Source organism: Coturnix japonica, chromosome 3, assembly GCF_001577835.2.
Source record: "Coturnix japonica isolate 7356 chromosome 3, Coturnix japonica 2.1, whole genome shotgun sequence".
NCBI classification, from domain to species: Eukaryota; Metazoa; Chordata; class Aves; order Galliformes; family Phasianidae; genus Coturnix; species Coturnix japonica.
In genome coordinates, this window is record NC_029518.1 from 6,955,417 (window position 1) to 7,210,738 (window position 255,322).

Here is a 255,322-nt window from a genome sequence, read left to right on the forward strand (position 1 = left end):
GCCATTAAGTAGATTGGCTCAGTGAATGCACGTCTCTTCTGCAGTGGGGTAATTTAGGGGGAACATAGTCTAAGCAAAGCCTAGATGATTTAGCCTGTACAGAGCATATATCCAGTCACAAATGCAACAATTTACATTTAAAAAATAATTACTAATCATAACCAGTAGGCTCTGCTGGACATTAGGGAACGGGAACGTATTGTCTCGAGGAAACAGAAGTGGGCAAGTTTTCTTTTCAAGGTATGGCTCCATCAGATGGTGTCACAGACGTCTGACTACAGCACCAAATGCCACACTGAAAAATACAAGAAAAAATTCCTTTTGACTAGCTTAAATAGCTCTACAGTTGTTCATAAACAAGGTACTTGAATTCTCCCTTCAAATTCATGTGGCTTTTCACTTAGAAATGTCCATTTTGCTTTTAGTTTTCAAAAGTCATCCTTGCAATCAAACAAACAGGGACGTTACATTTTAGTTTGATTTGAAGCTGTTTTTGAGAACTTGTGAAGTTAAATCTATTAATTATGATATTCTGAACCTCCAGTGAGCTGAAAAATAAGTTTCCAAAGAGCTCTGATTCTCTTATTGTCCTTCTGTAACTCTGGCTATTACAGATGTTTCAGCATTCTCCTCTGGGAGTCTCTGATCACCAGAATGAAATGATCAATTGCTCTAATTTTGCTTTTTAACCAAACAGAATCTAATTCTCTATGATGTCCTTGCTCGTGGGTTTTCGAAAGCCAGCCTGTTAGAACAGGGGGAGAAAGGTACTCCTACTAAGAGGTGGCTGCAACACAGCAGGCCAATTTCCTGCCATTTAATGTCAGAATAGTGGAGTCACTGCTAATAACAAATTCAATTTATAAATCCATTAAACAACACAACAGCCAGATTTGCTACATAAAAAGTAATGGGTTTGTCCTAGAATAAAAGGTATTTGTCTCAACATGACTGGTAAGAGTTGCTCTTGTGCTTGCTGTCCTTTATGCCCCTTTTGCTCATACAACACTGAAGATTTGTAAATGTTCTTACTTCCAGCGGCTTTCCAGGGCCAGCTCCTGCCCTTAGCTGCTCCCATGAAAACCTGCTTAAATCAAGAACTGAACCAACATCTAATTGAGGGCAGAAGCTGACCCAGATGTGTTCAAGCAAAAAGAGTCAGGAGCTTGGCAGGAATTCAAGTTGAAATGGTGACGAGAAGCAGCAAAAAGAGGGGATCCCATGCTGCTGTGGGTGCTGAGCTCCCCTTGCCAGAGTACAGGGGATTGGCCTCATCTCAGCTACTGTCATGCTAGACGCACACATTGCTGCAGAGCTCCTCACCAGCCTTCCCTTGGGTGCTTCACATGGAGGTCCCATGATAGGGCACAGCTGTGCCTCTGTAACAGCAATGGTGGGACCAGCAGTACAGCTGTTCAGAGGCAGTTATTATAGATTCCCACTGCAGCCATCGTGTAGTCAAAACACCGGAGTGACGATTTTGAAGGCAAATATCAAGAAGTCAGATCACTTTACATGTCTTTCGGCAGAAATCTTTGAGCACTGCAAACTGAATTACAACGAACAATGCAGACATTTGATAGGGTAATTATTCTTAATGAGATTTTGACACGATCTTTGGGAAACAGGCATTTGAGTCAGATGAACCAATTTTCTCATGAAAAACTGTAGAAATGGTGGGGTTGTTCTGCTGAAAAGCCAACCACAGCAACTTAGTGCTAAGAGATGATTGTGTACACGCAGAAGGTGAGGGGTCAGGTAATGCACTGTGAGGAGGTGCTGCAGGGACCCCAGGGCAGAATGGGACCAGCTGAGGCCATCCCAGCTCTTCCCATCCCTGGAAATCTCTCATGGCCACAAGGGCTCATGTCCAGTGAAGCAGCAGCACAGCCCTGCCTTGCAGAACCCCCTTTTACCTCCTCCTGCTAAATACTCTGTCCAGATTTCAGATGTCTTCCCATTTTTCTCAGAGTCCTATTTCCTGCTTGTAAGCCTTCCTCACCATGGTGTTTACATTTGTCTGCACCTTACTCACATCTAGAAACTGGCCATATACCCCATGAGCTGCAATAAACCAACAATAATGCAGAATAAAAAGAAGAAATGAGTTTCCAACTAATTCCAGGCAGTTGCTGCATCCCCCTGGGCTGCAAGGTGCCTGATGCAGAGACCATTTCTCCTTTTCTTGTATAAACATTACAGGAAACATAGCTAGCATGGAACAAGAAAGTCTGCAAGCACTCGTTTCTGAGACTTTGATTAGACTTCAATGGCAAAACAAAGAAAGAGAGAAAGTAGATTTTCATCAGAAAACAAGAAGGAAGAGAGAAAGATCTGAGCTCTGCTTCACCCCTGCCCTATAGCAAGGAGGAATTCTCCAATTTTTCTTCCACTAAATAGAACCACAATTTTCTGGAAGCTAAAAAATAGATTTGACCTGTTCTTGGCTCTCTATGACTGCTTATTCAAATTTCCCATTTCTTCCCTTTATGCCGTTTGCTTGAATAAACTGCACAGACTCGTTGATGTAATGTGTGGCACAGAGATGCTTTCCTCTCTTCATCAAGATCCCTCCCCAGGTCAAAGAGCCTACTCATCCATCACTCCTTAAGGCTCTGAATAGCCAAGAGCTACATCAGTATCCCCTTGAACGGAGCATGGACATGGCACTGCTCTTCCCACATTCTTTCATGTCTCCCAAACAGCCTTTGGTAATGTTTCTATTTGAAACTTCCATCTTCAAGTGGTTGAACTTCACTGTAACTCTTCTACGCTACCCGAGAAAGATCAGCACCGAGGAATCAGTCACATTCACTTTCTCTTTTCTTCTGCCTCCAATTAGCATTCCTAAGTCTTAAATACTCGACTGCAGTTTTTGACTTCTGAGTAGCCCGTGGTTTCCATCAGCTTCCTCCCACTTTCTGCCCTAAGGAGCTGATGAGTAACTCATAAAACAATGCTTATGTCGTGTTTCTTATTCCCTGTACCATCTTCAGGCCTGCAGCATGTAGCAAGTGCACATGTCTTGTCTGCTGGAAGCATGAGAGCAAAGGAAGTGTGTTTTACACCTATACACTTAAACTCTCAAATAGAAAAGCCAGTAACCTTTCCATGTTCTGTAGTGAAATAGGAGAAATGTTCCTCCTGTGATTAGATTAACGCCTAGCTTACACATAAGTTGTAGCATATCATTTCCCTGCATTCTTTCTATGTTAATTACTTCTTTTCTCAGTCTCAGTTGCAACCTGACTCTCATTCTGGGAGATGGACGCATCTGACTCTGCACTCTTCACTTGTCTTTGATTCACAGTAGCCCTTCCCTGTATTTTGATTTTCTAACTCACTGAAAGGACACTACCCCAAAATATTAGGAATCAAATTATCAAAGGTGACAAAACGGGCAGACTCAGGTGTATATGTTTGCTCAGGGCTTCCCATTTTGCAGTGGGAGGTCCAGTAGATACAAGCAGACATTTTTCAAGAGATCTGTAATCAGTGTTGTTTGCCAGTGTTCTCAGTGCAGTACTTCCACTTTATTCCCACAGCACACAAAAGGCTCAATTCTGATTTAGGTACCACCAAGCAACAGGTGATCTTTATACACAGGCTTCAAGGAGGTTTAAAATAAGACAAAACAAACTCATTCTTCTCCAACAGTAAACATGAGAACAATAAATTGTCTTAACACAGATCAGTAGTCATGGCCAGAAGAAAATAATGAGCATCACTGTCTGCTTCTGAGGGATTCCCTGGGGATGCTGTACAAACAGCAAATGCTCCTTTTTTTGTCTGACCAAGAAAAAGCAAACTGCAGCCTTGTCAGCCTTTCTTATAGAATAAATGAGACAGAAATACTGAAAAAGCAATCATCAGCAGGCCCATGAATTATGTAAAAAGCTGAATATTGGCAGGTCTGTTTTGAATGCACTAACTTCATTTACTGCATGTAACACATGGGGCAGGCACCACTGTATTCAGCCTTGGATGCACACTACACTGTAAGCACAACCTGGTCCTGATGTGTGTATCTGAATGTCAAATGGTGTCACTGAAAATCCCATTGCAATTGATGGGATTACCTGTCTGTGCCTGAGAAGTTTCCCCACTACATCCCAGTGCAAGGCAGGAAAAAAAAATGACTGACTCAGTGGAGCGCTAGATAAATTAGACTAATTATTTGGTCTGTTCTTTGACAGTCTGAAATGAAATTGCCCAGTTTAGCTCTAGACTGTCAGAAAGAGTCATAATTTAGCTCTGATTCATGGGGAAATCTACTGTAGTCGTAAGAAGTTTATGAGAATTAGAGAGCAGATGAGCGTTCAGAGTGAACTGGGCCAACAGCTCATGCTCCTCTGTTGTGAAGGGGCCTGGCAACATCACTGAAGCAAGGGCCACATGTACCTGCCCCACAGACAGCACAGTACTTCTGCTCTTCTTACAAATTTCAATTGCTGATTTATTCTAACAAGCCTCTGATTACAGAAAAAAAAATAATAATAATAAGAAGAAGATAAATACCACATTTTTTAGCTTTGTCATCAATGAAAAAAAGAGATTACAGTTGCAATGGATTCAGGGTCAATAAAGCTGCCAATGAGTCGAAAACCCCCGTGTCCATTAAAAGAGCATTACCTTTTAGGCTAAGTCCTGGCAGTGCTGCAGACCCCAGCATGGCACGTGGTGCCAGCAGCTGCTTTCTGCTGCGCGATTGGCACTTCAAAGATGTACCAACCTGATCTGGGGCTGGGATGAATTATGTAATGCTTGAAGACAGATGATCATCTGCAGAGGCTGACAATATTTGATCTTACAAAACTTCATTGCTGAAGCTAATGAGAGATTTAAGAAAGAAGATGAAAAAGAGGAGATAAGAAAATGAAGTGTTTCTTAAACAAAAGTGAAAAAACCAAACAAGCCAACAACCAGTAAGAGCAGGTAGATACAACAGAACATTGCTACGCAGCCCTATGGCTCTCCCATTTCTGAGGTGCACACGTTGGGATTTTGCATCTCCCCTAAGTTCTCTTTCCCTTCCCACTAACTCCCACCAGGCTGCACTACCAGTGCTTCTAAAGGTGAAGGCAGAGGACACTAAACCTGATTTCTCCTTTTGGTCTCCTTTCCCTGAGTACCTTCACAGTCTGTATTATTTACCTCCAACCAATTTTGTTTTCAACACCTTCAGGAGACGCTTTCTTCAGTAGCAGTTTGTCTGCTGCTCTAACTTGCAGATGCTGACTTTAAAGCAGAGGGGAACTTAACAGCAGTCAGCAGAAATGTCACCAGGTATAAGCAGATCTTCCATAATAAATACAGAAAAGCCTATTTAATTGGCACAGCTCCGGCAGCAGCAGAGAGGTTGCAGCTCAGGGCGTCCTCTCCATGTTGCATCAGGACAGGGGAACACATGGCAGACAGAGGGACACTCGGGGTCACCTTGTGAACCCCTGCTACACCATTTACAAGATGAAGCAGAAAGGGCTCTGTCTAGCTGCTTTCCTTAGGCACCTCAAAGCTGTTGTTGAACAGCAAACAGAGATGGATCATGCAGTTTTTTGGGTACATTCTGCATAGTCAACAGCTCAGGTTAATACTCTCAGATAATAATATATTGATGGCTTCTGCAAATGTATCTCCAGTACTCCCATCTGGATCTGTTTTGCCTTTAGCAACCCTTCTCCCAGGTGGATTTTGAGATGCAAAATACCACCCAGTTTCAGGTTCCAGAGGACCAAGTAATAATCATATAACAGTACTGAAGAAACAAGGAAGAGATCTTGCAAGGTCAGTTAGTCCCTTCCTTTCCCCAAGGCAGGACAGCTCTGATAGATCAATCCTGACATTATTTGTCTAAAACGCTCTGAAAAACTGAACAGCAAACCTTACATGGGCAAGGCCAGAATCTTGTCCTTCATACCTCTCCCAGCCACTCACTGTTCATCTCAGTGTCAGCTGAGCAGGGTGGCAGGGACCCCTAGCAGCAGTAAGTTTGAGGTGTTTTGGGCTTCAGAGCAGGATAATAACACATCTCCCCAAACAGCTGGCTGGAAATGGGGCTGGATTTAGGATCTACAGTTTGCACTCTGGAGTTTCCTTGCTGTGCTTTCACAATGATTTCATCATTTCTCTGCTAAACAAGAAAGTGCTTAATCCCTGTGTTAACTTCCTTTTGATATTCCAGGATTCTCATTTATTTCAGTCCCTCACAGCTTAAAGGCAACAGTAAAAGAAAACCCCATGGAACATTCCTAATGAAAGGCTAATGAATTTAAACCAGCCTCCATCCTAGAACAGCAATATAAACCATAGATTCATGTAAAATACCACCACATCATACATTCACAGCAACAAGTGTTTTTTCTTGGAGTGACACTGCCATGATAAAACAAAATGTGTTCACATCACAAAGCTGAAGGCAGAGACCCACATGCAGGAGAAGTTAGAAAAACATACCAGTCTCCCCCCGTTTTCCATCACAGCTACTTGCTCCATACAGAAAGAGCCCAAGAATTCATTTTTCCCCCCCACCAGGGCAGTGGAGCCTACAGGTGGCTGCACTCATGGCAGGCTTCCTGACATCCTTAAATGTGATTTCAACCACCCAGATATATACTGGGAAAGTGATAGGGCAAGCTGCAAACACTCCAGGAGACTCCTGGAATCCCTTGATGACAACTTTCATGTCATCCCCTGGAAGGGGGTTGACTTTTTTACACACAGATCTGATAGGATGAGGGGGAATGGCTTTAAACTAAAAGATGGGACATTTAGGCTAGATGTTAAGAAGAAATTTACTCAGAGGACTGCAAGGAACCTGGCACTGCTGCCCAGAGAGCTGTGGGTGCACCATCTCTGAGGGTGCCCAAGGCCTGGTTGGATGGGCCCTGGGCAGCCTGAGCTGGTGGGGGGCAGCCAGCCCATAGCAGGGGTTTGGAGATCAGTAATCTCTGAGGTCCCCTCCAGGCCAAGCCATTCTATGATTCTAAATCCCAGAAAGATCTAAAATGATAATAACAACAAACAGAGATAAAGAGGGAAGGGCTCAAGTAAAGTCATATTCTTACACTGCTGTATTACAATAGCAAAATCTGTCTGCCTTCAAGCTGTTAAAATAACAGTAATGTTTTTCTTGAAAAATAGTGCTACTGAAATTTAATTCTAAATCATCCAAACCACAGTCAGTTAGAGGTGATAAGAAGGTTAAAGAAGTTGAAGCAGTGAGAAAAGAGATGGTGAAAAATGACCCATTTGACCAGATAAAACCAGTCTTTTGTACAACCCCGGACTAAGGAAAATCTTTGGACCTCTGAGAAGTCGTAATGCTCGGACTTTGTGAGTCATTTCCATGCTTTCCACTGCCACTTTTTAAAGTGACTATGAACAGTGTCAATCACTGAACGGGGTCAAACACGTTCCTTTTGACAACAGGAGGAAAAAGCAAGCACCAAACAGGTTTTTGCTCCCAAGTGCTTACGCATTAAGCTCTTCAGTCAATTAGACATTCACAAATATGTCATCTCACTGTTTTGTAACAATATCTGGTACATTATCCTGTCTGTCCCTGTAAGGAAGAGAGCTTGGACAGGGGCCAGCCACCAGCTGAGAGCTCTCCTTGCCAAGTCTGTCTCATAAATTACTTTCTCCCAACATTTGGGCTTTTTGAGCAAAAAGAAGCCATACTTCACCTGCTTTTTGCTCAGAGGTCTTGCAGCAAAAATCTCAGATCTGGACCAGAAGATGAGAAGTGTCACCCTACAACCCCAGTCACCTACAGAACTTACGCAATTGGCCTATGTTTGAGCCATCCAGTCACGCTGTCTTCTGCTGCTCTGGTGCTAAGTCACAGGGTCATCCAGGGGACCAGAGGTGTCCAAAAAGACCCCCCATTCCTCAAAAACAGCCAAAGTCCAAAGCGCACATGAGTCCCTACATACACATCTTCTCATGCTGAAGACCAACTTTGTCATGTAGTACATGGTCCCAGCTCCTATCAAGCCCACCGCAAGCATCTGTGGTGGGGTTTTATTGTTGTTTTTGTTTGTTTTGTATTTCCATCATGCAACTGTTTCTGACTTCATAAACTGTTCCTGAAATCAATAAAAATGAGTAGGCTTGTAAAAATAAAACATCAATGGAAGGTATTCGTTGTAGAGGGACATATTGCTGTGGTGCACTATTGCCTCAGTCGAAAATAACCCTCAAGAGCAGTGAAAGAAACAAAATCCAAAGCCACTGGAAAACAAACCAACAACCCACACTTCTGCTGTCATAGAACTCTTATGATTTCTCTTGAGCTTTGCAAGAAGGGAAGAATATTAAGACAAAAGCTTTTATAACATAGAGATGCCATGTTTCTTGTTTACAGATGTGTTGCACATCAGCCCCTTCCTGCAAATTGCAAGGAGCTAATTGAAGTAATTTCTTTTGTGGAACAGCTATCAGTGCAGCAAAGAACGAACATCAGTGGGGCCCTTGTCAATGCCAGCCGTACAGGTAATGCTCTCTGGTTCCCCAGCCCCAGGAGCATGTGTTCAGTCCCCTCCATGTGTTCCAGGGCCAGGGACCTTGTGCAAGCACCAGAGCACCTCCTAAAATCTCCACACTAGCTTCCAGGTTGGAAAAGTGCTAAAATCTACATCATTTCCCCCTTAGAGCATGGCATGCAGAGTGTTGAAGTCCAGCCTACCACTCTCACCTCTAATATACCATCACCTCTAACTTTGTTCTTCAATTGTGTTGGTTATATCTACACATTCATTTAAATGGAAGGCTGATAGCATTGATTTATCTTAAAATAATAAAAAGAGTGCTACAACAAGCCATAAAAAATGACTATCTGAACCATGAGAAAAAATTGGCAGAGATGTGGAAAGCTTGGCAGAGCAGACTTGCAATCGTCACAGCTGGAAACTGAGTACACTGATAGCTCCACTCTGAGTGAAAGCGAGAGCCCAGCAAAAAGGCTTGAGGCTCCAGAGATCACCCCAATGTACATCACCACACTCACCTGCTGGCTGCAGGGCTCAAATCCTGGAGGTGTTCTGATGGCAACAAGTGTCACAGCGGGGTAAACAGCAAGAGTCACAGCAGAGGATGGCCCAAACCTACTGAAACTCCTGGGGGAAATCTGTCCTGTCAGAGTTGTGGTTGATGTCCAGATGGAGATGAGTGATGAGCAGTGTCCCTCAGGGGTCTCTACTCTGACTGGTGCTCTTTAATAACTCCATCAATGACATCAACAGTGAGACTGAGTGCAGTTTTTGCAGGTGACACCAAACTGAGAGGTGCAGTTAACATGCCAGAGGGATGAGATGCCATCCAGGGAGACCTGGACAGGCTGAGCAGTGGGTCCAGGAGAACCTCCTGAGGTTCAACAAATCCAAGTTGCACCTGAGTTGTAGCAACCCTCACTATCAGTATAAGCTGGGGATGTAAGGATGGAGCACAGCCCTGCCAAAAACAACTTGAGTACAGCTGTAAGTAGGGGACAGACTTTCTAGCAGGGTCTGTGTGACAGGACCAGAGGAAATGGTTTCAAACTATAACCAGGAAGGGGGGGAGGGGGGGGGGGGGGTTGTATATTGGATATAAGGAATTAGTTTTTTACAGTAAGGGCAGTGAGACACTGAAACAGGTTGGCCAGAGAGGTGATGGATGCCATTACTGGAGCCACTCAAGGTCAGGCTGGATGGGGCTCTGAGCAACATGATCTAGCTGTAGATTGCAGGAGAATTGGACTAGATGATCTTTAAGGATCCATTCCAACTCAAACAATTCTATGATGCTATGATTCTGCCCATGCTGGGTACTCCCAGGAGGGCAGGCAGGCAGCACCTCGGCATGACCCAACCAGGCCCTCCACAGCACCTTCACTCTCTAAAGCACCGCACAAAAGTGTCTGACATTTTAGCAAAGAACCCACAATAACATGAATCACAGATTGACCGGGGTTGGAAGGGACCTCAAGGATCATGTAGTTCCAACCCCCCTGCCTGGCAGGGCCACATGAAGGGTCTATGTCTGCTCCATTCAAACAAGTATGTGCCATTTTAAAAGCATCCATTCTTTTATGTAAATGTCATTTAGTCATTTGTTGGAATATCATACAAATTTTCCTTTGCTCTCCTTCTGGGAAGCTCTATGATATATAAGGGAGGAGATAAGGGGGGGAGGGATCTGTATATCACTGCTGACTCCGTGCTGTCTAAAGGGGAAGCCTACGCTGGATTTGACACAGTTTATTGTTTACCTCAAGCTTATTAAATATGAATGCTGAAGTTCTTTATTTTCTGCTAAATAACAGCCTCTCCAGAGCCAATCTCCATAAATAAAGGAGCAGTTTAGCACACACCACAGCAAAGGATGAGATTTCATGGTGCTCAAGCTGCCAGCTGAGCACTTGTTGTTGGGAGGGCAGGAGCCAGCCCACTGAGCAGCCACATTGCCTGCAAAACAAAGCAAAACTCCATCCCAGTTTGCCAGCTTGTAATGCCAGCTCACAGAGAATGAACCAGTCAGAAGAAAACCCTGGTGGCTCTTCTCACCCCATTAAGATATGACATGAGCCAAGCTGTGGAACAGCAGCTGCTGGATGGAAATGTTGGGCCGAGCGCGCCGTGCTCATAGCTAAGGAGGCAACACACGTGTGCAAAGCTCACCTATGAAAACAGGAAGGGAATGGAAATGGCTGACAGAAATAAGGAGCCTAAACACGGCAGATTCAGTGTTTGTAGGGGGGGAAAAAATCACTGTACAGGTTTTTTCTTTTCTTTTCTTTTCTTCCCCAAAATGTCAGGAACTCTTTCCCAAAGAATTCACCAGGAGCTTTTCCTTTAAAAAAAAAAAAAAAAAAAAAAAAGGAAATAAAAGATTTTCACAGACAGTTCTGGGGAAAGCTCCTCACTGTCTCGCCAGCAGAACTGATTACATACAGAATGAGCTTTTTTTTTTCCTTCTCCAGTGACTGCAAGCTGGGTTTCTTACAAGCTTTGTGCCCTATCTGTGGCTCTGCTGCAGGAGAGGCTTTGCTGAAGCCCACAGTTAGCTATGAAGTATAAATCCATCAGAAATTAGGCTTCCATACCTCCTGGCTCCAGCAGACTTTCCTCATTTAGCTGCTGGCAAAGCACAGCTCAGCTGGTAAGGCTGATGCTGTCTTTGGAACATCCCCAGTTTCCCTGTTCTGCCTCCCCACCAGACAGGCTATCACTCCCACTGTAGTGCAAGGAAGCATAGTTTCTACCAGAGACCATCACCATAAAGATGAAAGGAAACTCAATAGGTTTTTAAGAGGTTTTAAAATTTATTAGGCTCAAAACTGTTGACTGCTTTATTACTAGACTTAATTTTGCATAGCTGTATGTGCATAACGTGTGTAACCTTTCGCTTCCAACACTGGGGAAAAAAAAAGATCATAATATCCCAAGCTTCAAGAATGCACTAAAAAAATACATCAACTGTCAAAACTCTGCTTTTAAGGAAGGGTTTATTTTCACAGTCTGTCACTATAATCAGATCAGTGTCTTCATCCCACCGCAATACCCTACATTTTGCCTTGGCAGTAACAGCAGTCACAATAACAACACAAGTCAGAAAGACATCAAAGACACAGTACTTTGAGCCCGTCCCCAGCACACAGCCATGCCAGTCTGTGCAACTTCAAACAAACCTTCCTGGTAGCTCCCTGCGGAGCGGTGCCTGCACTACCCAGACACGCAGATGCATTTTAAAATCTGAGCTACATCCCCAAGTGCCACGCTCCTTCCTCTTCTGGGTTCACAGTGCTGATGTTATCTTAGTGCACTTTCAGGTCCTGCAGACTTTTGGGAACCTTCTGAGTGCAGTGCAATTGATTTTGTCTCCTCCAAGCGGTTTATGCCCAGCCTGTTAACCATCTCCTTAGAATATATTGGCATCCAATGATTGCTAACTGGTATCAGTTGCTTGAAATCACAGAATCAAAAAGAAGGTTGGACAAGACCTCTAAGATCTACCAGATCTACCACCCAATCCATCCCCACGATGCCCCTCAGTGCCACATCCCCACGGTTCTTGAACCCCTCCATGGACAGTGACTCCACCACCTCCCTGGGCAGCCGTGCCACTGCCTCACCACTCGACTATTTAAGTAACACAGTACTTAACCACTCAAGTACCACAACAAAAGAACAGCCTTATTACCTCCAACATTCTACTCAGGCTTCCTCTAAAGGCATCTTAAAGAACGTTGCAAGGGAAAGCAATGTAGGAGGACAGGGCACTGACTCCACCCGAGGCGCAGGCACACAGTGAGACTTGCCTCAAGGTGATGGCAGAGGCCGGATGTCAGGCTGGTTCAATAAGCTCATAATTCTGATAGAGAAAGACTAAAATTGCTCTCAGGATAGCAATAAAAGTTGCTTGCCCTAAAATGATTGGGCAAGAAACAGGGATACTGAAAATAAAAACACCAAGATCAGTTCCTTAGTAATGGTGAGCTGTAGTTCCCCCTCCCTGCCAAAAGCTTTGCTGGGGAAGTTGGCTCCTTAGGAAGAACACAAAATCTATTTACTGAAAAGGGCCAAGCTGGAACATTTTTCACATCTCTTGCCAGGCTACAATCAATAGAGTCACAAAGAGGGTCAAAGCTCCCCTGGCTGCCCATGGTGGTAGATCCACCAGCCAAAGCCTTTGGCCAAAGTGGCTGCAGCACTGCAAAACAGCTGGGATCAGAATCAGATCCCTTCTAAGGAGCAGCAAGTGCCCTTGAAAAGGAGTATGAGAAGAGGTCACTTTGTCCGGCAGTTGGTTATACTGGTGGGACACTTAAAAGAGCAGACTCAGTGCACTTCCCTCATACTCCAATCATCCACTTCCTTCCTGGACAGTTGGGCAGCTGGCACCCGCTTATCCACAGTGGGGCAGCTCCAGCATAAAAGGCAAGAGCACTGTGTGTATGTATTTTCTTGTTTCTGTGAGGCTTATCCAAGAGAAAAAACAAACAGCCATTTGGTTTCCGTACAAAATCCGTACCCCTGCAGAACAACTGAGGTGAAAGCCCTATGTACAAGGCTGGGGCCTACCTAGGAGCCAGTTTTTGGCTCTGAGAGTTATGCCTTCCTCTAGAAAGCAACTTTCTTTAATAAAGGCTATTCTTCAGCAGAGGATCCTTCCAATCCATCAGCTTCACCGCCACTTTTTTTTTGTTGTTGTTGTTGTTTATAAAAGTCATACCACATTTTAAACAATTCTTTTGCCATCAAATCCTAAAAATCTAAATCAGTGTTCCTTCCAGTCCCATACAGCTCTTTTTTAGCTCAGTGCAGGCCTCCAAAAAATACACTATCTTGACACCAGAGCGGTAAGAGCTCTGCAGCCCACATCCATCTGGCTCCATTGGACACTGGAGGAAGCCAGACACTGACATGAAGCTAACAGAGGCAGAGGAGCAACCCTTATCTGGTCCAGTCTCCTTTCACCAGCGTGTTAAGAATCCATCTTCAAGCACTTAGGCTCCTTTGCCTAATATTCCCTGAACTCCTGAAAGGCCCTAGAGGAGCTTCTTTGAATTAACAGTTTTCAGTGCTAAGAAGTTTGGGAATGGTTCTGGAGCGCACCATTTTGCAAATGACATATTGTCTCTGCCTGGCCCTCTCCAAAAGCACCTGTTTCTTCCCTTCACCTGATGCACATGCAGCAATCCTGCTCAGAGCCCAAACCAAATTCCAAACGGTCAATAATGAAAGGACAGAAATAGCCACCTAACTCTTAATGTCTGGACCAAAGCAATGAATATGTGTTGTGGCAGAAATCCACAGACCAGGATGGCATGGTCTCTGAATTTGGAAAAAAAAATAAATAAAATTTAAATGAACTAATCCTCCATATTCTACTCGACGTCATGTATTTTCTTGAGCAGAAATAGAGACAGAGCTATTGGCTAAGCCCAGATTTCATGTATCTTAAGTCAAGACTCTCAGCCAAACGGCTTTAGATGCAAGCCATCTAGTTCAGTCTCTTGGCAGAGCTATTCCTTTTTACACCAGTGACAATACCTAGAACTTGGGAAATAGCCTTTTGATGCCTTCCACATGGTTACCGTATCCAAGCTGCTCTCCAGAAGTACCCCATGCAGACCCACAAAGTGCCTCACTGGATTGCAGGCATTCAGGCAAGTTATGCATCAGTAGGACATCCAGCATCCAGGAGTTTTATCACTCCTTATCCGCCTGATGAAGTGATTCATTCTTCAGCAAACATAGCATGGTTGCACTTGATGATCTTAAAGGTCTTTTCCAACCTATATGAAAATGATTCTATGATTATTACCTGCATTTCCACAGATTGTCCTGAGCATTTGAATAGAAATGTGTATGGGAAATCACAGCCTGAACCTCTGATTAATCAGCTGAGGCAAGTGTTGGGTCAGCTGTGGGAGCACAGGTGAGAGTAATCTAGCTGTGCTCCTGGAAGGGGTGGAGCTTGACTCCACCTCCTCTAAGACCTCATTTAAGGGCTGACCACCACTGAGGCAGCATCTTTTGGAGATTGCTCCCTGGTGGAGATTGCCCCAGCTTTTTCAGCTCAGGCATTGATATCAGTGAGGTTTTTTTTCTTTCAGTATTTTTTGTTTACCTGAATTTATTCCCAAGCAGCTGAAATCCCTTAACACTGGCAGTTATGTCCAAAGTAGAGACACCAGACCACACTGGGGCCAGCTTGTATACCTGGTGCTGAGCTCAGGGCTGGGAGTAAAGGTTGATCTTCCAATGGTAAATACAAGCAAGGCTCAAGCTTTGGGGAGAGATGTTCTCAAATCTGGTTAGACTGAGATACTTCTGAATGACAGAAAAGAGTGAAACAGGGCAAAATGTAAACAATGATACTAGGAGTTCAAGAGGATCTAATCTATGAAATGGAATTTATTTGGTTTACTTATTTGCTTATGGCCAAATCAGCACATCGAGCACTGAAGTGGGAGGGAAGATGGAGCAACAGATATGTTCAATTTTTATGAAACTTCACTTTCCTTTTCTGTTATGTTTCAGGATACTGATGAGAAAGTCTACACATCTAATTTGAAGTATGGGAATAGCCCAGAATGGTTCAGTCCCACATGTGAAGTACAGTACACATATGCAGGACCGTAGTTTTGTTGTTGTCATCGTTTCATCTTTATTTGGAAGTAAAGTAATAGCCAATTTTTAACCCCATGTCGAATCTTCACAGAAGATATTTTCCTTAATGTTCACCACTAGAAAGTATATCTTTTTTTTTTTTCTTTTTCTTTTCCCTAAAGAGATTAAAGTGCAATTATTATTATTGCTGGAATTCGTCCTACTTCTCTACTGAACTGTTAAAGGAGACAAATAGCATTTTCACTAGACTTAATTAAAAGTCATGTTAATAAGGTGAAGTGTAGCACACCAAACATAGCCAATATTTTACTACTACTGACTATCTACTGAATATTTACTATGTATTTCTACATTTAGTGTATTAAGTTATAAGAACTGGTTTATTGAATGTAAGTATTAAGTATAGCTATCCAAGTGTATAGAGATAGATGGACAAATAGATGGATATAGATGTATGCTTAAATTCAAGAAGATTGAATTAACATCAATACTCCCTAAGTTACATTGCTCTCCCCTATGGTAGGTAACAAAATTACTGATTTATCACACAGCTAAAATCAATGTGTCAAGGTACGGAGCACGGTGAATTATAATTCACAGGCTCACTCACTTCTCACAGCTTGGCCCATTTTACCATCTGAACAAGAAGCATATTTACAGCTGGCAAAACTCCGCCTGGGTTACAAACAGATTTGCTTTTGAAGTCTGTGTCCATCTGCTCTGCAGCAAGGAGTCAGCAACTCACAATAAACGGAGCTGGGGTAATTACACCATCTTTTTACCATTTAGCTGTTTTGCCATCACTACAACTCAGATTTTAAAGCTCCTTCCAATTCCTGCCCATGACATGGACCAGAAAAACAAACAAACAGAAGCATATTGACAAGAACATCTATACTGTTTTATTGGACATAAAGGAGGAAACGTGCTGTAATAGGCTGTGGATGTTACAACTTCCAGCATCCAGGTGGCCACTTCAGAAATTTAAGGTCTCACCTTTTTAAAAGCAAAAGAACTGAGCTACAATTCATATCTATTTCACTTTTCAACTTCCCCACCAAAGGTTGTTACTCCACATGCAATACTTCTATTTCCAAAAGCTGTCAAGAATTTAAGATGTTTTGGCTTGAGGAAAAACACACAACTTAAGTGTCCTGAAAGATATTAGCACACATTTCAACCTGGACAGGGTTGCAGCAGCTGTATGTATGCGGATTATACTTCATGAGATTTCCTCAAGGTAGGGAATGATTGCTTTTGGAGTGAAAGGCTGAAGCTCCAGGAAGGGCTCTGGAAGGACCCAGAGAGCCCTCTCAGCTGTAGGCTCCTGTCCTCCATCAGCTGGAGGACTAAGTTTATCTGCTCCAGCCCTTCCCAGAGCATCATTTCTCAGCTATAGAGTGTGAACACAGAACATCTCATTCAACTAATTTCTGAGCATGTTCCACTGTCATTCAACCTTGAACTTATTTTTCCATTCCCAAGCTTACATTTTTGGTGCTCCCAGCAGCGGAGACCTTCAAAAAATAAAGTTATGTCTCTCAAATTCACAGTGCTTTTCATCCCTTGAACAGTGCTCTTTCAGTGTTGGCTGGGTGAAAGGTGTTTTCTCACAACTCTGAGCACCCGTATTTCTTTATGGAGCAGATTTTACTAATGCAAAGCCAAACAAAGGCAACAGCTTTCATCCTTCATCCTTCCTTTTTCAGGGAGAGCAGAACAAGTTTGGTACTCCTTCACCTCAGATTAGGCAAAGCAGATTTCTCCTCCTGCTTCTTCCAGTGTAAACCCTGTATGGTGCATATCAACAGCTCATTGCTGTGAACCCGAAGCACCTGAAAGATATGAGGTGGCACCTCTTTCTCCTGACTTCAGATTAATCCAGGAACATGTATACCCTTAGAGGGGAATTAGAATTTATAGTGTCCCAGCACTTTGGGCCCAGTTTTGCCCTGGGTAAAGGAAACTTCCAAAAGGAATGTAGGATATAAAATTACTAAGGTTGGAGAAGATCCCAAAGATCATCTAGCCCAGCCATCACCTTGGTGTTTCCATTACCAATCAATATGCTATAAAACACAAACTGAGGTATATGCTGGGAGGCAGTTTATAAAGTTACAGCCCCATCACAGCATCAAAGCAGAGCCTTCCAGCAGTACTTTGGCTTCATATGCGCCTTTGCCCTGCAGAGTTGGTTCTCACCATGCCCTCGCCTGGAGGACAAAGCTAAGTCATTGCAGAGGGCTGCAAACAAGCAGCTGATTACAATGCACAATTAAGAGTCAGCACACAGTCCCTGCAGACTGGTGCAATGTGCTACTCTCCATGAACAAAAGTTCAAAGAAAGTGCAGGAGCTGGGAAGTTGAATTCCTGCTGGCCACGCAAGCAGATTCTTGTATTTCAGGGAATGCAGAAATATACACTTAGATTTCAGTGCAAGCGGCAAGACAGTATGCCAACCAAATGGCACCAAGGTAGCCTATCACAAGCAAGTGAACCAGCCCAACCCAGAGAAAATGAACCTTAAATGCTTGTAAACATTTATAATGATAATTATTAATGATATCTTTGCTACAGGAGCATTAAGATGCTCCATAGCTGCAATGGTGACTTGCACAAATTTGTTGCATTTGAAACATCTGTCTCCTAAACTCTTTCCTAAACGCTCTTTCTATCATGAGGCTGATGTGACTTGCACTGTGTTTGAGCTTTTCTATTGCTTTTAATGAAACTGCCATTTGGAGAAGCAAACCTCTGCATGAGCAATACAGTTCTGTCCTTCTTTATTTGAGGTTACTATCTGAAATAGAGACCCACGAGATTGCAGCCCTACATGAGCATACAGCTGCAGGAAGTAAAGGAGAATGGTGACCTCAGCTCTCTCCACCGCATCAGATGCATGTTTTCACCTGACCTGCACAGCCCTGGCCCACATTGTTAATCACACACACAAAAACAAGGCTGAAAATACAAACCTGCAGCTTAAGTTTTGCCTCTCTGAATAAAACTAGAGGCATTTGTTCTCTGAACAACCCTAAGAAGCTTGCTCCTATCTCCAGGAAAGTTGCTATTCTTCTTTGCATCTTCCTGGGGTGAATTTCCACAGTTGGGTGTGCTGAGGGTTGGGCTATCTGTAGCCAGACGTTTATGACTAACTGCCAGGTGACCCCCAATCAGAGCAGAAATGGGGGGTTGGCACCAAGTGACCAGAGAAAGACAGATGGATGTCTTAAAAATGTTCTGCTCAAACTTTATTCTCTGTCTCAGAAGAACAAAGCCTTTTTCAAGGAGGTTGTGTTTCCCTTTCCACCATGTACTTGCAGAGAAGGAGCATTCTCTCAGGATCCAGAGACGAAAGACTAGGAAATCTTTCATGTCTAATTTTGGTTCAATGTCTGTTATGACTCCCTGGCTCTATACCAAGATTTCCTTTGACTTCTGAAGCACAAGTACGCTCACATATTAAACAAAAACTTAGATTTAAAAGGAGAACTATTGAAGTTTTTATGTCAAAATGAAGACATTTGTTCCATAAATTTAAACTTCATCTAGCATCTTCATCAAACAATCACACTGAATAAAACTTTTCTTTTGCTGCATTTACAGTGAAAACATACCAAAGCAAAGACAACCATGGATATGCTATAATAGAATAATAGCAAATGAAGGGTTAATACTGAACAGCTGTTTTTCTGCTCATTTGCTGGAGCCAAGTTTTCTTGTGTTTAAACATCCCTGTTACACTGCTCGTCCACAGGACCAGCAGGGCACCTGTAAGCCCTGATCTCTCTGCTTTGGGTGGCTGAGCCTTGTATGACCACAACCTGCAGGGACATCCTCTAGACACACAGGAGACAAGAAACCCTAAGGCATCTCCTTCTGGGGCCAAAAACATCCAGTTTTATTGTATTACATAAACTATGTTATTTATTACCTTACTATATACAGATGTTGTACTAAGAGATGTGGTTTAGCGGGTAGATGATTAGACTGGATGATCTTAGAGGTCTTTGCCAACCTTGGTGATTCTATGATTTGCTTAGTTGACAACATGACCACAGCTAACGGTCCCAGAGCTGAGCACCACAAAGCCCCAGGGGTGTTTCAGGTACCAAACACAGGGAGACAGCGTAAAAAAACAGCAACTTCTGAGTCTGCAATTATAACCTGCATTGCTACAGATGTGCACAGTAAAAGGAGAGAACAAACTGAGGTCACCCAGGAAATTCTGATGCTGGCGTTCCTTCGCTTCCAAGCATCTGACTTTGCAGCTTTAATAACGTCCCTGTCATGAAAGGATTTTGTGTAACTTTTATATAGATTACTGGTTGCTGTCTATTGGCAGACTCCCACAGAATAGTCTGGGTGCAGTTTAAAAACAGCAAAACCTTGCCTCTGCTGAAAGCAGCTGCCTGAACTAGAAGGGCATTCCAATGCAAGTATTACTTCTGCTCTGAAGGATATTGAAGCCACATTTCAATTCTGTGAGATGCACAGAGATGACAGCATTGCTTAATGTATCTAGCAAGTTCCTAACTTGATCATGATTGAATGGGGAACGGCAAATCTGACCTTTCTTTTAAATTACCATTACAGAGTTTTAATGGGTTTCTTCAAAGTTATCGTTACTAACATGAGTATTACGGGATTGAAATCAGCCCATTAAAGCCTGTCATCACAATGCATACACAACAGCGGTACCTGCAAAGAAGCTGCTGAGGTATCAAGAACTGTCCTCTACCTACAAAAAGGCGAGAGCCAAGACAGAGCATGGACAAGTTGAGATAGTGATAACAAGAGTTATCCGTTGTTTTACTGAGAGTGGTGGAGGCAGGGAATTAAATGGGTCAGAATTCATGCAGGGAGGCTAAGGTACTTCACAGTACGTTTCATGGTTAATAGGAATAAGCTGGTCCTCTGCATTGTCTGCACTAGGCTTGCTTGTGGTGGGGATCAGCTGTGCAGTGCGGGGTACCAACCTGTCCCACATGCTGTGAGCCTGCAGCTATCAGCATATGAGATCACACAGCTACACACTATTATTATCATCAGATTTTCAGGCAAGATTTGCAAGCAACGCCAGGGAACAAATCCCAGGGCCACCATTAACCTCAGCAGTAATTGAATTATTCTGAAGATTCCTCTATTATTTCTAAATCAGGAGTGTCCAGTTATTTAGAAGCTCAGCTCATGATCTGCTGGTCCTCAGCACCTGCTGTGTATGCATGGCTTTTTCTCAGTGGAGGGGGAAGTACAGCAGTGGTTGTGAAAGGTGCCCACCTTGCCAAGAAGAGGTACAACACACAGAGCAGTGACAAATACCTCCTGTGTTGAGATGGCCCATAAGCATGCCTCAATAGTCCCAGACAGCAGTGACCATGTCTGGGTTTAAGACAAGTGTTTATGCTTTGTCCTTTCCTGATGAAGACTGGCTTCTATGCACTGATTTTTCCCACTATCCTCCCAGCTTTCCTCTTTAGGATTATTATTTTATTTTTTTTGGGGGGAGGGGGGGTGTTAACATGCTAAATACCACCTATAGAAATCAGCGCATAACTAAGTTACTGATAGGTGCAACTGGCTACAAAGAGCAAAGGCGTTCTTACAGGGAGGATTCAGTTTTTCTCTGCCATGGAACAGTTTCCAGCTATTATTGCCACTTCTTCTTATCAGGAAATACCCACCTCTATTACAGAGAGACAACAAACATACACAATTCTGCAGACAGGTCAACTTGAAAAATCAGAAATGGCAACACTGGGCATTGGGAAAGTGCAGTTAGCTATGTACTACACTTTGTGCACTGACTGGATGTGCGTGATGTCGGTAAAGACATCAAAACTTACTGAAAATTGAGTATACCAGGAGCTGGGGAGTACCATGCCAACAGCCACCTGCTGTCTGCTCCAGCAAGCATCCCGTCACCAGGTGTTTAGCCAAAGCCAGCAGAACCAATTACCACGGAACACTCTTCTAGGAATGGAGAAGCTGCAGTGAGACAAAACCTGGCTGCTCCACAACAACTGCCAACAGTTTTCCTGTAGATAAGACAGCTGCCTGCCCCCATTCCATCCAGCACTGCTCCATCTGTGGTTCTGCTGCTTGTGGGAGCTCACAACAGAGATCTTTGGAATGAGAGGACCCACATCTGAAAACATCTATCTGGTTGTGCAAGGAGAAAAGAATACATGGTGTAAAGGATGTGCACACAGAAAGGCTCTCAGAAGGTTTTTCCCAAGAAGGAATCTTCTCCTGGGAGACTGCAAAACCTTGTACTGTTATGAAAACACATTCTCATGGTGGTCTTCAATGAAATGTTTACATGCAGATTCTTTCATTATATGCTGACTGCATTAAGAACATTACATCCTTAATAAATTTCCCAATGCTGCATTTCATCTAGCTTGATCCAACATGCAGAAAAAAAAGGATCCCTATTGCATAGAATCCCATTGTATAAATGCTTATAAAAGCTTACTGGTAATCATCTCTTCAGGAGTCATCAGACTTCACATCACAGCTGACCACACACTTAACAGCCTCACTGTATGCTTTTGGCATGAGACAGTGTGCCACTGGTGTGATGCAGAGTGCTTGGCAGGAGCAGGGGAACAAGAGAGGTGCTGAGAAGCTTCAGAGCCTCCAGCCATCAACCAGGGTATTGTGCATCACCCTACAGCTCTCCCCAGCCCAACAGCCAGGGCTGTGCTGGCACAAAAAGCGCTGTTGGTATTTGCCTGACCCGCTGAGAAACTATCATCAAAGAAAATTAAATATCAGTATGGAAAAAGAATGTTTGCTCAGGATAACAAAACCAGGAAGGTTACTGGATTAGGAAGATCAATCTATCTCCATAGCATCCGGTGATATTTCAGATGACACTGAGAAGCCATTTTCACTATTCCAGAGATACTCTTTTTGGCCTGTGATTGCTGACAGCAGCTTCAGAGCTGTCAGATACAGCTGCCCCATTTCTCAGTGTCTACATCAGCTCACCTTTACACTACAAAAGTCATATGCATGACCGCAAAATGCTACAACAGCATTCTGCTCCATCATCCTGAATCCAGACCCAGGATTCGCACTGGGGATGCCTATTCCTCCTTACACATCTGCATTCCTATGATTCTCAAGGCAGAAGTCACCATTTGCTGCAGAAAATACAATTGAAAGGTGCAGGACATGTTTATTGCGTTCTGTAACTTCAGAATATTTACTGCAAGGTGCCAACAACAGGAATTTCAATTCATTGCTTATTTCCATGAGTCGATGCTCACATCCTAAGGATCTCGCACTGAGACCTCCTGGAAATCCGCTGGAGATACATCCTTCCTGTCAACAGTAGCCCTGGAAACAGCAGCTGGTAAAAGGCCACAAAGTAAACGGCAAATTAACTGCAGTTTTTAGCACAAGAGAAACACCAAAGGTCCTTATGCTCGAATGAGAGAATGCAGATTTGAAAACACGTATCTAGCTGTTCAAGGAGAAAAGATATCGTGGTGCAAGGATGGGCACACAGAAAAGCCCTCAGGGAGGTTTCTGTCCAATCTATCCCTGAGAGTCTACAAGGACATTTTCTTTTTTTCTGACCTGCCACCCATTTACTCTGCTGCTCTATGGATCACAAGTTACCAGCTCCAAGTATCCAAGTACAATAGAACACATTTGTCAACCACCAGTTTTCAAAGGAGCATGAGCACCACATTGCCACAGACACCACAGGATCATTGCAATTGAAAAGGATCCTTAAAGGCCACCTGGTTCAACCCCTCTGCACTGAACAAGGACACCTACAGCTCCATCAGTGCTCAGAGCCCCATCCAGTCTGAGCTGGAATGTCTGCAGGGTTGGGGCATTCACCACCTCTCCCGGCAACCTGTGCCTTTGCTTCACCTTATTGTCAAAAACACCATCAGACTGAGGGGCTGGACCAGGATCTGAACAGTTTCAAGGACATCTCCTCTCCCTCTCTGCATGGTACAAAGAAAGCTGTCTGAGCAAATGACTGCACCATTTGTGGAGCACTTTTTCCACTGCTACTGGCGTCTCTGCAGGTTGCAAGCACTGGGTCCAGAGTTTTCACCAAAGTCATGTGAACTTTGAAATACAATGACTCTGCAGCCTTGGCCAAAGATTTCAACTGCATTGTGCTTACTGTGCTAAAAAGCACCTGCAAAGCATATATTTGTGATATTTACTTTATGAAATTAAAAGCACAGAGAGAGAGTGAAAAAAGATCAGTTTCTTTCTGCTACTCCTTAGTTTGCATAAGCAGCCAATTGTAAATGTCAGACACCAGTGGTGCATTAGAAATGGATCAGGCTGAAAAAAAAACCTGCTCTGATGTCCAGAGCCCAGGCTGCTGTCAGCTCCAAGCTTGTTCCAGTTTCACAGACAACATCCTACGTTAGGTCTATTCACAGCAATGCCCAATACTAGCAGGAACAAGGAGGCAATTGTCCCCCTGTACTCAGCACTGGTGAGGCTGCACCTCGAGTATTGTGTTGAGTTTTGGGCCCCTCACTGCAAGAAAGACATTGAGGCCCTGGAACATGTTCAGAGGAGGGCGATGAAGCTGGTGAGGGGTCTGGAGCACAGGCATTACGAGGAGCTGGGATTATTCAGCCTGGAGAAGAGGAAGCTCAGGGGAGATGTTATTGCTCTCTATAACTTCCTGAAGGGAGGTTGTAGTGAGCTGGGAGTTATGGGATATGATTTAACTGGGAAGTATTGGTGATGGTTGGACTGGATGATCTTCCAGGTCTTTTCCAACCTTGATAATTCTGTGACTCTGTGTGATTCTGTGTAACTCCAGTAGCTAAAGAGGCTCCAGCAGCCTGGGTGCAGAGTTGTCACCCTGTGCTACATTTTGGGTTGTGTCCCTTTGCTTCAGTTAGCTCTGTCCAGGTTCAAATGGGTGAAAAGGGAATTTTGAGAGATCCAAGCTCATTAGAAGAGCAGGTGAGGATGTCTGCAGCTGAATAAGCAGGTTACTTTGGGAATAGCATGAAACAGATGTCCTAGCTTCGCACTCTCTGAACATTTTCTTCAAATAAATTGCAAGAGCAGGGTATAAGGCTGACTCTGTCATTTATCTTTTAGCAGCTTTTCTGTTTTTTTTGGGTTTTTTTTCTGCCTGCTTTCTTTAAGGGTAGCAGTCATGTCACAGGTTGCAGTCTCCTGTGAAAGGATGACTTTAGAAGCTGGAGAGCAAAAAAAAAGGGTTTCTTCATTGAGCAAGGGAAAGGAAGCGTTTTCTGCTGAATGAGTTTACAGACATTTCAGGTGGAGCAATGGGAGGTGCTCTGCACACATTATGGGATGGGCAGACGCACAAACAACGTGGCAGCTCATTGAAGAAAGTCACCTCCCTAGGATTTACTCAGGGGATCTCCCTTTGGGATATTTCCCCAGCAACATCTGGTGTTCAGGTTGCAGAGAGGCAGTTGTTTTACACAGACTGTGCTTGTGGCTTGTTACATTGGCATAGCAATGCACTTCATATCAAACTGAAGGGGCAGCGATTGCATACCCAAGTCCTGGGAAATACACAGGCAGATCCAGAACAATTAACAGAGAGATGCCAAAAACATGCTCACTGATGCAAGGAATTACAGGTAGAGATGCACACATGGAAGCAAAAGAGACCTGATTCTTCCTCATTCGTAAAGAGTGTACTTTGAAAGACCAGCGCACCCAGACTCCTGTACAGACACTCATACACAGGCAGAGTTTGGGTGTATCCTTTTTGGAGACTCAGCCTCTAGCAGAGGACAGCTCATCAGCATCTACTCCCCGTCTAAAAGCAGCTCAAGGAGGTTCCTTTCAGGCAACAAGGTCCAGTGTTTATATATCTATAAAACACACTGCCCAGGCAACATCCAAGGGACTGAAACAGGAAATAAACTGCTAAGATATACTAGAAGTCCACTGTCTTTGCTTGTGATTGAGAACATACCCCCCAGTGATGCAGGAGTGCCGTTTACTGTCTACTTTACTGCCTGTGCTGCTGGAACAACCCTTCCTATGTGCAATGCTCTTAATAATGTGCATAGCTCAGAACTGCGCAAAGGATGCTTCCAAAAAACCTACATGGGGAATTAGTTCAGGCTTCAAGACAACGAGGCAATAATTCAGCAGCTCCATCATCACTAACAGAAGTTAATGCAAAATAAATTCCATGGGAGTTTGCAAAAATGCCAGATGACAACAATACCTTGGTGAGGCAGTGCACATTTTATGCGCCCTGCTCTTTAGTTGTTAAGCCTGTCTGCCTGCATGACTGTTCTCTCTCATTTAAATTAATCACATTCTACATTATGAGGAATCAAGCTGAGCCCTTTGGTACATGAAATGTTTAAAATGGTGTTATTTTAACATTTTTTTTGGACATTTGCTATTGCACATCTATTCATACACTTGCACTCAATCCTCCTACTGCAGTTTGCAACCAACCAAAGGTTGGCTCACACCGGTTGATGTCTGGAGCCACATGCCCACCATAAGAAAAATAAAAAGGCCCAGTATTATTCTGAATGGCAATTAATTTTAAACTGAGCTACAGAGCGGCTGTTTAGCATGATTAGATTTGTCAGACTAATTCACAGAAAGCTTATGTCTCACCTCTTCAAATGTAAGAAAGAAACATGTGGTTTTCCATGTATGAAGAAGTTCCATCTAAACATGAAGAACTTATTTATGGTGAGGGTGATGGAGCACTGGAACAGGCTGCCCAGAGAGGTGGTGGAGTCTCCTTCTATGGAGATATTCAAGACCCATCTGGATACCTACCTGTGTGACCTATTGTAGGGTATCTGCTTTAGCAGAGGGGTTGGACTTGATAATCTCCTGAGGTCCCTTCCAACCCCTGCGATTCTGTGATTCAGAGCTCAGTTAGATTTGATAGGCAACCTAGATCCAATACGAGGAACCCTGAAAGTCCGTGTTCAGTCTAGGCCACAAATATCACAACTAGCTCAAAACAACGATGGGTGCTGAAGCTACTCCACGAGTAGTATCTTGGTTGGTCTGGAGTAACAAATATTTAAAGACCAAAAAAGGTCCTTTGCAAATCAGTGAACCAACCCTCCCATCTACCAGTCCTGTCTACCAATCCCCTCCCATGAACCGAGTGCTGCTCCTGAACCAAACAACTCTTCTTCTGTGATATAAGGGAAAAATCTTTCACAGTGAGGGTGGTGAGGCACTGGAACAGGTTACCTACTGATGTGGTTGATGCCCCATCCCCAGAGACTTTCAAGGCCAGGCTGGATCAGGCTCTGGGCAACCTGATCTAGCTGTGGCGTCCCTGTGAATTGCAGGAAGTTGAGCTAGATGGCCTTTAAAGATCCCTTCCAGCTCTAAGGATTCAATGGTTCTATGATTCTCCCTGGTGCCCAGCTCCAGTCAGTCAACAGACAACAGTATACAACACCCAGCCAGCCCTAACATGACTTTTGAACAACAGTACTACTTTGAGTACCATCCAGACGCAAAGCACTTCCACAAACACAGGCTGCTGAAATGATTAAAAGCAGGAGGAGAGCACACAATGAATTCCACAGCTCTAACAGCCTTCTGAAATTTGGAAAACATAGCAGACAATGCCATTTTACCCACTTAGCTCAGGCACCTGCGGACAGCAGTGATTAAGGTTGGTACAAGGGCAGCAGGTCCCAGTGCTAAGTGGGCAGAATGGCATCCCCAGCAGTTTTTTCCCCCCCATTCATTATCGGTGAATTTTAAGAGTCACCACATAACCCTGCCCATCCTTCTCCGCAGGGATATCGGTATCGAGCCATTTGTCAGCAGAATATCGTCACATCGTACAATATCACCCTTCAACGCAGCAGCAGCACAGGACGGTGCTGGAGGTTATTGATTCTGAACCACTGACACAGCAGAGCATCCCCAGCAGGAGGGATGCCCAAGGTCAAAAGCCTTCTTAAAATACACATTTGGCTACAGGGAGTTTCATTAGGATCCATACACCATCAGGTATTGATGGGAGGCACTATTTATAATCAGCCTGTACAGTGCTGACAGTCTTTTTATTTAATGAAATTTGGGTTTTGTTGTCAGTGTCAGGTATTCTGAGTTAGCAAAACGCCGTGACTTCTCCCATACTAAAAATGAAACTGTATACAAAGATGGTCTTAAAAGCCCGGCAGTAGCAACAGCTCCCGGAAACAGCACGTATCTATTTAGGTAATACAAACAAGATGTCAAATCTTTAAAAGCATCAGCTGCTAAGCAAAGTGCCAGTCCATCCATAAGTGCCTGGGTACCACTGAAAAGGAGAGAGCTCCATCCGTCATTCAGTCTCCGTAAAATAAATAACAAGTTATTGCACGTTTTACGGCTGCATATTGCAGCAAGGAGTTCAAGTCGCCTTGAATCAGAGGGTGGTGATGCTGGAACTGGTCATCCAAGGAGGCTGTGGATGCCCCATCCCTGCAGGCATTCAAGGCCAGGCTGGATGTAGCTCTGGACAGCCTGGGCTGCTGGTTGGTGACCCTGCGCACAGCAGGGGGTTGGAACTGGATGATCATTGTGGGCCTTTTCAACCCAGACCATTCATGATTCTATGAATCGAGACATCCAAGAATTAAAGCTCTGCCTCTTCCTGTGTTTCCTGAAGGAGAAGAGTTTCCCAAAGCACAGCCTTGTACAGAGGACTCCAGGGCTCACCTGACCTTTAAGATCTCCCACACCATACAGAGGTGGAGAAAGAGCAAATCCCAACCACCAAAAAGAAAAAAATAATAAGGAAAAAACAAATCAGGAAATCTAATTATAACTTCAGGCCACACTATATTTAGCAGTTCCCTGGTGCGCTGCAATGTTCTTAATTGCTATTGTCAGAACATATGCAGGAGAAGTAGCTGCTGTTTTATGAAATGAAAGCCCTCTGCATACAGTTTGGGGCACAGCTGCCATCAGGCCAATGAGAGGAGCAGGGGCTGTGGGGGTTAAACAGCATGATGCATGTACTCATATTTATACCTCTCCTATTGCATGGGATTTTGACTTGCAAGCAAGCAGTGTTTGCTGACATAACGCATATACAGGGGAAGGACAGACACAGAGTTATCACGAGGCAAGATTAAAACTCTTCACTTGATCTGTATTGATTTTCTTTCCGCAACATCATCTGCCTGAGCATACATCTTCCCATTTCTACTCCATTGCTGGGCAGGAGAGGATGCATAGCGTACATCACATGGCAGAGAAACAGCTGCCGGCATCCCTGAGCAGGCACGAATTATTCAGCTCTCACCAAGGGATCAGGCTGAAGCCAGGAGCCAGCTTTCAGCATGCCAAACTATACCCTTGCCTGCTCTATTTGCAGGTAGGCCCATCTTGTGTGGCCCTGTACACTGCCATGGGCAGTTGGTTGGACTTGATGATCTTCAAAGTCTTTTCCAACCTGAGCAGTTCTATGACTCTAAAGCATGATGCAGCCACACCGTGGGCTTGCACTCAGATAAAACAGAGCTGGGAGCATCTCCCGCACCACCAACCCATTCCCAGGCCTCTTGACTGACTCTCCAAAGCAGCAGATGACATAAAAGCAGAAAGAACATCATCTTAGCAACCTTGTTATCATTTGCCAAGCCTCATTCCAGCCTCAGCACTGCAGATGCTTAACAGGTCCACACTAAAAATCTTTGAACCTTGTAATCAATACAAGCAAGCCGCTGCACAGAATTTACTGTTATCCATGTTACGCTTCGTTAAATGTTAGTTTTACAGCATTCAGATGTGTAAAACTGTTGAGCTGGTTGTTTCATCAGCTCCAAATAGCCATGCAAGACTGTCTGCAAGCAAAGCCCCAGGTCACTCAGTTTTTGCCCTAGAACATCAGTTTGGCCTCTACCAAGTTTTCCACCGGTGGGTTATGAGCAAGGACACTATAGAACTCTTGAAACTGTACATACACACACTTTAAAGTGTATCAACTCCCCCGGATCAGGGAGACAGAAGTGCTGGGACACAGCAGTGCTCCTTTGATGCCCAAACCATCCTCAAGCTGACTGAGTTGCAGAGATTGGCAGCGGTATGAATGTGCTGATTTTCAGCCCCTCTTTCGTGACCCATGGACTTAAATGTGAAACAGCAACTCTTTTGATCTATTCCTGCCACACTGGGATGGCAGGGAGCGCCCAGCAAGCCCTTAGCCCACAGTCAGTGTACTGTACAGGCTAAACCACAAGGACTGATAACAAACCATCACTCTCCTACTGCTGCTAAGAACATTATTTATCTTAGGGACCATTTCAGTACAAATGGTTTTATGTACTAGTATTCCCACATTTCTGTGGCCTTGGGTCACAAGCCTATATTTTCACTTGCAAAGACAACAGCTAGTAATGAAGAAAAATATTGTACATTCATTACAAAGGGGAAAAAAGTATGTTCAGCATTCTCATGATTCCTTCATGCTTTGGCTAAAGGTTGGGCTTGCCTCTTCATTCTCATCTCCTTTAATTTATTAAATCCTCTGCCTCTATAAAATTAATAGCAAGTTTTCTGCAGTAGATAAAGCAAGTTTCTGAAAACAACTATCACACTGCACAAGGAATCGGGGTGATTTAGAATTAAAGTACATACACTTCTAAAGAGATCAGCTGCACCACCCATGCCTTGAGATGCACCACAGCCACCAGCTCTTCGCAGGGACCTCCTTGGTGCACCCCCACCAGGATGAAGGAAATCTGCCCAAGTGTTTTGGAAATTGCAAATCACTTTTGCTTGTTGCAAGAGCCAAGATGACATCCCAGTGAACTGGAGCTATGACAACACCGGGGCATACTGCTCCTTTTGGGGGCAGCCTGGCAGCCTTCAGAAGCATTCCTGTTTAAGAGGAGGCGTCAGAGCATTAGACCAGGTCTGCAGCCAAGAAATATCAGCACTCTCCTTTGTGAGGCAGGCTGAATAAGTGCTGAAGCACAGAATACGGACACTTTTGCCTTGGCAATCCATTTCACAGAGTTAACAATTACCCAGTACCAACTCTGGAGGTCATCATTCCCTTCTCAAGTCGACAAATGAGTACTGGTAAGTTTTAAGGGAAATCCTCAAGTTGCTACAAACAGCCGCAGCCAGCAAAGGACTTATGTGCAGGTTTGGAGGGCCACACTGCACAAAATGATCAAAACTGCATCTGCAATCACATTACCTGGTGTCTTACAGTGCCCCCTCAAGCTGCATTAGCAAAGGCATTCAGAACATTCTCCTTATTGGTACCTTATTTCCCTCCATCCCTCAGATCTACTTTAAGCAGTGAAGCCTCACTGGCTGCACTGGTTGGGAAGTGGCCACTTTGACTTAAGAGCCAAAGCATCACGCAAAGCAACATGTTTGTCCTTGACCATCAGCAGGACAAGTAGTTGACAGGCTGAAAGTCATACAGCAAACAATCTGACTTACCCTACAGGATGGAGGGAATGGAGAGCAGCTCTTGGTTTTCCAAGGTCCAGCAGCCTCTGCCAGTTGGTTTGGCACCAAGCCTTCCTCCAGCACAGCCACTCTGAGCACAGAGGCAGGAAAGGAGAAAGAGAGCAATAAGCCTCCTCTGCGAAGTTTTGTTTGTCCGAGCATCAACAAAACACAGATGGTCTTTTCTCTGAGTGAAGACCATTTAGCACCTGGAAAACTCTAAGCTGGGAAGAGAGACCAGAAGGCAAACAGGAGAAATATGTTTGTGCTTGACACTTTGCTTTGCAAACTGAGCTGTACCCCTTTAATCAGCAGCAAATGTTCCTGGACACAGCAGTACTGTGTGCTAAGCAAGTGTACCCGTCAAATAGATGAAGGCACTTCTTCGTGTAAAGAAAGAAATATTTTGTACTGACTTAAGAAGTAATAATAATAATTAAAAAGTGCCTGCTAGAGGCTTTAAAATTGAGGAAAAGGCTGTTAATTGTGCTAATAAGGCTGCCTGGGACCTGTCCCTTTGCCAAAATCATTTTGAAGGAATAGGGATGAAGGCAGGAGTGGATCAGAGCCCTTTCCAGGAAGGCAGTTCAAAAGGCAGTACTGCTGTGAGCAGCACTCCCAAGGGAAGGGCTTCAGGGACAACCACTCATCAGCAAATGGTACCATGGTGTACAGTTGGAATAATGCAAGAATCATAACATACAGCTAGAATAGCACAAGAAGAGTTGCAAATAAATAGTCAGAGGTTATCTATAAGAAAAACTCACCAACTATGAGGCCTTCAGACAAGATGGAAAACATAGAGGCCACAAGAACTCCACAAAGGAGCAATCTCCAGAAAGAGATGCTACCATAGTGGTGGTCAGCCCTTAAATGAAATGTAGGAGAGGTGGAGCCAAGCTCCACCCCTTCCAGGAGCACAGCTGAATTACCTTCACCTGTGCTCCCACAGCTGACCTGACACTTGCCTCAGATGGTTAATCAGAGGTTCAGGCTGTGATCGACAGTTTCCCTTACACATGGAAAATGAATTCATGTCGTGTACTAAAACACAAACCAAGAACAAATGAACTGCAGCTCTGGAGTGAAACCCATCCAGAGTCACCCACTGCCTTCACCAAGCATGTCCACAGGCTTGTCTTGTCGGTGCAGTCATACTTCCCATCTGATAGATTCCCCATATAATGTAGCAAAGCATCCAGTGAGCTACACACCAACAGGAAATGACTTTACATTCTCATCAGCAGGGAATAACCTGGTCCAGGTTGTGCCTTATTTGTGTAAAGACATCGGTTCCATTCCCACTCCTTCATCAGGTTGTTGTGAGCTGGATAAATTAGTCACACGAGAGGGAACAGGAATGGGAGATTACAGATTGATCCCACAGGCTGCCTGAAGGCCTTTGAGAATCTGAGCTTAAAAATGAGGGAAACTTCCTTTTGAACTCCTTTAAGCTGTTTTTTAATTACGAAATACAGATCACTGCACTCCACCCAGAACATTGTTGTTTTTTTCCCTTTTGGTAGAACACATTGCATCTTTTTGTAATTCAAACCAGCACAACAGCTGCATCCTTTTGATAAATACTTAATTGTCCTACCGTGCACCACTCTACATGGTTATTTATGAGAGTGCCTACAAAGTGCAACTATTTCTGACCTAGATGATTAGATTTCCACTGTTTATTGACCAAACTTTGCTACGAGGTAAAGTGGGAGAAAAATCCACTTAAAACAGAAGTATATCAAATGGCATTAGTTCAGGAGCTTACCTAGCATGGTTAGCTCTTAGTGGGACAGCTTTGGCACTTCCTTTCAATACATACTACCATTTTTCCTGCCCTGCAGTCATCTTCATTCCTCTGCAAAGAATGAAAGCCTACAGGGTGCATGTGAGCAGAGCATGCTCAAAAAAGAGCACAACTTTGTGCTATTTTGGATCAGTTGCACAGCTCTCTTCTAATATTGTGCTTCAATTATACAATTTTAGCTCCTCTTGTTCAGGCCACCAGAATTAAGGGTGTAATTATATGAGGAGGAGAAATTACAAACATGATCAATAGTTCACTCAGAACCCTGTTAGGGAAGATATTTAATTACTCCTAGAGGAAAAACAATCTGTCTGCTTAACACTTCCTCCTGGTCCAAACGGATTGCATGAGATAATGAAAGAAAATACATTTCCAACTCTCACACTCACCCCGACTTGCAGACTTGGCTGTTTACATTGTTCTTATGATGACAGAAGGCTTAAATGCAGTAAACATGATTTAGAATATGTTTTTGTACAATCCACATTCAAAGAGTTTCCCCTGATCTTTGGTACCCATGGGCCCTGCAGCCCCTCAGCGCTCTGTAGCACAGCAGCAGCAGCAGAGATGCAGCATTAGAGCCTGAGCAGCACACACACCTCCTGCTTCACTGCTGAGCCCTGACTTCCTCGCTTACATCCTTTCTGTTATTTCTGGAAAGCCTCCTAGGCTGGGTAATGCAGCACACAGGCAAGCAGAGGCTATTTTAAGATATTTTCATTCTGTCTCTTAGACAGAATTGCCTTCTCATATAAAATGAGAATCATCTGGAAATTCCTCTTATAGGGAAGAGCTGTGGGATGCTGGAGAGGACCCAGCCTTGCTCTCCTGCCAAATTCTGGAATGTAAAAAAGCACAAAAGCCACAATACCTGCTGCAGTTACAGGCTACAGGACATAGTTACCAGTGGTACAAGTGTCCTGACTTCATTATCTGGCCCCAAAACCACAAAACTTTCACCCCATATTGCTGACCCTGGGATACAAGTCTCTGGAGTCTCTTCACACTATCACCAGGCCAGAGTGCAGGAACAAACTCCTCCATCCCTTCACCAAAAGCACTGGACCAAAACAGCAATGAGCTTTTCGATTGACAGCTGAGCACTGCTAAAGGATGCTGAGAGTCAATTATCTCATCAAGATCAAAGATAAAAACGTTTCTGCACTTGTCTCAGCATCACTCAGTAGCAGACCAGATCACTGGGAACGTTATCAAAAGTCATCTGCTCCCTATTGTTCCCTTTTCCTGTTAATGCGGGGATATTAACTGGGAGAAGCTCGAGCACACGGTCACGTGGGCCTTTTATCTGAGGAGAGAAAGAACTTCAAAGGGACAAGGAATGCTTGTCAAATAATATGAAGTAGTCATTTTTGGTTCTTGTTGAGGGAAACACAGTATCTTTCCTTAATGTGAAAATCTCTCTAGGAGGACCTTAGAGCAGAACACTTATTGCACACTGCTTTCACAACAACCTCAATTTTGCTGGGCACAGGAAAGTTATGACTTAACATAAGCACATCTCAAGGTTTATGAAGGCCGCATACGCTTTCAAGGGGACCAACATAGCCTTTGTCCCTGCAGTACATCATCTGCAATGCACAGGGATTGCCTCTGCAAGTCCATAGGGCCAAGCCCAGGAGTCCCCACCTCTCCCTGCTGGCACATGCCAACAGCAGCAGCTTCCCTGCAGATTATTGCAAGCCACTCCTATCCTGTGCACTTGTTATGTATCACTTCAGCATGCTTCCCACGGCCTAATTAAATCGTGGCAGCAACTCATCTGTACACAAGCGACCTGTTGAGGTCCTCAGTTGCCTGACCCCTTTCCTCTGCCACCACACTCAGTCAGGCCCTGATGTGCAACCATCGGGCAGACCTGCTCTGCAGGCAGCTTAATTACAGCCAGATGCTACTGGGGTCAATGCAGAATTTAGAGACTGAACTCCAGGTAACATATGGCATAATTTATGATTACAGAAATATAACAGAGTCTTCCTGTCCTTCTCCCTGTCTGCCCAGTGATGTGCATGACTGCAAACCATGTGGAATACGTCAAGTGGAAACAGCTTTTTCCAATCAAGATTATCCATCAATCATCGTCAGCGGGCTGATGGTCAGACTAAGTATCTTAGTGGACTAATTTTCCAAATCTTCCTTTCTAACTCTAAGGATTCTATGATTCTAAAAAACTGGGAGAAAGTCGGAACAAATGGAAAAAGATGGGACAGCATGGGAAAAGTTGGGAGGTGTTGGAAAAACATGGGAAAAACTGGTAAAAGTTGGGAAAGCAAAGGAAGAAATGGGAAAGGTTGGGAAAGCAAAGAAAAATTTGGGAAAGGATGAGAAAAATTAGGAAAACCCGGGAAAGAAAAAGGTGAGAAAGCAAGGGAAAAGGAAGCAAAAGCAGGACAAAAGTTGGGATGGAGTGAAAAAAAAGGGGAAGGGGGGGGGAAACTGGGAAAGCAAGGGTAAAGTTGGGATAGCACTGGAGAAAATGAGATAGCAAGGGAAAGGAAATGATAGAAAAACTTAGAAAGCATGGAAAAACATGGGAAAAGGTAGGAAAATAAGGAAAATGTGGAGAAATTTGGGGAAGTGTTCAAAAAGGTGGAAGAAGTAGAGAAAAGTTGCGAAGAGGTGGCAAACTTAATGATTTTATTCTACAATCAAACCCTCAGACCGGGGACAGGCTGGCCAGGCTCCCCAGGGGGTGCAGAAAGAGGATTACTGGTCCTCCTCGATGTTTGCTGGTTGGATACTGAGTGGGTGTTTTCCTGCACGGAAGCTAACAGTACTGTGCTACCTTGCAGCTTGTTCCTCTAGTGAAGCTGCCTTCGTGTCTGCACATGCTGACTCTGACAGGTAGGATGCTAACAATAATTTAGGCAGTTCTCTTCCTATACTGTATGGAAGTTCAGTAGAACTTCTTACATCGTGCATTATGAATTTGTTTTTTCTTTTTCTTTTTTTAATGTATTCAGCTGTAAAGTCATTGAACTTTTGCTCTCCTTCCAGCCCTACAGATCTGTTGGCTGTTCTCTTGCACACAGGGGTGATTACACACACACCAACAGACAGATAATGCTTCTGCGGGAGCTGATGGACAGCAGCATTGAGATGCAACTAAGTGAGACCAGATGGGATTATGGTTCAGTGCGACAGAAAGCGAACCACAAATGCTGAGATTTAGAGGTCCTGATGCTATTTGTGACTTCTTGTTCCCTTGGAGAGCAGTCTTCCTCCCTTGGTATGGAAGATGGCACCACCCAGAGCAGAAGGGCTCCAAGAAGCAGTGTTTGCATGATGCATATTCAAAACAACATAAAAGAAAGCAGACCCAGAGCAATTACTGCATCACTGCACAATGGTAAGAGTCACCCTTCAACCCCAGCTAATTGCTATTCCACCTCTGCACGCCCTTCCTACAAACCTGGCCGCACACACCCAGAAGTTCATCATCACCATTTCCACTTTCTATGGAGCCATGCGATCACCCAGCCTGAGCACCAGTGGCTCCAGCACTGGTTACTCACATCTGAGAACAGCTCGCCTCTGTTAGTCACTGCTGACACTTCAGCTTTCAGTTGTCTATGACTACACATGCTAACACTCAGCTAAGCTACTGGGAGAGCACATCACTTGCATGCTGCAGGTAAAAAGCACAGGAGGATGATTAAACTTACAGCTAAGGTTTAGTGGGCTACCAGCAGTCCTAGATGGTATTGCAGCCCTGAAATACCCAATGCAAAACTTCAGAATCTTTAGTGAGAAGCCAAAGTGATGCTCTGAGATGGCTTACAAATTAAAACAAACGAGAAAGTAGAAAAGTCACAATAAGAAAAAAAAGAACACATTGCTTCAACATCAGCATAAAGTGAGAAATCTGGCTTTGAGTGGAGTTCTATAATCTGCTGGTATCGAAAGAAAAGCCTTATTCAAGACCACATTCATCTTCTGCTTAAACACAGGCATGTGTTGGGATTCTAGCCTGAAACCAGGGGTTAATTCTCCAATTATTTCACAGGATTAGAGCTACATGTTTTTCCCCAGGGAAAGCAGCGTTACTGTGAAGCCCATCCACACATACTACTTCATAATTCATACTAAATAAGAAGTGAATTCTCTCCTTTGTCTAAATGGTTTGTTTTGGCTCAGCCAGGAGCGGCAATTAGCAAGACAGCCCCCCTGAACACATTTGATCTGCTACAGAGCTTCCTGCTGCGTACCAGGAGAACAAAACTGGTTTCACACAGTCCATGGGTTTTACGTTGGCTGGATGTGCTATAATTAAAATGATCTTTTAGTATTTCCCCCCTCCCATTTTCCTGCAGACTTTGTTTCTATGCTTGATTCTTGTGGGGAAGAATGCACGTACCTAATTTAGCAGTTTTGCTGGTTTATTCTGCTCTTTACTGGTTCCCTTTGTAGTGTTTGCTGTTTGTAGTTTGGTGCAGAAACTGAGAACCATTACAGGTTCGTTTCATTAGCAAGAGTTCCCATGGAAACACTTCCATGTTTCTCAGTGTGCTTTTCCTGGGATTTTCAAGGTTGAGTAGGGTGAGCTCTGGTTCTTTTTAAGTAGGAACGTGCAGCAGCCTGTGTACACATCCATCCCTTTCAGCAGGGGGAGAAAAACATCATCTTTAGTTTGTTTCCTGTCTTATGAAGTCTAATGCCTGTGCAAACAGAGCAGCTCAGCAGCCCCATGCCACAGACAGATGTTCCCATCGCCCCACCAACAAACCTGATCCTATTCTGAAAAGCCACCTCCAAACCAAAAGCAAGTGCTTTCCTTTCACTCTCTGACCTTTACTTTGAAACCAGGAGTGATGCTATGGCTTAACAGTGCTCAGTGCACTCACCCGTGTCAAGATGTCCTTGTGTCACTGAGGATTTTCAAAGCTTCTTGCAAAAAAGATGCCATCATCCCTCTCCAGCTGAGGTGCTCAGGTGCACGCAATGCTACTGTTCAGGGGCAAACCCTACCCATAGCAGTTTGGAAGAGAAATGCTTAATAAATAACTAAAAAACACACGTGAGAACTTAAAAACGCTTCCTTTCTCATGCAGTCTCTCTTGGGCCACGCACACAGGTGAGTTACGTAGCAAATGGGTTATGCTGCTAGTGGCACTAAGGCAGCAGCAGGTTTGTCTGCATCAGATGCTGGCAGGGCAGGCCTTCATCCCCCTTCTCTACGACCCCCCTTCCAGAGTCAGGACACAGCTTCCTAAGTCTTTTTTTTTTTTCCTTCTTTTTTTTTTCATATGAAAACTTGTAAGTTATTTTTAAAACTTACTTCCACCTATTCATGGCAGTGAGGAAAAAGAAATATACAACAGCACGCCAAGAAAACATCAGCATCCAGACCTCAGGGCCAAGGCCACTGCCTTGAAGGGAGAATTACCACCAATTTTTATTCAAGGGGAGAGTAATTACCATGTTCTGATATATTAAATGACTCATCATTATTATTTTGGCACCTCATGAGCCAGGTATTCAGGAAGCAGATCAGACGGAAGCAAGCAATGAAGGCCCTGGGGCACTTCCCATTGGCTGGTACTACAGGAGTTACCAACACACAGATGAGGCTGCAGAAACCCAGAGCTCCAGAAGACTTCACTAAACACCAGGATATGATATTCAGACCCTCTCTCCATCACCTCTTTTTTTCAAAGGAAAAAAAAACCCAAAACCAAAAACCACATAGCCAGAGGAAAAAAATATACATCTAGTGGGATGTGTGCACAGAGAGGAAGGGAACAGCAAAGGTCATGTTGAACAAGGCTTGTAATTCTTTGGTCAACACATTGATAAGAGAAGTGGGAAGTGTAGCCACAGCCACAGCTCACGTGCCTGGGGAAAAAACACCCTAAGTGATGATGTGCATATGATCATGGTAGTGGTGAAACAGCTGAGAGGACAAGGCTCCCATCATCTTCTGGAAATGAAAGCAAAAGTATTAGTTGCTCCTTCCTTTTTTTACTGTATGAATTGGATAGCATTTGCCAGAGCTCACAACCTATATCTCACAGTTCACTTCTGGGCCATACTGTAGGTGCAAGGAAGTGCTGTAATTGTGATGCAGCCCAGCAAGCGCCTCTTGGCTGGTTGATTTAACAACGCAGAGTCTTTACATATTTAATCCAGGCGGGGCTGTTATCGAGTCAGCTGTTCTTACCTTCAGGTTTCTGGGAACGTCCATGGCTGGGGTTCCCAGGCACATGGTTCACCCAAGCATGAAAAAGAGGAATCTGGGGATACAAAGACATCTTGGCATTATATATCTGGCAGCTGCTATCATTACTGTGTTCTGAAGGATTTCAAACTAAAGGACAGTCTTGCTGAGATATTCTTTCCCCTTATCCTCCCCCATCAACTATCTGTGGTTGAGCCATTTTGTTCTGCACCAAAATGGTGAGATTACAAGACATGTGGAAAGCCCATGGTGCTCTTGGGAGGCTGAGGCAGCACAGAGCTGGGTGCCATCCCCAAAGTGCAGAGACTGTTTGGGCTGGCTTCCAGCCTACACTTAAAATATTAAAAGGGCACGTTGGCTTGGCACCATGTTCATAAACACATCCATCAATTGCAACCTTTGGGGAACAGGCTCTACTGAAACCACTCACTTGCAGAAAAACAAACTGCTATTCTTTACTTTATGACTATTATGCGAAACAGCTTTTTTTCCACCACAGAAAACAAAATCCTCTTGCTGTATATCTGCTATGCGAGAGCTACTTAAAATCCACGTGCAGAGGGAACCTTATAGCTCATTCATGCTCAGCTCAGGAGCTGAACACGGCCCTGTAACAACATGCCCATGTTTTTTACTGAAGCAGTAAAAGTTAAAAACCAAAGGAATGAGGAACCCATGAGGCTCGGTGTGATTGCACCTTACTGAGAAGCATCTGCATGAGCAGAGAGAAAGATGATGCAGACAAAGGTTTCCAACTGCTACAGCAATGGTCATTCATCAGTGCAGGCTACTGGACCCCGCAACAGCACTGAGCCTCTTCTCTGCACACAGCCCACACCCTCCCCCCAGCAAGCTGTGTTTTTAGGAGCTCTCACAGGATTCAATAGCTTCAAGATACTGACTGCCATTCTTTGCTTTCTATCACAAGCAGCAGCAGGCAGCCCTCCCCTGGCACGCACAGGGCAAGAGGGAGGCAGCTCCTAGGGCAGAAGAGCAGCAGGTGCAGAGGGCCTCCCCCCACAGCACTACCAGTACTCTTTGTGTCTCTTACCTGTGAAAAAGGTTCCTGGAGCTCCACGTTGCCCATCCTCTCTCTGAAGCAGCCCTGCACAAGAAAGGGGCCAGAACAACTACGAGTAGACACCCCAGGGCTGCCCTTGAAGCACAGCTAGGACTTCATAGGGTCATAAGGCACAAGCAAGTCCATGGAGCTGGGATTACTGGAGACAGCTGGGGAGAAGGTAAACAAAAACCCACTGCACGCATCTTATTTCTTAGTGTAGCAGCAACATTCCAGAAAGCTCCTTCAAAGCACTCCAAGAGCTAAGTATCTCCCGGCTTTGGTCATTAAAGGAGAACAAACAGTGGTGAGATTCTATAATTTATTACCATTGCTAAGATGAACACAGATACTTGATACCCAGTCGTATGTCGAACTGTAAAAAAATAGTTTAATACAGTATCAAAATTTACACAAGTATAGTGTCAAAAGACCAGCATCCCTCAGCTCTGCCCCTGCACATACATACTGCAGGCACAAGTACATGGTTTACATTTTTCATACATATATATATATATAGATACATAGGAATACAACAATTTAAGTTTAACTATGCAAACGATCTGTATGGGAGAAAATCAATGCGTAAAGACAGCACACAGCTGCTGGGTCTGGGGTATATATGTGAGAAATTATGCAAGAGGGCAATGTTTTGAAATGCAAGGCCAACGGCACGTCCAACTGAAGCAGACGGAGCAAACAGGAGTTCTGTTGGGAAATCAGTGCTGGGTCAGAGGCCTTTTACTGAATGGTACCACGCAAAAATAACAACAGAAACCAGCCTAATTGCTGCTGCAAACTAACACAGATCTTGTTTGTTTTTTTTTCTCCTGAAGACAGTTAGCAGATTTTTACATCATACTCCTACACAACAAAAGGTTGTACAGCAACAGAGCTACATTCCACCGCAAACAGCTCACAAACACAGCATGTTGCAAGCTCGGACAGAACTGCTTCTGACAGACTCAAACCTTCGGAACCAAGAAGAAACCAAAAACCCAGGAATTGTTGCATTCCTATTTTTTTTTTCCCTTTATCTTATATTATTATTTTTATGCTTGGCTACAGTAAAAAGTTAAGCAACAGCGGTCACAAGCCTGTTGCACATTCATACATGAAACTACTGTTGCTTTTAGATATACACAAAATACCTATCGTTGCAGTTTGATACACACAACTAGTATACACAGAGGTAAAAAATAAACTAAGCACATCTAGGTCATCTTCTGGTCAAACCGCAGGCAGTCTGAACGTGAGCTTTCTGCCTCGTAATAATGAAAGACATGCTCCAAGTATAATAAAACCTTCTTCTTTCAAAGTACGCTACAGCAGCAAGAAAAAGCTTTATTACGACGCAGTACAATCTTTTAAATTCCTATTCTTATAGACTCTAGTTAAATAAACCAGCGTGTTTCTAAATTAAACAGTAGAAATTAGCGTCCTGACGGCTGGAAAACACTTTCTGAAGAACACTCTGATGGAAATTCTGATCTGAGACCTGTAGTGGCGGTGCCTCGGTGTTCTGTTTGGTACAGAGCCATGAACGCCAGACACATCTTCAGACGATTCGCATCAAAGTAAATTGAACAGAAAGCTATCTTCACTTTCATTTAGAAAGAAATCGTGTTTCACTACAAGGACTGTAGTTATGCTACACTACTGGCTGGTTAGGAGACGTTATGGTCTTTTAGCACCTCCAAAGGCAGTTATTCTACCAAAGCAAATAATAATAATAATAATAATAATAATCAGCCGTAAATTGCTTAAGCACCATTAGCTGATACCTTATAGACTGAAGTGCGAGTTGCTAAGAAATGACTTTGTTAAAACTGTGGGGACCAAAGGCACAACAGTTCATCAATGTCTCTCCAGTCTGGCGAAAAACTGGTAAATCTAGTGGAACATTTGTTCAGACTTACTAGAGACTCGCTGTAACTGACCAAAATAAAGACTCCCTTCAAGTAACTGCTGCAAAACCCCTACTGTCTTTTAGTTAGGAATGGAAATATCTCAGTGCTTCTAAATGCGGTGCTGAAGGGACGAGGCGGCGGCAGCGTTTCAATAGCCAGCATACTGAGACAGAGCTCCGTGGGTCACTGCAAAGCCAGCTCCTCCAACAGACCTCCCAGCACCACCTCCAGGAGCCTGCAGTGCAGCCCATGCAGAGCATAAGGGCACCCATTGTCAGCTGGGATGGTGCTGAGCACACCGCCAGTTCTTGGTCTCTCGTCAGCAGTTCCAATTCCTTCTCTTCAGACAGAGGATGTGCTTCAGGCCTTTTACATCGGTCCTTTGTACTGGTTTCCTGACAAATGTTGCCTAATTCCAGGGCACGACCCTGCAGCATCTCCAAGTTTCCTCCACACAACCTAAAGGGAGGGATGGAAAGGGAGACCATTAGCATCAGTTGGGATGGACCAGTGTTCATGTAGGCATGCATGGGGACACTCCGCACATTCCTTACACAGACCATGCAGCGCAGGAAAGGACAGAGGGGAGGGACATGGAACAGGAAAAAAGTGCTTCCCAGGAGATACAACGTTCCTTCCAAACACGGAGAGCACATGCCTCTAAGAATGGTTAAAAATGGAGACGAATGGACCAGCACGTGCATCACCAAGGCTCTTAATGCTTCAGACACAAGACTGAGGGCATCTGCAGGCCTCTACTGAAATTTCACTCGGGCATTTCCCACACCACGTCTCTTGAAGAACACCATTCAGAAGCACAGAACTCACTCCAGCTGAGTCTAAACGTGTCCAGTTAAAGAAGCACAGAGAAATTCATCTCGTTTCTCTTTTCAAAGACTTTACTTGTTCTCTTAAAATCAAGTAGGGCATTGAGTGTTTGCTTTCATTCATTCTCCCTCGAGCTCAGAGGAATCACACATGCAGTCACTGTCTGTGTGTTACGTTGAAACACAGTGAAATCTACTAGTTAGTAAAAGTTATCAAGTATTTTTCTTAGTATGGTCTAGATGTTACAAAGATTTCCTCCCTCCTGCTCACTAAACTAAAGACACAGAGAAATTGTAGCAAAAAGCATTCGTTCAGGAATGTGTTTGATGATGAGCTATAATGAGATGCATCAACGAGAAGCAGGGGAAGCCACAGTGAGCACAGTGTCCCCAGGCACAGGCAGGAGCCACCAGGATAACAGTGGTGTTCACTACTGCACCGCGTGGTGCAATTCAATATTATTTCTGTTTAGTAATCATTATCAACTAGCAACCAGCTAATGTATAGCTACTATTAAGCTGCTCATTAATCTCTGGAGCAACAGTGGTATGTCTTGAGAAAGGCTTTTCTGTTGTCATTATTTATTATTTGTGCCCAAATCCCAGGAGTGAGCTGGCAATGAGTAAACACAGAGAAGCTGGATCCTGAGATGTTAACAGCCTGAAAAGACATGAGCCCTGGCTCCTACGGCTGACAACCAAGGACAGAACTGCCCCAAGGCCTCTGTGCTGCAGATGGCAAAATAACCCTTTTATGGCCGGATGTGATCAGACGAGTGTTTCTTTCAGATACTTGGTTCTTGACATTCCTAACTTCTCACCAAGAGGCAAGACCACTCCAATGTCTTTTGTCAGAAGGCACACTGAACAGATGTGCCTTTCAACAATTGTTCTGGTCAATAAACATTAGACAATATTTACCGAGCAGCTCCTGCTGACACAATAGTAAGTGAAAAGATGACACCTCTCAAAGTCCTTCATTTCCAGTTGAACAAATGACCCCTGATTGCTAGGAAGGAACACATGCATACAAGACAGCCCTGCAAAGCTGACATCCTAAGCAGAACTGACAAGGTGTGGTCAAAAGAAATATTCACACCATATTTCTGGGGTAGAAAACAGACAAATCATTACCAGAAACCACTTCTGCATATGCATACAGCACCACAGAGACATGGGTCTCAAAGGCATCACAGTCATACTGTTTGCCTTCTTTTCAGAAACTCGTGGCAATACAGGCTATAGTTTCAAAGATCTGTTGTCAAACTCTCCTTTGGTGCTGGCATCTGTGTAGCCCTTTGCTCGGCCACGGCAGCTGCATATCCTGCTGTCCCCTGCACACACAGTTGTTCGGGCCCCTGCATTTGCACCTACGTTTGCCCTCTTCTCAGCTCACGAGTTCAACACTGACTTGTCGTGCAGCACTAATGAAATTGGTTTTTGCTTGCAAGCACTCAAGAGCCGATGTGCATTCTTGAATGCAATTTAAATACTTACAGCAAAATAAAAAGCCCAAAGACATGGTTCAACATTTCAGCAGAAGCCTTCACCAAATAAAGGGTAGCGAGGAGATTCACAGTAACATCGTGGCAATTCATTTCTAGCTTCCTTCCAACACACAGAAGCAAAAGGAGGGAGAAACCCCCTCCTCCCTGGAAGATGGGCAGCAGCCTGCATCTAACTGTGGGCAGCATTTCACATGCAGAGTGAAATACAGGTGGAGCTCCCTGGGCTCTGAGGTCCCCCTCTGCCCTGCTACCCCACCAACCCAAACAGCATCCACACCTTCTCTGTGTGCGTGTTGCAGCCCTGTGAGGAAAACTGACTGGTGATCAGAGGAAACTCATCATGAAAACCATCAAGAAAATCATCAAGAAAACCACCTGCCCTCTCCAGAGTCAATGCAAACATTCCTGAGCTTTGGAATTACCTTCACGCTCACTAAGAATGTGGTAAACTGCCTCTAAAGCTGCTGTTACGAAATGCTACATTCTCCTAAGATGATGCAAGCATATAAATACAAAGCAAAAACGTTCACAAACATATTATGGATGAGGTGGCATAAATACCATATTCCCACCTCTGTTATCTTGATAAAACGTTGGTGTAAAAGCATACAACAGGAGTTCTGCATTCAAATTGCATTTTGGTACCAAACGAGACTAGGCACCAAAACCATGGAGCCCAACATTAAGCCAGTCACCATACCACCATGTTCACAGGCATAACAGTGCTGTGCCAGTGTTCCACATAAACAAAAATCTGCAGAGTGGGAATGTGGAACAAAACAGTGAACTGTGGAACTGCAAGAGACTGTAAGAATGCAAAAGAAAAGAAACACAACGATAAGCTTATCACAAACCCACTGCGCTTTTAACACAGAGTGACCGGATGAAGGAAGCAACTGACTGTTTTAAAAGTCTAATAACATAGTAAGGGTCAAATCAGACACAGACCATAAAGCTGGAAGCAAAGGCAGCACTTGAGTGCTAGCCACGGAGCCCTGAATGGCTGGGGAACGGAGAGGTAAGTATGTACCTGGGATTTACAACACTGAGCTGACGATATCAACAATAGAGAGCTAGCAGTTCTGAAGTGGCACTTCTGATATCCTGAGAATTCTTATGGATTGCTACTAAATATTCCTGAAAACGCTTTTTATCCATTCACCGCAAAGCAACAGTGTAGGCAGGAAAGTACAGATGTGCCACCACACAGCTGGGGAAACTGAAGCGTTGCATCCCTATAAAAACATTAAGGCAGACAGCTGAGATGACTGCTGTCATCCCACAACCGTAAACTCTAGTCTGCAAAGAAGGCAGGATACAACCCAAGCTGCTTCCCCAGGAAGCAGCAGGATCTGCTCTCTGTCTGGAGACGGGAGATGGGAAGTTTAGGCAGTTTGCTTGGCTGACATCTCACTTTCCATTTCAAACATAGCAGTATCATTTGTATCTATTTCTGCTTGCTGCAAGAGCTCCTAGCAAACTAAAAGCTGAGATTTCACATCATGTTGAACTAAATTCTGTGCACGTCTTATCAATCCATTTCAGCAACCAAGGTATTGGCCACTGTTCAAATATTTCACTTACACTAACCAGCTATTACAGGCTGTCAATAGCACGCTGTTAGAAGTTCCATTCAGTAAAGTGGCACTGCCAATGGGTATTTTAAGAGGACTGAAGAAGGTGTTTTTTTCAACAAATACATGTGCTGTCTTGATAGAATCACTTAACGTAGCCTTATTTCCCAGGCAGCAGCAGGGGACATGCTGGAAAGCTGCAGCAGGACTCCAAGCACTGCCCAGCCACAGAAAGCAGATTTGCCACAGTGCTTGCCTTAATTGCCCCTTAGCAATGCAACACAGCAGTGAGGCACTGGAAAAGGTTGCCAGGGAAGTGGTGGAGCCACCATCCCTAGAAGTGTTCAAGAACCATGGAGATGTGGCACTGAGCGTCTTGAGTTAGTAGGAATGGTGGCAGTAGGTTGGACTAGATGATCTTAGGGGTCTTTTCCAACCTTAGTGATTCTATGATTCTGTGACAGGTCTTGGAAATCCAGCCCCGACTTCAGGGTAAATCACAGCTGCTCTTAGCTCTCAGAAGGTTCAGCAGCGATGCATGGTCTACAGCCCAACAATCTGCTCACTGTATTATCAATATACCATGCATGCTGGCTTCACCTTTGCAAGATAGTTTTTCTCCCTATAAGCTACAGTACTTCGTCACATGTCCCCTGAGAACAGATGTTCATCCCAGATGAAGCAGAAGGACTTGCTTATTCAGAAAACCCCCACTTCCACCTTCAAACCAAGATGGTACTAATGTAAGTAAACCGGACAGAGCCTACAGCTGGCACCATCCCATGGCGATGGCCTGCCCCTGCCCCAGGGAACACACAGCCCACAGATGCAATGAGTGACAAACAGAAAATCAATCCCACTGATGACAGCAGCATCCCGGTGGTGCCCAGAGGAATGCTGCCAGGACAATATGACACGTGTTGAGGAACAGACAAGATGTTTTGCACGGACTGTACCGGAGGAGCATTACCTTCAGAGCATTTACCACTGATTCAGACTGCTGAGAAGCTGAGCCATGTCCACTGACGCTAGCTGGCTCGTTTGCTGAGCAGTAACTCCCCTCTGACCCTCCTGGCATCCTAATGGGATCCTTCGCAAAAAATTAAAGACTATTTAATAAAGAAAAGGGTTGGTAACTAATTAAAACAGATGTCTTTTATTTATTTATTTATTTATTTATTACTTTCCTTTTGAGCCACAGTAACCAACACCCATATGGGTACCTTAAGCACCACTGCTGAGCATCACCCACACACTCTGGCCCCCAAAGGCATCTACCTGGAAAATCAGGGCAGAGCAATAAAGTTTGGGTGCGCTTCCTCACAGAAGTGCTTACAAAGAGACGATTTTGACTCCAGGGGAAGGATTTCAGAACATCTAATTTTTTCCCAGGCATTTTGGAGGTTGTTACTTTGATTCACAGAACATTTTTAAGCTGTGCTGCAAAGTGTGGATGAGCAGGAAAGGGGCTGGAGCAGCCAGCACTCCTCCTCCAGCTGTGGCTGCTCCGGATTTGCACCGAAGAATGACGATGTGGAGGGCTTACTCTTACCAAGGGGTGCTGGGAAGGGTCGGGGCACCACTAAACAAATGCAGGCTGTACTTTGCAGGACAGACAGCACTCCCTGGAGAACTGCAGTGCCAAGGGAACCTGATGAAGCTGCTGGCTAAAATACCCATTCTGCACCCTGACAGCAGAGTAGCCAACCCACTGCCAGCCTGACCCACTCTTCATGGGGGTCCTTCACTGCCACTTGGTGTGCTGAATTTGGTTTGAAAACGAGGAAGGTAAAGAACAAGAAAACAAACATTTTAAAGAGAGAGAGAGAGAGGAAAGGTTTCTTTCTTACAGAATCAGAAACACCGTCACATTCAGAAATAACATGGCAGTAATTCCTGCAGGAACACATGGCAAATGCGTATCTGAAAGACAACTAATGACAGTGGAAAGAGCCTCTGATCAGATCCAGTGCCCCTTCGGCACTGATTTGCCCCACAGAGCAACACATCATGTCCAGTAACTGAACAGCACGAAAGGTGAAAGCAGGGCTGGCAGGAGAAGGGCATGGAGAGGTGGCATGAGGCTCAATCCCATAGAACTGGTGTCCCTAAAACACCTGAATGAAAGGCACCCCAGTCCAAAGACAGCATGATATTACCCTACAACACTCTGCATCAACTGTTATCAATTTGCTGTGATCTACAAAGGGAGATTTAGGACTTACTTTCCTTTGGGAAGGATTTATAGGTCTGCTAGTGACAGAGCAGACTTAATGCTCTACTTTGGGAAAGGAAATGAATGAGGAGGGAAAAGGGGTAATAAAGCAAAAAGGAGTGCTTCAGGTTTATGATTAAGTTCCCTCAGCTTTGGATTGGCTTTTGGTTTGTTTTTCTTTATTAGTCAAAGTATTCTGTTTCTTTATTGACTCCAGGGCCAGCAAGATTTTGGCCAGTCTTGGGTGGTAAAATGGAAATACTGCTATCAAGAGGCTAGGAAATCAGATCAGATTGCACATCTAAAGCCTCCTGACCATGACAAAATCCCACAGCCTTGTGAATCACGCTGCTCCAGGCACCTCTCCTCCACAGCCCCTTCCACCATACATGGCACAATCCCATCTCAACATGTGTTGGTAGGAGATGGAAACTTTGTGCTTGCCCTCTGGATAACCTTCTCCATCCTCCCTCTGTCCTCCACAGGAGACTTAAGTTTCTCTTAAAAAGAACAAGGCAAGTTTTGCAGCCCATCGAGCAGCTCAGGGATGTCCAGTCCTGGGTGAGGCCACTCCAAAGTGCAGCACAGCGCAGTGCCTCCTTTGGGGAAGCTCCATCCAGGATGGGTTGGGGCCATTCTGAACACAGCTCTGCTGTTCCTCTCCATGCCCTGTTGTCTTGCTACCCCCTCAGCACTATCAGCTGCAGTCTGACCTTCTGAGGCACTGCAGCTAAAGGAGGGGAGAAGGCACACGGCCACACTGGTGGTGTCTGAAAACAAGGTGCCCGAGGAGACTGAAAGAGCCTGCTTTGCACACCTGTCCTCACAACTGCTGCTTGCCACGGGGAGTATGGCAACGTTCAGCTTTCCTCCCAAAGCTCATCTGAGTTTCACTGCACTGTGTCCCTTCTCCACCACTTCCTGAGCCAGACAACAACTGGACCCCAAGCAGGACATTGAGGACTGGAGCAGAAACCCATTCCTTTCCTCTTCTCTGACCCCACACAGCACTGGCATCCAGCTACTCAAAGCAGGCATCCAAGGTGCCTATGTGTTCTGGACAGAGCTTTTCATTCATTATCCAGAGGCTAAGCTGTGGAAGAAAACATCTTGGGCTGTTTTGAATAGACAACACAAGGTCAATATCAGAACCAACTGTGCTGCTCTTCATCCTACAGCCTTCCTGGCTGCCCAGCCCTTCTGCCCAGGCTGCAGAATGGTTTCATTACTCAGAGTCAAAAGTGCAGATTACAGGGCTGCAGAAAGCACTGCCAGGAGCAGGGAAAAACCACATCAGACCCTGTGTTCATTTCACCACAAAGGTAACAGAAGTGCAATCACTAAACACGCACAACCATTTTCTGTTGCAAGTACATCAACTAAACATCCGGAGCCAATATGCAACTCCTTAGTGAATAGAAAGCACAGGAAATCTCACTCAAGTCCATAATATCATATTACGAAAAATCAGACGAATGGAAATGTAGCATCTCCCTCATGCTCCTGGAGTGCCAGAGGCACAGCCACAGTCAGAACAGTTCTGGGTAGAACAGGCAGCTCCTTGATGGAGGGAACCAACCACAAATTACCTCTTGAGCCAGAAATCAGCAGCAATTTTTCTGAGGAACTTTCCTGTCAATTAAAACACGCTGGTTTTGAACGCTGTGGCTATTCACCACAATTCCTGTTCTCAAAGAGGACCTCTGCTTTGCATCAGGCTGCCATACCCACAACCCCTGTGGCACACTGAAAGCCACTCAGGTTGCCAAGAGGTCAAGTCCACAGCACCTCTGTGTTCAATGGCCCTTCATAAACCTCTCTGCAGACCATTGAGCCTGTTAATTTAAACTGGGGATGAGATCATATGAAAAAACAGGGTGAGGAAATGCTCTTGATTTACTTTCAGCAAATATTTGGTGACATGATGAGTTCAGTGGGCTTGAATTACATCTTGGTTGGCTTCTCTGTTCTACTACACGCTATGAAAGGGAGGAGGTGCACAGCACTGAACTGTGTGTGACAGATTGCACACACAAAAAATGTACTAACCAAACACTTCCCATCTTCTAATTAGATTTCTAACTAAAACCAGGCCACGCGGAGGGAAATCAAGAATACCTATCTCAGCAAAAACATTCTGAAAGGTTTGGAAATGTAGGCTGAAATAGAATGCAATCGAAGAGGGAAGAAAGAGGGAACTGAAAATTGCTGGAAGGATTTAAAAATAACTGAGTGTGTGCCTAAGGATCAGGCCTGCTGCTTCACACTTAAACACACCAGGAGTGGAAAAGGCCAGCAAGGATGAAAGCAAACAAGCAAACAAAAACCCGATCAGCCACCAAGAAGGTGCCTGAAGCAGCACTGGAAAAGAAAGGAATGCAACAGAAAGAGATGGAAATGAAGGGAGACTCACAGAGGAAGAAGGGAATAGGCAGACATGGCACCGTGACATGGAGCAGAATAGCTCAGCCCCAGCCCTGACCACAGCTGCTCCGTGGCTCCGGTGCTGCAGCAGCTGGGCTCCCCAGTAGCTTTGTTTGCTCAAGGGCAACATACTGCAATGCTTCCTCTTCCCTTTACTACAAGGCATTGCTGCCTTACAAGGACGAGGAGTTAAAAGAAGGAAAGCTCTTTCCATCTCTACCTCTTGATCCCTCCTCCTATGCAACAAATAATATTGAAGCAATTCAAGCTGGGGGCTTGCCAAGAATATCTTCTGCAAATGCATTCACTGTCATTGTATGACAGATGTCCACGTTTCCGTAACATTTCAGCTGAGCTTATCGGCCCTGAAATTCTACCCTCACAAAATCCAGGGATATTTCCAGTTAATTGACATGTGGATGCCAGATCCTGATCTCACTTCCCCCAGTGTAAGGCCAACCCTGTGAGAACTCTGCTGTTTGCAGTTATCTGGAATTGCTCGCTCACATAACCGAGCACTACCACAGCCCAGGGAGCTGTAACTGGGATCCAGATCCATTGTTTGCTCTCTGCATATTTTATTAATTATAGCTGGGTCTCTTCATTAGAAAACGCATGGAGCTCTGATCTGGCTACAGCACAACCTTATTATTGTGCACTGTTCTGGATGTCAGCAGCAGAACTTGATCCCCAGAGATGCTGGAGCTTCGTGAACATTCAGAGACAGCATCGCAGGCAGAGCCCTAGGCCACAGGGAGCTGTAACTGCCCTGATGCCATGGGGCAACTACAGCCTGGAATTCATTGGGCAAAGCAAACGTGCCCACATAAATCCTTCTTTCTCTACACACTGCTGTCACACACTACCATTCCTTTCCTCTTACCACAACCCATTCCTTTCCTCTTCTCTGACCTCCCACAGCACTGGATGACAGTTAGACTAGAAGACGTTGGAAATCTTTGCCTACTTTGTTGACTCTGTGATTCTGATTTATGGCCCCTCCCCAACAGAACAAACCCACAACCACCTACAGCTTCCCAGGACTCTCAAGCTCACTTCTGTTCTGTAAGCCATCACCAGCACAACTCTGCCACATGGGAAGAGGCATTAACACGCTTAAGCGAATATGTTCATTTTATACCTTTCATATTACCTGATCAAGCTGAAGTATTGACTCAGTGGCGTGCCTGCGTTTCTGCTGACAAGGAACTCCTTCAGTACAGCAGAACAAACTAAAACTCATTTTCCATTTGATCACTGATGGCAGCACTTAAAAACATTTTCTCTGGCATAGTTCTTGCCACTATACATTAGTAAAACCTTTACAATAGAGGTCTACGAGATTGCGAAAACACACGTGCATGGGGTGAGAGAAATGAAGCAAAATAAAACAGGAAAGAACCACACGTAGGTGTAGATGAAGGGAGTAATTTGTCTGAAGAGGGCGTTAATAAACGTGTCGGTGCGTTTTCATAAGTGACAAAAAAGCAGAAAAGGAGGAAAAGAAAGGGCGCTGAAAGGAGAGGGGAGAAGGCAGATAAGCATGGAGAAAATAAGTCTCGACTGCCCCTGCACCAGGATGCCATCTCGGTGGTGATGCCTCCCTCCAAAAACAGGGACTCACTTCAGGAGGGAAGGTGAGTGAGATATCTCGTGTGAAATAACCAACATCGCTCATCATTCCTCACAACAAAGTGCCCAGAGACCTCAGGAAACTTCAGAACTCTACTTCAGATCCTGGTGCCAACAGAACCAATCATGAGACAAACCTGGACCTGAGTACTTAAAGCACGTAGCAGCTGCAGCTCAGCACACCCACAGCCCCACAACGACATTGTGCGGCACCTACACGCTCAGGCTCTACTCTCACAATCACTGCTTTCTGGCACTGGCACCCATCTGAGATTTCCAATGAACTCTACATGCACAGCTCGGCTGTTCTGGTCTCTGGCAAGATCAGGGAATGCACATCACTTGATCTCCACCTGAGCACCCCTGGCCCTGCACAGATAAAACACATGGTCACTTCTAATGATTTCGCTCACAAAGAATCTTCTGCACAATTTATCCCCAAAAGCCGTCCCACACCTGAAACAAACCACAGCTCTGTTAATGTCTGCTCTGAGCACCTTTATATATCCTTTATCACCAAATGTCAACCGTTGTCTTTCCTACTGATGGCTGTATGCATGTTCAGGGGGAGACATTCAGACATGCTTGCAGGCCTTCTCATCCAGATCAACAAATCTGGGTACAGAGAAGTTATATAAATGGCTCACAGTTGTACAGTTAAGAGCAAAACATGAACTACAGAGGCCCTTCCAACTGTCATATTATGGGTGAGAAAGAAGCTTGGCTTAAAATCAGCCCAAAGGAAATAAATCCTTAGGTGATACAGATGGATATATCTGAGTCACTGGATTTTACTTCTTAACACACATCATTTTTGTCTTGAATTTTACATTCAAATCATAGTACTTTATGTTTAATAACAAGCACTTTTATCCTTCAGACTAACATCTTTTAGGCGCAACTTCTTTTATTTTCCACTAGGCACCTTCATTTGGAGACACAATAGATTTTTCTAAGGATTATCAAATGAAACATGACAGAAATATGCATGGGTGTGACAGTAAAATGACCAGTGTCTGATTCATTCTTAATGAAATTCTGCATTTTCCATTCTTAAAAAGGTACTGGGAAAACCTTTAACTTCAGATTTGCTTATTTATTCCATTTGATTTTTTGTTTTTAAGCATAGAATATAGAAATGATATAATCCAATTATTATTACTTAAAGCATTTGCTTTCCAGAGCACAAGATTTTGGTTAACCTCAAAAAAACCAAACAAACAAAAAAAAACAACTTGATGTTTTAATGACAAGAACTTGGAAAGATACCAGAGCATATAGGTTCATTTCTCTAATTTTCATCCCTTACATTAATTTTCAACTATAACCAACGGCTTCCAGTGATTTTTTCTTAGCAAGTTGTCAACACCTGCAAAGGAGAAAAATGCATGCCTCCAGCAAATACCCCACTCAGTCCCAAGCAAGAGGAACAAAAGATGTGAGTGCCTTTGATTCCCCGGATGATCAACCTGAGCCTTCAAATGCAGCAGTGCTGAAGGACTCGTAACACTGAGCCGATCTCTGGCACCCGACCTTGAGCGCTGCTGTTTGGCTGCTGGCTACTGTTCCCACAGCAGAAGTCACCCACCTGGGGCAGTACGCGATTTTCCTCCTCCAGCTGTCTTACTCTTGCCTCCAGCTGCCTAACATAGGACAAGGTTGATTCTAAAATCAAAAAGAGAAAAACTCATATTATCCACACAGCTCTGCTTGCGTACGCTGGTGTCACAGCCTGGTCCTGCCTCGCGCTGGCTGCAGCTTCCCTCTCTCAGATTGCTGCCAATCAGCTGCTCCTCTCAAGGGCAGGGCAGGTAATGCTGACCTCAGGGGGTTCTCTGCCAGCAGTCAGCACAGCTCAAGTGCTGCTAGAACCCAGCCATATGTGCCCAGGACCCTCAGAGAGACCAAGGTCAGGCAACATGTGCCCAAGAGCCCAAGCACAGCGCTGCTGGCAGCCCATGCTCCTCATGCCATGCACACATAGACATGCTCTTGTGTGGCAGCATCCCATGCACTCATAGACAGGCCTGTGGCAGGGCAAAATCCTGCCCTCTCCACTCATAGGCAACCTCTCGGACCCTCCTGAAAGCACCTGTTTGGTTATGGAGGATGTGACTTCCTATGGTATGAGTACTGAAAGAGCATCTCTGTGCTGCCTCCAGTGGTCTTATTTCCCTCGCACTGATTCCAAGGAGAAGATCCACGATCAGTGCCTAAAAGCATCTCAGAGTTTTCTCATGGTGCATTTCATGGGTTGCACGGTGTTTCTGCCATTAGAATGCTTTACCCAAGAGAAATGTGCCACAGCCAAGTAGCAACTGTCACCTGTAAGAGAAAAGATCTCCTCTTGGTCTAGAATGGCTGTAGTGAGCATCATGCCTCCCTGCACAGAGCTGCAAGATCAACAGGTATGCATCCCCTATCCAATAAGCAGCCCAGCCTTCCCTGAGATATCCACCCTACCACCACACCTGTGCTCACACAGCCACGTCAACACAGAAATTGAACCTTGGATTATTAATGGCATGGAACCCATGGCTACTGGGTACTGCCTGTTGCCACAGACCTGCAAAGATGCACTGACAAAAGCGCAGCCCAATTGGGCACCAGCTTCCCCTGATACCTAAATGGTGATGGTTCAATGCTTGGACTAGATGACCTTATTGCTCTTTTCCTTAATGGCTTTATAATTCTATCAGTCATGGTGGCAGCCTGCCCATAAAACACCAGCAGCAGGAAATGAGGGGGCACTTATTGCTAAAATACGCACACGCAGATAATGTAGGGCAATTTACACAACAGGAAGACAACACACCGTAATTTGTCAAAAATGATTAATGCACAGCAAGGCACACAGCAAGGATTAAAAATAGCATTGTGCAATAAAAGGGAGAGAGGTAATCTGAGGTTCTTCATGCTCTGCTGCATAAGGATTTTCATAGCTGGTGATGGGTGCATCTCTGGAGAGTCACTGAACGTGGTTTGGACAAGCCCTTCTGAGATGAACAGCTCATACTGTTAACTCTGTATGACAGGGTGCCTCCCACCAACCATTAGCACTGTACAACAGGGTGCATCCCACCAGACCCACATCCAGCCCAGCAGCAGCACCCCTGGGAGGAGCTGCGGGTGCTCCATCGCCACCATGGCTGAAGCAGAGGCAACAGCTCCTGGCACATTTCAGCCCTCCTCTCCGTGGCTTTCTGCAGAAGATTGTCCCTGTGTAGCCACCCTTCTGGAGGGAACAGTGGGCACCAGACTTCCCTGAACCCACTGGTTACATGCTCTATGCCACATGGGATCGGGCTTTGTGCTGAAGTCCAGCTTCCCAGCCCTCTTCTCACAATTTCCCATCTAGATTCTCTTTGGGTTGTCCTTTTCCGTGTTATGGTGTATGAGCTCCTCAGACAGTGCACAGCCCTTGGTAAAGCCATCCCCTTACTTCTGCTTCTTCACCCAGTCTGGAGGTCTCTGCTGGCCCAGCCCTGCTACACCAAAGCCTCCTCATTCCTTAACCTCTCTAAAGTGTGAAATATGTATTTAAATCTTTCTGTAATATGATGAAAACTGAAAATTAGGTCAGCTACAAAAGGCTCGATCTAACAAATCCTTATTTATGCAAGTATTCTTGACACATAGACGTATATAAATTTCAGCATCTCTTAATATATTTATGCTCTGATGCTATGAGCTGAGAGGAAAAAAACTGAACAGAAAAGGACACCAGAGATGAAGGCACTGGAAATACATAATGAAACACTGTCACCAGTGATGGCAACAGCAAAATCCAAAAATAAATAAATAAAAGTACAAGAAGGATTATATGATCCACCTATTCCAGGGGAGCTCCTGGTTATGCCCATTTCTGCCCTTTCCCAACTCTCTTTGCCCGGCACTTCAACCAGAGCAGCAATTTTGAACAACTCCCGTGCTCGTGGATGGGTTCCTACCCAGCCAACTTCCCTACTTCAGCTTCCTGTGCTCTGAGCACAACTGAAAATGTGACTGCTGTGTGGTGCTGCACTACAGGACTGAGACTAAAACTCTTTTCCACATAATTATGGAGGCAGTAACATCTTGCTTTAAGGAAAATTCCATGACAATCTGCCCTGTTTCCATATCTGTCATTCTAACATGTTAATAGAGAACATTGGTATTTACATAGCTGAGCTCTTTTTCTTTTGACGTCCACACTCTTGAAGCTAGTAGATAATTTTGGTTTATGTCAAATTCTATCAGACGCCAAGAGCGTATTTCTGCCTTGGCTTTATCCATTTTGATGTGACAGTGCCTGTTCTCAATCTATCAAGTAATTTGTAATGTTCTTTAAGCTAGATTATCCTCTGCTATTTCAGAATGGTTGAGGATGTCACATGAAATTCTAGGTTTCTAAGGACACTTTCTTTTTTTTTTTTTTCCTTCTGGATTTGGGTATTTTGTTGGGTTTTGTGTTGTTTTTCCCCCTTATTAAGGTAGTATTAAGGAAGCACTGATGCCTTGAGCATGAAGCCAAAAGCTTCATGTAGCACTAACTGCCCAGCAGGAGAAAGTAATGCAGGGCTGGGAACTGTGAGGCAGCATGCTGAAAGGATAACCAATCTGCTCATTTTTTCTGCTGTTTGTGTGGAACTGTATTCAACAAAAAACAACAAGCATAATGGTTATTATGGCACCTTCTGCTTCTGTCTGTTACAAATCAAATACTACATAAGAAAACCAAATCATTAACAACACTGAAACATACTCTGGGCATCTGTCTATCCAATCTCACTTTCCCAGCTTTGGAGATGCTCATATCAGCACAGTCTCAGGGAGAAATCCTATCTGCCTCTAGCTTCTGTCCTCAGATCAGCGGAAAGTGAGCACAGGCTACCTGCAGACCTCCTTTTGACCAAAGGATAAAGCTATCAGTGTACAACACGCTACTTGGTTGACAAACGTTAAAAGCTTGTGTAGAACCTACTTTGGAGAAAACTGGTAGTACAGCAGATAAGCAAAGCACACAACCTACAGGAAGCAAAGAAAGCCCCTCGAGATGAAAATACCTGGATGCTGGAGATATCAGGACAGGAGAGTACTACTGTTTGCCCTGACCCCCAGCCGTTACTTATAGCCAGAGAGGAGAGAAGATGCGAGGCTGCACAGCCTGCTGCTCTGGAGCTATCCTTTACCTCCTCGTGGCCAGAAAAAGGAAAACTGTGATTTCATGGGAAGGCAAACATCACCTCGCTTCTGTTAACGTCAGTGTTTTGTGCTTCCACTGCCTCAGTTCATTTGATGCTCATGTGCTTCAAGGAGGTCACCAGAATCTGGAGAGCTGTCATATCCCATCACACGCACTTTAAATACATACGGTACAAATGAGTGAAACTGCCAACAATTTACCACAGTAGAGAATTCAGCATGTTATGTGGAGCGCTACTTTCATGTCTAACAACTCAGCTGAGGAAGATTCAGCTTTAACAGGGGAAGTCACTTGTTGTTCTCCCTGCACTGTGCTGGCAGATGCATATCAAAACAGATTTTGGTCATTCTGACCCACACCTAGCATCCCACAATGAAAACAGAATCACCTTTCAATACATGGAAGACGAACAGCAAGCCTGAGCAAGGGCTATGCTAAATGCTCTTTCAATTAACTGAGAGCTTCATACATTTATGAAAGGGTTTCCATGCTAACTGAGGAGCAGATTTGATGGCACGTAAAGCATCTCCCTGTCCTAAAATTCCCAGAAATCTGATTTAATTACTTCAAAATGAATAATCATGACTAAGGCATGTTATTACTTGTTATGGTTTAATAATTTTGTCTATCCACTTTCAGCTGTTGTGCATACGAGAAAAGCCCCACTACTGGCTTTACACCAAGGAAGATGTTACACCACCTGCATCTCTCTGTGTGTGAAGCTGCTCAGCCCAGCAGCATCCAGCCTCCAGAATGGGCACACGGTGACCTCTGAAGGGCATCTGTAGCCCTGTCTGCTATGATTTTCTGTTATGGCTGCACTTCTTACATAACACTCCTGCCGAATAAATGCTGGAGAACTACTACTTACAATGCGGCAGAATTCCCCTGCAGCCCAGCAACATTAGGATTAGTGTTATCATGGAGGAGCTCACCCAGGGCAAACTTTGATGAAGCTCACCAGAACATTCAGGCAGTGCTTCGGAGTGGAGCACGTACTCTGGGAAAGTTTTGTGACAGCAAACATCACAGTATTAGTGCTAAGCTGGGGCTGCTGACTCTCAGCACTGCTCCTGTCCAAAATTCACCCAGCCCAAGCTGAGATTTACCATCTTTACGGATCCTGCCCTTCTCAACTTCTTTAATTAAAACGATCATTAACTAAGTTTAGCTTGTTCACTCCATAATTCAAAACAGGAGAAAAGAGAAAAATGCACATATGTTCTTTCAAACACCCAGACTGCAATACTAGGTGACAGACCTAGCTTTATTTCTCAGGCAAGACATGCCAGGGATCCCCACTTCAAAGCACAGTACACATCGATGTGCCAATTAGGATACCTCCTCCATCACTGGATATTTTTACCCTGATTTTGTATGAGAATAGCATTTCCTCAGTTGCAGTGGCTTTTAATCATTAATTACCTATTTAGTACAAGGAACTTCTCACTGGCTTGAGGCAGCCTTAGTCATTCTCTCACAGAGAAGGATTTGCCTGCAGGGATGCCTAAAAATGACATCAAATGTTAGATGAGGTAAGGCTGTGTGTCCCACTTCTCAGAAGCTATCCATCGTGCTATCAGCTGGATAACACCATCCCACTAATGGGTTGCTTTAACACCACCCTTCATTTGTTTGGACTTTTGGGCAGCAGAGGTGACAACGGCAAAGCTTTTTCTCCCCAGCCTGCTTGCAATCCTGTTAGCTCCACTTCAGCCTGTGCTAACTGCATTTGCCACATTCCTGATGAAAACTGAGAAGAATCAAACCCATTACACTACTGCTAAAACCTCTCTCGCGGCCTGTTGGCTTGTTCTCTGTTTTGTGTGGTTTGTGACCAGGAAAGCCCTTACTGGCCTCTGGGCTGCTTGTACTCATCCTGATGTCACCACAGATGCTTTGCTCCTCAGGGGCAGCCCAAGACTTGAAAGCACTGGTACAGAAAGCTCTAGTTAATAAATTACACTGGCTTCCACTGGGAGCTCTGTAATGTAGGCTGCAACTGAAAGCGAAACTACCAGTGATCCTGAATTAGAACAAACCCATAAATCATTTCTCTGCTCATCTACTTCAGTTAAGAAGTAGATTTACCCAACCCATAACGCCCCTCTTCACGGGTCACTATCTGTGTGACTCCAAACCAAGTTCAAATGATGTCCTTGAAAGATTAAAACCAGAAGCCTTCACCTCAGGCCAGCGAACATCAGCACACATACTCTTGCTGACAGCAGAAAGGCTTTCAGAATGCAACTTGTGGGACAAGGAGAGTAAAGCTTACAGTCAGCAAGCACAGGAGGGATAGCAACTGTCACAACCAAATGAAGAAATCTACTCTTTAAGAAGTGTCAGTGAGGAGAAAGAAAAGGTAAGGAAGCAGAATGCTGAGGCACTGAATTGAGATCTGCTCCCGCTGCTGCTCTACTAGTGCATGCAGCCACAAAACAGGAGCCTCCCAGGCCATCACTCGTGCATCAGTCACAGAACTCAGGGACGTGGCCCAAAATGACCAGTTACAGTGGCAAAGTTCTGCACAAATACACCAAAACTGCACCTAGCTGCACGAGTTCACCAGACAACCTAAGGGATCAACATCCCCAGTATCTCTGCTAATTACTGCTACTGTCTTCAAACTAAATGCCTTAATAAAAACATAGGGAACGCAAATGGTTCTGCCATCTGATCTCAAGCAGGGCTCAAGCAACAGAACACAAACTCTCGTACATGCAGCTGTCTCACATGCAGCTTGCAGGTTCACACTGAGCACTATGGTCCTTCGCTGTGATAAACAAGTCAGTCTGTATGTATGCTGGGCAGGAGAGAAGGAGTTCAACGTATTTATAGAAAGCTTTCGTTTTATTTTTAACAGAAGACCTCAGAGTCTTGGTAATTGCTGTGGTTATGAAACAAACACATCCTGGTACTTCATGAATGAGGACAGATATGGTCATTATAAATAATAAGGAACATCACTGTTCACATACACGAGATAAATGTATTTGACTAATGGCAGAGATGTGTCTTTGTGATGTCAGAAATCTTCACTGCAGTTCTCAGTTGTAGAATGGAAAAGGAAAAAGAAAAAAAAAAAAGAGAGAGAAAAATATCATTTGGGTTTATTGTCAGAGCCATAAACATTTCAGAGAAGGCCTTGCTATGTCAAAAGATCTGCTAACATACAACTTCATATTGGATTAATGAGTTAGACTTCCTAATGAGCACTGAAGCTAGTTTTGAGTCTCCGAGCCATGCAGCAGCCTTCCCACAGCCCCAGCATTCTGCCTGGGCACAGGGCAGACCAGGGAGCACCAAGCCCTGGGCCACACATAACGGAGATGGAACGCTGAATGCAGCAGGGCTCCAAAGGGAAGAGAAACACCATGGGTGAGCAAAGAGGAGCACTGCCGTGACCAGGCGAGAGCAGATGCTGGGGACCCACTGGAAGAAGGCAGGCTAACAGGGGCCAGCAGTGCAGGTTTAAAACCAACAGGAAATACTCTAGAGCCTGAAAGTGGTGAATGAACAATGGCAGCAATTTTGCATGCCTGCACCTACTTCACTGGTGACGCAGGACTCTGTTCAGTCATGCAGGGTTATGGCATCCAGGACGTGCTCACAGCCATGCACAGTACAGCCAAGAGGGAGAGCTCCCACTGCTCCTTATCTGCACCATCTGAACAAAACGCCAGCCTTTCAGACAGCATCTCCTCTGTTTATTTACCAGTTATTTCGCCGATTGGAAAGCATTTTATGTACTTCCTCTCCTCAGAACATAAATAATCGAGCAAGGCTTTTGTTTCTAAAGGCTGTTGGAAGCCACCATGTGAGAAGGAAACCAGGATGCAGGCAGAGCAGCCCATCCCTGGCCCTTTGCCCTGTGCATGGGGATGGACAGCATGGCCATGCATCTGTAAGTGCTGCAATTCATATTCAAAATACAGCAAAACCAAACTACCTGTTGTGACATTACCCAGTATGAACTCTGCTACTGCAGTGCCAAGGGCAAGGGAGGTAAAGTAAGTCCAGAACTGAGCTGTTGGGGTGGCTGCTGTAACCACAGACAGCATCCCAAAATTTCAGAAGAGAATTCAGAAACATAGACAAGCCTGGACATCTAAGGCTAGAAAATGCCATTGAAACAATACAGTCCAGCTTCCTGCCTTACGGAGACAGAGGAATTTCAATAATAATCCCAGGAACGTCCGGTTTCCTTTTCTTTGCTGGAAGTGAATACAGCCAAAAGAAGGCTGTGAGCCTTTTCTCTCACCTAAACTTCTGGCTGAAATTAAACAAATTATCTGACTAAAATTCAGAACAACATTCTTCACGTTATAAATACAAGATCAGAGTTGATACGTTATCGGAGAAGGATTTTTGTTTTCCCCTTCTGTGGCACTCCAAAGCATGACAAGCAGTTGCAGTCCAACTGAGTGACTTCCTGCCATTCATCAGCACAACCCTGCTGTCATGTTTACCTACGGAAACAGCAGAAGAAAACCTCTTTCACCCAGCCTCTGCTGATTCATTTACATCACATCATGCACAAGAACTGCACAGAAACTTCCAGTTTTAATGAAGACTAAAAAAGATCTCAGCAGATGGAACAGAAGAGCAAAAGGAATCTCCTTCCTTCTCATCGTTCTAATAGCAGCAATTAGGACTCCAGAAGTGGTTGACACACAAAGCAACTTCTTCCTGGAAGCGTGCCAGAGGTTCAGGAAAATTACAAGCTTGACTTTCCTGTACACAAATGCATTTCAGTGAGGCTCCACAGTAACAGCAGCAGCAGAATTACTAAGCACAGCAGATGTTGTACAATCCCCACCTCTCCACTATCAGCTGCCTGCACAGCCCAGCCAGCTTGCCTGACCCACAGACACAGCGCATCTTCTCAGGCAGAAGAGAGCACCGTTCCTTGGGACCCAATGCTGCTGGGAGCTGAACTCTGCCCATCACTCAGAGCTGGGTGGTCTACAGCACTCAGGCATCAAACAGAGCAAAAAGAGCTGTAATAGAAATACTCCTTACACCTGCTCTCTTTGCTATATTTTCCAGGGCCTTTTGTTCTGGCTTTTGTGGTTGGTTTTGGTCTTTTTCGAGTCCCGCTGTCACTAACAGGTAGTAAGGCATTCGGCCCATCGTTAAGCCACTTCACAGGCTGGAAAGTTGTTCTAAGTCAACATTTTTCCACCACAGCATCCCCTGTCTGCAGATAGAGCCCTTCCATCCCCCTTAGCTTTCCAGGTTCCACCCCTGCTCCCTGCCAAGAGATGCTCACAGCACTGCCAAAACGGCTAGCTGAGCTCTGCTGAGAGCTTATGTGGTGAGCAGCAGCCCAGCTCCAAGAAGGATTTACATTGTATAGGACAGCAAAAAAAAGCGCTAGGTTGGCAGAACACATGCAACCCAAGGGAGGTCATTATAAGGCCACACACTTTATGGTGTGAATGAAACAACTTCCTTCACAAGCATCATAAGCAGAGATAACTACGCTGGCACTCAGTAGAGATGAGTAGGACTCAATTCCTGTATTCCCCACAAATGGAGACATAACATGCTCTAATGACATGCAAAGAGCACTTGATAGCACTGTTGCGTTTCGGTTTTCTATAAATTAATTCAAATTGCTTTCAGAAGCAAACTCTGAATTTCTCACTAATCCCACTAATCCCGGCAGCTTCCCACAACCAGCAGAAAATGAAAAGCCCAAGCTCCAGCAGCAGTGCTCCCGCAGGCTTTGCTGAGTGTAAGGCTTGGGCAGCCATGGTAGACTCCATAGGTAAACAGAATTAAAGCTTCCAGGCTATGGTGTCTCTTTAATATCACATGGCTGAGACGCCATCCCAACATGGAAATGGGCACGCTATTTTCAGCTGAACAGAGAAGCAGCACAACATTCAGCACTGTCATCTATGGCCTTGAGCTTCCTCTGGCTTTGACCTCACACCAAAACTTCACATACGGGCAGCAGACACAGTGCAGGTCACGCTCCAGGGCAACAAACAGCCCAGAACTACCTTTTTGTTTCAGGTTACGCATTCACCAGACTCAGCTTTCTTTACAAGCCAGGCTAATAACAAAGAGAGCCTCTCCCAAACTCCTGGATTCACTTGCTGATTTTATTACCATCACCACCACAGACATCTTATGTTTTGATGAAAATGCTCATACTTGTGTTCAGCATGAGCATGAAAGTCATTGCTCGGTCTTAGAAGAATATGAGATTAAAGGGTCAAGTCTCAAAGGGATTAGATCTTCTGGTTAGAAAAAGATTAAGGGAGAAGCTTGCACTTGGTTTTGAAGCTTTAAGAAGGGAAAAGAGAAAGGGAGGGAGGCAGGGAGCTGCCAAGGAAACACGACCTCAATCTGAATTACTGCGTCAGACAAATCTCTTATTGCGGAAGCCGGAGGAATGCAGACCTACTGGAAAGAAAAATAAAATCAGATGAAATAAGTAATAATCAGTAAACTTGCTTTCAGAAAATCACCTTACCTCTAATCCTTATTCCTAACACCAACACAACGTTTCTGACGTTGCAGTAAAGTCCCCAAAAGAGAAGAGTTTTGCGAAGAGAAGCAAAACTATTTTCTAGACAGTTTTCTTCACGTCATCCCTTACTTCCAAAGAAAGCTGAGAATTCCTTGAGCATAGCCAACACTCAGAAACGCTGACCACACAGTGGCAAGTCCATCTTCTCCCTACTTCATGCCAAAGCCCAGATAACTCCCACTGCTGCTGCCACGTAACCAGCTTCTTTCTGCAGCTGGCAACTAGGCATACTGCAGAACAAACACACCTAAATTATCTGGAAGTGTCTTTCACTGAATGCTCTTATGACCTCACACTCATTAAGTACCACAATATAACAGTTGCAGAACTGGTAAAAGTGTCATTTCACTTGGCTTTCTTAAAACAGTGCTACTAACAGATAAGGTATTTAATGGATTGAGCCAGCAGGGTCAGACATGGAAGCTGGTGGCTGCCCTATCGCAACTCGGTTTTCAAAATAACACACAAATGTGCAAAAAAAAAGAAAACCCACAAAAGCTTATGAACCGCATGTTTACAGCAAGTACTGTCCGGACCTAATCTCTGATGTTTTGATTAGTACAGAAATTTCACCTGAAAATTGTTCCCCCTTGCTTTTTCTGCACAAACTTTCACACAGGTAAGCAAAACTACCAGCAGAACTGCCTGCTGTAAGCACAAATTCTGTCCCTCTGAGGCACACGCAGCGAACGCTCAAGCTCACCAGACAGCAGCACAGCAACTGCATGCAAGGCTCACTGGTGTCCAAGCCTGGTGCTGAGCAAGCACTTCATCCCACAGTCAGCCTCTACAAGTATTATCTGTGCCTTCAGGAAACGTGGCCTTAACAGGGGGGTAACCCTGGCATCTGGACACATGGAAATGTCCATTTCAGTGCCCTCTGTGAAGGTGTCCCTGCCCACAGCCACAGGGTGCTATGGGCTCCTATGCAGCACACATGCCCATGGATGGCACCAACCGGAGCACTGGGCAAACGCCTTTGCAACTTCTTACTGACTGCTGGTGATCAGGGATGAAGATTATTTCACACCTCATAGAAAAGCTTTTCCACAATGTAAAAATAATTTCCCATCCTGTATACTGCAACTCTGCCCTAAATTCCTTTCCCTGCTGAAATAATGCACTAGAGTCCGCTGTTTGTTTAGTGCACTGAATAGAGCATGCATCAAGCCAAAGCCCTTCCTCGATTAAAACAAAGACTGTTGAATCAGCAGTGCCACACACTGCATGGAACTCACGCTGATCCAATCGCATACACCACTTGCTTTGTCCTACATGCTAAGTACGCACACGCCCAGGCAATTGAAGACCACATATTTCATTAAATAATGCTGGGCTATAACTCACAGTTAATGTCTCGGCACAAATTAACAGGGAGTTTAAACTCTACTTCCCTTCACTGATGGGTATCTCCGCCGGCTGCCTCGCCACCCTGGCAGGGTGAACAGCCACGAATCGCTTCCGTCTTTACAGGGCCATAAATGGGCCGTGTCACATTAGAGATGACCGATAGCAGAGGCACGGCGCTGGGATCCGCACTCCTGGGCAGAGGCACGCAGATGGATACTACATTCATCCATATCTACCTACATCTATATCTACATCTTTTGAAGAATTTACCTACTAACTGATTCATATAATCCAAGTGAGGCATGATACATGGGGCAAAATTACATGGATTTCTACTCAACTCCTGGCCAGATGTAAAGGCTGTGAGCTGCAGGGGCAGCTCATTCAGGATGATCTCCTTTCCTGTGCCAACAAACAACAATCTACATCATTTAATTTGTATATGTTTTCATCATGCTGAGAGTATTTCCCAAATGCTAGTCTTTACCTGCTAATTGCAAGATTATATTTTTACCAGTAATTGCTTTCATTTGCCGCTCCTGATGCTATGAACTTTAAGGGACTCAAACACATTTTTACCAAGAGAACAGTTTATCAGAGCACGCTCAGATATTTCATACTCTAATCAAGTCTTCTTCTTGGCCCTGTGAGCCACAACATAAAAGTTAATCAAGCGTAAAAGAAGTCAGGGATGTTGCTACTCAAAACAGCCAAATTTTACAAGTCATATTTCTTAACTGCATGAATATTTCACATCTGTCATTCATTTGTTCTCGCTTCCCTGCAAAAAGACTGCAGAACAACGTTTATTAGAAATGTCACCTTTAGCAATCTTCACACCAAGTTTAAGTTCAATGAGCTCACAGCACATTAAATGAGTTTGACTGAACTGCAGTTTTCATAACACAATAGCACGTAATCAAAGGTAAGATTGCTATCCCCAGCAGAAAAGTCTCTAATAAAAAAACCCCACCTGTTTCACACTAACAGGATAGGTTAATTCCTTTTTCCACCCAATCAAATCTCTCAGAACCACAGAAAGGTTTGGGTCAGCAGAGACCTTAAAGCCCCCCAGCCCCAACCCCCTGCCATGGAGGGGGCGGGGGGAGGTTCTATGCATCTTTTTAATTGATTTTTCTCTTCATATTAACATATATCATAGTTAAACATATAACATATGTCATAGTTAGCAAATGTTGATTCTCAGGTTTTAGTGCATTTATTTGAAGAAACACTCACTAACGATCAGAGTAAAGCCTTCTAACTTCACCCTGTTTTCACTAGTGCAGTTGCCTGACAGTTTCTGAAACAGACATTAATACACTGATGTTGTCCTTACTCAATGACCTCCTTACATCTCCCTGTCATGCATTAACACAACCATGCACTTGAACACAGAGATAGGCCAACAAAAATAACTGAAAGGCGGGCATTTGCCTCCATGTCCTCAAAATTCTGCTTCCTACCTTCTTGTCAAACATTTCTCTTTTGTTTGACATGTTTATCAGCTGGATAAATATGCACATTGTCAAATTTCACACTCAGAAGTGTCACCCTGACCCCGGAGCAGACATTCATGTTGCATATTTTTGCAGCTGGGGAAGACAAATAAGCTTTGAAAAGAGGCAGGAAGATTGAAATCGTGTGAGGTGGCCTTAAGATTAAAGCAAAACTGACTTTTAAAAGTAATTACAATAACAAACAATGCATTCACATCAATTTAGATCATGCAGTCAAAGTTTCTAAAGAAGAAAGTCCTATTTCCAAACGTGCCACTTCTGGCCCTTTTCAAAGCTCTAACAAATACATACACACTTCTGAATGCTCATGCAGCTACAATTAACATCATAAAAACATGCCCCACATAGTGTTAGTATGCCACAGATCCTGTATTTGCTGTGAGAACAGCTTTGCTGCCAACTCCCATGAATTCAGCAGTTTACAGATGTGCTGGAGAATAAAGTATTTGACACAGAATGCAAACAGATTTTTTCTAAGATTATTCCGAAGACCTGCACAAGATGTTCATATAATTCCACCAGCCTATCCCACCATCAGCCACTTACCAGGAGGAACAGTGTGCATGTGAGCGCATATGGGTAAGTGCTGCTGCACACCCAGATTTACACCCCAGCATTTCTACAGCACTCTCGTTCCCAGCTAACACATAGCGTGGAAGGAACAAGAAATGAATTAAATCATGACAGGCCTCCTTTCTGCAGTTCATGCAGGTGATGTCAAGGACAGTTTTCGTCCTTCCATGCACCTCTTAAAGCAAGAAGCTGTCCTCACCTCTCCCTGGGGCCTACAGGCGGAAAATGCCAACCTCTCTGCTCACTGCCAAGGTTCACTCACTGACTTGGGAAGTGAGCACTTAGGGCATTTTGGTTTAAGGGATTCTAGTTCTTAAAGTGCCCTAAATCCAATGGACATGATGATGTATCTGTTAATGACATGCTTCCTGCATTAAAAGCATTCAGAGAATGCCCCCACCATAAAGAGCCACAAAGAGAAGCTGTATGGAAAAGATTAATAATTTGCAGGCGCACAAACTGGGCCCAAATAGTTTATTTGAATTATTCAGTCCAAGCAAGCATGAAGAGAAAGTACAGAAAGGCAAACTCCATGTTCTCTGCTTTCTCTTGCAGTATGTTCAGTGCAGCTCTGCTGCATGGCACATGTTGCATTTCTCTGGGCTTCTCTCCACCATCAGAACTCCTGCAGGGAGGGATTTGTGCACAGGGCACATTCACACTGCAAACGCTGTGTGTACCCACTGTAAGTGCTGACATCCGCTGGAAATCCTCTGCATATGCTGACAGCAATTTGTTGTTTAATAAATTACAGGTCAGATTTTCAAAGGGCTCCGTTCCCATTGAGGCCAGCAGCAAAAACCTCTCTGTTTCACTCCAGAGTGAGAAGTAAGCTCAGAATTTTAAAGCCCTTCCTTATACTTAAAGGCTTCACAAAGGCACTGGGCAAACTGGGGGCAATAAGAAGCTGCATTATAAATCTCCAGAAACATCACTTCAGGACTGTCATTTCCACTTTCCCTTAGCTTAGGTGTTACTCTAAAAAGAAAGTGCTAAAGAGAGCTCTGCTGCATGGAATAAGATTAAAAATAACATTTCAGGGCACGCAAGGTAAATGCAGGAATGTATAGGTATTTCAGAGACCTACTTATCCCATGTAGCTCTAGTTCTCCCTCATCTCCCCTTCCTCATCATGCAATTATTTCCAGAATTAATAGGACATAGAATTCTACTTCAAATGAAACAGTAAAAACTGCAGTTGGTTCTGGTTTTATGTGATACTCTGGAAACCGATTTCTCAGCCTCCTGAACTACATTTGGAGGTGTTTTACTTTTGCTTTCCCCTCCCCTCCTCCCCTCCATTTTCCATTTTTACAGATATTCTGATTATAAAAAAAGAAAAACAAAAAACAAATGCTGAAGGAAAATAAAGTCTTTAAAAAAGACACCTGCTAATAACGATCATTTGCTTAATAGCAGCTGTACTGCAGCCAGAGAGTGCTCACATCTGCAAACAGAAGCCGCTTATAAAAAGCCAGTCTTATAAACGACCACATATAAATCTATGGGAAATCAATGCCCAGTTTCTATTATAAAGTATTACGGCGTTATTACTTCTCCAGGAGGTAAAATAAGCTCTTTTTCCCCCCCGTATCACTTTGAAGGTCAGATGCAAAGCCCCTTTCAGTCAGCAAAGGCTCCTCCTGACTTCCATGGGCGCTGGGTGACACCCTCAGCCTGGCCTCAATCTTGTCCACAGTTCTACTGCCTCCTTCAAAGAACACCCCTGAGTTATTTTAAGTACATCTGATCCAGCATAACATCATTGTCAGAGGAGAGACATTAGTTTTGTGAAAACTAGAAGTCCAGTAAGTGAGAGATGGAGGAGGCCTCAGGGAACAGTAAAGGCTCCTCCTTGAATCTCACCATCCCTCCCTCAAGTGGTTTAATAAAGAGCAGGATATTGCACATCATACAATGAAAGAAAATTCATAAGAACTTCTTGTGTTCCATTGAGTCTGTTTATGAGTTGGCAGCTCTGTAATTTAAAAGAATTGAACAGTACTTTCCATATAGATTTTATCAACCCAAGAACAAAAATACCCTTGTCCGTCACCTGTAGTTTATTACATTTCTAGCAAAATGACAAAACAAGCACCAGCCTTTCACCTGCTTCAAGAATTCACATTCCTTCAACTGACCCCATACCCTATAGGATACTGCAAGCCAAAAAAACAAAGTCACTGACTTACACCTTTTTTGATTTTTCAGTTGTTTTTTTTCCACCTTAAGAAAATTTAAACAAACCAAAGCTGGAGATGAGTAGGTGAATGCATAGGAAAAGTAATTTAAGTTTTTTATTTATACATTTACATTCAATTTAAAGAGGCGTTGAAGGCCAGGTTGGAATGGGCATTGGGCAGCCTGATCTAGTATTAGATATGGAAGTTGGTGGCCCTGCACACAGCAGAGGGGTTGGAGCTTGATGACCCTTGAGGTCCCTTCCAACCCCAGCCATTCTATGATTTAGCATGCAATTAAAAAGTCAGGAAAATACATAAACAAAGCAGTCATCACCCCACTAATCATTACAGCTGCTTGGTGTAGCTCTCATCACACCCCTTACTGCTTTCATAGCACACACTGTATTTGTGAGAAGGACAGTAACCATTTGGGGTCTCTCAGTGAAGGACACGATAGACTTTGCAGCAAGCAGTGCCTATGAGCCCCCAAGGCTCATGTGGATGAGACAGAGCAGGGGAAGCACAGAGAGAATGCAGCAGAACTGCAACAAGCAATGCCTGCAATAGCAGATGTAATAGAAATCCAACTTGCTGAGTCTTCTTTTTATGAGTAGATTTGGACACTGCTCTTAAGGCTTGAGCTGGAATATGCTACGACGACATTAGAAAAAAAGTAGGTCAAGTATAGCAGAGGGCATGGGTCCAGAAGGCATAGGTTGTTGCAACCTCAACATCTCACCATATTGATAAAGCTGTCACCTCTAGTGTGTTGACCCTCTACCAGCTGGGCCTGGGCAGACCCTTGCAACAAGCCTCCTTCTGCAGAACACTGTGGGGTTGCAGAGAGCTGTGGCACAGAGCTGCTAGGCACACAGCTATGCAGAGCACTCCCATCACACTGCTGCACAGACCTGGAGATGGGGCCAGACATATTTTCATACAAAAACGTATGTATCTTTAGGATTCAACACAGCGTTCTTCCCATTCATACAGCCTGAACAAATTTTCTTCTTGCAAATTCCCCTAATTATAAACATCCACTTGCACTAAAATCAGCTCAAGTATTTAACACTCACAGATGTCAAAAGTCAGAGCATTGTCAGGACGAGCTCACCCTGAATGCCAGCCAAAGGAGGCAGACCACCTGCATCTCCACTGCACATACAGGCAAGCTCAGCTCAAGGTTCCCCACTCAACAAATCAATTTTAAGTATAAATAACCTTTCTAGACTGTAAATTATATTTCACCAACATGTAAATTTATTCCATTTTGGATTATTTGTTTGTTTGTTTTTTTTTTAAACCATGTAGAATAGCTCCTACGCTTCCTAGTGAAATAAAGCCTCAGCCTACCTTCTGCCATTACTCACCCTTTAGAAGTCATTTTTCCCCCACCTTTTCTCCTCAAAAAGTGTCTTTATAATCATTTTTCCTCAACTTTTTTTTTTTTTTATCCCTGAGATACAGATCAACAGAATGCCACTTATAACTGCAATAAAGCTCATACAAAATACGCACACATCACCATGTTTTCCACAGCATTCACAATTCCACGTGACCCAGCAGTCCTTGTTTTGTCCAGGCAGTACTGTACATCCATAGAACTGCTTTCAGCTTTACTGCCCAGGTTCAGTGCCAGTACTGATAGTGCCATCATTTTCACATTGTGAAGCGTGTCTTTGTTACTTCACACTCTTAATACAATTGTCCAAGCTGAACAAGTAGAACATTCATACTCGGTCTGCGTGCTCTTCCGCTTCACAAATCCAACTAACAGCAAAGGATTTACTCCACCAAGGAAAAACACTATATAACACTAGCAAGACTGTGACTTTTTAATATCAGAGTTGAAACAAGATGACTTTACATCAGATACTAGTTAAATACAGTTGTTTTGTTTTGTTTTTTTAATTAGTTACATTAAGTTGATCCTAAATATGCTCCTTTAGGGAGGAGGGGGAATGGCTGTTTACAGGGGTAGACAGTAATAGGACAAAGGGGAATGGTTTTAAACTGAGATGGGGAGGTTTAGGTTGGATATTAGGCTGAAGTTTTTCACCCAGAGGCTGATGACACACTGGAACAGGTTGCCCAAGGAGGCTGTGGGTGCCCCATCCCTGCAGGCATTCAAGGCCAGGCTGGATGTGGCTCTGGGCAGCCTGGTCTGGTGGCTGGAGACCCTGCACCCAGCAGGGGGTTGGAATGAGATGAGCATTGTGGGCCTCTGCAACCCAGGCTATTCTGTGATTCTAAGTTTGCTTCCCTATGGAATTTTTCCAAGCACAATTCACATATTAAGCAAGTGCTACCCACAGTGAGGTGTTTCTCCTAAAGATGTCTGAGTCTTTTTCATGGAAGTGTATTTGAAACCTCCACCGGGGAAAAGCTTTGTTCAATTGCTGCTCTGTTGGGGTTTTCTTACTGTATTCACACTTTGGTTGTGAATTCTGAGGATGTTTCCATTGTTCTCTCAAATGTCACCGTCTTTTCATGTTCCCACAATGTATTTAAAGGCAGTTTGTCTTACTTGAAGGGCATCTGAAGGAATCGCAGTAGCCTAACAATCCAGCTCCAATCCTACACTGTGCCAATTTCATCCCACTGCTTGCCTGAAATTTCCTTTACACTTCTCCTTTGGAAACCTACAGACACAGGATCTTGAAGTGCCAGGCTGCTGCAGCGCAGGCAAGGGTCACTGTTACCCCTCAGGTGAGGCACCTGGGCTATGTGGGATTTTACACTCAAGTTCACAGAAGACAACTGATCAAGTGCCAGCAAGTCATCAAGCAGCTCAGATTCACCTGCAAGGTCAACACTTTGATGGCACAGCACTTTCAGGATGTCCTTAGGGGTACTTCCCTGGCCGTTCCAGCACTGGTACAGCTAGAGATGGTGCTCCAGAGGAATGCCTGCTTGGAGACCTGCTCTGCAGCTCATGGGCCAGCTCCACCTTTGCGAGCAGCAAAGTGCACAGTGGCACAAAGGGAAAGGAGACCGAGGCTATGTAGATGCAAAGGTTATAACCTCTTTTTCTTTAACCTAGCATGTTCCAAAACAAGATTAAGCACCAGCCAGCAAGGGAAGGTGGTGGGCAACACTTCAGCTGTAAAACAAACTGTGATATAACTGCTGCTGAAAATAAGAGCTGGGTCCTGCTATTCAACCCCTCTATGGTGGCACCCGTCCTGAAGTGAGCACGTAACTACTCATCCAGAGCCCTGGGAAGTCCAAATAGCACCTGAGAGACAGAGTCCAATGTAAGCAATCCACCTACACCACTAGCTGTGCAAAGCTGGGTATTCCATTTTAGCCCAACACTGATGATGCTTCTGTCGGATCTTTATCACTCCAAAGAGATACAGAGAAGTCTACTCTTTTAGTAAGCTTTACTTCTAAACCTTTAAGGTTTAAAAATCCTTGCCAAACTGAAATAGAGCTTATTCTTCTTGCAACTGTACATGCAGATTGCATTTTTCTTCCTAAAGCCTCCAAAAAGGCCAGGAGACAGACTATTCATCAAAAAAAACCATCAAGCTGGAATTTGAAGTCACGAAAATAAGATCCTAACCCAGCTGCTCACTTATAAATAAAACAGCCCACAAACAAGGGACAGAAGGCTGATCTCCTCAGCTTTGAGCCCCAAAGAACACTGTTCAATCCCCAGCAACTCTATCCACAACTTAATTCATTTTATTTTGGACAAATTGCAATCATTACCTTTGGATTTGCTACCAAGCTTTCCCTTGTGCATCAAATTATAGAATACACACCACTTAAGCCATTAGCTCATTAAGGAGAGAGCAGTCAAAGCTACAGCATTCTTGAGACACCCCAAAAAAAAACCCTACAGCTTTTACACAGGCTTCTACAGATGAGGCAGACAAGAAAGAGTTTGGGGCCAAACTGCACATAACAAGAGCCACAGTAATGAAATCAAGTGGTTTTTAAAAATTAAAAAAAAATAAATAAAAAATAAATAAAAAAGAAGAAAATATTCATGCTATACGTGTGGGATTACTCACAAAATAAAACAGTATCACCAGTCTGAGTTCAGACGCAGGTTATGGCAGTTACACTTGCTGCAGTGATAGTGCTTTACATGGCCCTGGATATGTAATAGCTCACTTTGCAACCAGATCTACTACATATTACACAGCTTTAGTGAAGACTGTACCATGAATTCCATGGCTACTTGTTTCACTTACCAGAAAAACCACCCCTTACTGGAACAAGCAGAGGTCCTGAAGAGGCTGTGAGATATCCTCAGGAAAAACAACACTATTCTCTTTTCACTTCAAAACCTCCTCAGGGTAAGTGTACAGATTCCAAACAGTGTCAGCACCAAGATCACTTGTACTGCACCATATTCCTGGACACTTTCCTTTTCATCTATCCACTCTGACATGACACCCAGAACATCACTACAGCTTCTATCAGATGATGGCACTCAGCATCTGCCACAGCAGCAATTACTGAGTTACTGTGACTGAACACCTCTCCCCAAGTAACCCCCCCCATGCTGGGGCTCACATAAGAACCTGACTTTTAAAGCAAACACTGATCTGCACTCTGACATGAGTTTCCTAAATCATAATCTGCTGATTCATGTACCTGAGCTGACTGAGATACCCTAATTGTGACAGCAGTGCATTGCTATCCAGAATGTGGCTTGTCTTTCATGTTGTTATCCCCACTGCTGAAACACTCAAGACACCACCTCACCATACTCACATCCACTGCTTGTTCTCCATAAACATTCAACAGATATTGATGAATGTCAGTGGTGCCATTTCTTCTGCACCAAGGAATTACATTCCATGCATTTGATCCATATGCACTTCCATGTCGGATGCCACTGTGTCAGACTGCCCCTGTGCTGCCATCTGTCACACAGCAACAACGTGGAATGGAACATATTGGGATGGATCAGCCTCTACTGCCATCCCACCAACAGCCACTTCCAACATCATGGGCCAACATCACAAAATAGGAGGTATTACTTTCAGGACAGCCCTAATACTTGAGCTATATACCTAGATAAAAATCACTAACAGCATACACCAGGCTTCCCAGCTTTCTCCTGCTTTTCTTGGCTCCAGTACATCCTCAAACTGACACCACATCTGCTCCATGTTTTAACTACTCGTTGCATTGTGTGTAATGAATACTGCCTATAAACTATGACTTGGCTTCTTTACTGTCCTCTTGCCCTTCACAGGATTTATGATTCCTGCTGACACTTCCTACCTGTGAAACCTCAGATCTGGGAATAGCTTTTGCTTTGTCTTCTCTAAGGAAAAGAATACACACACAAAAAAAACCACCCTCAAATCAATCAATCCAGTGCCCTCCTTAATTCTCAGGAGTCAGACACTTTGGGGTATTTCATGTGTAAGACCTATTTTTCAGCTTCCAGATGAAGAACCAAAGTCACCATTAGACCAAGAGTTATTCTGCATTGGGTTTGGACTTGCAAGACATTCATCCATCCCTTCATTACTACATTTGAGCCATTCCTTTATCATTCACCTGGTAAGAGCTACAGCAAACACTGTTTCACGATTGTACTGAACAAAACTTAATCCTTGAAAACAAGCCCTCACTTGCTGCAACATCAACGCTCACAGAATTACAGAATCGCCTCCAAGATCATTCAAGTCCAACTGTCCATCTATCACCAATATTGCCCTGCTAAACCACATCCCTCAGTAAACATCAGCATGCTTCCTGTATACCTCCAGGATGGTGAACCTACCACCTCCCTGGGCAGCCTGTTCCAGCACCTGACCACGCTTTTGGGTAAGTGCTTCCTGATGGCCAACCTGAATCTCCCTGGCACTACTCAAGGCCATTCCCCCCAGTCCACTCAATTTACACCATACTTTTCTATTTGTTTTTTTAAAGGGTGAAGACTGAGATGCCAACATTTTCAGGGAAACTCTATCTTTCATGACCACAGGAGCTTATCAGACAGTCAAACCAGATTTAGATATGAAATTCCAAACACTGACTGTCCTGATAAATCCACGATGACATAAAGCAGGGAGATGCACAAAGAACAACCATGATGGATTTTTATCAAGCAGAACATTTGCCAGTTCGCTGCTCTGTAGGGCTTCCTATTGAAAATGTAAAGCAATCAGTGGCGGGCAGCTCTGAGGGCACTGCAGCTGTTCTCAGGTAATTGGAGCAGGGGAATTACAGGTACCTGCAAGCTACTGCCTTTCCCAGCCAGGAGAGGTACAGATCTGGCTTATACATTTTGCAACTGCTTAGCACTGAATTTTCTGAAGAGATGTTGCCATATTGGGAACAGCATTTCATAAAGAGAAAACGAGTCAATGAAAGGAATTTTTCCCAGAGAGGGAATGACCTCCTCAAGGCACATCCTCAGACAGTTTCCATCCTCAGCAGACAGTTTTGCTTATAATGACATCTATTTCTTATTCCAAAATCATAGCACAGAAGGGAGGCAGAGTATTTGGAACAAACAGAAAAGGGGCAAAATACTTGAGGTCTGTGGTGTTTGTAGTAGAGGGAACACACAGTTGCTGCAATGCGAGAAGGTGAACTGCTACAGGACTCAAAGCAGACTGGCATGAAGAGCTACACTGGCTTTGAAGCACATTGCAGAACCGTGCCGCAGTTTCCAACCAGTGACTACAACCTACACCACAACCCATGTTTGTAGAGAACATTGGAAAAACTATGTTCTTGGTCATCAGGTCTTTAAAAAAACCAAGCAGAAAGAATTTACCTTGCTATTTCAGCCTTAACAGTACTTGCAATTGATTCAAAAGATATTTCTTCCCCATTACCTGAACAGTGAAAAGAGCCCTGCTCCTAGAAGTATAGCTTTTTTAAAGTGAAAAATACAGAAAAATACATAAATGTGCTGATCCTTTGTTGTTGTTATCCAAGACACTGCTGAGCCCTTCTGCCATTCTGGAACTGCATGAGAGCCTGTGTGTAACTGAGGATAATGCAACACCCTCTGACCAAAGTTAAGCCAGTGGCTCAGCTGACGGCTGTAGGGTAGGAACCGAAGTTACGCCGCACCTGAAAACTTCCACGTATCTCCCTAGCACCTGTGTGTTGGATCTATGCAACGTAGGATAAAGGCTTTGACAGTCTCCATGGACTCCTGAAGTGCCACTGGCAGCAACAGTTCTATCAGTAGGCACATACAAATGCAATTCCTGATGCTTCTGAGCTGTTCAGCAGCCTTCCTTTGCCAAGACTCCATACGCACCAGTCACCTCCAGGATCCAATGCACAATGTCAACTCCTATTGCAAAGTCGAGACTACTGAGATGAGACATTCAGTGTGGATGAGCTGCACACAATTACATAGCTGAGGTTAAGGAACCAGCACAGTTATTTCCCAGACCCCCTGGTGCCAGCATCAAACCCAAGTCTCTCTGCAGCAGGAGAAACCCTTAAGTCCTGAGCCACAGATGGGCATTCTTGTTGTGAAAAGCACAATCCACTGAAGACAAATTCTACATGTTGTTTCTACAGTTTTAAAGGTGATAACTCATCAAATCACCAGCACAAGACCACAGCATCTATTTCATGCATGAGGCAGCACTTCATCATGGTAAATTTAGCAGTGCCTTTATTGAACTGACCGCAGTCTCTGGCCAGCTTGCAGAACCCAAATAGGTTTTTCACATTATATTTCTCAGAGCTCAAAGCAAATCACACAGTCTCAGCTTCAACAATCTACTGGATTTTTAGAAGACAACTTCACCTCTTCAGACACAAAACTCCTCAGTGAATCTGAGGATAGTCTGAGGACTGGAGCCGAAGGAAAAACCTCCCCCCAGCCCCTGTGGCTCAGGTAGAACAACCACATTAAGGATTGAAGAGTTAGTTTAAAAGCTTAACCGAGTGGAAACTGTTTGCTGTCTGGCTGTTTGGTTCTGGTGGTTGTCTAAAATAAAGGAAGTATCTAAGTTAGTCAGTTAGCAATGGAAAAGAACAGAATGACAGGCCTACAATGTAGCTACATCCTCTTCCTCTGGAAATCAATGGCAATTATTTCTACAAGAAGAGATCAAACTGAGAACAATCAATTTCCTTTCTCCTTCCCACCAAAACCAAACAAAACACCCATAAAATAAAAGCAATTTCAGCATTTTTTCAAACCCGTCTGCCCCTCCTCCCCAGTTTGCCGGCCATCCTGTTCTGGCACAATCCCAGCTTGTGCTCTAAGGGATGTATTACACACATCTGACTGTGCTAAGCCTTTACTCCAACCCCACCTGTTTTCTTCACTATGAGCTTACTGATTTCTCATACGTTAATTACTGCAGGAAGCAAAGCTTTTGGCAAAACAGTGTCAAGGACAATATGTGCTCCTGTGTGAAACAGCAAATTCCTTGGATTTTTCTGCCTGATATATTAAGAAAAACTAAGTTCTACAAAAAAAAGCCCTTTGATAAATTTGGAAATACTTTTTTTTATCTATATAGAGTTAGGAGGCTTTTCACCTACCACAGGTTCCTGTTTGCCTTTCCATTTACCCATACTGATTGGTAGAAGCCAGGATCGTTTGGTTTCTACGCATCTTCTCACAGCCAAAGGGCAGGAACAGAAGCCAAGGGGAGACTACATGTGGACTTCAACCTCCTCAAAAGGAGTAATAAGAGCGATGGCACAGGAGAACCACAAGCAAACCCTGCACAATCCTGCAGTTCCCTTCTTCCACAACTCGAACTGCAACACCTCCCACTGCAGTTCCCCATGTAGTTTTGCTTTCCTGAAAAGCAGTGAAATAATTGGTGCAATTTCCTTGGGCAAAAAGCTCCAAACCACATCTACAGCAATTGTGACTTCCAGTATATTGTTGAGTGCAATCTATATTTATTCAAGAGCCTAAGTGTATCATTCTCTCTCCTAAGCAAACACTGCAGGCCTTTTGCTGTCACCCGTGTCAAAAGCAAACAGGCAAAGCATCATTCCAAACCCCAGAAATGTAATCGAAGATCATAACAGCTCCAGTGCTACTCACATAGAGTTATTCTTCTGAAGCATTAGTTATAGCCTCATACACAGCAAGAATGTCACACAGAGTTCCTTAATACTTGTTCTTCTGCACAGAGCAGACCTAATTCCTGTGCTCAATATGCTAACAGTTTGATATCACTGATGTAATAATTCTGTTTGTTGAGTCTCAGCCTGTATAACTGAAGAGCTTACATATAATCTGCTAATACCCCCTGTACCTTCTTCTGCTCAACCTACCCTTTGAAACACAGATTTAGAATTCCCTTAAACATAGTTCACATCCTACCTGAAGTTCAGTATATAAGCATGGAAGTAAGGGAGGTGTATATATACAGCCCACACCTACTTATTTTCCTGCAAAGCCAGGCCACATGACACCTGGAGACCCAGCTAGCAGCAAACACATCAGGATCCCACTGCAAGACTGAAGAAGTTTTAAACAGTATGAACATGGCAGTTTAACATGCTGTTTAAATCTGGGTCTTGCACCTATGCAATATATAATTATAGGATTATCAAGGCACTGCAGCTTTTGTCAATGAAAATAACCCTATTGCTTTCATTATAATTAATATGATACAACTATCCATCAATATGCCCATTATATTCATGCAGTTGGGTGAATATTTTCAATTTGACGTTGAATGAAAGAAGAGGCCCCTAGATTAATAAATATTGCCATGTATGGATACACTGTAGGGACCAGCAGTTTCTTCCCTCATTCAATAAATGTGCTTTTTCATTTGTTCCCAAGTCCTAGGGCACAGGCACATCAAGGATCACCACAATGCCATTAATGAAGACTGCGCCATGTCATTTAAATAGCTGCTAGACAAGTACCAATCAGAGAAACACCTCCAGCCCATTTTGTTCTGAGTAACACCTCTCCACTACCAAAAATAAACCAAGGGTAAGTCAGATTTTAGGAGAGTCATCTTTTTAGCCAAATTACAGTATTACACATCAGTGCCAGTACAGGTGAGAGTCATCCTTCAAGGTAACAGGCACAGCACTGCTGAAACCACAGAAGTAACATCAGCTTTGGATACATGGGACAGTCAGGGCTCACAGCAGCTTACAGATAGGTTGGACGTGTGAGAAGGGAACCCACAATCCCAAAGCTTTCCTCTTTTTGGGGATTCTGGTCAACATTACCTACAACTTGATCTACATAAGCTCTTTTGAAATGCCCAAAGCAGTTTCCAAACCAAGATTTAATTAACACCTAACTATCAAAATGCTCTGAACTTCAGGTGTGCATCAGTTCCCTAAAGCACATGATTCCTTCCAGTGCCAAGTTTAATGAAAAATACTTTGCCCTTTAAAAGACAGAGTCCTCAGATGAGCAAATGCTGCTGTTGTGCATACAAGGAAGATGCAGAAAACCTTACAGAAGTCAACAGCACCACTCTGGCATGTCAGGTTAGAGTAGTTCAGAAACAACCACCATCCAGGCCTAAAGACTCAAGAGTACACACTTGGAAGTGGCACACTCAATACTCCAACCAAAAAGACAACTGAGCTCTTTTTCTGTTTGTTTTTCACATTTCAGACTACTGCACATCGTCCCCTGCCTGATGGATTGTTCTGATCGTGCTCACACGCACATCGCTAAGCTTTTAAGCAGCTCAACAGTGGTGAAGGAACAACACAGTGAAAGCCATCTGGATCTTCCACTGAAAACCTTATTAGATCTTTACATACTGCTAGAGCCGACCTCTTTGCCACTGTGCTGAATCTTCCCAATCTCATGTTTGAACCATCAGTCAAATCCAACCAGATCAAAGTAGATGCACAGGATTTTGTGCTTTGAAGAGAGACAGTTGACAAAGATCCTTAAGAGCACATATAGTTGTAGTAACACATTATTAAAAGCAGTATTGTGCTGTTTAATAGCAAAACTGAGAATCCAAGTAATTGGATCACCTCATTTTTTCCTGCAGACAGCGTAGACTGTGTTTATAAAAAGCAACAAGAGACTGCCTGCCCCATAAGAGTGATAAAAACTTGACAGCGCTGGTTTCTCCATAGCTGTTAAGACTTTTGTTGCTCTAACATAATTGCTTTTTCAGCAGCAGTAATAATCAAAGGAGTCCCAGGAATGGCTTTCAGAAATTGTTAAGATTAATTGGTTAAAAGTAGACAGAAAACATTTCGTTTTCTCCTTTTTAAATAGGAAAGCTCAGATTCTGAGCACTTCAGCTAACACAAACTTCTCACAGATAGCACAATAGCAATAGTTTAGTAAATCAAGAATGAAAGACTCCTGCTAGAGACTATGCAGAAGAGTCCTGCCACATGAAAAGCTTCAACAGAAAAACAGAAGGTATATAAAGAGACTCACATTTCTACAGCACCAGCAGCCAGGATTACCAAACCAGCCCCACTAATACTTCTCTACTGTCAGGCATTACAACAGACTTGCAGTAAGCATCATCAAGTTTGAGACACCAAAAGCCCAGGGCAGCTCAGAGGTGCCATGGAAGTAAAGTCCTGAGTACCCACTGTGAGTCAGGCAGCATCAGTGCTACCGCAATGGCAGCTATAACACAGTGGGAGGATGCTGCAACACATCTGGCTTTTAATCTGATAGCAGGATAAGGGGGGCAGGATATCAATTCAGTATCTGCAACTGACAGAGGGGGAAAAAAAAAGCTGCATTGTCAGAAAAAATCCCCTTTGATTAGTATATCTATCACCCACAAGTAGTGATGTATAATTGGCCATTACCTACCATCTCAAGTTTGGAAACACTGGAGTTCTGATTGCTCTTATAGAATCATAGAATTACCCAGGTTGGAAAAGACCTTGAAGATCATCAACTCCAACTGCAGCCTAACCATAGTACCCTAACAACCCTCTGCTAAATCATATCCCTGAGCACCACATCCAAATGTCTCTTAAACACATCCAGGGATGGTGATTCAACCTTATAATCTACTCCTTCTTTCCTGCATCTCCATTTTTCTGGAAGTAGGGATGCAGTTAGAAAACAGTCAAAAAAAACAGCTGCGGGAGCCAACTTTAGGTAATCTGATCATGACACTGTCCTTCTTCAGTCCTTCACTTCGCACTCTGCGCTCTTTACTGTAACTCAATCTAACCTCACCTGGATTCCTTTTTCCCCTCAATACACACACATAGAAACATCAAGAGTCATAAACCGCACACTCTCTTCTAAGCAACTTCACTGTATGTGCACACTAGGGTGCAACTCAGCATCCCAGGAGCAGCAAGGAAGGCCACGGCTGTTATCTGACTGCCTTCAACCCTGGATGGAGAGCTCCTTGTTTGCTACAAACCTTACTGAAAGCAGACAACAGAAATTCTTGCAAGAAAAAATAAAAATCACAGGATTTCCTTTGCATTATGGGCAAAATGGGATTTCTGCCTTATTTCCCTGGAATCAATTTCTAAGGCTCAGCTCCTATTTCCATGATATCATGTGAAGATAAAACAAAGAAAGCCTGCAAACTCAGTGGGAATGCGCAAGTGTATAAAGTCAGTCACCTGCATAAACAAAAGCAGTACTGAGACCTGACTTCATTACCTAGATCAGTATCTCCAACATGACAGCATGGTGAGTCACTTTGTTCTCGGAAGCAGCAAGATTTCAGTCCCCACATCTGCACATACATGTACTGCTATAGCACAGCACACAAGAACACAAGGCAGGCAAGCACTCGCTCACCCCAAGCAGCAGCCAGAGCCTCACCCATTGGCCTGACCATATTCCTGGAAGGCATGCCAGGATATCTGCTGGTGGTTTGTGCTCCTAAGCCTGCCCAGTTCCATCTCTACATGTGCTCGAGCTGCAGGCTCCTGGATAACACTGCAGCTGGAAAGCTGGCTCAGCCACAGGAAACGTGGTCACCTGGAAAGCCCATTTGCATGACTGAACACAAAGCACAAGATCATAGAATGGTCTGGGTTAGAAGTTGACCTTTAGGATCATCTAGTTCCAACCCCCTGCTACAGGCAGGGACACCTGCCTCTAGGCCAGGTTGCTCACAGCCCCATCCAGCCTGGTCTCGAATGCTTCCATGGAAGGGGCACCAACAGCCTCGCTGGGCTGCCTGTTTAGCGTCTCACTACCCTCACAGTCAGGAATTTCTCCCTGATATCTGGGATAAATCCACCCTCTTTCAGTTTAAAGCTGTTTCACCTTGGATGCAGCCACTTGTCACATGGATGCTCTGGACACTGCATTAGGTGACCATTTTCACTGTCTGCCAGTGGTTTCCCCATGGTTTCAGCTTAGAAGTAAAAGTGGGATTGCACGTTGATATTTTGACCCCTTTCAAATATCTGGGAGTTGTTTTGAGAAACTGTTTTATTTTTTAGACAATTACTACTGTATTAGATTTTTTTCCTAGTCTCTTTTCTTACTTTACTTCCTGTTAATTTTACCTATTCAGAGCTTCAGAGATTCATTTCCTGACCAATATCCAGGAAAAGTTTAAAATGACAAAGATACGACAGTCCCACATTAATTTTATGTAATTGGTAAGATATAACAGGAATGTTCTTACAGGAAAAAGCTACAAAGCTCTGCAGAAAGCAAAGGTACTCAGACAAGTGCCACATCAGGAGCAGCACCGTATATTCCCATACTTGAGCACGGAAGACAAGACACCTCTTAACTGAAAAGCAATAAAGTTTTCCCCAAAAGCTAATACTCTGAGAACTTAAGAATATGCACTTATATCCAGCACCAAATTATCAGACCAATCTAATTAAGAGGATAATTAGAAGACTAACATGTTGCTAAATCACACTTAGGACACACAACTTGACACTTGCTCTAGTTTATAAAGAGATTAAAATAGCAACATGACAAATGTTACTTTAATCCCTGGACAAGTTTCAAACATTAAATTGCACTCAGACCACAGCCACATTAAAAACCTCAATACTTCCATGGCAGGAAGCTGCTGTAATTGGAGTAGTTACGAGAGCAGAAAGCAGGAAACGTGGCTTTGCAGTGTCATCACTTATCAGAGAATGGAACCCTTCGGGCTGTCATTTCTGAATGTCAAAGCCTGGTTCCCCAGTGAGCATACAGTACTACAGAGCTTTAAAAGCCTGGATTCCAGTTGGTGGCATTCACAATTTAGAAATGACTGCACAGCAGTGACACTGCACAGCAAATCTCCTCCCTTTGACAGGCAGCAAAAGCCTTCACACAGCCTTCCCTCCAACACACTGCTCCTGCATGTTCCTTTGGGAAGATGCTTCAGCCCACAGCATTTGGTAGCTACCAGCAGCAACCGCCTACCTGCTGGAAATGAGTGGATGGAAAAGGGACTCGGACAAAAGTCTCAGAAGGCTCCATGTCACCAGGAGCCCATCTTCAACTTGAGCCATGTCACATAGGTGCTCATTCTACAAGTCTTGTTACAGAGGTTTAGACCTAAGCAGCACTTCCCCCACTCCCTGACACATCCACAAGATGCCAGACTGATTAACACCAGGGGTCCAATGACCATCTTGTCACAGTATTGTATTCTGATTTCTCATATATAAGTGCAAGAGCTTTCTTTTCAACATTTCATTCTGATAAAGACAAATAACCCCTTGGATGGTACCAGCTCAGTACAACCCCCAGCTGATAGCTGACCACATCTCAACTTCAGATCAGCATTTCCATTTCCCAAAGACAACCACAGCTGCACAACTGTTCTGCAGGGTTAGAAACAAGACAGAAAAATGCATTTTCTTTTAGTAAAGCTATCACTGTTATTTACCAAATTGATTTAAAACAGAGCACTATGTTTAAGAAGTGTTTTAAAGCACACCTTTAAACGCAAAAGGTACATCAAGATCATACAGTATGCCTGCTGCAGGCACAAAAACTAAGAATAGCTCTGAGCCCCACTGGCCTGGTTAGCTTAATTTGTGACACTCAGAAAGGAAGGAAACAGATTGCCTTAAAACTTGATTTTGAAAGGAAACACATTGAAAGCATTCGTAGCAAGCGAATTGTTCACAAAGGTGTTTTCTAGGCATGTGAGTAACCTCAGCCCCAGTTTTTGCCCCACATTCAAAACAGGCTAAGGGGAAAAAAAACAAAACAACAAAACTGTTAGAAGAGTGGTATGATGCAATGGAACAATCAGTAGGTAACATGCAGGAAATCTGGTCTGTAGATATAGCCGGGGGCTGTCTTGTCGTTTGTTCAGCCCATTGTTCTTTCATGCACAAGAGGAAGACCACAACTTTCGTTTCCTTGGTAAACTGTTTCGAGATCGACTGATAAGTGCTGAACAGAATCCAGGCACTACCAACAGGTGTAAGGGTTTACTCAGGTTAACAGCACATCCACAGCTCTCTGCAAGCATCAGCTTCCAGGCCACCAGACCCTCTGAGGCAGAGATCCCTCCAGGCAGCCAAACCCACACAGTCCTTCCTCTCATTCAAAGAGAGAGTTTATTTCATCATAATTCCCCATCAAGCATCACTGGTTTTTACAACTCCGATCATGCCCAGCCTCTGAAGAGCTGCAGAACTGTGGGAGTGAAGAAATGGGACAGAAGGAGCAAAGCTCTGAAAGCCTGAGTTTTGTAAGTTTTGCTCACAGGATCCAAGTGCTCTTCCACCAGGCTCTGTCAACAGCCACACTGGTAGATCCTGAAGCCAGCTGGCTGGTTTGTTCTTCACCAAGCACAGCCACTCAAATACTAACTACATGAATGGGTGAGAGCAGGCACTGTGAGACCAAAGTGGTTCAAATTAAGATGCTCCTGGCTCCCGGGGAAACAGCATTTCCTGACAAACCGGATACAAGCATTAACCAAACTTTCCTCATTCCAGACAGTGGAAGTCTAACCACCTCCATCTTCTGTAACAAACCCTTTCCCCTTGAGGTTCAGGAGTCTATTGCATCATGAAGGAATCCCAGGCAGCACTGCAAGAACAAATATACTAAAATTTAACAAAACTCAGGGTCAATTAAGCACTTAAACGTTCAATCTGAGAACAAGGCACCTGCCTGCATCTGCTCAACACCTTGTTTCTGCAGCAACTAAGAGAACAAACACCCAAAACTTCACATTAAGGCATAGCATGTAGGGCGGGCACCTAACGTGAACTTACTGAAAGAAATACACTTAAGTGCACCTCCACCAAACAAAACAGACAGAACCACAATGCACTACGTTAGAAGTATTGATTGATTTATTTATAGTGGTAAATTCTAAAGCTGTTTTGCTTTGAGAGCAAAATAAAACCTATTTCTCATTCAGATTTCCTGCATCAGTATCCCTAAACGCTCATCCTGGTATTAGAATAATTTCTTGACTTTTCTAGTTAAGAATATTGAAAGAAAAATACCATCAAGCAACAGAGCTGGAATAGAATATGTTGCCCAGGGAACTGCTTCTGTGCTTCAGTGCCTGCAGTACACATTTCCAGGTGGCAGTTGATAAGCATTGACAATGCCCTGCTTAATTTAGGTTACTGGAGAGCAATAATGAAAGAGGACAAAACAAGTCCTTCTGAGCTACATCTCTTCTACATCTCTTTTAGACTTCCCCTCATAGTGCTGCTGCACTCCTTCAGACTGCAACTGGATACAACTGCAGTAGTGTGAGCAATGCAGGGAGCTCTTCAACACCACGATGAAGCACTTGAGAGGACAGGGCCCTGAGATCCATGCTTCTCAAAGCCTGACCAGTCACCTCCACGCTGCCAGGCAGTCCAGCCAACCGCTTTATCTGCGGAGTTCAACTTTATACTCTAAAATACAAGAATCTTTTCATCCTATTACTGCTATAAACGATAAAGATAGGCAAATAGCAGTACTCCGTTGCTGGATAGAATTGAATATGCTCAGGATGCTTTTCTGTCCTCGTAACTCTCCAAAATATTCACACGTGCTATGGCAGCAAGCAATCAACATGAAGGATTTAGCATTACTGACTGGAGCATAGACCAAATATCAAGTGCCAATAAGAAAATAAAGTTCTTAACACCTGTACCTGGAGGAGACATTGATTCTGGTATCTTCTGCTGTTTAGTTAAGACTGCAGAGCCTTTGGTCTTGGTGGTTGGAAATCTGGTTAGGGGAAAAAAAACCGTTGTTGGAATGCTTTGCTTTTAGGTTTTGTTTATGGACTTAATAATATTGCAAAAGCAAAAATTCAAGTTAGTAAAATCTTAAAACAGACACAAGGAAGCAAGGCAAGCTACAGTGAGAAGATACTGACTCCCTTCAGAGCACTGCAGGGCTGATGGGTATTTAGGCATCTTGCTTCTCTCTGGTCATCCAGTCTCAGTGTAAGCCATGTGCCCAACAATGAGTGAAGCACTCATATGCTTTGAAGGATCTAAGCCAGTTTTCAGGCCCTACTTCATGGCATCCACGTGTTCCTGCTTGATGTATTTGGCTGCCTTCAGATAAATTTCTTTTGGCTGCTAGTTTTTCCCCTTTCTTCCAATGTTATCCTTCCTAATGTTATCAGTAATGTTTTCTGACCACAAAAATCCTAAGATGGATTTTTAACATTACTGGGATTCACCCGCTGCAAAACCAAAATAAACTCAGAAACCAAGAGGGGATGCGGGTCACCAATCAGTGCTGCTCTCCAAGCTTATCTGAACCTCACATAGATGTGAGCTGCATAGTGATTTATCAGTCCTGCAACTTTCAGAACAGCACTTTCTTTCCTCCCACCTTCAAATCCAAGATACAAATATCTGTTCCAGACTCCTACAGGAAGTGTTATCAATGCAAGTTTTCACTATTCACGCGAAGATAAAGAGATGCAATGACACAAACATGGCACCATCCTACTACTGATCAGATCAGAGAAGTTCTGACACTTTAAGTCCCAAAGTAAGAGAATTGATTTCAAGAGAACCTGAAAAAAAACAAAAGGGAAAGAGAGAAGGCTGAAGTCATGCTCCTTGTCTTTTTAAACACACCTTTCGACTTATCAACTGTTTATTCCCCACGTTACAGGAGATTTTAATTTGCTTTCCTAAAGGAATTAAGAACATGACTAAAACCCTTCACACTACTTGAGGTCTGCAGTAAGAGGTGAAAAACAAATTCTCCATTCTGGCACTTACAAATGGAATGAAATCTGCCCATGTATTTCAGGCAGACAGCACTAACTGCTTCCCAAGCTCCTGATGGTTCTCCTGCTGATGTAGAGGAAAATACCTTGGGACTCACAGTGACAGGATCACTGCCTCCAGTGAATCAGGAGCAAGTCCTTGGTGCAAAAGTCATCTCTTTTGCAGGATGTAACACCCAAGAAGGAATACAACCTTCTCCCCGTATGATGACTTTGTGTGCTTATCTAGCATCAGAGACAGAAGTGAACTTCTACAGTCAGCCCTAGTCTGGTCAGTTACCACTGTTAGTACAAGTCACATTTCCAACCTGACAAAAAAACACCACAGAAATGAAGTTTGGTAATAAATTCAGTGTGCTCCAATCACATTCATGCATATTCTCTCACAGCATACAATAACTAATGCTGATTGACAAGTCTGATGTGAAAGCGACAGAATTCAACTGAATGACTCCCACTGACACAGAAAATCCAGAGCTCTACACTTGAAACAAACACCCAAATTAGCAGTAGATTAATCCATACTGACAAGAAAAAAATAAATAGTAATTCCACCAATCCTGTAGTCTTGGTTTACACATCAGGCTGCTCTCAAGAGCAAGCAATGCTGTAACAAGCTTCAAATGGCAGCTGTACCAGAGCAGGTACCACTGGGGAAGCTCCAGTTCCATACACAGCACTGCACACTGCCATTCTGGACAGGCAAATCACTTCCATTTCGACTGCAAGAAAAGAACACGTGCAAAGATGACATCATTTCTCTGTTTGGCCAGCACAATGTGAGCTGTTTCCATGGAAAGGGTATCACTTCTTTCAGTAACGCTATTGCAAGGTTTCCCTCCCTGAAGAGATACTGTAATTTTCTCTTTTTACTTAGAGACGCAAAATAAAGATGTTTTCTTACTGCATTCCCCTTCTAAGAAGCAAATTTAAAGCAGGAATTGCTCAAGACTGAAGCTGAGCTTAACTTACAACTACTCTCGTTCAACTGAGGTGCTGCTGCATTTGCTCCACAAGGGCCCTCACACCTCCAGCAGTATGCAGTGTTAGTCAGCAGTTTCACTGCTCCTCTTTAATAACCTCAGCAGGAAGCAAAAAGCACACATGAAAGCCTTCTGATATTTTCCTTGCACACAGAAGTCAAAGCCTGGGGTAAAACAAAGGAATTCTTAAAATAGAAAGTTGCTACAACACCACTTAGATTGTAAAATGCCAAAGTGACATTAATGTCTATAGAGGCGCTTCCACCCCAGGGTATTTTTGTCAGTTAAATACTATGATGTGTTATGCCGCAGCATTGGTACAATCTAATTTCACATATTTAATACCACTGGAATCTCCTCTTTTAAGCTCAGCGCCTGTCCCAAGTGCCCTCATTAACCAGAGCACCGGAGAGTCATTGTGGTTTTATCACCATGCTCATTTGGTTGAAGCCTTGAAAAAACAAAACTACGCAGGTTTGGCTTGATGTTTGTTAACTGAAGACATGGCTTTCAGACCTTCTGTCAGCCCAAGAAATGAGGACACACGATCCAGAAATACTTGCAGAATACTGGAGTAAGTTATTTACATACACACATATATACACACATGTGCTCATATAAAGCTTCCCACATCTTTACAGGTTTTGTTGATAAGTCATACAAGAAAATATATACATATAACAAGATCTAACTGCTGAGAACACAAAGTGAGAAGAACTATGAAAGCAAACATTATCACCTCATTCTCTCCTTCTAAGGAGGAAAGATGCCTCTGACCCGCGGCAGCTTCCTGTGCGCCACAGGACAGCTAAAAACATGCATGAGGCCACAACAGTTATGTGTGTGTCACATCCTGTAAAGCAGCGTGCAATAACTAAAACTACCTGATACGTATCACACTTCTGATACCACTGTAATATTGTACTGGAATTGATTTAACCAAGTTTGATCAAGCTAGCAAAGACCAGCTCCATTACCCATGTGTTTATATACAGGGAAAGTTCTGGTTTAAATAACCACCCCAGACTGAACACATTGCTCCCCTGTGGTCACCTAGGCACTGACAAGAACACAACTGAGGGTGAGCAGGAGCTGTCAGCAACGTATGGACAGGTCAGTCCTCTACTGAGGCTGCTAAATGCTGAATACATCATTTTATATGTATAGCAATTAGTCAGAAGACATTGCATTCATCATTTAGGATCACAACCGCTTCATTCTCTTGCTGCAACAAAAGCCAGTACGTAAGTACCACAATAAGATCAGAAGTGCCCTGCAAAATAATTGAACAGATGTGACATCACAGCCCTCCTAGCAATCTGTACTCCAAGTTTTAACAAATCAGGTATAACCAAAATGACATACTATATATACAGTACACGATTTGAAGGTAGGAACCCAAAGCAGCATCAGTTTGTACAGCTCCTCAGAATGTCCAACCCATATTTTCCACAGTGTCACCAGTCCTCACCGCAGATGCAAAATATAGGAGCACACACAACATGTGCTAATTGTGACCTACTTTTTACCTGTAATTATTTTTGCAATGACAACAAGCAGCAACAAACAGCCAGTGCTTTCACCACTTCCATATTACTCGCCCTCCCCAACGTTAACAGCATCTGGCAGAACCAAAACACAGAGCTCCACAACTGAGCCCGGATGTGAAAACCAAGCATCTCCCTCAGAGCAAAGCTGTCATGTCCAGCCACTGACTGAAGTGAGCCCAAGGCCAAACCAATGTCAGACGTAAGTCTCCCAGCTAACACCATTCCACACTTGCATCAAGTTAAATAAATATGAAAGGGGAGACATTTGACAAATAATGAGCCAAGTCCTCTGCAAAACTGATTATATTAAGTGCAGGACAGGCAAAACTCTGATTAAAGTCAATAAACAGACTCCTAGATGGGCAGCTGCCATCTCCAGCTCCTCATAGCTCAAGGCCAAGCTACAGACCATGGCAAGATGCTACATAAAGGACACCAGTCACACAGGTTTAACACAACAACGACCTCCCTATTAGTAATAATGCTGAGCTCTCAGCTTGCACAAAACAAATACCATCAGAAAGCCCATCTTGCTGGGAGCAGAAAAAACATCTATTTGTGAATGAGTTTTAAAAATAAATACATAAAGCCTTACAAAAAGTCTTTCTGCTTTACCAGTGACCGATGAACATGAGTAAGGAAAAAAAACAGCTTTGGGGAATGCACAATTCACTCTATTTACAGCCAAGTCAATGCACTCATCTTAAACAGGAAGAAACGAATGATGAAAGAAACAGTATTTAAAGGGGAATTTTATAAGATCGGCTTTCCTAACAGATGCATTACACATCTTCACAAAGTTGTCAGGAATTCTTCCTGCTAATCACTTTAAAATGCTTAAAAAATTAATGAGAAGCTTCTCACACTTACCACTGTGGGGTTTGTCAACCCTGCCAAGTGTCTCCATCTCACTGTATGTAATCGGGATTTGTCCCTACAGAGCAGGTTAACTTACAGAATGCCTTCAGTAAAGACAACCATCACAGACAAATGGACAGGTGTGAGAGAGACACGGCGAGCGATGAGGATGGCACCCAGCACAGAGCTCACTCCATCTCTCAAGCAGATCCAACAAGTGTTCACTCCCACCGCTGCCAACACAGCTCCTCCCAGCTGCTTATAACATGTGAACTCCATCCAAGACAATTTATCAAGGCAAAATCCTCATTCAGAACTTGATTTCAGATGTGTAAAGGTCCAAGAAATGGGTTTTCATGTGTACAAGATGCTGATCTCCTTTACGAAAACATCTTGAAGCACAAAGAAAATTGAGTAGACTACAGAAACTCCACCAAGTCTATGAAGTCACTCCAGCAGCACAGCAGGATGCTTTTGTTTTAACCATTTCATTTGCTCTGAAAATTCACTTTAGTAGCACCACAATTGCTTGTCTTTCAAAATACTGACATCGTGCCTATCTTTAGTTGATTGCAACCAGGGAGAATACACAGCTCTTAGCAGCTGAACTGCTTGTTGGCCGTCTTTACTAAGTCCAGCAATAACAGCAAAGCCCACAAAAAACCAAAAACCTTAATAATCCTTAATTTTTTTTTAACTTGTTGTAATTAAACACATGCAAAGTCAAGGCTTTGAAAGGCTTTAGAAGGTACTGATTCAATTATATTGAGCCTCACTCTGCATTTGGGTTATTTTCTAAGTTCATAAGAAAAGATATAAAAAGCCTTCCATTAGTAAAACTTAGATTTTTATAATCCTTAAGGCTCCAGACAGACTAGGTTGGAAGGTAGAAGAGAAACTGGTGACTCAAATACAGGCAGGACAAGAAACATCCACAACTACACTCTAATGGATGTAAATAAACCTATCCAGGGACATTTTCCTTGCACAGAGCAGGATTAAGAGCAAAAGCTATTTCTTTATACCCTATAGACAAGCACTCAAGATTCACTTCCCTGCTTTCTTAAACCACCCAACACCTACTGGACAGACAAAGAGGTGCAATCCAATTAATTTGCTCACTACCAGAATAATGATGACACCAGACCTCTTGCCTTCCATTTCACACTAGAAAAAAAGAACCTTTCCCATAAGCAGCCAAAACAGAACTGAAACCACCTCAGTGAAAACGCACTGGGAAAATTACTAAGTTTGTTGACCCACCATTCATTCCATTGTATATACTTCTGTGGTGAGGGGACAGGTCATCTGTTACTTGTCTCCTGAGGGTACCTTCTCTGCTGCCTGCACTGAGATGCTTGAGATGCTCTGGGCTGCCTCCATAGTGTTTTTTGAGGTGCTCAGGGCTCGTGCCCCTCACTTTGTGGAGATGTTCTGTACTGCCACTCGGCGTGTGCTTTTGAAGATGATCTGGGCTGCCACTGCTGTGCTTTTGATGCTCAGGGCTACTGCCAGGCCTCTGCTTTTGAAAGTGTTCAGGGCTACTACTCAAAACGTGCTTTGGGAGAGTTTCTGGACTGCTACTGCTGTGCTTTTGCTGTTCAGGTGCTTTGACAATGGTTTTCTGATGTTCTGGACTCGGTCCTTTCAGGTGATGATCAGGACTGCCCGAACTCCTGGGCTTCTGGAGATGCTCGGGGCTGATACTCCTGTGCTTCTGGTGCTCAGGGCTTCCCTCACCCCGAGCTTTTAGAAGATGTTCTGGGCTCGTACTTGGATGATGTTTATGATGATCTGGACTGTCTGTACTTCCCGTGCTAGAAGTACTGCTCCCATCACCAACATCTCTTATGTAAGTGCTGGTGGCAGTTAATTGGCACAGGCTGATTTGGCTGTCAATAGAGCTCCGGCTGCCCGCTCCGCCACCCTTCTCCTCATCCAACAACACACACAGTTCCTTCAGCTCCAGGTTTTCTTTCACCACTTCTTCTTGTCTCACCTCCAATTCTTTCAGCTTCTGTAAGTACAAGGCAACCTCTTTGTGCATGACACTAGCACTGTATCTGCCCAGTCTCTGCCACTCACGGGACACCCTCTTGCCTTTCTGCCTGTCGTCATCCAGAAAGCAGCAGAGGTCTCTCAGTTCCTGGTTATCTTCTTGCAGCTTCTGATTGATATCCTTTAAAAGAAAGACAATCGTGACTGAGAAGTGTCTAAAAGAATCGGTGTTACATCATCACCGCGATACAAGCCAGCAAAGAAGACTGCCATAAACCCATCATTCAAGCACTTGAGCATGTGTGGATCATCTGCCACACAACGACAGCTTCACACTCCAAACAAACAGAGCTGCTGCCCAGCAAGTAAGAGAACATAACCAAACTTCCAAGGGCTCAAAAGCTCAATTCTGATAAGGCAAAAAAAGTTTCCGGTGTTTAATTTACATTCACCCTAAATATCTGAATAGCTTTGTCCCCAGACAGAGCAAAGATCATCAGCTTTCTCATGAGGATCTCACTCCCTTAAGAAATATCCACGTACAATGATGTATGCTGAATATAATAATTAACGCTTATGCTCCCTATTCTTTAGGACATAATCACATATGAAAGCGAGCATGTTGGAGATTTAAGGTATTTGAGTTTTGATTTCATCCTAGATTTGCATAATAACCTTATCAGTCATCAGCTTAGATCACTGCCTCAGCCACCCTGAGATGAACCCACGTGCCTTAACAGACCTTGCATTCCAACCCAAGCATGTGACTCCACATCCTTCTTTAGGTGAGGAAGCACCTGAAGCAAACATTCTAAAGCAGAAGTGCTCAAGCTACTACTACAGCAGAATAAAGTGCCAAGGAAAATACTGCCGCTATTTCATGTTCCCAGTGTTACTTTCCCCCCAATGCAGTGTTCATTCCTTCTTCTGTGGGACATTAGAAGTGGAGATAAACCACAACTGTTACAATGCAAGCCTTACAGAAAGGCCATTTTATCAGTTTCTGAAGGGCAGGAAGCTTTCGCAGCCCCACTAGACTTTGTGCATTTGTCTGACCTTCCTTTCAAAGCAAGACCAAAGTAGCCACAAAAAAACCTGCGCTGGAGAGAAATACTTCAAGTGACCCCCTGGCTCAGGCAGAAGCAGAAGGACCCACACACCGAGTGCAGGCATCACTGCTCCTCAAGGCCCTGCTCCTTCACATGGGCAGAGAGGCTCAGGCACCGCAGTAGGGCGCTGGACCTCATCCTCTCCATTTCCCAATGGAAATTCCAGCTAAGACATCTGAACAAACGGTGGAAGCCAGACGTCACTCAGGGAGTAAGACACTGCGGGGGGAACCTGTCACTCCTTCCTGCACATCTTATCTTGGCCTGACTTGTTCCTCATCTGGCAGATAATCCCAATGTGATGGCACAACACGTCCGCACGGCGCTAGGAAGAAGGCACCGTAAGTTAACCTGCATCACAAGGGTCGCATCTGCTTGTACTGATGCACTGCCACTGAGAGCTCACATAACCTCAGACGGGACACACTCACACCCTGCAGAACAGGACGGTGCAGGAGCAGCCTCCCCCTGCACGCTACTTGCTGTGTCACACAAGTGCCGAAGATGCGTTTTCCATCATCCACTTGCCTAGAGCTATTCTGCAAACCAGGAACCCCCCTTTCTCGTATTCTCCCGTGTAATAACATGAAACCCGCACTGCATTTGGGAGCCTCCTTCCCTTTAACTTTAAGAGGAATTTCTGAAGACGGTTTCATTTCTCGAAGCAATAGAACAGAAGCTGCTTTTTAGTCATCTCTAAGATGAAACCCGGGCTCTGTAACAGACCGCTGCGTGCTACACTGGGGCGATCACCTGCAAGCAACCGCACCGCCTTCCCAGCCCTCAGAAGCGGAGAAAGAAGCGCCGGGGTCTTACGGCTCTCACCCAGCCTAGAGTTAAACGAGGGAGGGAAGCATCCTATTGCCAAGCCCGCAGCCCAGGGACAAGCAGCCCGCATTAAGTCACGGCACACAGCGGAGCGCAGCACGGCGTCCAGCAGCCTCTCCCTGCATCCCTCCCGTCCCGATGAGCACGGCGCAGCCCGGCACGCAGGTGACCAAGTGCTCTCGTCCCGAGCGGTACCTTCAGGCCGCGGATCTCGCCGAGGTGCAGCTGGAGGCGGCGGTTCACCTCGCGGATCAGGTTGCTGTGGTCCAGCATCGCGCTCATCTTCTCAGCCTCGGCGCGGCGGAGGCTGCGGATCAGCTCCTCCTTGCTCCACTGCAGCAGCTCCTCGTCCGACACCTTGGACAAGTCCTCGGCCGGCGCCGTCCCGCAACTTTCCGCCGCCACTTTGGCCATGCTGCGGGCGGCGGGGAGCGGCGAAGGACGCGGAGCGAGACCGGCCGCGGTCTGAGCAGCGAACTTCGCGGGGGAGGAAAAAAGGGGAAAAAAAAATAGAGGAAAATCCCGCTCAGCTCCCGCAACAAGTGCGGGCGCTCCCCGTGCCCATCTCCGTGCCCATCCCCATCCTCACGGCCGCCTCCCCTCCGCCGCCGTTCTCCATGCGGGGCCGTGCGGGCGCTGCCGGCTCCAGTGCCGGGCGCGGGGCCGACGGCGGCTTTTAGCGGACGCAACACGTGCGGGGCGGGCGGGGAGGGGCGCCACGGGGCGGGACGCGCGGCTCCAGAGCGCCACCTGCCGGGCAACTAACGGTCCGAAGGCCGGGATGACGGCTGGGAGCGGCACCGCGCTCCGACATCACCGCATCCCGCACTGAGCAGCACTGAGCACCAATCCTGCCCTTTAATGAGACTAAATAAACACAGCCCCGGGGGGGAAGTGGCTGCCCAGGGAGGTTGTGGATGCCCCGTCCTTGGAGGTGTTCAAGGCCAGGTTGGACGGGGCCCTGGGCAACCTGATCTAGTAAAGGTGTATGTTTGGTGGCCCTGCCAGGCAGGGGGGTTGGAACTACATGATCCTTGAGGTCCCTTCCAACCCGGGTCATTCTGTGATTCTGTGGGGGAAGTGATAAATAAAGGCGTTTCTCTCTTCCGATTCAGGAGGGTGTTACCTGAGAGGCATTGTGATGGTAGATTTCTTATAGACAGGAATTGAGACTTTTAATCCAAAAGCTCCAACAAAGACTCAAGCTCCTTGTTAAACATAAGGCACGGCCGCTGGAAATAGTTCAGTACAGCCCAACTCCTGCAGCTGGAGCAAGTGCAGTTCTGAAGACGGACCCAAAGCATGTGAAGTGAAGCTCACCTGGAATGCTTCGGTGTGAGAAGGGTCTCATTTCACACTCCTGTTGCGGGATCAAGACGAGAGTGGGAAGTGCCATGTAGTTATTTCCAGCTCCTGGCACTTTCCAAACTGTACGTACAACAGCCCACCCTGCTGCATAATGCTGAGCGCTTCTGAGCTGGCACTGATCAGCAGCAGCAGTGATGACCACAAAACACACTTATTTTCCACATTAAAGCTGCTTTTTTTGCAATATGGCCTTGCTGCCCTGTATCATTCTCACCCCCAGGCTGTAGCACTTGGGCACAGGGGTTGCAGCGCCAGGAGTGCAGCCTCCCTTCCTTCTAGTTCTTTCTACAGGTGCCAAATGTTAACAGCAAAGGGACTCGCTTCCAGCCTCAGTTCCAGGGGTTGCCAGCCCACTGACATTTCCTCTGCTGTGCCCTGCTCAGCCCTGGACACAGCTGGGAGTGCTGGCAAAATACAGCTGGCAGGTTCCTGAGGGCCAGCGATGTCCTTTCACCACAGCCTGCAGGATATGCAGCACTTCAGGGCTCTGATTGCTCCAAACATTACTCTAAGTGCTGGTAAATATACATGGATTTTACCAACACTTCTGGGCACCTCAGCTGGAAATAAGCTGTTCAATAGCTGGCTGCTAAAAACCGTGTCACAGCAAACAAATACTTTTATGGCAGTCATTTTACACAAGGACGCCACAGTCGCTTTTGTTCAGACTTTCCCAAAATACTTTGGAGCAGAGGTCAGAATTGAAGCTGTCATCTCCAGGCTGGAAGGAAGTGGCAAGAGCTTTAAGAATGAAAAGTTCAATGAATTTTAATTACAGTTGGTTCTAGATATTCTCCTTATCATCCATGTGCCCACAGCAGATGCCCACACTGGCCTGCTCTGCTACAAGCCATGAGCTCCAGGCTGGCTCACCACATCCCTCTGTGCTACCAGACCCCCATCCTGGCCTTCCTCTCATCCTCCATCCACCCATGGGGTGCCCCAATTCTGTGAGCCATCCAACCACACCTCCATGACCCAACAAGACTGCAGACATGCAAGTACACCCCCACCCCTAATTTCTCTTGTTCATTCTTTGTTGGCAAAGATGGTCAGTTTGGGCTGCAGGCCTCATTTCTTGCTAGCAGTCCTCAACACCCAGAGAGGATCTCACAGTCAGAAACACCAAGTCCCTGTCGTCAATAGCAGTTCCACAGGCGCTTGGTGAGCAACAGCTCCATCCATTCCTCCTCCCTGGCAGGATGGAGGGAAAGATCCTTGGGGCCCTTGTATGGGAAATCACAGCCTGAACTTCTGATTAATCAGCTAAGGCAAGTGTTTCAGCTTTAAATCCTTCAATTAGTTGTCTGTCTGCATGGATCTGGCTCTTGGTGTTTGTTTTAATTGCTCTTCTGATCATCATTAGGGTAACATTGGTCTTAGTTTTGTGTTTGTATTTTATTGGTGCGTTAATCAGAGGCCAGATGCTTCTTTCTACTAATGCTGATGGCAGTAAGATGGGTGATGTGCTGGGAAGCAAGAAGGTGAGTGCCCTGCAGAATGATCCTTTGCTCTGCCAGCCCTGTGAAGGCAGCAAACACTGGCACAGTACTTAAAGAGATGAAGATGGATATCTTCTGCCCTCCTCCTGCTGGAGGCTGACAGATCTGTAGTTCTGCTTAAATCTAATCATTAATAACACATGTTTTTTCCATCTTCTTTTAAATTAAAACATCAACAAAACCACCTTCAGTGTCTGGGCTCCTATGACGTGAAGCACTCTGAGCCAGAAGGTATTAATACAGAAAGTATTAATTCCTAATCATAGAATGGCTTGGGTTGGAAGTGACCTCAAGAATCATCAAGCTCCAGCTAATGAATATATTCTTTGTCACTATGGCAGCTTAAAGCATTATAGCATCATTTCTCAAGTACGTATGACTCTGATCAAACCTCTGGTATCTTGCTCAGCAGCAATTCCTTGCAGTGATCTGGTGCAATATGCTAATCATATAGATGGAGAAGCCAGCATGAAGAGCTCTCTGAGTGTATTCAATAAACAGACCCATCTTCATTTCATCCAGTGAAAGCGTTACTGAAAAGCTGGCACCAGGAAACAAAAATCTTGGAGAAGAAAAGCTAAAAATTGGCCTGTGTAGCTGTCTCAGTGATCACAATGGCAGGTGGAGCTGCAGGCTGAAGCTGGAGCTTGATCTGCCGACCCTGTCCTTTCTCCACCTTCTGTTCTGATTCTGTAAAGGTATCAAGGGATGCACCAACTTCCAGCAGCAAACAGCCACCAACTCCACATTTATCATCACATCATACAGTAAGATTGTGAGATTCTCTGCTGGTGTGGGGCTGCTGAAATGCACGTGTGCATCAGTGCGTGCACAGTCACACATGGCAGGGAGTAACTGGGTGTTCCGCTCACGAGGCTGTTGAATGAATGGTGATCCCTACAGATCACCTTCCTCTGCAGCTTCCGTCCCCATGCACAATCTAATCTACCCACAGCTGTTATTCAATTGATTGCAGAAGGACAGGATTTCCAGAAGCTGCTGTAGAGTAACTGGAGGGTGCTGGAGTGATGTTGGCTGGTTGGTTGGGGTTTTTGTTTGTTTGTTTTTTGCATATAGCAGGAATTCATTGGTAGAGACAATCACAGTGCACAGTTTGCACAGCCACAGGCATTACAGCCCAGGTAACAATTCTGAGCAGAGGTAAGACAGAGAGGGGGACAATCTGGGAAAGATTCTGAGGAGGAAGAAAAAAACAAACCCCAAACATTTAGCTTAAGTGTAGCATGAACCATTGCTTCACAACTGCCAGCAATGTCCTGCCAACCTCAGCCAATTGCCAGCAATTAGGGATGACATACACTGCGATGTTTGGAACACAAAGGGAGCAGAAAGGAAAGAGAGACAAACCACTGTACGTTTTGTCACAGCTGACGTACGGCCATTGCCAAGGGTGAGGGCTTCAGAAGATAAACTGCCAGGCTGCAGGATAAACCATCATTCCAACAAGGAAAGACCAAAGAAAAGCAGGTTCTTCAAGGGATGGGTATTTTCTGTTTGTAGCATTAAATAAATAATGCACACAAAGCAAAACGGCTGCATGGAGAATTGGTGCAAGTGCAGCACTGTGTGAAATAAAAAAGGATCTAATCCAGCGTCTTGATTTCCTAGGCTGACATAACAAGCATTCATCTGGGGTTTAAACAAAGGACTTTAACCTTCTCATATCTGAAGATGGGGACAAATGGTTTCAAGCTTATGAAGTTTAAAGAGCTGCTGGTGTCCAGAACTGATCATGGAAAGCTGTTGTTTCCAATGGTTTCCATCACTGTCACCCTGCTTGAGTCCTTAGCTATCAGCTTTATTTCTGGTCTCTTGCTAGAAGCAGGCTGCCAGAGCTGCTGTGCACAGAGAAATGAGACATAAACCAGCAGAAGAGGGAAAGAGTTAATACACAACAATGAAGAAAAAAAGAAATCATGTAGCCTACTCTCAAGTGGAATCCCCTTCCAGTTCCAGTAACACAAGTGGTTAAGAACTTCCTTCCAGTGCCAAAAAGGCAATGATGTTAGAGAGTTCTGCAGGTTAGCTGTGCACCAGAGTAGCCCAGCTGATTTAACTCCAATAAATGTGTTTTATAACAAGAGCAAACTGCCTCTTTACTTCGCTATGGTGGGAGGAGTCTTGTAAGCACTGAAACCAAAACATTCTGAAAAAGGCAGAGTCTGGTTGCAAACAAGCAGGGGAAGGTTTGCCAGCTGCCAGATTGCTTTTGGAAGTTCAACAAACTCTAGAAGTAAACCATGTGCAAATTTACACAAACCAAGAAAGTCCCTGATGTCGGCAGGGAAGCAGAGCAGCGGTTTGGACCAAACTGAAAGGGGAAACTCCCAGAGGTTTTCTCCCAACAGGATCTTGTTGTTTCCCTCCAAAGTAGTCACTTCTAACTCAAGAAATATGGCTGAATAGAAAGTTATTTACCCTGTAACTTTCCGAGCCACAGGCAAGAATGAGAGACGAGGTCAGCAGGTTTTGTCGCTTCTGCACAGAAAGAAGAAAGAAAAACTGCATAGCAGACCCTGTCAAAGATACCATTTTCAGCTCCTCATCTTCAAAGGCTGACAGAAATGTGCTGACCCCAGAAGGAAACTGAAACTCCGCTCATCTCTGTGCTATAACCTCCTTGTTTCTAGTTCTCCAAGGCCATAAATCATTCCTTAGCACTGTAACACAGCCTTCAGTACAAACGCAGCCTGTCTTGGCTTCAGACGAGCACTCGATGAAGGCAGAGGGAAGCCATCTGATGCTCCCCTTCATGCAGGACTGAAATGAAGATTTAGCTGCACATCGAGGTAAACAAGTGCATCCTCTTACCTGTGCATATGGGCACTGCAGCTGCTCATTTCACCAGGAATCTGAGAACAGCACTCGGGCTCAAACTATAATCTCTAGTTTACATCTCAGGAATCCAATTAAAATACACACAAACTAATTAAACCTAGTAGATAACTATAGTAACAATAGCACGTAGCGTTGAAAGCACTTTCTACCTTCCACACACTTTATAGGCATTAGCCAATTAGTGGATAACACAAATTTAAAGCATACGTTGAGAATTCACATTTCAATTGCTCTCCTCTGACCGCTACGTTCACAAAACGCTTCTTTATTTGTACTGACATGCAACAAAGCATCCCATACAACTTACTGCGAAGCAGTGACGCAGTTCTAACCTACCCTGTGCACTGGGTGAGAAATGACAGCTTCACATGGGCCAAAAGCAGAAGCCTTCCATTAGCAGGAACTGAGGCTTTCAGGAGCAGCAAAACAAAGACGCACTTTGGCAACTCCTTCTCTTCGGCTGCCAACTTCAATCTCGCAGTTCCAATCACTTCCTTCCAACATCTGTTGTTTTTGTGGCTAATGGATTGGTCTTTTTGAGAAGGGAAACCTTCCTTCTTGCTTTTTGATTTGCTTTGGTTGGTTTTTCCAGGCGTTACCAAAGGCGTTCAGATACGAAAGCCAAAACAGAGTGACCTCCAATGCTATGAGCACCCCAGCACGATGGCTGCCATGTACAGCCTACAGAAAGGCAAAACCTCCCCCAGCTGCCCGCTAAGTGTGTTTGCATTTTTCTTCACAATGGGTATTTGCAGCACAGGTAACTGTCAAGAATTGCACTTGAGCTTCTAAGTGCAGAGGGACAAAAGCATTTACCCAGCCTGATGCAGTGACTTCTTTTAAATGCCTCCTCATGTCATAACTCTTTATCTCGCTGTAAAAGCTTCAGAGCAACTGGTATCCACTCTAACTTGCCTTTTCTTTTGTGCCAGTTACACGTTTCCAATCAATGAAATCAATAGCACACCCCTGGTGCTCTCCTTTTTACATAAATAAAGAGACATCCAACCCCTCCAGCACACAGGTGGTGAGGAGAACAGGGGGCTCATTCACAAAAGCCAACAGAACTCACCCAACCCCTTCTGAACAAAAGCCCTCACTAACAGTTCATTTAGCAGCTTCCCCCCCCCCCCCCCCACTTAAATTACTCACATGTTCCCAAGTTTCTAACTGGAAAGGCCACTATGGATTTAATCTTGCATATTATACCATTTGCTTCTAACTAATAGGGCTGCAAATATTCCTTCCTTTGCTAATTATTCTTTTTACTGTTATTCTTCGAAATGGCCTATTTCTTTCCTTTAGAGAGGAGCCAGCTTGTGAGACCCATATAGCAAAGTTTCAAGCTCATTCTATTTTACTTTCAAACATAAATTAAATCTGCGTGATGTTGAATACAAGTCCCAATCAGGAAGCATTTCTGTGCACGCTATGGAAAGAAGGGCTGTGTTTATTCAGTGTCAGTAAAGCTTTCTGGGCCCTGAACAGAAACAGTTCTCATTGGTAAAGCAGGACAGCTTTAAATCCTTACTAGTGCCCATAAGAAACAGTTTACGACAGCAGCAGTGAAGGTGAAATAAAAGAAGTCATCACTTATAATTCATGGTGGAAGGACTAACAGTACTTCTTAAACAGAAATTACTGAGAAGTGTTAAACACTGAGAAAGAACACTAAGAGTAGAAACTTGGTTCCTCAAGTGAGTTGTAATGGCAGAATTTTGCAGGCAATCACATGGTGGAAGGATTGCTGTGAGGTGGAGCCCACCCAGGAGCTCACCTGGACCCACTCATGCATGCAGCAACCACTGCTGCTACTGCTGCCCTGAGATCTATAGGGAAGGCAATGACAGAAAAGCCACCCAGTTTCCAGCGTACAGGAAAATAAACCTAAAGAGCACAGAAATGTGTCCAATCTCATTAAGTCTGGGAGAGATGCTGGAGAATAAAGGAGCACTAGAGAGGAACAGTGTTCTCAGCCCACAAGACCGTTTTCAGACAAAATCCAAGCATTGGCCCAGAGGATGAGGAAATTTCTATTGCTGTTCACACAGTCCATCATCTGGACAAGTAAAGGTTCCCATAAGCTGTCATCTCCTCTGCCTTTCAGTAGTGCAACTCTCGAAAAGCAGTACATGTAAAGCATTTCTATCCGTTCAACAGTTCTAAAGGGAAGAGGTATCATACAGAGAAATATTTTACAGCTTCATTACTCTCCCATTTCACTTTTCCATTTCTCAGTTCTGTCCTGCTCTCCCAACCACACACCCCTGGAATTATTAATGCTTGTGAAAGAGCACAAAGTTTTCATAATAAAGAACGTTTTTTGGTCCATTATCTGGAGAATAATGTAGTTCATGGAATACGTTCCATTGGAGAAAAACAAAACAAAATGCCAAACCATAAAAAACCCCAAACGTTTAGGTCTGATGTAAAGAGATGCTCTTTCCCAGGACAATACATTGCACTGAGCTACTCAGTTTTCTTTTGGATTTATAGAGGCATAAAACAGCTCTGTCTGCAGATGGTGACTTTTCTGTTGGAAAATGCTCTCTGACATGCGGTGACCACTGTGCCACTTAGTAGACACGGTTCCCTGTTGTGCCCTTCCCCAGCAGTGCCCTCTCTCAGCAGCCTCTGCAAGCAAAGGGAAGTGAGGGAACTTCAGTCTGTGTGCTGCAAAGACACGGAGCTGTTCTGCCCAAACCCCGCTGAGGAGGAAGGCGGCTTTCCATGCGTTGGGACAGCAGAGTGGGAGATCGCAGGAGACCTCAGAAAGGAGAGCAGCAATTGCACAGCAGCCTCGCCTGTCCGTGAGAGGTACTGCATGAGGAGTACGGCAGAGCGGAGCGACCTCAGTCAGCTCGGTGAGCTTTGAGGCGCACTTTCATAGTGAACCCGTGTTTAAAAAACAAAACAAAACAACAACAGAAAACCCTCATTCATTCCTTGGCATCGTTAGAACGTAACTCCAAGTAACTTAAAACCTCGGCGGGGACAAGCCGTGCACGAGAGGCGGCGGTGCCACACATCGGCCAGCAGGTGGCTCCAGCGCACTGGCGGAGCGCGGCCGGGACAGGCCCGGTATAACGCCCGGTAGAGCCCGGCAATGGGTCCGTGACAGAACGGCTCCTAAGCTGGTAAAATAAGCACCGCAAAAGACAGAATGGTGTGTTACAGCCATCGCATCCTCACCATCGTGCACTAAGGTGAGATTCTTCTCTCTCAGTCATCACCTTTTCTAAAGGATAGGCGGTAACAACAGAATGACCCTTGAGGCACTCTGTTTCACTGCAGACAGAAGCTTGATTTCTGTAGGACCGATTTGTTCTATAAATCCACAGCATCTACACAGGGATCTCTGCCAACGACCACTGGCAGAAGCACTACTGGCTTTTTCAGGCTTGCATCACCATCAGGTTTGCAAGGAGGAAAGAAGCTGAAATAAAACTGCACACATCAGTGTGCCTTGCCTTAATTAAACTGTAATTAAACACAGCTGACACCTCCGATGCAAACACAAAGGAGCCACATGTGTCCCCCGGTTAATGGTGCTTTATTTGCTGACTGAACTTTTCAGGCGGAGTTTTATGGGGTAAGTCTCTGTGCAATGGACGTCAGAAGCTGCCCCATGTGGGACCAGGTCTCCTCAGCTTCTGGATGTGCTCCAGAAAGCACTTGGAAAGCCAAGACTGCCGAGGCAACAGTTGGAAAAGATGTGTATGTCCTCACGGGTCTGTGATTTTTAGTTTTGCCACCCACCCTGAGCCTGCTGCCTTGTGTGCTCTGTGCACAGGACAGGCAGGAGAGCCCCAGAGTGCCCTGCCCGCTGTAGCTACTGCTGCCAGCATGCTCCATGCTCCTTTCTCCAGCCTGTCTGGAAACACACAGGGCTCTGGTCAGTTATAAATGGTGGCCATAAAGCCAAGGCAGTGTTGGTATGTGTTTGAGAGAGGATGGATATGCATATGCATACGTAAATCAGCACAACAGAGAAGAAGAGCAAAGGCAGAATGCAGTTGATCCACCCCAGCAAGACTGCAGCTATTGCCCCTCTCATCTTCTGCTCCTTCTCTGAAAGCCTCACAGCACTCTGAGAAAGCTTCCACCTGCAAAGTGGGCTCCAATGGGTTCAGCAGTGAAGCAAGGAAGTTCAGAGCATGAGCAGCCTGCAGGATCAGCCCTCTGGGACGAGCACTCCGTGCTCAGCATCAGATCACCAGGGAGCTGACACTGAAAAGTTGGTCCAGTGCTTGCTGGGCATAGAGTTTCCATGACATGATTTTAAATTGCTGTGTTACTTTTGCACTTGACAGTAAAGCATAAGCATCTGAGTGATTACATAGGTGTTTTTTTCTCTATGAAGGGGGTAAAAAATCTATCAGTCCTGAGCAGCATTTTTAACGTTGCCAGACCTGGAGTAACGAATGTTTGCTGTGGGTGTTTCGGGACCGCTCTGTCCGCTCGGTTTGGATGTATGACCTTTGCTTTCCTCTGACAGCTAATTAATGCATTCTGGGAGAGAATCCGCTTTCTAAAGGTGAGAAAAATGATTCACGCAAAGAAACAGCAGCAAACATGGCTCTGAAGGAAATACACATTTTGCTTGGAGTATGAGAGAGAAAACATTTCAGCAAGCAAAGTGCTGTTGGCTCAGGTTGTTTCTGAGTAGAAACAAATATCTGTAATTTTTTTCCTTTGTTCTATTACTTGTGATACAGAAGCTTCAGACTCAAAGTTATCCTCTCTGTGCCTGCTTTTATCAATATGATATCTTTCCAATGATCTCCTTCATTCTGGCTGCATAACACTATGCCATTTGCAGCCCATTACAGCATGTTTTTCCAATGGTTGGCAATAGAGTGCAATATAAAGCTGTTTATAAGGCAGCTTCTTGTGTATATAGCTTAGCAGAAGTAAAAGATATTGAAAAGAAATGCTTCCAGGGCCATCATCTTTTTTTTTTATTTGCTCATAAAACTCTTTTGGAACTGGAATATTAAAACGTAAAACTTAAGGCGAATTAAAGTGCTGAAATGTTTACAAAGAGTCAAATTTTAGGACCAAGTAACTTCAAAAGTATTAAGAAAACAAAACAAACAAACAAACAAACAAAAAAAGGGATTTGAGGACAAAACAGGAAAACCCAAACCATATGGCTTAACTACAAAACACCGCATTCACTGAAAGAGGGAAAGCAGTAAATAGCTCACTGTAAGTAAGCTATTAAGTAAGTGCTAAGGGCACTTCACATTGACAAACCCCACCAAACAGAAGAAGCTGAGAGCCATGTTCCAGCCCCTTTGAACATCAGGTAAAAAAACGTGAAGCCAATGCACACAGACTTTTCCTTATAAGAAGCAAATCTCTGGTAGTTAACAGTTGTGGAACTCTGCTAATTTCAGTACAGAGCTTAAAAGCCATCTGCAAGTGATCTGGATTTAGCAATGCTCCCAGGAAGCCAGTGTGCCGGTACGCCTATTTTATGGAGAACTTGCTTTGAACAGGTACTTGTAACAGGCTTTGCCATCATGTCTTGCCATCCCTCCTTTCCGGGAGGGGACACAATGCCCACGAGGTGCCCTGTGCTGGTGGTGGGCAGTTCTGTCTCTTTCCACATCTTCCACTGTTTTTGCATTGCTGAAAAAAAAACCCAGCAGCACAAAGTGGAAAAAGCGCATGTTTTCATAGAGAGCACAGAGGCAGTTCCTGTCAGTCTGTGGAGCACGCTGCGCATGATGGCCCAACTATTTTTCTTTCCTGCAAAAAAGATTCCCTTGAGCAATCTCAGTTCCAAACCAGTTGGCAACCAGCGGCAGCCGAGCGCTCCAGATCATGCTGCATCACAATACAGTTACAACTGTTTAAAACCCAATTAATTCTCTTTCATACTTTCCCATTGAGCTGTAAAGTTCCAGTTGGCAGAGCTTTTTACTTTGATTCTGAATTGCTGCTTGGAAGATTAACTGAAAATGGATTTGGCTTGAATAGCCGCACCGAAGATATTTTATTTTGTTGCCATCTCAAATAACAATACTTAGCACTCTTCGTCTTCAAAGCGTTATACAAACATTGAGTCACATCCCCTCACAACACTGTTGTGACATCACCTCCTGTAAATAAAGTAATTCTCCTCCCAAGAGGTGGAGGTTGAGCAAGAGCCCTGCAACTTGCGCAGGGTAGCAGGAAGAGCCCTTGGCAGAGGTGGATGTAGAAACCAGGGGTTTGCAGTCCCCAAGTTAATCATCTCCACGTCTTCCCTCACCCTCAAGGAGAGGTGAGAAGGTGTGCCGCAGCCATGATGACCCTCTGGAGCAGGGCACGTCCAGCAGGGCCCTGCAGAGGATATGCACCCCTCTCCCCAAAAGCTGCGCTGCTCCCTGCCGGTCACCCCAGTGCACTCCAGCAATTTGCTCCTCTGAAAGCTTCCTGACTTCTAGGCTGACCAAAGCTTCCCTTGCCCTGACAAGGCTGTGATCTGGCAACCTGTGGCAAACACCCTCTCCTCCTTGCTCAGTGATACAGGTTCACAGCAAGGTCTGCGCTATGAGGTCTTTGCCCTGCTCAGCAAATTAGACGCGTGCAGGGTTTGAACAGGGTATGGTTTGTACAAGGCTAACACACCGGGCCCTCCCTAATGTGGGACCTGTGTGCCTGAATTAGGAGCCTTGGGTCGCTCTGTACTCAGTAGAGAAAGGTGGGTCCTTTCAGGGGTAATTCCAAGCTGTTAATTTAGGCTCCAGTGACTACAGAGGGAGCCTGTGCTTCTAAATTAGACATCTAAATCAGCAGTCTGTGTGAGGCAGATCTTGTGCGAATATAGCCCTACAAACACATACTCCCCGCAGTCCCGTGAAGTGAACTAATGTCAAACATGTAGAGTGTGTAGTTCTCACAGCTTCTTTTCATGAAGAAAACTGACAGAGATGACAGATACATTTCATGTTCCTTTGAACTTCTTCTGTTCTCCCTTATTTGGCTTCTTCCTAAACATATGAAGAGATATTTCAGACTAAAATAATTAGATTGCTCTCTATAAAGCTGTAATGTTACCCACAGAACTCTCTTGCTGAACATTCCAAGGCACAAGCAAGGTCCTAAGGAGCATGACAGGTATGTGGAAACCAAATTTAGCGGGTTTTGTTGCATTTATGCCTCTCCCTGTGATCTTGTACCCTTGTTTCTAGACCTGCAGGTGCTGTGAAGAAGTCACATCAGCAAGAGGCTGAATGAGCCAGAAATGAAGACACTGGTCGTACTCAGGCCTGTTATTTCTGCTATGTGGCTTAAAACATGTTATTGCACCTCCATTCCTTTCAGGAGGTAACCTTGGTCTCAGGAGATGCTCAGGTGCTTCCTATAACAAATCCTAGCGCTGTTTTTTGAGGTATGTGAAAATTGTCAGTAGAGTTCTCAGCAGCATTGCCCAAACAGCAGAGCCGAGGCCTGTTGGCTTGCATGGTACTGCTGTGCTCTTCCTTCTTCTGACAATATTTCAAGCCATTAAGGAGAAGAGGCAACAGCTCTGTCAAAGTCTTAAAGATGCTTCTGGATCATTTTAAAGCAGGGAAATATTTGCAAAAACTCTAGCTCACAGAAAATGGTTCAGGGATATTGCAGAGGGAAAAAAATAAATAAAAAAAAGGAAGGAAAGGGAAAAAAAACCCATAAAAGGCCATTTTAATATATATCTTATGGTGTGGTTTTGTGATTAAACTGTACAATTGTGCCAGTCTAATTTAGCCCTCCACCTCTGCAGAGACAATAATATGAGGTGTGCGGATCCTCACTGTTCACAGAATAACTTTGCCCCTCCAAAATAAGCTCGTTTCTTCCTGCCTCAACTACAGGAAATTCCATCAGGGAGAAAGGTCCTGAAACTATGAAAGCTGGAGCCAATGAATCTGACCACAGAAGGACTAATGGAACTCTCCGAAACCTCTCCTACAGGTTACATCACCCTTGCTGCTCTTCTTAGTGTAGGTAATGTATTTCTGATATCTCTAATTAAAACTAAAAACAAAAATGCCAAGAGGCAGCTTTTCAAGAAGCATGTCTTACTTCCAAAGGCTGACATTGTTAGGAGCACAGATTCAACCTATGTCTTCAGCAGCACTTCCTTGCACTCTAATTCTTGCACTGAGAGCCGCTTACGTCCTTTCTATCGGTGAGGTAGAAGGAACTAATAAAGAAGCAAGAGCACATAACAAAGCACAAGAATAGAAAGAGGATGTCTTTAAAAGAATGTTGGTGAAACTTTCTCTCCCAGTTGGTGGCTTTTGCTTTATTCTGGATCTCCTTCACTTCTTCCAAGTCTGTACTAATAAATTCACATCCAAGGTTTGAAGTAAACCCACCATCCAGACTGTATCAAGCGCACAAGGATTCTATAGCCTTGCATTTGTCATCCATGTTCAGACTTTCTAGTTGCAGGGTGGTAAAGTATGGCAGGATAAACTGTGTGATGAAAGAAGCAGAAACAAAATCCTGTACTGTTCCTTTTGGAGTCCAGTGTGCAGTGAATCAAAGGGGTGCAGAAGGACAAATTCAAAACTGGTATTTCTCATTTGATGATCTCTGGAGGTCTCTTCCAATCCCTACAATTCTGTGATTCCGTGATCATGTAACTGTGTTAACAGAGTAGCAACACTGAAGGCTGGATCAGGTTCAGATTCCCACTATCAATTCTGCATACCACATTACAGATCACCACTAGTGAAGTTTCAGATAGTACCTCTAAAGGCTACAGAATTATAGCCCTGTGTTTCGCATAGTCTTCACTTCACAGAAGCTTCACTGTTTTTCAGGTATAATGAAGTGATGAGCTGTGGAATAAAAAGGAAGAAAATGGGCAGGGTAAGTACCTAGACACCAAGAGACTATATGTATTTATTACTTCAAAGTGAAAACGCAGCGCAGACAGGAAGGGGAAAAGGCACTCAGTAAAAGCACTTTCAGCAGAGCAATTTAAAATTATTCACATATTCCTTGGAACAAATCCATAACACTTTCATCTGGTAACAGTAGTACTGTGTTAGGAAACAGCACATAGAAATGTTGGATTAAATAGCTATCTTGTAAAAATCAAGTGGAGGCCATTAGTCCCATTCATCTGTAACCAGCCTTAAAACCCTCCTAAGAAAGCAGAGACACGCAGCGAAGGGCACATGTTAGGAGGAAGGAAAAGCACAAAACAGAAGTACGGCTGTTGTGATTTTTCTTCTCCAAGGGTAAACTTGGTTGGCCTGATGGTAACATCTGTTTAACAGCTCCATCTCACCAATGGCTTCACTGCCATGCAGTGCTTGCTTGCAGACAGTGGTAATACAAAGAAATGGTCAGGACTGGAAGAGCCCTTTCTGAGATCCACACTTCTCCTTTGCAAGTTCATTGTTTTCATCATGCTCCTTCACACACTGAGAGACTCTTAAAGCAATGTAAAAACAGTAATTTACACAAAGAGGTGCTGTATGCATTTTATGCACAGGCAACTTGCAGCACCAAAGTCAACATCCTCACCTGAGGTAAAGCATAATGGCCTGGTAATGAGGAGCACCAATGTGTGGGGCCAGATCTTCTGCTCAGCAACACTTCATTGAAATAAGTGGAATTATACAGTTTTACACAGCTGCCTTCTCCTCCCAGTGCTAAGGAGTGATAGTGCTGGGGAAGGAAAAAAAAACAAGGCAACATAAGCATGAACATACCTGGGTGCAGTTTTCACTAGGAACGTTTCAGGGGTTTCACTGTTGGGTGCCAGCTCACTCTCAGACTTTTCACAGGTCTAAAGAAGATATGTAAAAGGAAAGGAGAAGGGCATGTGGGTAACGCTTGGTTTTGAATCAGCTTGTCTGGCCCAGAGAGCACAGACTGCAAACAAAGCACTATGGGTCGAGTAGGAGCACAAACAGACCCCAGCCAGAGCAGGCAGAGAGGAAGCTCTGTGGGCTGGAACAGCACGGATTCACTCTTTACTAATAGCTGTCACTCCAAATAGCTCCTGAATAGTACTTTCATGAAAATTCCACAGCTAAAATAATAAACAAGCAAGTAAAATAACGGCCATAAATATCCAAATAAAGAAGAAAAATATACCTGCGTGCACATATATAAGTGTGTGTAGTGTAAAAATATACATAGAGAACATACACATGTTCTCAGTTAATCCCAAAACACCACACAAAGAGAATTTGGTGTTCTTGCGGAGCCTATGGACAGAAAAAGCCCAGCAACTGTGGTCATTAAAGATACAGAGAAGATTTGTTTGAAAAGCAAAGAGAGGAAAACCCAGGAGTCACCAGAGCCCCTTTCATTAGATGGGCCAACTTAATTAATTAATTTGTTCAATTTGCTGCTCTGCTATGCATCGGTGTGAATGCAGACTCAAAAGCAGGAGGCTAGAGGTAATGGGAATGAAGCTCATTAGGAAGCAATAAAGAAGGAAGAGACACCAGAAAATGAATGCTAGTTCATTGGGGGAATTCTTAAAAATGCCATTTGTCTTCATGACACAGGGAGAAGAGCTCGGCGAGCCTGTGCATATGGTTAGCTTGCAGAGACCTTTGGCTCCTGCTGGCCTTTGACCTCAGTGTTTCAATCAAGGCTGCATGAGGCTGTGAACAGGGCCACCTCTTAGCATCCAGTAACTACAGCTCTTAAAGCTCTCAAGTCAAATCCAGAGTAAATAAATACATATTTCTTAAAGGCACCAAATATGGGATTTCAGCAGACTGTAGGTGACCGATACCAATGCTGAAAGTCTGCCATAGTACTGATACAAACCTGAAAATTCAAGGTCATTTGCACCCTTAGCCTTTGGCACACCTTGCCTCCTCTATGCTGACATTTTGCACCTCCTGCTCCCCTTTGACCCACAGTCCTTTTTCTGCCCATCTGAGCTCAGCCCACTACATATTTATTTCCAAATGAACAGGCACAAACCAACCTGAGCTCCTCACAGAACAACAGTACTGACAACCCTTTTGACCACAGCTCGAGGTATGGACGGCCTGCTGGTTACGGATCTGTGGAACACATCAGAGATCTTGCAACCAGCATTTATCCTTCTTGCCATCTTTCACACCGACATCTGCCAGGAGCTGAGCCACTGGGTAGAAAAAAGAACTGAAATGCAAGAGCAAAATCCTAAGAGCAGGGAGCTGCAGCACTCCCCAGGGATCTAGGGGCTTTGTCCTTCCTTCTCAGGATCATTTCTGTGTTCCTGGGGATGAGTGAGAACCTCGCCTACCAACAGAAATCTCTGCTCTCTTCCTAGCCCAGTGCAGAGCTCTCACTGTAGGCATAGGTTACACACTTGAATAAAGAATCAAATCTTACTTTCTTAATCACTTAATTGCTGCCTGAAATAAATGGAAACAAACAAACAAACAAACAAACAAAAAACCAAACCACCTAAAAGTGGTCACTGAAGGAAGTTTATTTGTTAAAAGCTCTGAAAAGGAGAGAACTCTCCCACATTTCTATACAAATTTCAGTGTTATTGCTCTGGAACCAGGACACTTTCTCCAGCCAAACTCATAGAATCATAGAATCCTAGAATGGCCTGGGTTGAAAAGGACCCCAATGCTCATTAATTTCAACCCCCCTGCTGTGTGCAGGGTGGCCAACCACCAGACCAGGCAGCCTTGAGCCACATCCAGCCTGGCTTTGAATGCCTCCAAGGATGGGGCATCTTCAGCATACCAAGAGATGGTGCATGTGCACGAGGCTGGAGGAAGGTTGGCACCCCCTGGTTGAGGGAAGGCTGTGGCTGGAGAGCATAGAGGGGTGCAAAGCTGTATCCTGGGCTCAGCCTGAAGGATGCACCCAGGACACACAACTGACTGCTGTTGTACCCACATCAAGTCCAGAGAGTCCAGGAACCACGCTGATGTATAACTGCAGTTATCAAATTATGCAGTCAGTGTAAGTGCTTTCCCAGGTGGTTTACCATCACTTTGTCCCTGACTGCTCCAAATCTTCCTGAAGAAGGTGTTTTCCCCTCTGAGGCTCTCTAAGCAAAGCAGCAGTGGTCATAATTTTCTGTGCACTTCTTTTGCGCTTCACCTGGCCAGGGGCTGCCAATGGGCATCAGTCACCTCTTTTTCCTCCACTGAGGTACAGAGCCAGCAGTTTTTCCGGGGAATCTCTACAAGCTGAGACAGACATGTCCCATAAATAAGTCAGACTCAATTATTTTATATCAAAACAGTATCTTAGTGTTTAATGAGTGCAACTGCCAATACAAAGAGTCACGCATTATGAATCACTATTTTCTCCTTCCCAGCACTTTCTAATTTCCTGCTAAGGAGACAAGCTGAATGGGGTCATTAATCTGAATTAGAAATACTGTGACCTGCTCAGCACTTTATCCGCTAACATTTTCTGGCATAGCAATATAGGATGGGATTTTGTATATCAGACAACAGTAGGATGTGAGAAATGTAGGCTCTCATTTTAAATAACCTCAGGAAGAAGGGTATTTTTACTAGTAAACTCTGAAGTTTAAATGCAGCAAAGGATTCTCTGCCTTGGAGCTTCACAGAAGATACATTGAGCTAACAGCAGATAACATTCTCCTTAAACAAACTAGCCTAGGCACTTTCCTCCTTAACCTTCCAGTTAAATACCAGAGTACTTTTGAAATTACATGGAGGAATGAGATCACAAAACAACTATAAAGAGAACTGTAAAAATATGAAGAATGTCAGTAACAGCAATGCTCAGAAAACAAAGGAAGAGCATTGCCCCTGATGTCATTTCCCATTTACAATGCAGTTTTCTTCACCTGAGACCCCAAAAGCCCTGACAGCAGATAGGTCACGCTACATCTATGCTCCTCAGACAGAGCTGTGCTCTCAGCACTGCAAGAGTGCTCAATGACACAAACATGACAGAGCCCGAGGGGTCTGGTATCTGAAAACATTTATGCATTCAATTCAGGCTTTCTTTTTTTAATCCTACTTTTATTAGACTAAAATGGAAAGTGCAAGCTCTAGTGATGGAGCACAGCCCCATTGTGCAAGGCACAGAATGAATACAGCCCAACAAAAACAATACACCAGAACTGAGACCAAAGCTCTGCCCAGACCTATTGCCAGCTGTTCTGCAAAGGAATTCACTTCCCTCCAAATAACTTTCCGCAGATGGATAATCCCAGAAAAGTCAGTGGGAGTTTTCCACAGGCCTTAAGCTGCTCCTGGAAACGAGAATTTCCAGCCTGCAGCCCAAGGCACTGCATTTCCAGAGCTCCTGGCAGCTGCCAGCTGGGGCTCTGCACCGTGAGCAGCAGCGCAAAGAGAGGGAAGTGCTGGCTGAGGATGCTGCAGCAAAGGCAGCATGTGCATCTAGCACGACAGCAAGCAGCCAATTCTCACTACAAATTATTTGGTAATTATTCTCCATTCCCTGTATACATTTGAGAAGCCAATAAGGTCAGAAGCCAGTAGTAAAACTTTTTTTCTCTTCTTCAGTAAAGTCATAATTTTCCCCTGCCTACGGCAGTTTTACTATGCCAAGTTCCCTTCAGCATTTAGTTTTACTCAGTTCTAAGTCATCTTCCCTCTGACCCAAACCTCTGCCTCCCAGAGTGTCATCAGGTTTTGATACCATGCTAGGAAGTTGTATTTTATAGAACAGCTTTCAGTTTTGCAAATCTCACTGCTAAGCGTGTGTTAAGGCAGACTACAAATTGGAGCCAGGTAAAGGAACTCAGGCTGAAGAGATCAGTGTACAGCTGCTCAGATTGCTGTGCTTCCCTTACTGGCTGTGTGCCTGCCCTCAGGCAGGTGACAAGCAGCTGTACTTCACCATCTTCTCAGCCTGTGCCACAGCGGAGGAGGAGGAGAAATGTTAATGTTGTGCTCTTGAAGCTTATAGATATTAAGGAATAGATTTTAGAATCGCAGGCTGAGATCACTCCAGTTTTTTGCAGAACAGATTCCTCTGTGAATGAGCAGCGTGCGGTGCCCTCCTCCATCACCTTTGCAGACCACGTGGCAGGACAACATAACACAAAACGCTGGTTCTTGAAGCAAGATGAGCACTGACAGGTGGGCTGATTTCTTCCCTTACCGTACATGAAGATGTTTATGCCATGGGAGAGTTTTCTCTTTGATGCACACAGTTGGCAAACTGCAATATACAACCACAGGACAACTGATCTGGTGGCAGCAGAGATGGAGCTGGAGAAGATGAAGGTATCTGTATGATTGCCCACCACATGCTTGCTTCCTAAGTTTACCCTCCCGACAGATCTCTTTCTTGTTACTGGAACATTTCCATAGATGATGCAACTATTTACTTGAATTAAAAGCCATTCTGTGCTGAAAAACATTAAAGAGGGCAAAGGGACAGAAACTGTGGCTTGATTAATTATATTTAAACATTCAATGTCAAAAAAGAGCAAGGTAGCCTCTAAAAGCCTGCTTCTACTTAGAAGTAACCTATCTGCCGCATAATCAGATCTGACTTCCTTTTATTTAACAGAAAGAATTGCAAATGGCAGTGCTTACGACCTGTGGCTTGACAACTGTTTTAATATCAGGAAACAACTCGCTATGCGCTGTGCCAGCACCGCACCGTGCTCTTTTATTTTTTTCCTATTTTCAGTCACTGGGTATTAAAAAAAATAAATAAATTATGTTTTGGCAAACAGTAAAGAGTGCAGGAACTGCTGGTCAGCAGTCCTGCTAGTTCAGCTGCCTGGCTCTGCCAGCTGCTCTCAGGAAAGCCACCTCATCTGCTCAAGCTTTACAGGTTACTGCTGTCACAAAGCCTCGCTCACGGCTGTACACCCTGGGCCAGGCACACCAGTAGCTCTCCCTGGGCTTTGAGGGCAGGCCGATCAGTCATCTCATCGCCCTTCTTTACTGCACACTGCTAACCTTTGAGAAATTTCACTGCTCCTCACAGGAAACCTCACCATATCCCACTGACACGTTTCCGATGCTGGGCAGCACAGCCCTGTCCTCACAGCAGGTCGCAAGGCACCGAGGGCAACAGACTCCATCTCCAAATGAATTCCTTGCCCAGTTTGAACCGTGACACCCATCAGTACATCTGAAACTCTCTGACATTTCCAAATCCCAATAAACTAAAGCTGTAACACATTCTAACACTTTTCTTTCTTTTTTTTTTCTTCTTTCGCTGCCATCCTGTTTTTCCAAAGGAAATACAGCAGTTCTTTTCATAGGCTTTTTGAGAATTTGGGAGGCTGACACACAGCCATGCAGTAATTCCTAGAAAAAGGAAAGTAGAACAACTGAACATTTGAACTCCCACAAATAACCTCCACAATGATTTTCCACATGACCCAGAAGAATTATTTTTAGAACCAGAAAAGTAGTTTTATTCTCTGTTTCCACTTAATCCCTGTGATGTTGGATAGGACATTCACTAAGGAGGAGTGTTATTATTTCTCCGTGATGCGTGTTTGTTTGGAAAAGCTATAATTCTTAGAAATACCAGCCATGATGAAGACATGCTGTTCTAAGCCCTGAGTAACCTATGGGATGAGACAGCTTCTGCCTCCTGAGAATCTGCAACCAAAACAGATGAAGTAGAGAAAAATGAGATGATGGAAGCATGCTTTGCAGAAGGGGGTTCCTCAGCTTCCAGTTTTGCCCCCATTTGGTGTGAGCAGGACAGGCCACCAACACACCAACCCTGCTGGGCCTTAGGCTCCACTCCCCATCCAATGACATGCCTATCAAACCAGCAGTGTCTGTAATGCCGCAGGGAGATACAGAAGGTAGTGCCTTGCACAGGGCAGTCATACTTCCCACACTTATTTGCTAATCTCTTACATCTTACAGCTGGAAGACGATCAGCAGCCAATGCCAGATGCTGAGTGAGCAGCTGTTGCATGCTGAGCAAATGAAGCCATACATTTCATTTGCTGTAAAAACCCTTTATTATCTATCATATGCCAGAATAACACAAATTCTGGTGCAAGCAACTAAAGCGAATATCAGCAAATGGTCACGGAGGAGCTAAGGAGATGAGGACAGCATGACCTATCAAGTCCCAAGAAAATGCTGCTGCTCTCCACAAATGGGTGATTTTCTTACCAATTAGATTTTTGGTGGGAAAATATGGTCTGTGCATTGAAAAGCTCTGTTTGTGTATTACAGAAGTGTAATGCATATAACAGTGAGATCAAATACAATTGCTCTGGCAAGTAAAAGCCCCACCAAATACCTCATAAACTATTTTAATAGCTGTTTTAGCAGCTAACAGTAAATGGAATCCAAATCTAAAAGCACTCCTCTATTTCTGACACCATTTCTAGAACTGGTAACAAGCACTTTGTGGTCTCATCCAAAGTAGTGCAGAATGCCTCAGAAACCTTTTAAACGTGGCATGTCATCTCTCCTCATGACACCTGTCACAAGATGCTGCCTGTTTTAAGTCATTTTCACCCAGAGGGTGGTGATGCACTGTAACAGGTGGCCTGAGAAGGTCATGGATGCCCCATCCCTGCAGGCATTCAAGGCCAGGCTGGATGTGGCTCTAGACAGCCTGGTCTGTTGGTTGATGACCCTGCACACAGCAGGGGGTTGTAGTGATACGGTCATTGTGGTCCTTTTCAACCCAGTCCACTCTATGATTCTATGATTTGCATTTATGTCCACGTTACAGGAGGTTAACTCCTTGTTCTGTTCATTCTGTGGGTAGAAGCAGCTACGTGATAGACTATAGGAGTGTTGGAATCATTGTGGAACCCCATCTCCTCAACAATGTCCAGGGCGGCTCAGGGTGCAACCTACACAGACATTCAGCTACTGCGAAAACACATGGGAATATCCTCAGAACAAATCTGACAGACAAGACAAATATATCCCATCAGCCCTTCTTCATGTGCCCCCTTCCACGAGCCCTGCTCTGCCCCATCCAGGAGAAAATCAGCTTACTTTTCACACAATGTGTTGTGCCGCAGCTGGTGGGTTACCGCAGCAGGGAGCAGGCTGTGCTGAAAGCCAGCACTCAGCAGGCACCAAGCAGAGCTGCAGCTGCACCCCTGTGGTGTCCCCAGGTGCTGCCCGGCTCATGGGAGATGCACACTTGGATTTTTCCCAACACCTTCCAGTGTGCATGGTTAGAAAGAAAGCACACAGCTCAGGGAGCAATACAGAGCCCAGGGGCAGTGGGACAGCAGCAGCAAGCATGAATGCATCCATTTCCTGCTCCTCAAAAACAACTCAACTTGCATTTCTTTTAAGAACAAAAGTCACTGTCACAAAAAGCTCCAATTCTGAAGAGCCCAGGAGAAATTTACCAGCAGCTCAAGCAGTTCCATCCAGAGCTCCACATCTTTATGCAGCATCGACATTCTGGGTTCGGTTTGTTGAGAAGGCTCTTGTCTTTATCTGATTTCTTTCCCTCCCTCCTGTACTGGGCAGCATGTTCTCATTTAGGCAAACAGCATTCTAGCTCTTTAATTACAATGCAGCATAATCAGAAACAATTGAACAAGCATCACTGAGGCACAAGATAGAACAGCTTGTAATAAGCCACGGTATTAAGGCTGTCGACGATTTCCATTTATTTCCTTATTAAGGAACATAAATGAGGACCTAAATTATTTGGAAATGCTTAAAGAATATAGGTATGAGCACTTGGTGAGTTAATCACATCCAGACAGAGGACTATTGGTAATTTCTTTAATTACAGTACAACTAATCAAACACGGGAAACTCAAAAGAATTGGCTGGTTCCTATGGATTAGGCTGCAGGGGTCCCATCTCATTTCAGAGACTTAACTCACAATTTCAAGTAACGTACTTTCAGCTCCAACTGCAGAACACAAACTAAGCTGCACAGCAGATGGTGAGGTTACTATACCATTTTCTGTGGTTTTATTTAGTACGGCTGCAGCTGAGGCTTGGTGAAAAGAGAACGTCAATGATAAGGTTATTGAATGGGGCCTCTTTCTATGCCGTTAGTACGATCAGTTCAGCCCTGCAACAAAAAATAAACTCACAAACTCGTAGAAGCCAAGTAGTTTCAATCCTTCTCCAAAAGAGTAGACGTAGCTATCAAACAAGTGCAGCTGCATAAACTGCTTCTTTTACCTGCTTTAAGGCTTTTCTATTCAAGACTGAAACCTCTTTTCTTTACATCTTTACTCAGTTATGCCTATTTAGGTTTTGTCAAGTATAAAATTAATTACTGTCAGTATCACAGTCTGGTGCGGGTTGGAAGGGACCTTAGAGATCATCGAGTCCAACCCCCGGGATTCGAACCTCTGTGTAGCAGAGCGGCACTTCTACCACTTGCGCCACAGGGGGGATTTGAACCTGGGCCTCTGGTGTTGCAAAGTGGCGTCCTTAACCACTGTGCCACCGGGGCACAAAAACCTTGTTTTGATCCATTTAACACAACCCATACAGAACATCCGTGTTCTGTAATTACTGTCTTTAGCTTATGGTTTTCATGAATTGTAATCTCTTTTCTAATTATTTTAGTATGATCTTCTAATATTTCTAAAAGTCTTCCTATAAAATAATTATAAGCTTATGCTTGGCTAATTCCAACATATAAAAAGAATGAGAGCAGTTAATCAGGAGTGGAAATCAACTCCTGCTAGAGAAGACCTGAAGAATCTTAAACGCATTTTCACAGTGACACGTGGAATAATAATTACTTTAACATGGCACTGTAATGGAGGAGGTAACAGAGTATATTACAATGCATGAAAATAATACCCTGTCTTTAATCCAACATATGGTTTTCATGAAAGATGAACTTAAATTACAGAGCAACCATGAAAAAAAAGTAAAGAAGTCAAGCAAGTGAACACAGGGACAGACAATTTACTGCCTTAATATCAATACAGAAGGAAAAATATCTTCCTGGCAAAGCCGATTCACACAAGGATGAAAAATCAAGCTTCAGGGAAATTCCCTTCATTAAACAGAGCAGTTGGAAAGAATGTAAGTGCAGTTCTTTGCTCTCCCGTCTTGAAATAGAGAGGAATTGTCCACTTTCAGATATACCTAGGTTTTCTTAGTTAGATTGTCATTTGTATTTCTTCATCTTGATTCTCCAAAGAACTTAGTAACTTCCTGCTAAATCTCAGTTATAGTCCAACTAATTCCCACCTTGAATTTTCTAGGAGCCTGCTGACCTCAGGTGCACACAGTTAATTCTTCTTAGCTAATTTATCTTATCCTTCTTTTCAACTAATTCAATTACTTCTTGATTAGTGATACAAGACAAGGAAGAAATTAAAACTAGTATAACATTAATGAACAGCAGCAGGAAATTCACTTAAAGGCTTTCCTGGGAGATGCATTCAGAAGACAACTAGATGGATAAGCAATTGGTTGAAAGGCCGCAGACAGAGGGTGGTGGTCAATGGCTCTATGTCCAGGTGGAGGCCGGTAACGAGCGGCGTCCCTCAAGGGTCTGTCTTGGGACCGGTGCTCTTTAACATCTTTATTAATGACATCGATGAGGGAATGGAGTGCACCCTCAGCAAGTTTGCTGATGACACCAAGCTGAGTGGTGCAGTCGATACGGTGGAGGGAACAGATGCCATTCAGAGGGACCTTGACAGGCTGGAAAGCTGGGCTCGGGTGAACCTAATGAGGTTCAACACGGCAAAGTGCAAGGTTTTGCACTTGGGCCGGAAGAACCCCAGGCACCTGTACAGGCTGGGAGGAGTTGTCCTTGAGAGCAGCTCGGCTGAAAAAGACCTAGGGGTCCTGATAGATGAGAAACTTAACATGAGCCAGCAGTGCGCTCTGGCAGCCCGGAAAGCAAACGGGATCCTGGGCTCCATCAGGAGAGGGGTGGTCAGCAGGGATAGGGAGGTGATCGTCCCTCTCTACTCTGCTCTTGTGAGGCCCCATCTGGAGTACTGTGTCCAGGTGTGGAGCCCTCAGTACAAAAAAGATATGGAGATTTTGGAAAGGGTCCAGAGGAGGGCCACAAAGATGATCAGGGGGCTGGAGCACCTCCCCTATGAGGACAGGCTGAGGGAGTTGGGTTTGTTCAGCCTGGAGAAGAGAAGGTTGCGAGGTGACCTCATTGCAGCCTTTCAATACCTGAAGGGAACTTACTCCCAGGAGGGGAGTAAACTCTTCGAAAGGGCTGATAATAGCAGGACTAGGGGAAATGGTTTTAAGTTGAAGGAGGGAAGATTTAGGTTGGATGTTAGGGGAAAGTTCTTTACTAGAAGGGTGGTTAGGTCCTGGAACAGGCTGCCCAGTGAGGTTGTGGATGCCCCGTCCTTGGAGGTGTTCAAGACCAGGTTGGACGGGGCCCTGGGCAACCTGATCTAGTAAATGTGTATGTTTGGTGGCCCTGCTAGGCAGGGGGGTTGGAACTACATGATCCTTGAGGTCCCTTCCAACCCGGGTAATTCTGTGATTCTGTGAAGACTCCAATGACACAAGGAATGAAGGGGGGGAAAGGGGTAGTGGGGAATGTCAGTGTTGTTCCCCCAAATGGTCCTGACACAGTGGGACTAGCTGTGTTCTGAAGCACTCACCTGAGCAGATCTTGGGTGTTGCAGTGGTGCAACAGAGGAAAGGATGCCATCCAGAGGGACCTGGAAATACTTGACAAGTGAGCCCACGTGAACCTACAAGGTTCAACAAGGCCAAGTGCAAGCTGTGGCACTTGGGTCAGAGCAATCCTAGATATGTGTACAGACTGAGAGAAGATCTCCTTGAGAGCAGCCCTGTGGACATGAACTTGGTCCTGGTGCACAAGCTTGACATGAGCCAGCAGTGTGTGCTTGCAGCCCAGAAGGCCAACTGTGTCCTGAGGTGCATCAACAGGGGCCAAGCTGGATGGAGCTCGGGGCAGCCTGAGCTGCTGGGGACCAACCAGTCCATAGCCAGGGATGGGACTTTAAGGTCGTTTCCAATCCAAGCCATTCTATAATTCTATGATGTTTCAATGCCTCTACATGCAGCAGGACACCCTGCATGGGTCTGTGCACATCAGCTCTCTTTGGCACATTCAGCATCACCCTTGTTGCTCGAGGCAGTGCCTGCAATATGGTTTCTCATGTTCCTCAGCTCTGTGTGCCCAGCACCACACACTACACAGGGTATTACACCATGACCATTGGTCCCCCTATTCCTGTCTGTGGAGTCACCATGCAGCGTCCTCCCTCTGCTGCAGAGTGCTGCCACAGCCCCAGCACATCCCACCTATGCACAAACAGCACTGCCTCCCATGTCAGCTAGTGATCCTGATGATACTGCATCCATTATCTAGGGGTCAGAGAAGCTATCAGAGCATCTAAGAAGTAATTACTGCATACTGGTTTCAGCAAAGGAATGAGGCATTTGTTATAAGGCAATTATGGTAATTATAAGGAGTTTTTCATGACTTTTGTAGAAGGAACAGCAATAATTAATTGTAAAGTAGAGGTCCCAGTCCATCCCTCCATGTTACCTGACTCTCTGGCTACAATTCCCAAGAAAACATCTTCAGACGAATACCAAGATAGAATAAATTAGTTCTGCCTCTGTTCAGTACAAAACAGCACATTTCCTCTTACAAAAAATAGTTTTAAAACCCTCCTGGAGCAAATGACTTGAGGAAGAAGCCAGGTCTGTGACGCAGAACTCTTCCAACAGTTATGAACACCTGCTCCTTTTTGGAGAGTTGTGTTATTTTCCTGAATATAAATTCCCCAATTAAAATAAATAAATAAAATAAAATAAAATAAAATAAAATGTAAAGAGGGACACTTTCATCATTTTATACAGGTAGATGAAAATCAGCATACCAGTGCCTGAGAGAAGCACTGATCTTTGGCCTACCCTGCCGGTAGATAGCTGAAGACTGAACTGATGGTGAACTCAGAAATTTGCTTATTACTTTAGTGTTGGTTTAGGATTAACCAAGTTAAGCTGCAACACTGCATACAAGTCCAGATGGTTTGCTGCACATGGATTCACGAGGAGCCTTCCTGGCTACTGAAGGGTTTAATCAAATACACAGAGGGTTCCCAAAATGCTTGAAGAGATACTTTGGCAGAGCATTCCTTCTACTAACTGTGCACTTAGTTGTGGTGAGCTAAATGCAGTTCTGCTGCAAAAAGCAGAGCTATAAAAAGTACAGAAAAGCATTGTTTTCCACCATTCACAATTGCACACGCACAAAAGCAGTTTATCTGAGGGGGGTAGCATTCATCTAGCTGTCCTTTCACAGCATATAATGTTATCTTCACTGCAACTAAATGATGCTGCAAAATGTGATTCCGGATAAAGAACAATGGGGAAAGCTGTTGAACCCTACAAAAATAATCATTCTGTAAAGGTGAAAATGTTTCTTCTATCAAAGGTAAAATATAATGAAGAACACTTGCAGCCGGAAGAGTGGATAGTGAAAAGGATTTTGCAGTTTGCCACATGGTAATGCAGCCTGAAATACTTTAGGAAGGTGTCTCCCAGTGCCATGCTCAGAGTCACGCACGTACTCCTCTAGTTAGTAGCTGAAGAGTCAAGTACATCATTGCTCAGGGGGGACTTGAGCACCAGAGCATGTCTCAAATGAAAAGCTTTACACCCTGCCTCAAGAATGTGTTTTTCCCTAGCAGCAATTTGAGACATCCCACATCCTTCAGTACTGTGCAGCTCTGCTCTCTTAGTGTTCTCTAACATTACCATAAGCTTAGCTTAAAAAGAGACCCTTTTAATCAAAGCATACTTAACAACCGGGCTTTTGGAATTAGGGGATCACCAAAGAACCCAACTTAGCATGACAATGGTGAACAGAAATGACTTTGGCTTAATGGGAAGTATAAGTTTTGATCCACACGGAAGCAAACCCAGTTGACACAAGGTGGAAGCAGAGCTCACAAATACACTTAATACATATGAAATTCTCAAAACCAATCTTTGAATCAGAAAATTATTGTAGAAATTGAGATACTGAGATAAATATGACTGCTTCATGCACTATCATGAATTATTTTATTGGCTAAGGCTTCGAAGCACAATTTAGAGCAACGCCTTGTGATTGGGGTCCTCTACAGTTTAAAAGGTGTTGAATATTGGTTGAAGAAGTCTGGTCAGCATTGAGCTGTCACTGCCATGTCCTCATGACATGTTGCTGCCAAGTATTCCAGTAGCTTCTGTATTAAAGAACCTGCCAGCAGCATCTCCTGCCAATGCCAGTGAGGTCCTGTTCAGGCCACATGTTGCCATGCACAGCAGTTATTATGCATGCAGACCTTGTAGGCTTCACGAGCTCTTTAAGAAACAGCATTTCCTAGCAAAGCACATTCGTAACTCTTCCAGAAACAAGGGATCCAGTATGACTCTGGTCAAAACCTGCTCCAAAGGAAGGTATGCTTATTTATATACTGGAGACAGATTTGAGCCCTCAGTATCTTATTTCCCATATTAACTTCAACAAAGCGTGCATTTTCTGAGGCTTGCTAATGAGCCTAGCGTACTTAGGAAAAAAATTGAAATATACAAACAAACTCACTGTCAGATGGGTTTTTCCAAGGCCTGGACTGAAGCTCAGGGAAGTAGGAAATAAATGTTATGTCCCTCCAAATCTCTTACAAACTCTGATGAAGAAAAAAGAAAAAACAACCTTGATTCTCAGGCCAAATCTCCCAGCTGCTTTTGCAATTCATGACGGGCCTGGCTGAGGAGTCAGCTCATTTTTCTCAATCCAGTTCCTCCTCACAAAAATGTTATTTAATAACATTCAAATCCTGCTTATTTTGAGCTTAAAAAACAAACTGTTATAAGACAGTGCCTTTTCCTGCAACGCACTTTCACTCATACGTGAAAACACCACTTTGATGTTTCTGTTGGAAATAGCACGACTCTGCCAGAAGCAGCGCTGTTACTCAGAGATCAGGATGTTTGAGAAGAAAATTCACTAATAAAGATAGAATGATAAGGAAACTAAAATTCTGGTGATCAGTGAAACTGTCAAAGCGTGCAAGACAGTAAAGCCCTAGAAACTACATGTGTCAGAATACAACTGATGGGTGAGCAACCAATGCGAGCTCCGAATGCCAAGCCATAGAAGGGTCAGTTTTTGAAGGACATATTTCATCTTATATCCCGTATTTAATCAGTGCTAGTCAGCACTGAATTCTCAAGGACTCTTCTACTGTCTTGCAGGTGTAACACTTTCAGCAATTCACTGCCTACCAAATGTTTCTGTTTCCTTTACAAATTCACAGGGATTTTTACCCAGGCTGTTCTAAGCAGAAATCAGACACCATTTCTGCACACAGTTCTACACGAAATTGTGTAACATTGGGTTCAAGTACACGTGTAAGCTGTAATCCAACTCCTCTGAGCATGTTCTCCTCACCATTTGATTTTTCCTGTCAAAACACACAAAAATAACCATATAGGAACCGAATGTGTTTCTCAGAAATGCATATGCTAGGTTTGCCACAAAGCCTTTTTCCACTCCCAAGTTACATTACTCAAAATAGCCATAGCTCTGAAGTACTGCCAAAAGACTGGCAAGTCACAAGGCAGCTTTCATATGTGCTCTGTTTCTCACCTCCCAAGCGAGGGTGAAGGGGCCTGGAGAGGTCCTGCTCAGATCGAACCTGTTTTCTGCCACAGGTAGCAGAAGGCTGTCTAATTTCAGCTTCTTCCCATAATAAGCTCATATGTAAGTACTCTGCCTGTGCTGAAAAGAAGTAAATATTATAACTTCTGACATTTTATAAACTTCAGCTGAAGGGATGGGCCTCAGGCGGGCTATCTCTAATGCCACAGCTTACAAAGAGACAGCCGCTCAGCTCCAAGGTAAGCACACACAATTTTGCTTGGTGAAAATTTAGGAGACAAGTTAGAATGCATTACGTTAAATCACATCAGCATTTGCAAACTGTTCATAAAAGGAGAAGCTGACTAAGGCTGAATTAAGTCACCTGGAATGGGACTTACCACCAGACAAGTATATTTAGATGAAAACCTGCTTCATCAGACTAAATTCTCTGGCTAGTTCTCGTTCCATGCTTCCCAAGCAGGCCCTCACTTTCTAACATGCAGCACAGACACAGCCACCTTCCTGTTCTCTTCCATGAGCATAAGATAAATGACCACCTCAGTATGCCAGGCATCTGGAGACTGAAGGAAGGATGGAGACAGCATGGACTCCATCACACAGCAAACCTTCCTAGGTGTCCCAGAGTGCCACACCACAGCATGATATGAGCCAGGTGCCATCCAACACATGCAGGAACGCATCATCCTGACAAAGGGAAACAGCAGCAACCTGGAGCTCAGCAGCTCACGTCGCCTCTCTTCAGAATCCAGTTCTGCAGTATTTCATGGAACAGGGCTCCAAGCCAGGCCCCAGAAGATCTATGGGATATGATGAGGACTTTGAGAATTCCAGAGGTTGCCGCTCCAAAAATACACTGTTTGACCAGCCTGCTGTCAGAGCGATTCCTACTAAAACAAACATTTAACATGTGCAAATACTAAAAGATGAATTTCCTGTTTGAACAGTCAGCACAACAGAATATTGCCAAAAGAATCATTGCAACATCTGTCAATGTAACCAACCAGCTACCAGCCAGAAAACAGAACAGCCATGGTCTGTCATCAAGAGCCAGAAGGAATGTCACAGCGAAAACTTCCTCTATCCAAACTAGCCCACAGAGACAAATGAATGGCAGGACAGGATGCAAGCAGGATGGTCACTGGCATCTCCTGCCCTTCCCTTTGCAGCCAAGTAAGCCAACAACCAGCTGAGCAGTGAAAGTACCTTTGGTATGGGGCTGGAGGAACACAGGAAAGCAGGAAAGGAACCATCCTCTGAGCAGTGATGAGTTTGAGCCTTGTTCTACCACCATGGCTCTGCCCTCCCCAGGTCTACACCAAGTGCACATGATCACAGTGCCACACGTCCACAACAGATATGCAAAGACATTGCAGTGATGGCAATGACAAGTGATTAATATCAACAAGATATCTAGCTTTGATTTCTTTTATACAAATGCTTCCCATCTCTTTGCTCGTTTTCTAAGCATCCTCATCATTTGAATAGTCACATGAGATGCAAGTCATTGATGGGGCAGATCATGAGTTTTTCAGTTGAGACCAAAGTTTTTAAAAACAAAAAACAAACAAACAAACAAACAAACAAAAAAACCCCAACACAGTACTTTGAATCAACTGACAATAAAAATCATTTCATACTCATAGCAAGTTGAAATACTTTGTTTCATTTTTAACTGTTTTTAATATAAAAGGCTAGAAGACCAACCAAATTAGTACAGATAGGACACTGGAGGCAGTGGCAGAGGCTACTTGCCCTTACGGAGGGACTGAGCAGTGGGCCAGAGCTGTGTAGCACAGCATGCAGGAAGCAGGAAGCAGGAGCAAGACAGCTGTAAGTGGAAAAGATGACAGCAGAACTGCTGTCCTGCAGTCCCCGGGGCTTGAGCCACCAGCTAGAAGAACACATCTCCACCCATGTCACCTGTCAGCATCTGCCACAACTAAAGATGTAGGCCTGGGGAATCTACATTAGGGCTAAAGCCACTAACTACCAACCCACGGCATCACATGGGTTCTTACATATGGTCAGAAAGCAGGCACAGGAGGATTTCCATTACCCCAGGCTACTGTACTTTCAGTTCCCCCATCCTTCTGCATACCTCAGGTAGCAAATTTAACATTTAACAAAATTTTGAGGGCCTTTATTAAATACAAGCAGATCAGGAAAGAACACTATATGATGAACTGAAAACCTGGTCACAAGCTTTCTGACTTCCCTACTAGACAGTGTTAATGGGAAGATAATGCAATAAATTGAGCCACTTAACGATACTCCAAAAACAAGGCAAACAGTAATTCTGGCAAAATTTTACTTCCATAAGAGATAAAATAAGACCACGACAAAGTCTCTTGAGAGAAATGTGACGGCACTGGTCTGGGGAAATTCCCTTTTTGAAATTGCTGCCAGTGAAAATTTAGTGAAGTATTTTCTGAGATGCTTCCTCTTATGGCAGTACGAGGAATGTGCCAGAGCAGACTGTAACATCTCTACCTCAGAATGCCAGAGTAAATCTCACAGTAGCAAGACAACTGATTGCCTTGCTCCCAGTACCTGCAGAGCCCCTATCACTGCAGGCACAGCTGGCTTGCCTCCCACTTGTGCATGTGAACAGGGTCATGGTTTCCATGTTTCCTGTTTCTATTTTAACCTGAAAGGAGCCACTGAGAACTTGTGGCATGAGGCTCGTCCATAAATCTCTCCCAGCTCAGAGCATCAAAACCATCTGCATAAATGGTTTGGCTTTGCAATTGGTGGCAGGTTTGCTGCCTACAATTTTTAAAGTTGGAAAATCACAGAAAATAAAATTAAAAAAAAAAAAAAAGCCACTTCCACTCCTCAGCAACGCAGGACTGACACCTGCATTAGTCTGACACCTGCATTAATCTGTCTAACCTGTTTCTAGTGTGTTACAGTGCCTCCAGCTTACTTGCACACATTGAAGCTGATTGTACTTCTCCTTGTTTCCTTTGGGAAACCACCCCCAGACATAATCCACCTTGTTATCAAGCAGCTCCTCTCAATAGCCAAGCTCTTTTTCCCTTTGCCAGTCCTAGTGATGCTTTTTCCCTTTCCTAAATTAGTTCTTTATTATTTTGGTAGGTAATGCTCTCCCTGTCACTGATTATTAGCAAAACAGTTACATTCTGTAAACCCCAACATCAACGCAATAAATAAATTAACAGAATATTGTAAAGCACCTCATAACGAGCAGCTTAGCATTCCTGTGCATTAGCCAAACCCATCTTGGTAGCACAGAACCAATTGCCAAACACAAAGTTAGAAAAAAAAAGCCCTACGCAAGCTTCTCAGCACAGCATGATCTGAAGCAGTTAAATGCAGCTGGCCAAATGATCCATACAGCTGTGGCTTCCCTCAGCTCTTAAATAAAATATTAGGGTGTGTTCCTATTGTTTGTTAGCTGTCATCAGCCCATCTCTCAGCTGACAGAGGTTAAAGGCTATGTAGATTCCTGGGACAGCTGTTTGGTAATTGTCACAGCCAGTTACTTGGTAACCCACGAATGGCAATCTCAGGAGGTAGTTTCTTGGTTGCTAAGAGATAAATTCAGGTAAAATAACCTTTTCCTGGATTTTATTGCAACTATAGGCTCCAACTGTACAGTTCAAAACTATTTTTTTTCCTTCCTGGGGATGGGATTTAGAATTATTGCTGAATAACTTTTCAGGGTCCTCAGGCAGCACTTGGTGTGGGTTAAATGAAGTGACACTATATCCCACTCCTATTGCAATGGATAAACCCACAGCAGCCTTCCTACTGCACATGTAGTTAATTTGCTGGATGTAACAGAGTGATTTACACAACAACGGGCTGAGGAGAGCAGAAAAGAAGGCAGGTCCTCCTACAGAAACAAACAAACAAACAAAAAAAAAGGGTGTTCTGTTGATATTGCCTCCATATCCCCCCCCCCCCCCCTTTTTTTTTTTTGTGGGTTTTTGTTTTATTTTGTCGGGTTTTTGTTTGTTTGTTTGTTTGTTTTTGAGAAAATGCAACCTACAGGTTTGAGCTGAACCAGATGCTTTTCTGACTCATGCTTGCCAAGCAAGCCACCAAAGATCGCTGTGTCCTTGGCAGCATTATAGGGGTCAAGCTTCCCCACGTACGTGGTCCTTCAGCAGCTTTCCCACGTGTGTCGCAAGCAGGAGCTCTCAGACACCATCCCAGCTTCAGTGCCAGATCTTCCCATAATTTCTTCACCTATGAACCGCAGACCCCAGCAAGGACTATTTCTTTCCATCACAAGCTCATTTATGAAGGCCTTTGAGGATGAAAGCCTGCTCTTGCCCAACAGACACCTAATTTTCAGATGTGTCACAAAGAGAGATGCAGCTGTGCACAGTACAGCATGGCACTGCTGATAGGTGCCAGGGGATGGGGTTGGCTCAGCAAGGCTGTCAGCAGCTCTCCTGAGCCCGGATGCAGCACATGTGTGTGATCCCAGAGGTAGTGGTGTGGGCTGATGGCTTCCCGTGGCCATGGGTAAGAGGGCAGCTGCCCTGCTGCCCTGCCTGGGGAAGGGTTAATGTCCCTGACCGTGTCACTCCATCTTACACAACCACAGAGCGCAGTTTGTATGCCTTCCTGTTCTTTTCATGTGTATTTTCAACAAAGACACCAGTTATTAGCTGCTGCAGGACAAATCCCCCGACCTCTTGTCAGTGTTATTTATTAATTCTCATGTCCATCTTCAAGGACCAGTGTTCGCCTCCCTTAGAGAGATGCAAAAGGCTGAATCTGCTGCACCAAGTTAAACTTGCTATTGCAAAGCAGGTCAGCAAAGGGCTGTGGCTGGAACTTGGTGTGCAGCAAAGCTCCAGCATGGGCCAGCTGACATTTACACATGCCTACGGGCAAGTGTAAGTGAGTCCCAAAAGGCAGCAGGCAGCCCAGGGAGCAGCTGCCCACCCTTTCCAACTAGGTCTGAGCAATGCCTTACCCCACAAGTTCTCAGTGGCTCCTTTTAGGTTAAAATAGAAACAAGAAAAGGAGTTTGGGAAGCTGTGATCCCATTCACGTGCACAGATGGGAGACAAGCCAGCTATGGCTGCAGTGACAGGGGCTCTGCAGGTATGGAGACGGAGAACACTTGGCAGTCTAAGGTATTCTCTTGTCTGTATCCTAGATGCATACATGAGGTATGTCTGTGCTATGCACATATGGTGTCTGCCAGGCCTTCAACCAAAGTGCCCCAGAACTGTGAGGTGAGTACAGCCTGGTAAAAGAGCAGCATAGGCTGCAAGAAAAATACTTTATTGTATGTACGCCAATTATCTTGTGAATCTCCAAAACTTCAGGCTGAGTGCCTCCATGGAAACCAATATAAGGGAAGCATGCCCATACAGAAGATGAGTCCTAAAAGCTTTGTAATATTCAGGTTTAGACTAGTCTTTCTTTAGTAACTTTGTGTTATGAGAGGTCAACTACCAGTGTTCTGCTGATAAAGTACATCCCAGCTGGACAAATAACCCTTCTCTCTTATTAATAAAGGTTAAAGGAGTGAACTTAAACCGGAGACTTGGTTCAAATGCCTGCTATACAGGCATGTAGCTAACCTTTTGTTGCAGCCACTGCCACAAAGATGTGTTTTTCAGTGGGACAAATGCAATTTTTTCACTGATGGTGAAGGAAGAAGCTCATTTGCTGAAGGCAACACCCTGCCCTTTCCCTCAGCAAAAAGAGTAGAAAATAGTCCGCCTCCAAAATTCATGTTTCCCACAGTCTTACCTTTTATTTCATTCCACTTCAAGTTACATTTTACTAAAACAGTTGCAATGTACCTTTGGGCAAACAAACAAACAAACAACCAAAGGAGAGGAATGGCCCCAGCCAAGCCTAATATTACATATTATAAAGCTGTATTTTGCTTAAGGCATTTGTCTAGCATGCAAACAGATAGAAAATATCAGCTGCTTTGGATGTGCAATCGGCAGAAACTGGACATGATGACTTGAAAAGAAAGAAAAGCAACCTATAGCAATCAGAGTGGCAGGGGACAGGCATTTTGAGCAAGGGGGATTTTGCATTAGCAGTATTAAAGAAAATTTACATTCTGTTGCTTAGATCATGTTTAAAAGTGTTAAACGATGCAATCAGGTGAAATACAACAATACAACAATACTCTACACCAACCCAGAAATCACCCATTCTAGCCCACTTCACTTCTTCCAAAGCTGGAGGAGTGATGGTTTCCACAAAAGAGGAAAACACCGTCTTCAATGTAAAGCCAAGCCAAGCCTGCACCTATAGATGGAGTCAATGAAAGCATCCCTGTTGACTCCAGTGTGCTTAGGATCAGACTGTCACTAAGGGCAGACTCTTCCACCAGGGAACTGTCAGTTACTGAAGTAGAACGCCTGACAACCTGCCTCATAATCAGACTTCCTTGTCCCCCAAAAACACTTCTTTGAGGAAATAAGGTGCCATCTCCGTGATACATTTTCAGGAAGCTTTGCATGCTGAGAAAAAGTGACTCAGTGCAGCATTCAGACTGAGAAGAGGTTAGCAAAAAGGTTTCAGCATGCTGCAAAGAGCTCACTGAATTAAACACACTGCTCCCTTGAGCAGAAAGGAATCAAATGCACCTTTCCCTACGGCATAGTATCATCTTACACCTAGGATTCAATTCTTTCCTTGAAATACCATCGTTTCCTTACTGTTTCCTTATCCAGTGTTTCAGAGGATAATTAAACTTCTGCTAATTAAGCAATGCCATCCACCAAGTGGCCAGGCCCTGTTTCTATTTGCTTATTCTCTTGCTGCTCAGCCACTAAGCCTGCCTAGAGCAGTGGTGATTAAACAAGCAACGACTTTGGGAGATGCAGGCACTCCTTGAGTGGAACAGTGAAGATTTTTAAGTCACAGCAGCCTTAAAATAGCACCCTCCTCGCTTGTCATTTTTGTACCTTGACAAGATCTCCGGCAAAAAATTTTGCATTTTCAGTCTCACAAAAACCATGAGTTCTCCAGCAATGAGGCAGTGGAAAAAATCAATACTTGCCATGTACCATGTAACCAATAGAATAAGGGCAATGATTTATGTATGGATGGATGCAGACTGAATCAGCTGGGGCCTCAAACAGAGGGAGAGAGAGAGAAGGAGAGAGAGAAAGAGGTGTGGGGGTGAGCTGGACTGCAGTGATTATTCCTACACTATGGCCAGATTTTTTTATTTTTTTTTTCTGCAGCAATAATCCCCCCTCTGTAGCACTGCAGGGCATGGAGAAAAGACTAGCGATGTGTGGAATATATGATGGACCAGCTTTTCTCTTTTTGCCTCAGAATAACGATGAATGATGATATGATGAATGATGATAGGGTTGAATGTTAAGGTAAAGTAAAAAAGGAAGAAAGATAAGATATATGGTCTGCAGTCCTTCAGTCTTCCAGCTACCTCCACCCTCATAAAGACCACTCCAGTGGGTCAACAAGCAATAGTTTAAAGAGAGCCAAATTATCAACAGGATAAAAACCTACCATCACTGCTTCATGACAAGAAAAAGCAGGAAGGGCTCACTGAAGAGAACTACTGTATACCCCAGGAGTTTCTGCTGAGAATATAGTTTTGTAAATTGGATTACCAGGGATACAGCGCTATAAGGTATTTAATGGCTATGATAACTTTTAGGATATCTAATGTTGCTGTTATTTATAAACAAAACTCTTGTGATAAAAATTTACTTACCTGTTTGTATAATGCGGGATACCAATAAACACTTATCCAAACTCTATTCTATGCTTTGTTGCCATATTGTTAATGAATATCTCATAGGTGACTGCGAAGTGCTCAGAAATGTCCTGCTATTTTATAAACAATTCTTGCTCTGCAGTGTTAGAAAATTGCTAAAACAAACTGTTTTCTGCAATGCCTTGGGTGCTCAGACTGTATTTACATTTTTGAGAATCAGATGTTCATTCAGTACTTTCAGCATTGTAGTTTGCCTGAAGTATTCTTGATGTAATTAATATTTCTGCCACAATTACCGTTAATGACCAAATCAGTTCCCTTCCTATAGCATATATATGGCATTTAAACCTCGGTATTGGCAGGCTTCCTCTTAGGAGGAATCATGTTTTTAGATAACGCTACAGAACAATAGGAGGCCACTAGTTATACACACCAGCACAGCAATGTTGGATTAATTAAAGCTTTAAGAACTGTGATACATCTGAAAGCCCTGCATTTTGTATACGTCCATGAACTGATAACACAGGAAAAATTTCATTTCTGACTTTCCACAACATATCTATGACAATATGGTGGCGAGATTAATCATTAGCTTCCAGCCTGCCTTTTTATGTTCTATGATTAAAATATCAATGGACGTATGAACAAATTTAATTTAAGTAAAAATAGATTTTAGGTTTTAAAAGAATTGCATTGCATGTGGCCAGAATTTGCACTTGAATGAAAAACAGTTCTGAGTGTTTGGCTCTGATATTTCCTAACTAACTCTTTTATATAAGTTACACTGTGCTTAACATACACGCGTATGCTCCTATCAAAACAACAGCAATGCAAAAAAATAATGACCTGTAAATGGAATTTGTATTTAATTTCCAACTGATTTGACAAAGACAGACAACAGCATCGTTTAGAGCATGGAAGTATGAAACACATTACAAAGCAGAGTAAGTCCATCTAGCTAGTTAATGAGTTGGTCAGAACATTATTTTTGCAGCAAACACTCAATAAGAACTTAAGGTTCTTGGATCCCCAAGTCCTCAATCTTTATCAGTCCCCAAATTGGAATGCAAGCCTTTGACAAATAAAAAGGCCCGGGAATGATGTCAGGGTGAAACGGAGAAAGGCGTAGCCTATGTACCAGTTAAAGCATGACAGAAAACAATCCACAAGTGAAGGTGAAGACACCTTAACAACTTCTAATGTACAAATAATAGGACGTGCACAGTTTAAAGGGATTTCTCGAACTCCTCAAAGTACTGAGAACTGAGCAGGCTATCAAAACACTTACCTTTGAGTAACACAGTTTAAGTCCTCTGCCTTCTCTCTCTCTCAATTAATACAGCAGAAGAAACTCTGTGTGCAATGCTGGACTCCCTTGAATTTTGTTCTGAGCTTCAGCCAGACTGCCACAGACCCAGAGCATCTGGAAACGGAGAGAGGTTAACATGAAAACCTGGGCACTAACCCAAGGGAGAAAGTGGAACAGTCAGCGGAACAGGTGACAGCCCCCCGCATCAGGAGCAGGTGAGTCCTCAGAGCAAACAATGCCTTGCAGCCAGCGACAAGGAAACCGTTGTTGAAAATTAATGAAAGCACCTTGCCTTGATCCCAGACCTGCACTGAGCTGAAATAAGCTGAAATACAAAGTTACGCACTGAAAGAAATCTGACCAAAATCATTTGAAGTGCTTATGTAGTCATAAAAGCTTATTGGCAAGGCACTTCATTTTAAAGCAACAGACAAGCTTCCATGTCAGAAGTAAAGGGCAGGGTGCATCAAGACACAGTGCACTCTGTGCTCAAGAGTCTGCAATGGCAACAAACCTTAAAATCTGAACACTGCTGTTATAATTAGGAAAAGGTTAAGGTAATGATGGTATTTGCAATATGGAAAATAATTTGATGTTGCATGGGAAAGTATTTTTCATGCAGAAATAAGCTTCTTTCTTTCCAGCGTTGTGCTCTCTTTGCAAATCAACATTTGAAAACACTCATAAGCTGAAGAACTCTCATGAAAATCCACAGCTAAATTACTGGAAGCTGATACGAAAGTACTGGAGGAAGAAAAAAATCTCATTGCCGTTTTAAGAGAAGGAAAAGATTTCAGTATCATGCTTAGGGCAACTCATTTCCCTACTGCGCTTCTAGCTTTTAGCACAAGGAGTCCGCGGTGAGGGCAGAGTCCTTCACACACACACACACACACACACACACACAACCAGTGAGGTTATCAGGAACACCAATTCCGTATTTCAGTTGACATCCTCCCAATGTTTCAAGCATTTGTACTTGGGGAACAAGACCAAAAAATAGGAACTTGGTGTGGAACTTTGTGCAGCATTCCTAAAACGTGTGCTGTAATGGATCTGTTATTTGGAACTCCATTTCAATATCAGAAAACACACCGTTGTGTGCTAGTGTCTAAGACCTGCTAAAATTTCTCATTTCTCTTAAAAGCCAGAGGATAATTCAAAGTGGTTTAGGTGCGTGCAGCTAGAAACACGTTTAAAAACTCTTTTATTAAAAATGTAGTGAAATTAATTATCCTATTGTAATTTGTCCCACAAGTAACAAAATGTCAGAGAATGTATGTAACTGAAATGCTTTATCACTCACTAGAACTGGAATATTGTAGGCTAACGAGAAGTAGATTCTGTATTCCCAATGACTTGTCTTTATGTGGTCAGAGAACCACTGAGTTTTCAGCAGTTCTGCCACAAATGTGCAGCACTCTCAGCTCCGTGTGAACATCAGTGGCTGGGGGAACAAACAGCACAGAGCTCAGCCTAAAACACAACAAAATAGACCACAAAGGGAATGTAACAGAAATATTTGATGCGATGTGTTACAAGGTGTCAGTTTGAAGAGGAGGGGGGGAAAAATGAAAACGAAAGCACTGCAGGACCCAATCTGAAGGCGTCAGATGCAGAAAAGCAACACACACCCTGCAAATAACCTGATGTTCTCTAGGCAAGGCCTTGGTATTGTGGGGAAAAAATAAAAAAAGAAAGAAAGAAAAGCTAAATGACCCTTGCTATTCACCACACAACAAAACCGAAATGCTTGTGTATCCATACTCTTCCTGACCAGGGGGGTAGCCAGTGGTTATCATTTGCAATTACAGTAATTGCATCTATTCTTTGCCATCACCTCCCATACTTCAGCGTGCACCACAACCCATACTCCTTTATCTCATGCAAACCATCCTAGCTGTGTCAACAGCCCTTGAATTTTTAAAGAGGCATGCTCTGCCTCCCTCTTCTATTCCTCCTGAAATTTTCTGACCCCAGATCTCGAGATAGAGCAACTTCCATGGATTAAACAGTTCTATAGGAGTCACCTAATAAAACACTATTAATTGTAATAGATTTTTGTTTCTCCTTCCAATGCTATTTCCATGGCAACATTTTCACATCCTATTGTTGGGAGTGTTCTTCATTCCCCATGTGGGTTAACCACAGGGCAGCAAGGGCAGGCTGTTGGTCAGCCTTTATTTTCTCTGGTCCTTCAGTAAAGGTTAGTTGGGGTCACAAAATGCCAAAGGGTAATTACTTTTCCTCAACAGCGGTAAAGTCACACAGATTGCTATTGAGACAACTGTATGGACGACCTTCAGCTTTTTATGTTCAATCTTCCTTTCTCTTGGCGGAGCAGTTGTTAATAGGGACAGCAAATAGGGGAAAACCCAGTGAGCAGCACATTGCATGCACCCACCACAATATGCTTTGTTGTTATGCTCCTGACTGCTAGCATAATTTTTAACACCAAATCCACTTGGTGAGTCTAAACCCCACCAGACTGCACAGTGATTAAGCGTGGTAGCTATCAATGACCAAAAAGGACCTATTCTGTGATATAATTTTGTATAATTTCCAGTCATTCCAACTCAAGAACTTTTTAGCTGAGGCAGCACCCTCATTTTCTTTGCTTTACTAGCGTCAGTCTTACCATCAGCATCACTTGCTTCACTGCAAAGAATGAATTGGGATCACAGGTTTAAGTATAGGAGACTTGAGGGCTCTGTGTGTCAGTCCGGGCTTCCTCCTTGAGCCTCCCGCAGGACAAGCAACAGCCAAGGAGCGACGCAGACAGAGCAGGGAAAGGCTGACCTGAGCCATGGGGCAAGTCAGAAAAGTCATCCACAACTGAGGAGTCTGTGTGGAATCACAGGAGGGAAAGCATTACTGAAATGATCAGCATTGCAGTCCCTTCTTCAGATCCAGGAGCCAAGGCCCTAGCACTGCTGCCTGGAGAGCCGTGGGTGCTTCATCCCTGCAGGTACCAAAGACCAGGTTGGATGGGCCCTGGGCAGCCTGAACTGGTGGGGGGTAGTCAGCCCATGGCAAGGGTTGGAACTGGATGGACTTTATAGTCCTTTCCAACCTAAGCCATTTTATGATTCCATGATACATCTATTTTTAAAATAACTTACAATAGTAAAAGTCAATAGCACAAAACAAGAAAAAAAAAAAGGGTGGGGGGGGTGTCCCCTTTCTGAGGCTTAGCCTTGGCCTTATATCTTCTGGCCACTCTCTTCAAGCTCAGTGCTGACAAAATTAAATAAATAACCACTGCAAGAATCAGGTTCTGATCATTAAAATACCCATTATAAATTGGGAAAGAGCAACTCAGCTTCTTGATTGATGCATTACTTTGTAAACTCAGCAGAAGTTATAAATAATCACAATGTTGATAAATGATAAATGTAAGATTTTGTAATCCATCTATTCAAATGGGGCTAAATGGAAGAATAATGCATCATTTATATTTGGTTATATTGTACAGTATGTAAATTATTGAGTAGTTGCTACACTGCTTTCACATCAAAGAGGTGGTAGACAAATAGACCATCACAGAACAGAATTATCAGCCCATGGCCTTGCAGCACTATTTAACCATCTGCGCTACACACAGCGCATTGGTGGTGAGCCAGAGGCCCTCAGAATTTTCTGCTCTCCAGCTCTAACAAGGATAGATCCTTCTTTGTTCAGCAGTTACACTTTCTCAGGCACAGTTATTTGGCTTTGAAGGGCAAATATAAATTCCTAAATAGAAATCAGGCTAAGAAAGGTTATAGACAATATCATTAAACCGTGCATAAATGCACTGTAGGACTGTTTTCCAGGAAAGAACTTCAAACACAGGAATATAAGAGTTAACATTTCAAATGTAACTTACAGACATCTACACCTAACATACATGCATATAAGAGACCCAGTGATATTGTGAAAAATAGTTTGGTAAAAGCACTCAAGGTTGCTTCCATCATAACAGGACTCCATACAGCAACCACATAACTTTGCACTTCACCAAAATAATTAAGAAGCTGAATTTGTTGCAAAGGGATTTTCAGTTTCCCTTCCGACGGTAATGCTAGAAAGGGTGTCAGTCCAGGACAAGTAGGAAGGACAGGGGGAGAAACTGGGCACTTCCAACTATTAACAACCTGCATGTTTGGAATTTTCCGGTTTTTAACTCTTACTTAAGACAACTGTTGAGGGTGTCAGCAGGCATCAGTGTGCAGGAACTGGTACAGAACAAGGCAGGCAGGGGAGTCACAGGCAACTTCTCTGGTACTCGTGGAAGTCCCTCCGTCCCATCTGTTCTGAAAAATCTGGCGTTTCAGGAGAATGTGGAAAAACCCAGGGCAGTTCCACACAAATTCATACAGCTGCCCCAAATTAACCTGCTTGCGTAGAGCTCATTGACCCTCATACAGCTGCAAAGGCCATAAAGCGCTGATGCTGACAGGCCAGAGAGCCCAAGAACACTTATTCACTCTACTTTCATCATTAATTTATGAAAAAATTTATCCAATTTTATTCAGACAACACCAACATTGCCAAATGCAGGCTTTCACAATAGGTATCGAATCTTTAAAAACCACGGTGATATGATATATCTACAAGACAGAAAAGGCAAAAATCACTTTTAAAATATACATTCTATATACCCTATCCTTAAGTAAGTCTGCACTATGATACCACAATCACAAATTATTTTTAAGGGCTTGTTTGGGTACATTTTGCATCTACAAGCAATGGCCAATAATGGCAGGGACTTGAAGATTGACTGCATAGGCGTTTGTTTGCTTTGGCAACTTCTCTTGATTTTTTATGATTGTCTTAATGAGAGGCATCTCTGAAAACTACGCAGTCTTCCAAAACATTCAGCCCTCTCTAAAGTACAGCCTGCATTTATCACTCTATGCTTGTGTTCATGCAGCTCCAAAATTGCATAGTGCTATGTGAAACTAACAGCTGGAAAACCCAAACTGCTGAAGCTGTTTCCCGACATTTTACTCACTTCACATGCTTTTTCCCCAATGCCTGTTCCCGGCATCAGAGTGCAAATACATATTTCCCAGGCTGGGACATCTTAAGCATATAACTCTTCAAATCTTCATGCAGCAGAAACCTCTCATGCTAAAAAGGATTTGTGAAAGTATGAAAAATACCTTCCACAACACTGACAGAAAAATCATTATTTTTCTTTTCTGTAACGTAGGGAGGAAAGAAAGATATCCCACCAGGATACTGATGTCTGTGTGTGTGCACAGGATCCCACTCCTCTTCCATAAGAGCAGGTTGCTGAAGACAGTGCTGGCCATTAGCCATGTCTACCACAGATAGGGGATGACCAGTAAAAGCTTCCTGTAATTATGTGAGTTATGAGTGTGATTATCTGTTCCCTTTTTGATCTTCTTCTTTGCTCAGAGTGGTGGTGGATGCTGCAAAACTGGAGACCCTCAAGCTCAGACTGGATGGGGCTCTGAGAACTGATGGAGCTGTAGGTGTCCCTGTTCAGTGCAGGGGGGTTGGACCAGATGGCCTTTAAGGATCCCTTCCAACTCAAATGATTCTACGATTCCATGATTTCCTGGTCCTTATCATTTCCACATCTATTTTAAACTTTCTTTCTCATTGGTTCTCTTGTGTTTTACAGTTCTATGGAGGATTCTTCAGTCTGAATCCCTTTTGTCAGCACACTATAAAAGATCATTCTTCTTTTTGGTTATGCCTGTACTGAAAGGGAGGGAGTAAGCTCAGATGTTAGGCTAGGTTTATCAAGTTAAATCAGCCTGCTAGTTGGATTTGATGATTTTGAAAGTCTTTTCCAACCCTAGTGAATCTGATTGTAATCCACATTCTTGGTTGTTCTCTACAAGGTGTTACTCCACTGCCAGTGCATCTCCAGCCCATTGCCTAGCATGTTAGAAAGAGCCAGCCGCAGAGTGCCATCCAGAGGGTGGGCTGAGCCTTCCCCAGTGCTTTGGGCTGCCACAAGGAGCAATGCCTGCAGAAACTCTCCAGTATGCAGCCTGGGGCAGGACAGGCTCAGGATGCAGAGCTTTTCCCTGTGGTGGAAGGTGAGGCAGGTCTTCATTAGCCAGATTGATGTCAAGCTTGCAGCATGCAGGCAGACCAGAGGTGCTGTAAGAGATCTTCCTGGTGATTCACAACTGTGCCTCTTATTGTCTAGGGATTTTCATTTCATATCTTTCCTATAATCATTCTGTTTCAGAGAACAATACACTTTCTACAAGCAGCACCTCAGGGCTATCATGTGGCATGAAATCTCTTTCAATGACATTACACTCACTTTGATTTTAGCACTTCTGTCACAAATTCTAAAATCAATCGACATCATTAGGAATAGTGCCTTCTTTGAATAGTATCTAAGAAGCTTTCTGTCAAGCAAAAAGCAAGGCTTACACTGCTTCCCTACACCCAGACCCAAAATTCCAACTGGTTGTGTGCTCAGGAGAGCCTGCAGAGAACCACTATGCCTTTCTTACCAGAATGAGCTGTCTGTCTGACCAGGTCAGGCTGGATGGGATGAGGTCCTGTGGCTGATACAGCAGTTGGTAACCCTGCCCAAGGCAGTGGTTTGGATCCAGATGAATCTCTAATGTCCCTTCCAACCCTTAAAACAGCTTAAAAATAAGCTGTTGCATGAGTCATACAATAAGTATATTCCACACTGTAGAGTAGAGCTGGTGTGTTGAACAGGAGCTTTCAAAAAGCACAGTTTATGCTGCTCAAAGCAATAGGCAGACACCAACTGTACTGTGCTATTTGGGAATTGCTGTGAACACCACCGGGAAGAGCACATGAAGGAAAACCACACACTCTGCTATGGCCTTTGCCTGCTCTCCTATGGAAGTGTTTTCTTAACACTGTGACCCTCAACATCTTGATTTTTTGTCAGCTTTTCAATCCTGGCAATCTAAAAGATTCACTACTCCTTACGATTCCTGACTTTCATAGTTTATAGTCAGTCTTTGTGGCAGCCTATTGCTTAATTTAATTGTGATGTTCCACTTGGTATGCTAAATGAAAAGACTCACCATTTCACCTTTCAGATTATTCACTTCACAATAAACTAATTTTGTTCTTAGAACATCTTAACTTTGCAACTGGAAGTCAGTGAAATGAACAAAGGTGAAAGGAAACAAAACCTGGTTGTACATTAACCCCAATTTTCTTTTCCAAAAGTCTTAGTTGGGAAGATCTGTTTGTAACACTGTACTTAGAGATACCGTTGAAGGTCTCCATGCCAGATGGGCACATAACAGCTGCAGGCACAGCCTGCCGTGGTTCTCACTCCCATGGCAGTCTCCCTCCTGCACTGCAGCAGCTATGGAGTAATGCAAGCAGAACATACCAAGAGGTAAGAGACAGACTAAGACTATATCTAAATTTAAAGGAAGTTACATCCAGAGGCAAATTAAATTAGGAAGTGTAAGACTGTGCGGATGGGTTCTCAGTGCAAGAGGAGATTAATGAATGCGTTATTTGTATCTTCCTGAAAGCCACGGAGCCCACAGCTGTTCAACATTGCAGCAGTTGTTCAGCATGAGCTAACATCTAGCAGATGATCTCTGGAGCAATGATGTGAGCAATGCTGCAAAACTGGAATCTTGCGATGACCAAAACTGGAGGGCTTGTACAGGAGCCTTGAATGCTGACTGCTTTGGAAACTTTTTTGAGCTCAGCCTGAAGGCCTGAGGTTGATAGACTACTTGTCTTTCTGGAAAAGGGAGCACTAATAGTTTGTACGCAGCAATTTTCTTTGGCAACAACAATTTGAGCAAAAAGCCCTAAATATTATTTACCTCCATCTTCATCTTGGGCAGCAAGAATGCTGCACTTAATTTTACCTTTCCAATCTTAAGATCTGCAGACAAAATATAACCACTTTGCAGACTTTGCTGCACTGTATAGAACTTCTATGAACTGAAGACACTCAAACATTGAGCTATATGTTGGGGAGAGTGGTTAATCTGGGTTTTCTGTACTGTTTTTTTCCCATGTATTTTCTAGTGTAGTGCTGTTTTCCACTCCACAGTTTCATCTGCCCAATGCTTGCAGAATCTCTAAGCTAGGAACTTGCATCTCTTTTATTCTTTCCAGTATTGCCAATCACAACAATACTATCTGTTGTCCACAAACAAAATATCTGAGTTTTGCTGATGGTATTGTATTTGAGGTTGGAAACTGTGGGAACTTACAAGTGGAAGAAAAGAGTTGTTCTCACATGTCTTTCTTCTAGGCTTTGGGAATTTTTTCCATCTGTTGTGTTGCATTTTGGCAGAAGAGCAGTCCAAGTCCTATCACTCATAGTTACGGGATTGTGCGCTCTTACGACTCCTGCAACTAATTGCAGGTTACAGCAGTAGGAAGCCTTTCCTGGCCATTTCCCAGTGCTTGCAGCCTTTCCTAGGAACTGCAGAGAAAAGTGGAGCTGCCCTGGCCCAGCAGCCTGCTGGCCTGTCTCTGGCAGCAGGACACAGCACATGTCTACATGGAAGGGACAACACAGTGAACACATTGTACAGTCTTGGGTCTTTTGTGGTTCAGTGACTTCTTATGCCAAAATCTCTTTTTCTGAGGCTACATGCTATCAATGCATCCTAGTGGATGAAACATCTTATGATCCATGCTTGAACCTAGCACTTAGGGATCTCTCCCATGAAAGCCTCACCTTCACAGCAGACATTACGTTAAGGCTCCTGTTGGTGATTCAGCACTGTCTCATGCTGATGAACTAAATAACAGCAACGAATTCAAAGACAGTTCTAACGCACCAAAAAAGAGATGTTCGGATGAAAAGTAGTAGCACTGGACTCAGGCTAATTTTGTTTGCTTTTCTACCAAAAACTGCAGTGATGGACTGTCAAGTGCACAAGCCATGTGATTGACCTGGACAGCAAGGTATTTATGCAGCACAGGAGGTCCTGTGCTGCATACTGAGCTGCCACTATGTCTGTCAACAGTCTAATTTCCCATGGCTTTTTGTCCCTGTGCTAATTAAGCCTTTTGGCACTTCCTAAAATTTTAGTGTATTTTTCTTGTCTTCCTTCTCTGATCTCCCTCTCTTGTTCCATGCCACCCATCCTGCTGCCAGGATATCCCACTTGCCATTCATCTCTCAGTTATTTCTGCAGCACTGCCACACGGCTGGGCTGAGTCAGGCAGCCCGGGCCTTAGGACAAACCTGAGTGGAAAACTTGTCTTTCCAAGCATCAAATTTTCTTCATTATCAGAAAATCAGCAGTCCATACCAATGATCCAAAAGGCATTACACAAATATTATATTACATCTTCTTCTTTCTGCTGGTGTCATCAGAATTTTTGCTAAAATTAGTAAGTTTAGGCAAGAATTAATGACTAGTATATTCCTAACAAAGTATATGCAGCATTTCCCTGAATTTGAGTAATTTAAGGCAGTTCACACTACCAGGATTCACAGCACTAAATCAATCTCATCTCCATGTGCAATATTATATGCCTGCAGGTATCTGTATTTCTGAGTGCAAAACGCATTTCTGTATGCAAACAATCAGGTTTATCTGAACAGCTTGCTGCCCTTTGCCTATCCAGAGTGTCCTTTTCAGGTGTAATGATGCATTCAGAAGCTTGACTGAGTAGCACTAAAAATTTGCGAAAATCTATTTAGTGTGCATCCGTAATGGAACAGATTTCTCCTCAGATCCACTACCAATTATTTGTCAAATAGTTATCCTAAGTAAGACAAACTAACAGGATCCAAAATCAAGACTTCTTTGCAACCAAAATGAATTTCACATAAACCTTTTGCCTGCCACCATTTAATCACCATTTATTCACAGTAACTATGCACTACTATCTTATGGTTGCTGTCTTTGCCCACAGAAACGGGGGATTCAGAACAGTAGTTCATCTGTAAATCCTAAAATGTTTTTCTCCCCTGGAGTATGTAATATGTAGAAAAACCCAGTGCAGATATTCCTCTTTTAGTGTCCACCAGGCTCCCAACAGTATCCAGGAACAAATCATGGAAATAATCATTTTTCTAAGTGAAGGACTACATGATGATGCGTAAAGTTTAATAAGGAAAGCTTCTCCTCCTCCATCTGTCATGCTGTCAGCTAGACTGTGGCAGGAGGCAAGGGGTTAATGTCAAAATACATCTCCTGATACCCCGATTGCCTTCCCTCACCCATTGTTTCCCAACTTCTTTTGAATGGTCAAACATTTTCTGCCTGAGTAAACCGTCAACAGAAAACAGAGCTGGACCAAATGGAAAAATGAGTAAGATAAAAATGAACCTTGCTGGTAATACAGAAAAGAGACCTGGTTACAGAGTCACACATTTCTAGTGCTAGCAGTTATTGTGAAAATAGTATAATTAAAAAATGATTTTTTTCCCCCTCTTGCAGCAAAAATTGTTCAAGGATATCAACATTTTGTATAATGCCATAAATAAGGTAAATTTAGCTTTGGATAACTCGATAATCAGAATGGGAAATGAATTAACCCAATTCTTTGGAAAGCTTTAAGAGGAAAGCTTTTCAAAATAGAGCATCGCTATGTTTTCCTCACACTGCTCCCATCAGCTTTCTTTCAGACTGAAGCTTGAATCCAGAAGTAGCCCTTCTCGCCAAAACACGAGGGCTTCTCATTCTTCCCTTCTGTTCTGATCACACTTAGTATTCTCATATTTGTGTGGGTAGCAAAAAAATACATTCTTACAAAAAACAAGAGTTGTGCATTTCAGTTATGGTTTTCTATTGATTCAGTTACACTTTAATTGATCTCAAATTGTTTCAAGCAACTGTTCTGCACCCAAAACACCGCACGAACCACAGAAACCAGATCAATAGATTTCAAGTGAAATAATTGTTTTCCTTTGTAAGACCCCATTACTTCTTGAATGAAGAACTGTTTGATTGACCTCCAGGAAAGCAGCAGATGTGAATAAGCCAATAAGCCACCTCAGGCCTTATCATTTAAAGGGAGGCCTTGAAAATTACAGGAAAGTACACGGACATGTGCTTGGGTAGCTGTGGGAAATACACAGCTGGAGAAGCCACAAAGCTGCATTTGACATGAACAAAATGAGGGCAGTAGCGCATGTGTGGTAGAAATACACTTTTAGTCACTCACAAACACACCAAAAAAATGTTTTACTAGGTCAAAAAAATGTTCAAGGATTCCTGAGCGACTGGTTTTATTTTCACACTGTTAGTGTTCATGAGCTTATTGTCCTGTGTTGATAAATGCCATGTAGCTGTGCCACTGGGTTCACGTCTGTCCCAGTGTGTGCCACGACTGTAGTGCTCTGTGAGTGTGGCCCTTTCTAGGCTGCCACATTCAGACACACAAGGTAGAGGCAGCAGCCAAGGAAATTCGGGTGACCTCATCGGATCTACCGGCAGGATGCCGATTTATACCAGGTTAGCAATTCACTGGGGTGCCCATGTGCTGTCAAACAGAGTAAGAAAGGCTCTTCTGGAGGCTGAGAGCAGGCTGATGGGGCTGCACTGACCCTAGCAGATGAAATGCTAGTAGCATCCCCAGGCTACATCTGCAGCACCACACTGGAGCCATCCAGCTGCAGCCCTGCCTCTGTGTGCTCAGGACCTTCCCTCACTTGCCTGCAGTGGCACCTTTCGGAGGGAAAGGAGAGCCCAGAGAGCATTTCCTGTCCACAGCTGTGGGCAAATCAGGATGGCTGCAGGAAGCCGTGCAGAAGTGAGACAGAGCAGAGCTGGAGGCAGTGGTGCCTGAGATAAGGGCTGCGGTGTGGGACAGAGCAGCTGGCCAGAAGGTTAGGGTACCTCAAGAGCATCATTACCAGAAGGAGATGCTGCAGTAGCAAACATGACAGGCTGGACCTGCCAATCTCAGCCCCAAATAACACACTGTTGTCACTGTAGAGGTTGAAATGGCACATGGCAGCAGCAAAATTGCTGCTCAGGTAATGCAAATGTGGGTGTTTCCCCAGCAGGCAACAATATTATGCTACGGAAAACACATGCACAGCTACTTATAAATTGCAGTTTTCATCAATTCTACTTGTAGATAATTCCTGCCCTCAGATGATCATTCCCCCACAAAAAAAATAAGTAGGAAAGCAGAATACAGGGGTGATGTTTTGTGGTCCTCAGACAAATGCTGCTCTCCCTAGTAACAGTCCTCCCGTTATTGGAAATCTTTATTTCTTCTAATTATATTGCAAATAAATTAAACGATCGCATTATACCATAGTTTGTTTTTGTAAGGAAGTCTTGGTTAGCTCTTAGCACATATTAGACCTGATCTGCGCTTTTCCCTTTTATGAGCACAATTAACTGCAAACACCTTGTCATAAACATTTTAAAAGGTCAACGGATTGCAACAATTTTGCTAAAGAGATAAATGGTCAAATAAAACATTGAATTGTTAATTCCCAGGTGACAAAAAGCTGCATGAGTCAGATCAATAAGAAGACACAGAGTGAATTCTGGGATAAAGGGCGGGTCAACCTTGAAGCGTTAATAACTTGCTCCTGTTATTTTGCTCTGATACATCATGTGTTCTAGCAGGTAACTGAGCTGCTAATAGCAAAGTAGTGCCCATGGACTCACAGTAGTAAAAGTGGGCATCAGAGATTATGGAAATAGGAAAAAAAAAAATTAAAAGAAAAAATAAAAACAAATTAAGAAAGGATTTAGCTCTGTTTACACCAGGAAAAACAATGGGTTTATAGAAGACAGGTAAGAGCACAATCTTCCTACTATTTCTAATCTAATGTGTTAGTCAACTGCTGGATAGGGCATACGCTTTCTCTCTCTCTCTTTCCAGATTTTCTCCTTTCAACCTTAATCTTAATGCTGGGCTTTTATTAAACAGTGTCTGTTGAAAACATACTGCTTTACTTAAGAGATTTTTAGGAAACCGTTGTGTTAGACAAAAAATGACGTGATGTTCAGGTGGTCTGTACTGTCAGAGATGTTGTTACAGATTTAGAATGATGTCTATCAGCCTAAAATCTGTCCCGTGGAATACATTAGTGCTTGTGGAAGGTCAGACACAGAAACTAGCATCCTTGCCAGATATGTGCTCATCTGAGAGGAGGGAGATTCTGTTTGGTGTTTGTATAGCAGATGATGCTGCCACCCTTTTGCTCAGCACTCCTGTCTGCTGGGAGCAGCATTTTATATGTTAGTCCTCCTTTTACTGGGGAACTCACACCTTGCTGTTACTTACTGGCCATTCAAATCAAAATGCAAGTTGGAAATTGAAAACGTACCACTGACAACTAAAATTTGAAAATTTGGATAAGAGCATCGTCAGGCCAAAATACTGGGTATGAAGGGGGGACTTACAGAGTCCTGCAGGAGATACACTCTATTTCCTATACCCACCCCACTCAATACGATATTCGCTGGATTACAGTAAAAGTCCTATGAAACAGATTTTGCTGCTAAAACTCCCCCACCCCATTTTGTGGCTACCTTTAGATGAGATGACTGATTTTGTTAAAATTTCCCTTCCATCTTATTCATAACATTCCAACATACAGCAGATAAATGCCAAATATGTCACTTGGAACTGCTTATTGAAGACTGTGGCCAGAGGCTGGCTCTTATTCTCTAGTGAGGTAGAATGGATTCCTATTTTCACTTTATTCTTGGGAACAAAGTGAGGAGAATCTGAGGCCATTGGAAATAGACTACCCAAAGAACTCTTCCCTTAGGCAACTCTATTTTTTCAGACCTTTACAGGGAAGAATACCAAATTTACAGCCTATGTGCTGAGAAAATCAGCTTACCATTATTTAATTAAGGATATATTGGAATAAAAGTCAGACTTTTCAACGAGGACTATGACACTTACAGAACTAAAAATGAAAAAAGCATGTAAAGTCTTTCAGGAATCAATAGCTTCTCATACATAAAGAAAAATATCTACCACCATTATGGGAAGGTCTGAGGAACTCAAAATAAAACAAAGCATTAGTGGTATAAAATAGAGACGGCAGCATCTATATTGATCCCACTGGACACTTGAAGCCAAATGAATGTTTGAAAAGTCAGTAATTTTACTTGTGCCAAATTGGATGTTTGTCATTTGTATCAGACTGCAAGGCACATATCGGACTAAATTCATACGTAAATTTGATTACCCCATAGCTCTAACAGCAATCCCGTGTCATCTGACATGAAAAATGTAGAGAAAGTACATAATCCTAAACAGCATGCTGACCTAAGGGATGCACACAGCATAGAAATACATGGCAAATGCCTGTTTTGCAAGCTTTATAAATGCCATGAAAACATGTTTTCCTCTGACAGCAAATTTTAAAGTTCTGTTGGCTACTCATTAAATGATTTTACAGATGGAGATAAACTCCTTAGTGTGCTTCAGAAATATCTGTTGGGTCTTATGCAGACTGTAATTTGAATGGATTTGTTTTTAATTGGTTTAATATTTAAACAAAATTTAAGCAGTTTCCTAATCAACTTTGAAGTGCGATTTTAGCTTTAGGAAGAGAAAAACATGTAACTGCATTTTTGCAAAAAGAAAAAAAAAAGAAGAAAAAAAAAAGATATTTCCACTTAGTGTCTTCTAAAGACATCATTTGATACATACAGCACAAGGCTTCAAGGCTCCATCAATCAATGGCAGTTATGCCACTAAAATTAATGGCTACGGGATGTGACTCAGGTGAGATTTTCTTTTCCTGGAGTATTTAAAATTTAGAGAGTAGCCTCAGAGATTTCTACAACACAGATATAATGGTAATAAATAATCATCACTAAATGGATCTGTCCAATATGGCAAAGGAAACAGTGGTAAAATAATTCAAACAGATGTTAAGGCGGTATTTCTGGTGATGAAATCAGCTGACATTCTCAGAATACACATGAACAGCACAAAGGGACACAAACTGACATCCTACCCTTCTGCGACTTCTCAGGGCTTATAGCATTTCCGCAAACATTCTGGTGACTTCCAGCCCCATTCTTCCACAACTCAGGGAACTTGACACACTCAGTGACTACTGCATGGACCTTCCTTTGTTTGTGACACCTAGGAAAGGAAAGCGTTCAACACTGGCAGTCTACAGGCTAGCAGGACATGAGAGCCCCCGGTAATGCTTCCCTCCACTGCAAAATTACAGCTATGCTTCACTGCCTTCTGCACCCCAGGGTACAGGAAAACATAAAGTCCAACATTACCTCTGCTCTTTTGTTGCTGTGATTGTAAAGACACCCATGTTATGGTCCACAGATTTCTGGCTAGCGTGAAGATCATACTCTGACAGGCCTACAAAGAAAGAGAGAAAGATCTTTTTAGGTTTCCTCCAATGCGATTAAGTACAGGTCGCTATCAAAGAAAGTCCATTAGGATGAGAGCCTACAGGGCTACCTCTGAACTCCTACTTACAGTTCAGCTCTGCTTTTGCTTTTGATTTCAACACACACTGCTAATTTTGTTTATTGGGCTACGTGACAACATGACATCAAAAGCATATAAACAAGGTGCTACAACACCCTTAACCATCTACTGTCTCACTTTGCTGCTGCTATTTGCGTTACTCAGCTGTGCACACCTGGTTTCCCTGGAGCCTGCACTTCCACAAGAAGCATGCACATGAGCCTTTTCTCTGTAGGCTGACTCGCTCTGTGACGCCCAGACTGATGCTGTCGGGCCCATCGTTTGAGACAGGAAGTTCATAACATATAAATAGTGGCACAGAAAGTTTTCTCACATAACAAAAGACAGAGCAAGCCATTTTGATAATCTCATCTACTCACTAATTTTAAAGACTTGATATTATTTATATCACTTGAGATCTGCCATGAAATAATCTGTTTTGCACTATGTTCTTTTAACCAATACATGCCACTGAGACCACTTAAGTTTCCTTGGTCTGCCCAGAGAGGAAAGCTAACAGCGTGTGTTATGTGCCTTCTAGTAATCCTGGCGGAGCATGAATGTTAGCTTCTTAAAGCAAATTCCATCTACTAAATACCCACAAAGAACTTGATAGCCCTGACTGACTGCTGTAGTGGTTTTAATGCCTTAGAATTCTGACACCAGTTTTTACAAACTGAACAATGTCATAAGTCTCACAGTATAGTAGCTTAACCAGAAAAGCTCCACACTGCACAAATGCAGCCTGAAGTACAACTAATTCTTGTGCAGTTTTCCTAATTATACCAAACAAATGTGATTTGACCCTGTAACTGTGGTCACATTAAGACGAGAGTTCGAACTGCTGTGACAGCGCACATCTTGTGCCCCTCAGCTTCTCCTGTTCCATTAGCAAGCCCCCGACCTCCCGCGGGACCCCAGCAGCAGCTCCGAGCAGCACAAAGCAGCAGGAGCAGCATGGAGCAGGTGCTGCAGCTCGCTGCTGCCGTGGTGAGCAGGGAGGTTGAGCCACGACTCTGCTTCCCACCTCTGAATTGCCATGACTTGGAGGGGCCTCGCTCCTCTCACAATGCAGATTTAGAAGAGGATCCTGTGCTTTTCAGCGGTTATACTGTTACATAGTTAGACAGCCAGTAAGGCTGGAAGAGACACAGCCTAAAGCGCTTTTGCGATTAGATGCAAAATCCAGCGTATTTAATGGAGGCACAGCAAAATGAAATACATAAATGTAAATAAGTTGCCATCCAGTCATGCCGCAGTCACAGCACCGCCATGCTTTACAGCAGTGTGACAAAATCAGAAAACACATGCTTTGCACCGTATTGCTTGTGAAAAAATACTGCTTAGCAGTGACTTAATAACAGCCATTCTAACGGAAAGCATCACCTGTGACTGGCCATTGGTGGTGACACGTTGTTGACCATTTGTATCCTGTTCTCTCCCACTCCTCTCCTTTCTGCTTTGCATGTGTCCAGTCCCTGCAACCCCCCAGGAGGGGCTTCTTAACACTCAGCGCTCACCACTCTAAGGACAAAGGCATTCAGCTTTGCTTTGTTTCTTGCACTGCCACAGTTCTGTGCTAGGCAGGTCATTGTAAGTGTCTTAAGGAACCTCTAAAGAGCTGTGTTTTCCAAACACCCACAACAGTCTCCAGTACTTACCAAACAAGTCATGACATTCCCATGTGCTCTCATTCAAATCAAATGGAACCATTGGCATACAAAGCCAACAGCGCCTACAGGTGCAATTACCTGTGCATGTGCCCTTAAAGTTGCATTTTCTATGTAACCTCTCAATGCAGGCTACCTGCTCTGGTCCCCAATAGGCATTTTAATGCCTTCCAGCACAAAACAAGATAAAATGAGCACAAGCATGAGGAATCTTTCTGATACACCAGCCAATGCACTTGCTAAGGTATTAAGCACAACTGCATGAATATAAAAATGCAACAAGGTCAGAATCAAATGCTCATTAAAATCACGCTGTTGACCTTTTAAAATGACAATATTGGATAGCTGTAGCTAAAAGAAACAGAAAGGGGACAATAAAATTGCGTTAGTAAGCTACGCGTCTCTTCTACTAAATAAACACAAGTTGAAAGAATGTGATGTTAGTCAGCAGAAGCATGTATAGTAATAATATGATATTGCAAAAGGAAATCCAGGCACACTGTTTAAGACATGGAAGAGTTGGTGCATTCTAAAATTCAGACCTTGCACAATAGTCCACGCAGGACTACACACCACTTTATACGGCACGATCCGAGCACTGCCAGCCCCAGTGGCCAGCTGGGCATACACTGCCAGGTCCTGAAGGCAGCATGTCGCCTTTGGCTCCTCAGGCAGTGGGAGGAAAGCCACCATGTGTCCCCATCATGTAAGGCTATGCCATGCAGGGCTGTGCCACCAGTACAGAGCTAACACACTGGCACTGCTCTGTGTCTGCTCCCAATACACGGGCTGTTACACCTCCAGCTCAGGAACTGACAACGCAAAATGATTTCCTGCTTTTTTTTTTCCCTAACTACACACAGCCACTTGGGTTCGTAAGAATTTCATTCCAAAATGGTGATTTGTGCAGGTAAGAGGTGTAAATGCCTGCCCACACCACACATTTGTGGCAACCACATTTAGAGAAACAGCGTCTTGCACAGCCCTCAGCACTGGCAAGCCAAGACCTTTCTTCCATTATATTGCTATTTCCGTGTGTGTCAGTGTGTCTTTAATAACACACAGACCCCTCTGTCTTGATGAATTCTTAGCAACGTGTTAAAGAAACGTTCATCTGGATCTCCAAGGTCCTGGCAAACTTGGACCAAATTTAGAGCAGGTGCCAATTTAGGACTGAATATAAACTAATGAGACATAAAAATGTCCCTTTGGTCGTTCTTTTATGATGCAGCAGGGGGCCATTTCTTCCCAGACAGCTCTTCTTATTAAATGTCCATCAGTGAGAAATTTGGAATATCCTCAGAGAGTGTTTCTTCGGGGAAACAGCTGAAACCTCCAAGCTGTGCATCCCTTCAACACTCGTGTTGTCCCTCAGTTCATCTGGCTTAGTTGTTCAGCCCCATCTTTTCAGCTTTGGGCTTCAAATTCTTTCCCACTCCCTGAGGCACGTTATATACTTGTCTTTAAAATCTTGGAGAATACAAAATAATTTGTTCTCCTGCCCAGAGTCTACAGAGTTATTTGGGAACAGCAGGATTTCTTTAAGGCTCCTGATTGAGTTTCTCATTTAAGTGCAGAAAAGCAACTTCTATTCTGCACCCCTCTCAGCAGATTGTAGTAAAAGAGGAGAGGAAAAAAAAAAACAAACAGCAAAGCTCTGACAGATGGTACCCAGCGTTCGACTCATGCTGGGCTCAGCAGGACCTATAGTTTAGAAGGTTAGGACTGTCAAAAAGACTCTGCTTATCAAGTGAGTAACAAAGTGTGGACTGCCAGGCTGTTTCCTATAGAAAACTTGCATTTTACATGTAATTCTCAGCTATCTTTCTGATGCTTCCGAAACTTCTGAGGAGCAGATGCATGCTTTTCTATTTAAGAAGCAGTGGGAAGCTGCCCTGCTGGGAGCAGCCGGCAGCACGGCCAGCCGGGGGCTGCAGGGACCTCCGAGTAAAGCAGGGAGCAAGGGCAGGACTCTTCTTCATTCTCCTTCTCTTGCAGTTCATTCTCTTAAATTCTTGTCCCAGTCCAAGGACTGCTTTAGCAAAGCGATGTGGCAAAATGCAAGCAAAGGCAGGAGGGTCAGAGCACAAGACAGTGCTTACCAGGCTTTTCTTTTTAAGTCATTTCCAAGCTCACGCCAGTCAGCATTTATTGCAGCACAGAAGTGTCTGATATGGCTACAAACATTAGTGAGCAGACCTGAAGGCAATCTGAAGTCTGGAGAAGTGCAAATAAGAGGTTAACAGCTTGTACTCCTGTTCACTGGTAAGTCTGGACTTTTAATTTTGGGGCCAGGGTGGTCGCTGCTACATGTGGTGTTACTGTGGATAGGCGACAGGCGCTGTTATTAATCATCTCTATAGCACTGGAATTATTCTTTTTCCTCTGCAAAATAACGCCAGTTAATTTGTTTAACCAAAGCATTGTTTTAGTCATAAAGTAAACTGGTACCAACAGTTAGCAGCTGCTCTTCAACAGACAGAATTGATGAGAAAGTAATTGCACAGCAAAATGCAACCTTTTTATTGCCAGCACTCAAGCTTCTGTCACTGCCTCATTTGCTTTTTATTTGGGACTGTGAAAAATGAAATGAGCACAGTGAGTTTACAGAACATAATTAATTCAATGTGGATTCATCGCTATGCCCAGATTCAGAATTGCTTTATGAAAGACTAGTTTGGTTCTAAGTTGGCAAGGAGCAGGAACTGATGGTGGCAGTGCCAGGCACACCAAGCAGCGTGGCTGCACACAGCTTGGTAACTCTGATCAAGCTGCTGCCCAAAAATACAAGCGAGTGTTCAACAATTCTCTCATTAGAATTACTTATGAATTAATATCACGTTATGTTTAAGCTAAAACCAATGTGATGCTCGTAGAGAATAGAGCTCAGGGAGCTTTGTAGAGGCAGCCCGTGTTTGAGAATGTTTTACCTGGTTTCCATATTCAAAACTTGCTCTGAGTACAGCAGTGAGCAATGAAGATATTTCTTTCATGCTTTTTCATCTAAGGCAAAAAATCTGGCCTGAAATGCAGTTCATTTATTTGAGGGCTAAATTATTTCAGCTGAGCATACAACCTGTTGCTTTTCACCTCATCTGATCTCAGATTCCATTCCCCAATTTAAACCTCCAACAAATTATGTAGAGATCATAAGAAAATACATGATCTGTCCAAAACCCCAATTCTCTTTAGCTGTCACATAATTAGGCCGTGACCCCAAGTGAAGGACATGCTTGTGCAATATTTTTTCTGAAACACGGACAAAAAAAACGAGCCATTTTCTCAGCCATCACTACAGGGCACAGAAGGTGTATCTTAGCAGAAGCTGTGTTCCCATCACCTCACTCAGCACAAACTTAAGGACCTCAGGGAACAGGCAATCTCCCCTCTGTACTCAGCAGAACTCTCGCTGCCCTGAGCCAAGAGCTGTTCTCTTGCCCTTTCCCCATCCAAGGCAGGTCCCACACAGGGACTTACCAAAGCATGAGGGGTGATGGCAGGGAGATGCCTGCCAAAGGAGAGGAACTCCCCTCCTTGAGCCTGCCAGGACCTTTTTTATTACTATTATTTTTTAAGAGGAACGTGGAACAAATTATTACACTGACCACAATCCTTTGGTTACTCACTAGATTTGCCTTAGCTTAGTCCCGTGGACATTCACATGAGCTAGTGATGACTGACTCTCACTGGCACAAGATGTTCACCAAAAGGACTGAGAAACCCAAACCTAAGTGAGCATTGGTAGCCAAGAACTGATGTGGAACACAGAGAGAACAAGCAGAGATCCTTCCTCCTAAGGATCTGTTGCCAGTCTTTGGGAACCTCTGGGCCATGAGCAGCAGACCTTTCTCTGCCCTGACCCTACATCTGCCCAGGGCAGAGCTGAGCATCCAACAAGGGCAAGCAGGCATGATGGCCTGGGTCATTTCAGCAGCTTTGATCAATCTATCTACAAACTGGGACGTGAAATAAATCCCATGAAGGAAGGCCTTGACTGCTCCCCTAGTTCTCCAGATACCCCAAAATAGATCAAGAAATAAATCATCAACCATGACCCAGAGGACAAGAGCCTGCCCACCAGGCTCAGAGCCACTTTCACTAAAACCAGGGCCTCCTCCTCCTCATACTCGAGCTGGGGAAGTCCCATCCCACACTGCACACAGTGGGGCTGCTGCTGCAGAGCGGCTGTCTGAGTCCTGACCCCACAGAGCAGATGCAGGCAGTCTCTCCCCCACCCCCAGAAAAAAAAAACAACAGAGATGGATTTACTTGCTGTTCAATCTCTGCAAGCTCCTTATTACCGGCATCATGGGATTTCATTTAAACATTATTTTTATTTATACCTTAATCAAAGTAAATACGCAAACAGCTCCTATAAATTTTATAAAACAGACAGGAGAGGGAGCTCTCTCCTCGTCCCACTAGATTATGAATGGATTTTGCTGAACATATTAAAACCTAACCACACTTCTGTTCTATGTCACATGTTACTTCTTGTCCTTCTTTTGTCCTGGGACCGTCTCCTCTTAGCAAACAACTCTGTAACACGAAACATTGCTGTGCACCACAGAACATTTTTTTTGGATGAATGCAGTAAGCACATTTTAAAGGCACTTTTAATTTTGGTATAGGAAAAAATGAGGATACAATTCCTATTTACAAAATTCTTCTTCCCTACTTACTGATACATATACAATCATACAGCACGCTCTGCACATACTGCATACGTCTGCATCAGAAGTGCACTTCTTTAACACCCAACTTAACGTTCCAAGTGATTCTTTTAATTAACCACCATCACTAATATGCTCACTGATAGTTTGCAATTATCCTGAGATCTATCACACCAACCTGAGATTTCTGGCAGGCCGGTGTGCAATTTTAAGGTAAATCTGTGAAATATTGAATTCAGAAGAAATACATACGAGCAAATAAGCCACAGCTAAAATAAATCCAGGACAAAAGAAAGTCACACTAATCTTACTGCCTGTGTGTTCTCGTGCTTATTTGAAATCTTACTGTAACATGATCTTCGTTCAAAATCCTGAAAAAAAGCAAAAATGGACAGCAGAAATGCTTGTATCAGCATCCAGATATAATGCTAAAAATCAAACTGTGAGTTACATCTGTCTGGTAAAGGCTGTATAATAAGATTTACTTAATCCATTTGAAAGAAAAAAAATGTTTTTGTCCCCCAATTTGTTGCAACATCTGAAAGTTCATGAGGTTATGAACCCTCTTTAAGAAAGCATCTTCTACCACCTGCAAATACCCCAGGAAAGCAGTCTGAAACAATAAAACCACGTGCTAGTTAACCGTTACCCAGGCAACGGTTATGCTTCAGCAATGGGAGGTTTCAGCCCCACAGTGGCTTTGTCTAAAGAAGACATGGCCCAGCTGTTACCGAATAACCATTGTTGTAGATCATCGGGATATAACAGTCAACACGAGCTGAGACCTGTGGAAGTTTCTGTTCTGTTCAACATCAGAGCTGAGTAAAAGGACAGAAGTTTTCTAGATAACACAAAATACAATAGTAGTAAAGATGGTAAACAGACCATTCAGTAGTAACTCATCCCGGAGTGTGTGTTTAATGTGCTTGCCTCTCCACCTTTAGGACGATGACTTTTCTCATGTGATAATCTCAATACCCTAGATTGCAAATACTGAAATTATTAATTAACCAGAGCATCAGACAGTTCCAGAGCCTGAGGACGAAGTTATCCTTTGTGCTTACAAGTGAATCAGTATGCAAAGCCCTGTTGTTTTTTTCCTTGCATCAAAAGATTGGTCTCCTGTACAATAGGGATGTACAATAGTCAATTTTATTGTCTTGAAATGTGGTATCACTGCTTTCAGTCAGAACTTCCATTCCCCTTAAAGAAGGAGTTTGGCTGACAACATCGGTTAGTTTGTAGAAGAGACTGAATAATTTAAGAGGGTTGTTTGGTACCTTTTGTCAGTTGGGTTTTGCCCTTTTCTTTGCTTTAAATGGGACTGTCAAACCCTGGACCGTATCAACCCATTCACTCTACAAAACCAACTTCTAGCTACACTGCAGAAAGATGTTGTTGTGCTGTACGGTGCCCCTCCATCCACTTTGCAAAGCCCCCCAGCAGCTGCCAGGAGAGGCCGCACCTGCACAGAAGCTGTTGTATAACCACACAAATGCTGCTCTGAAACCTAGATATTTCATAATCTCCATTGTATTTCTTCTAAGCAAAACACAAGCTGATTTCTCCAACACTGAAAGGTGAGGCAAGGGGAAAATGTCGCTCCGTGTGTTACAGTCACTGAATCCTTAGATTTATTTAGAAGGGACCTTTAAAGGTCATGTAGTCCAACTCTCCTGCAGTGAGACCCTTCTAAAGAGTCTGCCTCCTTTCCTGTATCTCCCCTTCAGATACTGAAGAGCTGCCATTAGTTTTTCCTGGAGCCTTCCCTTCTGCAGACTGAACAGTCTCAGCTCTCTCAGCTTGTCCTCATAGGAGAGGTGTCCTACCTCTTGAATAATTTCTGCGGCCCTCCTCTGGACACTCTCCAACAGCTCCACATGTCTCCTGTACTAAGCACTCCACATCTGGATGCAGTGCTTCAGCTGAGGTCTCACAGCACAGAGCAGAGGGGCAGATCCCCTTCCTCTCCCTGCTTTTGATACAGCCCAGGATACTGTTGGCTTTCAGGGCTGCAAGGGCAGATTGCTGGCTCATGTCCAACTTCCCATCCACAAATACATCCAGGTCTTTTTCTGCAAGGCTGCTCTCAATCCTTTCATCTCCTAGTTTGTATTGGTAGTGGATACGGCCTCTATCAAGGTGCAAGACCTCACATTTGGATTTGTTGAACCTCATGAGGGTCACATGGACCCACTGCTCGGCCTGTTAAGGTCCCTCTGGATGGCATCCCATCCCTCTGATGTGTCAGCTGTACTCCACAACTTGGTGTCATCAGCAAACTTGCTGAGGGCGCACTCAACTCCATCGTCAATGTCACTGATGAAGGTGATACTCTTTAATGAGTACTGATTCCAGCACTGACCCCTGAAGGACACCACACGTCACTTATCACCATCCAGATGCTGAGCCACTGATCACCATTCTCTGGACTTGATCCTGCAGCCATTCTTTGTTCATTAAACAGCCCATCTATCCATATCATTCCAATTTGGAGAGAAGGATGTTCGGTATTGTGTCAAAGGCCTTACTGAAGTCCAGATAGATCACGTCAGTGGCTCTTCTCTGGTCCACTGATGCAGTTACACCATCATAAAAGGCCACCAGGTTAGTCAAGCAGGATTTGATCTTGTTGAAGCCACACTGGTTCTCCTGTATCAACTCCTTTCCTCCCATGTGCCTTAACATAGCTTTCCTAAAATTTAGTGGTGATGTTGGCTATGAAAAAATATCTGCAGTGTTCATTTCCACTTTGACAGGGCCTGCTAGTATTACAACAAAGTACAAGAGCGAGTTGTTCTCTAGAAAGGAGCTCTGCAACCTCTCCTAATAATCTCCTTAGCAAGAACAAAAGCTGTTCCTCATTTGTTTATGCTGTAAAAGCTGTGAGTAACACCTTTTGGAGCCTTTTTTTTTGTGTGTGTGTGGATTTTTCAAGAATCTGGAACAAATCATATATTCACCTCCAAAAGACAAAAGGAAATAAGTAGTGGTCTTTGGTCTCCCTATAAAGTGCATTAAAGATTTTTCACTGCAGAAGAGACTGAAGATCTGCACCTCATCCTTCAAATTCTTTGGATCTCTCAGCATTGGCAAAATCAAATCTTGTAAAATGAAAGCTCTTCACCAGAACTGAGGGAATCATTCAACATACAATAATAGGAGGCTTTCATTGCCTCCTCTGCTGCTCATGAGTCTTTAAGCAGCTTACATCATCCTTCTAATTTTTCTCCCTACCTTTTCTTCTTACAGTTCCTAAGTTAGTCTGTTCTAAAGCATCCCACTGTATAAATCTAAAGATCAAACCTGTAGCTTGAGCTGTAATTCTTTAAATTCTCCACACATGCACACACACAGGTTGCAACATACTCCCTCCCCTATGCAACTGCTAAGGCTTAACTCTCAGAACCAACTACTGAAGGAGCTTCTGTAATTTCTGCAATTTCTGCCAGGGGTGACTGATGTGCACTTCAGTGGTTCCCTGCCAGCTGGTCAGTGATCTCAACTGGCAGGTCTCCTACACAACCACCCACACACATCAAAAAGGCAGAGCCCCTCTTTAGGGCTAACCACGGAGAGCCCCACAGACAGGGGCTGGGTGCTGGGCTCTGGATAGTTTGGTTGTCTGTTACAGGCTGGTTTGTAAGAGATGGCCACACACAAGCAAAGCTAAATCTGTTGCTGTCACTCAGCCAAACCTGTTTTGCCTTCAAATCCAATTTCTTTTTTTTTCTTTTTTTTTTTTTCTTTTTAATTATTTTTTTTGTGCTTAGTGCTTGGAATTTGCAGGAATGTCATAATCTGGAAAGTCCACAACTGGTTTCCTCTCATTTGCTTGCATCTTAGTATTTTTTTAAACAGACAGACAGTACAAGTTTATTCATAATCTGTGCCTCAGAGAACACACAATTTAAATTTAAAAATGCACAAGACATAACAAGTTGTAGAGCCATAAAACAGGTAAGAATTACACTGACCAAAGGAGAAGGAAGTCAGTACCGAACAACCTCCAGGTTACTGCAGCAGTCAGGGGGATGGTGATGGCTGGAGACTACAACATTTTCTCTCCTTTCTTTCACAATGCCAACAGCTGGACAAAAATAAAAGAGAAAAATAATAATAATAATAACAGAAAAGTAACCACTGCCATCTCATTATAACCAAAATGGATGTTGGCAAGGAAAGCAGAAACTTAAATTTGCTCTAGGAGAGACCAAAAGGAGTAGCAGAATGAGGAGCAAGGAGAAGTATTTGTTCACAGACATGTAGAGGAAAGATGGTATTCTCAGCTTCAGACAGATTACTTCTAAGGAGACTGTGAGACATCCACAGTGTAGCCTTTGGAAGACAGAGATTCACAGAAACTGGGAATGCAAAGTATGTTGGAACCAAACGATACGTTAGTTATTATCAACATAGTCATCTAGCTCTCTTGAAAACTTCTAAGGAGTTCCATCAGGTCTTTCAACAACAGAACATTCTCCAACAACTCATTCAAAATTCAGTTTAAACTCTGACAAGGACTAGTCAAATGAAAATATTTCTTTCACTTCTTCATGGATGTGAGTCGCAGACTGGGAAATCTCTGCAGGCAAATGTGATGTCTCTATAGCAATCTCACAATTACCTGTAGAGATTCTACAATCTGGTATCTGCATACACAGTAATTATATACAGTTCTTCATCTTCCACACCCCTGCTGAGTTGAGCTGAATTGGATCCAAATCGCCTAAATAGCATGTAGCTGACTGTATGCTTTTCTCTTAATAATTTTCATGAGTCAAAAGTTGAAAACAAAAGCATAAAAGCTGTATACATGAACCTGCTGGACACTGAAAAGTGCTGTTAACAACTACATGCTAATGGACCAGGTTATTACAAGCCACATTTGAACTGTGAGGGCATACTGCTCTGTTAAGAAGCTGCGCCAACCATTCAGTGAAGCTAAATCACAAGTGGGATTCCATTGGTTCACACTGCATTGGATGAGTTCAGCTTTTCTAAAACTATGATGTTTTGAAGAGCAGCTTGGTCTAAAAATCAAACTTTGTTACAGTTGCAGCAAGAAGTCGCTTTAAGAGAAACATTTCTTTTTCAGACAAGAGAATATCTACCAATTTAGGTCTTCATGGAAGGCAAAAAGAACTATTTTTTTCCACTCTAGAAAAGCTCCTCAAATCTTACACCACACCTACACGAGGTCTTACTTTCACCACCACTGGCAGAAAGGTGCTGGTGCTGTGAACTCCATGTGCAGTAACAGCAAAGGTGTGCAATTTTTGCAGTATGGCGCATGTTGTGCATACACAGCCTGTGAGAAGCTGACTGCATACATGCCCTATCTGTGCTTCAGAGTTAACACATCACCAAACAGAACGTGCCCAGATCACCTCCTAATGACTGTAACCAGAACTGAGCAACATAGGTTGCTCCAAAAGTAATGCCTCCTATCTATTTCCATAGAAACTACAGTACAGCACAAAAGAGCATAGTTAACACTATTCAATATAGAGCAATTCGCAGCTACAAAACACTATTTTTTGACATAGTCACGACCACTAGCTACGCATTTTCACCAGCAATGAACAAGAGCCCAAGTGCTGGGCTAATAAATTAGCTACTGTTACTGTAGCCAGTGCTGAAATGCACTACTTCTCCTTCACTGTGCTCACATCCACTATTTGGTTTCCATAAATGTTCAGCAAACACTGATGAATGTCAGTGGTATAGGGTTTTTTTTCCTGCATGAAGGAATTCAACCACACACCTTTGTTTCATGCACATTTTCCCGTCAGACACCAATCTGTTGGACTGCCCCCCTGCTGCCATCTGTCACGTGGCAAGAAAATGGAACTGGACATTGGCGGGAAGGTTCAGTCTCTACTGCCACACCAACCTCCGCCTCTGATGTCATGGGCCAACATCATAAAATGGAAGGCATTACTTTCGGTGCAGCCCTCATATAAGACTTTAAGACTTTCCAGTTCCCCACACATCCCAGAAAAACACTATTTCTCCAGTAGTTACCACCTTTATTCTAGATCTGAATCAAAGGTGTGAGTTTTATCTGTTCTTCTCAGTCAAGTGCTAATTGACAAATGGGGAGGGCAGGCATGTGCACCTACCATGATAACAGCTGATAACTGTGCATGCAGCCACAACAGGCATGTCAGCATTTGCAAAAAAGAAATAAAAATCAAACAATGGCAAAGCTGCATTCATTTCAATATCATGACTGTTTCAACACAAGCCTGAAATATTAGTTCTGGGACTGGGGTAGAATTGAAGTTGGAACCAACACATTTTCCCCCATCAGACCTTTATAAATGATCCTTACTTCCATTAAAGCCAACTTGTTCTTTACTACTAAGTCCTGACAGACTGTTTTAATAAGCAATAAAATGTGCTGTGCAATAAAAACATCAGTTACCTTGTACAGTTCTTAAAAAATTCATCTGACTATTCCACGCTAATATTTTACATCCATCTTCAATTGTTCAGTCAGCACAAGCCCTGCAGAGATATCAGTATGGTGCCATACATCTCTCAGAATGCCGCTGATGAATAATATGCAGCCTTGCCAATCCACTGAGATTTATAAAGAAATGCATCAAAGAGAAGTTATGCTGACAAATCCAACCCTGAGAAAGAAATCAGATTTTCATTCCAAGAACTGATACCAACCGATGCTTGAATCACTTCAGGCTCACCTAAAATTTTATTCACTTGATTATTTGTAGATGAATTTTTGCTGCTGTTCTGATGAAGAGGATCTTTTGGTTCATCTTTTATATTTTGAGATGCTGACATAGTTTTAAATAATTTTTGACGTACTGCTGGAGTTAACTACGCTTTCACACCTCTGCTTTTAGAATGATACTTTTAACTTTTTAACTAAAACATCACACATGAAAGAGAAAAAGTAAATTCTTCAGCAAGTTTCAAGCTTTTTCCACAAAGCCGTAGTAGTTATGTCAATGCCAGAAATGTACAGATTTTCTGGATAAAATCTGTGCACAGTGATGTCAACACAAGGTCTTAAATTATGCTCTGTGGGATCAGGATTCCTCCAGAAGCTTTTCATCCTTATTCTAATCATCTATTTACATCTACCTGTTTTTTAGCAAATCTGTTTAAATGTGACATAAATATTTGCCACTCATCAGAGCTAGTTTGAACCCATCACACTGGAACAGTGGAATATTAAATACCACATACTTTCATTTATTTATTCATTTGTTCTTTTTAATCTAAATCTAAATGAAAGATCTTGAACACGTGGCACAGTGTGAACTACTAACACAACTCCCTCCTGCAGCTGCATCAAGTCAACACAATGATGACTGCCACCCACTACTACAGATCATTTTTCCTGCAGGGCTGCCCAGGTTGCAGTAACCAAATGCTGCCTATTATTTCCTGATTCCTTTTCAAAGTGTCTGATGCCTTACTTTTAGTACCATCACCTATTAACTATCCAGGCCATAGCAAGACCTTTGTTATGTCAGAACTTTCTATTAGACATTTTCACTGCAAATTACAGTATGAAAAGTATTGAGGCTTGATCGTTTGATCTTTCATCTGGAAGTTCTAAACTCTTTTAATAAGTCTTGCATTCGTTTCATAATCTTATTATATCCACGTTAACAACAACAACAAAAAAACCCACCCACCTTACGTCAAAAGTACATGACATTTGAAGAGTTGAGCAAAGAAAAATTAGCAAGTGCCAGAAACAAGGTTGTCTGTGTGTGAATGCTCTCTCTACTTCTTATATTTGCATTTGCAGTGCAAATGGATTACATGCTCTAAAGCAAGATTAACATTCTTTTACCATAAGGTTTTTGTGCGCCATTATAAAGATAAAGGTATTCCAAATCTCTCCAAAGCTTGGAACACCTTTCCACTCATACTGCAGTTGGAAGGCAAAAAAGGGATCGTGCATGTTTACCCTTGGAAAGATATTTGACCCATTCAGGTACCTCCTTCATGGGATGGTCATCTGTATCTACTTACACCATATGGTAATGCTTGACTAAATTCCTACCTAGAAATGATCTCCTCCTGTTCCTTTCAAGCCTTTCTTTCTATTAAAGTTCTGCAAGCATATGCTTGGATGCCTGGACAGCTTAAATCAAAATGACTGTTCCTGAGCAGTCCTCCTCCACCCAGCACCACCAGACCATGACCTCAGACCTCAGTGCCTTCTCCAGATGGCATCTGCATGTATGCTGAATGGAAGCAAGAAGAAAGTGCATGCTTGACCAAGCAAAAAAGGGGGAACAAGATTTAATTCCATATGGTTTTAACTTCATCACCACCAACTGAGAACAGTTTAAGTAATGTAGAAGAGACACACAGAAACCAAATTCACAGTAGTTTTGTGTTTGGTAGCCACCCATACAAAAATCAGCGGAGGTGAAATGCTTCCTGGCTCCCAAGCCTACTCCCTCAGCCGCAAGTTTTCCTCCACTTTCACACATACACAAAGAGATGAGAAAGTCTGGTCAAGTCTGTATTTGTCTGGAGCTTTGTTCAGGACTTTATGTATCACCTGATGCCTTCTTTTGTCCAGCAAATACTGTCGAACTGGCTGAGCAAATATAATCAGACCCACTGCCAAGACTGCCTCTGGTTTGTTCCAGTAGAAGGCTGTTCTTTCTGTGGAGTTTGTGAGTTGCTCCCCTGCCAGTATGCTCCGAGGCTGCACTATGCATGGGAGTTCTCCCAGAGAAAAAGCAGCCGTTTGCATCAGTGGTGATACAGACTGTATTCCAGGGCTTCCCGTTTTAGTAAAGAAGCTGAGGAAAGCAGCTTGGCCCTGCAGGAACATCTGATCCAAACACAAGCCCTACTGCTACGGTATTTTGCTGCTGCAGCAAACGATGATGAAATGTGGTGAATTACCTTGCTTATCATCTTCTGTAGGTGATCAGCTCTGGGAAACAAGCTTACATTTTACTTCATCCTTCAAAAAACCTTCTTATGGCTTTTCTCTTGACATCTACTTCTTCTCTTACAAAATCATCATCTCCACTATATCCAACTTGTTCTTCTATTCTCATCTGTTCCCTGCAGCTCCTGCATTTTGTTTTTAAACATTTGTGATTCCATTTACTAATGGTGTTCTTCAGACTTGCTGGCAAAACTCCATAATGACCAAACACAAAAGCTGGATTTGGTAATAGTTCTGCACAGTAATTAGAGCAAGCGCTGCTACCCTGGCTTAGAAGCACCAATTGCTAGAACTACAGGAGCACAGACAGAGGTAAGTCCAAGGAGATGAAGAAACATGCACACCATTGTTAGAAGTTTGACAGAAATGGGTTTTTGCTCAGCAGTCAGACAGTTCTCTTGAATGTATATTTTAATGTACTCCCTAATATACAAGAGAAGCCAACGAGCAGTGGCTGAACCAGAAAGAACAAGTCTGAGTTATGCTTTACCAGATTAGGGCATGCCAAATATCACCAAATAAACAAGATCTCACTTCAACAAGCGGAGTTGCTTAACAGCACCTCTCAGAAAAGACCCTAAATGCTTTAATGACAGATTTTCACAGTACCAGGTGCTGTTTGTGGAACTTTGCCATTTTTTTCCTGTGAAAGACACTCAGAGAAGAAACTTAGCTGACAAGAATCCACTTGCAGGCCTAACCTGGATGGCTGTGAATTGGCTTAATCTCAGCTGGCAACTGTGAGCAGTTAATAATTCTCACAGTGGTATCTGGGATTATGCTAAACACAGCAATTTCTTTGCTCTAATGGATTAACAGACCTGCATGGCACCTCAATTGCAGAACCAAGACATATTTCCGCAATGCACAAAATCCCAGCACACCATGCAAACAAGATTAACCTCATGGCTCATTCAAACCATGCTGAACTCCAGACCCTGCCACGATGTCTCCTGCCTTTCCCAGCTTTACTTCTGCAGCTCTCAGGAGAGGAAGAATGATCACAGGTGTGAAGTGGGTTAACACGTTCAGCTGACATCACATCTCATTTCAGCGCTGCCAAAAATATTACTTTTAATAATACCTTGTGAAAACATTGGTCTAGCACCAAACTGTATGGCAGATGATAGCTTTTCTGTGTTTCATCCTTCACATCTGACTTTTTTAAGACAAAGTTCTGTGTGCAGACTATTCAGTCCCTCCCTGTCTTGTTCAGTGATCAATGTTCCATCACAACCCTCAATTTCCCATTACCCAAAACAACTGCAATCCTTTTTTCCTGGGTTTCTGACCTTGGCAGTGAGCCCACTCAAGCCAGTCAGGATTCTTGTAACATTTTTAAAGTTGAAGGTCACGTACTGAAGAGGAACTAATGATAATCTATCACTAAAAGAAGCGCAGCTATCAAATTTGTGCCTGTATTTTTGCTAAACGAGGATTAATACAATGTTCAGAAAATGAAGAGTACAGTTACTTTAATCTGACTCTTCTTTAAATAATGTTAAGCCAGAGATATAAGCAAATTTTAAAAATACTTTCTGTCTCTAGTTCCATCATATACATTTAAGAAACCATCACAGTTTTATGATAATGCCATCACTGATTCTGGGTAGATACCAAGATAGCTATCAAGAAATCAAACACAAATCCTATTATGTTGAAGCGTATATACAGTATTGTGGAAAGCAAAGACCATCCTTGCTACCAAATGCCATTCACGTGTTTTTCTCAAGCTGTCAAACAAATACACAACCTCCTTAGCCACATTATCATTATCTATATTGCAGTGCTTAAAATTTGAGCACTTAGAGTTCAGATGCAGAATCAGTACAGAACTCCCATTATGGTCAGATGGCTTTAGATCAGCCTATGGACATACAGATACCCAGTAGAAAGGTGTATTATGCATAGCACATAAAATAGTTACATTAATTTTGCCACATCTTAATGGATGAAAACACTAGATGGCTGATTTTAGAGATGTTTTCCTAGGGCTTATTTACATGTTAAATTCTAGGGATCACCTGTAGTCTGCCAAGAACTGTTCATGTCACATTAAGTATCAAAGGATCCTGATAAAGGATGACTCACCTGATGTACAGAAGTTGGAGCAGAACACCAAAAGGTATGAGAAGGGCTCTTTTTTGCCTTGCAAAATTTTAGAAGAAAATAGCTCTGAGATAAAAGTGATGAAGTGATTCTATCTCAGTAATTGCTAACAGAAACATCTCTGCTGTAAAAGGGTAGAGTTTGTTCATTATGTTTATGTGCAGTTAGTTATCAATCTCCTTAGTCACCAAATGTCACTGACATGGTTTGTTTCTCCCTGGCAAATTTGCTTTAAATTCCCCTGTTCATGGCAAGCTCTTTGCTTTCACACCTGAAGTCTGAGTTAATGAAAATATCCAGATCACCGTGGGATGCAGATTGCAGAGCATTTTAACAGACAGATATAGCAGAGTGCATGGCATTTGTGCCACAGAAGCACTAATTAAATTACCAACAGTAAAGCACATAGTAGATTATTTTTTTACATTTTAGGCCTGTACCAGAAATACAAAACCCAACTACTATCAGAATCCTTGACCGCACTCTTTCAAATACAGTGGATAGAAGCAAAAATATTGATGCCTGAGGGATTTTAATGACCTAATTCTGCTTATGTTGTGTGCTACTTGCTCTCAATACAGTAATATCAGCAAATAGACAGACATACCTGGCTCCTGCACGTTCAGTGGAAATACATAGGCTGGCTATTAAGAATCAGGTCTGAAACCAGATTCTTCCTGTTCTCTGTAGTGTTCTTTCTAGTCCCAGAAAATATGCGAGAAACAGGACAGTAGCATCAGGTTTGTTGTTCCTGTTGCCAAAATGTTGCATACAAAAAGCCGATACATGCTGGCATTAGTTATAATTTCTCATGGATTTCACAATTCAAACACTTGCTGAATTTGCAGGCTCACCCCGTTGAGAGCTACATCATTTCCTGCCTTCTGGGGAGGCAGAACACTTGCTGACTTGCTATCTTAAGCTGTTCAACCAAAAAAACAGCAGTTTTGAATAAATTAAAACTTGCAAAGGTATAAAGCTTGCTATCAGTGCTATTTAATGTGATTCTTAGTAATATTTATTCTTAGCAATTCTTAGATGAACCATGACTGTGGATTTCCCTAAAAAACTGAGTGGTGCAATGGTTTCTTCTTGTACACTGGCCTTGCTGAGCTTCAGCATTTGAAGATGAAAATTAAGAGAAAAGGCATTAAACAAGGACACTACAATTTAAAAATGCAGGATGTAACCAAAGTCACTGCAGAGTTTTTGATGTCGCAGATACTGCATCAGGAACTGATTGGATAATAATCAGCGACCATCAGTTCCTAATGCATTGCCTTCAGCATCTAAACAAGCATCAATGAGTTTCTGCACTTTAATAGCTGTCATATTGCCAAAGCTATGTATTTGCTAAATGCCCACTCACCAAAAACCTCTCCCACAAAAGTACAGCATTACCTTCAGAGCGAAATATAAAGCTACCAGTGCTGTTCGGTGGCACAGTTTGTTCCTTTTCAGATTATGGCAGTGCATTAGAACTGAACTGGGAGGGGAAAAAAACAAAACCAAACCTGAAGGAAAAGAAGACAGTTTTTGCCTGAGGTTGTTCTCTCAACCATGGATTTCTGATTTCTCTTCAAAAAAGATTTTCAAGACATACCTAAAACATAGACAGTGATAACGGCAGTACTCACTTTCAATGTGCCTCATTTCAAAGATCTGCAAAATTACTTACAGTATGCATTGTATTACTGTAATACATGCACATAAAAACATGCATATGAATTTATACATACATATATACATTTGAGAATGGAAAACTATAAAACTATAGAGGGAGGAGTCTTTTCTTCACTGATGAAACAGAGGCCTCACTGAAGTGGAGCACAGCAAAGGACAGCTTATTATGTTAATGTCCAACAAATCATTCAGGACCTGAATGAGGCATATCGAATTTTAATAGCATATGACGTCTAAGTAAGTAAAAGACCACTTATAAAACACACAAATACAACAGATCTTTCAGGCTCTGTGGGATTTTACATCTCCAAAGGTGGTTGGGCCCTGATTTAGATCTCAGCTGAAGGACACAGCCCTCATCAACACAACTTCTATCAGCTGCACAATTTCTTAGCTATGTACTGGCTCAGAGGATAGCAACTGGACTCCCAGTACATCTGTGGATATGTTGGAAGTTTCATATCTCTATTCTATGCACATCTCATCCAGTGTGAATTTGTGATCATCAATCTACAGCATAAATCTGGATAAACTCAAGCAGGAAGACGTACAGCCAGACGTCATAAGTATCAGTGAACTAATATACTCTAATTTATCAGAAAAATAACCCATCAGATCTTACCTACACTCTGACAGAGAACACATCACCTTCACAGTTCTCTGAGTGGAAAATGGATAGCTGAGAACTTAATTATGACACATCAGCATCATCTGACATTGTTTTATTTGTTGGAGTTATTCAGACCTAAAGCTAAAAAACTATAAATACAATATCCTGGCTGTTTCCTCATGAGATTTACCCATTTCTTCCACACAGAGATTAGCTTAGCCACAAAGTTTGGATGAGAACACGGGTCTGGAACTCATCACCATCCCACAAATTGCAGGCTTACTTAACCAAAGGTTTGTTTTATCATATTATATTGGTAGGAAACAAAATCCATCTTCAAATCCTCAATTCAGAATCTATGCATTCGGAGAACGGAAGTGCTGGCACAGGTCCACTGGTTAAACCCTCAGAATTAACCAGCCCACTGAGAAAGCAATTTGCATAGCACAAAAGCAGTCTGAGGGCGCCACTGTACATGCAGAGACACGGAGTGTTCTCTAAAAAGCAGGAAACATGGCTTGTGGCAAGAGTAATTTTAGAAATAAGAGAAGAAGCCTGAGTAAGCAGATGTTGTCTGCGAGGTCACAAAGGTAAGCGCCAGTTTCACAACCCTACTGTTTATGCATCGACAATGAACTTATTCCAGCCCCTCTGGGGCTCAACAGCACCTGTGTTGGTTTGCATCCAAGATCAGACTGAACTGTGACCTACAACCTGCTCCCTTCATGCAGATCCCAAGCTCCTGCATGTGGGCATCTACACAGTCTCCAGCTGCCACTGAGATTGTGATGGAACAGTTTGAAGGAAACCAAAGGAGTTTCTTAGCACTTCCCATTCTTAGAAATGCCTATCAAGGCTTAGAGGGAAGGGGAAGGGAGAAGAGGCATATAGCTAGTATTATTTGTTCTACAGAAGCCGTTTTAATTTTCTTTGCTCTGTCTTTAACAACTTTTTTATTATTATTATTTTTTAATGAGCATTTATCTTAAGGTATGCTGAACGTGAATATACTCTGTGAACTGAACAATTTTGTGTCTGTATAACCACAAAGGAGGAAAGAGAAAGAGATCTCTTACAATAAAGCCTGCAAACTGTACAAACCACTTTTAGGTTTGATTTGAAGGTACTAGATTTCAAGGTGATAGTATCCCTTGACAGTAGTGATTAGGGAAGTGCTCTGAAATCCAGTGCATTTTGTCCTGCTAGATATTTCAAGTCACCTTTGCAGTGCAGTGTGCACTTAATTATATTATAGACTTCACAGTACTGAGGAGAGGGACTGGAAGATTGAGTCTTTGCTTTGGACCCAATTAACCACCAAGGAGTTAGTGTGGTGTTATAGGTATCATCAGATCCTGTTCAGCCTAAATAGAAATGCTGTGAGAGCAAATGGGTGGGAAGACTGAAGGAAGCTGATGTCATTGAGCTCACAGTTGTAATCTCATTCTAGATTGTTTTAGGCCTCCCATCTCATCCTCTTCTTTTCTTCCTGTTTCTAGGAAAGAAAATAGCCTCCACCCTGCTAATGATCCCTCAGGGGAGGCACCATCAAGAGGCAACACTTCTTGAAGCAGAGAAAAGCCACGGCTGCTGCTGTCCCAGCAAGCAACATCAGCGCTGAGAGTAATCTGCAGCCCACAGACATCAACTAGTCTCACTGGGTGAGGAATGAAGCCTCTCCCCATGGGAACTCAGCTGATTCAGGGAGGGAGGAGGAGAGCAGCATTTCTGAAAACACACCACTGAGCTTCCCAGAGCCCCAGTAATGTCCATGTAAGCCCTGGAGGGGACTTGCAATAAGACAGGAATATGGCCAGACAGAAAGACACATGGTTGGAAATATCCATTGAATGTGGCATTTTACATAGAAAACACATGGCAGAGGGTTTAGGAATCTCTCATTCCATTTCCTCACCATCAGACAGCAATGGGTTGCTCTCAAATTGCCTTTGCTTTGCCTCACTCCTCCCTGCTGAATGTTTAGGACTGGCTTCTCTCTGACGCTCCCTCTCTGAAGCCACTGGGAACAGGTAAGAAGGCAAAAAGGAGACATTTATTCTTTTTCCATGATTGTTTCATTCTCTCACTCCTCTGCTCCAGTTCAACTCCCTTAATCTGCCTGCAATGACAGACAAAAAAAATGACATTAATTGTATTTCTCTTAATTTACCTTCTTGCTGCCAAGAGAGCTTCCAGTCATTCTTGCCCTGGAAAACTCTCTCCCACTCCCCAGTTCAGCCTTTCCCAGAGAACAGAGCACAAATTCAGCATTCCACCAAAGAAGAACCACATTCATTTATGACAAAAGCATGGGTGAAAATCAAAGTAGTAAGAAGAAGGAAGCATTTGATAAGTCATGGAATACTAACACGCTGAGTCTCCTACTCTGTTCTTGCTGCTTTTGAAAGGCACTAAAATCCATATTGGTATTTCCAAGGATTTTCTATGCTCAAAAAAACTTCATCTGAGCCAGGCCTTCACACCAATAAAAGTGATTGTAATGGTGTCAAAACTAAGATCCATCTAATCCACCAGGTGGTAACTAAAAGATGATGTCAGAGCAAGGCAAGCACAGTGATACTTTCCCAAATGCTCTTCCATACTCCATCAATTTGTGGCTCAGAAACTGTCTGAGACATATATTGTCATGTAATTAGTATCCCTAATGAACTGTTTTTCCTGAGCTTGTCCTGCAACCCCTTGAGCCTAGTTATGCTCCAGTATTCATAATGACTGAGGTAAGGAGCCAGTTTAGCTAGACACTGAAGAATGACTTCTTTTCTACCTCCGCTCAGTAGAGCTTCCTTCAAGCTTTCCTTTGTACAAAAACCTAACAGCTGAGTATGCCCAAAAAACACTGGCTGTTCCTAAAATTCTGCTTGAATTTTGTCACGTTCTTCCACAATTCCTGCTAGAAATGGGAGGAAGAACAAAGAAAAGGAAAAAACACACAAAAAAACCAAAAACAGGGGGGCGGGGGGGGGGGAAAGTGCAAAAAAAAAGAAAATGAAACAAAACTGAGCAATGAGGAAAGAAAAAAAAGCGACTACCTGCAGTGAAACAGGTATCAAAACAGAGAATCTGCAATTCCTACTTTAAGGACCCAAATAATTCCGTGCCAGACACATTTACACATCTTTAGGATATCTGCCCAAATATCTCAGCAAGTAGAAATATGTTTAAAACTACCATTCCCACTCGCTCTTGACGGCATACTTGGAGATGGTTAGATGCTGTATTTATTCCATCAGGCTCATGAAATAAGTTACACCCAAGAAATGTGCTCCAGAGATGCCCATTTCAGACAGTAGAGAATGACTAGCAAGCACGGAGGTCTGTGGTCTTCCCAGTTTTGGTCAATCTACCTCCCACTTGGACCATATCTCAGCACAGACAGGGAAGCCGCACAAAGCTGTCCACCCTTCTGGATGACTCTTACAGTCCTGATGGAGCAAGAGCTTGGGGCACACACTGCAGTTAGCCACCCACACACATAGGTTTGTGCGCTTTTTGATGACTCATATACCCAGATCTAACAAAATTGAGCCTTTTGTTCATTATTTTGGAATGAAACACCAGCTAACATTTTTTACAGATGACTGTCAAAGCAAAATGCTGGACTGAAGAATTCTGCTTATCTAAAATGAATTTCAGCTACACCCTTTAAGGCAAAGCCATATCTATTAAAAGAAATAAAGAAAATTCCCAAATCACAATCCTGGAACATTCCACCAGACTCTGCACTCTGTGCAGTCCACTGTCTAGATTTTGCAAGGATCCTCTTTACAACAAATGTTATTACTGTGCTACATAATCCCTACCCAAGGTGGACTACTTAAGGATTGATTCATATAGTCTTAACTGCAAATTCTTCTGCTTTTGGATGTTCTTGCTGAGTCTTTAATAACAAAGCTTTGAAGTTTAATTACTGTCTTAACAGCTGCAACTATTATACTTGAGATAAATGCAAGATGAGTAACAAGCATGTAAAGTGGGAGTTAACTTTATCAAAAAGGAACTATGTGAGTAAATTTTTATTCATCAATAGACTTAACAAAATTAACTTTAGTGTTATACATGTCGAGTCCAATGTTCAAACTACTGGAGATCTTCCTTCTTACTCCTTCCCACAAATTCTACTCAATCACTAATTACGAACGAGAGGAAGAGCTACAAATCAAAACCGGGAAGGTGAGCAGGGAGTGAGAAGGTGCACAACTGCCAGTTCACTTCACTATGAGCATAATGTGGAAAATGTGCAGCACAGCCACCCAGATGACTGCCCGTGTTTTGAAGAATCACATCAGAAAAGAAGATGACCACACAAGATTACATTGGCACACAGCTCAGCTAGTCTAATGCACTGAGCTAGAATGAGAGGGATTATGGACAGACAAAAAACTGCTCTGACACAAAGATACATTACCACATTCCCTTATTTACAGAAGAGAAAGGATTAACAAACTATGGTTCAGCAATAGAGACAGTGGAAAGCACTTCCAGACTTTTTTAGATGATCAGTCATTTTCTATGACTTCCCCACAGCATTGTTGCTTGGATTTGCAAAAAAGAACATAAAAAATGACACTAAAAAGTAGAACCAATTAGCAGTCTTCTATCTTTACTGCTGTTTGCTTGATGACATAGGCAAAGTTTTAGGCAATAATGTGCATGTGAAAACGGATGGGGCCCTGGACAACCTGACCTAGTGGGTGGCAACCAGCCCATGGTAGGGAGCTGGAAGTGGATGGGCTGCAAGGTCCCTTCCAAACCAAGCCATTCTTAGTTGATGGTTCTATGCACAGTTGGCAATGTAAAGTGTAAACAGATCATGGCATGTATTGTACATATTCAACAATAATTACAAAACGATACATTTGGATGCCCGTTCTGCAATTGAGTCAACTTTCTCAGGCACCCACCGATATTCATAAAGCAATATTTGTTCACTGAGTACAAAATACTAAAATACTAAACAAAACTACAGTATTAAATTTCCCTACAGTATTTAGTAAAATAAATGAAATTATCTTTGATAAACAATGTAATGTTTTTTCTTGGGCACAGCAGGTGCTGCAAGATGAAGAGAGAGAGACATGTGACAGTATTTTGTGCTTTAAGTAGCAGGATTGGGAACGTTATCCATGTGAAAAAGAAATAGTTACTGGGTCAAAAGCACTGGCCTCTGAGAGCTTTGTTCAGACAGAAATAATATCCCATGTTGACGAACTTTTCTCCTTCCTTCTATAAGCTTCTTTTTTACTCTCCTGCTATTTTCCAACATATTCTATATTATTTCTGCATGTATCAATTTATACTACTTACAAACACCTATCTATATAGTTACACACATAAAAACAGTGTTGAAAGGATTTAAAAGTCCAGCTTCCAAAAGTCAGGAAATGACAGGATTCAGCTTGCCCATTATTACACACTTACTTAAACATTAACAGTGACAACCAAAAAACCTCTTTGTGGTTTCTACACATATGAGCAGGAAAGATGTCAAGAATAAATAGGATACCTTGATCCAAAAGATCTTTGTAATACAAGGCGTGCTGGTCATAAGAAGATTTCAAGATCTTTTTCTTTTGCTAGAGATTCTTCAAATATCAGGTACAATATAACTGCAGTGTTGTTTCTTTCTAAATGCAGTACTAAAACTGATAGGGAACTTCTAAGCTTCTGTGTTCTGTAGGACAGAACATTAGCTTGAGGTTGTAAAAAAAAAAAAAAAAATCACTTCAAAGTTCCATTTTTACCCAATTTACACTGAATTTCTAAAACTAAGAATCCTTCTCTTCACCTGAACACGTTTGGTCTCTCACCATAGGAAAACTTTTTGACAGAAGCTAGAAACTTTCTGCCATCTAGAATTTTCTGTGGTAAGTTCACAGAATTCATATTCTTATCCAGTGGAACTAGACTTCTGTATTTCCAATCTTCCTTCAAACGAGGACATTACACAAGGGCTCCCAAGCTTACCAGTTGTGACACATAAGTTATTACCTCTATGAGTCACTAATTTTAGGCTCCATAGAAATTATAAGGTCACCTAATTATGTGATTGATTATATCTCATCTTGGAATTTGGAGGATCTCTTCAAGATAAATCAGCAGGAGGACAGTTTCAGACCATTCTGCCCAGAGAACTCCAGGCTTACAGGAACTGCTAAGAAACTATCAGCAGTGCTGCTTCTCTAAGCCCTGTGAATGCACTGCGCTGGCTCAGACTGTAACCACCACTTTGTTGCCAAAGTCCTTTACGTAGATTCACAATTGCAACTTGTAAATTGCATGCAGAAACAGCTAAAGCTCTTGAAACTCAAGAACATTTCTAGCTTCACCAGTGTGGCCAGCAGGGTTGTAATTTCTGTGAATCTAGTATCTGGGGTTCTTGGAATTTACCAGCTTTGTTGGCAAAACAGTCACATCTTGTAATTGCCATGTGAAGAGGAATGAGTTTCAAGGAACTTACAAGCTCCCCAGGACAGCTGGAGGAAACTGTAAATTTAGTTAGACAGATACCTAGTGTTCATGGAAATTTGCCAAGCCTTTTTGGGAAACAAATCATAGTTCATGATGGTTACAGTTTTTTCACTGTTAGAACTACAATGAGGACCCCTGCAGAGGTTATACTCCCTGCTGAATGCCAGAGCAAGACTGTGTCTTTGCTGGAAATCTAAGTTACATTCTTGGCTGTGTTCCTAAAGAAGAACAGAAACTTCCCTAGAGATCTCTGCAGGTTCTACCATATGCCTGAAGAATCCCGTAAATGTTGATCTAATGCAATTTTACCTCAACAGGTAAACTGCTGAAGATGTAATCTGTATCAATTATCTCACATCAAATAAAACAAGCACCAGAGGAGCAAGCAAGGGTTGAACCCTTGTAGATCTGGAAGGCTTGATGAAAGGTGAGGATGTTCCCAAGCACAAATTATCACACTGCTTACAGTGCTGTTGCTTGAAATGTAGTATACATACTAGCATCAGCTGTTGGGTGTTTGGGCCTAACCTAAGCACAGAGCTCTGGTAAGTTTTAAAGACTCAAGCTGTTCTGTTAAGAAAACAACATGTATATCAGTATTAGAGCCTATGAATTAACAGATCTTCTACTCTCTGACCAGAGTCTAACTGGACTTAGCTATCCCTGGCAGTTTCCATCCCACACCTACCTGAACTCCCAGTTATACAATTAAACTACACACAAACCCAGGGAACTACAAGGGACTCCCTCTAGTTGCTGATGTCAGGGATAACCTGAGGCACCATCACCTTTAGTATTCCTAGTTCACATCACGTAAGATGGAGTGTCTCCACTGAGTTACCAGTTCCTCCAGCTTTTTTCCAAGCTTGCTTTGCATAGCTTAGCACAGAGAAGCATCTACAAACCCACACATACAAATATAGCATATAGCGTATGATAGCACTAAAAAGCTGCATGTGCTCTGCATGTGTGTATATGCATGCAAGCACATGTTTTTCAGCATGCATGTCTGTATGTTCAAAGGTCTACCTATAATTCCAGGACCTCTGCACCCAGAGGAATTTTTTATTTTTGCCTTCTAAGAAACACGGAATTCATCAAGAGGAAAACAAAAGAAATTGTAATAAACATGAATAGGAAGGAGATGTACCCAATAAGCATGGATAAACAAAAGCCTGATTCATCAACACACTTCAGACAATGCTTGCTACACTGCCTCCACTGGGCATATATGTTCTCTTTCTCTCTCATGCTAATCTTTGAAGACTCTGCACTGGCAGTAAACATTGATTAAAACTATTTGCAATCAATATTTTTATCTGCACCAATATTACTACATACAAAGAAACTTTTGCACAAGAGCCTTTCGTACTCTTCTCCTCTGTCTCACTCTTACATGCACACACACATCTTCATCCCAAAAAATACACTACCCATTTTTTTTGTGGTGTATTCTTTGTGAATCTGGAATAGTGTGTCATTCACTGAACCTGAACCTCACTGGATTTCAGATTCCTAATCTTGACACACTGACATTTCTTTTCCTGAATTCATCCTGCACAACTCTTTGTTTAACCACACTGAAACAGAAACCATGTTTAACAGAGAAGATGAACTCACAGCAGTAGCTTCAGAAAATACACCAGGACAGAAAAGTTTAACCTTCACTAAATGGCCTAGCTCTTACTAAGGTCACATGGAAAGATATCTTTGTATTGATGATAGAACTGGCACACTTTCCCAGATAACTGTCTCACTAATGCTGTTACTTCCTTCAACAAAGTACAAAACGAAGCATCACAAATGGCATAACGCTTGTGTCTAGCAGCTTACTACATTGCTTACGTAACACTGATCCTTTTCTCTTTCATTGAAATTTAAAGACAGAGATTGACTCGTGGGAGCAGTGGTAGTTATTAGCCTATTTTAAAGAAGAGAATTGGTTTAATTGCATATATTATGTTAGAACATGTTGGCATTCCCCATAAAGGCAATGCCTTCATTTTTAAGGTAAATCTATCCAGAAAATTTGTAATTTTGGCTGATTTCATCTGTGCATGTTCCTCTTCTCATGAAACAGAGCAGAAGACTGTGCAAATAGAAGTGAAGAGGATCAATGTAGCACTTCGAAAATAATTTTTTCAACTGTGGAAAATAATCTAAGACAAAGCCACGAATTCTAACAGTTCCATACAGTGGAAAGTTTGAGTATCATCATACCCCAGTTTTAGAGATGATCTTTCTTCCCAAAATTAGCTGAAGCAAATATCCAAACTTTTTTAATACATTGACCAATTTTTGGAACAAGCTCTGGATATGCAGCCTGTGGAGCTCTTCTGTACATTGCATGAAATGAGAATTGTGAAAGACCTCTTCCCCAGAGAACACGATGCCTGTGGTCTGTTGTCTAATATTTCATCTTTCCATTTCTGGGCTGTCATTTGAACTGTAACTATACAGTTCCTTTAAAAATATTTGCACATTTTTGTTCTCCTTCCAGTAAACACTCAGCTTTTCAGCCACTACGAGCACTGGATTCAAGCACACCTCATGCAGCCATTTTTCCACTAGAGGGCAGCTCAATATTTATTGATCATTTAAATTGGCTCAAAGAAGTAATTTCATTGCATTCCTAACCAGTGGGTCCACAACACATTAACTTACTTATAATCTTAAAAGAATCTTCACTGTTTTAAGGAAAAACACAGTGGTTGCCATTTGAATCACCAGCTTATCATGTAGTGCTTTTTAAGAGGTTCGTAGTATCTCTGTACACCAATTTCTGTAGGAACTGCGCCCAGTTGACTTTTTAATGGAAAGCACCATTCCAGGAACAACCCTTTATTTTGCCAGGGTTCCATTTGTTTCAATGGTGCATTTCGTATCTCATAAGCTTATGGTATTTCTCTGCTGCTTGTAAACCCGTATGCTTTACACAGCAACAATAGCAATTTATCAAAACTCGTGTTTTTAAAGGTCAGCATTCTTTTAATACGCACATCTACTTAAAACCACAAATCTACATTAAGCAATTTTTGACAGAAAAGAACCATCTGATTCAAGTTTCCTCATTTTTCTTTTCCTTTTTCCCTGCTATCAAGTCCTCTGTCATCTGTACAAATTTCCACCAGCGTCAGACCACATCTTCAAACCAACATTTAGGACATCTTAAGATTTGCCTGCTTGTACATACTCCTCCTTAAGCTCATCCATCCTGAGCCAACAAGTGACTGCTGTCAATCAGATCACAGGAGCTCTCCCACTGACCTCATACTCAGCTGCATTCCTTGCTAGAGGTCAGCAGGCTCCATCGCAGCTCTACATGCAGTTTAAGGTGACATCTGATTTAAACGAGGCTCTAACCACAGATCTACACAGACAGAAAGCAAAAGCACCCTTCAAATAAGGCCCACAGAGGTTTTGCCATCCCATCCTTTTCAAGTGACTCAAAAGACAATGTTGCCACATCTCTTGGTACCCTTAACTGAGAAGTTCCCCTAATTTTGGTCCTTTATTCTTCTGAAGAGCAGCCAAGAGATGTGTGGATTACCGGGGTTTCAAAGCCAGCTACTAATTGTGCCATCACACTCCAGCGAAGCGTGGACTGAATTCCCAGCCTCATTCAGGGTCCCAGCCCCTCCTCTTACCCCTTTCCACAGCACACTTCACACTACTGCACCACAGTAGTGTACCAGAAAAGGAAAATTTGTACAGGAGTACCATATTAAAACACTATGAGAATACCTTACTAATAATAATGTGTTGTAAAAGTGCCTTTGCCTTCTACAAGCCCTACAAGTCAAGCCCTACAGCTGAAAACTTGAGCTAGCTATCTTCCAAAGATGAACAGAAAAAACTGACCAGCGTGGAGGTTCATTTTAAAAGACACCACAGGGGTCACTTGCAGATTAGGCCTCACATTTTGTGAAAGTTTTCAGATTTGTTGTGGCATTCCAGAGTTCTCCAGGCAAAAAAAAAAAAACATACTGTACAGAGCTTGCAGATGCAAGAGTTGAACTCTTTGTTTTAGAAAATACCAACCTACAATAACAAATCTTTTTGCTATTCACAAGAGAATCATTGAGTATTGCAAAACTTGATAATTACTGATTCATGACAGATTTAGGAAAAACATCAGCTTAAGTAATCAGGTCAGGGCACTGCTGTTGACCACAGTGTTGGCAAAAGAAACAGTTTCTTTCTTCATATCTTTCATCAAAGTTTAACATTTCACAGCATTTAGCTTTTAGCACTTCATTGGTGCAGACCAGTAAACAACAGATAGTTTAAGAACTACAAGTTAACTTGTGTGCAAACGTCTCTACTTAGCATTGTTTCATAATTAATTTACACTGTTGAGTTATGTTTAAATTCAAGTCAGTAAAGTTTTTGAGAATCCCTAATAGTTGTAAAATCATTTATCACTGGTGTTAATAAACACACAACATTGTTAATTTCCCACACACGCTGTTGCAGAAGTTATGCTGTGTCACACATTGACTATTGATAATAAAGATTTCATTCAGGTCCCAAGGTGACAAAAAAAAAAAAAAAAAAAAACCACACACACACACACAAAAAAAAACAACAAAAAACAACCAACCAATGGACAAACCTACTTTTCTAGTATATTTGATTTGATTTTCATATCCTCCTGGAAAATGAAAGAAGAAAAGTCAAGAGCTTTTCCCCAACTGACATTACTCTAAATTAATCCATTCTAATTTCTTCCACATCTACATGATAATCCTTGCCTGACACTGGGGAATCAGCCCAAAAAAGCAAGGGATTTAAAAAAAGGCCTTCAGACTCCAAAAGAACTATTTTGATAGTTCCTATTACCTTTGTAAGATGCACATGAAAAACATCTCCTAAAACTGAGAAACAGTTCATCTATCACAAGCAATTATTCCTTCAGATAGAAAAAAAAGGGAAAAAAAAGTGTTATCCTTATCATTTTACCAACCCATGCTTGGTCTGCTTTATACAACAAAGGAAGAAGGTCTCAGCAATTAAAACTTAATTCACAGAGGCCAACTTTTAAGCATGCCAAACCAGCTGTACTTCAGGAGATATCACAGCTACATTTTCTGCGTAATAGAACACTTTCACTAAATAACAGCCAGGCTGGAAATGCAAACAAGTTGACTGGATGAAGCATGCCAAGAGTCTGGAGTAATCTCATCCAAAGCAACACCTTGTGGCACAGCCATAAGCTGTAACTGTCAACACAGAAGTGTTCTTCAAACACATCTTCTAAAATGAATGTTATGTCACTGCTCACTTTGAACCATTATCAGCTAAAGGAATGCTGTGAAATCTCTCAGCCCTCTACCTTCAGAGAAAAATTATTTATCCTTCCATAAATTCTCCTTGTAATTAAAGCTGAAGAAAGAAAAATCTTTAGTGGAAAACAGGAAGTCAGGGAGGACAGACTACAGCTGGAGGAGGAAGAGCTGTTACGTAATAGCTATGTCCAACTTTGGAGTTACGTGTCCTGTACAGACATATGCTCCATGTTTAACACTCTTACCCCCTTCCTTTCCAAGCACCAGGAGATTATTTTCCTATTTTCACTAGATTATTTTTTTCTTGTTACAAAACTTTTAATTTTCACGCATTTCTACTCAAAAACTTCAGACACTGCCCTCACAAAATCACCATTAAAACAGACAGAACTAACTGTCATCCTTGCAGACTTTCAAACTGAACAGATGATACTAGGGTGAAGGAACTGCCTTCTTTACAGCAAGATACAGCTCTGTAGATGAATCAGTGGTACAGTGCCTCGTGTACTTGGACACTGACTGTTACCTTGAAACCCCCTCAGTTTTCACTGATTTTGTGATACAAGTGCAACACATACAAAAATCCACCCAAACATTACATTTCAATCCCACAAAGGAGGAGACCTGAGTCTGATTTGGTGTTAGTTTAGTAATTACTACTTTATTCAAAAGAAGTCTGAAGTTTCAGTAACTCCACTGAGTGACATCATGATGCAGTAGGCACTTCTTTTCTCTCTCTTGCTTTAGGCTAATCTGCTCTTCAATCAGCATGATGAAGGAAACTGAAGAAACCATGAGAAAAATAGGCAGAGAGCCTTCCCAATAAACTGTAACGTCTTAAGCCTGGAGTCACCTCTGTTGGTTTCATGCCTCCTTTAAAGCAGCAAGAAATTTGCCATGTAACAGCAATTATCAGACCTGTCCCCAGAAGCCATTACACAGCTACTCACAGAACTCTAATACATTCCATAAATCCACTGCAGTCAGACCACATGAGTTTCAGTGCATCTCCAGCACAAGGGAAAGAAAGAATCTGACCCTTGTTCCTGATGCAGCAAGTGCCAAAGAAGCTATTTTATAATCAAGCAATCTACTTTAAGACTTAATTCCCTCATCGTTAGGATGATGCTTCCTAGCATCTACAGCTTACTTAATACTACCAGTCAGGAACTTGAACATTCAGAGAATTGCGTATTAAATGCTTTCCTGAAAGATTTGTGAATTCCAGGTACTTAGTAACAGATAATTAGTAACTCAGACACAACTTGCTGACAAAACGTTGAACCAAAAGCTCTCTTTAGATTTGAGCAAAGCAGAGGCAAGCTTGATCAATTATGCTTTTCTTGCTCCAGTATTTTCTTTTGTTTTTTTGAAGAGGCTGAATTTATGGCCAAAGCCTGTTCTTTCTTAATGGGACACACTCAAAAAATGATTGATGAACATAAGCATAAATGACTGAGGCCTGACATTCTGACACATTCTAATCATTGCTTCTAGAAGTGAAAACTTCTGCAGCCACAGCTCACCGTTTAAAGTGCTGTCAAACACTGCAGTGAGAGGTCTATTTTTTTGAAGAGCAAGGGAGCCGGAGAGCAAAACTTCTCTACATATAATGGAGCAAAAGGTAATAAATAAGGAGTCTGGAAGTAAGTGCTTGCAAGACATTGAGTAGGACCCAAGTAAACGTGTGCCTCCCCCTGCCCCTCTACACGAATGAAAGTAATTTTTTCCAAATGCTTCCTTTTGTTACTGTTTCAGATGAAAAGATATGATGACAGATTGGTGCTCCAACTCTAACTTGCTCCACAAAATGTGACCAGCACCTCTCTTCAAGCTTATACCTATACTTTATCTTACACACAATCATTTCATGTTCAGCAAACTACTTGAACCAACTTTATGGAGCCTTCTGCAGGACATGGAAATGCAGTCACAAAACACTCCCTAGCTAGCAAAGGAAAAGCAGAACTACCGCTTCTGAGAACAGCTAATCCACATGTGGGAACCTTTTTGAGTGTGCTCCATATAGTCAGTGGACAGCCCTGTGAGAAAATAGGCTGCCTCAAAGGCAGGGGGCAATACCTCAGACGTTGTTCTGCAGCCTCCAAAGAGGGGCACTTGAATATTTTAATCTCAAGAACTGTATTTACGACCCACAGCTGCGGTGCCAAAGAGGCCCATAGCCCTGTACACACTGAGCCTATTGTTGGCAAAACACAGCTCTGAGGTTTCTTAAGTGATATAAGTGAATTAACTGAACTAAACTAGGCTGCTCTGGATAGGGACAGAGAGGAGTATTTGTTTTCCCTTGTATCGATCACTGTATTTGAGCCTTTATCACTTTTTTATGTAAGCAGTCTTCCAAATTTAAGTAGCCCCTAAAGCACAGTAAATCATGAATAAGCAGGAACTAATTTCTTGGAGCTTTGGGCTTCCAGGGAAAAAGAACTTGAACCGATTAATAAAAAGAATCCCCGAGTTACATATAACTTAAAATGAGTATATATTGCAAGTTACGTGTCAGTTTACTATCCAGAGGGAATGCTTTGTGTTGTTCTGAAGCCACTTTAAAGGGTTATCTTGGAGACCTGGAGCAGCAATACACCCTCCATCTCCCTCCAAGAACTGAGTTCTTACCCGAAGTGGTTCAACTCCTGTTGAACATATTTTAGGAGAAGGCAGGGATATAAACTCTTCTGTGGCAGCTTTCAGTTGTATCAGCTTGAGGCCCCTTCCAGAATTATGATGCCTTTCAACCACATATATCTGCAAAGAAGGATGAGAGGATAACCCTTTATAATCTCACTAAAAGGAAAATCCCTACTGTCATTTCTCTTCTGCTTTCCACAGAATCATAGAATAGCTGGGGCTGAAAGGGACCTCAAGGATCACCAAGTTCCAACCTCGAAGTTGCAGGCAGGGTTGTCAGCCACTGGATAAAGCACTAGACCAGGTTACCCAGGGCCCCATCCAACCTGACCTTGAACACCTCCAGGGATGGGGCATCCACAGCCTCTCTGGGCAGCCTGTGCCAGCATCTCACCATCCCCTCAGTGAAAACCTTCCCTCTGACATCTAATCTAAATCTTCCCTCCTTTAATTTTAAACCATTCCCCCTTGTCCTACCACTATCTACCCATGTAAAAAGTTTCCTTCCCACATGTTTACAGTCTCCCTTTAATTACTGGAAGGCTGCAATAAGGTCTCCCTGGAGCCTTCTCTTCCCCAAGCTGAACAAGCCCACCTCCCTCTGCCTGTCTTCCTAGGAGAGGTGCTCTAGCCCTCAGAGCATCACAGACTAACACAATTTAACATTCTAGGGAATTAAAGTGCCCTGACATACATCCCGTAGCATAATAATGAAGATATTAACCAGAAAAACTGTGTCTCTGTAGAATAATTAACAGGTTAACTAGGCAGGTTGTTTGCCAAGCTCACCCCCACACAGTTCTAGTAAGAAATGTTGCTGCTTTTCTGGTATTAATAACTTTTTCCCAAAAGAGAGGAAAAGAAAAAAAACTCAGAAAGTTCAGAAGAAGCTTATGAAACCAAATTGCTGCTTAAAAGGTCTGCTGATCTTGATGTTTATGGATTCCAAAAAAAGCAGAACAGTCACTAGCAAGAGTTCTGCTTTACAAATCTGTTCTTCTAAGGTCCTGCTCCACTGCAGCATTTCTGAGATGCCTCGTCGTTGCGCTGAAAGGCCACAGCGCTGCCACTCCATTCTTGGCACATGAGGTTTTGCAGAAAGTATTATGTTAAGGTTTTCAAACTGGATTCATTATACGGATGTCTGCATGAAGGTGTTTAGCACTGTCTGAAAATCCTGAGTACTCAATGTCCTTTTAACTGAGGACAAAAAGCTTGGAAGTACTCAAAACACCTGGAAATCTGTGGGTAAATGCTGTACAGGAATACTGCAAAATAAAATACAGGGCATACTAACAGCTTAAGTCAAAGAATCATAGAATCATTAAGGCTGGAAAAGACTTCTAAGGTCACCTAGTCCCACTGTCAGCCTATCATCACCATGCCACTAAACCATGTTCAGTATTTACACCCAGTCTCCTGAAGCTAAACTGCCAGTTAGAAAGCTATGCCAGTCATACATTTCTATATTTGATTCCAAATATACTTGAACCCTTTTACATTTCTCAAAACCAGAAAGCAGCACAGGACAAAAAGAGCCACCTACCACTGAGAGGAAGGGCAAAGTGGATTTCCCACACAGGGGAAAACTGAGTTTTTAGTCATTCTTGTCTCTGAAATGGAAACATAGTGGCACAGGATGTTCTGCCTGATCCTGCTGTCACTCTAGGCAATCAATGGCAAGGGGCCACAGCAGGCCCTTCGTGGCTGCATAAGGTCTACTTCCCAGACAAGTATCCGGATTCCACTTACTTTGAAAGGCATCTGGTTATCTAAATCAATTCAGTGTCTTTGAAAATTCTTGGTTCTCCCCAGTTCCCTGTGCAAGCATCAAATATTTGCTCCATTTCGTAGACCAAGAGTACACCAAGAAACATATTAAGTGACTTGCACAAAGCTTCTCAGGAAGACAAAGCTAGATATGAAACTGACTCCAACATATTCTGGGTAATACTGGATCTGAATTCTGGCTTTTCTATTTTGCCTCTTAGCCAGAGCAAGGAACTGCACTAACATAGTTTAATCAAAAGGAAACTATACATTCCAGTTAACATTTCAAATATCAAGAAAGCTGTTTTTTTCCTCAGATGGATTATAGTTCTGTGGAAAGCTTCTAGACAGCCCTTACTTTACCCAAACTGGTTGAAACCTCATACACTGTCAGCTTTAAGCTGCTGTATGCAGCACTCCTGGTTCTCCAGAAAAGGGAAGTTTTGATATTACAGAAACGACACATCTACAGTATACGTCTCCCAGTGATGCTTCTCTTATGTGGCATGAGCAAAGAAGAAAAGAACAAGAGAAGGAAAATCACTGGAAGGCACAGCAATGGAAAAGAACTGCTCTGAAAAAGAACACAATTGAACGAGTACCCATACAAGCACAAGTGGGAAGACTATCCAAATTCCAGATAAAATTGCTTAGAAAAATAAAACTTCCCAGTAATTGTGGTGCAAACTAAGGCCTGGATTTATGACTCTTGAAATCAGTTCCCTGATTTGGTGTGGCTGTACAACTGGAGCAATGAAAGAGATAGATAGCTTTCTGCAGGGGCTCCTTCCCCATCTACTCACCCTCTCACTCTCACATTTTCTTTTCATGTCAGAGGTCTGTGATGAGAACACAATACCACACCCAGCAGCCGCACTTCCACTGGACTTTACAGAAGCATACAAAATATGTGATCACATCTCTGTAAATTGCAGAAGCAAAATGGATTGCCTGACAAACTGCATGCAAACCGCACGCTTTGGCTTTCAGTAAAAGTTAAAAATAAGAAATGGCAACAACATTGTATTTCAATATCCTCACAGAGCATTGCTAGAGAACTATATGTGAAATTACAAGTTGGTCCAGTTAGCCAAAGGCCTCGGCACAACAGAAATCATACATCCCCCATACACGAGAAAATACAGGTTTACCTCCATCAGCTTTCTATTAAAACATGAAAGCAATTTGCTAGCAAATTAAGTTCACGCTAAAGTTACACCCTACATCATAAGCGATGTGCTCACCTCACCTCCCTCAAAGATCAACTTGTAAAATCTTACCTCAAATAAAAGCTCGACATTTGTCATATTTAATCAGCTATAAAGTCAGGCATATAATTGTTCACAATTTATCCTTCACCAGCACGGTGCCATTTATGGGTTGAAACATGGAAAAAAAATATCTGACATTTGCAGGAAGTGTGGCAGAAAGGCAGTCTGCCATGTTATCAAAATAATTTATGTGCTAAAATTCCTGTGAGTCCAACATGAAAATAACATCTCCACCATCCCAGCTCTTAGTTCAGACAGCGCCAGTGTTACTTGATATGACATACTGGGGAAAAGAAATCATCTTAAATTGACACTGATAGTCTCTTGAGCTGTCGAATACAAGTTGCTTAAACTTGCTGTGAGCTTGATTTTCTCTGCATTTGAAACAGGAAAAAGGGGGTCAGATCTGGGAGTAGAAGAGATTAAAGTGCAATTTTGTTTTCCGTATTTTTAGGCTAGTCTCTAATATCAATCTGCTCTAAATTATGTCCAGCTGTCTAGTGCCCCCAGGGACAGTTCCAGCAGCCAGAATTAGCTGGAGTGCAGTGACATTTTGACCACACACAGTCTTCCTTCAGCCTACCTATCCTTGGGTTTCTGAGGACAAAAGGGAGTGGCAACAAGCCCTGCCAGGAAAACAAAACACAAACACGCAGTCATAAAAACAGCATGTTAAAGGAAGTATGAAAACCCGTGGTTTTGATAGGAAGCAAAGGCTGAGACGTGACAGAGTTCACGAAAGCCACGGGGAATAGAGTGCATCATTTGCAGAAGGAGCCAGAAACAAGTAATTAGGGGCCAGCCTCAGAGGGCTGCTTCCATCAGTAGCACTGTCAAGTGAGTGTTGCTCTAGGTTTCCCACTCGTGCGCTATTTGGGCTCCTATACTGCAGATGTTGGGACGCACAGCACATTTGCTGCCTTCCTCAGGCCGTTTTTTTTTCCCTGCTGTTTTCTTCATTACTGGCACAGGCTGGCCATGGAGGTCACCACCATCCCTGGAGGTGTTCAATAAAGAGGGTGGATGTGGCACTGAGGGTTTAGTGGTACGGTGGGGATGGAGCAGTCTTTTTCAACCCTAACGATTCCATGATTCTGCTCAGTCCCGCTGCAGGGAACTTGCACGAAGGAGGGGGCGGGTTGGACAGGGCCCTGGGCAACCTGATCTAGTAAAGGTGTATGTTTGGTGCCCTTCTAGGCAGGGGGTTGGAACTACATGATCCTTGAGGTCCCTTCCAACCCGGGTCATTCTGTGAAGGGCTGTGCCCCAGAGGCCGGTGAGCGCGGTACAGGCCCCAGGGCAGCGGGCACGGCCCCGAGGGACACCGCTGTCAGGCGCAGGGTTTGGGTGCTGTCTGGAGCCGGGGTCGGACTCGCTGACCCTCGCGGGCCCCTTCCAGCTCAGCACGTTCTGCGCTCCTGCAGTTCGGCTTCACCCGCCCCGGCTTCTCCTCAGCTCCGGGAGGGCGGGAGCAGGGGGACGGCAGCCAGGCAACGCCCGGCAGCTGCCCGCCTCGCGCCGGGAGCCGAAGCCTGCGGCGCGCTCCTCACCGTGCCCTCCACGGCTCTGTCTGCTGGGACATCGAGCGAGAACACCGGGCAAGAACACACCCGGCGGGATGGAGCTGGTGCCTGCGGACCGGCTGCGGCTACCGGGGCGGGAGGGCTCGTTCCGCTCCCTCAGGACGCGGCCCCGTCCCTCCTGCCCGCAACATGGCGGCGCAGCCCCGCACCTGCTCCGCCTCAGGGCGCTTCGGCCGGCGGCGTCTGGGCGGGACAGCGGGCGCGAAGAGCGGCGAAGGGCCGTGCCCTGGATCCAGTGCCGCCCTGGATCCACTGCCGCCCCGCCCCGCCCCGCCCAGCAGCAGGGCTCCGGCCGCTGAGGGTTCGGTAGGGGGCGTCCGGGGGCCCCGGTAGGAGCCGGGACCGTTTCTATTTAGCTGAAGGTCCGGGGGGGCGGTGGGTGCCGGTACCGCAGCGGAGCCAGCGGACGGACGGGGCCGAGCCACCGCGGTAGCTGTGCCAACGGGAGCAGCCGCCCCGGCCCCGCCGCAGGTAAGAGCGGGATGGCGGGGGGATGGATGCGCCCCGCTGCCCCTTGGGGCAGGGCGGACACAGCTCGGCAGGTGCCCGGCGCGGCGGTGACCGTCGGTGCCGCCCCGGGGTCCCCTCCGACCGTCGGCGGCTCCCTGGAGAAATCGCTTTAGCAGCCGAGATACGGGCTGGCGAGGGTGCCGAGCTGCGTGCTCCTCGCCCGGCGTGCCATTAAGCGCTGTGTCGTTTTAAAGGCGGTTTGTTATTAATTGTAATTATCGCTGTGACTGTTTTTCAGCTGGATCAGGTTCCCCACAGCTGCCGCTCGGGAAGGGGCTGCGTGCTGGCCGCGGTGTCCAGGTAGGACACGCGGCGCGCTGGACACTGAGTTTTCTAGCAAAGGAACGCTAAAAATACCACTGGTTTATTTGTTTTTCTTGCCTTCCAGGTTCATGATGTTGACAGCTATGTTCTTGGCTGCTCTCATTCTTATTACAGTACATTCACAGGAAACTGAGGAAACCATAACGTACACGGTAAGGTTTAATAGAGCGGGAGATGATTGCTGCTTTGCAGGGATTCTTTTCTAAATGATCCTTAAGAAAAGCCAAACTTCTTGCCAACGCGTTGCATGTAATGCAAAGTTGTTTGAGTTTGAGTGCTAGCCTAAAATAAGCTGTTCCTATGCCGAAGGGGTAGTTGAAATGCTGAAGTTTGCAAGGCTGAGCAAAATGGGCTGCAGCTCCCTGTTCTGAAAAGTTTATCTGTGTGCTGTGCCTGATGAACTGAGAGGAACTATGAGGCTTAGCTTTTGTATCCGCCTTCCTCGAGAAAAGGTCCCTGGGACCCTCGTTTGAAGTACTTGGAACTTGATGGATAATTAGGTCAAACATTCTTCTGTGTTTTCCTTTGGATGTTTCAAACTGCTTATAACAACATGCAAGTACTTAAAAAAAAATGCACTGCTCTTAATGAAGCATTTAGCTCCTGGGGTGGTTGCATGAATGTTAGCTGCCGAGCTGCTTCAGACCAGTGATTTATTTATTTTTTCTTCCCACCTTGATCAGTGTCTACAGGAAAACTGAAAGCAGATTCTCCTTACAGCCAGGTGACAGCATAAGCAGTTTAAAGTCCTCTTTGGAAATTCATGGTTCTAAACTTGCTGTGCTCGCTCCTTGGCTTCAATAGTGCATGTCATAGGAGGAGTGGCAATTACATCGGCTTGGGCTGGTAAAAAAAAAAAAACCCGCATTTTTACATCTGATTACAGCTGTAATCCTTGCAACTTGCTTCATATGGGTGGACCTCGGAATATGTATACAGACATCAGCGCAATGCCACACAAGCAGAAAATTCTGCACACATACAGAAAGCTACAGAGCCACAGCCAAAGGCTGAGATTGTGTTTTCTGCAAGTAATCCTACTGAAGTCAGTGGGATGGCTCAGGCAAGTAAAGGTTGCAGAGCTGGACCCTTGCTATAGGAGACTGGGCTGTAGAAGCAATAGGTGGTTGGGAGGACTTCTGTTTAGAGGCTTCTGGGGTCTTTTTAAGTCCCCCTAAGTGGAAACAGATGAATTAAGTACATTTTGAACATTTACACTAATAGAAGGATACTGCCCCCTTCTTTTTTACCATTTGTTACACATTAAAAATAGCATTTTTGTGGTAAGTGTAAATGGTTCTTTTTGTACCAGTAGATTTCTGGCATGCCTGTGTGACTTGGATTCTGGTATTATGTTTTCAAAGAGGTCATAGCATTCAGGTGCCTCAGTGATCATTAGGCTTTTAATCATACAAAATTATTTAACAATGAAAATTTACTGTTGGAAGTTTTACCCTTAGGATGCTACTGTTTCTCATACGTACATTATATTCATTTAGGACCAAATCCCCTTCTATTGTGAAACTCCCTTCGGCTGCAGTAGTAGTTGGACTTGGCTCCTTCCTATTAAATAGACTGCACTCCTGTTGTGCATCAACAGGAACTGGATGATTCAGTAGATACATGAATTAGCTGTTTTCCTTTGGGTTTGGGTTTTCATAGCTACAGTAACTTTGGTGTTGTCAACTCAGTATGTAGTCATTCCTTTAGAGATAGAGAATTGTAATACGCAATTTACTGTCTGCTTACCCCTTCCTAATATTGTAGGCTTTTACTTCCAAGTTGCTGCCAGATCTGGCAGATGGCTAGCGTCACCTGTGAATGAAGAACATATTTTCAGTCCTGTTGCTGAGTCAGTGTCTATAACAAGTTTCTCAAAATAGCTTGAGGATAGTACATGGAACCAGTGAATCTCAGCACCAGAAGATTAAATTTGTCACCTACACGGTTCTATATGGCAGAGGAGTTGCAGTAACACTTAGCTTGCTGGACTCTGGCTAGTTACATTAATTGACTCAGTTCTTTTTTTCTATAAGACCATTAAAATAACACGCTAAGCAGTGCAGGGTGCATATGCACCTGCATAGTGCAGAGCAGTTGATTCATTGATGTTTTAAATGTCTGCAGTAGCTGGCAACATTGTGATGCTTAACTAAGTAATTTCTAGAAATGTAATTGGTGATTAAAATTTACTGCATTCTAGACACTTCAGCGCTTTTGGGCAGAGGGTTAACCAAGGTATTTTCTTAAACTGCAAGGCAGAATATTTAAAATTCTTCCTGATGTTACCAGTCTGCATTGATATGAATAGTTGCTGAGTTCAGTCTTGTTTGAATTCTGTCAAGTTTTATTTATATAAGTAGTCCTGCTGCTATAAACTCTAACCGGTTATCGTACGTCTCACAATATAAATTGTTCTTCCTAGACTGCAGTTCCTGGAGTCACATGGTTAAAGTGCATGTGAATGAATTTCCAGCTGTCATGGGATCTTTCCCCGTGCTAATGGGAGAAAAGATGATATACAGGGGTACTGAGGTCCATTAATCCCTCTGGCATAATTATGCCTGGAATAAAAGACGTTCACTTCTTGGAAGGCAATGTATGAGATCAAAGAAGAAAAACTTACTTTTTCTTTTTTGAGAAGATTTTTTCCATCCTGGTCAGCTGGGTCAGTTGTTTCTATTGAACAAATATCTATTCTGATATATTGTTTTAAAGCAGATGCTTTAAAGCAGATGCTTTAAAACAAAATAGCAAGAAGACAAGAAGAAAGTGATGCTTCCCCCATTCTCATTAAAGCCTTGTCTACTCTGCAAACAATATGGGGACCTTCCTAAGATAAAGCCTCTATCTGTACATGCTTTTTCTTGTGCCTGCCTAGTAGTTCTCTACTAATAGCCATTTTTCTAGCTTTCCAAGGTATAGAAACATTGCATTTCTCCCAGTGTAGAGCTTGGAGTTCATTGAAATGTGCTTATTTTTCCAAAATAAAGAATCCTGTATAGCACAATATTTTTTACCAACATTTTCTTTCTTCTTTTATCTGTAGCAATGCACAGATGGCTATGAATGGGATCCTGTTAGGCAACGGTGCAAAGGTACAGTAAATCATTTCCCAAGAAAAACTTGCTGTTGGAATTATTTCAGTATTGCCACATTCCTGTTTCAAACAAGGAGTGTGCTTGCATGCCTCTTTGTGTTGTTTTATTAATGGCTGTTGCAGAGGATTCTACTGTTAAAAGCATGATTTGTGTTGTTGCTAACCACAGATATTGATGAATGTGAAATAGTCCCAGATGCATGTAAAGGTGGGATGAAATGTGTTAACCACTATGGAGGATACCTCTGTCTACCTAGAACAGCCCAAATTATTGTAAATGAGAGAGAAGAAGCAGCAGCTGAATCCACTAGTGGTCGAAACAACGTCATTCGCCGGACTCCAGCTGATCCTCACCGTGCCCCTCCAAACCCAACTCATCAAATTCAGTGTGCATCTGGGTATGAGCAAAGTGAGCACAATGTGTGCCAAGGTAAGCAAGCTGCTGTGTGTTTTACTTTCAGTATCATTGGATTGCATGTGATAACAAATCTAAACCTGGAAAACAACTGCTTAGATCTTTGAATTTATTAGGAATGTATCTGTACACCATTAAATTGGATGCATACACACCTCCTTAAGGAGGTGACAGGTAACACAGCAGGGCATACTCAAGAGAAACTGTTGATCACAGCCCGAACCTCTGATTAACCATCTGAGGCAAGTGATGAGTCAGCAGTGGGAGCACAGGTGAAGGTAATTCAGCTGTGCTCCTGGAAGGGGTGGAGCTTGGCACCACCTCTCCTAGATTTCACCCCTTAAGGGCTGACCACCACTTAGGCAGCATCTCTTTCTGGAGATTGCTCCTTTACAGAGTTCTTGTGATGAGCCTCAATGTTGGCAAGCATCCATCTTGACTGTGAGCCTCAGCGCTGGTGAGTCTTTTCTCAGATACCCTCTGGCTATCTATAATTACAACTATACCCTTGTATTATCCCAACTGTACAGTGTACTGCAGATGTCTTCTGAAGGTGTGCAAAGCTATGTTTCTGGGTTTTTTTCAGTAAAGTGATGCTGAATGGAACAAAAAAAGAAGTGTGAGCCTTTGCTTAGATCAGATTGTAATGTAGAACACCACAGTGTTTTATGTCACTCATATATGTATGACACACGTTCCTCAAGCTGTAGGAACCAAGCATCTGAACATCTTGTGCTTTTCTGGTCTCTGTGGAAGTAGTCCTACGCAGACCCAGCCAACTTATTTCTAGTCATAGCCTAGCTGCTCTCTGAAACTATGGCAATGAAGAGTTTTCATCTGGGTGTACATACACTGTATGCTGTGCCAAAATTCTCAGAGTATTAGCAATGTTAATTGTATGCGTTCAGGAACCAGACTCACAAGCACTACTGTAAACTAAGACAGTTTCATTTATTATTTCATATAAATAGTTTACTCTTATACTTGCTGAAGTAACAGATGTTTTGTCGACTGTTTTGTTTTCTTTCATAAAAATATATTCTACTCCTTGTTCATAAACTTGGCTTTTAAGCATGTTAGTAGGATACCCGTGCAAACAGAGGGCAAATTGTGACCCTGTGGTTCATCCTTTCCATCTCTGTGGTCCTTAACAGTATAATCATATAAAATAGTACATAAGTGACTATAATCAGGTCATGCCGTATTATACAGTGGTAGTTCCGTTCTCTTTGGCATTTGCATGTATGGAACATTATTTATCACCAGTAAGTAAATTCCCTGTGCTTCTGAAGCATAGTAATCATCATGGAGTCTGGATAAGTTGTTTTCATGAGCAAAGAAAGCCTTGGAGTTACATTTCTACTTTGATGCTCAGCATTTCTGTCCATCTAATTCAAGAATATCAAGTGAAGAGCCTGCTAGAGGAGGGTCAGTACTATACTATCCCTTTAATCTCAAATGCTAATTTGGGGCTACCAAGGAAAAGTTAATGCAAAGGACGGCAAGTTATTTTTTTCCCCAGCTTAACTTAGCATAACACTAGTAGAACCAAGGAGAGAATACTGAACTCCTGTGATTGATCCAGCACGAGTCACTACAGGTGATCCTGCGGTACTATGAAAACTCATCTTCACTGGTGAATTTTCAGATGATGCTGGAAAAACTGGAAGTGTGAACATCAGTCTTGCTGTAATGGCTTTAGGTGTACAAGTAAGTGATCAATATAGTAAAGCTTAATGGCAAATGGCACCAATGTGTTTGTATGTTCTGAGTAAAGCTTGTGTGACAGGGTTAACTTAGACACTGATAAGCTGCTGGGGTTTTTGTTTTGAGAAGTGATACATTATTATCTTTTCTCCATGCTTTAGTTTCCTGGAAGTTGAAACTAAATATTTATATTCCATTTACAAATCTGTGGTTAATTTATAATAACAACTAACTGTTGTTGTTAGAGTACCAGAACTTTTAACTAACAGACATACAAACTATGGTGAAATCTTGAGCTTTACTGAGTCAGAGTTTTGCTACTAATCTCCCTGTGCCAAAATTTCATTCTAAATGCAGAGAGTATGGAAATGTTGCTGCTTAAAAGCTGAAATATATTGCACTGAATGCATTCCAGCTGGAGAAAATGTAGTGGGTAGTGTGCTTGAAAGAAAGGATAAAAGACTTTAGGAGCACTTAAAGCATGCATTCAACTTCATGATCTTCACTACTGAAAATATCTTATAAAAAATAATCTTGATCAGCAATGGTCCCACTGTGGTTTTATTTAATTATGGTTAAAAGACTTTGCTATGATAACTGCTTGAGGCTCCTAGGGAGTGTAACTTATACCTATAGTCACACTTAAGCTTGTTTTATTGTTTAGTAAATCAAATATGAAGCCCAGCTCCTTCTAATTGTTTGCAGATGTATGACATTTTTTCCTTCCAGTCCAGCAGCACTAAGTATTTTATAACCAGTGTGAAAGTGTGGAGACCTCTGTTTAAAACAATAACATGCTCTAAGGAGCTATATTACTGACATCATACTAGAGTAGTAGGGGCCTCCTGTTACAATACATTGTCCATTCCCTTTTTTTAAACATTGAATTGTGGGAGTACGATAGGCCAAACACATGTTGGTTTTTGTGTTTGGAATGCACAAAATTCATGCAGGAATGACTTTATTCATGTTTGACTGAGTAGCTTCAGTAACGTACTGAGCTTCATCATCAGGCAAAGCAAGACACTGTATGGCCAGATCCCATTTCTGTTGGTAGGATAAACATTTTTGGAGGTGTGGGGCTCGCTGCACTTCTTAATCTAACATGGCTATGTGTCTGAGCTGCAAGAGTTTTAATATCTTCTTAACCTCTGACTTGAAGAAAACAAGTGGAAGTTGAAGTTTTTATCAGTGTTTAGTACTTTTTGTCTCTGCATGCTGATGCTTGTTAGAGGCCACACAGCATACTAATAGCACTGATGGCATATTGGCAGTGAAGCACATTGTGTTGCAGAAGACAGAGCTGCAGAAATAACTGTGATGTACGTATGCTGTATGTGAAGGTTGTTTTTATAACTTCCCTTGATCCAATCCATGTTCATGTCTAACTGTGGTTGTCGGAAGCATAGGTAGCAAAACTCTGAGAAATTCTTAGCATGCTGTATCTGAATAGTAGGTGCCAGGAATCTCCGAAACCAGTGAGAAAGTGAGGAGAGTTTATTTTGGAGAAACATTTTTCCACGTGTACATAGAAAACATACAAAGTAATTATGATTTAATGCAAAACAAATTAAATGCAGAATATAAGGTAATGTTGATCCCACACTAGTTCTTAATAGCACTTGGAGTGCTGCTGAATTGGTCATCAGGCTGATCCCATATGGCACCTACCAGCGTTTTTAGGAAACCATTCTCACTTGCCAATACGAGAGTATTGCTCACTCTTGGAGAAGCCAAAAACAGAACAAGAAATATATTTAAGTAAATTATTGATCTCACTAATACACAGGTACTTTTTTGCCTCCTTATAAACAAATACTTGAGTTCTGTTACCTGCCTACAGAACTGAATTGTTGTTAGACTCTGTGATTTGAGTCTGCTCTTATTGAAATCAAAAGAAAATCACCCAATTAAGTCAATTTTGTCAAATGTAGCCTGCAAGAAGCCACGAGTTTTTCCTAGAATGTCATAACACTTACATGGAGAGGGTAGAGGGGAGAACAGGCTGGCGGGGGGGGGGGAAGGAAGACGCAAAGGTGCCAAGTAACTTGTGAATTTGAGCAGGGAAAGTTTTGGGCTGTTTGTATTGCATTCCTGTCATGCTGGCAATACAAGCTCTAAAGCAATCAATTTTTTAATTATTTTTTCTCTTCAGACCACCCTCATTAGTTTAGCTTCCTATATCTCTGCAGCCCTGTATTAATTTTGCTTGCAAACCTTTGCACTACTGTGACTATAGAGTGCATAGAAGGGGAGCTGTAATATGATGGTCAATGCTTTTTACATGAAAAAATGGTGCATTTATTCCAGATAATTCTGCCCAAATTTGCTGTTTATTTCGCCCACCTTTAGTAGGGAGGAAAGAAGTTGACTTTTCTTTTTCCTGTTCTCTGTTTATTTTTTTTCCCTGTAAAATCATTTTAGAGATTCCTTCATAAGTAGGGTTCTGGGAGAGGGTTAGTTTGGTTTTCTGATAGTTTCCTATGTAACTTACATCCAGTTTCGTCTTTTATCTTGAGAAGTTGTGTAAGTTTAAAGTTAAGTAACTCTAAATTTTGCATCTTTAGGTTTCCTTTCTTAGGGGGAAATAGCTCATGATGTTTTGTTTTCCATACTAAAATTACTTTCCATAAGACCTATACATGAAAGAAGTACGCAGAGAGTATAAACTACAAATGGGATAAATACATGTGCATTGAGCCCAGCTCTTTTCAGAACTAGCCTCAGCTGGAGAGGCTTGCTGTGCCTCCAGTCAGGCACTCTTTCTTGACATTTTGCCTTGGGTGTATAGTACGCTTCTGAGACACACATCCTAATGAGCTTTCCCCTAACTGTTCTTCAAGCTGCCCTGCAGAGCAGTCTTAGAACATGAAATCCCAATCCTGTTCAGATGCAACTAAATCTGAAATGCGCTGCGTGAGTGTTGATAATACTTCACAGCCACTGATGAGTGTTCAGGCTCCAGGAGCAGAGGAAAGCAAAAGCTTAGAGACCTTAAAAAACAAATATGCTGGGATATGAGAATGCCTACAACAGCTTTTCAGTTGTTCCTGTTGTTCATAATTATTATGTAAGCTAGACATAACTAAAATTCACAACAAGAACATAGTTCTAACCATGTTTTAGGCTTGCCCCAGAAATGTTCTGGGGAACCTCTTGTAAAATGATGCCTGCAGTCAGAATTCAGAGCAGCATCCCCAATGTTCTCCTTGCATTTAAGGAGTTCTTTTAAATTACTTTTAGGATGACTTTTAAAGAGCCTGTGTTCAGTTCTGGAATTGTTACTCTAAAGAAATGATTAGTTGGAGGATGGGGCAAGGAAAAGAGCTGTGGTAGGAAAAAATAAAGTCTAGTTATTTATTTTAGGAAGACAATCCAAAGTAAGAGTACTCTAAGAATTGCCATTAGTTCATCAAAGTGCTTATGCAAGCAAAGTCCAGCCATACATGTTTGCTGCACTTCAGCAAATGGAGAACACTCTGCCATCAGTAGCCAACCTAAGAGACCAGCCTCGTTATAGATGCCATTTGAATACTAGTTCCTTGAAAAAGCCATAGGAATTTTACAGATCAAAGAGAATCCACAGAAAAATACAAACTGACACTTTCACAGCTCTTTGTACTGAGTGTTCATGGAAGCCAATTAATTTCTTGTATGTTTGGGTACATCACACAGAGATTGTTTTTCATCAACTCATCCCAAACCAATTGTTCAAGCTGTTAAGCTGTGAAAATGTGGCAGAGTCCTTTCTGGAGCTTCTCCTCAATAGTCACGAGGGGCCAGAGAAGAGGTCACAAGAAACATGTTGTTTTGAGGGCCCGAGGGCCTGCTGTTGGGCATTTTCAAGATTTGGCCACTCTAAATCATCTTCCCATCTGTGCTATTTGCACAGCTGTGAGTGTCATGTCAAGACCTTGGATGGATATTCTCTGTTCTGTCTGACCATTTTACTGTGAACATCCATCACAAGCATAAATACTAGCAGCTGCTTCACTTCCTTTAGTTGCTTACTGCTTTTCCATTATTCTGACCCCTGCAGGAATATGCTGAGTCTGTTGCCATTAAGATTCATACCATATGCTAATCATGCCAAATGTCCTAGATTCACGCAAGCTTCCAAAAGTTGTATTTACCTTAGCTTCTTGAATTGGGATTATGCAAGCAATTGCTAGACTTCAGGTTCAAGTTAAGTAAACTGGCTAGCAATCCTCACGATTTCTAGTTCAAGAAATGGAGGACTGTAGAGTAGTCATGCTGACAGTCATACTTTTGGGTTTAATTTGTTGATTGTTGGCTTGGCAGCTCTGAGGAGGCTAGCGCTTTGATAGACAAAACATAGCAAATGTATTCAGAAGGCATAGAGGAAGTCCAGCCCTTCAGCCATCTGTCCTCCTTCACACTGTCAAGCTGCAAGCTGGAGATCTTTTACATAACTGTATGGGAAACTATTAATCACAGCCTGAACCTCTGATTAACCATCTGAGGCAAGTGATGGGTGAGCTGTGGGAGCACAGGTGAAGGTAATTCAGCTGTGCTCCTGGAAGGGCTGTAGCTTGACTCCACCTCTCCTAGATCCCACTTAAGGGCTGACCACCACTCAGCATCATCTCTTTCTGGAGATCGCTCCTGTGTGGAGTTTTTGTGTCAAGCCTCAACACTAGCAAGCATCCATCTTGACTGTGAGTCTTTTCTTATATACCCTCTGGCTATCCATTCACTTTGTAATTACAACTATACATTTGTATAATTACAACTATACAGTAACACAGTCAGAAATAACATTGGATAGCAAAGGGGAAGAGTGTGCTCATGTATGATTCCACTTGGGCATCTCAGTATATCTGGCACCTTGTTAAAAGCCACAGAATATATTGATATCTTTTGTAAGGAATTTAGTGCATCTGTAGTGAAAACTTGGTTGAAAGCATCCTAGGAGTTGATAAAATCTACAAGGGAAGATAACTATTGTCTTTTGCATTTGATGGCATTAAGTAGCATGAAAATGATTAGTGAGAGCGTGGGCTAGGTTTGGGTCCTCATTTCAAATCTTGCTGTTAAGGATTTGTGGCCTGCAGAGTTGCAGTAGTACAAAGTTTCCACAGCAGTGTGAGGCCATCCCAGCAGCTGATTGTGGTATCTTTTGTGGCTAAAGTTACAATAATATCAATGTCACTGTGCACAGGTTCCTTCTGCCTTACTTTAATGGAAGAGTTACTGCATTGTTCTCTGTTTCTGTTTGCAGTCATCTGTCTGCAGTAATCCCAAACTACTGCATTAAAATTCTTTAGCTTGCTGTTTGCTTAAGGTAATTTTCTGTTCACCAGCATTTTCTCCTGTTTTTACACATGATTCCTGCTTTGTATTTCTTAGGCAAGAGCATTTCCATGTTGAAGTACGCTGTGTTTTCATATTTGAAATTTGGGTTACACCCAGTCACTCTTTCTAACCCTAGAACATCCCTAAAAGGTAGCAGTGTTACTGATGGATACTTCTTAAAGGTCCAGGACATTTATAGATGTTTCTTGCATATCTCCAATGTGCAAGATTGCAGAATTTAGTAAACTAATGCAAGAGCAGAAGATCAGAACTGCTATTTTTTGTTTTTTTTTATTCTCGTTTCAAGTTATTTTCTTCATTTCTCTGTGATAATGGCATCTGAGGATGGTACCTATTACTTGCACTTGATGTTCTATATGTGCCAAAATATTCCTAAAGAAGGAACAAAGCTACCCACAGATGCAGAAACAGTCTGATTGCTCACTATGCCTTGTAGTGACACCTACGTTACTTTGCATGTCCTTTACTAAGAATAAAATAAAAAATAGTCTGCTGTAGTGTAGTCAAGTGATCAAATCTCAGCTGTTGTTCTTCAAGAATATTTACCCTCATTTTTCTCTTTGTGAGGCTTTTGGAACTTTGCCTGCCAAAGTTCAAGTGCTTCTATCTGTAGGACCCAAAGATTTGAACTTGGCCACTAAGATCTCTTTTCCCTGTAAATTACAAGAATATATGGAAGAAATTATCAACCTGAATGATGTTGGTGAATAAAAACCTTGACATATCAAAGATAGCAAATTGAAGATGAAAACAGGTAACTAAGCTTTTTCTTAGTACCCAAAAAGCATTAATTTTAGATAAAAAGCTATTTGCCATTATGCGCTATGGTAGAAAAAAGAGAAAACATGCTAAATGGACAAGAATCCTGTTTGCACCTTCTTTCATTTACATTTTAACTTTACTGAAAATACAAGAGGGATTTACAAATCAGAGTTATGAAATAGTTCAACATGCATGCAGATATCATGAAATACCTTTTATGCTTATTCACATTTTTGTGTTTTATTTGCTGCACTGAAAATCACATTAACGTTTGAAGTTGTACATATAGCAGAGAAGTGACTAATTTCTGTTTTGTATAATTACATGGAGAAGCCTGCAGCTTTGAAGCTGAAAAAGGTACTAAGAAAACATTTGTTAGACATGCTTTTGGAAATTACATTGCTCAGAAAAGGTTCCTGGAGCACCGGCATGAATTAGAGCTTTTCTGGCATTATATATACCCTAATTTCTTAACTAAGCATTTTTAGAACTAGATTTTCAGTAGACCTTTACCTGTTTGTGACTGTCTTAAAGAGTAACTTAACCTAAGTGAAAATTGCTGTAGCCGTAGCTATTTTGCTTACAAAGTCATTGTCGAGTACAAAGTAATTGTTGCATTGTTAGGTTTTTTGCTTATGGTTGTTTTTTGTGGCTTTTTTGTGTTTTAATTTGGGAAGCTCTGAATCTTTCCTTATTAGCTCCTAATAAAAAATTCTGCCCTTTCAGCGGGTGTATCTAGGCATTGTTTAAGCCCATTCAAAACAGTTCTAAAAAGGAGAAATCATGGCTTTCTCTTCCAAGCTGGATTTAATCTGGAATAAATTTCTACTCTAATGCATGACCCGATGCAGTATGATATAAGCAAATGTGACATTGCACTTGAGGGTGTTCAGTCCACGCCTGAACAGATGTTTAGTGTAGTTTCTTGAGTACAAGCAGAACTTGTTCCAGGACTTTCATATGCATGTGTATGCATGGACTTTCTGTTAACAGGTAACTGGTCATAATGTGTGCATTCAAATTTCAGTAGATAGCAAAAGCAACGGGGAGCGCAGTGATTTCAGAGTTTCAAGAATGAAAGGCTTTAATGAATACTTGTTTTCCAACGCACCAGCAGAACCTCCAGCCTGAGTTTTCAAAGTAACTGATGACTGTCCACCCGTGAATTTTATAACAGAGAGGTGGCTTTTGTTATGAAAGAGTACTGGCCAATAGGAAAGAAAAGCTTTGGTAAGTCAGGTAGCAGTTTTGCTGTGTAAAACCAATGTCTGTACAAAGGAAATGTAGAAGTTTGCTTTTCAGATTTACAAGATTTAAAGACTTTAGCTAAAAAAAAAAAGGCATCTGTGGGATTAAAAAAAAAATAGCATGAAAACGAATGAAACTTAACAAAGCGAGCAGGAGGGTGGGTTTGATTTCAGGTAACTTGACCTAGGTTATAAAACTATCCTGATCAGGTAATCTCATTCTCACTGAGATTTAGTTTTGTTTCTAGGATGCATTAGAAAAGAGCTTGCATTAAATGGAATTTGTAGAAGGCAACAAACACAGTTCAGTATTGGGAGAAATTTCATCTAAGCTGATAAGGATAGCACAATCTTAAGAAATATAGTCTTTGTTAAGTACCTACCAGCTGTTGTACATCAGTTTTGAAGCTGTTTTGTTTTGCACCCGTATTAACAGATCTTGTACTTTTCTGTCTTCCTGTATTTAAAGCGCTTTCTCAGCAGATAAATGTGTTCTCAAGGTTCTTTCTCATCAGGAATCTTCCTTATCCTCATAGCTTTTAGATGGTAGATGTGAACCAAATAAAACCATGTATTAGTTGTCACACATGGAATTAGATAAACAGTACTTCAGCAGACAGCATTGCAGTTAGTACGCTGTCATGTAAGAAATAAACAAAGCTTTGGAATACCCATAGCCTGTAGAAGATACGTTTTTACTTGATTCCTTACACAAGTGTAGGGAAATAAATCAGGAAGGTGCACAAAATCCAAATGTAATTCCCAAGCATAAAGGAAAAAAAAAGACCATTCTCATGCAAAGTCATCCTGCTTGCATCCTGTGTCTAGATCTTCCTTAATCTAACCTGGCTTAATTTATAGTATCAGGACAGAATAGTAGTATCAGGACAGAATTTCTTTCTGGCTCACTCCTTGTACGTTTCTCAAGTAGAAAAGTCGAGGATGGTTGCAAGACCATAAGTAAAGATATTGCAAACATTGCAGGCCTAGTGCAGCGAGCATTGGACAGGCAGGTGAAGATGGCATATCAAAGTCAGCCATCCATAGTGATGGGTGCTGCTCTGCCTCCTGGTGTTTGTGGAAGCAGGATAGCTCAAACGAGCTGTATGTTTGTGAACTGCAATAGTTGAATACAGCAGAAAGTCACCTGTTTTTCCATTGTAAGCACTGTTGTCCATTATTTAAACAAGCTAAAAAATGTTTGTAAATTTTAATGCTATTCTGTACATGAATGGTTTTGAGGGGTCTGCTTTTCATTTTTTAGTTCCAAGATATAAACTATTCCTCTATTAGAAACTGTGGCTCTGTATGCCTGTACAAGGAAGAAAAAAAATCTCAATTTCTAGTACGTATCATCATGAAAAGGTTGCTTCATTCTGTATTTAAATCAGAATGTTCTTTCCACTATGATTAAACTCAAATTTCTGTATTCACTGTTAAGAGAATCTCTCCCTTACTATGTATGCAGATTTATAAGGCTCCAGGCACCTTTGAAATAAATTGAAAGCACAGTCATGTAATAAAGCCAAAACCAGAAACTAGCCAAGGAGATCCACCCAGCAACACCCTCGAACACCCTCAGTTTCTTCCCTAAGCGCAGCTTTAGAGCACTGGTCTTGATCTTGTCTCCACTTTCTCCACCCTTGTGAAAGCTTCCTGGGGGATTCTGCAGCCAGCAGAGAAGCCAGAGCTTTACGAGTGGCTGCTTGTGATGCAGAAACAGTTCATTTGCTTGATTTTCTTACCTAGCAAAAGGCTCATAAGGAGCACGGCTGTTCAAAATACTGCTCAGCCCGTTTCAAGGAGTACATTGAGAAACAGGAGCAGCTTGTAGCTGGAGAGAACAATTCAGGTAACGAGGAGAGATTCTAATGGCATGGCAAAACCGTACAAAAATAAAGGCTGTGAAAGCAGACTTGCAACTGCTCTGTTCCCCACTTTGCAAGATGACAGTTCAGAATTTCATTTATGGAACAGAAAGGTGGTATAGAAGGTTGATCCCAGAAAAGGAAACAGTTCCTGAGCTCCTTGCTCTAGGATACAAGTGAAGCCAGGACTTCAAGAACTGGATTTAACAAAGCGCTGGACATTCTATACAGTGAGATTAGTCATGAGCTCAGAAGAAAATCCTTTTGAAAGGACTATCAAGCCTAATTAAATGCTCAAGGGAGTCTTAAAATATTAATAGATGTCTGGATGAGGTTCATTGCTGGCAGTCAGAGTGGCAGAATCTGTATCCTTCTCTCGGGCAGTTCATGCTGATTACTTTGAGAACTGATCTTCCAGCATGAAATTTCACATCTTTTTGGTGGCTCCTGCCTGTTGTTTAACCTATTCACCAAAGCTTTGGTTAATCTTTCTGGTGGATGTTAGAGCCTCAGTATCCATTCCCTACCTAATGACCTCCAATTCTATATCAAAAGGATACTAGGAATTGGTGTCAAAACATATTCATTGTAGGAATCACTGTTGCTGCAAGGAGATGCTTACAGAACTGAGATGCAGTGACATCATTTTGTATTGCTGTGTCTGTGAGAGCTCTGTTTTTTCTGAACAACTTAAGCTCATAGAAGGGCCTTGTCCTGCTGTAAACAGCTCAGCAGTGCATGCATTCACACACGCTGGTGAGCACATACTCTACTCAACACTGTTGCTGTGTTTAGTGTTGTTTTTGGGACAAAAGCAGCAGCTCCTTATATCATTCTTTGCATTTGATTCTTTGTGTTAGTATCTGTCAAGTCCAACCTAGCCAAAAACTAGCCTCAGCAACTTTTGGCTCGTAAGAGGCTGTGGGAGCCCCGGGGGCTCCATACAAATGCCTCATCTGTGACCAAACAGGGGCTGAGGAGCCATTTCACAGTGCCTTGTCCTCAGGGTGGAGTCCCGCTTCTCCAACAGCTATGATCGGTAGGCTGAAAGCACGGTATTAAAGAGACCAATGGGACCAATTGGGATTTTCACAGATTGAATGGCCACTCAGGGGGTTCAGCCAGAAAGAATGATCCGAAGCATCTAAAAATATGAAAAAATGGCATAAAGTTGACACACAAATGTTTTTTGTATTTGGCTGTAACATCCTCCCAAGCGAGATGGCTGTGGGATCTGCCTGGATCAGCTCAAGGCTGTCCTTGCAGAGCACCACAGAGGCTCTTGCATGCACCATCTAAAGCATGTTCCAGCTTTACAGCATGAAGTTACAGAACTGCCTCTGTCACAGAAATTCAGATTCAAGGCAGTGTTACTGTCCCATTGGGAGGCAAGTGGGATGGCTTGAATATACAACAGCCCTTAAAAAATGGAATGATAACATGCATGTTTTTCTATGCCTATCATTTGTCCTTAATTTGAAAAATCAAATGCTTATGTCCCATTGTTAACTATTCTTAGCAGAGATTTCATAGTTCAGCTCATTGATGACCAGATGGTTTCCTAAGGTTCTTCATGCTCTGTTTGCAGCTGCCCTGAATTTCAGGTTGGCGTATTAGCAGAACTGTAGATTAACTCAGCTGGGAGCAGACTTCCAAGCAGGGTCAGTTCTGTGGTTAGACCAAGTTCATCAGCCCCCCCAGACAGGGTGGTTATTCACTTAGCTCCTGAAAACCTCTGTGGATGGAAGGTGCACAATCATTCTGAGCAATCCGTCCCTCTGCCCTAATGGTGAGGAGGGTTTTTCCTGACTGATGAGGCCCCCTCGTTTAAACTCACCTTAAACCAACAGAGACCAATGGCAGAGACATGCTGAAGATACAGAGGCATCCTCCTTTATTCCATTTCTCATTTTACTATTGGTCTGTCAGCTTAAGTTATCAGGCTCTTGAGAAGTATTATTTCATTTGGCTGTGGCACACAGAGGGTGCCAGTCACCAGTGGAAATTTTCTTCTGGAAAGTACTGTATGTATAGATGCAGCAGAAGAGCTTGCATGAGAAAACCTTCAGTCTTAGTATATTTTAGTATTTGACCTGCATTCTTTTTTCTTTGCTCTGTATTCTCTTCCTTAAAATTAAAAACATGCACCTTTCTTCTGGGGTCTGTGTACCACCGAGACTGCTTTTCTTACTGTGCTTTTCAGAACTGCGCTGCATTTATGGAGAAGGCTGTTTGTTTTCCTACACAATGTGAAGGTGAGGAAATGCTTTCCATAAGGGAAAGTAACACAATTCTGGGGCAGCCCATGAGCAGCACAAACTTTTTCATGGAAAGCAGGCTAGCCAGCCAGAAGCTGAATGTCATTCCCAGCGTACCATGGCCCAACTGTTGCTACAAGCTAACCTCTGCAGCTTAGCTTTTCCAGTTTGTCTGTTGGAAAAAAAAGAAAAAACACTAAAAAATCAACATCTCTTCACAAGCCAGGAAAAAATGTAGTTTCACTCATCAGCATCTGTGCTGTTCGTTGTGCAGAACTCTGAATAAATGCAGAGATTTGTTCATCACTAGTACCTGCACCAAATAGGCTGTGAAGTACATACAGTACGTCCAGACTGATCTTCATAAACAGAATCACTGCTTATACTTCGAGGTGTCATATTAAGGCATTTAATTGTGTGCCAGCATTTAAAGCACACGCTTGAATCCCAGTAATTTCACTGACATCTTTGCACATGCCTAAATGTACACAATTACTTAATGCTATCCTGGATAGGAATGCTGTCCTGAGATAGTCCTTCACCTTGTTGCTAGGAACTTTTATTTTAAAAAACCCTTGCTAAGAAACTTGCCAGAGCAAGTCTGCAATACCAAGCACAGGCCAGTCCTGTTCACAAGTAGGTAGGAAATGTTTGCGAGTATCAGAGGGAGTAGCCTTGATCTGAAGGAACAGTGCTATTTACTTTGCTTGCAATTACCTTTCTGGGACAGAGTTCTCAGATAATTCAGAATATCCCAGCTTGTCTCAAATCTAGCAGTGTGGTCCCTTTCAGATCATCCATGTAATTTTTCTTTCCTGAATTCTTTACTCTCTTCCTCTTTTCTTAAGCTGACAACGAGTGCCAAAAGCTGACTGAGAACAGCAATTCACACTGCGATCCCAGATAAATTGCTATACAATTAGCAACATTACAACGTGAGTTTCAAGATGTTAATGAAATAAAGCTGCTCCTTCAGGAAACTTGATACTTTACAGCTCATGATTTATGGTGACTAAATGCAAACATAGCTACTGTGCCAGATGTAAAAGCACTGTCACTTGCTAACTAGATGCTGCATGCCACTTCTGAAGGAAGTGTGATGCCTGGCTTGACTAAAATAATCATCTCCTGAGTATTCTTTATGTAAAATAACTATCACTTTTAGAATTTGAGTTGCAAAACTGTTGTGATCTGAAAATCAGCCACATTTTCTTCAGTGTGAGGAGCAGAGTGCTGTAATAGACATTATCCCCAAATTGGTAGTGGCTTGTGACAAAATGATACATGGCTGTATTTCACACAATTCTTCCATGAACTTCTTAGATTTTTTATTTTTGGCTAGGGAATTTTATTCTCCACTACTGGATGTGTGCAAACACGTATATAAACAATATGTATGAAGCCAAATGGGGTAGGTAACAAGAACTATTGCACAAATACCAGTAAGAAATCAAGCCCTAGAGTTTTAACTGGATATGCACAATTAACCTCTTTACTGGATATAATTTTGTAGTTAAGAGATTGTTGTTCTTTACTTTGAAATGAATTCTGTTTAGTGCATATCCAGCCATTACTTATCTGTTATGCTTTGCTTCCTTCCTATTTTCCTTTCATTGAAAATGGGACTTAACTCATTCAAAATCATTTGGACTTGATCCTAAAACATTGAACAGTTTTCAGTCCTTCTGAAAACAATAGAATACAAGAGCTTTCATGGCTTAGTTTTCATTTCTCTGAGGTGCTTTTGGAACTTTGAAATCAGTTCAGAAGATTCTATCTTATTTTTTTTTTTTCCAACACGGTATTTCTTTTCTTTACTATTGCTCATTTCATCTGTTTGAAATCTTCAGATATAGTAATAGTCTGCTTGGGCTTGAGTTTAGATAAGACCTAGCTGCAGTGGATATTAGAAATCAGTTTTGTCTTTGGTCTTCTTCCAGTGTTTTTCACATTCATTGGTACAGAAGCATCTGATCAATTAAAAGCAGGCCCTAAATCAATGGAATTGTTTGGATGCTATATGGAAACTCTTTAAGTCAATTAAAAAACAAAATACTGTTGTCTACCAGACTAATTCTTGCTTTCCTTTGAAATCTTCCACTCTCTCCTGTTGGACTGCAGTCTGTCTCAAAGCTGGCTCAGTTTGCCCATCAGCAGTACAGCAGAGTCCTTATCTGCAACTAGGGCTTCTGTAACTAACAGCACAGAGTAATAAAGGTGTAATGTTAGACATTTTAAGCTTACACAATAGATTTGGCTTTGATTAGCCTTGGAAAAGGGATCAAGTACTGTGGAGAGTTCCTTTGGGTTATTCAGACTAGCAATAATAATAGCACATGATTGGTAAGAATACGAAGTTTTTTTTAAATACTTTTCCCTCCAAACTGTAAGCCATTCTCCACGTTACCCTATTTGTGAGAAATTAACATGCTTGTAAATGGTTGCTTTTTCTTCCGTGTAAATGGCTCACCTCATTAATACCTAGGTTCCTATCTCCTTGCTTTACTGTTCAAATTCTAGTCTTTGCTCTTGGCATGAATTACTTGGATATAAGAAGTGTCCTCTAGATTCATGTTCTGTTAGTTCATCTTTTGCCTCTTCATTTACAAGAAGATAACTCTGTCATGAGGAAAGACCTACAAGAAGTCTTTTTTTGCCATCCCTCGTGTGATTGAGCGTAGTGCGTCTTTCCCCTGAATTGCACAGCTGCAACGCCAAGTGGGCTATCAGTCATTGGATTTAAAACCATCTTGGAGGTATTTGAAGCAGCAAGACATCTATGGAAAAACTGGAGCGTGATTGACAACTTTTTCCAATAACTTTGGTGGAAGTTGAAATTGAGAAGTCTCTTCCACCCTGCAAGAAGCTATAAGCAAAACACGTTTTGACCAACTGATATTGGGCTGAATTCAACCCTTATGTTCCCCTGTAGGCTTGTATTCATTAATTAACCTCTGCAAGAGGCATAGAAAGGCTAGATTAGATGTTAACCAAACGGTTATGGGTGTCTGCTTGGAGTTAGAGACAAGCAGGTGCTGAAATGGTTGTGCTGAGTGATGTGTTGGTAATGTTCTGGGCATCCCTCAGAAACATGGAGGTGCAGGCAGGCTATATATCACTGGCAGTTAGCTCATACGCTCAATTTGCAAAAAGTCAGGATCTGGGATCACATGCCTTTTAGGGAAGGAGTGAACTAAAAATCAAGACAAACTCTCTGAAATAATTGAGAAGAAGGAGTGCCTAACAGCTACCTTGTCAAGGAGGGTAGCTAGAGCTTCTCACTCATCTTTCTTGCTGGAGCTAGGAGGAAAAGAAACATAACGCAGAGTTGTTTTTTGTTTGTTTTAAAATCTAATGATTCGATCAGGGTCCGTTTCTGCCTTTCTCCACATTTGCTACGAAGGCAATTCCTGTTTATTCCTGCCAGTCTCTGGAGGTGGAAAACCTGGTCTGAATGGGTATCTGCATGGACGCTTGTCCCACAATAGACCTCCTCCTACATGCACCCTAGGCTTGATGCTGCTGTAGATTTTCAGCGCCACCAGCGTATCCAGAGCCAGAAAGACTTGCCTTGTGTTGGACATCTGCTACTACTAATGTCCTCCTTCAGGACTGAAACAGTTATTTCCTTGCTATCATCTGCTATACTGCCTATTCAACGTTAACGTCTGGGGGAGCACCCACACTTGGTCACAACCACAAATAGTTTCAAAAACAACAATTTTCTTTAACCCTCTTGTAAACTGTTCCTTTCTGGAATTTCACCAAGGTGGACAGAGTAGAATGAGTTGCCAGGCGAGCTGCTTGTCCTTTCCCAAACATCTTGCAAAAGCTGGTTTTCTCACCAAAGTGTTTTGACAGCGTGTCTCTCAGTCAGCATTTACCTGTGTTCTGTACTTTTTAAGATCATCTCAGGACTTGCACAGTGCTCTATCTATTTTTGATTGTTTTTATTGGCAACTAATGTATACTACCATGCACCCACGTGAACGAAATTACAGAGCCCAGAAAACTTTTGTACAGGGTTCCTTTGGCCGCAGCTTCTCTGTGAGTTTCATTTGGCAGAAGTGATATCAAGCAGAAGTCTTTCCTTAAGCTTCTGATGTAAACTAAGATACACCTTATAAATAGAAAACACAGGCACTGAGAGCAGTGCCTTTGGGCAAACAGCCACCTTTGGGCTATGGGAAAAATTCAGTTAGATATGATTCATAAATATAATGAATAGGGTGCCATAAACTTGCTTTGCTCTTCACAAACAAAGACACATTCTCTGCCTTGAAAAATTAGAAGAGCAGAACCCAGAGGAATACAGAAAGAAAAAAAAACAAAAAACAAAAACAAACAAAAAAAAAAAAAGTGGGAAATTTAAGGGAGAGGGGAAGAGAAAAAACAACAAACCAACGTGGGCACATGGGCCTCGGTCGCTGGAGTGGGAAATACAGTTTGGAAGACTAGCAAAGAATGTGTGAGGTAAAACAAAGAGCTTTGTTAGGCAACAAATCCCTACGTGCCTCCCTTCTGATGAGCTCCAGGTTTAATTTTGCAAGACTCAAAGTGTAATACATTTCACAAAGTAGTTAGTTTGTTCTTTAAACTCTAATGTAGTTGAAGGCTCCTATTGATTACAGCTGGAGCTGGATCAAGCTTTTGCTGTGTTTTCCTGGCAGACTCTAGTTTGTAAATACCTTTCATCTCATCCAGCAGTGATAATGATGTGCTTAGATGATGTGGCAGCAATTATTTCGCTGCTGCATTAGGCTTTCTACTTTATGCTAGCCAAGTCCTTAGAATCAGACCATAGAAAGGAGTATTGGCATTTTCATTAAATCTTATGATTTCATTGGAAGGACTTGTAGCTGCTCTACTGTTAAGTAATCATTTCTTTCTTCACTCCCACTGACAAATTTGGAAGCAAAGGGCCCTCTTCCACTTGTATTTAGCAAGTTTAAGCATGTCACAAATACCCTTGTTATCTGATAGCACACCCCAAAGCAAAATGCCTCCAGACTTCCATTGTCCTGGGTTTCTGAGCATCCTGTCTACTGCCAGCCAGAAAAAAAAGAAAAAAAAAAAATGGGGGGAGTGGGGCTGTTTTTGTCCTGGCTACTCTCTGAATGGACTTACACACTCACTTAATACCATGTAAATACTGGAAAATAAAGCATAGATCTTGTCAAACCTAAGAACTTAGCAAATATAGAGCATTTGAAACAGCACTACTAGGAAATAGAGCTAAAGTATCTACTGCCAAGTCAGTGAGAGATCCCACGTTCTTCCTGGCAATCACTCTAAATACATCCTTTCTCCCCCTTCATCTGACCTTTCCAGGCCAGCAATGTTATGTGTTAGTTTAATATTTTAAAACTGGAACTTTACTGGTATTTGGCCTACTTTTTTCTATTTATTTTCTAAACAAATGCTAGCCACTCCTTTTCCAACTAACCTTTTAAGCTTAGCCAGAAATTTGTGAAGATCACAAGGTATAAAAAAGAAATCACATGCTCAGACAAACAAAAGCAGGTTGCTACATTTCACCATCGTGACAGCCCTGTGAGACTTCAGGAGTACTCTGCTTATGCTGAAATAACTGCCAAAATCTCATTTTCAGTGAAAGTGCCAGGATTAGAGCAGCACAGCACCTACTCTCAGGCAAACCCATGAAACTTCCCAGCTAAGGACCGGGAGGAAAATAAAAGGGGAGGGGGGGAGGCAGGGGAGAAATCCGTCCTAATTGCTGCTTCTGTTTGATTGTATAAAGGCAGGTGGGCAGCCAGATCCTAGCCAGAGAGAGCAGAGTCGATCTCAATTTCAATGCAAAGTAATTTGGAAGAAAAAAATAGCTCTCTTTTAAAAACAGAAGTTTCCTTGGGAAATGTTAGCTTTTATTTATTACTGGCTCATTGAAAGAACAAAGTATTTTTCAGCATCTTTTTCCTTTTTTTGTTCCCAAACACAGGAAAAAAGAAAAAAAAAAAAAGATGTGGCTAAACCCCAGAAAAATCTTAGCTTGGGTCCAAAAATAATAATAATTCTCAGTTTTAAGATTTTTTTTGTCAGGTTTTTGAAAGAACAACAAATACTTCCCAAGCACCGCTCCAATTTACAATCTTCAGTAGACTGCACACCCACAGCCCTTCCTTTGGTCACCCTTCTTGTCCATCCCTGCTCTGCCCACACCGTCCCGATGTCTCCCTCCGGCTGCCGCCTTGCTCGCACCGCGTCCCAGCCACGCACCAGCCCAGCAGGCCGCTCTCCTGTGCAGGGTACCGTTGCCCCGCCTCAGCAATTCGTATTTCGTCATTCTTCTGACAGCTTGAATTATAGTTGGAATAGGAAAACCAGCAGCAAAGCAGGCAGACAGACATTGGCGGGTACTTACTAGCTCTCTGGGCAAAAATAGAGCGTCAAAGCACCTTGATCATCAAACCAGATCGCGCTGCCGGTCTTGAATTGTAATATAGCATTTAATAAGTACTACATCTGTCAGTGAAAAGCAGCTGTGTCAGTGGGCCTCTCATGCATGTATCCTACTCTCTTGCCCATGCTTTTCTTTAGACTCCAGTTAGTCACCTATATCACGACATTTCTTTTTGACTCTAATGTTCATTTTTCTTCATAAATAGTCACTCTGCTTTTTTTTGTTTTTATTTCATATTTTACCTTCGAATTATATATTTCTGTTTCTGCTGGTGTCCCTGCCTCTCTTTTGAGCCTCCCTGGCTTCATCTCATGTACCAACATTCTCCTTCAAACTGAGGATTTTTCTAAATTCCCATTTAAAGCCTCCTTCACTTTAACAATTACATGGAAGGTTGGATTTTCCACTAGAATTTGAATGGAGAGCCAGCTAGTGTGAATGTGAAGTTCGTAAGGAAAGGAGAGAGATAAAAACATACGAGATAACATTCCTGCTGTCTGTTAGATCAATACCTTGCCGTACGCTTGTTTGTAGCATTGTCAAGTTAATATTGTCACAGCCATCTCAACTTCTGCACATCTATTTCTCTTCACTTGAACTGTGCAACCTGAACATTGTGTTTTTCTATCCCAGCTCTTCGAATCCCCTCCCTTCCCTAGAGTATATTTTGGACTGAATCAACCAATGTGTCTTTTTTTTTAAGTACTATTTCCATTCTTTGCTTTTATTATTTTATCACTCAAAAGCTTTAGAGGGCACGGAAGTGAATTTCTTTCAACATTTTAATTTCATGAGAAGGCCAGTGCTCTCTGACTGTAATTTAAAAACAAACAAGTTTTGCTCTCCAAAACAGAGCATCTGTGAGTACGTACAGCAACACTAAAAGAAACACATGTAGGAAAAATTCATAACTAAGTAAGGCTTTCAAAGGCATTTCTGAAGTTGGAACAGCATCAGGAATCTGCTTATTTACGTAGGGAGCCGTGGAGATTGCAGCGTGTTGGTACTGCCAACAGATAGGATGATTAGTGCTAAAAACAATATCATCATTTAGATAAGCTTTCTCCTTCTGATAATTGCTTCTGAACTTGACTTGAACTTAAATGTTTTCAGCTTGGGAACTGCAGTTATAATTCCCTAAACAGCTCATTCAGCCTGCAAAGGCATAAGGAGAGTCAGATTTTATTGACAAAATATTTTAAGTCCCTTATCTTACATGTGAAGTCCCTTATACCTCAAGGTCCCTTTTTATCCTAAGTGAGCAAAGGAGCAGCTGTCCACTGAGTTGCATTCGCAACCCACAAAAATCAGGCTGTTACGTTATGGAATGCGGTTGGGCATCACAGTGCTAGTCCATCAGTTCGTTTGCTGTGTTAATTAGTTGTTCTGTTGATAACTAGTGCTGTACTGTCAGAAAGACAAGGAGGCAATGCTGGGACCATACAGAGCGGTCAGGTTTTCACCAGACTGCATCCCCCATTGTGGTGCCTTTGCCAGCAGCTCCCATGTGGAGCTGCCTCTCTCAGAGTAAGGAGACACCTGATGCCTCACAAGATTCTGTCTGATTAGGGCTGAAACTGTTTAAGACATGCCAGCATAAAAGGAAAGCAAAATTCTTGCAGGAACTGCTATTCTGAGGTCATGCAAAAAAAAAAAAAGTTGGGGTTTGAAATGTATTCTTAAGCACACGGTTTGGGTAGAAGCTCGGTGTTTTCCTTTGCAGGGACTCAGCAGCTACCAGCATAAGTGCTGTGAAAAGGCTTGCAAAGATTTAATAAGCTATTCTTCTGCTTCCTAATTAAAAACCACAATGAGCTTTCAGGCATTTATTTCCCTAATATAACAGGTTGTAGCAGTAATATTTTGTTCAGTCAAGCCTCACTAAAGGAAAATGCTTATGAGGTTTCCAAGGAGAGAAATAAACAAAATGGAAATGAATAGGGAACTTGGAACTTTTAAGTGTATGTAATTAAGGAAAAAAAAATACATCCTTCAGATAATTCTGGAAACTATTAGGAGATATTCATAATTCATAACCAGTTGTTTGGTTTTCTTTCAAGCAAGGGGGCAGCTTTACATCAAACACTGACTAGTTTTTCCATTAACTTGAATAAACAAAACAGTGTGCTTCAAGTTAAGTGAACATCTTTCCTTTTTTTTTTTCCTTTTTTTTTTCTTCTTTTTTTTTTAATAACTAGATGAATTAAAGAATAAGAACAAGACATTTACTTTTCAAATAGGAAATTAGTTTGCATGCTATTTCTTCATGTTAAAAATACTTTGGAACACTCACAAAAACAATGTTAAGCTGAATTTATGGAAATGTTCCATATCAGTTTTGAAGATGATATGCCAGATGTCGGGGAAAACTCTTTCATCTGCAATAATGGAATAGTTTAATCCACCCTTGTTGTTTTTGAGTGTAGTCCAAGCGTATTGGTCATCATGGGTGGGTGATCCTCAGTTAGGCAGGCATGAACCAAAATGCACAAGTTAGACCTCTAGCACAAAATCACAAGAAAGCAACAGCAGGAAATACTCTACTGAAATAAGAATAAGCTTTTGCAATTTAAGTCAAAAAGTTTACCATCATGACAACTCACGTTTTGAAGCACTCTGAGATTTGCAGATGCATTGCACTGAATTGCTGGATTCAACTTGAAAGCAAGTACGCTTCCATTTCTGGCCCCGGAAAAGTAGAAGGTTTAAATGAACATAGATCAAAACCATGAAATATTTGCCTTTTTGACGAATAGAGGGACTAGTAATTAACATTTGGTTCTTCTGCTGGGGAAAAAAAAAAAAAAAGTATTCCCTTTGAGTAGCTTTAAATGTAGGCATATGTTACACCTGCGTCAATGTATTTTGAAGGATCGTGGATAGAAAATCCTGTTGATTCTTGGTAGTACTTTTTGTGGCCTTGTATCGGACTGATGTTCTCATGTTAGCCATCCTGCTTTTGTAATAATCATTTAAATCACTGTCACTTGAATAGTGCTTTATGTGTAGCTTCACTTAATAGCCTGTGGTTGTGGCATGATAACAAAGTACATCCTTTTAGCAGAGCACAGTCCTACAGGTTTGGATGAGCCACGGCTTGTAGTGGTAGGGGCCTGAACACAAATATACAGCACAGTGTAGAAGTTGTTTCTTAAGTTATAGTATAGCATTAGGTTTTTAACTTCCCATGCCATTTCCAGCATGGACAGCTACTGTGCAGAAAGCAGGGGAACAGAATATATGTTTGTGTACTAATTCAGGTTGCATATTAGGAGGAATTTCTTCTCCAGAAGAGCGGTGATGCAGTGGCACAGCTGCTCTGGGAACTGGTGGGGTCACCATCCCTGGAGGTATCCAAGAACTGTGGAGATGTGGCACTGAGGGACACAGTCAGTGGGCACAGTGGGGGGGGTGTTGATGGTTGGACTGGATGATCTTAAAAGTCTCTTCCTTAATGGGTTTATGATTCTGTGACCACCTTAACCACTGAAGAATTGTCTCAGGCTTAATAATTAAAACTATTTTGTTATGTTACGGATAGCAAAAAAGGTTTTGCGTGCAGCATCTCACTGTCGGTTGTAGTGAAATGTAATCTCAGAATCAAAAGCAATTTACCTTTTGCACTGGAGTTTGCAGACTGCATGGCATGCTTTTCTAGAGAAGGAAGCTGCAGACTGAGGCAAAGTGGAGAAGAAAGGAAGTAATGCATCAGTTCAAAGCTTCGTTCATTTTTTTAATCTTTTCAGCTTCCTGCCACTCCCAAACAAACATGTGGGGGATGTTCTAGTGCTGAAAGCTGTGGCTCACTCCTTTATTTAGCTATTCTATGTGAGAACTCGATTCACTTTGGACATACCAGAGACAATACATAATTGTGACAAAGTATGCTGTAGTCCAGATTTGATTATTACAGCTTGATCCTTTGTTAACTCTGTTGAGTAAATAGAGGAAGGATGCTTCACCTGTACCTTCATATTCATGAAATCTCTATGGTTGGGTAACTTTCCCAAAATCATAGTAGCTGCTGATGCCTTTTTAGTCACAAGATATAAATTACACAAGGAACCACAAAGCTGCACTGCATTAGGTTGCATTTTTACTTTGTATTACTTCTATTCTGTCATGGCATGATGTCCAGTAGTACTAGAAGTCAAATCGACAAGGAGTTCAGTTTGCTGTACTCACAAATATGTGAGAGAACGTTTCAGCTTACCAAAAGAAGTTACACCATTTTCATGAAAATCGTTTTAATTTAAACATTCTACCTCACTTATTTGCTTAAATGTAGGCCTTGGCTCCTGCTTATATTTTTCTTGTGCAAACAAGCATTTGTGCAGGTTACCTTCACTCAACTGTGAAAGCTCGTTACCAGGGCAGTCAGTCCAATATACTTAACATGAAAGAGCAGAAGGAAAATTTAAAAGGAAGGAAAAAAAAAAAAAAAAACAGCAATAAAAGGGGAGTTTATGGGCTGCTACAGTGTTATAGAGAATTATAGACACTACCTCATGACACCACTGGATACTGACTGCACTGTTACAGTGAAGGTCTCTGGTGTTAGTAGGTTCTGTCACTCCAGAAGTGAAAAATTCCTCCAAATATTTAGTCTCTTGGTACCTACCAACCTGATGTTATGAAACAGATTTTCTGCTGGTATTTACCACCACAAAACACAGCCTCCCAGCACCAATGAGTTAAAAGTTATCTGGGCATTTAGCCCAGATGAATAACATCCCAAATGTTGAAGGAAGTAGCAAGGGAAATAGAAAAGCCTTTGACAGAAATTGTTGATAGCTTGCTAAGGCCGGGGAGGGAACCAGGGAATTTGGAGGTTGCTAATGTTGTTCCTATGTGTAAGAAAGGATCAGGGAGGATCCAGGAAACGACATAGCAGTGAGCTTGGCTTTAGTTGCAAGAACAATATAAGAAACATAAATAAGGGACCGAATACTTAGTCTCGGTACAATAAAGTGAGCCCGTGCTAATGGAAGAGGTTCAGTGGTCTAATTTCTTCAACTGTTTCACCCTTACCTGATCATTTCTGAGAAATACTGATACAAAATATCTAACAGGCAGAGAAGGAAAGGCAGTGAAAAGGATAAAAAGTGAAAGGTATTTCAGAAACCTGCAGTTCAGTAAGCTGTCCAAGATACCTTTGAGGCTGTGCAGATTGTTGTATGTCTAATATCAGACTCACTGGTGCCATTGCTTCTGTGGGAGGCAATGTTTTCAGTTCAGCTGTATCTATTAGAAAAATAGACTGAGTCATTTTCTGGCCTCACTCATACTGAGAATTCAGAAAATTTAAACTGATTAATCAAAATATTTATCATTTACATTCAAAACATTGAGAACAGCTTCACTGAAGTCAGTGACAAGTGCAACACTGACATGGCTGGAGTTATTCTGGGTTTAGGTTTGTATAAACTACTCAGGAGCTGCTCCGCTGGTGCTGCTCAGCAGGGACAGAAGAAAGAATTTGAATCCTGTAAGGTCACCAGCCCCCTTCTTGATCTTCTGTAATGCTCTGCTTGCAGGGTTGCTACAGACCAGAACAGAGAAAGGGACCCACAGGCATTTTCTGACTGCTATGAACACATGAATACACAAACGGAGCAGGAAAACAGTGTAGTAAATTGCAGTATGTTGAGAACCAGTGAGCAGCAAGAAGCCAGACACTGCAGTCCCAAGAGTAAGGCACACACGAGTTAGTTAAGAACACTCATTAGGTAAGAGCTAGAGGAGAAGGGATTTAAATGGCTTAAATAAGACAAAGGATAGTTTGAGTTGCACTTTTTCTACAAAAGTTTGAAGCGCTGCTCAAATGCATCTTGTGAATTTATGCTCTTCTCATAAAGATATGAAGAAAATTACAGAGATTAAGCTGTTGCATAAGTGAGCAAGCGGCATGAGTCAGGGGGTTTGGGAAAAATGAGTCACAGCATGAAGGGAACCATGCCAGGTTCGTAGCTCAGAATGAGACTAGGAAAGAGTTTTATGGATACAGATAAGAGCCTGAGAGAATGGATTGCAGGGAAGCAGTAGAAAAACTAACTAGTTCTGAAACAAGGAACCATATGCTAGATTTAGAGAAAGCTATGGCTAAAAAGCAGGTCAAAGCTAAATTTCTGTACACAACTAGTGGTTGAAATATAGAGCAGGCTGCCAAAGTCAGCAGTGGAGGGACATAATTGTGTAAATCACTGCAAGAGGGAGTGTGGGTGCATTTTTGGAAAATGAGGGAATCACTGGGTATAGCTATTAGTGAGGCTTGTGGAATTAAAACTATGAAATGCAAGTTGGTTTATATTTTGAGGGAATAGAAGAGCAAGCTCTGCTGCCCTCCATGGCTCTCACATTATGTCTTTGGAAACTTCAGACAGCAGCCTTTGCAAATCAGTGTTACCTTAGTCAGTAGATGGTTGTCAGTATGAAAGTCTTCTAAAATGAACCCTCCAGAAGAGTCTGGGAGACGACTGCAAAAGGCAGCATTTGTATTAGGATGAGTCATAGGGATCTGATTTTCTATAGTATAGTTGGGTATTTCTATAAATACTTCCAAAAGAGCTGTGTGGTTTCTATGTAACTGAATGGAGGGACCGTTGTCCTTAAGCAAAACATTCTTCTTTCCCTGTAAACCCTGACTTTTTAAATTAATTTAAGGTTTTTATACAGCAGTAATCATTGCAATTTCTGCACTGTCACAGCATTCCCCAAGGATAAAGTACTGTACCTTTTAGCACATTTTGGGAATGGTAATGTTTGACTGAGAACAGAATGTGAGATTCATGCAATTAAGGCCTGTCATAATTCTTATACATAACATGTCTAAATTATGACTGTTCAGAGAACCAAACTGTGTGTTTCCTACTCTCCAAGTGCTTGGTTGTCAAACTGTAACGTACTATCAAGGTAGCATTCTAGATGCTGTAAGCAACATAGAGAAATCCAAGCACCCAATCCCAACAGTTATTTAATAAACATTTTATGTTTACAGATAGGTAGATAACTATTTAATGTAAAAATGCATCCCATAATAACAGCTTGCTGTCAATTAGGCTACGCTAATACTCAATGATCAAGACACTGAAGATAACCCAGCTCAGTTTTCAAATACACAGGGTCTGCAAAAGGATTGTTGGAGAGGCTCAGTTTATTCCAGAGGAAATTGTACAGCTACCGGGCTGACTGCCCAAAGGATAACTGTCAGGGAATAAAATGGCACCAGCCACAAGCACAGTGTGTGCTGGCTCAATGAGATAAGGCTAGGTAGCCTGGCTAATCAGAGACATGAGGATTGTCTTTGAAGTGTTTTGACTCTTGAGAGAGTTAATTAAACCTCTGTCACAAAATATGTATTTACATAAAAGCTCATATTAGTACCCAAAGCCACACAGCGGCATCCATCTCACAGTGGCTTCCCATGGAGGCTTTAATACTCAAGGAGCAACAACAGGTAGACACGGGCAGAAAAACTCTTAACAGTGGCGCTTGCTCTGGCATGGTTTGGAGAGCTCAGCTTCTTAGCCATGCTCTTTGCTGGCATGGGCTCATTTGCTAAGCCTTTTGCATCTCTTTGTCCCTTACATAAGCGTTAAGTAATCACAGCACCAATGTCAGAGTAATTATCTATTATTTGAACAACATCTTAGGCTCGGATACAGCAAGTTTAAGAATTGATCTCTATTTCATACATTGCATGTATCGGTAATCAAGTACAAATCAGATTAGTTGACAGTTTAACACAAACCTACTGCTCCTGTTTATCAGTAGTGAACAGAGCAACCTTGTAGTTGTTTAGCTGAGGCTAGAAAATACAAAGAAAGAAAGAGCGGTGCTAAGAGAAGCTCATTTTCATTATAGGTTACCAGTGCAATTTAAATTGCCTACCTGGGTGAGCAAATGTGTAATATGTAGAAATTAAATTGAAACAAATTTGCTAAGGAATGAGCTTTCATGTACAGCTTAAAGATTCTTGCAAATCTTGAGACTGGAGTTTCAGCTGTGGCATCAGTTGCTGAAACACAGAAACAAACTTTGTCATGATGACACTAAATTTGGAAAAGAAGATGCAGAGGAAAGATGCTCAAGAATGAGCTTGTAAAAGCCCGTTATTTTCTTTCTAGATCTGTTTCTTATACTGCACTCATCACTGTGGTATCTGAGTGCTTTCCAGTAGTGCATTAAGCAACATGACTAACATCTGTCACATGTTTGTTCTCTCACCCTCTCCCCAGGGAGACAAGTGTGTGCAGTGGAGTGTCTTGTTTTAATTTTTTTTAATTATTATAAATACACATGCACGTACACATGTTATTAAACATTCATGCTAGAGGAAAGGTCAAACAAATTTATCTTTCTCCTAGGATTAAAGCTGGTGAGCTCTGTGATGTTCTTATAGGGGTTTCTGTCACAGCCTTGCCCCATCTTGCTGCGTCTTCACAGTTGTCAAGTCAGTCTGGTCATGTGTGCCTGCAGTAGGTGGAAACCAGAAGAATGGCTTCCCAGTACCCTCCTTTACTTTTCATGTTTAAGGCCAGGGATTTTGTCAAGAAACATCAAATGGAATGAGATGGTGGGATTTAAGGAAAAACACATGCTTTGTGTAATCACAGTCTCATCCCAGTATTTATTGCATTTGATACAGATTAAAGTAGGAATTGATGCAGTTTCCAGATTGCTGTCAGAATCTGAGGGCACAGTGCAATTTGCGATAAACAAGCTAGGAATTTAACAGATTGGAAAAGTCTGATTTAAACTGGAAAAACAAGTTCTTAGAATAGTGAAGACTTAGGAGTTACTGGTTTTCGAACGGCAGGGACATAACTGATAGAATGATCTGCAAGCTTCAGGTTAGATTTCAGTCACACCCCAAGCAACTGTAGACAAGTCTGTCCCTTCAAGAACCATGAACAAAGAAGTAAGTGGCAGTCTCAGGTCAGTGCTGGCAAGGCCAGTGTGACGTGATGGTGTTTCCTATGATGGGGGGAAATGTATGTGTTTGTATACACTGTTCAACAGTGCTAGCACACTTCAGAAAAATGGTGCTGATCCACCTCATCCCAGGCAGACCTCCAGCATGGATGTTGCTTCCTTTCTACAACTTCCACTCCCCTAGTGCTCAAGCAATTTTCAGTGCAATTAGAAAAAAAGTGAGTGTCTCTCTAGTGGAGGATGATTTAGGTCACACTGATGCACACCAAGAAGCTCAGCATTTCTTTGGGCCTCACTGAACACAGATGCAGAGATCTGTGCAGCAACGTCACACTGCCAAATCTACCAGTGTTTCTTTCATTACTCCACAAGGGCTGGGCTGCCTCTGGTATCACACCAACACAATTCACATCTGGCACCACTTCCAACACTGAAATCTTAATGCACTTGCTCACCCTTTTTGTGTCAATCGCAGTAGTAGACATAGATGTAATTATTGCAATACTAAAGATTGCAGAACTGAATGTTCCAGCACTGGAACCTTCCTAGCATAGTTGCCTGTTGTTCTCCTCCCACAGTATTCTCCTTGAAGCACTGATGAAAAATGATCCTCAGGCTACCACTTAATTTCCCTTAATATTACCGAGTCCTTTGCACAGATGTGAGCAGAGCTGCTCTAAGCATGGCAGCCTCCTATCCACCTTCACTTCTCACATTTGGCAGTTGAGTACATATCTAGCTGAAACCACACAAAAAAAGAGAAAACCAGCAAAGAGGACTGGAGTTCTCAAAGAACTCCCACCAGTACTTTTCCCCATGTGCCTTTTTTCAAAACATGTAGAAGTCAGGCAGGACAGACATGCCCACTCACTGGTGAGCTGCAGCCCATTCCTGCTGAAGTAAGAAGCTTAGAAGAGCTCTGGGGGGTTTCTTGAAATAAGCCTCAAGAAAAGGCCTTTCTTGAAAACACAGATCGTTGTGGCCATAGTGTCAAATCCTCCAATGGTTTCCAACTGGGGAGGAGGTTAGCAGGCAAACAGAACTTTTCAATAATTGTTTTTCTTTCAAACTGAACTTACCATTGGGACAGAAATCAAAGACCCCGAGTGCATAAGTCAATCTAGTTTGTTTTGTTTTAGCTGAGTAGGTTATTATCCCATAGAAAAATAAACTCGATGGAAATCAAACCAGGGATGCAAGTAAGTGCACAAGGACTTAATGCATTTTAAATAATCCACCTTAAAAGCTTGCTCATGTTAAGTTTACTCGTATATGAGGTTCCTATGGATCCAACCCTGTTTTCTCTGTTCTGCATCAGTGTGCATACTTCAAAAGGGTTTAATCTGGATGAGTGTTACAGCCATTTTATTTTCAACTTCTGTAGAAGCTAGGGGTGCATGCAAAGCACAGCAGGTTCCCTGCAAAGACTTGTGCTGCATCCACTGTGCTTTGGCTCAAGTGGTTAATGATGTGTCAGGTTGGTATGAGGCAGCCAGATCTTGTCCCTGCAAATCCTTACACCTGAGAATGTGCTTTTCAGCTGTCACTACAGAACAAAGCAGTTAGCAAGGCCTGCGCCGGCACAGCAGCCGAAACGCAAACAGCGAACAGAAAAGGACTTTGTTTTTCCTCACAGATTAAAAAATATAGATGTATATGTACAATGTTCGGACATTAGGGGAAAGGGCAAACACTGAGAGTTAATTCAAACTGTTGATGGTTTATTTTTTATTGAATCTTGTGGTCAAAATTGTTTTCATTTGCGATGTGAAAGAATCCATCATTTTTTCCAAAGCACCACCCAGAATCTGCCACTGGTGATGTTCTAACGTCCCAAGTGCCTATACAAATAGAGAGGTCAGCTGAGATTTGTAAACTAGAGATCATAAGTTTTAAGGAATTTGTTTATTCAGCCTAGAGTCTCCAAATTGTGTAGAATGCCAAAATTAAAAGTCTTTTCACTGTACCGTGTCAGGTTACAATAAAAATCTCTCTAATGCTTTGGATGTGCAGATGAGAAAATGAAATTGCAGTTCCATTTTAAGCAAGCTGTTTGTCAGCACATGCACTTTAATTGCATGTAAGTACCTCCAGCAGTTACAATAAATAGGCAAAGTCAAAATGTTTTATACTTGTATAAGCCTGCGTTTAGCGTGAATGAAAAGCTGCCTGAATTACACAGAAAAGTATTGGTTGAGTCTTTGCATTTTTAGCTCTACTGCTGAAATACAAACAGGCATACTCCCATTTCCAAATACTTGAACAGATTGACTGAATTAAGGGAATTTTCATGGGAATGACAAGAGGCAGATCTCTTCCTGATGAGAAGGCCACCACCACATAACAAGTTCCAAGTCCCTCTCAAGAATGTGGAGCATGGGAACCATGCAAAGAAAAAAAAGATCACCAGAGTCCTTTATAACATTAGCAAAATATTTCTACATCTAATTCTTGAGAAAGAGCTGAGCTACTTCTGTTGAAGTCTTCTGGAGTAGTTCAGTATGGGGAGAAAAAAACCAAAAAAGCCAAATGGGTAAAGTAGAATAAAGCTGCAAGACACATTCAGAAAGTTTTATGGTGGTTAGTGCAAATAATAACACTATTTGACCAAAAAAAGAAAGAAAACAAGAAAGATTATTTTAAATAATTCTAACTGGAAATATTTTCAGATGTGGTTAAAAACTATGGGAAGTGTGATCAAAATTTGTACCCTGCAATTGGAATAAGCTTTGAGATTCCGTCCTTGGAGTATCTGAACTTTGCTGCCCTTGTTCGTAGATAGTTTGAAAACAGGTAAAGCGTTTCAACAGGCTACATACTTTAAGTAAGCTTTGTCGCTAACATTATATTTGCTGTCTTTATAAAGATATAGATGAATGTGCTACAGGAACTCATAACTGTAGAGCTGACCAAATGTGCGTCAATCTCAGAGGGTCCTTCAGCTGCCAGTGTCCTCCAGGTTATCAGAAACGAGGGGAGCAATGTGTTGGTAAGTCTTCCTCCATCCGAAATGATTTTCTTTCGTTACTTGAAGTTGCAGCCTCTTATAATAAAACATGTGAGTAAAAAAAGCTGTTTATTTTTTAAATAATCACTTTATCAAAATAATTAATCACTAAAACATGTAGCTAGAAACTATTTTGAGTGTAATCAACACTTGGAATTGGACTTCACAAGATTAAGTTTCTTAATAGTTGCCGTTGTGTTTATTATTTGTATTGGGGCATTGCCTAATGTCCCAGATACAGTCATAAGTCTATGATAGCAGCAAACTGAAGTATGTCTTTCCACTGACCTCAGTGAGATTCGAATCCAGATCTGCGGGACAAAGCACTACCTTCACACGGACCTAATCCCTGCTCTGCAGAGCCCCCATGCACAGTCTGCTTTATGAGTATAAATGAAAGAGATGGAAACTCTGAATTCAAGTATATGATATTTGCAACTTATAAACCACTGTGCTTTATTACCTGGGCCAAAATAAACCATCGGCACCTCTGGGACCTATACAGGCATAGCATTAAATTAAATCCAAGTGCAGCATAAACACTGCATCTTTCCTATTCCATCCTCATTTGGGGATGTTATGCGAAAGTGCCGTTACTGTGTTCCTGCAGTCCTGTCAGCCCATAGCACCTCTTTAATCATGGTTTCAATGGATGAAATGTTTTTGTATGTAGGTGCTCCATTCCCAAGCTTTAGGTCTGTCGAGAGATATTAAAAAAAACTATGAAGTAAGAGAATCAACTGTGCACATCGTGAGGTGACATTCAGGACCACTTTGTGTGAGTCACAAGACTGGCTTTTATGCAGCCTAAGAGAAAATGTTTTTTGGTCCACAGCAAAGCAGGAACAGAACTTCATCTTTTTCTCTTCACACTGAGGATCTTGAACTTGAAAAAGTTTATGGGAATAGTTTTGGCTCTTCCAAAAAAGGCTTGACAAGGTTGTAGGTAGCCACTGCCCACCAAGGGCTGCAGGAAGGATACTGGAGAAGCCTCAGTACGCATCCAGTCTGACTTTAATCTCTGGCCATGGCTTTTCTCACGGGTTCTGAGCTGAGGGCTACAGAAACCAACCCCCAAAAACTTTTCTGAAGGTATGCATCCAGCTCTTAACTGACAAATTGGTGTAAACACAGATGTATCTGATATTTCTCAGTTCTCTCTGGAAAAGGAGGATGAATAGTTTGGGAGTGTAGGCACAAAGATAGTTTTGACAGGTCACTGACGTATATATAAAGTTTTAAATAGGTGGGTTTTATCTAATTTTTTTATTTTTAAATAAATACAGAACTGCTGTGCAGTAGCACTTTTGATATCATGGTCCAGGGCACTACTTGAAAGCCTTATGGGACCTAAATTACAGAACTCAGTAAATGTATGATACACCCTTATATCTTTGCATAAATCCATCTATGTATCTAAATCTGCACTTAAAGTTTTCTGGAAAATGAGATTTCCCTTCTCTTATTTAGGTCAAAAGTAAGAACACCACCTGTGTTACATATTACACACTGACCTAAATTATAAGCACTTAGTACTGTCAGCAATTCAGAATGAAGCCTGTCTTTGGGGATATTTTTCTTTTTTTTTTTTTTTTTTTTAACAGCTTAGACAGAAAATGTTCTTGGGGCCAGATCTTGATAGAGGTTCTCCATATGGGAGGAAATGTTTCTCTCAAGTTTGAACAAAAATTTTCCAGACTCCTTTGGCCTCAAGTTAGAGAAAGAAAAGGACTGACTGCTAACCATTCATCATTTCTTTTATATATTACATTGTTTTATTTTAAGAATTTGGTCGTTCACTTACTGCAAAATTAGTCTTTCCTGAAACACAGGATTGCAGAGAGAGTGAACTGTACTCCAGCATGACTTCAAACAGAAGATTTGGCAGAATTGGGTAGATTGTGCTTAGCACTTAGGTCTGTGTGGAGCTGATGAGCACAAGAGCCTAACCCTGCAAGGAAAACTCCCACTGAATTGGAGTGCGATCCTGGAAGCATTTCCATGCAGAAATACAGTGCCTAAAAAGCAAAGCGTCGCTTAAATATCTACATTGCTCAGTCTTTCAACAGCAAATTGTAGGGCTTAGTCCTGTAAATTCAGGGATGCAAGATCTGCAGTACCTCCTGATTTATTCCATTTCTACCTCGGAATTTCCCTGCAACAAAAGAGTTGCAGCAGCAACCGCTACTGTACGGATAGTCAGGAATTTTCCAGTGTAAGCCTTTTCATTCAAACTCATCCAAAACTAAGATCAGCTCCTGACAGAGGATGCAAAATGGACAAAGAAGGGGTTAACTTCTAATAATGATTATTTTTTCACTTCATATTAAAACAAACATTTCTCTCATAATAAAAATTGGGGAAAAAAAGAGGGGAAAAAAACAACAACAACAAAAAACAACAACAAAAAAAAACTTGGCCTCTTTTTAAACACAGCTATGGTGGAAACAGCTGGAGGTAGGAAACTCAAAATCTGGCATGGTTATGGGAAGTGCCTTTCTTTGTTCCAGTGAAAACTGGTCTTATTTGTCTGAGCGCTTAGCCTTTGAAATCTCCCATTGTGTACATGTCGAACAGGCGTGGGTTTCCCTACCAGGCTCAAGCAGGCCATAACTGAAGACAACTTCTGCACGATCAGCATTGCAGCACAGCTTAAAAATCAATTTGTGGCCAAACAGGCAGGATCTCCTCCAGAGCGTAAAGAAACCTAAAATGCAGAGGTAAAAGAATGGGCTGTTGCACGATTTGTGTGGTTTGCAGGTGAAAACCCTGCTCCAATGCACATTAGGAATGCTGATCCACCTCACAACTGGGGCTGATCTGTGTGGAGAGCCTAGGGAAGAGAATGCTGCCTGGGATAGCAGCACATCCAGCTTGTGCACTCGCCTTGCTCAGCCCCAGAGCGAGGCCAGAAGGTGCTCGAGCTGCAGTGCTGCTGTATGCAGAGGTATGCAGGAGGGGAAAGGGAGTGAGAGCAGCCCCTCGGGAACCTAGCCAGTTTCTGGGGGATCCCAGTGGAAGCACAGCCATCTGTTTCCTTTTCAGGGCCACTAATCGCCTGTCCTCACAGGGAAAATTTGGACTCTTTTCCTAACAGGGCTGAAAAGATTTAGTATAAGCTAAGTGTGCTGCATGAGAACTTTTGGATAAAAACAAAATGGTTCTTGAGTTGCAGTCGCTGTGTTGGTCAGCACTCTGCATGAGCATGGGACATTTTAGGTTTTGAAAAGCTGAATGAAACATTCTGGGTTCTGCCCATACAAAACAACAAATACGACCAGTACTGTGGAACTGAATAAGAAGTAAAATTAGCAGAGGTACTGATAGTAGCGGCTGGAAGACAGGCAGTGAAAAAGACTGAAGAAGTTAATGAGAAGAAAGGGTAAAGCAGCATGCCCCTTGAGATCTGTGGAAGCAATATCTAGCCCAGATAAGCTTTTTTTCTGCTTTTAATCAAGTTCATTTAACTTTACAGTTGGGTAACACAGCAGCTGTGAAGGCCCATGATTCCATTCAAACTAATTTCTCTTTTTTGCTAACTCAGATATAGACGAATGCACCCTGCCTCCTTATTGCCACCATCGATGCGTAAACACTCCTGGTTCCTATTACTGCCAGTGCAATGCTGGCTTCCAGCTGGCATCCAACAACCACACCTGTGTAGGTAAGAACTTCTTTACATGCACTTACACATGAGCTCACTTAGTAGAGACAAACACCGACACATGCCTTGCCGTGATTGCAATTTAATTGTCTTTATCCCAACTTACTAAAGGAAAAAAAAAATACCAACCTACACATCACACTAGTTGCTATATTGAGAGGCTGTCCTGACTGTAGGAAATCATAAGATCTGCTGTGAAGGAAAATATGGCTGCTGATGCACCAGGGTACTGAGTAAGTTTATATGAGGTATACATACTTGGTAGAAAGATGCAATTTCTTAAGCAAAACTGTTAACTGTCCAGGATTTAAAGACACATTCCTCAGTAACAGTACTGAAAGACAAGTGTTGTTGAAAATACCCGTAAAGAATAAAACCTGCGTTGCCATTTCCTGGTGGTAATTTTTGTTGTTCTTTGTTTTTTATTTCATGTTTTGGAATAAGGCTAGGTAGGAAATCAGGAGATGGCTTTTCTCTGATTTGGGCTAAGAAACATAAATAGTTGTGTTGAACCTGAGCAAAGTTTTGCTTAGCCCAGTGTTGCTTCTTGTAAGGGAAACTGTTGATCACAGCCTGAACCTCTGATTAACCATCTCAGGCAAAGGATGAGTCAGCTGTGGGAGCACAGGCGAAGGTAATTCAGCTGTGCTCCCGGAAGGCGTGGAGCTTGATTCTACCTCTCCTAGATCCCATTAAAGGGCTGACCACCACTATGGCAATATCTCTTTCTGGAGATTGCTCCTTTATGGAGTTCTGGTGGCAAGCCTCAGCGTTATCTGTCTTGACTGAAGGCCTCAGAGTTGCTGAGTCTTTTCCCTAGATACCCTCTGGCTACCTATTTACAGCTATACTTGTATTATTCCAACTATACACTTCTTCAAAATGTCAAGGCTTTAAGGAAAGAGAGTAGGAAATAAGTACCCTTCCATGCTCCTAGCACTGAATAAGCAGAAAGTGTGGTTTGTGTTCCCCTTTTTCATAGCAGTTTTTTTGTTGTTTTTTTCTCGTGCAACATTATCTTGGATCTGAAACTCTGTCTCTTTGTCTGTTGACTTTAACACAACTGAGATCTCAGCTAGGAACAGCAGAGTGAGAATGGCTGTGGAAATCAAGAGATTGGTGATAGGGAAGGCTGGGAGTTCTCCCTGGCTAAATACACACATGTACAGGCACTGTAGTGACAGAGGCTTTCATTGCTTTCCACCAAATAATAGGATAAATATTGCATGTGGATTTAACATAATCACATGACAAGTTGTTACGCATTTGACCCTTTCCATGGCTCAAATTCAAGATGTTTTCTTTCAATTACAAACCTGTATGATGGCTCCAAGTTTGCTAGGTGCTTCACCAAGAAGTCCCTTCTGACTCTTACTGGCCTCCCAGCCTAATAAGTCATATCCCCACCAGGAAAAGTAAAGTGAATCTTAACAAGAAAATCTGTAAAAGAATGGCTGCTGCATCAAGGCAGACTTTCACATCTGCAACAGTCATCTGGCAGAAGTGATTGCAGCTGTACTGATCACATTTGTCTTACAACTTTTGCATATATTGAAAGTGGGTCAATATTTCTTGGAAGGGAAACAAACGGAATTGTGGCTTTGGCTTTCTTATTTATTCCTTCTGGTAGTGTTGTCATGATGTGCATTCTTCACACTGTTGCCAGAAACCAAATAAAAGGAGGGGGAAAAACAGCTTGGTAGTCAGTTCTCCCCTATTAATTCATTGTCAGGTCCAGGAGGATCACGTAGCTAATTAATATTCTCCTCATTGGTTTACTTCTCATGAATACCTCATCTTTTGCTGGGTTGGTTTCTTTGCAGTTTTATTGGTTGTTTCTGTAGGTGACTGTTGCTGACACGCATAAGCACTTGCAAAAGCTACGAATTCAAAAACTGTTTACAGTGCAGCTCTCTACTACTGATTACAGCTGATGAGCACAAATATGAATGGAAAATATGCAGGAAAGAAACACAAGGGAAAACAAGGAAGCAACAATTAGTCATCAGCCTATAAAAATAAGCACTACAAATTGCAAACGTGATTACACTTCTATAAACCTTGCATTTAAACTGCTTCTCTTCCCGTATTGCAGAGTTCTCACAGATATCCTTTGGATGGCACATTGTGGAAAATGTGGCCTAGAAACATACCTTCCCTCTGGACGGTCTAGGCCTTAAGAGCTCGGCAAAACTGTACTGGCCTAAAAGGCTCATGTTGTAATTGTAGTGGTATTTCAAAGAACAAATTTAAGGAGTAATAAATAGCTCAAATCTTAACCACCACATGCTGAGAGGTCTTATCAGTATGTGTTCCTTATATCAATTATTTATAGACTTGGCATTTTATACCTGAAGAAAAAAAAAACCACACTGGAATGTGGAGTTTAATAGCCACACTAAACATTATTGGAATAATTCAGTACACGTTCGGATAACTCTCATTCCTGGAAAAATACTCTTTTTTTTTCTGCATGGAATGCAAAGCATAGATTTGACATTGTTCCAGAGACTGTAGGTCTGTAGTGATGTAGTCAGCTGAGCTCCAACTAAGCAAAAAACCCAGACCAAGGACTAATCCACTTGATCAGCCTAGTTACTAGGAACCAAAGATAAAGATCTGCAATTTTTCCTTTCAGACATAAATGAGTGTGATGCCAATAACCCATGTGCACAACAGTGTTACAATATACTGGGTTCTTTCATCTGCCAGTGTAACCCAGGATTTGAGCTAAGTAGTGACAGAATCAACTGTGAAGGTAAGCAATGTTTTTCTTTCCTTGGAAGGGCAGTCATTTTGGATTGATGTTCCCAGAAGTATCTCTGTGAACTCAGGGGTAGAATTCAAGTGGAAACACACTGTGGTTGCCGAAAAACTTGTTGACTTTTCTTTTTTTTCCTTTGGTGTTGCGAATTATGTTGTTGATACACACCTTAGTAGCTGCAGTTTAATTCAGGTACGTGTTGGTATGGCTGGCTGTCTTTAATAGTAAGGACAAAACAGGACAGACATCACTACTGTTCAGATCACAGCCGGGGTAAATAAAGCTTCACAAACACTTGAACTGTGTGTGGTCTAATGCTGATGGCCATTAAATGAATTGGAAAGGAATGAAAACCAAAAAACAATTGAAATTCTGAGTTCTGTTAGGTTCCTCAGAAAAGAAAATCCTTAAATTTTTGATTGTAGGGAAACAACAATTGGGCTTTTGAGGCGCTTTCAAGCCTGTGTATACAAACAGCATGTCTCCTGATGATTATACAATCAACACTTTATTTCCTCTGCCAGAGCCTCCACAGGGGTCCTCTAATTTCCTTTTGGACACAGGATGATCTCACCCTTAAAGCCCATATCCCTTCTACCAGTCTGTGAGCCAAAGAGGTCTTTTTGGTTTACCACTGCCCTCCTAAACAAGCCAGCAGAGCTATTACAGATGGTTCCTCTCCAAGCTTCTTAAGCTTAATCTTACTTGCAAGCGAACAGAGCAGGGAGCAGCAAGTATGCAGCCTTCAGGATAATCCCTGACAAAAGTCGAGAGCTGGGCTCAAATCTGAGGTACTGGGTGGGTGTTACAGTGTTTTCCAAGCCATTCCCTAGTTTTTGTTGGTTTAATTTCGTTTCTGGGCAATGACATACAGTGTTTAAATCAGTTTCATGGTACAGCTCTCTGGCAAGGGGCTGATGGTTACACAAGGATTAAAAAGAAAAAGAAATGGTATATCTCAAATATTATTTGAAGACAAAAAAGAGGCCTTACACTCTTCCCCAAAAGAATGCTCCATTAGGGTAGCACACAAATATGAAGGCAACAGTTTTTGCTATGCTAGCTTATCTCGTATTTGCTTTTTGTGGAAGCAGCCATTTTCTAGAATAGAAGAACTGCAGATTCTCACTCCTGTTTTCCCAAACTACTTCTGAAGTCTTACTTTAGCTTCCTCAAAGAAATGTGTTTCTCAGCTTTGAGAGTGAGTAACAAGTACAACTAGACCTTCAGTTTACAGCTTCAAGGTGTTAAGTCATTTCAGAGTCCTTGAGAACTTATTCTTTAAAACAGCTTCACTGTTTCTTCTCTCAGAAACATCAACTAGCTGTTGTATTTAGTCCTGTGGAAAGGTAGGTATCAAAAAAAAAATAACCCAAAGTTCTGCTCTCTGCAGATACTGATGAATGCAGAACGTCAAGTTATATATGTCAGTATCAGTGTGTGAATGAACCAGGAAAATTCTCCTGCGTCTGCCCTGAAGGTTACCAGGTAGTAGGAGGCAGAACATGTCAAGGTAAGTGCCTCTATCCTAGCACTACCCATTCTGCATTGTTAGTAACATTGCTTCTCACAAGGCTAAGAATGCTTGCTGTCTAAGTATTTATGTTTTATGGCAGCGTAATCATGCTTACAAACGATACGTTGATGCACTTGATGACTGATTGTATATTTGATGTTCTTTTAATGTGGATCCTTCAGCTCAACTCTAAATTCCTCGGGTGCTTAGGAAAAACAATTCAATTTTTGCAGCTCTGAGGTAAAACTGATTTTTGGATGTCCAGGTGGTGAATCTAAGTTCCAGAGATAGATATCTGCAAAAAAAAAAAAAAAAAAGGCCATTTATGACAGGCACAAGGCATTGCTTTAAACCATTTAAACCATGTTTCTTTTTATAGAGGTTCCTAAGTGCAGCCAGAACAAAAATGAAAGACAAGTTCTGATAACAGACAGAAGGAAAAAAACAAAAAACAAACAAAAAAATAATAATAATAAAATAAAAAAATTAAAAAATAAACAGGAACTTCGAACATCTGGTTTTATGTTTAGAAAATAAATGTCCTGGTCTGTGTTTCAGTTCTGGTTCGGTGCTGCCACATCACTAGGATTATAGTTTTACAGTTTGTTTTTCTCATAGGCTCCATATTTATTATTTGCAGTTCCTTCCAAAATACTGAAGAATGCAGGAATTGTTACCTTTGTAACCCTGAACCTGATTTAACAGACTTTATTTGTAGAAATAGTTGTGTTAATTGTCAGAAGGGGGTGAGGGAAAGAACTCAAATTTATGAAAAGGCTGTAAGGTGGTGGGTTGTTGTTTTTTTTTCTGTTCTGTTCTTATTGTTTTGTTCTAGGGTTCAGTCTAATTTCAGAGAATCATAGAATGGCTGGGGTTGAAAGGGACCTCAAGGACCACGAAGTTCCAACCTTCCCCTGCTGCAGGCAGGGTTGCCAGCCACTACATGAAGCACTAGACCAGGTTACTCAGGGCCCCATCCAACCTTGCCTTGAAAACTTCCAGGGATGGGGCATCCACAGCCTCTCTGGGCAGCCTGTGCCAGCATTTCCCCACCCCCTCAGTGAAAAACCTCCCCCAACATCTAATCTAAATCTTCCTTTCTTTAATTTAAAACCATTCCCCCCTTGTCTTATCACTATCTACCCATATAAAAAGTTTCCTTCCCTCATGTTTACAGTCTCCCTTTAACTTCTAACTCTCCTCCAGCAATGAGATCTCCCTGGAGCCTTTTCTTCTCCAAGCTGAACAAGCCCACCTCCCTCTGCCTGTCTTCTTAGGAGAGGTGCTCCAGCCCTCAGATCATCTGTTCAAAAGCTCAGCATTTTTCCTTCAGATACAGTACTGCAGATGGGGCCTCACAAGGGCAGAGTAGAGAGGGGCAATCACCTGCCTTACCCACCTGGCCACCTACCTCTTCTGATGCAGCCCAGGATATCACTTGTCTTCTGAGCTACAAGAGCATGCTGATGGCCCATGCTCAGCTTTTCATTTACCAGGACCTATAAGTCCTTCTCAGCAAGGCTCCTCTCAAGTTCTTCTATCAGTCTGTATATATATCTGGGATTACTCCAGCTCAAGCACAAAATCTTGTACGTTGCTTTGTCGAACCTCCTTTTGAGGCCCACCTTTCAAGTTCATCAAGGTCTCTCTGGATGGCATCCCTTCCTTCTGCTGTATCAACTGTACCACTCAGCTTGGTGTCACTTGCTCAGGGTGCACTCGATCCCATCATATGTGTCACCAATAAAGATGTTTAAGAGTACTGGTCCTAAGACAGACCACTGGGTGACACTGCCAGACACTGGCCTCTACCTGGGCATAGAACCATTGACCACAACATCCTGGCTGCAGTCTTCCAACTAATTCCATATTCATTAAATAGTCCACCATTCAAATCTGTATGTGTCCAGCTTAGAGATAAGTATGTGGTGGGGGACCATGTCAAAGGCCTTTCACAAGTCCTGGTCGATGACATCAGTTGCCCTTCTTTTGTCCACTGATGCCATCATTCCAATATTGAAGACCAGCAGATTGGTCAGGCATGACCTCCTCTTGATGAAGCCACGTTGGCTGCCTCAGAACACCTTATTTTTCCTTTTTTTCCCTTTGTGTCCTGGGATGCATGTCGTCCAGCCCCATAGACTTGTACACATCCAGTCAATGAGGCACTCTCAGACTTATTCTGCCCTTACAGTGGGGGTGATTTTGTGTCCCCAGTTCCAACTAAGAGTTTCAGGGATGGGAGAAATATGAGAATCCTGGCTGCCAGTAAAGCAAAGGACTCATTGAGTACCTCAGTACTCTCCATGTCTCTTGTAGCCAGTTCTCCTTTCTCATTTATCAGAGGAGGCGCACTCTCCTTGGCCTGTCCCTTCTGACCCCACTTAACTTGCCTATCGCTTGTAAAAAGCTCGTAGCCCTCAATGTATTGAGTATTCCAGTTATGCAGATATGCCACCATGTTTCCATGTTAGCAATAAGATCGTAGTTTTCCAAGTGCACATGGTTTCAACTCCTCCTGCTTATTTCCCAGGTTGCTTGCATTGGTTTAGAGGCACTTCAGCTGGGTTTTCAGACTCACTGCCTTCCTAGAGAAGCCCTCCCACAAACCTCCAGGACAAATCTGAGTTTTTCCCCCACAGCTTCCTAAACCGACAGTGTTCACTAGTTCTTGGTCACCCAGCAGACACCTCCTCCCCCAGCAGCTCTAGCTTAAAGCTCTGGAGATGAACCCAGCCAGCTTGCTCCCAAATATGTCCTCACCCTCCTGGTTAGATGTGTACCATCCCACGTCAACATTCCTGGTTTGGCAAAGGTGCATCTTAGATCATAGAATCCACAGCCTTTGATATGACGCCACTCACACAGCCATTTATTCAAGTGGTCTGTTTTTTCTGCCTGGATCCCAGTTTCCAGCTGGGAGGACTAAGGAGAACACTACCTGCACTCCTGATCCCTTCAACATCTTCCCAAGGGACATAAAGTCTTTTTTGATATTTTTTAATTTCCTGGTCACAGCCTTGTGTGACCTAGCTTGAAAGACCAGGAGGAGATAGTGGTTCTCTACTTTTATTATAGTCAGCATCGTCTTCATGATGTCCCGAATGCGAGCCCCCAGAAGGCAGCAAACCTCCGGAGAGGTTATCTGGACAGCAGATGGGTGCCTCAGTGCCTCTCAGCAAAGAATCTCCAATTGCTAAGACCCTTTGCCTTTTTTTAGTAGCACTGGTTGTGACTCAGGTCCTCAGTTGGACCTTCTTAATGTGATCACCTCCTTCTGGTTCTCAGCCACCATTCATACCTTCTTCTTTCTCCCATACCAGTCTGAAATCTATTGGCTAGTGGGACTTCAGGAGCAAGGAGGAGTCTTCTTCTTTTACCCCTAGCAGAGACAGTGTTCCAGTCTCCTTCACCCTGCACATGTTCACCCTTTGTCAGGTGGGAAGCCTTCTTATCTTCTTCCCCTAGCTGGACCCCAGGACAGGGCTGTCCATCTGTCTGTGCCCTTGCACCATACCGGGCATCCATCTCTCTTTCATACTGGAATTTCTTTTCATTTCTAAGAGCATCTTGGGCAGTTGGATCATCTTTAAAATAAAAAAGACCTGTATCTTCAAAGAGGTTCTATTTATTTGAATGGCCCCTTTTTGAGGCTGGGTTAATTTCAGAGCTATTTCTGTTGAAATGTAACCATTTACTGGGCATTTTAGCCAGGCCATGAAAACCAGCCGATTAGAAGTGAGGTCCTGCAAAAAGCCTCGATCTTCTTCCTTTAAGATGTCTTATGCTGGAAAATGATTCGTTGCTAACTTGGAAATTCAGTGTTTCTACAGCTGAATTATAGATAGTATGACTCCCGTGTTTCTTTGGTCAACAAAAAATGTTTAGAATTAACATACATTTAACAAATATGTTCCATGTCTGCATCAGAAAATGCTTTGTAGCCAGTCTCCAGGAAAGCAGGCAAAGAGAACAGAAATCTTGAGTTTCAACAGAAAATAGGTGGCTTGTTTGGTGGTTGTTGATTTGTGTGTTTTTGTATCAAACTCATTTAATCTGCTTTGACTGTTCCTTTTCCTTCCCCCTAGACATAAATGAGTGTGAGACTACTAATGAATGCAGAGAGGATGAAATTTGCTGGAATTACCATGGAGGATTTCGTTGTTACCCGATAAATCCTTGTCAAGAGCCCTATGTCCTCACATCTGAGAAGTAAGAGAAAGACAGACACTTTTTTAGGGTTATCCACATCAGGCAGCGTGACCAAATTTGGCAGAAAGCAAGTACTGTTTGTCTGCTACTATCGAAGTCATCCATTTTTGTTTTTCAGCCGCTGTGTCTGCCCCGTATCAAACACCATCTGCCGAGAGCTGCCCTACTCCGTTGTGTACAAATATATGAGCATCCGTTCAGACAGAACAGTGCCTTCCGATATCTTCCAGATTCAGGCAACCACTATTTATCCTAATACTATTAACACATTCCGGATCAAGTCAGGAAATGAAAATGGAGAATTTTACCTGAGAGTGAGTATTGGTAGAGCGGGTTATGAACCTCTAGTGCTGCCAGGGTGTTACGGTGTTCCTGTAAGAGCAGTATCATAGCATACACAGTTCATCAGCTTTTTAATAGCTCCTTGTTAAGTGTGCTTGCTTTACACATTTCAAGCCTTTACCTGCTCTGCCCAACAGCTGTATAAACTGAGAATCAAACAGTTCATGTGACTGCAGCACAAGTAACCTCCATGAACATTTAGCAAGTGATACTCACACAGAACTCAAACTGCCTCTTTGAACTTTTCAGTCTCTGACATCCCACCGGTATATATTTAGAAGGGAACCGTAAAAGATGCAGAAGGCATTTAGCGAGCATTCTTTTTCTCCACAAAAGAAATTAAGTCAGGAAATAGCTCAGGATGAGGCTCTGATTCTGAGAGAGAAATTCTAATGTGCAGGAAAGTCTGTGTTGAGGGATACTTTTTTTCTCACACTGCTGCAAGTATTTCAGAAAACCACAGAAGTTTAAATGACTTAGGACAGCAGTATTTCCTGTTGGTGTAATGCATTCAAGTAGATTACAGATGAATGAAACCAACATCTACTTTAAGATTCCTTTTTGAAAGTAATCTGATTTTTTTCTTTTTTTCTTTTTTGGGCATTTAATATGTATAAATTCCTGGAAAATCCTTTTTCCATTATGTGTGGCTTTATGCTCAGTAAAAAAGCATCGGCACTGAAAACAAGCCAGAACGTTATTAATTAGAACATTTTCATTTATTTTTCTTAAAATATGAGGATTAGGGTGTTCTAATAATACAGAAGAATACTAATACAGTGTTGCCTGTTTACATCAAGATAGGAACAAGCATCTCCTCACTTGTGCCTCACTTAATCTGGTATACCTATAATTCAGTGCTATTTCCTGGATTTATTACACATCAAAAACCCATACCTGCCCCCAAAGTATTCACTGTTGTTTTAAGAAAAGGAAAAAAAAAATGGACAGCTCTTAAGGATGAGTTCATTTTAGGTAAGGAAAGACTCCAGTCTAGTCTGCAGATTGACTTTGAAACTGAGCTCCAGTCTTCTGTTGCCACCCAACAAGAAATCACAGACCTTAAATAAGGAAGCACGTGTTTATTCCTGCCAGAGGGTCAGCTCTCTCTTAGAAATTATTCCTATCATTTCAGTGAAGACTGCAATAGGTCTCTGATGCAGCACATGGATTCATTTGTCTAACCTACCTCGTTCACATGGGGAGCAAAATACAATAGGTAGAGGGAGGGATGAGTTTCCTCCCTTTACCATCTGTAAATTAGGAAGCGTTTCACCATTCTAGTGGCATGCCACCTTTCGGTTGGGTCATCAATGTCTCATTCCCAATCAGCAAGACCCCAGCCTGGAAGGAACTCTGGGGTGGAGCAGGAGGCAGCGGGGCAGGCTAGCTGCAAGAACTCCGTGTTTATGGGGTACACAGACTCTCCTGAAGTATGAGCCATAGTGCAATTTCCCTCCACTGAATAAGCCACATCACTGTTAAATACATTAGGTATCTCTACTTATTCTTCATGTATCTTAAAAGCTGATAGACGGAGATAAAACAAAAACCATCCTGGGACAGACTACCGCTGTCCAGGTCCTTTAGGGGAGTCAGCATAACCAGGAACAGATTTTGTAGCGCAGTTTATTCCTCCAAGCCCCAGTCAGGTAAAGCTTTCCCTCCAGCAAGGCCAGGTGTGAGATTAGTCATGGCCATTTAGAAGTGTTTAAATAATACTTGCATTGTGAATCTCCGTGCTGAGGCAGAGCATTTTATGGTGTAGTAACACAAGCAGTCCCCTGACACAGCTAGAGAATCGCTTAAGATCTGACTGAATTGAACTTTGTTTTTCCCTTCTTTCAGCAAACAAGCGCCGTAAGTGCAATGCTGGTACTGGTGAAATCGCTATCGGGGCCAAGAGAACACATTGTGGATCTGGAGATGCTAACAGTCAACAGTTTGAATTACCGTACAAGCTCAGTGTTAAGATTAACAATCATAGTGGGACCTTATGCATTTTAGTGGTTTTCAGTAACCCTTCATTGGCACTTAAAGCAGCCAAAGAATATTATCTTAAAGAAAGCACTTACTATTTTATTTATAGATTTTACTCTTTTTTTTAATATATATTTGTTTAGTAAGTTGATAACCCACACATTACACCTGTAATTCAGAATTAGTAGATGTGTTCCATAGTATAACATGGGCATTGTCACTTTCTGTATAAAGATTTAAACCTTTTTATGCCTAGATGCATAGTACTTTTGTATGAGAACTGTATGTTCATTCTAGCCTGTAAAACTTCACGCACCCTTCATAGCCAAATAGGTCACACAATTCAGAGGTGATCCTGAACTGTTCTTGTTTAAAATTCTAATGCAGCTACACTGACAATCTCAAAAGCAAAGAATTGTATTATGAATGATATGCAAAGTAATGGTTCTCTGATAAGCTAAATATATTTCTTTGTAACTAACTTTATAACAAAAGATAACAGTTAATAAGAATCTATTCCTGTAGGCATTTATGTTGTGCTATCACTCTTTTTTTCTGGTCTGGGTTGGGGGGTAAAGTTGCATTGTGAGAAGTGTTTTGCATCAGGTTTTCACATGCAGATTGCGTTGACCATACCATGGAATAACATTCTGCTCTCTCCGAGAGAAACAGGCCATTGTAAGAACATTTCTCCTACAAAGACAGACCCCAAACAGAAAATAGCCGTGCTGGGCACACATCTTGTCCCAAGAACGCGGCCGGTTGTTACTGGTCAGAGGGATGCAGCATTTTCAGACAGAGGTTGGTGTGCTGTTTTTCCAGACGTGTTGTGTACTACAAACTAAGCGTATTTGCTTGTTAAGTTATATCATCCATTTTCAAGCACTGTCCTGTTCTTGCTCTTAAAACTCAGATGCGTCATGTACAGTGTGCAGAAAATTTATTTCTAGTTCAAGAACTAATAGCATCTTTTGTAATATGTAAAATCTTATTTCTTGTTTAAAATGTAGCAGTTAATCCTTTGATGTACAAAATTTTTAATAAAGTTCTCTTACCACAGTGCATTTAGTCTTCCTTGAGAAAGTCCTAGCACACCTTACAGGGCTGAATGCTCACTACTGTGAGTTCTATAGACAGAGTGGCACAGAAGACATCAGGTCATAGAGCATTAGTTCCTGGCCAACTAGTAACACCATTTGTGGAAGGACAGTCATTACCTACCAAGTACTGCTGACATTTTAAACTGTCATACCAACACGTTAGTTGCTGGTTTCTCCATTGAAAATTCTTGAACAGTGTATTTATTGTACACAAAAATCCTCCTGTGGTGCAGATCCGCATATTCGGGTTTTTTGAGAGGCTCTGTTACCCTCAGGGATGGCTTTTCAGGGCAAATGCCCAGAGAGATGCAGCCAGCGAGCATGGCTGGAGGATACGGCATTCAGAGATCCTGGGATACACAGCAGCAAAACTGCCTCCAGGACACAGCTTGGGACTGGCCACAGCAGCTCCACTTCGGGACATCACAGCCCCCACACTCAAAAATTGCAGAGCAGGACCCCATTTCCCAGTGATCATTCCTTCAGGCATTCATTTGTGGCTTTAGGTAAATACTTCATCTGCCAATGGGGTCAGAGCACATGGTTATGGCACAGGCCAGAAAAATAAATAGTGCTGGCACGGGCTACAATGTCATTGCCCAGGGCCCCAGGGCTGTGAGATGAGCCCACAGGTAGCCTTCATAAATCTCCACAAGCCAGGCTCACCAATACAAACCCGGTCACTTCAGAGAGGGATTTCACCTATTTTCCACAGAGAAAACACTCAGTGTGCAAAGTCTGGCTCATAGGAAGCTCCTTTCTCTCACCAGAGGGATTCCTCCCCATTCAGTGTCACTACTGTGAGCCTCCTTGGTCTGAGAGGTAACTCCCCACCCCGCACAAGTATGGAAGTAAACGTGTCAGGCCTCCTTTAACTGCCTAAGTTGTGTAATTCAGCACTGCTCATTCTAATAAGCAATTGGGTTTGATGTTTCTAGGTTTAAAAAGTTCACCTTTCTCACATTCAGGAGGGCTGGGATAGCCTTCCCTCCTGCAGCCCAGGGCCTGCAGAGTGCCTGCCTGGCCCCTGCTGTGAATCCAAGAGCCACAAACCATCTCTGGCATACCCCACGCTGCCAAGCTCTGCCCCAAAGACCCGCTCTGCCTTCAACCTCTGCCAATGCAAACAGGGCACGTATTGACACCAGCTTTGTCACCAGCACTTACTTGCAATCATCAGTAAAGTAAAGAAACATTTGTGGCAGCCCCACAACCAACCTGTCCTGTACCAGTGAGAGCCCTGGCCAGGACTGCAGCTGCAGTACCCGGCTCCTGCCTTCAGCTCCACCAGCCAGCCCCAAACACGCTCCGTTCATCCAGCTGCAAATCCATTTATATGCTGCCACTGCACCAGCTGCTTGAGCAATTCATTTGCCCTTTGAATTTCTGCTTATCTGACAACAGCACAAAACGGACTGGTTTATATATACGCACATATAAATTTGACATATACACTTAGCCAGATGATCCCAAAATCCAGGAGGTTTACCTGGATTTCCTGGTAAACCCACAAATGCAGGAACCACATTTTTTTGTTTCATATTTTGTGCATCAAATGACATAAGCAGCAAAGGCAGTTGCAGCTCTTACATGCACCCAAGCCATACTTGGCCTTACCCGTTCCTCCACGTCTCATCGTGCTCATGCACTGGATATAACCCACTTTTATCTCTGCACAAACTGTCCAGCCAAGCACCCTGGCCCCCATCTGTTTGCAATATGCAGGTCGATATAAGACTGCTTTCAGCCCAACCATGCCAAGTCTGGGGTTACCATGCAGCTCAGGAGAACATTGCTCCAATATGGGCTGGCTAAGCACACCACTCCTGTGCACAAAGTTAATCACAACCCTTCCACAGCGGCAGGGAGCAGAAACAGTAGCAGCCCCTCCGAAACAAAACTGGGGCAGGCTACCAGGATAGACCAGGGGCTGGAAGAGGGTGGCTGGGGCTGTTTCAGGTAGGTGTGAAGTATGCAATTGAGCCTACACTGGTCCAGAAAGCCTGCAAGCAAGAAGAGAAGATGGTTTGGTGCCTGAGGTTTGGTGGGCTTTCATACACAGTGCTGTCAGAAAACCTGTGTGGTGTTAACGGGGAAACTCACAGATTCATCCCATGCTCAGGATACGGAGCTGCGGCAAAGTTGCTACAGGAGTATAAATAACTGCTTGTGTTGAAAGGGCATCGAAGTTCCAAGGAATGAGCTGAAAGGGGAGCATGTGCTCAGCTTTCACTATGGCATACCAGCGCAGTTATCAGTAACGTGCTTCAGGGAGGTTTCTCACATAAATCTCTCACTTGGAGAACCACCTAAGTCAGTATCGCATGCAAAGTTTAATATCGCTTCAGAAATAGAAAATAGAGAGGAAAAAGGTTTAAAGAAATAGGATTGAGTAAGCAGAACTTAAGGAAACAGAAAACCAAGTTCATCCACTTCCCTGAGACCACCTGAATGTAGAGCAGTGGGATTATTTTGTTTGGAAAGCTTACAAATGCAAGTTTATTGTTGTATCCCGTTTCCATGACTGCAAAGAGTTGCTTATGTTTTGAATGATCATCCATGTTTCTATCTTTATAACTCTCCTATTAAAATATAGAACAGCTGCTGCCCCAGTCAGCTGTTCAGCATATGGAGCCCACTAGGGACAAAGCCCACTGTTAACACAGAGAATTATTTTTAACGCCCTCACATTTCCAAACCTCACCATCATCTCAGCAAAATGGCACGCTTCCACACTCCCCAGCTGGGGAAACACCTGCGTAATACAAAACAGAGCTCTGCCGCATCTGCTACAAAATCCAATTTTAATTCATCTGGCCAACAGGAAAAGTTACCAGCCCTGGTGAACAGAAACAGGGCAAGAAGTTAACTGCATCCTGCATCTGGGGAGAGGCAGCTGTCTAGTTAAGCTGTTTATTCTGCAAACATTTTTGTATATACTAGGAGGAAAGAGAGCTGTTTAATAAAATGGAGATGGCTTATAGTTGCCAAAGCAAATTTGAAGGACAGAGTGCAAAAGCTCTTGTTATTTTTTATTTTTTTATTTTTTTGCATGGGAAAAAAAAAAACCACAGTTCTATTTTACATCAATTTAGGCTGCACACATCGAACTTATTTTTTTAAGGAGGGAAATAAGTTATCTCAAAGTTAATTCCTCCTAAATCATCTCCCTCATATCTGCTCAGTAGAAAAAGCTGCAAGCACTACAGCAACCACTGCTGCACCGCTAACACCAAGAGGCAGCAGAGGTGCCCCTGGTGTCTCAGAAGATGTAGATAACAGGGCAGGGGCTTTGCAGATAGGATGTATAGCAGTGCATCTTACAGACTGGACTTAGATGAGCTGCGAGTTTTGTTTGTAGACGTGGTTACAAACTGTTCCCACTCATTTGAGCTGGAAATTGCTCACTTCCCGATCCTGAACCCCCACAGTTCCAAAAAGGACACCGTGCTCTGTGCTTCTGCTTCCTCTCAGCAACACACAATCAATATTTTTATTTTAACTTATTACTAGACAACCACAGAGTGCACATTCAAAAAGGGGAAGCATTCCCACCGGCATGCTACAGCTCAGAGCTTTGCAGTGAAAGGTGCAGCTCTCAAGCAGGGCCCCACTGGCACTGCTATCCTTGGAGAAGCTCATTGATCCAAGTAGCCCCAGCACTAGAGCAACATGAAGAACCTCAGCTGCTCCTGCGCTGTGGATGCACACACTGGTTCAACGTATTGCTGTTTTAACAAAGCACTCATTGTACACCCCATGCTCCAGCCTCAAGAGCTACTACTTAAAACCTCTGCAAATAGGGTACAGCACAGAGAAAACAACCTCTATTGCTATCCCCAGGTGTAAGGGAAACTGTCGATCACAGCCTGAACCTCTGATTAACCATCTGAGGCAAGCAACAAGTCAGCTATGGGAGCACAGGTGAAGGTAATTCAGCTGTGCTCCCTGAAGGGGTGGAGCTTGACTGCACCTCTCCTGGATCCCATTTAAGGGCTGACCACCACTAAGGCAGGATCTTTCTGGAGATTGCTCCTCTGTGGAGTTCTGGTGGTGAGCCTCAACACTGGTGAGCATCCATCTTGACTGTGAGCCTCAGCACTGGTGAGCCTTTTCTTAGATACCCTCTGGCTATCTATTTACTCTGTGATTACAACTACGCACTTGTATTATTCCAACTGTACACCAGGTGTACATTTAAATAAGTGCACAGAAACAACTAGACAACATTTCCAAATTTAAAAGGCTGCCAGCTACCCCAACCCAACTGCTGTGTTGACAACAATAATATAGGGATCTTCTTTACATCTTAAGAGACAGCCATGGAAGTTTGCGCACAGACACCTCAAGATCTGAATCCTGACAATGTGATTTGACAGGCATCTGAATTCGCAGCCACCTCCCCTCTGAAGTCACGCTGTCTTGCACTTTGAGTGTCTCCACAGTATCCACATGCAATATGTAAGAATGTTTCCTATGCAGAACATACATAACAAACACCCAAGTGGGTAGTCAGAGAGTGAAATCCTCACAGGTGGCATGGAAACTAGGAAAACAAACAGATTTTGGATGGACAGAGCAAGGGTTGCAGAGGTGAAGCCAGTATACCAAAGCAGAAGGGTAAAATGCATCACTAAACTCAAGTCATCATCTGGAAAGCTGAAGTTGTATAAGAATGAGGAAAAAATAGGAGGCCAAAAGAGCACCTCACCAATGCACGGATGGGCAAACCCAGCCTCTTCCAGGCTCAGAAGAGGCAAGAAGCCCCCAGAAGGCAGATGTGGCCAAGACAGGACCCACATTATGTGGGGAACAACCAAAACAGGATAACACCAGTTCAGAAAAATGAAGTCACAGAATCATAGAATCACAGAATTACCCAGGTTGGAAAAGACCTTGAAGATCATCAAGTCCAACCGCAGCCTAACCATAGTACCTTAACTCTAAAACCCTCTGCTAAATCATATCCCTGAGCACCACATCCAAATGGCTCTTAAACACATCCAGGGATGGATGTGGCCTGAATGGAAGAGAAGCTGCTCCAACTGCAACAACAGAGCAGTGGAGGACTCCAGGCTGATCACACTCTCCTGGGAGGGCAGCACTGATATAGAATCATAAAATGGTTTGGGTCAGAAGGGACCTTTAGGATCACCTAGTTCTAACCCCCTGCTACAAGCAGGGACACCTCCTTCTAAACCAGGTTACTCACAGCCCCATCCATCCTTGAATGCTTCCAGGGAAGGGGCACGCACAGCCTCACGGTGTCTTACCACTCTCACAGTAAAGAATTTCTTTCTAATATCTGGTCTAAATTTACCTTCTGACAGTTTAAAGCCATTTCACCTTGTCCTGTTGCTAACTGCCCTTATAAAAAGTCACTCCTCAGCTTTCCTGTAGGCCCCTTCAGATGCTGGAAGGCTGCTATAATGACTCCTTGGAGCCTTCTCTTCTTGAGGCTGAAGAGCCCCAGCTCTCTCAGCCTGTCCTTGTAGGGGACAAAAGTTCAGCAGAAAATCCCAGCTTCAAAAAGCAGCTCCAGTACCAGGTATGACTGGAGGGGCCACATCCTTCTCCTGCATCAGAAGGGTTTGGGGAACAGCAGTCACATCCAGCTCAGCCAAAGTCACAAAAGCATTAAGCCAACTCAGATTGTATTTTTCAGGGACTGTCACCTCCTCCCTAAAAGTCACAGTTTCAGAGCAGTGATGTGAAATAAGATGCTCCTCTGATTTGGGAGAGCAGAAATAGGCATTCTGCAAGGGAAAAACTGTGAGCAGAGTCCTATATTTCTATCCAGATGAAAGGCAGTAGGAACCAGAATGTTGCAAATAACAGCATTTCTAGGAAAGCCACCTCTAGACATGAACTAACCCTCCAAGTGATCCAAAGTCCTTGACAGAAGTTTGCAATCATTTCTTTCTTTCCCTGCAACGAACCTGGCTCCAGACAACCTGGAAAGAGGTGAAATTTAAATCTGCTCCAAATTCAAATGCAGAATACCAGGATTTCAATTCAATATGATTGAAATTAGAGATTTTTTTACATTTTTTTTTTAAAGCCTACCTTCTGTAATGGTAATAATAGGGGATAAAACAAATGTTTTCCATCAATACTAAAGACTAGGATATCAGGGCTGGTCAATTCCCAACCAGGTGAAGTTTAACACGAGCAAGTGCCAGATTCTGTACCTGGCTATAAACACAGACGGGGGTGAGATGCTGGAGAGCAGCCCTGCTGAAAGGGATCTGGGGGTCTTGGTTGACAGCAAGTTGAACATGAGTCAGCAATGTGCCCAGGCAGCCACAAAGGCCAACCACATCCTGGAGTGCACCAAGAACAGCACTGCTAGCTGGTCAAGGAAAGGGATTGCTCCACTCTACACTGCACTGGTGTGGCCTCACTTCACAACTGTGTGCAGCTTTGGGTGCCAAAGTACAAAAAGGGTCAGGATGTGTAAGGTAGAATAATATTAAAGATGGTAAATATTCAAAAGGTAAAGGAAAACTCACTGATATCAAGGCCTGGGCCGAAAAAGCTGGGGCAATCTCCACCAGGGAGCAATCTCAAAGAGATGCTGCCTCAGTGGTGGTCAGTCCTTAAATGGGATCTAGGAGAGGTGGAGTCAATCTCAACTGAAAGCATCAGCGCTGGTGAGTCTTTTCTTAGATACCATCTGGCTATTTATTTATTCTGTAATTACAACCATACACTTGTATTATTCCAACTATACAAATTCAAGAAGCATCTGGAGATACAGTCTGGTGTTGGGGTGGTCCTGTGTGGAAACAGGAGATGTACTCAATGATCTTAATGGATCTTCCAATTCAGGATATTCTATGATTTGCTTCTTTTCAGGTGTTTCAAGTTAGCATTATTCCATGGTCTCTGGGAAACAAAAAAAGCACGTTCACTCCTAGCACCCATCTTCTCTATTCTGTATTACTGCCTTGCCCTTCAGGAAAGATTTCTAAAGCCTTCTGTTTCATAGGAGCTCTAAAAGCTGCCAGAGGTGGATGGGTAGTGGAAAACATGAAGCACCGTGCCTAGAGCTTGCTGTGAGGCCAGCAAGTTTGTACTGCAAATCAAACCCTGAAGACTGAAATGGTAACACGAGATTTCATCAGGGTCAGAAAATTTCTGCCTCTGCACTGGTATGCTGGGGCAGTAAAGACTCAAATTATATGGTGAATTTTTCCAACAGAGCACTAAGATTTCATGGACTAGTAGTCCATGTAGTAGCAGTTGTTTCCAATCTATTACACAAAGGCTGCTGTTTCTACTGTTTTCTGGAAATGCAGAGCAGATCAAGTTGATGGATGCTTGTGCCTTATTGCAAACCAGACTTGCATGTCATTTTCCCCATTAGTGCTGGGAATGGTTTGCAGGAGCAGAACGCTTTGAGAGCCCATTCCATCTGAAAGCAGACCTGTTGCAGTTCAGCTTCTCACTTGTATTAGGAAGCTGCCCCTCCCCAGCAGCCCTTTCTTCTCTTCTACACAGTACAGGCATTGCTGGCTGTTAAAATCTACATCACAGCAGCTTGAAACTTGCCAAATTCCATCTCAAATATTTTTCAGGCATGTTTTCTTGCATGGTTTGGGATTTTCCCCCTTGTTTCTGGAGTTGGCAGAAAATAAAATGAGGCTTCAGTAATGCTGTGACACTAATGCAGAGCTTCCATTTGCGCTTTGCATGCAAACAGAAGCATTAGAAACAGAAGCAACACATCCACATCATGGCAAAGATAAAAGTAAAGCCCTCCTGAAAGAAAAGATGTACATACTATCTGTATATGATACATTCATGCAGTGCTGGCATGCAATCTGAGGATTCTCCTCATATCAACATCTCACTCAAATCCACACCCTATAAGGTACCGAGCTAACTAACACGTGTTGCTAACCTTGCCAGTATTTGGCCCGTTCTCCTCCTACCATAAAATTACCATTGGACTAATTTTTCCATCTTCAAATAATTTCAGGGGGAATGGAGCACCCCACCATACATCTGTGACTTGTTTACTCATTGGGCACAAAACATCCTGCACTGCAGCCTGCTCTCACCTGAACTCACATCTCTGCACTGTTGTCACAGACCTGGCAGGGATGATCTCCATCTTGGGGCAGAAACGTTTCTGTGGAACAAAACATTTCTTTGCCTTCAGGGTCACCTACATTTGCACACTTTGGGGCACTTGGGATTAAGAGATTCTGCCCTGTTTTCCTTCAGCCACCATCACCTTAGACCCAAACCCAGCGGTTCAGGGTAAAAATACACTGTCCAGATGTTTAGAAAGATCCACCTTGTTCTGCGAGTCAGATGATGCTTTTAGGTAGTGTGGGATATTTGCTGATGAGGTGAAGGGGTGGGAGGTGGGGGTGGATGTGTTTCTCATGCCACAGGCTCGATAGTCACCCTGGATCAGTCGTGCAACTTGGGGCATTTTGACAGCTGCTTCCTGAGGTTGCCTGGAGTCCCAGAAAGGATGTAAAATATTTGTAGTAATTCCCTGAACAAACCCAAGAGGCTTCCTCGAAGCAGAGCCCTCCGCTCTGTTGACTCGCACTTTTTAAAGGTAATATAAATTCCACTTACACGGGTTTGTTTTGATGTTGAAAATTGGTCTCCATAGACATGGTTGAAACCATGCCCTGGAGTGCTGAGGCTGGAGCCAACAACCACACAGCCCTTCTTTCATCAGCAGAGAGCCCAGGAGGTTTGAGAGGTGTAAATGCCACCACAGGGGGACCAAGGAGAGGCCAGGGGACCAAAGGGGGACGGGGAACTGTGCCCCCACTACATCCTTTGTCACTTCCCCACTGCAGCCACATCCCATCGCTCACACATTTCCTCTACTGAGCATAAACAAGCAGGCAAAAAGCCCCAGAGAGCCTTCAGGAAGCCTAAAAACACTTTTTTTTTTTTTAATTTTAAAAAGCTCACCCTGTATTGCCCCAGAGCAGATGCCTTGAAGGTGAACACAGTGAGGATTGTAACTGCCAAGCAGAAACAGCAACAAAAAAATGTAAGGGTGAGGCAAACAGGGGAACGCATGGAGAAAAGGCAAGTAGAGAGTTTTATATGGAAATTTATATCAAGGGTAACATTCCTGCCAAACACGAGCTTTTTAATACTTCTGGATGCAAGCCTGAAGCCTAAATACAGTGAGGTCTGATGCTACAGTACTGTTGAATGCAGCGATGCTGGGAATTTTGAAAGTGCTACAGGTTTCATCAGCACCAAAAGCCACCCAGAACACCACCACCACTAATCCCAAGAGGCCAAAATACTCAGCCCACTGTCAGGATGCACAGGCCTGTTTCTCCAAGGCCAGCCTGACACTAAGCACAGCTCGGCATCATTGCAGAAGTGTCACTGGCAGGTGGTGCTGGGCACGTGTCACCCAGGTCAGCAGTGACAGGTAGGATCTCATGGAGCGCTGTGCAGAACAGCTGGTTGCTGCTTCATTTCTGAGCTACGCCAGTCCTTCCCATGTGAGATTAAGCCACTTTGAGGCTACTTCGGCCTGGGATGTGCAGTGGAATATATTTCCACTCCTCCTCATCACCTCTCCCTTACAAGGGCACCTGTTTCCATTTACAGGCTCACATCCCTTCAAATCACTTCAAACTGTAAAAGGGACCACTCAGCAAAATAACACCTCACCTGAGTGCAGAACAGAGCCCCTAGTGCCACACAGCTCAGCTTTACAGGGACACCAGTTTGACAGCAAAGTATATAATACCTCATTGCTCAGATGCATCCATCACAGTGCAACACAATTCCTCCCTTTCAGGGCTGCTCTGGGCTCATTAAATCCCATTAATTTATTACATGTGCTGATAACATCTCCTAGAAATAAATAAATGAGCTGTTAGGATTAAAAGCTTAAATATCAAGACCATCCTGGTCAGCTCCGTGTTAAAAAGGCAGATACCGAATGGAAAAAAAGCTTCATAAACTAAAAAGACTCCAAATTCCTCATTTGTTTACTTATCTGACTTTATATTAGTAATTTCAGTCTAATACAGGCCTGCTTAGGTGCCAGATCTCATCTGCAACTCTGCTCCATCAAAAGCAAGAGCAGCATCCAAGCTTAACTGGACACAAGTATCAGCCAGCTATGTATGTTATAGTCAATTCTGAGGGAAAAAAAAAAAAAAAAAAAAAAAAAAAAAAAGAATTAGATCAAATATAATCATAAATGCCTACAGTCGTCACTGGTTACCACAGCAGAGAAATCAGCTGCTGATGTGACAGACCATGTCAAATTGTAAGTACAACTAAAACCACACACTTTCCCAGCTAGAAAGGCAAATATATTTTAAGGAGATCTCAATTTCTGAATTAAAGTTACTCTTGGCACATCTCTGAATGCACCAAAAAGATGGACAGACATAAATGGCTATTTGTGTGCACAGTGACTGCCATCATTGCAAGGTAGCTTACAACATACCTCAAAATCCTGTAGCTGCAGCTCCGAAGCCAGGAACTGAAGCACCATAGCACAGCACAGGAAGCTCCAAGCAGGGCTATGGAAGTTGAACATCATCCATTTGCTGCAAACCAGAAATAACAAATACCAGAGATCAAAATTAGAAAGATGGAGGCAATTATGCACGGATCTTGCCCACACAACCAGTTTGAACCAGGCTAGATCTCAGATCTGCAAGAGGATTTGTCTACCTGTGACACAGAAAACGCTCCCTCTAAACGCAAAAGCATTTATAACTCAATCAGCATTGAGTGGGATGAAAGACCATATTTTCAGAATTAACAATAGGCATTTCTTCAAAGATGCAGCATAGGCTCTGCAGCCAAGGGCAGAGAAAAAGAGTATAACCCACCCTGGGAAAATTATCTGGGATCTGTTGTAAAGATTGACTGATTGCTCTTTACACCCACCATTTAAAAAGCTACCAACAATTCACAAACACTAAATATGGGCTTTGGGGAGGCATCCTTCCTTTTTTTTTTGCTTTTCTTCCCTACATCTGAAGTCCTTCCATTCTCTGACGGCTGCAGCTGCTCTTGCTACATTAAAAATTTCATATATTCTACACACTTCAGGTCCCCAAATGCATTTGCCTATTCCTGGTTTTAAAAGAAACCCTTACTGCTATTAAAATCTATCACTATTAGTGTTTTTACTAACAATTCTGGCATCTTTTGAGCTAGTTACGGCTTGCATAAGTAACCACATAAACTAAATTCCACATACCTAACTCCTTTAGGAAACTTGCATTCAACAACACAGCAACATGCAAGTATAGGAAGTACTGATGGGATTTATAATTGGACCTTTGCAATATATTTTTTTCTCCTCAAACACACACACACAAATCAGTCCTAAATGTTTTACTGCCTTTCTTCATCCTTCATCTTATAGCATTATGTTCTACCTTCTGATCAGGAGACCTAGGTCAAACTAGCTCCTACCACACACCCAAAAAGCTAAGTTGTTTGAGTTGTTTGGTTGTTTGGTTGTTTTTCTTTCTTCTTCTTCTTTTTTTTTTTTTCTCCTAAACAAAATACAATAAAAATTAACACAAACATGTAGGGGGTCCCAGGAGTCATTTTTGAAGAAATATGTTTGATTCAAATCCACCAGTCTTTCGTATTTGTTCGTTGTTAAACAAGAAGGCTTGAACTAGCGCTGCCAAAAATCAATGACAAGTCACAATGAGAGAATTAAGCTTACATGCTGGAAATGGATCAAGAACATGGCATAGGATGACAAACTGCTGGATCATTAGCTCTTAATTTAAGCTTAGACCTTCTTTTTAAGGCAAGTAGATGAGAACAGTAAACAAAATCCATATCAATCACCACATACATGCAGTTTCCAACTCCTATTTATAGTTTTTCTTTGAAATTAAAGAGAAAAATGCAAACCATCATGCCAAAGTGGAAAGAGAGGGAATGGGTAAGGCTGCTGCTTTATTTCAAGCGTGCTGTCCATCATGCCCATAGAATTGATGTAAGCTCCAAGTCTGTCAGTGTTCAAAGTTTCAGTCTTGCCAGTTAAAAAAAGACATGCCTTGCATTTTACAAAGAGCGAGTATAAAAATGATTCAGTGGTTAAGATGCTTTAAAAATAAAAGCCATCAAATTAAAGTATTCCTGCCTGATAATGAAAGCTTAAGTAATTATTAAATCGTTATTTCAAAATGCCACATCCACAGCTAATTATTCATAACTAGCTTTTCAACTAAACAGATCAGAGAAGTTCCAAGTTTATCCCTTCAGTTGCTTTCAATGCACACAGATCAATCATAGCTCACATTCGACCCACATTCCACTGCCAACCTGAACCACACCACCAGTCCTCATTGCTGCCCTCCTCCATCCCCTCAGCTTGTTTAATTGCCACCCACCTCTTTCACTCATCCATCTGGAGGCAAGCTAAGTCTTCCCTGGTGTTAGAAGCATCCTTAATTCCATTTTGAGAACAGATAACTACAACCATCCTGTACTGACAGAGGACTTCTGTGTTTCTCTGTTAGATTCTAGATGTTTGCTTTTGTTTCCTGGTGTTTATGTTTGTTTGGTAGTTTAAAGAACACACCGAGTGCTTAGAATTCACTTAAGTGCCTGAAAAAGCTTAAAATTATACCCCAGGTCCTCCTTTAAGCCATGAGCTAGCAGCTCTTGAGCAGTCTCAAGGCACACTCACAAAAGAGACTAACACCATCTCTTGTAACTATCGTAAACTTTACCATTTGTGTAGATTTTCCCTCCCTCTTTAAGTAAAGTTTGTTTTAATTTTCCTTTCCTGTGCCACTCATTCTTCTCCACCATTTAAAAGTTACCCATGAGTATTTTGCTTCACAGTACCAAATAGGCAAGCTGTGGATTCATCTCAGGGATTAGACCTATGAAGTAATATATAATGAAAAGCAAACTGTTGGTTTCTATTATTCCACAAACATTTGGTGCACCCCCAAGTTTCCAAGCAAGCTGTGGTGGGGACGCGTGGGCAGAAGCCATGCTCTGTGGGGCTGTGCATGCTCTGCGCATGCCGTGGTATACAGCCTGTAAACCATCAGCTCCTCTGGTCAGCTAACCAGTGCCATCGCATGGCAGAAAATTAAATAGACGAAGATGCACAAAACTCATTTGTCTTTCTCTATCCAGGAAGCTTTTTGCAAGTTCCCCCAGGGTATTCGCAGTTTCTTCATCATGGATCAGTAATGCCTTCAGGAAAAAGAAACTTTCTCCCCAAAAAGGATGTTTTCAAAACCCCTCTGATCTCACACGGCATTCTCTCCATCAGAATTTGCAACAGCAAGGAAAGGGAACTTGCAAAAAAGGAATGCTGGCACAATCTGAGACCTATTGGACCAGGCCACACTGAGTTGGTGCTTGCAGGGATTGGGTCTCCAACTCTGTCAGATCTAGACAATCAGCCTCCCATCTTCACATCTAGTGAGATTTGCCCAGATTTTCACAATTTCCGCCGAAATTCAGCAGCTTGTGCAAGGATGTTCACATTTCTGGAAAGAATTACAAACAGCAAGCCCACTTCCATACAGCAGAGGCTGTTCCCTACCAGTACATGTAACCATTTCTGTCAGCACGAGCCTGGCATCCTCTCATCCCACAGAACCACAGCTGTGATCTCACATTAACACGTTTTTGAGAGATCAAGTGTGCTGCCACAGAGCCCCTGTACCTCAGCAAATCAGGTTTCATTAGACATCCTCAGACTGAAAGATCACTCCTATCACATGCCTCTGCTGAGCTCACTTTGAACTTGCCAGGAGGCTACAACAGACACAGATGCTCGGGTTAGCTTGTTTCTTTTCCATGAAGCCTATTTCAAAGCCCTCTGTTGCAAAACCCTCTTGTCACACACATCACTAGGATGTTCAGGCTGAAAACAGGCTGCAGAAAAGGTATGAAAAACTACGCGTATCTGTTACACTGATTATACAATAGACCTTCTGTAAACGGATACTATATATATGTGCATAACTACATGAGTGGTTCAACTGTTGATTGAATTGTTGATCTGCAATTGTGGATTTTCTCTTAAGGTAAGTACTACTTGTTTGTTTGGTTTTGTTGTTGTTTTGTTGGGTTTTCCTTTTTTTTCCCCCACAATTTACTTTCATATAGCTAGGTTTCTGCAGTGGATTTTACTTTCAAGAAGGAAAAAAACGTTTATATGATTTCATGCCGTAATTATTTAAGGAGCTCAGTTTAATCTTATGCTGTAGCATGTAAACTTAAGCCTGGGGAAAGTAGCACTATAAGGAGGCATATGGTAAAAGTATGCGTGCAAAATAGTAACTGGAGCACCTAGCACGAAGGATGTACATTTTATCATCTGTGGTGATGAAATCTTTCCTGTACAAATCTTCATGAGCATTAAAGGCCATGTATATTTTCTTACTATAGAAAATGCTTCTCCCTGGAGACCTATCTTCTCCTCTAGAAGAGGTGGTTTGATGTACAATTACATGACTTAAGGAAGAAACTGATTAACATTAATGCTAAACATCCAGTTGCATCTGCTGATGCTCTATTCTAGAAAACCAACCTACTTCATCTTTGTGCTACTGTTGTTAATAGAGGTATAAAGGAGGAGTAGCATCACTTTATTCTGCTTTTCTCCGGCTCTGGGGAGGCTGCTGAGACCTTGGAACAGCCTAAAGCAGTGTGATAGCCAGACTCTGGATGAGCACATTTACAATACAGGAAGAGGCTCAGGAGTGAGAGGGGGGACATTATTGCTCTTTATAACTTCCTGAAGGGAGGTTGTAGTGAGCTGGGGGTCGGCCTCTTCTCTCGTGTCATTAGTGATAGGACCAGAGGGAATGGTTTCAAGCTATGGCAGGGAAGATTCAAGCTGAACATTAGGAAGTATTACTTCTCAGAAAGGGTGGCCAGGCAGTGGAATGGACTGCCCAGGGAGGTGGTGGAGTCACCAACCCTGGGGGTATTCAAGGAACAACTGGATGTTGTGTTGAGGGACATGGTTTAGTGGGAGCTATTGGTAATAGGTGAACGGTTGGACTGGATGATCTTTTAGGTCTTTTCCAACCTTGGTGATTCTATGATTCTACAATAGCAAAGAGAAATCTATCTCCTCGTGTGCTGTCACTAGAGATGAGATTAGCATTTATTTATGACTGCTGAACATCTGTGGGTAGGGTGCTGGCAGCAGTGGTCCTTTGGCTCCAGAGCTTGTTGTTTCCTCTTGACAAGGAGTAGTCCATGCATGCTAGCCTTCAGAGCATGGACAAGCAATCTGTCGCACTATACCATTTCAGGAAGATAATACTGGGTTACATACTCAGGCAAGAGTGGTTTTCCCAGGTGAGACCTGAATGAGAGAATCTGTAAATGTTAATTTCATAAAGCGATCTCGTCAGCATAGTTTCCTATGTGCAGTGCTCTTCAATATGAAAAGATGAATCCTGTGCGAAACAGGACTGAAAAAATACCTTGTAGGTATTTTTTGACTTCTGGGATGTTGGCGGGTGGTTCAGGAGCCGTAGTTTTTAAGGTGGAGTGCAAGATATAGGCTTACTTCTGGTTTACCAGCATCTGGTGTGTAACCATAGATTTGGAAGGAATCCACATCTCCTGTCCTGATGGCAAACTAGATGAGGAAATGTGAACAGAGAAGCTAGAAGCGATCTGTGTTCTCGGGGGACATATATGCTATTATGAGTGAAATTAAACTTATTTTTTCTTCTTGAAGCATGAATTTTGCATGACTGCTTCTTAGTCTAAAAGCTCCGCTGCATTCTCTCATTGTACTCAGGTCTTCCTTACAGAAACAAGTTTCAACTACGTTATGTGACCGATGCATACGAACGCTTCCAACCCCTCATGAAATGAACGACGTTATTGTAACGACAGCACTTTGCACACTGACTTTTCACCCTGATGGACGAAAGACTCAACACGAGCCAGCAGCGCGCTCTGGCAGCCTGGGAAGCAAATGGGATCCTGGGCT

General features: G+C 42.9%; 2 protein-coding genes and 3 long non-coding RNA genes across 14 annotated transcripts; 1 reads left to right on the forward strand and 4 right to left on the reverse strand.

Annotated features, from left to right (window-relative positions):
* Window positions 1–27,640: 27,640 nt before the first annotated feature.
* On the reverse strand, window positions 27,641–31,369 carry LOC107310806. The gene is made up of 3 exons (XR_001553735.1): window positions 31,326–31,369; window positions 30,550–30,649; window positions 27,641–29,973 (listed from the first exon to the last, which is right to left on the reverse strand). It is a non-coding gene; the product is annotated as an uncharacterized LOC107310806 (long non-coding RNA).
* An 8,563-nt stretch (window positions 31,370–39,932) lies between these two features.
* On the reverse strand, window positions 39,933–94,904 carry CCDC85A (coiled-coil domain containing 85A). Of its 6 annotated transcripts, XM_015856801.1 has the most exons (5): window positions 94,686–94,904; window positions 91,819–92,734; window positions 53,303–53,379; window positions 46,414–46,533; window positions 39,933–41,993 (listed from the first exon to the last, which is right to left on the reverse strand). In XM_015856801.1, exons 1-5 carry the CDS (start codon window positions 94,902–94,904, stop codon window positions 41,904–41,906), a joined length of 1,422 nt encoding a protein of 473 aa, XP_015712287.1. In that variant the 3' UTR covers window positions 39,933–41,903. The 6 variants fall into 6 exon arrangements, with proteins under 6 accessions (XP_015712287.1, XP_015712288.1, XP_015712289.1 ...); XM_015856802.1 differs by lacking the exon at window positions 46,414–46,533; XM_015856804.1 differs by lacking the exons at window positions 46,414–46,533; window positions 53,303–53,379 and adding an exon at window positions 86,064–86,140 and having other exon boundaries at window positions 41,887–41,993.
* An 8,612-nt stretch (window positions 94,905–103,516) lies between these two features.
* LOC107310815 lies at window positions 103,517–188,169 on the reverse strand. 3 transcript variants are annotated; one of them, XR_001553739.2, is made up of 8 exons: window positions 188,031–188,169; window positions 183,246–183,374; window positions 159,451–159,563; window positions 148,932–149,019; window positions 148,652–148,782; window positions 133,729–133,863; window positions 109,924–110,000; window positions 103,517–109,041 (listed from the first exon to the last, which is right to left on the reverse strand). It is a non-coding gene; the product is annotated as an uncharacterized LOC107310815 (long non-coding RNA). The 3 variants fall into 3 exon arrangements; XR_001553737.2 differs by having other exon boundaries at window positions 187,849–188,169; XR_001553738.2 differs by lacking the exon at window positions 159,451–159,563 and having other exon boundaries at window positions 187,849–188,169.
* On the reverse strand, window positions 123,120–125,829 carry LOC116653159. The gene is made up of 3 exons (XR_004306569.1): window positions 124,724–125,829; window positions 123,677–123,761; window positions 123,120–123,516 (listed from the first exon to the last, which is right to left on the reverse strand). It is a non-coding gene; the product is annotated as an uncharacterized LOC116653159 (long non-coding RNA).
* A 74-nt stretch (window positions 188,170–188,243) lies between the features above and the next one.
* EFEMP1 (EGF containing fibulin extracellular matrix protein 1) lies at window positions 188,244–239,308 on the forward strand. Of its 3 annotated transcripts, XM_015856797.1 has the most exons (12): window positions 188,244–188,352; window positions 188,630–188,691; window positions 188,780–188,867; window positions 191,765–191,813; window positions 191,985–192,245; window positions 223,631–223,753; window positions 227,316–227,435; window positions 230,074–230,193; window positions 231,593–231,712; window positions 235,804–235,927; window positions 236,046–236,241; window positions 238,118–239,308. In XM_015856797.1, the coding sequence occupies exons 3-12, from the start codon at window positions 188,784–188,786 to the stop codon at window positions 238,274–238,276; spliced, it is 1,356 nt and encodes a 451-aa protein (XP_015712283.1). In that variant the 5' UTR covers window positions 188,244–188,352; window positions 188,630–188,691; window positions 188,780–188,783; the 3' UTR covers window positions 238,277–239,308. The 3 variants fall into 3 exon arrangements, with proteins under 3 accessions (XP_015712283.1, XP_015712285.1, XP_015712284.1); XM_015856798.2 differs by lacking the exon at window positions 188,630–188,691 and having other exon boundaries at window positions 188,252–188,352; XM_015856799.1 differs by lacking the exons at window positions 230,074–230,193; window positions 231,593–231,712.
* Window positions 239,309–255,322: the final 16,014 nt, after the last annotated feature.

Coding starts and splice junctions, on each gene's coding strand:
- CCDC85A (XM_015856801.1), bottom strand. CDS start 94,904: ATGGCCAAAGTGGCGGCGGAAAGTTGCGGGACGGCGCCGGCCGAGGAC. Junction 92,735..94,685: donor GCGAGATCCGCGGCCTGAAG/GTACCGCTCGGG, acceptor TTTCTTTTAAAG/GATATCAATCAGAAGCTGCA. Junction 53,380..91,818: donor TATATACAATGGAATGAATG/GTGGGTCAACAA, acceptor TTTTGATTTTAG/AATCAACCTTGTCCTATGTT.
- EFEMP1 (XM_015856797.1), top strand. CDS start 188,784: ATGATGTTGACAGCTATGTTCTTGGCTGCTCTCATTCTTATTACAGTA. Junction 188,868..191,764: donor AGGAAACCATAACGTACACG/GTAAGGTTTAAT, acceptor TTTTATCTGTAG/CAATGCACAGATGGCTATGA. Junction 236,242..238,117: donor ATGGAGAATTTTACCTGAGA/GTGAGTATTGGT, acceptor CCCTTCTTTCAG/CAAACAAGCGCCGTAAGTGC.